Source organism: Cinclus cinclus, chromosome 17 (assembly GCF_963662255.1).
Source record: "Cinclus cinclus chromosome 17, bCinCin1.1, whole genome shotgun sequence".
Lineage (NCBI taxonomy): Eukaryota > Metazoa > Chordata > Aves > Passeriformes > Cinclidae > Cinclus > Cinclus cinclus.
The window spans coordinates 8936828-9174724 of NC_085062.1; the positions used below are offsets into that span (position 1 = coordinate 8936828).

General features: G+C 42.8%; 1 protein-coding gene across 1 annotated transcript; it reads left to right on the forward strand.

Moving 5' to 3' along the window:
- Positions 1 to 7262: 7262 nt before the first annotated feature.
- On the forward strand, positions 7263 to 177945 carry MED13L (mediator complex subunit 13L). Its single transcript, XM_062504089.1, has 31 exons — positions 7263 to 7568; positions 26428 to 26665; positions 88340 to 88424; positions 92735 to 92818; positions 130185 to 130330; positions 131449 to 131643; positions 132030 to 132221; positions 136119 to 136281; positions 137118 to 137222; positions 139492 to 140220; positions 141315 to 141537; positions 141971 to 142076; positions 142470 to 142594; positions 143776 to 143875; positions 147830 to 148050; positions 151123 to 151328; positions 153586 to 154529; positions 155177 to 155356; positions 156957 to 157180; positions 157792 to 157984; positions 159948 to 160395; positions 161677 to 161896; positions 164206 to 164394; positions 165797 to 166020; positions 166466 to 166608; positions 167788 to 167946; positions 169177 to 169353; positions 171460 to 171614; positions 173476 to 173637; positions 173938 to 174050; positions 175100 to 177945. The coding sequence occupies exons 1-31, from the start codon at positions 7497 to 7499 to the stop codon at positions 175230 to 175232; spliced, it is 6654 nt and encodes a 2217-aa protein (XP_062360073.1). The 5' UTR covers positions 7263 to 7496; the 3' UTR covers positions 175233 to 177945.
- Positions 177946 to 237897: the final 59952 nt, after the last annotated feature.

Here is a 237897-nt window from a genome sequence, read left to right on the forward strand (position 1 = left end):
TTCAGTGCAATACCTCACAATTCTTGTTTTTACAGCCATAAACACCTTCTAATGCCAGAGGGTAAGAGGACTTTAATCCAGATAAAATAAGATTCTTAAACCCTGAAAACTGTACTCAGATTTATGGGCCAATTTTAATATTTGGGCTCCCATGCCAAAAGCTGCACATTCCACATGTGCAGCATGGGGTGTTGCCTGCCTGTCTGATTCCAGGGTCACGGCATACCAAGCTGCATCACCCATCCAGAGTTACCCCACAACCCAAACCAACAAATAAACCCGAAGTTTTGTTCTCAAAATGTGTTCACCAAATGTTATTTCCATATTTACTTTGCCTTTTACCCTTCAATATTTTATTCTTTTTTCTCTTGTAGTATTTTTATCCTGTATCTTATTTAACACCTTTTAATAAGCTGAATTCTTACCAAGCGAGCACAACAACATCTGAAAGATGAAATCTCTCTTTGATGGTATGAAACCATGACCCAACAGGCCCATCCCCTGCCTGCAGGGCTACTGGGAGCTTCATGTTAGATTATTACATCCTTCAGAAACTCAGGTATGTTTATTCCTAATGCAAGGTATCTTGCCAAATCACCATTCTTTCCTCTTTTGAGTGCAAAAATAATTTACAATTTAAAAGTATTTGCCATTTTGCTCTGCCTAAATCACACTCCCCTTTTATTCCTGAGTAGTTTCTGTTGTCATTTGCTTCTTTCTGTTTTTCCAAGTAGCTCATTTGCCTTGGTTCTACGGAATATTTAAATGTGAAATTGCAATGGTGTCTCACAGAAACCAGCATGATAAGCTTGAGCACAAAACTGTTCCTCGCTTCCACTTGAAAATAAACTCCTTCCTCTGCCCTCCTTGCAAGATCTGGCCAGTTCTCTGTCCCACTTGCACCTGAAGTTCCCAAAGCCTCTGTGAAACAGAGACCATTCTCATTCTTTCTTTAAAAAAAAACAGGTGAAAACCTGTTCACAGGTTTTGACACATTTTGACTGTCAAATGGGTCAGCATATATGGGACTGCCTGAAGCTTGATTTTTAAATCTTATCTCTATTTTCAACAACTTCTATTTTTTAGCATTACACTTGCTTGAAAGTAACAGTTTGCATTTACTACTTGCTTCATCCCTACCAGTTATACCTGAAATGTCATCTAAATATCACTGTGAAGTAGAGAAGGAATCAATCTACTCTGCTCCTGAACTGTTTTTATCCTTTTATCCACCGCCACATTTCTAGAGATTTTCTTGGATTCATTGCTGGCAGTTTAAACTTCACACAGACAAATTTAGCCATCTTTTTTCCTGGCTGCCTCACACTTCCACTACCAGTAAAGGTACCCAGCTACAAGAACTGCTCTTCAGAATGAGTTGGGCACCTTTGGTGCCTTCCTTTCTTTCACTGTTCCTTCTGTGTCCATCCCACTCCTCCCTGCTCTCACTGAGCTCCTGCTGCTCCTCCATCCATAGCAGAGATGATCTTTTCTCTTTCTAAACAGCACAAGATTGTCTATCTCCCCTTGCCTGCCACTGCTTCCTTTCCTGCCCCTTCTATCTTCTGCAACACAGAGAACAAGCAGCTACTAAGATAATTTGTCTGTTTTTGATAAAAATACAGGAGCAGATCTGTACCTGAGTTAGCTTAGACATCTCATTCTTGTCATTAGAACTTGAGTATTAATTTGAACTTTTTCTCTTCTCACTTTCCTAATGATGTGACCTTTGGTTAATGGAACTCCTCTACAACTGTTTGCAGATTTCTTTCAACATTATCTTGGAGGTGGAAAAACTTCCCCAAATTGCCTTTCCAGGTCATTAATCTTTCCTCAAACTGCTCCATAATAGGCAGTGTTAGTATAAGATTGAGACAAGCAAATAAAATAATTTTCAGGGAATTTTCATGTGTATGACTCTCAAGGGGACGTGGAACCCTTGACAAGGTGGGCTGATTCAAAGAGCATGGTCTGACCACTGGCAGGACTTGAACTATGGGACTATGGACAACTGCTCTACAAACAAACCTTTTACTGATGTTTCTAATTTCCTTCTAGAAGTACCCATCCCTTCAGAAAATCAGCATCTTGTTTTAAAACTCAGATAACTTTTTTATTTTTACCAGGAGTAAATAAGCCTGCTAATGAAGCTATTCCTGTATCTTAATAAAATTAAAATGAAAATGTGAGTTTACAGGCAATCTGTATCAGTGTTTGTTTTTTTTTTTTTTTAAAAAAGAACTATTGGGTATGGGTTTGTTTGTGAATTTAAAAGTATTTTTCTGTTAAAATTAGATGTTGTTAATTAAGCCAGTGAATTAGTTTGGCTGCTTTGGTTTTGGTTTTTTTCCCCTCTTCAGTCTCCAATTTGTGGAAGTAAATTTTTTGGTTTAAGAGCAAAATAATTTTGAGTTGTTGTTTATAAAGTCTTGTAAAAATATGTAGGTATTGAATGAATTGAAAAAAAAAAAACACTTAAGAAATTTTTGCAATCTCATAAAAAGTGGACAATGAGACTACTGATAACATATCTGGTGTGAGGCTGCTCAGCTGTGCTGTATCATGAGAATACACAGAAAGAAAGTACATAAATCATGGTCAAAATCTTCTAAAATTCTGTGACTTTTAATCCTTGCAAATGAACTTGCTCACTAGAGTACAATTTATTTAAGGGCAACCCAAGACCAGGGGGCAAAAAAATTATTTTGTTTTTAGCTTTTTCTACATAGAACAGTTGGAGATCACTTGCTTGTGGGGTATTCATAATTTGGGTTTCATATCATCCTCCCCTCCCTGTTCTTTCCATTACTGGGGAGGAAAACACAGAAAACAGTAAAAATAACACTTGATTAAATAAGACACAAGACAATCCTTAGTGGTACTGCAGCCGCTGGACTTTGTTCTAGTGAGTAACCATAATGACCAGCTAAAGTACATAGAGAAATATGTTTCACCTGGAAATGAATTGTCTTTGCCATGGAATGTCCAATGCTGTTGAGTTTTGACGTGGACAAAGCTTGGCTGAACTCCAGTTCAGCTCCCGTTATGAGAAAGGCCAAATTCTTCAGAGCTGGAAGAGCCCTGTCTGAGCCTGCTGCTCCAGGAACACTCTCTCCATGGATTCCGTGTACAGCAAAGGGGCCAGACTTTGGGACAAAAAAAAGCCAAGCCTCTGTTCACCATTCCATCTTTGCTGGAGCCTCCCTGTGACACTTTTGTGTCTTCCCCATGTCTAGTTTGAAACTTAAGCAGCACCTGCTGGTGAAAACAAAAGCTATGGAAGTGCTGAGCCATCCTCCTGGAAGAACAGGTTTCATCATTACTCTGAGCTCTGGGGAAGTTGTTCTAGTATGAAATAAGCTGGGCTATCACTGTTTGGAGTAATTTTGTCAAGGTGAGGACTGGCTCATTCCCAGCTCTGTGTGCTGAAGGCTGAGTGTGACCCATCTGATCTCCACGAGCCTGGGAACTATCAGTGACTAAACTTTGGAACTGCAAATTAATCCATTTACAGAATTAATTAACACTGTATCTTCCCACTACAGAAAAATGGTTATTTTTGTACAGTAGAAACCCCAATGTTACTGTTCATGTTCATTGATTTTTGAAAAGAGGTAAAAGAAATCAAGGAAAAATTGGAATGCCCTGAGTTGGGGAACACGTTCCACCACATACCATCTCAGGCAATTATGCACAAGGAAATGTCACCTGTGTGTGATATCTGAGTGGAACAGTTTCTGTTTGAAGTAGTGCTGCTGTCAGGGACAGCAAGGGAACTTCCCTAGTTTGGTACTGGGAAGAGAAGGGTTAGACTGTAATGATTTCTCTTCTCTGTGACAACTGAATGCAATATAAAGTTACGTACCTGGCAAAGGGTACTTGAAAAGAACTGTTACCTTTTTTTTTTTTTTTCCCCTCAGTTTAAAGCCAAAATGGACTTGGCAGAGCAGGACCATGGTCAAAATGTGTGACTGGTACCATTTACAAAATGCAAGAACCAGCTACTCCAGAACATTGTCACAAAACAGGTAATTGAGTTACATTACATGATTTTTAGTAAAGCTAAAAGAGAAGAGATTTAGATTAGATGGTAGGAGGATATTTTTTATGGTGAGGATGGGAGGCCCTGGCTCAGGGTGCCCAGAGAAGCTGTGGCTGCCCCATCCCTGGAAGTGTCCAAGGCTGGGTTGGATGGGGCTGGGAGCAGCTTGGGATAGTGGGAGGTGTCCCTGCTCATAGCACGGGGTGGCACTGGATGGGTTTTAAGGCCCCTCCAACCCAGGCCAGTCTATGATTTCACAATTTTTAATTTATAAAGTGTCTAACATTCATAAGACTACTGGAAAGTGGCCAGTGCAGCACAGTATGAGTATGTTAACATTTCTCCTCATGAAAATGGACCTGAATCATCTGTTAGACCCCATATTTTCCTGACAAAATAAAGCATAATAAGTCATCACTACTTGGAAGAATCAGATAAGAGGGAGTGGAAGCACCATTTGGAGCTAAGTAGCATATGGAAGGAACAGGGATTCTGCAGTGTCCAATCCTGCACATTATTTATCTGGATAAGTAATAACACGATTCACAATTCCAAAATATTTTCTATAATAAGAAAATAATTTTCTTTTCGTGGTAATGGATGTTCTTTTATTCCAGAAATAGGATGGATTCTTCATCAAATGGCTTGTTGTCCTTTAGCCTCCTGTAGCGATAGGATGGGTGCATGGTGTTGCAGTGGAATTACAAAGGCTGTACTATTTTAATGCGGAAGGATGTGGTTTGGGGTTGGTTAATACACATTGCTTGACATATTTACAAGTGTCAGATTGTGCTCTCTGTTTATAAGACTTGTGCCAAAAGGAAGGGGAGTAACATGGGCCAAAGTTGTTCCCTGATTGTGGGTGCCAGGATGTAACAAGCAGTTTTGAGGCTGTGACAGTTAGACTGAATATATTGCAATTGTAACTGAATGTGAATAATTTGTATTTGAAAACATTTCCCCTCGCTTTATAGGCCGAGTCTTTGCAAGACAGAATTCCTGCTCAGCGTGGCAGGGAAGGGATTGGCTGGATCATGAATTTGTCAGAGGAAACACACTCACAGGAAGAACTCTGAGCTAGGTGGAAATTTTCTTTTGGCTTAAATTCTGTCTCTCACTCTGTGTATGTAATTCAGATAAATGTGATGCCTGTTTGTGGGAGAGATTTGTTACCATGAGGTAAATCCAAACAAACTCCAGTCAGCCATTGCAAGAGATGCTAATCTTAATTTATTGCCAAGAAAAGTAAATTGCAAAAAAGACGCTTAAATGAGATTAAAATCACGATAAGGAAAGCTGCCATTGAGCACAGAGTGAGAACTTTTTCCACTGAATCACATCATTGAAAACGTGCTGCATTTCTATATTAAAGCTTAAACTGAAGTGCTCAATATCTTCACCTGTTAAGCACAATATTTGCTTTCTAGCACCCGTGGAACTCTCCAGTCAGGGATAAACTCAGGCAGGTGAGCCTAAATCTGCTCCAAATGGTTCAAAACAATGGGTCATTACAAACAGTGAAAATGTTATTTGTGATGAATTATCTGCTTTTAACAGAGTATCTTCTTCTTGCGTGGTGCTGACTTAAGAGTTGGATTCCATGATCTTTGTAGGCCCCTTGCAACCCAGGATATTCTGTGGCTCTTCTCCAGACCGTGATTATTTTGGGAATGAATTTCATTTGTTTATGTAACTGAGGTGTTTTCGAGCTCCCTTTATAAAAAACTAATGTCTTTGAGGCTGTTTCAGGTGGGCGCAGGGCAGCTCAGGGGCTGTGCAGAACGTGGGGTTAGACTCAGCCATGAATGAGTTTTGAGGCGTTTTTAAAATTACCTTGAGCACTCTCAGGTGAACCTCAACCCACTCAACCCTCCGGTGAACCGCGGGATGGCCGGAACCGTGATCCCCCGCGTCTGGCACCCCGAACGACTTCCCTTCCACGGACGGAACACGGTCCCAGTGCCACAGAATATCCCAGGGTGGAAGGGACCCACCAGGATCATGCAGTGCAGCTCCTGGCCCTGCCAGGGCCACCCCGGCGATGCCATCCTGTGCATTCCTGAGAGCCTTGGCCAAGTGCGCGCTCCTGGAGCTCTGGCAACCTCGTGGCCATGCCCTTTGCCTGGGGAACGTGGGCAGTGCCCGAAGAAGAAAATCCCAAACATGTGGGTAGCACGACTGCTCTTTATGCTTTTCCTTGATGAAGGAAAGTAAGAGAATTCTGTCCGGTTCAGAGACAGTAAAAGGTAGCTTTCCTTATCCGTTCTTCATTTATTTGGAGAGGAAAAAAAAAAGGCGCCCCTTTGGTAAACTTGTAAGATCACAATGTGAAACTGTTTCACCTTTTCCAGTAACTCACTGGTTTTCTTATGTCCTGTGGTACTTTGTGACTTTTATGTGGTCGCCAGGGAGGCAGTTCAGTGCCCGATCACCCTCCGGGCGAAAGTCTTGTCCTGCTCTCCAGCCTAGCCTCCCCTGGCACAGGCGCCTCCGCTCGCCGGGGCGCTGTCAGTGGCCGCAGGGAGCAGAGATCCCGTTCCGAGGGTCAGGGTCGGGGTCGGGACCGGGACCGGGACCGGCCCCGCCGCTCCCGAGCGCCCCCAGCGGGCGGCGGGCGCAGCGCAGCGGCGGCAGGAGGCGCCCCGGCGCCGGAGCCCCGCCCCCGGGCGCGCGTCACGTGGTGCGGCGCGGACCAATGGCGCAGCGCGGTGCGGGCCCCGGCGCCATTGCTGTCAGAGCGCAGGAGGCAGAGCGGGCGCGGAGCTGCGGCCGCCGCGGGCACGGCCGGCACAGCGCGGGCGGACAGCGCTCAGTGCCCGGGCCGGGCCGCGCCCGCACCGCCGTCACCCCGCGGGCCAGCGCCGACGAAGGCGGCGGCGCCGGCAGCGGGAGGAGGAGGAGGAGGAGTAGGAGGAAAACACCATCCACGCACAGCCAGCGGCGGCAGCAGCGAGGGGCGGCCGGGCGGGGCGGGGAGGGGACACAGCGCCCCCCGCCCGCCGCCGCCTCCTCCTCCTCCTCCGCACGGGGCCGGGACCGGGACCCCCCTTCGCCTCGCCCGCATCGCGTCCCGCACGGACCCGCCGCCCTCCGCGCGACCCCCGGCCGGGGGGGGCCGCACCTGGACGCGGAAGGGCGGCCCCGGGCCCCCCCTTCCTCCGCTTCGTCTCCCGGCCTGGAGGAGCGGGGGACGCGTCCCCCCTGCTTGCACCGGAGAAGGGCCTCCCGGCTCGAGGATTATCGGCGCGGGGGCGGGTAGCGAGGAGCAGCTCGCCCGCCCCGGCCTCGGCGCGTCCCCTCCCGGCCGCGGGGCCCCGCGGGGCCGAGGGGCCGGAGCGCGGCGGCCGCCCCGGGCAGTGACGGGGGTCGCGCCGGGGGTCGCCCGCCTTGCCCCTCGCCCCCCGGCCGTCCCCCCAGACATGCCCCGCTGTGGCGGCCCGGCTCGCCGAGGATCATGACTGCGGCGGCGAACTGGGTGGCGAACGGGGCCAGCCTGGAGGACTGTCACTCCAACCTCTTCTCGCTGGTGAGTGAGCGGGCGGGCGGTGGGGTGCCCGGGGGTGGCTCCGCGCCGGGTTTGCCGGTCGGGAGCAGCTGCCGGGGGTTTATAGGCAGGGCCCGGGGCTGCTCCTGCGCTGGCCCCTCCCCCGGCCCGGTCCCCGTGTTTATTTTGCTCCTTAGCGTGGTTTGCTGTGGGTGCGTGTATCCCGCTCGCAGCTGGAGAGCGGGGAGGGGACGGCTCTGTGTCCCCTGCACGACCATCTTCCCTGGGTAAACAGGCTCTTCTCCCCGCCTCCCTTGGCACTCCGTGCCCTGTGCGCTTTGTGCCACCGAACCGGGGGGTTTTCTCTCCTCTCACAATGACAAACGCCATTTCAGCAGCAACGAACGCTCATGTAGTGTGATCGTCTGTCGGACTTAGCTCTGGGCTCCTGTGACGGCGTGTCAGCTGCTGTTACAGCCTGCTCTCCTCTTGCACACATCGTGCTTAGGGGCAAGAGGTTAAAAAAAAACCAAACCCAAACCTTTTAATTTTTTCTTCTCTGAAGAACAACAGCGCCTGACAGTAGTGTGCTGGATTATTTGTATTGATGCCGTCTGCCCATCTCGCTGGGAACTTCCGACGTGGATTGCGTGGTTTAATGTTGCAAAAATCATGGTGTCAGTTTTGGCTGGCTATAGATTGGCAATTTAAATTTAAAATGCGAAAACAATTTGTATGTAATGGCAAAGTCACTTGGAAATACCTTGCTTTATTTTACCTAGCACGCACAGAAACATTATCCCTTCTGTCTGGGCAACAGCTGAGTGTGAGCGAGGGGGCTGCTGGATCATCGGGAGCCTTCCAGTGCCACAGGGATAATGTCGGAGGGGAGGAGGGACTTGTTCAGTGCGTGCTGCGGTGGAGTTAAAACCTTGTGATGCAACTTTGGGGGTAGCATGTGTGAAAGGGTTGTGGTGGGTGCCCCCTCCCCGCAGCAGAGCTGTGCCAGAATTGGAGGTGGGTGCATATGTTCTTCTGATAGAACGGAAGAGATTGTTTTTAGCTCCCTTATGAAAATAAGGAGAGAGAAAGAAAGGAAATTACTTAGAAATCAAATTATCAAGTTCCTCGTTTTATGCTTTTTAACTTTATTGTTGTATAGTTGTTATTTTGTCTCAGGTTGTTTATTTTTTTTAAATTTGCATATATTTGGTGTATATTCTGCTTTGAAGAATCTGGATTAAGAGAGTCGTAGTCTTCCATTGCCGGAAAATTGTCCCAAGAGCTTGTTCTGTGAGAATGATAAATTTCTTACTTCGGCTTTTTATTGAACTGTTATGTGAGTTTGTATTGCTGCTTCCGTTTGAAGGCATGTAGTAATATTTATAAATATGTAGTAGTGCTCTATGTATCGAGATGCAGGAAGGGTGATTTGGGGGATTGTTACGCTGATTTTGACTTTGTTGCGCTTAGCCAGGGAGGAAAATAAATTGGGAAGCATGAAGGGAACAATGGTATCTGATTGTAGAAGGGAGGCAGTGGAGGGTTTGCTCCTCGCAGAGTTGTGAAGTCCCCGTTCATTAATGCAGACTGGAGTGTGTGTTTGGAGAGGCGGAACTTCTGCAGTTGCAGTCTGCAAATCTGTCACTGTTAAAAATAATTGTTGGCATGCAATTAGCATAAATTATAAAGTGAAGCTATTTCATAGTTATTGTGGTTTGGTTGCTTTTTTTTTCCCTCCCACCTGACTAGGCTAGGGAAATGTTCTGTTTTAAATGAGTGTGCAATATCACTGAAATAAGTTTAACAAAATTCTTTTGCAAGTGGCTTTAATAATAATGAGTTTGATGTGCAGCCCTTTAATCTCCTATGTAATTTTGTGGGTGGTATCCGTGCCTTAATGTGGTGCTGTGTATGAAACTCTGTTTTTATTTTATTCTGGGTCTACAACAAAAAAATCAAGTAATAGTATTTTTAAAATGCAGCCTATATGAAAACTATTAGGAAGATTTATTTTATATTATGTTGGGGTTTTTTGGGATTTATGTAGCAGAGAAAGATATTGAAAATGGACACACTGGACTGGAAATACGTGGTCAGCACCACTGAGCCTTTAACCTCAGATTGTCATATTCATTTCAAAATTCGAGGTGTTAGAGCTACAGTAGTCTGGATTAGTAGTTAGAGAAACTTTCACTAATCATTTGTGTTTTCAATGTAACAGAACAAAATCTAAACCAGTAGTTGGTGGCAATCCATTCATTCTTTAGGAGCAAGGTGGATTACAAATATTTTGAAAATAGATTCCGCTGTTAGAAGTTGGGAGTTTTTCAACTGCAGGCTTTGTTTTGTGTGTGAATCACAAAGAGATGTTCATGACCGGAGAATTACAGTTCTGAAATAATTATAGTCTATCATGATACTGTTTGTTCATGGTTAAATAATATTTCTTGCCACAGACATTTGTTTTGTGAAAGCAGGAATGCTGTCTCCCTGCCCTGGAGAAGCCAGAGCTCTGTGCCAGCACTGTCTGGTTGCTGTGGTGGATTTTGGCTGGTTTAACAATTCATGGTTTCTATTTTTCTGTCAACTGTAGACCCACTAGAGAAGTTAGGAGTCTTTGCTGCTTTGGAATCTTTTGATGGGAAGTGTTTTCTAAAAGCTTTTAGTAACTGATTCTCCTTTATCAGTGATGTCCAGAAACTGTGGAGTCCTCAGTGCTCTGGGCTCAGAATGTGTCACCTGAGGGGAGGGCACGGTCTGAAGTGAAGGTTTTAAAGTTACCTTTGACTGTGCAGGTGCTGGGGGTGGTGCTGGGCTGGCAGAGCTGGGTTCCATGGAATGTCCCTCTGGACTGCAGTGCGTGGCAGCACCTCTCTGTGTGCGGTGGTCTGAAAAATGGGTTGAAGTTGGTGTGCTCTGGCAGGCAAAATGCCCCAGCCAGACTGCACAAAGACATCCCCAGTCCTTCTCCAAGCGTGGAGCCTTTCCCAGTAAGGTGATGGAAGGGCTGGTTTGCATCTTGGTCATCAGAGTACTCCTCAAATAACTTGTCTAATCTGCTAGGTGTAATAGCCTTGCTCATTAAAAATACACTTTCTGTCTGAATTTGCTGATCCTAGCAGAGCAGTAGGAAAAATTGTATTTATCCTCACTCTGTTTTTGCTGTAGTCAAAATGTCTGCTGCTGCTTCTGAAAAGAATGTCTGTTTTGATAAACAGTATTTAATAAGCCATTATATGGGCCAGTTTATTTAAATACTAATTAAGAGCTGTCTAATAACTATTTAGAGACAAAATGTTCTGAGGTAATATGCTTTGTGTTAAAACTTCAGCCTCAGCTGGCAAGCAGTCTTCCTGTGAATAATCCTTAATCATAAAAGTAGTCTTACTGAAATTAATTTGACTTTTCCTGTGAGTAAGGGTTACTTATATGACGGCGAGGGCTTGCATGAAGATGTTTCCTCAACTATCTGACTTTGCTTCCGTGGTGGATCCAAAGGCACAAGTCAGCTTTGGGAAATTGGAGTGAAGTTGCATAACACTGGATATACTGGAGCTGGAAAGAATACAGCCAAGGGGGTCAGGAATGACCTGAAATGTGGAGGAGCTTTCATGGGGGACAAAGATTTGGTACTGTAGGAGTCTTCATGCTGGAAAAGACACGATTGTGTTCTTGGGAAGTGAGATCAGGCTATAGAAGCTGCTATGGAAGATGCCCCATGTTCTTGTATAAATGCATTCACTGCAGAAACCTACTCCCAGAAGGGTCCAGGCAGTGAGAATTGTTTGTTTTTGTTTGAAAGGTGAAGTTAGAAACAGTGAAGGTCATCGCTACTGTTGCTTTTTGCAGTTCACATCCAGGAACAGAAGTTGTCCCCTTTGATCAGTGAGTTTTGTTGATGTTTCCAGAATAAAATAAAAGGAATGAAAGCAATCTGAGGTGGCATTTGGATTGTTCTCCTAAAGGTTTTTCATGGCATCCGAAAGTGAAGGTTGCAGAGGCTGCTGTGAACTGTTCCTTGGTGTTGTGTAATTGTCAGTAAAGGACTTCATAGTAAATGTTGATTGCTCAATGCCTTCAGTAGTAGTGAATTAATTAACCAGTAGTCCTTGCTTGTTGTGTTTTCATAAATGCAGTGCTTCAAGCAGTGGGCTGGGATTTTGGCATGCTGGATGTTACAGCACTGCTCGGTGTCTATCTTGCTTGTTTGGAATTTTATGTAGGTGTGAATTTCCATGCATAAATAATTAAGAAATGGAATTAACCTCTCAAGTTGTGCAAAACTATTTGATCCTCTAGTTATCTTTATCCTGAGTTTTATTAGGTAACAAGACAGAAGTAGAGAGATGACATTAGAAAGCTTGTTCACTTCTTGCTAATAAAAGATTATTTCAGGTTTTAAATCACTTCAGTGGTAGGTTTTTATTATGTCCTGTCAGAGTATTTGACAGTTTAATGGGATGTGCCAGGGAGAGGGTTGGAAGAGAACAGACCCAGATTTGTGAAGAGATTTGGACAGTGATGTTGAGCTAGCGTGCCCAGCTCCAGGAGGGGACTTGAGGGATCTGTTGGATAGCCAACCTTTTCAGAATATTCCCAAAGAAAATGGGAGGTGCAGGTGTGACATTTGCAGCTCAGACTAAGTGTGCCCAAGCTAAACACTAAGATATATTTGAGTGAAGTTTCCTTGATATCCTGAGTATCTTGTGAATGTACACATTTCCTGGGGCTTGGAGTCCTTCCCCAGAGACTCTGTCCTGATTCTGGTGGCACTAGGAGTCTGATGGTGTGATGGCTGTTGGGAACATCAACACAACAAAATTAATATTAATAAAATACTAATAATAAGCTATTTAATTAACTATTAATTTACTGTTAATAAAATACTCAAATATTAAGGTGATGTATTAAAAAAACTCCTAGGTAACTACATCTTAGGAACAAGAATTTTAATTTACTGTAACACTATCTGGAAATAGATTTTTCTATTTTTCTGCAATTTCAATACAGACTTGACATCATAACCCCAGTTTTCAGACACCCTCCCCACCCTTACTCATTTGATCTTGAATCTTTTTGCCTTCTTCTGAGAACACTTCCTCATATGAAAGAATAAAGAAAGATCTACAGACAGAACTTTTTAATCCTTTCTTCTATTATTTTCCTTCTGGACAATGCAGTTCTTTTGAAGAAAATCTAAAGAAACTGAAGGTTTTGATCTTGGGTGGAAAAAATAAGTGTGGTGCATATGAGATATTTGCTGAGTGTGTTAACTTGAGTAACCTTGGTCATTAGATGAAGAAGGAATCTTTATGGATTTTGTTTTAGTTTTTTTCATCTCTCCAGTTCTCAGAAGCATTACATGAAGGGATGTGTGTGTATGCAGGTGCACTGCTTTTCAATACCAAACCCATCAGTACTGGGGGGCTCTTGCACTTTGTGATGGGGTGAACACCTGGGCTGTTCACTGGGTGAGAATACACCTGTTGTCTTCACTCTCCTTGAATTCTCTATGGAATTACATCCACCTTTCCACCTGCCCCAGTCCACTTCTTCATCCTTATTTGTGGCAGCACACTTTGATCAGGGTTTGGGTTTTGCTGTGATTGGAGCAGGGATGTGCCTACAAATATTTTTTCATCCCATGACTGGAATGATTGGCACCTTGCTGCATTCCTTCATTGTCTCCTTGCTGTTACACCTGCTCCCTCTTTGCCTTTTATTTTTCCTTGAGTGCTGGCTCCAGTGTATGCCAGGATCACCACATTATAAATTTAAGTCCTTTGTTTTTTTCTTCCAGCTGTGGAAGGTGACAGTTGATGTCCACAGACCTACAAAACCCCTTTTCCTGAGCTTGTGTGGGATCCTCTGGACAATCCAGTAACACTGGATTGGTGGTTGGGCTGCTCCCACTGTTGTTGATGCTGACAAATGTACTTTATACAGAACTTTGGAGTCTGTGTGTGTTCATTTACTGTTCTGTGGGTGAGTCGTGCTCTTGGTTGTGTAGAGTCTGTCACGGTGGCATTTGCATCTTGTTGGTGCCATAGTAACACAAATAATAAGCGGAAATACTGCTCTGACTGAAAACATGCTTGTTTTAGTATTAACTTGCCAGTTTTAAAAGTGCACAAGTGTTTCCAACAGAAGATCCCAACCCAAATCCAGAAGATTTGCTTATAAGGAGTGTGTGTTTACATGGGGGCATCTTTGTTCCTCAGACCAGCCTGTTACACTGCTTTCATTTTGAGCTCAAAGTATTGCTTTAAAATAGATCCTCTTTCCTTGAGTTCCCTGACATCAACTGGTAGTTTTAAAGAGAAACCAGCTAATAAAAATATTTTGCTCTGCAGTCTTCAAAATATGACTAAAGGCTGGTGTTGGGCTCCTTGTGCACACAGTAGTGGAATGAGAGCACAGCACAGGGATAAGGGGACTGGGATACTGGGACTGACAGCTTGTGTTGTTTCCTGCTGTGGCCCAGCTCGTTACAGAGCTGTGCATTAGTGTGATCCCAACGCTGCAAAATGATAACAAGGGCTGAGCAGAACCCGCTCTGATACCATGGAGGAAGTTGAGCTTTTCACATTGGGAGGCTTCTCAGCATTTCTTCATGTAGTAAGGAGCTGCCTTAAAAAAGATTTAAGCAGTCTTTCCTTTGGTTTGTGCTCTGAATTTTGATTAATTTTGATGATTCCTGACTCTCTCTTTCTACAGTAATCTGTAAAAATGCATTATTTCTCATTGATTCATGTGTGGCTTAATCCATGAGCCAAATTGCAGTAGTACATGTAGAAATGTGGCTGGAGCTATTAGTGGCATCCTTGCTTTTGTTTCTTTGAGATGGGAAATTTTATTATGTGGTGCTGTTGTATAAGGTGCCCTGAGGCAATATTTACATTTATGTGACTAACACAGATGAGCTCAAACATACACAATGACCTTGTCCCTATATTAAGGAATGTATTTAGTCAGCTTATGAAAATGGAGAGAAAATGGCTAGGCTTCTAAAATTGCAAAAGTAATAAGATGTGACACATGTATTTCTGTATCACTTCTTGTGAGGCACTTACCTCAGCTTTCTTTAATCAGTCAGTTTTGCAGCTTAATGTATAGTTGTTTATGAAAATTATAATTACAGGGGAAGAAATTTGAGTTTCCCCCCTCCTTCATTTTTATCTTCCCCCTTCACTCTTCTTCCATGCCTTGGTGACTCCAGAAAGGTCCATAAATTCATATATAAGCCTGTAGTTTGGAACTGACCTAGTGAAAATCTTTTCCCCCTTCTCTCTCCCAAGGCAGCTCTGTTCCCCTCATTCCTCTCTCCCCACCACGTTTTGGCAGTGGTGTGGATTGAACAGAGATCAAAGTGGCTTTGTAACCACAATCCGTGTCTTAGAGAAGGAAATTTAAAGCTTGTTCAGTAAAACTTTATTTCATTCATCTTTTTACTTTGAAAGAGCTATGCTGTGGTCAGGGCCTTGCGGTTGCCTGTTCTTATGACTCCATATTTGTCCATAAAATACAATATTTTGTGAGAACAGAGGACTGAAAGCAAAATTTAAAGGAAAGCTCTTCTTTACATACTGGCCAGACATTGGCAAACTTCCAGTTTTTGATAACGATGCATTCATAGCTGACAGCTATGAGACATAAGTTTCAAAATGTGTTGGTTTTATCGTTATAGACTCCTGACTTTTACTTAGAGAAGTCTCTGGTTTACTAAGAAGTTTTCAAACCTAGTTTAATATATCTACAGTCTCTTAGTGTTGGACTTTTATGAGTCTCACTTCATGTATGTCTACAGTGTTACTGGATTTGTAGGAAGTTCTGGTGAGATGCAAAATTAATTCCAGGAATATTTTTGTAGTGGCCATGTTAAATATTTTATAAAAAAGTAGTTTCTTTGCTGAGAGAAAAGGTTAATTGTATTAATTACTTTGTTCTGAAAGAGCAGCTCTCAGTTTTAGCCCAACACTTCTGGTTATTAATTTTCTGTGTGTATTTTAATAAAATTTTGACTGAAGCTGTCTGTGAATTTCTATAATTCCCTTCTGTCAGGAGGTGCTGGATTGTTGTCTTTGCAGGAATGACAGTGAGAGAGCTGGCAAGGTGAATCTACATGACCAGTCATGTAGTGGCTTTATTTACTACTTTTCATATTACGGAAGATTCATACCCAGGATTCTCCAGGTGGTGGGTTTTGAAGGGCTGAGGGATTTTGGCTGCTCCTGACAAGCTGGGCATTACTGGGTGTCAGTGGTGAGGATGGCAATGAAGAACCAGGGCTGGGGGATGGGGTTCCTGTGCTGTTCCTGCCTCCCTGTCCCAGAGCAGCAGCCTGGAATGGGCCCCTTTGGGAAGGGAGTGAGGTGTGCAGGGCGGGGATGGACATGGGTTAAAACCCAGCTTTGCTGGGCAGGGCAGGGATACATGGGTTAAAACCCAGCTTTGCTGGGCAGGGCAGGGATACATGGGTTAAAACCCAGCTTTGCTGGGCAGGGCAGGGATACATGGGTTAAAACCCAGCTTTGCTGGGCAGGGCAGGGATACATGGGTTAAAACCCAGCTTTGCTGGGCAGGGCAAGGATGGCCACAGCTGTAAACCCGGCGGAGCTGCTGTGCTGCTCAGATGTGGGGCACAGGAATGTTTGAGTCCTCAGTGCAGCTTTTTGTGTAATGGAAGAAAGGGAACTGCATTCTTTAACTCACTGTGCCAAAGTTTACTCTGCTTGGGTTGTTACTTCCTCCAGCCTACCCTCCCCCCATTTTTTTCTGCCTGTATGTCAGATTACTTGGTTTGGGAAACAGCTGATAGTCCATTGTATGACTCTGATGTTTGACGTTTCCTTCCTCTTTCAGTTTAAAAAAAATCTAGAAAAGAAAGTTAAATTTGGGAAGAATAGAGAAGATTTCTTTGTTTTCTTGCAGATTTGCTTTTGTAATTTTTTTCATGTGTTGGACTGCATTTCTGTAGCCAGCTTTCTCCAGGAGGGGACTTTTAAATTTGGAGAATAGGCAGTCAGTTCTGATTCTTTCTGAAGGGGACTTGCAAACCTCATCATTCACCCTGTCTGAAAACTAGGGAGGGATACTCTGGCTGCTGGCAAGTTGCATCTTTATTTGCGCTTTTTTTTTTGTGTGCTATTGAAGTTTGCAGTGGTAGTTTCCATTTTATTACCTGTTTTCAATCGCCTACTCAGAAGTTAAAATATAATTGATTCCCTTTTGTGAACAAACCGGCCTGAAGTGATAGAGAACTCAGATGTCTTTCTAAAATAGTCTGTGACTTGAGCTGTGGGGTGGGTCACTAGCTAAACCCACGGTTTGGTAATATGAAAATAATTTCTTCAGTTCCTTCTGTCTTTTGTTTTGGAGATGGCATTTTGCTTCCAGGCATTGCATGCTTCCATACAGCCTACAGGGGTAAAAGTTCAGCTCTGCCAGGGGTAAACTTCATTCCATGTGGAATTATTGAGGTTGGAAAAGATCTCCAAAATCAAGGCCCCTTCTTCCTCTTTTCCCAGTAATAACACCCAAACCAAAGCCAACCCAGTTATGCTGTGTTACTTTTGGCTGCCATGGCTTTGCTGAGTAGATGTTTGGATATGGGTAGGTTTTGTGCATCCTGTGATCCCCAGATTCCTGCCTATTCAGTTTTGTTGTGCAGATTGGCTTTCCCATTTCCCTTTGTCACTCCTGGAGATGGGATTCTGGCACAGCAGCTTCCCATTTGGTGTGGCTGTGTTGGTGCAAGAGCCAGCACAACATGTGTGTGGAAGTGCCTGTGTGAGTCTCGCTCCCATGCTGACCTGGGAGAGTGCTGCTGCCATCTTTCTGTTTATGTTTGTGTCTTGAATATTTTGGGCTTGAAAGTATCTTTTCAAGTGTTGGCTGAGTCTCAGCCCTTTGACTTCTAGCCATGCTAATCACATTTTCCTTTCTCACCTCTGATCAACTGGGTGACAGCCTTGACAGTGGAGGGGAGCTGCCAAACCTGGCAGCAGTGTGGACCCATGTTCTGAATTTGCTGGATTGATTAAGGGCTGCAGATTTGCTAACCAAAACCTTCACTGAAGGTGAAAGATGTTGATGTAACTCAAAAATCTTTTACCAAAAATTTCCTCTTTAATTCTTTGTTGTTTTTAAATGATTTTTAGGAGTTTTTGCGGTAAGTCCTGAATGACTGTAGCTGCTTTATAGGTGGGCATGAGGTCCTAGCTGAGGATGGCAGCTCTGAGGGTGACCACTGAGTGCTCTCTGCGTGCTGATGAGATTTCCAAGGTACTTTTGGTACCTGACTCAATGAGGAGGCATGGAAGAGCGTTGTGGAATCATATTTCCAAAGTGTCCTGTCTCAGAGGTGGCCAGTGTTTGTTTGGCCTGCCAAATTTGCTGAAGTGGGCGTAATTGCACTTCCCTTGAATAATTTCTCTGTGTATTTGGTTGGGAGGTTTCTTGTACTAGGTAGATGTTTTGTAGACAGATTTTAGACTAGTACATAAGTTTTTATCCTGATACAAAAATTTCAGCCACCTTGTTTTGGTTTGAGTCTGTGTTCTGCTAATTTTATTTGCTATCTGGAAGAACAGCAGCAGCTGTTATCTAGAGAACCTCAGTTCCCCTCTTGTAAAGCAACCAGACTTAATCCTTGGATGATTTTTTAACTGCATGGAATATACATTTTTTTACTGTTCCTGTAGTTCTTCTGAACTTGATGTTGTGAAACAAGAGCTGCAATTTGTGATGAATGTGCAGTGCTACAGATTAATTGTAATGGCCTCAATTTCTGTGTCACCTTCTGTTTCTTTCATAAGAATTTCTCACATTTGGTTTTGTTTTGCCAACCTGTTTTTGTGGTGGACTGGAAGAAAACACTTTTTCAGTGTGTCAGTATGTGCTCATTTTCCTTCTGCTGTGCTTGATTGTAGTGATCTACTTCAGTATTTAACCTTGAAATTCTGTGAGGGTTTGGATCCATATCAGTAATTTGTGTGCTTTTACCAGATTGCTCTTTCTTTTATGCTTGCCACTCAAAAAGCCTTTGTTGGTAGCTCCTGCATCTGCCAGAGCTGCTGAAATTTGAGCATTAGTATTGGAGTACTTTTATATTTTCCACTGGGAAAGATGGTACTTGGTTGCCACCTCAAATTCTTTTTGAGATGGGTCTGACTTTTGTTTCTTTGAAAGAAGCAATTAATCTTCCTGGCTTCCTCCTCTCCTACATGGGCAAAGTCACCCTCACGCTGGGGAGAAAGAAGAAAAAATACTTAATTTCTGTCAGTGCTGTTTACTTTTTAGGCATAAGAGCTCATGCTGTTAGTTTGTGGCTTTTAATAATGTGAAATCTATTATTTTAGAAATGCCTTGGTTTTCTGGTTTTCAGTACTGTGATATGGGATCTCAGATGTCCCCAGGTACAGAAGTCCATCAGGGAGTTATTGATAATAGGATTTTGGTTACAGCTAAATCCTTCTCTGAGACTTGCAAAGGTAAAAGATGACACACAAATGCCCTGACACTGTTGCTTGTCACAAACAGCTCTGGAGTAGGAGCATTTAGATAATCTGTTCCAGGGGGCATGAGGGAAGGAGGCATCGTGGAGTGCAGGGATTTATCCAGCAGAAAGCTGTTCCAGGCACATGTGCTGCATGCACTGGCATGCTCACTTTCACGTTGGTTTTAAGAGCTGAGGAATAACAACAAAAAAAAAAAAGGTAAATTTTTCATCCTTCATTTTTAAAAGCTTGTTAGTAGCTGCCCTTTATCCCTTTTTTTCCAGCCACTTGACTGTGTGCTTATGCAGGGAGAGGATTAAAGTCAAACATGTCATTCTGCTGCTGCTCAGTTGCATACTAAGAGGGCTGAGGCTGAGTGCTGAGCTCTGAAGAACAAACCATGGCATGGTTGTTTTCTTGATCTTTTTTTTTTTTTTTTTTTTTTTTTTTTTTGCCATGGGACACCCATTTCAGAATTAGCTATTTTTTAATGTGCTACTTTTTGTCTATTCTTAATTTCAGGAGCAAGTTTGGAGGACTTTGTGCAGTTATGGCAACACTTGGCCTCACAGAAATGTCCTTTTGGAGCTCATTCAGTGCATGCAAGGCCTCTTCACTGCCATGTGATCCCTGCCTCTTACAGGGGCAGAAGGGATAAGCCCTGAGGGAAGGGAACACAAACTATTCATTGCTTTTTTTAAAATGGAAAGCATAAAGAGGAGAATGTTAATATGTAGTTCAGGGAATGATCTGATTTCAGGAGACTCTGCAGGCTGAGATGGTCAGTCTGCTGTGGGTTTTCAAACCCCAGAGATCTTCAGACCCAGCAGAAAAGACAGGGAATGTCTGTGGACAGGTGCTGGCACTGCTCAGTTGTGCTGTGGAAATAGGAACCTCTCTCAGGGTGTCCAAACAGTCTGTAAAGCTGTGAAGAAAATGAATTTTTTAGTTAAGCAGTCTCCTCTATTCTTTCAATTCACTTGACAGGGGCTTAGGCAGATGTTGCTAAATAACTTTAATTCACTTCTAGAGGGGATAGTGTTTGCCTCCCCCACAAGCAACACATTGTCACAGAGTAGTTTTCAGTCCCCCTGTCCTCATCCTTTTGTCCTTCTTTCCTGGTGAAGTGTATCAACGACACATAACTTTTATCTGGTGTTTAAATGGCTGGAGTGGAGTGTGCAATGATACTTCGTTGCTGTGTGAGGATGATGTAGTGAAATGAGACACTGTAACCAAAACAGATGGTGCTAATCTTGAGTCTGTCTGCAAGATCTTGCAGCATTTAATTAAAATGGTGGTGTAATTCCCATGACACCTTTAACTACAGTTTAAATTCTTGGACTATGAACTAAGGGCTTTCTTATGCAGATTTTTCACTCATGTGAGTAGTCCTTAGTATGAGTCTCTGGTGGCTTCAGAATAGCTACTTACTTGAATGAAGCTCCCAAGATGAGACACTAATAAAACTGGCAAACATATATATGGCATTTACATGTTTTATGTTCCAATTTGAAGCATAAATTGTAGACTAAAGATACTTAGCAACTACTCTCCTACGTAGAAGCAAACAAAATTCTAGATTAGAGGAATTGTTTAGACTGAGCCTAACTTCAGAGGCTGGTAAATACAATGTTTTAAGGTACTCTGGGCAACTTCACATCTTCCCCTTGGTTGGAAAGACATTTGATGAAAGTTTTTATATTCCCTTTGTTTACTTGAAACGTGTTTGTGGAAGTGATGAGGTGTCTTGCATTGTTTTTTTTAGACCATTAAAGAAAGTTATGTTTGAAGCACTGGGCAGACCTGAATTTGTCTGAGTGGCACCTTTTAGGCAGGAAGCTAAGGGAGTATTTTTATATTTGGTTTTTGTTTCGTTTCAAATTGGAGAAGTGTGAAAAATAAAATGACCTGAATGCTGCCATGTTGAAAGTCTTTGAGAAGGCAGGGCTGTAGCTGAGGGCCTGTGTGATGGATGTCTGGTTCTTTTATTAATTATATGATCCTACCTCCCTTCCAATGTATCTTTCCTATTTTGAAAGTACCAGAGTAATGACTTTCTACACTCTGCAGCCTATGTCTCTCTTAGCTTTTCTTACTTTTCTGTACTATATGAAGCAGGAAAAATAACACATTTATAGTTTTAGTCATTGTTTTTAATGTAGAGAAACACAAAATAGTTAAAAAATGGCTGTGCTTTATACTTGTTGTGGCCAAATACAAGAATTTCTCAAACTTTTCATGCCTTCCCTCTTTCTCCTCCTGCTGTGTCTATATTATTGTATCATTTCTCCAAGGGAGCTTGTGTATCAAAATGGGTGGAATTACTCAAGTGATCTGGAGAAGTTAATTTAGAATTGGCCTGTCCATTTCCCATAAAACAGATGCCAAAAAGCATTTGGTGGAGATGGGAAATAAAAGAGGAGGTGGAAGATGGGTTTGTTTGTGTTTCATCTGCAAGGGCTGCAGAAGAGGAAAACAGTCACAGTGGCTACCCAGCACTAATTATATCTTCAGGGTTGCTGGGAGTATGCCAGCACTAAGTTGTGTACTGTGAAATGTTACTGGGGAATTGTGATTTTTTAGCAGCCTAAACTCTACCAATCTGAGTGGAGCACGATGAGATCAGCAGAAGACCCTCCCAACCTGCCTATTATTGTGATTTAAGCCTGAAGAGGGAAAAGAATGAGAGCTTGGGTTTTCTGTCTCCTGTGAATTCACAGTCGTGGATGGTGTCCTGGAGCCCTGAGCTGTGGCAGGTACACTGGAGGTGTCTGTAGTTAGGGCAGCAGGGTGTGAAAGAAAGTGCTAATTTGCTTTCTGTGTCTCTCTGCTTGTCGGTGTGTGCAGAGGGGATCAGAGGTTTGAACACTCTCAGCTCATCTCTTTTGAGGCGGTTTCACTCTGCAGGGTGTGATGATGGTCGCTGAAACCTGAGCTCGTGTCCCTTTCCGGGGGACCCTGTGTGATCACTCTAAGGCCATGCATCTCAACAAAGATATTGGCAATGCACCATTTTCATTAATGCCTATTTCTTGGGGATGTTTTGGGTGGTTTTGGATGCCTGTGTGGAATTAGAACATGCTCCTCTACCCTCACAGCTGCTTTTGAAAACATCAGAAACAGATCTTTTTGTGTCTTGGGAATTACTCTGTAAGAAATTGGATGTTAGTGAAGGGTTTGGGTATTACTATTAGAGATCCAATTTCTCCGTTTCCTTACACGCTTGGCCCAGTGCATTCAGAACTGGCGTCTCACAAATATTCTGTGTCCAACTGCAGTTAGCTGAACTTTGAAAAAAAGCTCCATTTCAAAACAGCCCTACTTATCTGAGCAGTTGAACCCTTCACAGCACAGTCTTACATAACACATGTTCCTTTCTAAACCAAAGCAAAAATCTCATTTAATGCATGATTTGCTAACAGTGTTGGATAATAAGTATTTGTAAGTTCCTTTTATTTTTGGTCAGGCTTTTTAGTTTTAAAAACATTGTAGCAACTGCAATAAGCCAAAACCATGCATATGGGAAGAGATGCAAGAAACACAGTGGATTACATCACCTGGCAAGAGTTCTGCTTTGTTCTGCATTCATCTCTAGCCAGTTGTGAGTTAAACAGCATGTTCACAGTTTTGTCCTCAGGTTGGCAATTTTGGTTTCTGTCTCAGTGTTACAGGCTGCTTTCAAACCAGCAGTTTTACTAATCGGAGCAGCTCTGCCCTCCTTGACCTGCTTTGCTGTCCTCAGACTTCCTGGTACAAGCATCTCTGTGGCTGTTTAATGAATCAGGTGTGGGGACTGATCTGAGTAGAGGAAAAAGTCGTTTAGTCCAACCCTTCTGGGTTTGAGTCAGCCCAGCTCAGTGTGAATGTCTGAGCAGTGCTGCAGGGAAGGCACCCAGGCTGGGCCTGCTCTGGCACCAGTGCTTGCTTTTGTTGGTTGAGGTGTACATGAACAGCAGTCTGGGTGCACTGAAAGTTGTGTCTTAGCTGATTGGAGCTGTCCCTGACAAGGGAGATCCTACTCCACTCTCCCTCCTCTCCTGGGGCTGCTCAATGATGCCCTGGCTGCAGGATGAGTTGTCAGGGTGCTGAGCCTGGAAACGTTTATTTCTCTTGCTTTCTCTTGTTTAAATTGGTGAAGTGATTCCATGACCAGATCCAGTGTCGGACTGGGATGTGGAAATGCATGACTGGGACTGAGGAGGAGGCTGTGTTGGGTCAGCCTGTGCTCACTGCCAGTGAAGTACAAATGAGACCACATTTGGCTCTTCAGAACAGTTCCCAGAACCACAGCCCACTGCTTGTCTTGTCTGTGCAAACCCTGCTACAGATGTAGGTCTCTTCAAACCAGGGCTGTTGGTTTTTTAAAGAAATTAATATAAGTAAATCCCCACATGGATGCAGGTCTTCTCCCTATAGTGTGTTAAATACTTTACACAGAACATCAGTAGAGGCATAGAATGTGTGTAAGTGTTTTAGGTGTAGTCTGCTCTTGTGTATCCTTTCTGGATTCAAATGTTTATTTTAATTCAGTTTTAATTAACATGAGGACATAATCCAGAAGTTCTGAGGGATTACTACTGATGCTTACCTATTAAAAATTTAAGCTGAAATAGACATATCCCAATACATGTGCTGAACCACATCTCTGCAACTGGGACTGGGAAGTGATGTGTGAGAGCTCATTTAATGCTGCTACTGAGTCCAAAGCCCCAGGACTTGTCTCTCCCTTGTCTCAGGAGTCTGTGTGGGTGGCCACGGGTGTGATCCAGATTAGTAGTTTATCATTCCTCCCAGTCCACAGAATTACAGACTCCAGGAAATTGTTAGTGCAGAGTTAAATTGGGTGCAGCTCTGCTGATTTCGCTGTGCTTTCCTTGACTTTGTTTCATCCCTCCTCTGGGGGGGATGTTGGAGTGATACCTCTGAGCTAGCAGGAAGCCACAGGAGCCTCTCTGCTCTTGGAAACAGCTGAGCTCTGGCTTTTGCTGTGTGGATCAAGTGAGTGCTGCTGTTAGGTAAGGTCCTTTGTTCAGTTGGGTTTTTTGGTTTTGGTTTTTGTCATCTTCCTGTTCCGTGCTCTTTGTGACTTAGCATATGTTCTTAGCTGGTTATGGCACAAACATTTAACTTCATTTTTTCACAGGTTGCCTATGCTGACACTAATTCTTGGTGTCTTGTGGGTCATAGTTGAATTCATTATCCAGTTTCAGAAACTCTGCCCGTTCCTTGTCCAAGCTATAGCTGGGGGCACACACAGAACGGATGTAGATGTTTTGGAGGAGCAGTTTCTCTTAGACTGTTATTTAGTGTATGAGGAGTTCCAGCACCCTACTATGGAAAACATAAATTTACTCCTTCCATTTTGCCTCTTCCTCCTGCATTCCCATGGCCTTGTTGTGCAGGAAGGTGGCCCATGGCTGTGTATCTCAGCCACTCTGGACTATATTTTCCTACTTCCTTTTCCATAGTTCCCAACCTTTTGGATGGCTGATCAGGATTCCTGTCTGAGTGCAAGAGCTCAGTGCTGGCTGTAGGGAGCCTCCAGCTCGGACAATCCAGGACTGGGGTCCTGCTGGCAGGATATAGGATGGCAGTGTCCCTTCTGCTCTGTGGAGCTAATGATGCCTGGTGGTTTAGGGGCCTGCAGACAAGAAACCCAGTTTCCCTGCTGTTCAATAGGTTTTTCCCCTTCCCAGTGCAGCACTATGTCGCCATGTGCCTGGTGAGGCTTCTTCAGAGAACAGTTAAGAGGATAATCAGTGTTTGGGGAAATAGTCCTTGAGGCAAAATCCCAGGAACTGTAGCATGGGCCAGAGTCCTTCTGTGCCAGGCAGTATGCAGGAATGAGGTGAAACCGTTTCAAAGACTGTATTTACAAGAACCAAGAAATACTTTTTACTTCTGTAGTTGGTATGATGAGCATCACCTTCAGCTCATCAGCAGTTCACCAGCTAGCTCTTGAACCAGACAGGCTCCTTCCAGCTACTGTGGTGGACAGAAGTAAATTTTAGAGTTTAAACTTGTAAGTGGACTAAGTTTGTGTACTTGAAAAAGGAAATCCTTCTGTGTGTGATGGGGAATTGGGGTTTTGGAGAATTGAAATGTTCTTACACAGGTGATGACAGTGGGAGGATCCACAAGTCTTTGGTTTTCTTTAGGAGTAAAAATTCACTCCTACACTCAGTGTTTTCCCTGCTGGCTCTTTCCCTTGTTCCTGGCAATGCCCTCTCTCGTCAGAGGTGTAGCTGCTGCCCTGGAGCGTTTGCACTCCTCACAGCAGAGCAGCTGGCTGTTCCTTCAGGAGCACTTGGGAACTGAGCACCGGCTGCTTCTGGGCAGCCAAGGGAAGGTGTGAACGCTGGAAATGAAACATTGGAGGGAATAGCAGCAGCAGGAATGTGGTAACAGGTTGGAGAGTAGAGTACAAGCCCACTGTGAGCAGGGTGTATATACATGCCAGTTGTGTTTGATAACAGCCACACTGTCCTGGGGGTATTCCCTGTCCTGTGCTGGAGAGAGGAAAGAAAGGAGCAGGCTACAACAGGGATGGGGCAAACTGGGAGTGGAGGAAAATCTCAGAATCACAGAACACCCTGTGCTGGAAGTGACCCACCAGGATCATGGAATCCAGCTCCTGGCCCTGCCCAGGACACCCCAATAATCCCACCCTGTGCATCCTTGAGAGCATTGTTCAAACACTCCTGGAGCTCTGGCAGCCTTGGGGCTTTGCCCATTCCCTGGAGAGCTTGCTCAGTGCCCAAAGAAAACCTTTCCCAAACATCTGGGTAGCAAATTTGTTATTTTTATTCTTCCTTGATGGTTTATAAGACAATTCTGTCTGGTTCAGAGACAGTAAAGGATAACTTTCCATATTCTGCTTTTGTTCATTTGGGCAAAATAAAAAGCCCATTTGGTAAACCTGTAACATCACGATGTGAAGCTGTTTTGGCTTTTCCAGTAAGTCACTGGTTTTTTAAGTACCGTGGTACTTTGTTGGTGACTTTCAAGTGGCCAGCTTTTGGGCTGACACTGAGCTCACATGGTGTCCAAGCAGCCTGTAGGGAATGAGCCTTATTCCCTCTCCCCGTTTGGTTTTTTTCCTTTCTAACTTATAACAATAAGGTTAGAAATTGAATGAAGCTGTTGGAAATGATTAGAATAGAAATGAATAGAAGGGAGTCAGGTTGTGGTGAAAATCTAAACGCAGGGGTAAGCCAGGTTTATTCAGCACTGTTTATTAATATTTTTCCTTGAAGGGGAATAAAGGAAAATCTATGAATAGGAGGATTTTTGAACTTGAAATGACAAATTAACCAATGAAAATGAAACAAACTGCGACTATAACTAAATTATGAAGTAATCTAACAACTTTTTTTGTTTGTTTTTGTTTCCCATAGGCTGAGCTCACAGGCATCAAATGGCGTAGGTACAACTTTGAAGGCCATGGGGACTGTGGGCCCATCATTTCAGCTCCAGCCCAGGACGACCCCATCCTGCTCAGCTTCATCCGCTGCCTGCAGGCCAACCTGCTGTGCGTGTGGCGCCGGGACGTCAAACCCGACTGCAAGGAGCTCTGGATATTCTGGTGGGGGGACGAGCCCAACCTGGTCGATGTCATCCACCGTGAACTGCATAGTAAGCCACTCTTTGTTCCTCTGTTTTTTCCAGTGAAAAAGGAATTATTTTTTTTTTAATGCTTTGTTCCTCTGTTTTTTCCAGTGAAAAAGGAATTTTTTTTTTTTAATGCTTTAACTTGCTGTTTTGTGATTTTGTTTGTGTTTTAAGACCTACAAGAAAACAAAAAAAACCCAAAAAAACCTGTAAATTTGACCTTTTTTTGCCATGTGATAAAAATACAAAGTGAAACTTGAACACAGGAGACCTGTAGTCAACATCATTATCTGGATTTTTGTGGAACCTCTAAAAATAGAGCAGATTCTAGTTCAGGGGGTAATGATGATGATAATACCCCAGCCTGTGCATAAGGTAGTAGCTGATGGAATAAATCACTTCTCCTGTAGAATCAGGTGAACTCCATGACACCCCACGTAAATCTATGAGGTCAGGACTTGCTCCTTGCTCGTGCTGCAGAATTTGAGCATGATCCAAGGCAAGTTGCAACAGGTGAATGGAGTAGGAGGCAGGAAGGGGCAGGTAGGTCAGAGGTGACAGTGATAAGTTGCTGATTATAGGCTCTATGCAACTGGGATTGTCCTCAGAGTCTCCAGAATGTGGAGCCTTAATGTGATAAAGTTACTTCTACTGTGTCTGTTGTGATCCTGTTTGGGTTTGACAATGTCCAGTATATGTTATTTTCTTTTCAGTGGTGTGTTGTTTCTGTGACAAGTTTTAGTTTGCCTGAACTAAAAGGTTTTTTATTAGGCTGTATGAATTTTACCTCCATTTTCACCTTGTGTCATGTAAGAAAATGACTGAAGTTCACCAGTTCTGGTATTTTAAAAAACCCATGATAATCATAAGGATCAGGTTCTGGTTTCTTGCAATATTTTTTTATCCTTGTGGTCTTTAGACCTTCTGGTGACCTGGTGGTAAAATTTGTTTCAAATGCACAGAATATTTTGTTTATCAAGTGTGCTGGACTTGTCCCTTATCTCCCACCTGTACCCTGCACTGTTTAGTCCTGGGTTATGGTATATTAATTTCTTTTCATTCTGTTCTAAGCACCGTTCCAAACTTCCTGCTTTGATGGCTGCCAGATTGTTTATTTGGCACCAGAGCCTGTGCAATCACAGATATGGAGGCCTGAGTACCTTGGGGTGTGTTCCATGCAGGTAGCCCTGTGATCATGTATAATTAAAGAGATGGCTCACAAGTGCTGCTCTGAGCCATTCCACTGACATTCATTTTTTATGAGGCACCTGTTTTGAATGAGGGAATGGCTAATATTTCTACTTACCCAGAAAAGCTTTAATAATGTATGCTTTTCTCTTAGTGAAATATAGTTTATTTAATATTTCAAATGCAGTAGATGAGACTAAAGTGTCTTTTTATTTGAGGGGAGTTGCAGGCAATGCTTCCGTTTCTGTTGTAAATCGATGGAGCTTGTTTATATCTGACATCTTGGTTACAGCACTGTGATGCTGCTTCTGGTGGTGGTGGTGGTATGGAAATCCACTTAAATGTCTGGACAGCTGAACCTGCTTCTGTTGGGTGCAGTATGGGGCAGAGTATAGCAAAGCATCACTGTCACACATTGCTTGCCTGGTTCAAAATTTTATGGAATCACAGATTTGTTTAATTTGGAAAAGACTTCCAAGGTCATTGAGTCCAACCTGTGCTTGATCCCCCAGCCAGAGCACCGGGTGCCATGTCCAGGTGTTCTTGGGACACCTCCAGGGATGTGGACTCCAGCACCTCTCTGGGCAGCCCCAGCAGAAATTCCTCTGGTGTCCCACCTGAGCCTCCCCTGGCCCATCCTGAGGCCGTTCCCTCTCCTCCTGTCCCTGCTCCCTGGGAGCAGAGCCTGCCCCCCCCGGCTGTCCCCTCCTGTCAGGGAGTTGTGCAGAACCAGAAGATCTCCCCTGAGCCTCCTTTTCTGCAGGCTGAACCCCTTTCCAGCTCCCTCAGACACTCCTGGGACTCCAGCCCCTTCCCCAGCTCCTTCCCTGGACATGCTCCAGCCCCTCAGTGCCCTTCTGGAACTGAGGGTCTCAGAACTGGACACAGCACTAGGGGTGTTCCAGCATCCAGGCTGGGGCTTTCAGAGCAGTAACTTTTAAGTGGAATTAAATCTGAAACTCGAGTGTTGTCACGTGTGTAAATCCTACAAGGATAGATTTCCTTGTTCTATATTAAAAGCACATTGAAACATTTGTAGTGACTTATCAGATGTAGTTCAAAGTGAGGTAAATTGTGTAAGTGTTGTACATTTTCCTGCTGATAGGGCTGTCGGGCTCTGTTTAGTACATTTTAGAGTTCAAACATCAGTATTGACAAAATATTGAGCCTCAAATTCTGCCAGAACAAGGCATTTATGTCCATCGATTCCTTGAGATAGGACAAAGGACACAGTTTGTGTTCACTGCTTCATGCAGCCAGAAGGCAAAAGGAGCAAGTTTATTCTGCTTTTTATTGTACAAACAGGCCACAAGACTGAACTATCTGATAGTTGAAATTAGCTTCCTGAAAATACAAAGGGCTTTTCCATATGGGCATACAAAGAGGAAATAGGAAAGTTACTGAAGCAGAGTTTTCCTTGCCTGTCAGCTGGGCTAGGATAACATGATGCTTTTTTTGGGGGTAACCTGCTCAGGAAATGAGCTGCTTTGGCTTAAAATGCTGCTCCTACAGGTTGGATTGTCACTCTGACTTAGAATTCCATGGCCAGAACTTTGTTGTGTTGTATTCACATGTTCAGGAGCACAAGTTCCAGGAATCTGATGCTGCAAATCCAAGAGGAAGAGTAGGGTCTGTCCAAAACAAATTGGGTATCTGAGATGCATGGACTTCAGAGAATAATGTGTGTTAGTAAGATCATGAATTCTTGTCAAGAACTAAGTTTTGGATTTCTCTTTCCCTGCCTAGATCTCATGCTTTGAAAGTGAAATAATTTAGTGATAACTGAATTTTAAAGAATTATTTTTTTTAATATTATATTTCATTAATTCAAGTCCAAATGATATTTTTTTATTTTTCTGGATAAGAGTCACTTCAGTAGTGCTGTATGATATTTACAGTTTTCAGTAGACAGAGGAAAAGTCCAAACTGAGGCTTTGCTTTCGCAAGCACATCAAAAACTTTTGCTCATGAGCTGTTAAGGGTTCTTTTATCTTTATAACATTGAAGATTTGGTAAACAACAAATCTGCCATTAATAAAAGCATTTTAAATAGTCATAGGGAAAACAACTTACTGGTTGTAAACAGGAGGTATGAGGAGAGTTGTTTATGAAGTAGCTTTCCAAAACTGTGGATAATTAAGTGCTGTCACGGGAGATTAAGTAAAAACAATTATTTGCAGAGCAGTAATAGATCAGTGGAGTGGTTGGATTAACCAGGCAGCTGGGAACTTCAGAGGTGTCTCTTGCACATTCTCCTACATTTCTTCTTCCTGCCAGCCTTGACCATGGTGTTCTGGTTTTTATTGTGGTGCCATTTAAAACTGGATGAGAGGTTGAAGATCTTTATTCAGTGCTGAGTGGAAAAAGCTAATTGGGGCAGGATCAGTGAGTGAGGAAAAACTGGAGTGATTCTGTAAGTCTGAAAAAGTTGGGCATTGCTTTAGTTTGTTGAAGTTTGGTTTTCTGAAGGATAAATGCTGCTTAATGATTCTGCCTGGAGAGGTTTGGCAGCTGTTCCAGCCACAATACCTTTTCCCACAAATCCATTTTTTGTGCATCCAACAGAAGAAATGGAAGGAGAGGAGGGAGTGTCTGACTGTTGGCAGCGTTTTTGACATGAACATTGTGGATTTGCAAGTTGCAGAGCTCTCATTTGCATTTGGTGACCAAATACCATCTGGAGCATCACACAGAATTTAGACTCAACTCTTGGGTTTTCTCTCTTCTCCCACCCCTGCCCTGGAATCCTGTGGGTTCTGCAGATATTATAGGGAAGGGAGATCTGTCCCTCAGTTCCCTTCTTTATTTTTGCAAAGAGCACTTTGCTCTGACATTTTACACCACTCCAAGAGTTGGACTTGATGATGATGTGGGTCCCTTTCAACTCAGAATACTCTGTAATTCTCTGACAGTTTAGTCTATCAGTTTATAATTGCTGTACTGGATTTATAGATACACTCCACTTTGCTGCATTTGTGGTGCAGAATATTGGAATTCTCAGGGATTATGGTGTGTACCACTACTGAGAATACAGGTTGGTGACTGTAAGCACAGCACTGGAGGTGCTGGCAGGAGGTGAGACAGGAGCTTAAAAATTAATAAATTCTGGGTGTTTGATAGTTCTTTACATAAAACCACATCCTTCTATCAGCTTAGTAGCTTGTGTGCCTGAACTTACTGATTCTGGTAGGTGTTTGATATTTCCATCTGATATATTGCACTTGATCCATTAATTTCTGGAGCTGCTTCCACAGAAAAATGATACTATTTCACTTTCTGCTACATAGAATGTAAGAATTTGGATGGAAACGCTTATGAAGAATAGATGATCTTGAATTAATTAGGCAAGTCTTTCCTGAAAAATTACTGTACATGATCTTTGCAGCTTGGTAAGTTTAAAAATGTAGCTGAAATTTGAGCTGTGACAGGAAAAACCTGGAGCTTTGGTTTGTTCCTGTTTATGAATTCTTGGCATATTGGGCTGGTGCAGCCATAATCCCTTGGTACTGATAAAAGTGAGGAGGGAAAAATGCTGCCTGTAAGAAGAGCTGTGTGCAGGGCACCCACATTAACCCACGTGGTTCTGCACCAAAATTAATTCCTGCTATTGTTTCTCTACCTAAAATTTGCTGATTTTTACCTACAGGAAAGCAGAACATGTCAGCTCTTTTTTTAAGGATTTTTCCTGGGGAGAACAACTTGCCCCAGAACTCAATGTAGTTGTTTTTATTCCTGCTAGGGAAGAGTTCTTGATGCTCCCTTATAAACCACCAGATTTCAAAGTTCCATTCATCAGTCAAGTCTTCTCAATAAGGTCAATATTTAACCTGTAAATGTTTAGTAGTTAGTGCCTGTCAGCATTTATTAGGGATTAAAAGAGAAATAATGGAAAACTTGGGAAAAAAAATATTTTTTGGTTCCACAAATGTAAAAGAGAATCAAGTAGTGAAAAATCAACATTGCATTTTAATTGGAGCCTATTTAAGGTTCTTTCAGGGTACTGTCTTATTTCTGCAATTGTGAAGAATGGGGAGCTCTGTCAGGAGTTAGAGAGTATGTTCTAAGCTCTGTGTAGTGAGATACTTTAATTATTGAATGAGAAGATGTTCCTGCCTATTCAGGCTTACTTCAAGTGTGTGAAGCAATGCGTGAAATGAAGACTGAGCCCCCTTGCCATGAAATGGCTGTTCAAATGAGAGTGCTCCTCAGTCTTTTCATTCTACCATGAGATTATGGCAGTGAGCAACAAGGGAGGGGGCTGCTGCTGGAATTGCATTACAACTGGTTTGGAGACTTCCTTGGATTTGCCCAAAGGTTATTCCTCGGATCCCTGGGCTTTGGTGAAAGCATGGGATGTGTATTACAGCAATTTGAATTACAACAACTCTATAAACCCTAGAACTCTTGTCATGCCCAGTGGTAGCAGGAACGAGAGCAGCCAGGGCATGGAAAAGCAGTTCATGAACAAGGAATAAAGGATCTGAAATGCAAGGCTTTTGGAAGGCTTTCCATTTAAAAAGCAGCAATGAATATCAAGCAGCTGAGTACCACTTATTAATAATTTGAAGTGAAATCTGAAAATGGTTAATTGCCGGTTCTTGAGCACAGAGTGGAATTAACAAGTAGGTTCCTATGACAGAAGACTTTGTTGGAATACTAAGTTACTGAAAAGTCTGTTTCTGGCTTGATTATTTTCAATAAGATAAGTCATTTGCATTTTCTTAATTGCTTAGCATAGATTATTCCCAAAGACATGAAAACAAAGTTCAACTTTTCCATTCTTTTGGCAAGAAGATGGGATTGAAAAGTGAATTCCTACTTTCTCAGCTTGCAGAATTGTTCTGTGACCCTTATATCTGACACTGGTAATTGGTGTCCAGTGATTGCCAGTTGAAGTTCAGCTTAGACAAAATAAACTTTTTCTTTTAAGGAGGCATATTAAATGAGGTTATTATGCCATCATTTGGGATTAAGGAATTGCTTCATGGGAAAATGCCAACTCCTTTTATACACATGAAGTTGACAAGAGCCTTATTGTGTCTGGGCGAGATGTCTTAATTTTTGTTTTGTTTTCTTTTAAAAATAAATGGTTTTCCCACCACTTCTACTCTTTTTAATTGAAAGTTGGTTTATGGGAGTCAGTAAAAAAAAAAATAATTAAACCTGAGTTTGGAATTGTGATTGCACTTACCTTTGCCTTAATTCCTCTCTTCTCCAGTGGTTTTGTCTCCACGTGAACAGGGAATCTCAGTATTCAGAGAAGGATCCAATGAGTACATGTGGCATTTGTGAATTCATTACCAATTCAAGTCAAGAAATGGACTTTACTAATCTTTGTGGGTCCCTTCCAGCTCAGGATATTCCATGGATCATTCTCACATAGTGCAATTTTCCCTCTTCTTACAGCTGGCAATATCTAAGGCTAAAAAGTTGTTTAAAAGTCTGAAATCTATGAAAGGGCCATATGTTAAAAAGCCTAATGTTTTTTATTGTTTTATTTTGTTTATATCACTCAAGAATTTTATGTTCATGGCTTGAATTTGGAGGTTTTCCTGTTGATTGCAACAAATTACTTTCTGAAAACAGCTTAGAGGAAAAAGGCAAAGCCAAGAAATTCTCTACTGAATCCACGTATTTCCTCATAATCTTTCTGCTTTCCAAATATAAGCTCAGCTCAACTGAAATAGTTGAGATTTTGAGTAATTAACCTCTAGGTTTTATTTGCCACACAATAGTTCTTGTTTTCCTCTGGTGTTTTTGTGAGAAAAGGAGTTGGTATTTCAAAGGCAGCAGCTGCCTTCTGGAGGGACATTTGATGGTCCTTTGGCAGAACTGTTTCAGCAAGGACAGACTTAGAACAAATCTAGGATATTTAAAGTGGGATAGAACTGTGGAAGTGAAACTGCCAGGAAAGCTCTGGAAATCTGAAGCGAGGTTCCAATAGCTGGGAATCCCTCCCAATAACAGCAGAGTGAGGTGTTACTAATGAATCTAGGAGAACTATTGTGGAAAATGGGCTTGGAATTAACTGGAGTGCTGAGAACCAACTCGAGTCCAACTTTTGAATGTAAATAAAATTGATGTGTTACTACAGGCAATTCGGTGAACCACGTAATTAGGTTTTTTTCCATGAAAAACGAGACATTATGCTGCAGCAAAGCAGTATGTAAAGGATTTATATTCTAGTTATATGAAAATTAAACAATCATTAAAAGACTGTATTTTTTAAAGTGCTGTGGGGGTGGGCAGAATGAAAAAAATCCAATCAGTAGAATTTATTTTTCAGCTATGTATTGGGCAATATCTGCCACAGTAGTTGATGTTTTTTCCTTTAGGGAATCTCTTTTTCCAGTGAAATGAACTCTCTTAGCTGTGTGAAGTAAATCTAAGTTAGCTTGAAGTGAAATCTGCGTTAATAGGGCTCATTACTAATGTTTGTATTTTCATGTATTGAGTAATTCTAAGAACACAGGGTAAGCTCTACTGGAAAATTTAGACTTTAAAATAGATGAAATGCCACCTTCTTGAAGAAAATGATTAAAAAATAGCATACAATTGCATTTGGGTAGTGGCATTTTTAGAATAATTAATGAACTTCAAGTGACAATGACGGTGCTGGATTGCAAACAGAAAACACTGAAACACAGCTCTGCTGATGTTAACACATCATTCCTCTTCAGAGAGAGATGGTTTTCATTACATAAAAGTCACTTTCTTTATAATGAAGTTCCTGTTAAAGGTCATAAATCTTACTACAGAATTCTTATACCCCAAGCCTGAGACCGGTTTCATTTTAAATGGGCTTCGTTATACACCTGCACTTACTTATCCTGGGATCTGACTGTAATCTGTAGGACAAGTACCTTTGCATACCTGGCAAACGTGTCCATGTGGCAATTCCCAGATGTGATCCATGGCTCGGGTGTCAGTGATCAGCCAGGAGAATGGGGGGAAGGCAGCTTTGGTAATGTGAAGCTTGTTCCTGATGTTCATTGAAATCTCAGGGCCCTGAAGCTGGAATATGGCCTTTCCCAAGAAGCAAACAAAACCATACTTGTGCATGGAGTGAAGAGGAGGAGCAAGTGGAAAACAACTGAGTACATGGAATAGGTTAACAGTGAGGGTGGATTCTTACTTTTGCTGTTTGCCATGTGAAGTGGGGGTTTCAAAAGGAAAAGGCTGGAGTTGTGCTGCTAATTAAATATTAGTCTCTTGGTTAAAACAAATAAAAACAACAACCCAAGCACCCACGTGTTGCAATCACTCATATAATGATAAGTAGAACTTCGAGTGGCATGGTGTAAAATTGATTTTCCAAGGCTGAAATGCTGAGCAGTTTGAAGTGAAGGTACAAGCCAGAGGAAAGGCACACTGCAAGGTGGGCACAGCTGAAATGCCTTTACCTCCTTGTTGATGTAATCCACACTTGAATGTGTCCTTGGAGCTGAGGAGAGTCAGCAGGAGCTGCAGCCCAGGTCTGGGTGCTCAGAGCAGCAAAGGCTGCGGTGCTGCTTTGGTCCCAGAGCTGTCCCTGTGCTCCCTTGGCTCAGGCTTGCTGGGAGCCCGGTGTAGTTTCAGTTTCTGTTCCAGGGCTGGTGGCTCCCTGAGCTGCCTCTGCCTCTTCCCAGCCCTGACTGTGCCTTGGCAGAAGCCCAGTGCTGGGCTGGGCCCTGGCACAGCCACCTCTGGTGTTCCCTGGCTGTCCTGACAGCCGTTCCTGCTCAACCTTCACAGCCCTGATCTCTCCGCTCCTCCTGGACGGTGTTTGCCGCTATTTGCACCAAATTCTGGGGTGTTTATTGCTTTGGAATAGTCAGTGGGCCAGAGGAGTCAAATTGAAGTGCTTCAAATTTCTGTGATAGGGATTGTACAAATAACAATAATGAGGCAAAAGTAGCACCTCAGATTCCTGGGAAAATTGAAGTGTGCATTTTCTATGTTGACATACTTCTATTGATAAACTTGGTCTTAGAAGGAAGAGCAGAAGGTGGCAAATATGGCAGTTTCTAAGTAGGAAATAAGTATCAGATTTTTCAATAAAACACTTCTATTTTGCAGTTGTTCCATGACATTCTGGTTGCTTCTGAAACACAAGTAATAGAACACCTTTCCCACCAGGGAAACTTCCAGTCATAGGTGATGAAAGGGTCATTGTACAGGCTTTTTCTACTGGAATGGCTTTATGAATTTAATACTTATTCTTTAAGCTCTGTAAAGAGATGGCAAGTATGGACAGTGTTATTGTGTCATCGGGGAGCAACAGGGCCTGGAGTCCGATGGGTTTATGGTTCTGGGAACCTGGAAGGAAAATCTCTTGGTCCCTTTGGAGTTTGATAAAATTTATTCTATGCAATACTTTGCTACCTATGTCAACAAAATTCCTTGGAATATGTTCTCCAAGGCAGGTGAGGGGGTAGCGTGTGGTGTTTGTCTGCCCTGTCAGTTTTTTTGTCTCTTCTGTATGAAAACGATGTGATTTCTGATATTGTGGTAATGAGCAATGTGACTGTAAAGCAAGTTTGGCTCCTGTGTTTGAGTGATGTCCTCTGCTCTTATCAGGGGATGGAGGTGATGCTGGACTGTGCTGGGACAGAATGGTGAGGGGCTTAACTGCCAATCCTGCCCTTGCCAGGGAGATTCCTGAGAGTTCTGCCACTGTCACTGGCTGCTGGTCAAGAGGAATCTGTGTTCCTGACAAAAGCTTTATAGGTTTTCTTTAATGTGTAATTGGTTTGTTGAAAAATAACGTTTTATTTTTATTTTGTACTAACATTCTAGTTTGACTAGCTTACAAGTAGCTTAAATATTCTCTTGCTATCCCTAACAGCCCTGAGCTGGAAGTCTAATTTGGATTTTCTATACAAAGCAAAGTAAGATTTCCATTGCTGCACCATACTAAAATCAATTAAATACTTTACTAAAACTGGAGTGTCCTGAAGTGATATCACCATCGTTGCTGCAGCTTCTCTGCTGGTGTTGGTGCTTTCAGCTTCAGTAAGGCCCTCTGGTCCTCTGCACAAACCCTTGGAATTTATTCCCATCAGGGTTTTGCAGTCCAGTTGGAGGAGTGCCCACTTGTTTATTCCTGTTCTTTAGGAAATAGTCTATTCAGGAGCTAATAAGCAGGTGAGGTAAAGCTGAGAGGAATAAACAGCAGCATGCTTGAGAGATCTCCCCAGAGAGCCTTTGTACCTGGAGAAGCTGTCCTTGGAAGTGGAAAACTTCCAGACAGATACCCCTGTCCCAGGTGTATGTGGAATTATGGCTCAATCTCTCTCTGCCTTTTTCCTAAACTAAACCAGACTGCAGGAAGCATTATTTTATTACTATTTCTTTTGCTGTAAACCACAGCTAAGGCCTGGAAAGTGTGAAGAAAAATGTTTTGCCTGCAAGACTGTTGCTGCTTAGTCTCAAAAGAAATGCACTTTAGTACTGAAATTCCTAATCCCTCCCCTTTTGGAATAGGGGTTCCTGCCTGGCCTTTTCCTGGGAGGTTCTCAGTGAGCCCACAAAGGGTAATTGGTGAGCAAACATCACACTCAGCAGTGTTTGTTTGTGCTGTCCCAGACAGCTGCTGTAGGATGACTGAGCCTGGAGGTGAGACACTGTTCACATTCAAGGGCTCAGATTATTGTGTGGGAGCAGCAGAGACAAAAGGTCCTGATGCTTAGAGGTACACTGGTTATATATTTGTATTTAAAAAAAACCCAAAACCACCATTACTGTCTTAAGAAGAAGTGACTTTTGAGTTTAATGTGAATTTATGTAAGTTCAATTTTTATTTCTTCACTGAGTTCTTGCAATTGTTTTACACTTTTGTTTATTCCTGCATAGTAAACACACCAGCAAACCTGTGTTATAAATCCCCTAGAGAAGCATTCATTTTCTTGAGTTTCACTCTTCAGGTACTGACTACAGTTTACATTTTGTCATTATTGCACTGAACAGGATTTCCTGTAAGTTTCTGAAACTCAAAATGTTAAAATTAAGCACCAGCCCCAAATTGCCACTTGCTGCCTCTTTAGGATTCCTGCTTGTGCTCCCCAAATGCTGGAAGAAGCAACTGAGTTTTTTTAGTAGCTTCTTGTGCTTTTACTGGCTTTGTTTAATTGACACATAATCACTTCACTGAAAAAGTGGGGACCTTGGATTTCTGGTACATTGAGAAATCTGGAAGCTATTCATTGTTCAAGATGCCATTTTCTGGAGCTGGCTGGAATACCAGGATATCAGAGCTGTGATGCTGATGTAGCCAAAATGAGAGGGGCTGTGGAAGGAGCTGCCCACAAAGAAGGCTCCGTGATTTATTTCTGTGTGAGTTCAGAATCTTCCAGTGCTCAAACTGCTGATCTTGGGAGTTCTCTGCTGTCATTTGTCTTTGTTTTAATGGGATTAAGTAATTATGTGTGCATTTTCTTTCAACTAACCAGCCTGATAAAAGCAGGCACAACTGAAGAGCCTATAAATTGTCTGCTCTTCTGTTCCAGCAGCAGTGCTTTGATGGCTCTGCAGATTTTACGTCTTGGTGCATATATTTAGCTGCTCTACTATGGTGAGTAAGAGTAGTTTATGTAATCCGAGGGTCTCCCCTTGGGAATGTGCCTGGGGGAAAGTGGATCTCAGTTTTAAAACTCAGGGCAGTTTTAAGGGAGAAATCCCTGGCACTTCCAAGCAGAAATAGAAGCTGTTCTCCCAAACACTGGAGTAACTTAATTGAAACTAATTATGTCTGGTATTGATACCTTGGCTGTATTAATGATAGATTCAAATTTTGCTGCTGCTTTGCAGAACCTCTGCCTGTGTCCTGCAGCTGTTAAGACTTACTAGTTTTTCGTAAGTTTGACATCCGATTTTTCAAGTAAGAACCACTGTGTATCGTGGCATCTGCAAGCCTTTGTGTTTAATGAATTCATCAGGTGTTTGCTGTGTGATATCATCAACCCACTTAATTCTTTTCAGAACTTCATTCTTTCTGCATGGCGTGTTTATGCATTCAATTTTATCTTTACTATTAATTCAAATTAAGTCTTGGTTCGAGAGTTTATGTAATCACTTTAATGAAGTGGCTGTGCCTGCTCACTGCTTCTTGTTTATTTTAAATATTGGTCTTGGGAAGTAAAGGTTTTAATGTATTCCAAATTATAACTAGCAGTAACTATGCAGTAGTCCTCTATTAATTCAGTTTTAAGAGCTCTGCATGTAAGATGACTTTTACACTATTGTGCTGTCTCATAATTTCGTGTGAGAACAGGCTGCTGTTAATTTGTTTTCCTGTTAGTCCATACGTGTCAGAGGCAAAATTTGTCATTCCTCTTCTGGCTTGAGGTTGTGCTGTCAGCAGATCTACTTCTTTTCTGGAGTTTCCCTATTGCACTTAACAGTGCAGTTTCTGAATTTTTGGGCTTGTTGCCACTTAACCCCAGATAGCCATTTAAATTAACCAGCATCCTAAAAATTACATTTCTTCTCACCTGTACTGTTTATCAGAGGCTTTCTGTGATTACTTTGCACATGATAAGTAGTCTTGGTTTAAGAACAGTGACCTGTGCTGGAAATCCACAACTTCCCAATGCCCGAGGGACCAATAATCCGTCCAGCCCCCTTGTTTGCCTGTCTTACACGTGGAACTGTTAGTGTCCTGGTTTCCTAGTGCAGTGGAAAAGTTCTGTGGGAATGCTGAACTCTCAGATCGTTGTACCCTCCCTCACCTGGCTATTTGCAGTGGTTTGCAAACCACACCAGTGGCTGCTCTTGCTTTGGGATCTGGAGCTGCGGATCTGACTGGAACCAGCAACTGGGAGCTGCCTCAGCCAAGGCTTTTGTGTTCAGCATTTCCCCCGTGGCCACCTGCTCTAAGCTGTGAAGTTATCCAGGATGTGTGTCCAGGATGTGGGATGGAGGAGGAGGAGGGAGCCCTGGTCCATGATTGCTTGTAAGTGCTGTGCTGAACAAGCAGGCAATGCACATGGTAAATGGAAGTGAAGGTTGCTTATTGCTCCACCTTGTTCTGGGAGCTGGGGAAGTTGGGAAAAGGAGAGAGAGCTGTTGTGGAACTGTTTTAAACCAGCAGATACCCAGTTTCCCCTCCCATTGCTCACACTACTCCCAGCTAAGTCTTTCTGCTGATCTTCATGTGATTAAGAATGTTGGATGGAGGCACAAAGAACTCTACAAAGTAATGCTTAAGGACATCCTGCTGTGTGCATTTGATGCCACATCTGGGATGAGATTATAGATAAATGAAAAGGAAAAAGAACAAAAGAAAATACAACCCTGAAATCCCATGAACTGTAACTTTTTAAAGCCTTTGAATATACAGTGCTTGAGGAAAATGGAAGAAGTTAAGATATTTTGTACAAATATATTAGAAAATAATACAGTGCATTTGTAGTACAAAGACTCCCAGAGTTTTACTGGCTGTGGTTGTTGTCAGTGTTAACAAAACACACAGTCAGCATGGCCCCAGTCTGTCACTATGACATGTTGAGCATTTGCAGATGTAAATCCCTGTCATGTGTCAGAGATATGACATTTTGCAACCAAATAAAAACACACAGAAACTTGGGATTCACAGAACTTTCTGCCATGTACCATAACTCTGGCCATAGCTTCTGTTCAGCATCACAGTTGCCCAGTGGATAAAGGGAGTTTTTAAAACCATATGTGCTGTGAAAATGGGGCTGTTTATGTAATGATAGTTTATTTAATGGGAGCTTTGCAAAGAATTGTCTGTGCTGTGCAGTGTCCAAGAGGGTGAGACACAATGGAAGTGGCAGGCACAGCCATCATAACCTGAAATCCCATTATCAGATTTTTGTGGAAGTGGAATCATTTTTTCAGAGGTCAGTATTTCATTGCTGCCAAAAGAACCCATTTTGTACATACCAGAAGAGGCAGAATGATGAGAATTGGTGAATGCCCAGCATCTATTGTTCCTCAATGCCGGTGTGATAATTGGTTTGTCACTCATCTGCAGTGGGTGAATTGCATGGGTGGCGTTAGGCCCTGGTGTTTTTTCCCCTCAGGAGACACCATTTGTTGTGACAACAGGTATTGGTGTCACGTGCCCTGGTGAGATGTGTGAGGGATGTGTTGCACCCTCACCTTGGTGTGCAAGCACAGCAGACGTGTTCAGCACGTGTGGCTGAGCTGAGCTGGCTCTAGCCAAGTTCCTCCTCTGCAGGTTGGGGGGCAGCTGCCAAAGGGCTGCAAAGCACCCCATAAATGCTGAGAGTCCCCATGTTTCAGCACAACTTTGAGGTTTGAAGAGATGCAGCCACTGGAGGTGTGTAGGTTTTGACTGTGGATGCACATTTCCGTTGTGAATCCATGGATTTTTCTGAACAGCAGTGGTTGTGTGAGGGGCTGCCTGTGCTCTTGGCCCATCCATTAAGCTAGAATACCAATCCCCTTCTCTCTCTGAGTTAATAAGTGTTTTAATATTCATCAGTATTTATTAAATAAAAAAACTACCAGCACTACGGAATCAAAACGTAAAGGGGCTTTTTTGGCTGTGACCTGGAACAGAGTTGGGAAAAGTTAAGAAGCCTTTAGTGCCTCTTGGATTCCTCTCTGATTTAGCCTTGTAGGAAACGTGGTAATGCTTGGCTTTGTCTTGTTCTGGTTTAAAACTAAACCACTGGATTCTCTGATTTACATAGCAGAAATTATTTTGCTATTATTCTATTTACATTAGTATTTCCTTGTGTATTTGTTAGGCAAATGAATTCCTTGTTAAATGGCTGGGAAGAGGATTTTGAAACACTGGGATTAGTTCCTTTCTTTTGGAAGAAATAGTTAACAAATAGGAAAATGCTCGTGGAGAGCTGAGTTTCTGGCAAGCCCTGCTGGTACAGAGTGTACTGAGCTGGAAATGTTGCCGAGTTAGCACAAACTGTCTGATATAAAAAGCACGTTTTTGTTATAAACACTGCCTGCTCAACAGAGTTGTTGGTCTTACAGAACAGCTTTAAACAGGGACTGTTGCTTTTGAGTAATATTAAATATTTGTCTTCTGGTGAATGTTTTCTTAGGAAAAATCACTGTAGATAGCAAACAAACCAATTCTTTTATTATCCAGTATAAGTGCATTTGAACTTCCTTGTTTTTATCTTGACTGTTTCACTTGAATTTATATGTTTTTGGAGGGGTTATTTTTCACTTTAAGAAGTTTTGGGTTATTTTTCTTCAAAAAAAATATTTGTGCAGGTGTCTTCAGATTTCAAAATAGGCTTTGTTCTTTCTGAGCTTTGTCTTGTTGTTTTTCTGGCTTTGTACTGACACTTTGTGGCTGTTTCTGTGGTGTTTCAAATGACAGGAGTCACAACAGTAATGGAAAATAGCAACTTAAATAAACATTTTCAGGAAGTATAAAGCAGGGTGAATGTGGAAACCTTCCCCAGCTCAAACCCTGTACAAATGTTCTCTACAGCTCTGCCCTGGGAGTAGATTTATAGGACAGAGATATCAGGCTTTTAGATTTATTTTCTGTGGCTTTTTTTTCAGTAGTAAATGCTGTGAACAAGATGTGTCTAGACACTGTATTTTGTGAAAAATCTGGTGGGTATTAACTTAACAAGCATCAAATTTTCTTTATATTGTGCAGGGCGATTGGTATATTCTCAATTCTAGGCTGTGTCACTATTCCTCACTTGATCCTGCAGTGTATAAATTACTTTTTCCAGCTGTTTCTGTGTACACAATCAAGGAGGTGATGCCATCCTTTTTTATTTGTTTGTTTGTTTTTGTTTTGTGTGGTAGTACATAGTAAGAACAGGATGGAAAAAAAGATAATTTTGGAGGCAAGTTCCATTTTTTAGTTATGATAGCTGGTTTAGAGTCAGGGATGATAATTTCTGAGCTGTGTGAAGATTTGTGGCTGTGTTGGAAGAAAAGCACAACACATTAATTTAACTTCTATTTAAAATTCCTTCCCAATATCCCATCTATCCCTGCCCTCTGGCAGTGGGAAGCCATCCCTGTGCCCTGACCCTTCAGGCCCTTATTTCATTTAGGTCACCTCTGAGTGTCCACTTGGAAGGAATTTTAGGAGGGAAAAAAAGTGTCGAGGAGCAGCTCTGGGTTTAGATCATAACTGAGCAACTCTTCTTAACAACAAGGCAAATCTAATTACTTAATGCTTAACCAATGAATAAAAGCAAACCTTAATCCTTGCCTTTTCTTTTGTGCAAATTAAGTGGGGATGTCATTATTTAAATATCCAGCAAGATTCTGGAAAATCTGATTAAACCTGCTAAGAAAACCTCGTGAAATGCATAATAAAAAATAATTATTTTTATCAAATAGCAGTGCTCAGTAATGATGTCTGACTGTATTTCTTTTCTTCTTTGCTTGTTTTGTTGGGGTCTTCTTTTTACTTCTGGAAGTGTCAGTCTCCTGCTGTCTGTTCTGGAGAGGTGCTGTGCAGTCAAATATTTTTTGAGTAAGGAAAAAAGGAACTTGTGTTTTGCTGATAATCCACCCAGACATCAAGGGAAGAAAATATCTAAAGAAAACTTACTAGCAGTCAACTAATTTTGTTTGGAAATGAAAGATGTAGGAATTGCAGACCAGTCTGAAAGGAAGTTGGAAAACTGTTGTTCTTGCTGTAGAATATGGCCTTTTTTCACTTTAAAGGCTGCATTTTGAGAACCCCTGGGTATTTGTCCTTGCACACTCACCCTGTGGATTCCTGTGCCTTGCCACTGGGTAAATGATTAGCAATGGGAAAATGTTACACAAGAAATACTTTGGAATGTTAATTGTAAATCTAATTATTTCCTTCTAAAATGAACCTGAAGCAAAATTTTGGTAACTGTTACTAGGAGGCAACAGAGGTGGGAGTATAAAGTAGCTGAAACTTGGGGCAGTTGAAAGGGGATCTGGTGGTTTGGGCAGAAAGGAGACTTTCCACTGCAATTTCTGAGACATTTTGGAGGATAATTGAAATGGGGATATTGTTTCAAAATACTCTGTAGCTTTATTTTAAATGTGTTTCATGGAGTCACACAATCATTTAGGTTGGAAAAGACTTTTAAGATCAGGATATTTTGCAGCTTATGATGGAGCAGCTCATGGGATCAGGTTGTGAAGCTGATGCATTTCTCCTCAGAAATAGTTTTAATTAAATGATTTGAATTTTGGATCAGAAAACCTATTTAGAAAACTGAAGGAAATGCAGTTTTGGCTTCCTGGCTTTGGTGAGGGGACATGTGGGCAGCAGTAGCTCTTGTGTCAGTCAGTGCTCATTTAGTGTGTGAGTACAGGTGGGTCAGAGCCCACCTCCTCTGACACCCAGTTCAAAACCCAACACACAGAAAGCTCACAAACCCAACAGCAAATACCCTTCTCCCCACAACAACTCATACCTGGTTTGAAGTTTTCAGCTCCTCTCTTTTTACATATAATTTTTAAATTTAGATATTTTCAAATTTAATGGCCAGCGTAATACAATTTCAGCAGTATCCATGCGTGAGTGCAAGAAAGGACTCCCAAAGGAGCACAGGGAAACTCTAAAGTTAGCAACAAAACTGAAAAATAAAAATTTGAATCAATGCTTTTACTACAAATTCTTGTTTTGCTACTAATAATTCAGAGACTCATTTGCTGTTTTCTGAAATAGATGAGAAATTATGCAAGTAAGGGCTTTGCAAAACAGAAGTTCTGCCAAAGCATAAACAGTTGTGTATTTGTATCCCCGTGTGTCTGCAAAACTGGGAAGTCGGGATTATCCTTCCTGTTTTAAAGTGGGACATAAAACTTGCCCTGAATTCCTAGTGAATATCTGGAGCTCTGTGTGTGTTGAAGGTGGATCTTAGAGGTGCTGATGATCACGGAGAGGAATAAAGATGTTTAAATTGGGTTAGAAATTACTCCTTCCCACCCCCTTTCAGTGTTTGATATAAAAAAAGAATCTGGTGGAAGATCTCTTCGCTCATTCTGCCCCAGCAAACCACAAGAAGAGAAGCTGTTTTTAACTAGATGACATATTTAATAGTTGCCTTGCCAAAAACACTTCTTTCTTTCTAACTGGAAATAGTTTTTGTTCTGAAATAATGATCTTTTTATCTGCATTGCTTTTTTTTTCTCTGAAGCTGGTCCCTTCTTCGTGGAAGTTTATTTTTGTAAGGCTTTTCCAGATTTAGGAACTACATTTGATGACTCATAAGATTTTTTTCCCTTTGCTTTCTGCCAGGTAGGAGCAGCTGTGTACTTGGTAATTAGCTTACTCTGCCTTTGCTTAACCACTGTGCTCTCACCATGTTCTGGCTGAGGGGGAAAAACACTGCATTTTTCTCCTGTTTGTTTTTTGTGTTCAGTCTACAAAAGCCAGTTTTACCAAGCCCTTGAAACAGCCAGAATATTTAAATAGATCATCTAAGTAAAAGGAGGGCTGCAGAACTGCTGTAAATAATTCTCTTTTCCCCCCTCTGTGTTCACTTTCTCTGAACGTGATCATTCTGGACAGTGTTGTAAGAGCACAGAGGCAACAAAAAGCAGATGGTTACTATAGTTTCAGTGAATGGAGCCAGTTATACTCGGCTGAAGGTATTTTCTAATTTCTGTCCTCTTGCCTGACGTTCATGAAAGGCCTTTTTGAACGCATTGAAGTCCTGGCTGTTTTCATATAACATTTGATCTCTTTTACCTATAAAAGCACAAGGACCATCTCTGATGTTTTTAAGTACATCCTTATGCCCAGGGTTTTATTGCCACTATGGATGGTTCACTCACATCTGTGGAGGAGCACAACCACTTTCTGTATGCTTTGTCCAGAGAAGCTGTGGGTGCCCCATCCCTGGCAGGGTCCAAGGCCAGGCTGGACAGGGCTTGGAGCAACCCGGGCTAGTGGGAGGTGTCCCTGTGTCCCTGCCCATGGCAGGGGGTGGCACTGGATGGGTTTTAAAGTCCCCCCCAGCCCAGTCCATGATTCTGTATTTCAGTGACAAACCACACCTGTAACCATGGACAGAGTTGGATTCACTTGAACTTCAGGGAACAAAGCACTGGCCACAGCTTCCTCGTGCCCAGCTGGGGCTGTGCTAGGGGAAATTAACTGGGATTGCAGAGGAAGTGATTAGATGACATTTTCAGGAAGCTGCAGTATGTCTCTGGTCATCTAGTAAATGATGTAAGGATGAACGTGTGTTATGATCAAATAGACACTTGAAGATGTGAAAGGGGTTCCATTTGCTGTTATTTCATTAAATGAGCATCTGTTGCAGCCTTGTTATTTTAAAGTTGGTTTTATCATGCTTAAACCTGAATTTTCTTTGCAAATTGCATAAAGCAAACCTGTCTCCTTCTCCATATGTGGCTTCTTCTGTTGTGAGACTGTGATGTCTTCTGTGTGAAACTTGCTGTGTCCTGCCCTAATACCTTGTCAGGTCTGTGACAGCTGATCTGGGAGCTGGGAATAGCTATGATCACAACTGGAATTCCTGTCACTTGAGGGGTTCAGGAGGAAGATTAGTCAGCAACAGCCTCCCCTCCTCCAGGATGAAGGACCTGCACAAACATCTGCCAAGGAGAAATGCAAGAGATGGCCTTTGCAGTATCTGCATTTTGTCATTGCCAGATGCCCATGGATGTGCTTTATTCCTGAACCTGGTGTTGTAGAGTGGAGTCTGACAGAAATAATCCACTTTAAATACGTGTGTACACAAGTGCAGGTATCAGTGTTCAGGCAGAGGGCTAAAAATTACAGCATAAATCTTTGATTTAAATTCCATGGATGTTTCATGAAACTTGCATGACTTTCTGAGAGCAAAATTGCAAAACACTCAAAAAAACCAAGTCCAAGACAAGTTTTGTGGTTTAGATTTGTTAAATTCTTGTTTCCTCACCCCCTGTGCCTTGTTCTGAACCTCTCGTCAGAAAGTTTGGCATCAGGGGAGATGAAGGTGACATTTTACAAGGTCTCTGACTGTAAGGAGATGTGGCCAGTGGGGCTTTGGGGTTTGTTGTGTTTGTTTTCTTTTTTCTTTTCCCAACCCTTATCTCCCAGCTGCCTGATGGCAGGAATTTACTGCAGAGCTCTGACCTCTGCCCTGCTGGCCCAGGCACAACCTGGGAGTAACACTTTAAACCCTGAGTAGCTCTGTAGTAATTGGCAGACTCTCATGGAAAAGGGTATTTGTGCAGAAGCCATGCCCAAAATAATTTTTCAGCTTAAAAACAAAACAAAAAAAACCCCCCAAACATTCATTATGAATTCAGGTGTTTTAATCAGAATTGGTGTTTACTATGGCATCACTGCAGTGGTTCCTCTCTGGAATTGCTGAGGTTTTTAGCTCGTGGCTTGAGCTCGTAAGCTATGGGGAAGCAGAAACCCTTTGGCTGATATTTTTAAATTGCTTTAGTAGCTGAGGAGTGTTTATATGTATCCACACACATATATATATTTAATATATAGGAAAAGCAGCATTTGGTTTGAGTACTAAGCATCTGTTGTACTTCAGATTCAATTACCATCTCAACATCTTCATAAAAATACCCAAGACTGTTCACAGTTAAGGAGTATTTAATTTTATTAAGGTGCATGCTTGTGGTGTGTGTGGGCATGTGAATCCAGAACATTCTTGGAGTTTGCTAATTGTACACTACTCATACTGTGTTAAAAATCAGAGATTCCAGTATTGCTCTGTACTCTGCATCGTGACTTTGGCATTTCTCAGGTGCTCATTTTGGCAGTAGTGCTGTTTTTTGATCATTTTTTCAGTATTTGAATTGGCATGTAGAACTGAGAGAAGTAAACAATCCCAATTATTTTAAACTACAGTTATGATTTGTTTTTTAAGATTGGATGAAAATCAGCTTAAACCTTCTTTGTGCCAACACTGGAACAGCAAGTAAGAAAAGAATTACCATTTAAAAAAACAGTGACTGTGAAGAATCTGCAAGTGAATTGTTTTGATTAATTCAAGGTACCACCTTGAGCTGATGGGACTTTATATTAAAATTTATTCCTTACTTTAGGGAACAGATTTTTCCTTGATAGGTGTTATTGTGACTGTAATAGTGCTTTTGCTTTAGAAAATCGTCAGTTTTGTTGTCTTTCATGCTCTCTGTAAAATGCCAGGATAATTTGGCATTAATCCACCTGGATTTTTTCTTATTTTCTTGCTCTGTAAGGAAAGACAGAGCAACTGGAATGGTGACAAACATAGGAGATATGGTGTGAGCTGGGAGTAGGGAGCTGGAGCAGGACAGGCAGAGCCTGTGAGGTTGATGGCTCCTCAGGGAGTTCACTGGTGATAAAAGGTTTGGAGGAGTGGCTGATCCCCTGAGGGTTGTGCAGCTCTTCAGAGGGGCCTGGACAGGTGGGAGAGATGGGCAGAGAGGAACCTTTGGAAATCCCACAGAAGCAAATGCAGATCCTGCACCTGGGGAGGAACAACCCCAGCACCAGCAGAGGCTGTGGGAACCAGCTCTGTGGAGAAGGGCTGGGGTGCAGGGACAGGAGTGTATATGAGTGCATGGGGTGGAACTTCAGAAATCAGGTGTCCTGTCTGAGGCTGAAGGCTTTGGAGAGCCGTGACAACACCAAAACATTTGCAGCTATAAAAGCCAACAGAGAACAGGGGGTTTTTGGTATAGAGAGCAAGTGTTAAAATCAAAGGCAGGATAGGAAATAATGTGAATTAGGGAACAGAGATGACCCTGGTGCTTTGTAGGTATAAACCTACTCGGAGTTCAGTTGTGTTGAATTTTCCATCCACACCGTCCCCTACCTCAAAATTTGGCTTTAATAAATGCCATTGATAGATAGATGCTTTAGCTAGAAGCCAGGTGGACACTTCTGAGAGAAACTGAGCCAGTACAGGAAAATCCCGCCAAGGGTTGCTATTAAAAGGTTGGTTAGACTCAAACATTGAGGAGGCTTTACGCAATCTGTGGGGAGGGAAACGAATGATTCAACAGTGTTTCCAGTTAAGAAAGTTATTAACTATTCCTGGCCTTGTCCCTTCATCTTCAGGGAGCAGCTGTTCAAATCCAAGCAGGCAAAACTTGAGCAGCTTATCTAAACCAGGTGACATGAAAGGAACTTCGGTGTGCAGAAGAAAATAAGTTTTGTCTCTAGGCAAACAGATTGGTGCAGGGTTTATCTGTGGCTCTGCGCTCCCGTAGACCTCAAGAGCAGCCAGGTGCTGATAACTATCAAAGAGAGCTGGGGCCGACTCAGGCAGCCTGTTCCTAACCCAAAATACAGCCTTTAGCCCGGATAAGAACCCAAGATGGGACTTTGAAATCACAGAGCTTGATCATTTTGTCTTGTACAGCAATCCTGAGATATTTAGAATTCATACTTTTACTGCTGAGCCTGGTTCCTGGCAGGCTGGGACCGGGTGGAGCAGGGGATTCTGAGGGGACCATGATTCCAGTGCTGTTTGGGAATTCCTGTTCAACCCTGCCAGCCTGGCCTGGAGCTGCACACCCCAGTCCTCACATGCTGAAATGAATCAAAGTTGTTTAGTCTGCTTGAGTAACCAGCATTCCTGGGGTCAAATAAAAATTCTCTGTGAAGCAGATGGAGCAGTTCAGCCCTAATTGCCCAGCTTGCTTCAGGTTTCCACAGCTCACTTTTTTTGTGTAACATCAGCTTTTGAAAATTCAAATAGAGAAAAGAAATTAATAGATAATAACTAGATTAATAAAAAATCAAGACAGTGAAATAACAAAAGTTTTATTCCTGATACCCAGAAGGCAAAAGTTTGTTAAGGATCTGCTGGAGCTTCAGCTGTTTTCCTACTTCATCCTGCAGAGGATGTGTCCAAACCCTAAATTTGTTAATCTCCTGAAAGGATGAGATAGGGGTTTCTTCCTATTGTTAAGACCTGGAAGACTTCGAGGTTTATAAATATAAGAGGGAATAATTGCAAGGCGCTGTACTGTATTTATATTGGTCTTTTAATAAGTAATAAAAATACAGATGGACCATGATAGGAAAAGACCTTGGTGCAGGAAAAATTCCTCAGGATACCTGGTTATTCCATATATTACTGCTGCAATTTAGCAGGGAAAGCCAGTCAACAAGTCATGTTGGAATAACAACATGCTAATGTTGTGCTCTCTTCCTGAGTCTGCTCTCAAAATATCTGTGATTGACAAAGATAAAGAAATTTTAAGAGCTATTTTGGTTATTTCAGAGAAGGTTCACAATTGAGAAGGGATTGGGTTGATTAGGAGGCTGTCATTACCTGCCATTTTCAGTGCTGTCTATTGTAACAAAAATGATAAATGTGCCCTGTTGGTGTTCTGCTGGTGTTTAGATTTGCTCAGTCCATCAGCTGTGATCTGGGTTCCTGTGCTGGCGGAACTGGCCTGCCTGTTGCTTGCTGGATGCACTGGAACAAAGAGCTGAACAATTTATGAAAATCATCACAAATGAGTTAATTGCATTTCATTGAGCTCAGACTGAAAGAGAGTAAATTCAGGTTCGATACAGAAAATACTTCTTACCTGTCAGGGTGGTGAGGTCCTGGCACAGGTTGCCCAGAGAAGCATAGTAAATAAAGTTTCAGAATTCTTAATTTCTATCCCATTCCTTTTCCCCAAGTTCTGGTTTGGTTTTAGAATGCCGCCTTCTCAGGTGGTTGCCATTTGTGTCCTGCTTTCTCTCCTCCCTTCCTTTTTCCCTCCCAGTGTCTCTCTTTACTCAGGGCAGCTCTAAGCCAAAGACCCTCCTCTGATTTTTTTTCCCAATCCAGGAGCAAAAACAGAGACCTGGACGAAGTTATGGAGGCTGGCAGTGAAATGTCACTGTCAGATCTTTCTCCACTTGGGTCTTGGCCCCTTCAGAGCTTTGCCTTGAAGGGCAGGAACATCTTTTCCTTGCTGGAAGCTGGAATTCCAGCACATTGCAGTGTGTGCCATGGATCTCAGGGGCTGCCAAGGTGCTGCTCCTGCTGTGCCTTCCAAGGGAGCTGTGCAGGGGCAGGGCCAAGGTCCAGCAGCTGGGTGGGCTCCCAGAGCACACAGCAAAGGTTGCTTTGCTGCACATTCTCCAGCTGGAAGCAGAGGGAGTAGGGAAGGGAGTCCCTGACGGAATCCTGGAATGCTTGTGGCTGGAAGCCTGCCCATGCTTCCATCCAGGGTTAGGACACGCGCCTCTGCCCCAGTGAAGGTGCAAATGAGACCATTGGAAGAAAACAAACGGATTTTATTGAACAAGAAATGAGAGCTAGGAACATGGAAATACCATTTCTTCATCTTCATCCAAGTCTGCTGAAGATGCTCAGCTGTGAGTCAGGGGTGACTTCTGTGAGGTCGTCGCTGCTGCTGGAGTCCCAGTTCATGAGTTCTTGGCACACCTCTGGCATGGAGCAGTCTTCCCAGTCCAAGAGCTCGTGGTAGCTGCTGGCCTCTCCTTGGGACAGCTCTGATTCTGCCTCACCTTGGGACTCTGGGGAGAACTCTGACTCAGTGTCGTACTCCCAGTCTTGATCATCTCCAGCTGGGGTCCCCTCCGCACTCCCTGTCTCTGCCGGGAGTGACTCCCCCTTTGCCTCTTCCTGCTGCTCACTGGGGATCTGGTTTCCCAGTGGGCTGGGTGAGAGGCTTGAGGAGCAGCTGAAGCTGTGTAGGGCAAGGACTGGGCTCTGTGCCCCTTCTGATGGCACCTCCTCACTGGGCGCAGGAGAACGTGCCTGGTTCTCTTGACTGTTCACGCTTGCTTCCCCTTGCTGGTAGCTCTTGGACTGTTACTCTTTGTTGCCCCTGGTACACATCTTCCCGCTGCACCCTCAGAACCACCATCCGGTAGCACAAATCCCCTGCTCTGCACAGGGACGCTTCTTTTACTGGTGTGACTTGTACCAGTTGGTAGAAATGGCAGCCTGTCGCCTCTTCCTACGGGTGAAGCTCTCGGGTCTGAGCTTCTCCCCACTGGGGAGGCTTGGCATCCATGACAGGTTTCTTCTCTTCTTCCATGATGACAAAGGGCCCCTCCTTCTCCTTGATGTCTGACTGTGGCCAGACTGAGGCACCCACTGCCCCCACCAAGGGCCCACTGAGGGCCTGGTCTTGCCACCAGCTGCCCAGGGGGCTGGGTGGCCGGGAGGAGTTGGGGTTTGTTTGCCTTGTCATCCTCCATCTCTAAGGAGATGAACAGATCCTGGGAACTGCTTCCTTTTCCGAGAGTGGCTCTCACGAGACTGGGCCACCCCAGGGCTCTGCACCCTTTATATACCCCCTCAGCCAGGGTGGGGCTCTCCGATGTCACAAAGGTCTCTGGACACCACTGCTCCCGCATCACCAAGGGCCCTATGTCACAAAGGGCCACACCCGGTGCCCCTTCAGAAGCGGAGCCCACTGGAAGTTGTGTGGAACGGGCCCTAGACTTGGGCCCTTGTAGCCCTTGGTGTGCCCGTGCCAGTCCCACAGTGCCCGCTGTGCCACAGTCCCGCCTGACAGCCTGATCTGCGCCCTGCAGAGCCCTGGCTTTGGAGAGTGGGCACGAGCGCTCTGGGCACGAGCCGTTGGCCAGATGGATGCAGCCAGGGACTTGTGGGCAGTGGCTCCATGTGCAGCTGCAGGCTGGGGATGAGGGGTGTCCCTCAGGGCTCTGCTTTGCCCGTGGGGCTCTTGTGGTTTCACCAGTGACACGGGCAGTGGATCAAGCTCCCCTTCTGGCACTGTTCCCCATCCTCTGACCATTCTCTTCCTTCAATAAATTCTACCAAACCCTGTACGCTTCTTTAGAAAGAATCTAGCAAGTCATTTTATTGCTTTGGATTTCTCTTTGTTAAATGTGTATTTTGTCAGGCCGTTGTTCCCTCTTTGCTTTCCTTCTGAGGGCAGGGTCCTGCACAGTCCATCCTTTCCCAGCTCCAACATTCCACTTGGATTGGTCTTTATTTTACAGCCCTGGGGAGGCTGGGCTGGAGCAAGAGCACCAGCTCTGGTGACTGGTTTTTGTTTGCCTGAACTAGAATTAGCAGGTTTTCCCGTCAGTCAGAGGAGATACATCCCAAAGCTAAATTTATGTTATTTTAGAAACTTGAGCGCATAATGCTTAAACACAAATGGCTTTTGGAGATTTGTGTAGGTTAATTTGCTCTGTGTTGGGATCTGATGGTTATTGGTGTCCCAATTCACTGAACAGCTGATGCTTTTTTCTTTTTTTTAGCCACTTACTTAATTGTTTTTCTTTTTCAGCTCTCATTTTAAATGAGGGAAGAACCTTGTCAGATGTAAAAATATTTGACTATACTTTGAGAATATGTTTATTTATTCAAACAAAGAAATACTGTCTCTAAAAAAAGGCTGAGTGGAAGATGAGCACAAGTGATATATCGTGGTGTTGAGTCGCGTCGTGGGCTTTATCTGTGCGAAGGGAAAATGAAATTTTAAATTATTCAGCTTGTGACATTTGTAGATCCTATAACAAGACCTGTTTTGGTTTGTAAACACAGTATTTAATATCTGGCCTAAACTGGGGGAGTTACAGGAGAGATGGAGAGCCAGAGGGTTCTTGAGAGGTTCTGGGATGGAGGCACTGGGATTTCTTTTTGTGTGTAATTGGTCTTTGTTTAATCCAGACTCACTGAACTGCTTCCATTCCCTACTTCACTTAAGCAGTGTGGACCCTGCTCCGTGGAGGGAGGTTCCACATCCTCTGTCATGTTTTCCAGGGAGGAATTGGCACTCCCTGGAATGAGCCAAATCCCAAACGGCAGTGTCATTATTTGCATTTTTAGTAACCTTGCTTGTGTAAGCACAGTATTTGTCATAATTGCTCTTAGTTTTCAATATTTATCTGCTACTTGGTGGCTTCTGTCAAATGATTAAACCCCTGAATCTGTTGGGTGTTAGAGATCCCCTTCTTGCATCTCACAGGTATTTATCCAGATGTGCTGTGTAAGGGAAAACTGTAGAAGAACTTGCTTCTTAACATGGGAAAAAATATGTTGTAACTTATGTTTTAACAACATTTGCAATGAAACCTTGTGGATTGTGTAAGGCACTCTGCTAAAAAAAGAAAACAACCTTTCTGAATAATAGCTTTTATTTCTGTAATTACATAATTCTCTCATTAAATCTAACAATTCTTTTGTGAAGAATTAATGGAAGTGGTTTAAAGGGATTCCCTCACTATAAGAGATATCTGAGAGCAGTGGTGAGTGGGAAGCATGAACTGTGATTTGCAGGTGTCCTCAGCACTGGCAGAAATAGATGCATTTAAGACATGTACAAAGGAAAGAGGGAAGAAATGCTCAAAGCCACATCCTTTTTAAAAATTTATTTGTTGCATAAAAGTACAGCTCAGAGCTTTATTACTGCCCTGCCCTGCTCTGCCCTGTGTGGCTGCAGAACAGCCCCTGTGAGACAGGAGAGCAGGAGCTGCATTTTGGGTGCCTTTCCTCTGGGAAAATGCAGATCTGAGGGTTACTGATTCTGTGAACTGTGAGGTCTGAAAATCATCCAAGAGATAAAACCATTGACACAATGAACTGCTCCTTGACATCAACACACTTGCTGGGAATCCACTTTCAAGGCTGCCCTGGATGTGAAGGGTGTTGCTAAAATGATCAGGGAAATGTTATATGGCTGTTTTTATGAGACTGTATTTATTGAATTGTTATTTATTACCTGCTTTTCACTGGTTATTCTCAGTGTTATTGCATTCTAGCTATTACAGAAAAAAATGTGCAGAAAAAATTGTGGCTGCAATGTCCCCAGGGGCTCCCTTTGTTAGCTCAGACCAAGCAATGTCATCTTCAGCTCAGAATTCTAAATGAAATTCCTGAAATTTGGGGATTTTGTCCAAGGGAACTAAAGGTAAGCACAAGATTTGGTCACCACACCTGTCCAAAGGCTCACCTTATAGACAGGAATTGTTCCATTTACTGGGGTCTCTTTAGGAAGAGAGAGGAGGGTACACACAAACATATGGAACAGATTCCCTGGCCAGGCCATGCCAGCTTTATTTGGATACATAATGAGCTGTGTGAGGGTTTGAATCCTTGCATTGTAGTGCTGGAACTTGGCTTCTGCTGCTTTTTTCTTCTCTTTTTTTTTGTCCTGGGCCATATGTGGGTTTAGCTACACTGATTTTCTTGAGCCATCAGAGTTGTGTGGAACAATTTTAGATCACTTGAGCATGTCCATGAAGCTGAGTTTGTGTTGATCACTTGAAACATTGGGTTTTTCTTGCAGTTTAATGGTGCTGCATGTATTTCCACCCAGGCCTGAAGCTCAGCATGACACATAATATACTGCTCCATAAATGTACAGTTTAGCATAACTCATGAAAGAGGCAGGATTATTTATCCAGAAATTATTGACAGAATTGGCCTTTTCTGAGGGGATGGGGTAGTCTCATTCTCATTAACAGTGAGGCATTCCTAGAGACTTTCTGAAGTCAGACATTTTTTGACCTTTCTCAAAAATTAGTCTGTGTGGAGGCATAAAAGGTGTTAATAAAACAGAGTTGTAGCTTGTTTTGGGGTTGGTTTTGGTTTTTTGTTTAATTTTGTTTTGTTGGAAGCCAGAATATTTGTAAGGTTACTTAATTCCTAACATCTGAGATCAAATTAACCACAGATAAAATCTTTGTATTTTTTGATTTTATCAGCTAAAATCTGCTCAGATTGTGAAAATGAGAAATAATTGTGTGTCTTCCTCTAGTACAGTTCTCAAGAATTTGCAAGCCCTTGGACACTTTGAAGATGCTCAGTGACATTTAGGGGAGGGTTGGTCCAGTAGCATCTTTCCCATGCATGTTGTGCCCCAAGCCTGACGTGGCTGGGCCAGTGCTAGGCCACTGAGTGCTGCTCCTGGAGAGACAATTCCAGCTGAAAATCACACTTTATAAATGAAGCTTTTTATAGATTGATGCTGGCTAGGATTCATTAGGCAAACTGCCCTTGGAGTTACATGGAGTAACCCTTCTAGTGCAGCCTCGGCAATACTGGGAGCTGTGTCCTTATATTTATTGCAATTCATGTTGTCTGATAAGCATTTCTTAAGGATTTTATGCATGGCAAATTGCTTTCCTGGCCCTGAGAGCAGTGTCTGTAGGTACTGAGATCCCTGTCATCATTTATTGAAACTTGAAATTATGCTGCTGGTATTTTGCTGGGGAAAAAACCTCAAAAAAAAAAAACCCCAAAAAAATCCTGGAGATGAAGATGAGCACAGTGTTACTTTCACTCTAAGTTTGCAGGACAGGCCATGTACTCAATTACTGCATTATTTCTACTTTACATCACTCACATTTGGGAAACAAGTGCAAAAGTATAATGTGACTTGGATTTGACTCTCTCTTAACTTCCACAAGTGGAATACTTCATGCTTCTAATCCCTAATCACTTTTCAATATGTTCTTGCAAAGGACACCTTCCACTATCCCAGGCTGCTCCGAGCCCCATCCAACCTGGCCTTGGACACTTCCAGGGATCCAGGGGCAGCCACAGCTTCTCTGGGCAACCTGTACCAGGACCTGCCCGCCCTCCCAGGGAACAATTCCTTCCCAATATCCCATTTAAACCTACTCTCAGTTTGAAATTCTCGAGCACTTTCCTTCTTGTTAAAAAAATTGGAGTGGCTCACCTGGAACAAACACCGTGATATAATTTACTAGGAATTTTAAAGTGTTGTTCAGTGTTAAAATTGAAAAAAAGAGTTTGAGCAGGCATAGACTTGATGGAAACAGTTGGATCATCTTTCAGAGTTAGCAGAGATGGTCATGTGTAGGTGGACTCTTTAAAATGTAAATCAGGCTAAAATGAGCTGTTAAAAGCATACTGTGAGTAGGTTTTGTTGGATTTGTTTGTGATCAAATAATGCAGGCAGAGATTTGGGAAACATAAGAAGCAAAAATTCCTCCGTTATGGATGGTTTCTGATAAGCCCCAAAAAAGTAATAACTGCTCCCCTGTAAGCTGCCCCTCCTGCAGCTCGGGATATTGCACACCTGTAGCTCAGGCTGAGCTGGAATCCAGCACAGGTATCCATATGGATGGCAGTGCCTTTTTGCAAGGCTCACGGGCAACAAAACAAGTTTTCCAATCCCTTTATCCTTATGAAAAGTCGAGTCTTGTGCTTGATGATCCTGCAGTTGGGAAAATGGGCTGCAGCCAGATGGGGCTGGGTTTTATAGGAAAGCTGTTTAATTATCTGCCTTTCTCCTGCCTTTATGGGCTCAAATTGTGAGAGTTTGGAGGCATTAAGTGTTTTATTAGACTGACTGTTATTATTAATGGCATTACAGGTCAGTTGGTGCTGTTAAATCAAATTTGCTGCTCTCACAGTAGTTGTGCTCAGTGCTCTGGAAATGGGGCTGAGGTGAAGCTGAGGATAAACCCCAGTGCTTTGGGGATTTTCAGACACTGGTGCTGGCTGGGTCAGGAATAGTCAAGGCTAGAAAGATATTCAAGTACTCTTGAACCCCCTGTGCATATTTTTAATGCCTTTACTTGAATGGTGAAAATGAGCTTTAATTTGTGGCCTTTTGTTATTGTAAGCATTATTTCTTGTTTTTTCTGTAAAAAGAGTGATCATTTCTGTGATGTCAGAAGTCAATGATCACCTGTGCTGCTGCTTCTATTTGTGAGCCTCTGTTTACAGACTCTTTATTTGGTTCTTTGAAAAATACACCTTATTAACATGGTCACAACAGCTTGGACTAGTGGAAGGTGTGTTTGGAAATAACGGTGTGTGTTGAAAAAATACCATCATTGCATTGTGCAACAGATTTTTGACAGAGCTCCATGAGAAGCAGTTGACAATAAGCTCAAGTTGAATTATTAATGGTGTCCAGAGCAAGCAGTTGCCTGTGAATTGTAGTGAACATCTGAATTCCATTAATTGTTTTGAGAAATTACCTAAAAATTATTTTAGCCAATAATTATAATAATAATGACAATAACAATGATGATAATAATAATGCACAGTGTAATTATTTCATTTTAAATGTGAATTCTGTGTAGTGGGTGTTGCTTAGTCCACAAGATGAATTGCTGAGCAGTAATAATTTTCTGATAAAGAAAAACCTGATGAAGAGCTTTTCCATAGGTGCAACAACCAAACTCTGCATAACTTCTGGATTATGTTGGCTCAGAGGCTGGATTAATTCACTGCTGTGACTGGGCTGAGTGGGAAAGGGGAGGCATTGGCAGTCCTGCCATTCCCACAGGAACACTGTTCTTTTGGAAGCTGTTTCATTTCTGCTTTAGCTCACACTTCCAACTTTTCAAGTTTCAGAACTAGTTTTGTTACTCACAAAGTATGAACTACAGATTGGTATAAAAATATTAAATACCTCCCTTGTTTGCAGGAAAGACGGAGTAGAAATATATGAAAGTATGTGTCCTACCAGGGATGGTTTGTGTACTACTTCCATCCCTGACATGAAAATGGCAGATTAATTAATTGATTAATTGTACAGGATGTAGTTGTCAGCCTGGTTTTGGGATTCTGCGCACAAAATTCTTCCCTTCCCTGTGTCTGCAGAAGAGTTTGTCAGTGAGTTGAAATGCTGGGTCCTTTGCTGTTTGCTGCTGCTGCCTGTTCTGGGATCCCAGGTCTGAACTCAGGGGAAGGACACCTTGTGTTCCCTTATAGAGCCTTGGCAAGGCTGGCAGCTCCTCAGAGCCGGGGGATCAATGCTCAGCCACCTCTCTTGGGCAGTGCCTGGCAGTTCTGGGTGCCAGTGGCTGAGTTTCTACTGCAGGGAGCCCCAGAATTTCAGTCCTGAATTTCCCCAGCAGCAGAGAGTGTGCAATGTAGCACACACTCTACACTCCATGCTCTCCATGGAATTCTTGGCTTAAACACTTCCTCCTTGAAAGCTTCCAATTCCATGTTCAGTTTTGTGACATCTGTGACGTTTGGACTCTGATGTCACAATGCTAATGAAACTTGGCAGGCTTTCCCATTCTGAGATATCCTACATCAATTCCACTGAATTCGACAGATCCTGAGCTTAACTGATGAGGTTTTAACATGGACATCAAACTAATTTACCTCAACTGGCCTGTAGGACTGATGACAATTATTTCTGATACTTCAGCTGTGGTGCTGTGCTGCTCTTTGGGGGGAAGCTGTAGCAGGCAGGTTTGGGATGTATTCCTGATTCCTTTCCTTGTGTAACCTCCCTTCCACCTTTTCTGCCTGTGTCCTTACAGAGGAGATGCTTGGAGTGCCTTTAGACAACAGGAGACCCCAGAGGCATTCATGTAGTCATTCATGATTTATGGGCTTGGCAACAAAGGTCTTATCTTTGTCCAGAAGTAAAAGAAAACAAAATGAACAGAAATGCCAGAAAATGAACAGTGGCGTGTTTCTGCTTTTAAATCAAGGGAGAAATCAAGGAAACAAAACATTTACCACTAATCTATGAAATGGACTTTCAGCCAGTCTTCGATTCCTCATTTATCGTGCTCCTGTTCTTGTTATTTTGCTCTTATTATTCCTTTATAAAACAGCTGAGAAAATAATTTTCTCTGTGTGGATTTTTAAATGAAGCTCTTTTACCCTATTAATTTTGCTTTTGCTTCCATAACTTTACAGCTCCTTTTTGTGAGAAGGAGACTTTGGTGACTGCTGTTGGTTTGATTGTGTTGTAGCTTATTTTGTGCTATAAACACACCAGCATTTCCAGGCCTCTTTGTACTTATTTTTCTTAGAGCAGTGGTCAAAAAAGTAAAGATGTTATTGTTTGAAGTGTTTCAGAGTTATTCCTGGCAGGGAATGGGCTTTGTCCCAGCCAGCATGTGCTGCATGGAACTGTTTCCTGTCGGGAGCTTGGATCCGGGAGCTCCTTCCTTGCAGAGGGGGGCTGGGAGGCACCTGAGGACAGAGACCTCTGCCACTTGTGCCTGGCTGCAGGGCCACAGCTTAGCCAGCAGTGGCACTTGTGCCTTTTTCAGAGTGTCTGGAATAGAGAAATCCCTTTCCAATGAAATTATCTTATCAAAGTGCTTGGGGAATTCTCGGTGGCTGTGCACAGCTGCATTACCTTTGCTGTCAAACACCACTTCCATACCTATGGGTTTTTTATGGATCCTGTGGATTTTTTTCTCTCCCAAGTAAGGCTTTCCTTTCCCACTGCAGCAACATCTGGTTTTGATATAAGGAGGAATAAAGTTGAACACTTCTTCAGAACTGTATACTCTATTGCAAATATCTTCAGAAATTTTCTACTGTTCGGTAATAAAATTTAGTTTGTTTTAGAGAAAAATTCCTCTGCAAGTTTCATTTTATCAGAACATGGAGGCTTTATCTGACAGGGTTGACATTCAATTTTCTATCTGAGCCATTTTTATTGTTTATTCTTTCAAGAATTAGGCAGTGGTTATTACTCGTTCTGGGAGGGCTTTCCCATAATCTATGGAAGTTATAGCATATACTGTTCCTGCTGTTGAGAGAAAATAAATCTCCTACCAGAGTTGGGGTTTTTTTTTGGCTTAAATTCAGATTAATCGGCTGTGGTAAGAGTTGTTCTTTTAATCATTTCTAACAAGGTCATACACTGAACAATACAATCCATAAAAGGCTGCAGCAGCAGCAGAGAGGGTATAGTCCTGGAGGTAAGCACTTTGTGTGACAGGTAATCCACTGGAGACAGCCATGTTGTTCATCATTCCAGGCATGAAAAAGCCATTAAATCCAGGGAATGAATGAGGAATGTGGCGCTGCTCTGGCTCCCTCTCCTCTGCAGACTCCGTGTAGGCAGGGCAGACTCTTTCTTGCTGTTTTCAAGAGGCCATTTGCTGGTTTTTGTCAAAAAGAAAAGCCTCCCTCCCTCCCTCCTGGTTTTTTTAAGCAAAAGCTCTCCAGGCCCTGTGAATTATTAAGATCTGTTAGCACAGTTGCTCTTTCTTTGGGAAATTGGCTGTCAGAAGTAGCAAGAGAGCTCTTAGAAGTCTCTTTGCTTTTGATTAAGTGGAACAGTTGGATCGGTAACAGATTCCAGATTTTATGTGACAGTTCCTCATTCTGCACAACCTGTGCGATTCCAAGGCCTCCTCTGCCATGTGCCTGTGCAGCTCCCGGTGTATCCAGGGAAATCAGGGACTGGGCACACACGCATGGTCACCCACTGGAGGCTGCCACAGCATTCCCCTTGCTTTTCCTGGAGCACAGAACATTAACAATGCCCATGGAGTTGGATTTCCTATGGCTGCTTGTTTAGGGAGCAGCCTCTGCAGTGAGCCAGTAAATATTGTGTCACTCAGAGCAGAACATCATTTGTATGTGCCACCTGTTAATGAAGTCATGGTACAAATTCCTTACATTTTTGGAGTGTTTGGAAAATAATCTTTGGGAGAATCACCATGCACAGCTTCCCTACTTTCTACAACCAAGGAGACTGGCAGTGTTAATTTCTTCTTTGAAGAAAAAAGGATTTTTCCTCCACAAGTCCATCTTCTCCATCAGTTCTGGACAAATGGATGCACTTGGTTCAGGTTCCTGTCAAGCCCAATTGCAAATGTACCAAGCTGTGGTACATCCGTGCCTGCAAGGTAATGAATATGGATTTCAGTGGAAGCTTTTTTGAGAAATGTTTTGAAGTTTACCTCCTCTTGAAACAGGTTTTCAGCTCAGAGGATTAGCTTGCCTAATTAGCATATATTAGCATACATAACTTGCTGTATGGTGGAAGGAGATCTGTTCAGTGCAGGAGCATGGTACCAAATATGTTTCCATCTTTTAAATAGAATATTTTGTTCTTACTGGACAATTTTGGCCTGGGCTGGTTTAAAAAGCTGAAAAACCTTCAAAGGGCAACAGGAGATGGAGCTCTTGGAATTTTCTGATTTCAGTGCTGTCTTCTGGACTCGACTTTGGACAAACAGGGTTGTTGGGATGGTTTTGGTCTCTGGCGTGGAGCACAGGCTGAGCTGCCGGGCTCAGAGGGAGTGGCTCAGGGTCCAATTGGCATTCTGGGTTAGCAACACCCTTCTCCAGAAGGGTGGGTTTGATGCCAGCTGCACCTGAGGAATAAAATCCTGCACCGATGACCACTTGCAGCCTGGGGAAGACAAAGCAGCTTTTGTAGGAAAGGATCTGGGCTCCTGGTGGGCAAGGACTTGAATATGGATCAGTAGCAGTTCCCCTGTGGATAGTTCCCTGCTGCTCTGGGAATGGCTTATTCCTCACTCTTAGTGGGGAATGGTGGGACCATCTGGAGCCCTGGGTTCCATGGGAACCCCTCAGGTGGGCAGGCTGGGGGGGGCAGCAGACAGGGGAAACAGGTTCTTGTTCTGGATGTGCTCAAGGAAAGTGAAAAACAACATAAAAAGTTACCTCAATGGGCAGAAATTTCCAGTTTGGATTGGAGTATTTGTTTCCAAGGAGGATGTTCAAACACTGGAGCAAGTTGTCCAGAGAGATGATGGAGTATTAATCCCTGGAGATGCTCCAGACTTGTGTGAGCCGCGTTAGCTAACTTTTGATTTGGCTACAGGCCATGGCCTCAGCAGAGTTCTGGGCTGGATTTTACTGTGATTCCTTTGCCTTTTGGAAACCACCACCTCAATTGAGGAGTGTCATGGCCCAGAAGAGCTGTGGATGCAAACCTGGGCTGTGGGAAGAAGCTGCTCTGGTTTGGTACAGGATTGCTGTCAAGAGATTGGACACAAGGAGCAAATGAACATTAGGAATAGAATTTCCTTGCCAGGTGCCCTCTGTGCCACAGTGTGAATCTTCCCCCTTTTATTTCACTTGTTTTCTGAGGCAGGAACATTTCTCATGGAGTATTTGAATCTTAAAGAAATTAAAGTTCTCTGAGTTGAGACACCCAGTTTGCTATTTAGAGCTCTTGGAACATTCACTGGTGGTGATGCATTGTGCTCTGACCCTTTTTATATCCCAAAAAGCATTGTTCCCATTCCATAATACAGCCTGGAAGGAGGAGTATAACATTTGCCATCCCTCTGTCCTTTCACTCTTGTTTTCTTCCTTTTTAATGGGCTTTCTGGTAGAATTTAGAACTATAATTCCCTGCAGTACAGCACTCAGGACTCAGGAGGATGTAAATTGAACAAAAAGAAGTTTTTACACTGGGTTATACAAAAGCCATCAAAATTCTAAGCCAAGCCTCAGAACTATGAATGTCTGAGCCAGTCTGGGGGATGTTACTTGGTCACTGCCTGGCAGGGATGTATGTGCTGTGCCAGATCTCCTTTTCTCCCTGGAGAATGCATGCTGTTGGTGCCTTAATTCCCTGCTGCTTTCTTCCTTCATATTAGAATTTAAACATCATGATGTTCTGTGATTTCTAATAAACTTTTAAAATAAGAAAGATACTTTGAGGGGGGCCCTTATTATTAACGAGGCTTGATGTGCTGTTTTGGTGGTGGTGAGGAATTTGTGTGAGATCCTGGATTCCTTTTGTTTTCTACCTTGGAATTACATGTCAGAAAATTACAGGAAGTTGGTAGAAGGGAGCAAATAATTTGTGAGATACAATCAAGCTATGTTTTTTAGCATGTTATCTGCTTCCTCTTTCAGGAAAATATTTCCTCTGAACTATCATCATGTAAAGGTCATTCATGGGATTTTCTACTCTGAAAGCAGCTCCTGCTCTTGGGGAAGTTGCTAATTAGGCAGAAATGGGATTTTAACCTGTCTTATCTTTAAAGGCCAATTCATCCTGTCAAGTCTACGTTCAGTTGTGAGAGCACAACCATAAATCTTTTTAATGCACACCCAAGTTCTGGCTTTCTTGTGTTGGGTATTTTCACCAATTTCTGTGGGGCTGAACTGGTCCTTGCTTGCAGACAGATTGTTGAGTGTCCAAGGAAAAGTGGCTTGGTTGCTCCAGTGGGATTGCTTGGCACACATCTGTGGCAGGAAAAGTTACTGAAATTAAGGAGCAATTAATTTGTCCTTAAAGACAAATTAAGATAAGGAGGGGGCTGGGTTTATGGAGTGCAGCCCCCAAGTTTAAGGGAGGTCAAGGTTGAACAGAACCATATTTATGTTTGGGGTGGCTGTAGATCCAGTTTTGCCAATACATTAAGGATTTTGGAAAAGCGGAGCAAGAGGTGCACCAGGCAAGAAGAAAGGTTTCCTGGAGGTAACACTGCAGGAATACCCCTGGTTGTTTTAGGGAGGCAGAGAGTATCAGAGAGCCAGGCAAGCTGGAGCCATGATCTGAATTAACTTTGGAATGGAGCCATAAGAAAACCTCAGAACCTGTTTGGATCATTTGTTGTGTGGAAGGAAACTTGGAGCTGTGACCTGAAGTGCTGTTTGATTTCAGCTGAGGATCCAGTCCTGGGCTGCTGCTCTGGGAATAAAGCCATTTGCAAGTGATGCCAGGGCTGATTCTGAGGGGCAGAACATCCCCACCCAGCCAGACTCAGGTCTAGATCCCTCTTGCTATGATAAATAGATAAAACAGCTTAGGAGAGCTTTTGTTAAATGCTCTGTTACTTGGATATCCTCTGTGCCTTGAGGGAAGCTGGAATGGTTCGTGGGGTAAAGCATGAGATTTATAACTAAAGAGATGTTGGATTTGGTTGTTACTCAGCTCCTGTGGGTTACACCCATGGAGGGAGGGCTGTGTTTCCTATGTTTTGTGTTATCCTGAAGCTGTTGAAGGGACTGTGCATTTGAAAATATTATTATGGACAACATGCATATAAACTATTAAAAGAAAGGTCAGAAATTTGTTACACTTTATACAGGCATAGTACATTGAACTTCAAATTGCTGTAGAAAGGTAAGGGTAAAAAATTCACTTTGGAGTGACCCACAGAGCAGCTCCAAACAGTTCTGAAACCTACAGAATTATTAGATGCTAATTAAAAGATAAAAAATATCTTTTCTTAACGTCTGGTTTGTCTTCCCAGAACAATCTCACTGTGAGCACCTGCAGTATTTACATTTACATTTACACCGGGGCTCAGACCACTCCTCCTTTCCCTCTGCTTCAGTTTTCTGTGCCAACTTTGTTTCCTGGGCACAGATTTTCATTGTAGCTCTGATGTCACATTGTGAAACTCCACTAGAATAAAGTGTGCCTAGTTTTTGGAACCTCAGGGCAGCCAAGAACTGAAATTTGGGCAATGATGCAGTAGACTTACAGGAATTCCAGATGTGCTGGCACAAGATAGTGGTGATTTCCTGTTTGTTGATTTATCTCTTTTCCATAGGTAAGCTTCAGATGAGATCCATAGGGAATGCTTCTCCTATAGCTTTAGACACTTGTTGCACTGATTAATTGCTGTAAAGAATTTAACGAGTTGAGATAGAAGAGAAAACACAAAGTAAACATGATCTCAAACCCCCAAATTAACACACAGATAATCTATGTATTTTAACTAATTTCAGTAGCATGTGCCTTTATAAAATATAGGTTGGAGTTGTGCCCCAGGGAAAGGGTAAGGATATAAAACTTGAGCCATTGTTTTCTTGCTGTGGTTTAACATCACCTGGGAGTGGTTTAACACTGCTCCTTGGGTGCACAGCTGGCTGTAAGGGGGCAGCAGATTTTGGTGTCATTGCAGATGGAATTGCTGCCTGACAACCACCCAAATCAATATAATACCAGAAAATAATTGAATAATTATATTTATTGTGTAGGTGGAAGGATAAGACACATCTAAGTCATTATGAATTTCAAGAGTTAGGTTTATCTGGAAGTTCTGTTTTGCTTCTGAGCTGATAAGGAGTCCAGTGTTTTAGTGGTGCAGTGTGAATTACAACTTCAGATCTTACTAATAATGCAATTTTTCCAAATGCAAGCTGCAGGGAAGTAATTAAATAAATTAAATAAAAACATCTAGTTTTGCTTTCCAGGGAAGAGAATAACGGTGTCAGCTCCTTCAAGCCTTTGGGTGTGGGCAGTGCTGCTGAATGATCTCTCTTATCAAAACCAGGTTGGATGGAAGAGTGGTACAGGAGAATGAATAATTAGAAGTTTGGGTTTTTTTTCAGCAAGTAAGATATTCATAAGTAACCAGACAAACATTAACCTAATAAAACATTTAGGATCTTTTTTCTCATTACATGAAAAAAAAAAAAAAAATGTGGACAGCTACAAAACTAAGCAATACATACTGAGTGCAGGTAAAAAATTAAAACCACAAATGTTCAGTGTTCATAAATGGTTATGTTTGCCTACATAGAGGAGAGGTTCAGTGTTCTCCTTCCTTTTGAACTGTTTTCTTAAGGTTCAGAAAGCAAAAAAGCCTCTGAGGGAGGTGAGACCCAGGTGTGGGATAGAATTCCCTTGGTGAAATGTCCCTGCCAGTGCCTGGAATGCTGGCAGTCCTCAGGTGCAGCGTGGCAGTGATAACACCCAGAATTTAGTGTGATAACACACAGAATTTAGTCTTTGTAAATTTACTTTTGACTTGCACAGTGCTGAATTTCCGGCTGCCTTCTATGTATTTTTCTCCATATTTTTAGTAGTGGGAGAAACAGTATTTTATCAGTGTCTTTCTTTAAACTCCAAATTAGTATAAATTAATCACAGTTAGTGGCTGCTGCTGCAGGAAGCACTGGCAGGATGGATGGCTTTTGTGTGTGTTTAATATGTTGATACTTCTTGTCAAATAGACTTTCTCATACTGAGTGTGCTCTGAGTAATGGAAGATGAGAGGGGAAGGGAATTAAATCCCATTTATTCAGTGGTTTATTGTTTCTCTCTCTCATCCCTGAAACCCTCCGAAAGATTAATTAATGGATGACAAACATCTCAGCTTCAGCCATCCAGCTGAAATACATGATGGATCTTGGAGCTCATAATCAATTTATTATCAGCTTAGCAGTAAAAAGATAGAAAATAGTGTAAAATGGAAAAAAAAAAACTTCTAAATCCTCACCCTATTATTGATAAAAGGACAAAGAATTGTTCCTGAATTCTGTGCCAATGGAGATCTTTCAGCTCTCCGTAAGTTCTGGCCACATTCCCGGAGGAAGCAGAGCAAACAGGCAGGGGAGGGATATGGCTTCTGACTTACTTTATCCTGGTTGTAACAGCAGAAATCCAAAGTTTGTTCTTACAAAGCACTAAAAATGTCATAACATAGAATGTCCTTTTTAGGCCTGCCTGGATGCTCTGCAGAACAGTTATTTATGCATTGCAGCTTTTTGCCACTGAAGCAGAATTACAATATTTTAGATATTCCGGGAGCTGTTTTTAAGCCCTTTAGGCACCACAGAAACACAACATTTATTTGTAATTGCTGTGTGTGTTTCATGTGCAACTCGATGTTCTGGACAGGGACGTGTTGTTTACAGCATGTGAACCCTGAAGAACACTCATGTATACAGCAGAAATTCTGATCAAACACCAATTGATCAGGCAATTTATTCTCTATTTCTAAATTATTTCCCCCTCAGCTCATATTCTGAGTGCTATTGGAAGGCTTGGGTGCTTTTGCCTCTAGGAGGAGATTCTTCCAGCTGTGTTTGCTGCAGGATCATGAGTTTCAATCACATCTGCTTCCAAAAAAATGGGCCAATTCCTTCTCTCTGCCTCCAGCTGGGGTTTTCTGCCCCAGTCTTTGTCACTGTTGGTGGCTGCACCTCTCCAGAGGTCCCTGTGCTGGCAGATCCTGATGGAAGCTGAGGGATAAGTTTGAGGGGAAAGTGGGGATGTGAGAATGGGAGAGAAGTAAGGGGAGGAAGGTGATAGTGGGAGGGATCAGGCTGTGGGACCTGGGGAGTGAATGTCACCCTGGTGAGGGAACCACATCCAGCCTGGGCCCTGGCATAGATGGCACCCTGGGAAATTGCAGACCTTGGGGACTGAGGGCCTCCAGTGCAGCAGCGTTAAACTCAGAAGGGAGGCTCAAGTGCATTAAACTCAGAAGGGAGGCTCAAGTGCATTAAACTCAGCAGGGAGGCTCAAGTGCTTCTCCAAAGCTCAGACAGAACTTTGCTCTGCATCCCTGAATGCTGTGCCCAAAATGTGTCTCAGCAACTCCCTTGTGCCCTGCCAGGCCAGGCTGCCCCACAGGGAACTCTGGCATAAACAGATTGAAAAGACAGAAAGGGAAGAAGCCCTAAATCTTCAAATTTTCCTTTTCAAGGTTTATTTTAATCTTCATTCCATGCAAAGATTGAAACAATTGCTGCTGTTTTATCCCTTGCCACAGGTCCCCTGAACTGCTGTACCCCTGGCATGTGTTTCAGTCAGATCTCAATCTGGGCTTGACACCAAAATCCCTTTAGCTCCTAATGTTTTTAATGCCATCACATTTTGAGTGCTTGCAGTCTCTTACACATGTTTGTTAGTCATGGATGGGAGGGGATGGATTTCTTTTGTGTCTTTTTAAGATGAATGAACTCACTTTGTTTGGTCTTTATGGATGGTGGTGCCAAAGCACAAATACTGAGTTACTCAGCTGATGTCATCACTTTGGGGAGCAGGAATAGAACACAGGCTTTTTTATTTTTATTTATTTTTAGAGCCTTATCCATTGTTTCCTGTATTTTTTTATCTTTTAAGGTAGTAAGTCTTGTACAAAAAGTTTTCTTTTATGCATTTTGATGATTTCCTTTAACAAGTACCCATAGTCATAAATATTCCATTGCTTTATTAAAAAAGCCAAACCCCACCCAAAGGAAAAAACCCAAACCCACACAAAACCCTCCCACAAATGCAAGGCAAACCCAAGCAAATCTGTTTTTATTTGAAGGATTAGTTTCTGTTTCCCTGTGGCTGTAGCCCAAAGACAAAGATCAGGACAGACAATGTGGTTTTGTGGGGAACAGAAAGAATAAAATTTCCTAGTATTTTCTTTGAAACCATATTTTCTGTTTAAAAATGTTATCATATTTAAAATATTTTTATTTTATTTCCTCTCCCTCTTTTCAGATGGGTATATTTTTATACATAGTAAATTCAGCTATGTGTAGAAAAACCCTGGGTTTGAATTCTTGAAACTTAAAAAGGTCTTGTTTTTCAGAAATCAACCCATTCCAGATTGGTTTTAACCTAGATATTTCAAACGTGATTTGGGTTGAGAGAAACCGTTCTGTGAGTGCTCCCAGCAAATATCTCATCCCTCTGGGCAGATGCCATTAAATAAACATGTGTTCACTACTACATAAGAACATTATTTTTCTAATGTGGCATATGCATGACAAGCACAGAAGGCTCAACTGTCAAACTTGGAAAAATATCTGTATAGCTAATTCTGGGCTTGCTCTGCAACCAGCTTTTGCATATGCTGCAAGAGTTGTTTTTCTGCATAAAATGCTTTACTTTTGCTTTTCAGTATCTAGTATAATCCTGGGAGTGGAATAAGCCATGAAGTAACCGAATGTCCCTAATGCCCTGTGAGGGAACTGGTGTGAAGCAGAGTATGGGCTGGTAGAAGTTAGATGGTATTAAACCACTGGACATGTCAGTGTGATTCATGATTAATTCAGTGGTATCAGATAATTTTGGAGCCTTTTCCCAGTATTCAGCCTAAACCTCCCTGACAGGGCTCTCCTTGACGATGCAGGATGAGTGGTTTCAGTGTATCCTGAGAATTGATCAGGTTTAATTTATGGAATTAGTCAGCCCTCAGAAAGATCAGCCCACCCTCCTTCTGCTGACAGGTGCCCCTAAATGTGCCCTTTTCTCTGGCCAAGGTGTGTGAGCAGCATGGAAGCCTCTCCTTTGGAAGCGTTCCCTGGAAAGCTTTTCCAAGCCTGCAGGGGATGAGCACCATGGAATGACTGCCTTTAGAGGTCCATGGAAACTGAAATAGAATTGTCAGCTGGGGTTACGTTAACAGCATCTCCCTTTCCTGGATGCTGCACAACCATGATGTAATTAATTAAATATATCTGGACAGTGGGAATAAAGGATCTGGCAGAGGGGCATGTCTGGAGAGCAGGAGCAGATGCTGCTGTGTCTGGGGCCTGCAGAGTCAGGGGGTGACACTGGGATGGGCTTGGGCTTTCCATGGCTGTGGGATGGAGTCACTGGGCAGTTCTGTGTAAGGCTGCAGGTGAAATTGTTTTAGCCACAAATTCATCCATGGATTTAACATTTGCAGTGTTACAGACCCAGAAGTGATTCAGTGAAGCTGAACTGTCTGGAAGTTTTAGGCAGCACAGACAACAAAATAATGTGTGTCACCTGCCAGCCATGTGTGTTGGCTATAAAAGATCACTCATTTCTGACTTTGAAGTCATGCATTTCCCCCAAACTTACTCAAAATGATAGGCAAAAATAAATATAGCCCGTTGTACCTCTGCTCAGTTACTTGTTGTGTGTCATATTTATATAATCAGTTGCATCTTTTAATGAATTTTGAAAAATTCGGGCTCACTTACATTCCAGACACAGTCGATTGCTTTTTTAGGTTTAGAAAAATGGAAGTTAAGTAATCATAATGCTGAGAATTGTCTGAGAATGATTGTTGTAGATTTTTCCAAGTAGTAATCACAGGCCCTGCTTAACCAGCTCCATATGGCCCAAGGCATGTAGGCAGCTCTAAGTGGGACAAAGAGTGTTGGAGTGGTAATGAAATATGCAGTAATCATCAGGGCTGTGTGAGCTCTTTACATTATTTCACACTGCTGCTTTGAAACAAAGAACAGGATGTGGCACATTTAATGCTTTCCCCTTGAGAATCTGTTGGAGTAAAGTTCAATTTTTAATTCGAAAGGCAAGGGAAGCTGCTGCGGAATTAAAGATGTGGATGCTGCCCAGATGAGCTATAAATAACTTATCCATGAACAGCAAACCCTCCCGAGCAGCCGTGAGGAGATAAGTGTGCCCCTCCGACAGCACACTCACCCTGAGCCCTTCCTCTCACATTTGGGTTGGGCTTTTTCTGCTGAATAATTCCGCTGTAAAAATGGCCCCCAGCTAAGCTGGGAGATGCTGATGAGAGCTGTACCTTGCAGATAGAATCACAAGTGCCTTTTGTTTTGCTGTTACATGGATTTTTCTGTTTGTTTTGCTGTTCCCACTTTGTGTGACACCACTTGGTGCTGGTGCCTGGTAGGATGTCCCCAGTCTGTGCTGCCTGAGAGGCAGAGGGGCCTCAGGAGCAGAGGGACACCAGCCTTGGTTCCCTTGCCTTCCAGCATTATTTTTTCCATTGAGCATCCCTCTCCAATTCCCTGTTTGACTCCTGCTGCCCAGTTGCTGTATCCAGCAGGTTTGGTAGATTTTAAGGCATGTCCAAGTGTGGAGATTTCAGTAGTTGCTCACCAGCAGCATCATGGAAGATGGTCCTTGGATATAAACACCACACCAAAGAGCAGCAGTTACTGCAGGGTGGCTCTGCTCTTATGGCAGAGCTCCCAAAGTGAAAATGTTGTTGTATTGAGGTAATAATTGAATTTTGTTAGATCTGAAACTGCTTCTGAGCTTCCTGACATTCATTCGCTTGGATTCAGATGTATCCTGGTATCTGCTGGGGAGCCAGCCAGGAATAAATGAATGTCTTCCAGTGACAAGGTTCTGGTGTGCACTGGTTTGATGTGAATATCTCAGAGTTTGGATCATTCCTTAGCATTAGCAGCACTCAGTACATTAAGTGCTTTCTTAAAAACTGTGTTTAAACTTAAAATTTGTATTTAAAAGCATCTGTGGTGCTGTCCATAATGTTTTCTAGAATAATTAATTTATTTAATGTTTTTAAAGTGTGGTGTAGAGTAGAAGACTCTTCAGTATGTGTGTGTGTGTGAACTCATGTATTTGTGTACGTGTGTGTATATATATACACACATATATGTACAGGAGTCTTATCTTCCTTTGATACACCAAAATAAGATCTTATTAAACAGCAGTGAGATAAAGCTAGTTACATCCACTTCTTTCTTAATTTGGAGTTTGAAAATGAGCCAAATGATAAATTAATTTGTTTTTTCCTCTTAGCTAAGCTTGTGTGTATTTGATTGTGTAACTTTCACCAAAATTAGCTTATTTACAAATAAGATGAGGCTGGGATGGTGCAGGAGGGAGTCCCTGGCACCTGGGCTGCTCAGCTTTTGGAGATGAACATCTCCACGGTTCGGAGTGCATGGGGCAAGGAGAGGCTGCCCGGTACTGCTGGAATCTGAGCAAGGGACACGATGCAGGAATTTCTGGGCTAATTTGTGCCTGATGTCACGTGAAAATGCATTTAAAATATATAGACCAAAAGGAAGCTGAGTAGGGTTGTATTTTATTTTAGCTGCAGAATAAATGCAGCATTCCGATGGGCTTGGCAAGGAAAAGGCATTCAGACCACTTCTGTGAAATGCAAAAGTGACAGCAGTGAGAACAGGGCTCTATTGCCTCGCAGATTTGCTGACAATTCATGGGGAATTTGTTGGGAATGAGGAGAATTTTAGGTGTAAAACACTGCTCATCAAACATGTTTTTCCACTTCGGTATGAATCCCTTGCCAAAATGTATCCCAGTGGAAGTGAAGGACTGGTTAAATAATTTGTCTGTCTCTTACTGGTCTGTCTTGGAAAAGATTCTCATGTGTGGTGGAATTATTTCTCTTCCCTGAACATGAGAACTTTATGCATTTTCTACTAGGGTTCTTGTAGGTTTTCATAACCTGATTGATTTTATTTTGCATAAATGAAAAATATCAATAGTTTTCCAGAATTATCCCCACTGATCTGACTTTTATTCCTTTCTGATAGCCCAGGTAAAACCCACCACTGTTATGGCTGAAAGTTAAGTTTTGTAGATAAAGGTTAGATACCAGCAACAGAGACCTTTATTTTTGTATTTTCAACTAAAACAGAGGTGGTGCCATTATTTCACACATTAAATCCTCTCTAGTAATTTTAGTAGAAAGAAGCTGCATGTTGATAATTTTATTGTGCTAATGCTGCAATGAAATAAAAAGAAAGCACCACAGAACATAGATATTGGTTATTAAATGTGAAATCAAGATTAATTTTGTTCCTCATGTGATACCTTCTACAAAATCCTGGGAATTAATTTAGAGGGAGCCCATCTCTGCTGGGATTATGTGGAAAGGTGCAGGACACTGGTGGTGGGGATGGAGCACAGCTGGGTTGGGAGGTGCAGCCTGACACAAACTCCCAGGGTAAGGGGCACAAGGAGTGACTCAGAGCATGGGTTTTATGTAAAACAGCTTAAGATGGAAGCTCAGAGCAATTACATGCAGTTATTAAACTGGGATTATCTCCCTGTTGCTACCCTCTTTAAACAACCGAGACATGTTTTGTGGAAATTTAAATGCATTGTAGCTGGGGTTTTATGCCATCAAAATAATGTCTGAAGTAATTGTGATGCTTTGTGCTTGAAGGAAAAGGCCTCTTACAGGCAGTGGAGGTATCACATAAACAAAAAGGGAAACATAAAAGAAAATAAATTGTCAGTAGCATCAGTCATTGATCTGTTAGTTGTATTTGATAACAAGTTTTATCAGGATGAAGACTGTGCAATGGAGTACATTTCCAAGAGGATATCTTTCCAGCTGGTTTATGTTCTACTTGAGGGGGGGACAAGTAAGCAAACCCAGCGTTTTAGTAATCTTCAGATGAAGGTTCATTTGCTGTGGGATTATGTTTAACTGTTATGAGTGAAATCCTTTGGCCCAGAGAGATGGAGCTGGGTGGGGCTGCCAGGGTGCTGGGAGATTTTACAGGGGCATTTTCCCTGTTAATTTGCAGAGAAACTCACCTGCTGTGATTTGTATTTAGCCATGGTTTGCAGTAGTTAGGAGTTGCTTTTTACATCCCTAGCGTGACAAAGTCAATTAAGTCTGGCTTTGCTGCTTCTGGGGTAAGTAGGTGAGAATTTGGGTTTGTTCTATAGCGCAAGATGTATCAGCCACAGAAAATCAGCTTAGTTTTGTTCCACGAGGGACAGCCGTGGTTGTTGCGGGCACTGTGGGGACGGCGCCGTGAGTTTGTTTGGTTTTTGACGCTAAAATTGTTGACAGAAAGGCAAAATGCCGATGTCCATTGCAGGCTTCAAAGGGCAGCTGGCACAGCCTGGCAGCAGATCCCTCCCTCCTTGAACTGTGTCACACTGGCTCAGGATCCTGCCAGTGCTGGGTCCTGCCGGGCTGTCTGGTGGGGCTGTGCCCAGGGGGCTGTGCCCTGTGCCCATGGGGGGCTGTGCCCATGGGGGGCTGTGCCCATGGGGGGATGTGCCCATGGAGGCTGTGCCCATGGGGAGCTGTGCCCATGGAGGCTGTGCCCATGGAGGCTGTGCCCATGGGGGGCTGTGCCCATGGGGGGATGTGCCCATGGAGGCTGTGCCCATGGGGAGCTGTGCCCATGGAGGCTGTGCCCATGGAGGCTGTGCCCATGGGGGGCTGTGCCCAGGGGGGCTGTACCCTGTGCCTATGGGGGGCTGTGCCCAGGGGGGCTGTGCCCATGGGGGGCTGTGCCCATGGGGGGCTGTGCCCAGGGGGGCTGTACCCTGTGCCCATGGGGGGCTGTGCCCATGGGGGGCTGTGCCCAGGGGGGCTGTACCCTGTGCCCATGGGGGGCTGTGCCCAGGGGGGCTGTACCCTGTGCCTATGGGGGGCTGTGCCCATGGAGGCTGTGCCCATGGGGGGCTGTGCCCATGGGGGGCTGTGCCCAGGGGGGCTGTACCCTGTGCCCATGGGGGGCTGTGCCCAGGGGGGCTGTACCCTGTGCCTATGGGGGGCTGTGCCCAGGGGGGCTGTACCCTGTGCCCATGGGGGGCTGTGCCCAGGGGGGCTGTACCCTGTGCCCATGGGGGGCTGTGCCCAGGGGGCTGTGCCCAGGGCAGCACTGCAGGCCGGCCCGGTGGGTGCGGGGTGAGGCTGATGTGTGGTGATGCTGCTGCCTGGCCCCGCTCTGGCCAAGGGCACACCCAGAGCTGGGGCTCAGGGGTCACCCTGAAGCCCAGTTCAGTCTCTGGAGAATTCTCTGTGTGGCTCCTTCTGCATGACAGCCAGGGGCATTCGTGGGCATGCAGAAATGCATGGTTGTTATTTACTGAAATATTAGGGGAAATTAAGTAGCTGAGTTGTAATCTTACAGCTGTGTTTTTAAACAGAAGTAGGTTTTTTAATAAAATAAAAGCTCAATTTATAATTATTTTTATTTTAGAAATGGCATTTTGTGTTCTCCTTTGCAGTGAACCACTGGGCTACATGCACAGAACCCTTCTTGATTTAGAGAGAAGCTGCAGGGTGCTGTGAGCTTTGTTCTTGGGTGGATTTGCCTGGATAGCTGTGGAATGCAGCTCAGGAGCGTGCTTTGAGTGGGGAATTTGATGAAAGTCTTTCATGTTGCATTTCAGAGGTGTTCCTCCAACACCTGTGCAACCCCTGCTCCTGTCTGATCCCACTGCCTGGTGTTCCAATGTGGTGCTATGATGTGTTCTGGCTGCCCTGTAGGGCTTGTTGACTTTCTATTGCCCTTTGACCCTGGACTTTCAGTCTGTAGGAGGCAAATCCTTCAAGGGTAATAAATCCTCAATATTATTTCTCACATAGCAGCTATTGCTTAACTGTTCAGAGCAAGGGGCCATGGCAGAGTTTCTGTGTTGGGTGGCTCCCCAGAATAGGGACCAACTGAGTCTGGGAATTGAATTAAACTGTTCTGATGAAGAAGTATTTCAGAAATGAGCAATTAATGGGGATCTGCAGCCTTGGTTTCTCTGAAAACCTTATAACAGCCTTCCAGGGCCTAAAGGGGCTCCAGAAGAGCGGGAGGGGGGCCTTAGGACAAGGAATGAAGGAACAGGACACAGGGAATGGCTTCCCACTGCCAGAGGGCAGGGATGGATGGGTGACCCAGGGATGTCATTTGGAGTCTGTTTTGCCCTTTACATTCCTGAACTAAAAATAGGATTTGAAACACAGAATACAGGTGACCCTATGTTGCCCAAGTTGTTCAGATTGTCCCAAAACACCAGATGTACCAGTGCAGCTGCCATGGAGTCAGTGGGAGTGGTGCCATCACCAAGAAATGCAGCTGGTGAGAGGGACTGGGCTGAACTGGGAGGGAGACTATTCACTGGGTGTTTTACTGGCAGCAGGAGCTCTCATAAGCAAGTGAATTAAACAGGTTAAGTCAAGAAGGCTGAACATCTCCCAGACTAGTAAAGCTGCAATTACAGAGCACCTTTTTAAAAAAGATGTCAAAAAACTTATTTTTGTTTCCTGTGTGTTCAGCTATTCAGTAGCCTTTTAAGTCTTGGAGATATTGGAATGGTGAGCATGTCTTTTGGTGAATATTCCTCCTCCCCTAAATGGGTGGGATGTAGGAACAAAAGGTATTTGATGGATTGTGATGGAGAGTCAAGGGTGAGAGCCTTGGAGGAACAGTTTAAGACTCCTGATTATGTGAAATGTGGAAGTGGAAGCCACAGATAAGACCAGATAAGGTACCCTTGGGTTGTTGAAGATGAGATCTGTTCTATTGACTGAACGGTGGGAGTGTGGGATGCTCTATTTCAGTGGAAGGGTGTGGATCTATCCCATTCCATATGCAATTCAAGGGAGTTTGGAAAGGGCAGGAGCACCTCACCACTGTAAGTGGATGACTTCCTCACCCTTGAATGTGTGGATTTAGAAGTGCCACGAGGCCCCAGAAATGAAGGCCAGGTGTGAGGGTTTTTTTTCCTGTTGGAGCTGCCGAAGGAAATGCTCAGGAGCTGAGGAGTGCCTGGGTTTCCTGGCACCACAGTCTGAAGAGGGTCAGACAGCACCAGGATTCTCCTTGGCCAAAGTGCTCCACCTCTGGGTGCCTGTTTGGTGTCAGTGGGAGGGAGTGGGGATGTGTTTATCCCTATTCCCAGGCAGTTATTCCTTGGCAGGGCAGCAGCTCTGGGCAGGCAGAGGTGCCCATTCATTCCCCACTCGCTGTGTGTCTTTTGACTTAGTTAAATCCACTCTCAGCAAAGCTAAACTGTTTGGGAAAAAGATTAAACCAGACAGTTTGACTAATTGAAAATGAGGGAAATCCTCTGTGACTGTGAACACTGGGTGTGCTTTGTACTGTATTGTGCTTTTCTCTAAGCTAAATTATTCTTTTCTCTGTGTGTATATCTACAGATAAAGTAGATTAACTTGTTGTAATCTTAGCTACTGTTTTAATAAGGCAAAGGAACATTTTGTTACTGTTAATTCCTGGAGTTGTTGGAGAGGAAAAACTTCAGGAATACTTGTGGGTAATAATTTTTAAGGGCAACCCACTGCCCTGATTTTTTGAAAATTAAGTACTTGCAATGGACCATATGCTATGAATGGAATTGGTCAGTCAAAAATTATCTGGAATGAAAGGAAAAGCAGGGTCAAGGCACACTGGCATTGCTGGGATGGTTTTCTGCTGCCTGATAATTTAAAGTATAGTTAAGAAACTGATTTTTCCAACAGAAAAATGTATTTCCAGCTGTGGTGGAAAGCTGAATTTCAGAAGTGCTGTTCCATTTGTTGCTGAGGAGGTCCCACTGTGCAGGTAACAGTCCAGTAAAAAATTCAATAGGGAATTTGGAATCTTTTAGGAAGCACTTACATAGAGAAGCATTCAACAACACTAAATCAAAATACACATTTATGTGCCTCTTTTTTCTTTGTGATTTGTACAAGAGTTGCTTATTCTTAAATATACTTGGTTAGATGAGTTCCTATTCTTTTCCTGCTTCCAAGCCCTTTCATTTTGTTTCTGCAATGAAGATGTAACAATTTATGACATCACATTAATATCCATGGCAACAGCCTGTAAAGTGAACAACATATTGCATTTGCATTGCAGAACCAGCAGTGAGGGAGATGGCTCCTGCTGAAATATGGATATGGGAAAGAACTCCAGCAGTGAGCACAGGGGATGCCTGGGAAGGGGAATTCTTTTGTAGTGGTCAAATGTGGTCAGTTGGCTCAAATTTTATAAGAGTGATCTTTAGAAGGAGTCCCAAGTGCAGAGGAGTCAGAAATCACAGCACTTTTTTTTTTTTTTTTTTTTTGATTGAATAGAAAGTTAAATAACAACTTTCTATTCCTGGGTGTTCCTCTGGGAGCCTGCTCATCCCCAAGGGAATCCTGCTCACTTGGGTTCTTGTTTGCAGTAACTCTCACAGGAGAGATTCTTACAGGAGAGATCTTACAGAGCAGGACTGGCTTTAAATTAATAATTGCTATATATATGTTCAGCCTTAAAGATCATGAGAAAAGCTGAGTACTTGATAGTCTCAGTCTGTAAAATCTTGTAGTTTAGTTTATTACTGTGTGGAATTCCAAGGACTCCTCTATTTCAGAACAGCTCTTCAGTCCTCAGTAATTTGTTGTTTTTTTTTCATTCCCAGTGCCATATTGTGTCTTCCTCATTATTCTTCCCCTGTAATACCTTCTGTTTATAAACAGCAGTAAATAAACATATTATTATAAATAAGAATGTGCTGCTGAAGTAATTGTTTTTCTGTCCCCATCTGAAAGAGCATCTGCAGTAGTCCCTGCTTGGAAAGACAGAGATGGGGAGGGAGAGTGGTTGTTTTCCTAATCTGAGGTTTTGGTACCTGTTTGTGGCAAGTATCTGTGCAGCCAGCAGAAGTAATGGACATCACGATTTTCAGGGATCTTCCAAAGCCTTTCCCAAGGGATCACACACTTGGCCAGATTATTTTTCAAGAAAGTTTCTCTGCTTTCAAAGCTGTTTCATATGGAGGGTTTTATTTTAAAAGGAGTACTTACACTGTCCCCACTCCAAACCTGCTCTCTCCTAATATGTTTATTATTGCATGTGTTCAGTTTTTTTTCCCCCTGAAGTTTTATTTTTAGCCTGTGTGATCTCGGATCCTTTTCTTAATTGAAAAAGCAGCCCCTGGGTGAAGAGCCCAGACCAGGTCAAAGCCAGCTCCCTCTGCTGGCTTCCTCAGAGGACAAAAATAGATTTAAAAATCTGCTTGACATTCTGCTGCCTCCAGCTCAGGCCTTTCGCTGGTGGAACTCAACACAAAATTGTTATTTCGCTTTGCTTCTGTTCAAGTAGCAGCGAACTCCAGTAAACATTTGCTTACAGAAGAGCACAAAGTATTTTGGCATGTTTTGTGGGGAGAAAAGAACAAACAAAATGACAAAAATATGCTTGTTTTGTCTTTGAAGTCTGTTCTGCGTTTTTATTCTGTGCCTGTGGTTTTGGAAGGCTCCTGGCCTCTCCAAAAAGATGAGTATGTGAGGAAAGAGGTTCTCACTGGCACATGTATAAAAAGATATTTCATTTAGACTGTTCTTCATACCTCAAGATGCATTTTCAGTTTTCCTTTATTTCAAAGTATTATTGCAAAACTGAGATTCTTTTCCTTTGAAACTATTTTTTCTAAGTATTTTATTTACAAGCATCAAGTCTGATGCAGCATTTTTGCACTGTTGTTGGTTATTGCTCAAGCCTTCACCCTCTGTTTCTGAAGTATATAAATAAAACTTTTTTTCTAATTGATAAAAATCATGAGCTGAAAGTTACATCTAGAAAGACCTACAGGATCATGTTATGGTTTGGATTGGAAAGGACCTTTGCTTAACTTTGCTACTCAAAAAACCTGCCAGCAATATTAAATTTGGGGTTGCCTGCTGCTAACTCTTACTTTTCTATTTTGGGGGATTGTTGGTTAGGATTTGAGTTGATTGCAACCTTCAGCTTTTGCTGCAGCAAGTTTTTAAGTACAGGAATTGAAAAGTCAATTTTGTTGTTTATTCCTGTGTAAAATATAATGAATTCCAGCAAGGAGGTAGGAAAACAAGTAGTAAAAAAAAAAAAAAACTTACAACATTAGTTTGAAAGTATGTATAACCTAGAAAAAATATATTTATTCACATCTTTTCCTATTTTCCAACAGTAACATGAAGAGGACTTATCTAATATGTTCCATGTAAAATGCAATTGGTGTCATAGTTCACACGTACAGCCTTTGACTATTTTGTGTGGGGCACATGGTGTGTATTTAACACCGGAAACTGCTCTAAAAATATTTCCTGTATCCCTTACTTAAATCCAAATCTTGTTTTCTCACAATACAGCATTAGAAGTAAGTTAAGGAAAAGAAGATTTTTCTAATGAAAATTGTTTTTTCTATAATCATTAGGTTAGAAAAAAAAAAGGAAGAAAATAGGAGCCTGGGGGTTGCAAGTAGTGATACAGGACCAAAAGCAAGTGTGAACTCTGGAAAAATAAGCACAACTCTTATTTTTTTGCAGAAGGGTAAACTCAAATTTTAGCTGATGGAAACCCACATGTTGACTTGGTTAAGTCAGTATACAGCTGAGATGGAAATATCAGCAGTTCTCGTTCCTCAGAGCAGAGCTCCGGGGGCCTGGGGAGACTGGGCACGTGACAGCTGGGATTTCTCCATTAATGTCTCCTTGGATGTGTTGGGAGATCTTGTCTTTCCTCCAGCTGGCATCTCAACATACCAGTTAAAGGCTGTGGCACACAGCAGTTGTGAAGCAGTGAGGAATGCTGCCCAGGCTGCCTTCCTGCGGGATGGGGATGGGCATCCCCATCACTCCCTGTCCCTGGCTGTGTCCTCGGGCTGGTCGTGGTCACTGCGGGCATGGCAGTGCTTTGTGTCCGTGTCCCCTTGGGCATGGCAGTGCTTTGTGTCCGTGTCCCCTTGGGCATGGCAGTGCCCTGTGTCCATGTCCCCTTGGGCAGGGCAGTGCCTCTGTCCCTGTGCCCTTGGGCATGGCAGTGCTTTGTGTCCGTGTCCCCTTGGGCATGGCAGTGCTTTGTGTCCGTGTCCCCTTGGGCATGGCAGTGCCCTGTGTCCATGTCCCCTTGGGCAGGGCAGTGCCTCTGTCCCTGTGCCCTTGGGCATGGCAGTGCTTTGTGTCCGTGTCCCCTTGGGCATGGCAGTGCCCTGTGTCCGTGTCCCCTTGGGCATGGCAATGCCTCTGTCCCTGTGCCCTTGGGCATGGCAATGCCCTGTGTCCGTGTCCCCTTGGGCATGGCAATGCCCTGTGTCCATGTCCCCTTGGGTATGGCAGTGCCCTGTGTCCATGTCCCCTTGGGCATGGCAGTGACTGCCCATGTCCCCTTGGTCGGGGGAAGCTCCTGACACCGCTCTGGCATGCTGCCGCAGCTCCCTGTGGATATGGGGATGGATCAGCGAGAGGCCCGGCCGGAGGGCCGGGTGGGATTGGGAACGGGAACGGGAACGGGAACGGGAACGAGGAGGGCCCGGATTGCAGAGTGTGAGTGGAATCGCCTGGCTGGAGCCGTGCGGCGTTTCTGAGGCAAAGCCGTGGGGCAGGACAGGGAGAGCTCAGCCCGGTGCCGCTCTCCGAACGGAGCTGTGCTCCAGCAGTGACGTCCTGCATACTTGGGAAGTGAGGGAAGATTCCGGGTTCCTTTCGCTTTCCAAGTAGGGATTAATAGGGACGGCGTTTTTCCTCCGAACAAGCCTTGTGTTACTGGGGATGGTTGCGCTCGCTCCCGTTTCTCGCTCGCTGCCCTGGTACGTTCTGTTGCCTCCAGCAGAGCTCTGGGAACAGCGAATGCAGTCAGTGTCCCGTCAGTGCTGGTAAACACCAGTTGTGTTTGGAGAGGAAAAATACCAGTCCTCCTCACCGCACTGATGGTGCTGAGGAAGGTCTCCCTGCTGCACATCCACTGCAGGAATTCCGGTTTTCTTTGAACGTGGGGAGATCGAAAGACAGAAGTGTGGGTTGTAGCTGATGTGTGGAATTGAGGGTCACGCTGGCTGCAGGGTCCAGGTGGTCACTGGAAATGGAAATGAAGACAACTTGGGAGATTTGGAAGGGGAAAGAAGAGAGCAAATCAAGTTTGGAGAGTGCAGGTTGTTTCTGGGATTAGGAAAGCATAGTATAATTTTGAAAATTGTGTTTTCCTTCTAAGTTTTTTGGGTTTTATGTTCTTCTGACAAACTACCTTTAATGTCTTTATTCCAACGAGCTGAAGATGTAAAGGAAAATGAAAAGTTAGTAAATGTGAGAGGAAATTTTGGCAACTCCCAGGAGTAAAGTTAAGAAAATACTTATTTTCTACTGGTATCCTTAGCCTGGTACATTTTAAGAAATGATGGTGAGAATCTCCCCAAACCTTTAGTGCCTCTTCACTATGGTCAGGTTATGTTTTTCATTTATAGGAAATACCTCTGCAAAGAAATATAAAGTGGCTTGGAAATAAGACTGCTTAACACAAACACATGGTGGGACAAATAGAAGCAGCATAAATCAGGGATTGGAGGGATTTTCTGGCATGCGAGAGCAGGTTTCCCATTGCATACAACTTCCTGCTTTGCTTTGGGAAACTGTGTAAACCACGTAAAATTGTGCCTTATTTCTGTTCCTTTTATTCTTTCTGGTGATTGTATAAAGCATTCAAAGCAAAAACCACATGGAAGAAGATCCATGGTTTGATTTGGAATCTGCCCTGTTTCGGGAGCGAGCAGCTCAGCTCCTTGCACAGCTCATCTGCATTCCTACAGAGAGAGCAGACTCGAGCTGTAATTGCACAGAAATGCTCGTTCTGATTTCATAGATAATAATTTTGGTTAACCAAGCTGCTGAGAAACTGTCCCTGTGAAGATCTGGCTGTGGTGAGCTCTGGTGAAAGGCAGGAGAGGCCGTGCAGGAGCACAGGAATGTGAGCCTGTGGGCCAGGGAGAGGATGTAACATTTAATGTGCATTTTATGAAAAAACAACTCTGTACCTACGGGATTGAGGAAGTGATAAAAGTATTACTTTAAGTAGTGCTAACACAATCTAAGTGCAGATAGTTACCTACCATCTGTTTTTCAATAAATAGCTATTATGCTAATTTCTGTTTCAATGCACAACAATTAAAGCCTCAGAGTATTCCTGTGATATTCAACAGCTGTTGCCTTTGAAGGTTTTATTTATCCTTCTGAAGTGCAACAATTTTAGTTTCATAGTCAACTCTGCTTGCAAGTGTTGGTTTTTATATCGAAAATTACGGTGCATTGAGATGCAAACTCAGGCAGTGCCTGAGCAATCTCCAGCCATGATCTCCATTAGTATTCTGATTTTCCTGGAAGCTGTTAAGGATCCCTTGGGAGGATACAGATTGGAAATGCTTCTGTTTGTGTCCAGTGACTACTCCCTGTGTTTGGAAATAGGAGAACACAAGTGAATTATTCTGGGGAGAATTTGCACTGTTTTGGTTCATTTTGTGATGAGCTGACTTGGAGCAGGGAGCCAAGATGGATTCTCAGGCCTGTACGAGTGAGCAGCACAATTTCCCTACGATCATAACCAGCACAAGGAAATTAAATCTCTAAGTGGGTTGAATCTGATTTAGTAATAAGTCAATTTAATCACTAATGACTTCAAATGCAGATTTTACAAGGTGATCAATGGCAGTATAGCAATGATCGATCAATGGCATTGTCTTTAATTGGATTTTTATGGGTATAATATAGTTTTTCAGAATTAATGTACCATTGCATTGTGTTGTTACTCTCTTAACTCAATTTTTTAGGAGAAATGATGCTTCAAAATGCTCGTTGGTTTTTGAAATATTGTTTTAAGGGCACGTTAATAAAAATACAGATGAAAAATTAAATGCTTGCTTTTAGTAATTTTATGTCTGATTTTGCTGGAGTTGTTTAGCCATGTGTTTTTAAAACATGGGAAAAAACCCACATCCTTCACATTTCATGGCAACGAGGAGGCAAAATATCAAAGGCTAAGAAGGAGCATGTGCTGCTCTGAATGTGAATCTTGAGGAGCTGAGTAAGTCCCTGTCCTCAGCAGTTTGACATAGTAATCTTCCCTGGAAGTAATCTCCTTGTCCCATGTGTCCTGCTTTAATCTATCAGTATTTCTGCAGTGTGCAGCAAGAAATTGATTTTCAGTAATTTTAATGGCTGAATAACTGGTGCTGTCCCAGAGTGTTTTTTCATATTTGCAGTGGCCAATGTGGTAACTGAGGGCAGTGTTCTGGATAATGGGTTTCATTAGCTCTGATGCCTGAGGTAAAAAAGCAGTAGGTGGGAATAAAGCCTTGTTTTTGATGTCTAGACGTTCATTTCAGCTGTTGCTGCAATATGATACATTAAAAGGAAATATGTAACATAGCTCTGAGGAAATATGTATTCTTTGAAACTAATTCTGCTTTTAAACTGCACAAGGCAGTGTGACCTGAATTATTAAAATGTGGGTGGCTGGATTTCTTAAAGGTATAACTGTCTCTGCAGCGCCGACACAGCCTCGACTTGCCTCCTCTCCTTCCTTCCTATATTTCTTTTAAGTAAAATATGTCAGTTTGGCCACTGAAGCAGAACAGAGATCTTATTATCTTTCCAGTATCTCTGCTGGGAGACCTAAAATTATTGAAGTATTTGCTTTGATATTTTGCTGTGACTTCTCTCCTTGAAATTTTTATAATGGATTTTTTTTTTTTTTTTTGAGAACATGGCTGGCTTCATAAAAATCGTTGGATACTTTGAAGACCTTAATATCTCCCCGACTTAAAAATAAAAAAGATCCCAAGCCAACTAAGCTGCTCATTAATGTATGTTTAAATTATAAATTTCCTGTGTAAGTCTAAATTATTGTAGTTGCCTTTCATTCTTTTAACATCCGATCTGCAAGAATGAGCATAAAAATCAGTAAAAACGTTTTATTCATTTTTTGAAGCTAGGAAAACAAAATCATAACAAATGCCTGAAAACTTTATATATGAAGGCTGTTGATTAATTCCCATTCTGTTGGAACACCAGCAGTGAGATTAGCACCTCCACTGTAATCCATTATAAGTGTCAGATACATATTTTTCTTGTTTTGGATTTTCTGCTATTCTTCATAATTTTTTCCCTGAGAATCCAGGTTTTTAGAGACAGAATATTAACAGACTTAGTGATTTCTTTTGGGAGATGATTTAATTTAAAAATAAATAACAAAAAATAACTACAGGAAAGCAGTTGCTTCTTCTGGTGAGGAATGACATGGTGAAGTTCTCCCTCTGTTGCAGTCAAAAGGGCATGAGCTGCCTATTAAGTAAAAGCTTCTCCCAGGTGTCATTCTTCTCCAGAGTGTACGGAGGCTTGGCTAGGGGAGTTAACATATGCAGATATATATATATATAGATATATATATATATATGTGTATGTGTATGTGTACACACACAGAGCTATAGCTACGTGTGTGCATAAACCTGTCCCAGTGGAGGAGCAGTCACCTGACAGATGACTCTGGTGACAAGGAGCCTGGGCTCCTGGAGGTCACCCAGCCTGACACCTGCCCAGGATGGGATTGCTGCAAACAGGGATCACATTAGCCATGGCTTTGTGTCCCCATGGCCTGGCAAGCAGTGACCCACAGTTTGTCCTCTCTGCTTTGCTGCCTCTCCAAACTCTTGTCCTCTGCTCTGACTTCCGTGGGGGAAAATGTAGTTTGTGCTTTGTTGTGCTTTCTCTCACTGAAACATTCCATTTGTCCTTGGTTGTCCCCCTAGAAGTTCTCTGTTTTGGAAGATGCCTTTCACAGCTGTTGTTCAGTGTCCAAAGAGAAATATTTCAGCTGAAGTAACAGAAATGCCTCCAGGACAGGCCAGAGGTGTTCCCATGATTTTGAACCTGTGCAGCACCTGTGTTCTGCTGGCTCTGCCTGGAAATGCTATCAGTAGCATGGGAAAGCTGAGGGGGGCTGGGGTTGAACATTTTGAGTGTTAAAAGAATTAGAAATCATTATGTAGACAGACAGAGACTATTTCCTAGGCTTCAATTTGCTATGAGGAATTTTAAATACTCATCAAAATCTAAAATCTATTTAAATTATAAGTATCAGGAACTTTGGAATTTACAGGGATAGTCTAATTTTTAGTGTTTGCCAAACTTTTTTACTGGTCGACGCCTGCATCCTGAAGTTGTAACTTGCTCTAGTCATTTCAACACTTTTCTTGTGGAGTCTGGATCAGGAAGCCAAAGACCAGAGAGGAAGTGGAATGTGGCACTTCTAATTTTTCCTCCTCATTTTTATGGCATCAGACATATGTACATGCTCTTAATTTTAAGATGTATTTTTTTAGTAGGATAAAGAAGCATTAGAGATAATTACACTAAGTATAGTGCTTTAATATATCTGGGAATTAGAGGCATTATTTATTACAGGGAAATGGTTATGACAATGTCTTATGATATACTTAGAGTTGAATTTAATAGGGAAGTAATTTTATTTCAATTTCATATATAATTTATGTGAATTCTGTGTACTAAGAAAGGCAGTTTAGAAAATTAGAATATTGAGGGTTGATACCACTCCAGACTTTCCCCTTTTCCCTGTCCTACTCCACTGCTGCTCCTCAGCCAGTCTGACCTCATGGCACACTTGACCCTCAGGACTTGGCTGCAAGGTTAGGGTTGCCTTTCTCCTGATTTTCCCTGGGTTTTGGACACCTTCCTTCCAGCCATTCCTTCTCCCGAGTTCAGGACAGCCATGGATGCAGCTGTGGTGGTGGGTAGGGAGGGGGAGTGCTGCCAGTTTCCATTCCCTCATCCAGTCCCTCCTGCTGGGATGTGTTGTGCTTTCATGTCTGGGATTGTGGAGGAATAACAGGCTGGGGTAGCCCAGGGAAACGGAGCAGGGAAAAAGAATACAGGTGATGTCCAGACACAGAAGAATTCTGAATTTAAAATTATCCCAACTCTGCAGAGTATTACATTCAGTGGTGTAAAGCAGTGTGATCTGATCTGAATTCTTCTGAAATGGTGAAATTATACTTGCAGAAAATAGTTCTGAGAGAAGATATAAGCTGTGACAGGGTCCTGTTAGTCTGCTGTGTATACTTGGGAGTAGGTAAGGAGTTAGGACTGAGAACTTTCCTGTAAAGTCTTGATTCCTGTAAAAACTTAATTCTTGTCTCGCCTATTTTGCATGAAGTTCCTAAAGCAGGGGCAATACTGGCAGCACAGCCTAGGATAGGGTAAAACTGGACAAGAGCTCACTGCTGTGTAAGAGTGAATTTATTTTGACTTTTACAGCTTCTGTCAACTTCACGATGTTGTCCAAAAAATTGTTTTTAATTTAAATACTGAATTTTCATGCAGGTGTGATCTCTCATAGTGTAACTAATCTGTAGCTTTTCATGTATTTGAGGATTATGTAATTTTTAAGTGCAAGACTGTACCTGCCTTGCAGCTTCTGGGGTTTCTGAGTAGCAGTAGTAGTTGTGAGCTGTTGAGAATTTATACATCAGTAGTTGTGCCCATGCCCGGGTGTTCCCAGTTCCTTGAGCACAGTGTTTTGCCCATGAAAGCCGAGGCCGTGGGAGTTCTGTGCAGTAAATAGCCACGGCCCATTACATCCCTGGTGTCGGGGAGGGCTCGAAGGCATTGAGGGCCTGCGGTGCTTTCGGGGAAAAAGCTCCTTGGCTGCAGCTCCTGCCCGGGGGCACAGCTCTGTGTCTGCACGCTCCTGCCAAGTCCTGTGCTGTCCCATAAGGTGATTTAGGTACTGGAACCCGGCTTTTCCATTCCGCACGAAGAGAGAGGCTCTGTTACCGACATTTACATATCACAACATGGCACATGCAAAAAAAAAAAAAAAAAAAAAAAAAAGTGCCTTTTCTTGTCTGAGTGTGTGAGTTACAGCTCCTGGAGAAGCAGCAGAACACTGCTCGAGGCTTTGAAGGCTGCTGGCAATATTAGTATTTTGCACGGAGCGCTAACTCCTTAGAAGCTTGCCTTTTAAACGTGGTTGTAAACTATGCTGAGATAATCATCTGTGGGCGATAGACGCGCTGCTGGGAGGTCTCGTCCTGCAAATTGGCCAGGGAGGGGTGTGAAGTATTCCGTGCTTAACGTGCAGTACAGTTTTATGTTTGCACTTTTAAAGACCTGCCGACTACTCCCGTATAATTGAAATGGCAGAACTCAGACAATTAACGAATTCCTGCTCGTTGGAAACGTTGTTTTATCATCTGTTTTCACTCCGAGCCTTCTGGCTGAGTAAGATTTAGAATCTGGTACAGCCATACCAGAAATAGTGCTACTCCTGGTAGTTTTAGCACCCAAAAGCCATGAGTAAGGACAGCGAGTATTTCTGAGGTTTGTCTGTCCTTCAGGTGACTAATTCAGGCTGCACTCTACTATGAGAGATAATTAGATTTACTTTTTTAAACTCTAAAATCTCTGCAGCTCGGTATTGAGTGCGCAGTTTTTATTTTGGTATAAAATCTGCTGTGTATCGCTAAAACTGCAATAGCTGAAGTCAGTACAATGAAGGAATGGCACTTGAGTGTGACAGCGAGAGGTTCGGGGAGTTGTTTCATGTTGTTTCAGTTATGTAAATTCATTTTACACCTTTAATGATTCACTTTGTTTCTTGATTGTCGGCATCTGTGGTTAAGTTTTAAAGGATCTCTCAGCTGTGGTGGCAAAGAATGGTGGTGCATTCCTCACCCCTGTACTTGCATACTGGATGCTACAAACAAATGGGTTTGCTTTTATGCTTTTGTATTTGTTTGCTTTTTTTATTTTTTTATTTTTTTTTAAATTCAAAGCCTGCGTCCTCATTGAGTAAACATTAAAGCTGCTTGGGTGATATAGATAATAGTTGAGATAGTTTAATGAAACGTGCTACTTTGAAAATTAAAACTGTAGAAGATATGCTTTGGATAAATGTTTGTATTTCTCTATTTTGAGCGTGTTGACATTTTGTATTTTTGCAGTGGTGGAAGAAGGATTCTGGGAGAATGGACTTTCCTATGAGTGTAGGACCCTGCTCTTCAAAGCAATTCATAACCTTCTGGAAAGGTAAGAAAAGCTCTAGTGCTCTCAAATATTTCATTTTGATACTTAAAATCTTACAGGATACCTATAAAGCAATTATATTATTATGGTTCTTAAACTACGTTTTTTTTAGAGTTAGATCTTGAATCCAAGAAAACAGGATAGAGATGGATCTCTTAAGTCATTGACTCTGGTAATTTATAAAATGCTGTGCAAACGAATTAAACACTGATAACAAACAGTAATGATATATAATTCTGCTCGGATTTTTGCTAAGGAGCTGTTTTAAAAGCCAAAAAAAGGGAAGTTTTCACCTTCTGGAAGTGCTTAGTGTAATTGTATCTGATCTTCAGTGCCTTAATGAGGTTAAATGGTACATATCTTAATAGCTCTTAACTCACTTCTTTCAATTATCCTGGTTACGTGCATGTTAAAATTTGACTGCATTTGTGCACAATATTCAGGGTGAAGCTTAACACTTCCTGGCTCTGATGAACCATATATATTTATTTATTTATATATAGAAATGACTTGACTGCAAAGTTATTCTGTGATTAGTTAATACACTTATGCCTTTTTCTTCTTAATCCAGATATCAACTTTCAAGATTACTGAGGATTATCTTGTTCTTAGGCCCACTGAGTGGGACGTGGCATCTTGAGCCATATAATTTTATTCTTTCTGTTTCTGCAGTTCTTCATATCATCATCACCTTCCTCTATTATATCCTAGTTCTTACAAATTTAGATATCTTCTTAGAATTAAATGTCATTAGACAAGTCCCACTTTATCTGAGTTTCTAATAATAATAACAACAGCAAAATAGAATGTACCTTTGTATTGCAGTAATTTTGTAGAATGCAGCCTTGGATATTTTTTCTTTCAGAAAATAAGCAAATGGAAAACACATTCATCTTGTCTCATTTAGTGTCCTGTTTGCTTTGATGTAGATTTACTGGTAATGAGGTTTGCATTACGTTCCCGAGGCTGTGTTTCCATGGGGTCACAGAGTTACCTGTGTGCATATCCACAGGTACTAGGATTAGTTGTTGTATTTCCTGTTTTCTATCCCATCAGTCTCTTTAGGGGATTTTTATAAAAGTTGTAGGCTACTTAGAATGAATGAAAGTATAAAAATTAAATTCCAAGTCTAGAATGTTCATTAGTTCTTTTGTAGCTTTAGAGTATAAAAGGGAAAATTAATTTGATATGTGTTTATTAATCTGTGGTGCCCAGCCAGCTGACTTTAAAGCAGAGTGGCTATTTTTATTCTTTAAACCTCTTTAAACTTGTGAAATAAATTTAGGTGGTTTTTTTTTTTTAATATAACTTAATTGAAATCACTTGGCAGAGTCAGCAGAACTGTTCTGTCCAGCTGTGACTGGAAAGTCTTTTTCTTCCTGCAGTACATGGAGAACATATCTCAGTTGTTTGCCAAGGGCCTCAGTTTATGTCCTGATAAACTGAAACAATTCCTGCCACGATAAGCTGAGATGATTAATGTTATGATAAGCTGATATGATAAATGTCATGATAAGCTGATATGATAAATGTCATGATAAGCTGATATGATTTATGTCATGATAAGCTGATATTATTTATGTCATGATAAGCTGATATGATTTATGTCATGATAAGATGATACAAGTGCTGCAGTCCCAGCCTTGGACATGAGCATCTTCTCACTGTTCTGCTGACTACAATTTTTATAGGTTCATAGTTGAATTTACTTTAAGTTATTCACTTTTTATGTCTCTTTTGTCTGCCAAATCTGAACTTAACATCATAATTACTTCATTTAAAGTAATAGCAACATGTTTGCAGGCTTTATTAAATAGCACTGTTTAGGAAAAGCCCCATAATGAAGGAGAAGGCTCGATTCCGTTTGTGTCCCATCCCTGCTGGGCTGGTGGTTGTGGGTTAGTGGGGTTTGGGGTTTTGGGGGTTTATTTGGTGCTGATTTTGCAGGAGGCTGAGGGGGATCAGCCGTGGGGGAAGGAAATGGTGGGAGGAAGAGCCCGAGGGACCTGTGGGGACAAAACGGGACAGGAAGGGATCAGTGGTGTCTGCTTTTACCTAACCCTGGCAAAGGCAAGAAGAATCACTTTACACAGGTGATTGGGGGTTTTTAAATTTTTATTTATTTATTTAGCCCCCTCTGTACCCACACTAACACTCAGTTTATGTTAATTGGCAGAAAACATTACAAGATTTCAGGGATGAGTACTCAAAGTGTTACGGTGTCGTTTCATAACGATTGGTGTGCCCTTGGTGGGTAATTTTTTCATGGAAAAATCAGAAATTCAGGAGGTCAGGCACCAGTGCTGGAACAGCTGCACTGCTGAGGGAGGGATCGCCCAGCCCTGAGGAGGGAGAGTAGCCAGGGCCTTATACCATTAAATAACTGCTTTTTATGACCATATATTGGTGTTTTTTTTTTTGTTTTTTTTTTGTTTTTTTTTTTTTTTTTTTTTTTTGCACAAGTCCATTGTTACAGTTCACTGTGAAAGACTAGTTACCTTTAGTGCTTATACAGCAAGAATAACCATACTGTCATTAACTGCCCACCCGGCCGCATCTGAGATCCAAGCTGCTGCAGGCATGGCTCTGATTTTATATGGGATTATTCCTTAAATAACCCGTGATTTAGTTTAGCATGGAGGGTTGACTGATTTTTAAGGACAAATCTTCCCATGAAGACTCTTTTTCTAGGAAAGCAGCATTAGTTTGAGGCAGTTAAACCTGCTGTGTGAGACACAGCGATGTGGCATTGAAGTGCGTGTGATAGGAAGAGTTTATTACGTTTTTTTGCTACTACAGATTATTTTCTTTAGGGATCTGATGTAAACTTCACAGACTTCCTTTTGTTTGTATAAAACATGCTGGCACTGACAGACTCTCTGATAGCAAATATTTCCTAGGGAAATAGTTGCTGAAGCTTCCCCCCCACCCCACTAATGTTTTTAGATCTCTGCTGCCTCAGCTTTCATATTCAGTTTAAAATATTGGTTGTTCAACTGAAATGGATTACTTTTGCTTTAATTGAGAAAGTGCTGGTAGAATTTTCTTCAGCTTTAACTTTGAAAAATCCTGCCAAGTTTATCCAGAAAAATTAGGAGCATATTAGTATTTACATTGTCAGTCATCCATTTCCTATCTGTGTCTTCTAGGTATGCTTTTGAAGTGTAGATCACACAGCTTTTTTGAACCTTGCAGAATGTACTTGCCCAGAAAGTTTCATGTGATTTTTATTTTTTTTCCCTTTGTTTTGGCTCTCTAGCAGCTGCTATAGAAATAAACTGTTGGAAAACTTAGAAGAGTGGAAAAATCCAGTTCTTTCATCTAGATAAAAAATACTGAGTAGATGTGAAATATATGGGCAAAGCTTGCATATTACTTGTAATGGTGTATAAACCACTAGCAACAAATAACCAGTTTTACAGAATTTTTGAAGCATATTATTTACCTTACTGAAAAATATGCCTTAATTATGAATTTCTCTGTGTGGTCCCTTGGGCAGCATGTTCAAGTACATTTTTAATGCATGAGGCATACTCAGGGTTGGCAAAATGCTCCTGTGATTCATCTGCACAGGTGGACCTAGAGGGGCACCAGGCGCTCCCTAACTTGTCCATTTAAATTGGGTATTGATCACTTTGAGTCCTCACTGCTGGGTTTTTTTCAAAGAGGAATATGCAGTTTCTAAAAAGAAACTGGGCTTTCAAAGGGACCACAGAAAAATGGAACGTGTTTTTCTAATTTTGGTGATGTGGGAATATATTTGATGGAATGAGGTTTTCTGACAGAGGAAGCAGTAATTACGGGTGTTTCAGCACCTGAAATCATGCTGGGGATCATGTGAAGGGAAAATTGAATCATTGTTAATATTTTCTTAGCACAATTTTCTGTCATTCCTGTATTATACCATTTACATGCCAAAAATAAGGGAATGCATATTCTTTATCATCTAAAGTCTGAAAGACTGTATAGAAGAGAATCAGTAGTAATGAGTGGCCTTTGTTTGAGAAGAGGAGGTGAAAAATAGAATGAGGGATCAGTCAGCAAAAAGAGTAGCACAGAGTGGAAAAGACTGTGGCAAAGGTAAGGGGAAATGCATGTGTGAAATTCAGCATCAGTGGCAGCATCATCAGATGGGACAGGGATTTTCTATGACTGATGTGGGAAAACAAGAAGTGGAACCCAAACCCTACAAACTATTATTTCAATCTGATTGAAATTCAGCTGCCTAATCCCTCAGAGTCACTGTCTTCAAAGACTCCTTTAAATTACACTTTAAGATATAACTAATAATTGTTGCTGTAATTGTTTTCTAGATGCCTGATGGATAAAAACTTCGTAAGAATCGGGAAATGGTTCATACGGCCCTATGACAAGGATGAGAAGCCTGTTAATAAAAGGTAAGGAGATCTCAAGTCCTGCTCCTGTCAGTGTTGTGGATTGTGCCATGGTAATTGGATGCTGCGTTTTGGTGGTAGTTTTCTCACTTTTTTTGCCATGTAACAAGTAAAAACAAAAACACTGTATTCACATCAGTCATACATAGAAAGCAATTAAGTAAGTTTTCAGGACTTGTTATGATAATTTAAGATAAGAAGCCGAGGTTGGTATTCATCCATTAGCTCCACAGAAATGCCACATTTATTAATATCTTTTGAGCAGCATCTGCTTTTCCCTCTCATTATATAACAGAATTGCAGGCAGTTACAGCAAATTATTTTAATTTCTGGACACTAAACCCCAACCTGACATTTTAAGTAGTAAAATAAGTAGTCTATAGATTTCCTGATTTATTTTCTTTCAAGATGCCACCCTCGATACACAGCTTTCCCTGCTCAGGCAGGCTGACAGATCAGACCTATAGGAGTGATTAATGTGCTTCTCCTGCAGCAGCACAGCCATGGAACAGGGTAGCTGGCTCCACTGCTCGCTATTTCCTCTCCCAGCTCTAAAGGTTACAATGTTCTCAGATCTTCTGGTACTTGCATTTATAGTCATCCACTAAACAAGTTCTGTCAAAAATAATCTGAGTTAAGCTGAAACACAGATTTTCTAACGGGAATCATTTTGACAGAACTGGGTTAGGAAGTGACTAAACACGCAGTTATGCTGGGAGATTTGAAGGTAATGAGCAGTGGAGGAGATGAAGTGGGGTGGCAACTTCTTCATCCATCCAGCGTAGCTGCAGTCACACAGTGTCTGATGGCGGGGTGGGGACAGGTGGAAATCATCCTGCACATCACACCTGTCTTCTCCCTCTCATCCTGATCTCTCTGCAAGGTTTAGCTGCAGAAATGTTACAGTGCAGTGCTACAAACCATTGGCTTATTTCTGTAGCAAACTTGATGCAAACCAGCTGCTTTCAAGCAGCATTTGGTTTTGAGAGAATGCAGGAATTAACCACGGATTTCTCTCCTTTCTAAAACCTGAAAGTGTTAACATAGCTTGGAGTTATCTATTTTGTTACTGTTTACTCTGTGGCTGATGCTGTGTGTTGATTTCACATCGATCTAATGGCAAGGAGCCATGGAAAGGTCCAGGTTTTCTGTACCTTCCCCTGTCCTGGCTGTGCGTAACCACCTTTCTCCCTTGTGTTTTCTCTGCTGCTTTTCTGATCATACCAACATCAGCTTAATTTTCTGGAAGATTAATTCCCTTAAGTGACGTAAGTAGGGGTCAATTCCAGTTTCTGGAAAAGAGAGGCAGCTCCTCTCAGCAAAAGCTGTTTGTTTTATCCACGTCACTGCAGCCTGAGTGCTCAGATTAAATGTGCTTGTGAGTCTCCTGCCTGTTCCTGGTGTGTATCAATTTAATAAATTAAGCATCTGCTACAGTAGATGCTGTCTGTCAAAACCAGCAGCAGCATTGGCGTGGGAGGTAATATCACCTTAGAATTCTGACAGATTAGTAAATCCTGTGTCTGATTTTACATGTGTGTAACACCGAATCAACCTGCACAGTGAGGGCTCTGGAGAGGATAATTACGTTTATAAACAGAAGTGCACTCTGCACATAAAGAAATCTGGCCTAAAAGATGTCACAAAACATGAGTTCACGTTGAACTCATTTTGTATTTGAAATATTCCTATCTATAAATTTGACACTGAGGATTTTAGGGTTGAAGGGTGCACTCTTGATTTGAAGAAGGTAATGTTTGTTGTTGGTTGGGAGGGTGTTGGTTTCTCTGTTTATTTTTATAAAGTTCTTGTCATTATAGATCCTTTGGATATGCACTGTTTCAAAAGTATTTATTTAGCCATAATAATTATGCCTAATTTTAAATAGGTTTTGTGTAGTTTCAGGTTGTTAATTTTTTTGCTATAAATTTAACATGAAATTAACTAATCTTCCTGAAAGATTGCAGTAAGGACTGCAAAAGTGGACAGTACAGTCAACTGTGGACAGTAGCAACAAGCAGAAGGAGGCTTTGGGGACTAATCTGTCCAGGCACCTTTTATTTAATCTTTTAAGCTTTCTTTCTCAGCATAGCACAAAAAAGCTATCTTCACAAATGTATTTGTGTTAATTCCAGATAAATTCTTTGTGGAGCTCTTGCAGCAGCTTGTTCTAGATAAAGCAAGAAGGAATAGTCACAGGAAGAAGAGGCCATCTGAGGTGTTTAGGTATTTTAACATAAAACCTTAATAACAAAAAAAGGTCATTTTATAAAATATTACTTAAAGCCATGTTATTATATAAAGGAATAGAAATAAGTTGCATTTGTGTACAGTGATCAGATTGGAGTCTGGGAACAGGCAATCCCTATTGAAAACACCTGCTCTGTTCTCCTTGAGTGTGGAAAGAGATCTGCATGGATATATCCCCCCCTTGAATGGTGGAAGCCAGCACGTGTCTTTCTGCTAAAGAAATACAACCATCTCTAAAGTCTGCTTTTGTACTTTTTTGCTTGTGCCAGAGTTGCTCATCTCAAGTTTCCAGAGCCCAGAGTTACTAGTGCCATTTTGGGAATACACTCGGAAGTCCTGGGCTGGGTGTAAATGAACAGGGGAAGAGTTGGAAGCCGTGGGCTGGCTTTCAAGGAGTGAAGTCCTTCAGGGCCTGTGGATTTTGTGAATGGCATTAAAGGAGAAGGGTGGGAGGGCTGTGATTTCAGAATGAAGTCAAAGATGAAGTGGGGCATGGCAGTGGCCATGACCTACTTATGCTGAGATGTGAGAGGGAGGCCTAAACAACAGAGGGTCTGGCTTGCCTTCCCAGGCAGAGCTGGGAACTGAGTGCAGCATGAGCTTGCCTGCTCTTCCAGGAGGACTGAGGGAGCAGCAGAGGGATTCAGACATCCCTGTGTGCTTGTGTTTTGTTTTGCTTTCAGTGCAGACCAGATGCTTTTGATAGGAAATTTACTGCCGAACTTGTGGGTTTCCTTTCCCAAGTATCTTCAGTATTATGTGTCACTTCCTAAATAATTCTGTACATTTTAGTGTCATCCTATGGCAGTGTATCTAAAATAGGTTTCACTCAACTGATGGGAAATGGCATACTTGGTTATTTTTTTTACACAGCTTTCTGAAGGGGATCTGTATGTTTGGAGTTCACAGAACTTGTCAGATCTGAGGCATTGGTAGTGCCTTTAACTGTATGATGAACATTCATTCTCACAGCCTATATGGGTTGGGTTTGTTTGTGTGTTTTGGAAAGCACCACAATGAAGTGTTAAATAACTTACTGAAAAAATATTATGACCATCTTACATAAGAATGTTCACTGATTGTTTTAGTGATCGTTTTCCTAGTGTGTAGAAAATTGAGGGGGAAATCAGTTTGTTTTGAACTGTATGAGCAGCTTAAGTTGTTAAGCTGTTTTTATTTAAAGACAATGTAAAGAACACATGGAAAAATAATCGTTGCTTTTTGCAGCTTAAATAATTTATGGGTCATCCCCTCTTCCAAAAGTGTGCTGGGTATTTTTAGCCTTAAGAAGAAAACTACTCCATCAGTAGAATATTTAGAATTCGAGCTTGTTCCCCTTCTCATTACTCAGTGAGAAAGCTGACAGATAGGAATGGGGTTTAGGCAGCCCCTGTGCCCTCTGTGAACCAGCATGGATGGGGCAGTCAGGCTGCAGGGACATGCAGCTCTTGGATTATAGTTCCCAAACAGGTTTCTGGCTGTCACTGCCCCATACTTGACAACCTCATGTGATGTGCTGGAACACAGAATTCTCTGAGTTAGGAGTGCATGGGTACCTTAGTAAATATCCAGAGTAAATATCCATGTCAGCTCTCCTCCTGTAGACCTAATGCAGGAACTTCTCCCTCTGTAACAGCTCGGTCAGTACATCCACAGCCAGTTTTGGTGAGTAGCTGTGTTCACTTCTTTGTGAGCATGGAAACTGGGCATTAACCAGTGCTATCAAAACCTGAAGACTACAGACACTTAAAGCACTGCTGCCTATCTCAGATCCTTGAAATCATCATTGCCTTCAATTTCCATAGGACTCATCCAGGGAATAAATTAGGGATACCAGAGTTGACACTGAGCATTGTTCCAAGCTGCATTTGCTTTGTGCCGTGCCAGGAAGTCCTGCCAGTCAGGTCAGTGCCTTCACATGAAAACATCAGGTTTGGGGAGCCCTGGAGAGGAACTGCTGTGCCAGAAGCAGCTGGGAACTGGTGGCTGCACCAGAGCACCTTGGCTGAATCCCACACAGAGCTTTGCTCTTGGCACAGATAATGTCTTCTGGCAAATGGCACTCAGGTGTTTCATTACATGGTGACATAGTGCAGTAAAAGCACAGTAAAATAAGTTGAAGTGCTCTATTTAATTTTTTATGAAGATTTCAGTTTCTTAGCTGGGAAAAAGTAACTGACTATGCACGTACAGTTTGCTGTGACACAGTGAGGAGGGTTTTATTTGTTGACTTTGAGAAAAAGAAATCTTATAAATTATTTTAGTTCTGCACATTTGTGTACTTGTATTTTAGCCATCTTAATAAATTCAGTAATGTGATCATATATATATATATATCTTGAAAACGGTGTCTAGTGATGCTGTAGTATTATATATGGACAGTGTTGCCAACATCATTATAAATGAGGAAAGACTAGGCAGGAAAATAATAAAAATCAATCCGACTTAATTTTAAGTAATGTGTTCTTATTCCTGACTTGTCAAAGTAAATGTGATAGAAATACAGAGTAATAAGAAATACTGTGTATTTTCCAATAATTCTTTGTACCTCTGTAAAAATAAGCTTTTCTATTTCAGTTTAAGAGGCTTAGTTCCCAGAGAAATATTTTCATATTTTCGAGGTTTAAGTTCTGAAATGTTGTGTTCATCTTTGCTGAGTTTCTTCTAAGGATTACTTATGGTTTCAGTAAAACCATACACCGAGTTGGTGTGTTATATCTGTGGCTGGTGTTATTTTAATTGGTAGTCTTGTGTGTGCTAAAGTGGAATTAACTCTTACTTACTCTGAAATATTGTGTAGTGTACCCAATGTGATATAGTCTGCATTTGTATTGTAGCAGAAGGAATAGTTCTAAACCAGAGATTTTAAAATAAGTGTTTTTACATGCATTTTTCAGGAAAAGCTGCAGATATAGCAAGGTGATATCAAGGTGTTCTTGATATCAACATGCATATGTTTATAGACTTCTCCAGGCAAAATTTAATATAATTTTATTCAAGTGTATTAATCTAATAGCACTAATAAATAAAACATATTTTTATGTTTTATAGGCAAAAAGAAAAATATTAGGGTTACTTAAGGATACTATTAAGATGGTTTGGGAAAATGCAATTCAAACAATACATTTTTAGTAACTATTATCTATTCTTATAATGCTACTGGTAGTCTTGGAATATTTTGTTTGTTTGTATTTCTAGAAACTTGTATGTAAAAATTCTTGATTGAAAATGTTAGCACACTTTGCAGGAAAAAAGCATTTTGGACTGAATATCTCAATGTTTGTGTGCTTTATCACCAAACTGACCTTCTAGGTAAGCTATAAATTAATGGGCATTCAGTCGTCTTTTTATAGTTTTTTTATTTAATAATGAAAATAATAAAGCAGTATTTTCTAAAAGCTGGTCAGAGCCGTGCTAAAGCGTGCAGTAGAATTTCCCTTGCCTGTTTGAAATGCGTGACCCAGTTCGCAGTGGCTGTGCCCAGCTGTGCACTGGGGCGTGGGGCCGGGCTTTGTGTCCTCCGGGAATGGAACCGAGCAGCTGGAGCTGCCGGCCCCTGCCTCAGGGCCCGGCCATTTCATCTCCTTTCCTGGCTAAAACCATTAAAAACACAGCAGCAGAGCGAGCCCGGGCACCGATTCTTCAGATTCCTTGCCCCTTGCCCATCAGGATAAGGTCCTGGGAACAATAGAAGGGCTCCGTGGGGGTCATTGGTGAGATGCAGTTTGCTGCATGGCCCCGCTCCAGCCAGTTCAGGTGATGCTGTGCAGCCCTACCCTGCTGCTTGCTGAGGGCATGGGCTTGAGCCAGGCAGCTCAGATAAAGCAGCAGGGATGCTGGTAGGTGTGCTGGGGGCTCTTCACTCATGTCCTAGCTTGTATTTTGGTGATAGAAGGGAGGTAGAAGTTGGTTCTCCACAAGCGCACCCGTGTCTCGGTAAGAGAGGTTCTGTGGCTGGGGTGACCTTGTCTGGATGCAGCGGTGCCCTGCTGCAGCTCATGGGCACTTGCCCGGTGTGTTTGGAGTGCCTGTGTCTCTGGCAGCCAGCAGGCACATCGGGGTCCCTCCTGCCACACAGGAATTCCCAGCGTGAGGCAGCAGGGCTGGTCTCAGAACAGTCTGGTGTTGCAGTCTTGTAAAAGGATCCATGTAAACTCCAGGTGTTTGGCTCCTCATGAGCTTCCGGCACAGGAGACAGGTAGTCCTGACCAGCATCCAGCAGTCTGAGATGAATTGGTGGCAGAATTCTCATCCCTTTCTGTCCGGACAAAGGAGAAGAATTCTGTCATGCCCGCTGCTTCCAAAGGCACCCAGTATATCTGGGCTGTGTTTGAGCCAGGACAGACATTCAGGATGCTGTCACAGAGTGTCACAGTCTGATTTTTGTGAGGTGCCCGAGACTTGGGATTGCCTTTTCCCCTCTGAAATACTCAGAATTCATCTATTTTCTGTGTTTCTAACTACTGCCTCCTTGTAGGATTTTGAGGAAGCCAGGATATCCAGGATATGTGTGTTAGGGTATATGTTTCCATGTGTTTCCTCTTTTACCATCTGGGGGGGGTTGTGCTGGCACGTATTTTTGTGGATTCCAGTTTATAAGGCAGAAGAGTTGTTTCTGCAGTTTTGAAGTTAAGGATCTTCTTTACTGATTTAATTAATCTAAATGAACAAACTTATAAAGCTGATCCAGTAATCTTTAACTTCTGAATGGTATAAAACCTTCTCATATAGTTCTTTTTTCTGGGCAACATTATTTATATACACAAATATTTATATATATAAAATTACTGAAATGCATGTATGTGTTCTAAATATTTGTATTATTTACTGTAATTGAGAGATTATTTTCACACTTTTATAACTTTGAAAAATATATTTAAATGATTGAAATATTCAATCATTCAGGTAGTTCAAATAAAGAAGTTGCCTATTTCTGTTTCTTTTCTTTTTCATGCCTTATTTGTGTAGTTTAGACTTGACTGAGTATCTTCATTAAGTGTTTTTGTATACATTTGTGTCAGATACTTGAACTTTAGTAATTATATATGAAGCCTGGCTTAATCAGGACTTGGTGACCAATTAGTGCAGTCCCACTAAAGTTTAAGCTCCTTTTCTCATTATACACTCAGTACTGGCACTGTGTGTAAAGGATAAACTAAGTGCCCCTGATGTGCTGTTAATGAGATTTGTCAGGGCTCCCAGTTGCACTGTCTGCCAAACACAAGTGTTGTCACTTACTGTATCAGTAATGAATTGACTTAAGGGCTTCTGTAGATATTTAGAGGGCCTTAGTTTGGAATATTTAAATTTCTTGCAGCTCTGACTGTACGTGCAGTGCAGCTCTGCTCCCTGTGCTGCAGGAGCTTCCAGGAGCAGGAGAGAATGGCTTGCCTGGGTTTCTGAAAATCAGGCTGCATTTGGGCCTTGGACTGATTTAAAATCCTCGTATATGGGCTTGTGAGTTTGGCAAAAATAGTACCACTATGGAGTTTGTTTCCAGTCCAATTCAGAAGTAAATACACTTTCTCATAGTCACAAATAAAATTGGCGTCCAAAGGAAAAAAAAAAAAAAAGAATCTTCAATCTCTTTTCAAAATCAGGAAAGAAAACTTCATTTGAAAGCAATTCAATTGGATTATTTCTGTCATCAATAATACCTTCTTCATTCATTTTTTCTGACACTTTTATATCTCTTTTAAATAACTTAATCCTGGAGTATAGCTGTGTTTCGTAACAGCTATGTGGGTTATTTATTGAAGTCTGTTTTCTGAGACTTATGTTCCCTTAAAAATTTCTGTAAACCCTTATTTTCCAAAGATTCAGACTAAAATGGTGGTGACAGGGGTATGGTTTTAAACTGAGAGTAGGTTTAAATGAAATGTTAGGAAGAAATTCTCCCTTGTGACAGGGGTGAGGCCCTGGCACAGGGTGCCCAGAGAAGCTGTGGCTGCCCCTGGATCCCTGGAAGTGTCCAAGGCCAGGTTGGACAGGGCTTGGAGCAACCTGGGATAGTGGGAGGTGTCCCTGCCTATGGCAGAGGGTGGAACAAGTCCTTTAAATACTGCAAAATAATGTGATTTTTTGTGCAATACCACATGATCCATTAGGTGTTGTGCAACCAGGTCCCTTGTTTAAGAAATCCTCAAATGATAGGAATATAAATGGACTATTTTGTGACTGGTGTGCAGCAAAAATAGTTATGGAAATGCTTATTTTTAAAGACTAATTGTCTGGAACCATTTATAAAGTTGAGCAAAAGCTGTATCAGTCTTCTGAATGCTTGTAGTGTTTTAACTTACTAAATGGTCAGATTCAGGATAATGGCACAGCTTTAGAGTAGCTTTGGTAGAAATTTACTGCTGGTTTAGAAGACAGCAAACTTGAATGATCACTTGGTATATCCTGTACAATGTAAATAAGGCTGTATAAGCCAGTTCCTCTGGGTGGGCCTGTAACACAAACAAACCCATTTCTGAACAATGAACAGGAGCTGTAGGCCAGCCTTCCCAAGGCTGAAGTGAATATTGCAGAGGACCAATCTGCTGATACAAACAATTACACAGCAGATTAATCTTAAAATGCATCACCATTTGTGAGCTCTGCTGGCATCTGAGAAAGCAAAATTCTGAATTATGGCTTCAGTCTGTTGGTGAGAGGACAGAAATAATGCTCACTGTTTCTCCCTTCTGTTTGTTTCTAGTGGCTCGTTCTCCTCCTGCATAATCACTCTAACCAAACTCTGCCCTGAGCTCACAGTCTTTAATTTTAAACCTGTCTAGAATGGGAGGGGCTGCAGTTAGAGCAGTGATGTTTGGTGGGACAAACTGGGTAGTTGGATTAGTAAAATGCATTAAGAAGCCACTGGTTGTTATTCTTGGATGGTCTCTCTGAGTTGTAGCAAGAAGTACTGACTGGTGACAGAGCTTTTACTTTTCCTCTCTGAGAAATCTCACATGATTAAAAATAGCTTGTACATTGAAAAGAGTGGGGCAGGAGGGGGAGGTAGGGAGAGGTTCTGGCAATGGACATGTGATGTGTTGCCACCATACCTCCCTCAAAATAGGATTTTGGGGTGAATTGTTGAAGAATTTTGCCCTTTGAAGGGTAAATCCTCAGGAAAAAAGCCTTTTCTTCTCCTGCTTTGGATTGCAGGGCAAACCTTGTTCCTTCAGTGTGAACTCTGCAGAAGCTGTGTGTTGCCTGAACCAGAGGCAGGGTGAGGAGCACACGTGGAGCAGATCCTTTCTCAGTCCCTAATGCTGGGCAACTCTCAAGTGCTCTCACTTGGGCAGTGAAGTGACTTTTTGTGTTCTGAGTGTCTGCACTTTGGAAGTTGAGAATTCCTGGACAAGTGACTGGTTAACATTTTGGAAACAAGAATTGGATTCTCTAGCAGAGTGTGGGTCTGGGCTGTCTGGATTCCCTCAAGGTAGGATAGACCCATTTGTCTGGACCCTCATGTGGGCAGCCCTCTGCTTCACAGTCGTGGCACACAGTGTATTTATGCCAAGTTTTCTTTCTGAAAAATCAGTAAGCATGAATAGCTGTTGTAATAAATCACACTGCATTTAGTCTCTCAACTCTACCCTGTTAATAAAGCTAAGAGTGAGTAATTCCTAAGGAGCAGACCTTTTTTCCAGGCACCCAGCAAAATCCTCTTCCAGCATTGCCAAACTAATCTTTGCCAATACTGTGCTTGATGCTGCCATCTACTGCCATCGGGTCTGGTGTTGCAGCAGGGGTCAAACCATGGCTTTTCTCTGTAGCAGCACGTGTGGTCCACACTCCTTTGCTGTAATGACACCTCTGCAGATTTGCTGTTGCAAGGCTTGGATGTGGATACTGTTCTTCAGGATAGGAAGTGCTGCTTCTGCACTAGCTTATGTGAGTGGCAGAGAGTTTGCATTACACAGGGAAAAGGCTCTAAATCCTGACACTGTGTGTGCAGAGTTGCCTCAGTGAGTATTTTGGTCAGGGTTCATCTGCCCAGGGAATTGCACATGAAGTATGCTGTGATCCCAGGCCACACCTGTGGCTGTGCCAAGGGATCCTTGGTGATCTGTAAGGAAAAACCCGACAGGAATTCCTCCTGCATCACTGGATTTAGCAATGTCTGTGTGAAACTATGTGAGACTTGCAAGGTATTTTCTTCCTGCAGGAGTAGACTTCCTCCTTTTCCCTCCACCCTTTCTTCTTGCCTTGTTGTTTGAGTTTTAGCTGGATATCTGAGAACCAATCCAGATCTGGAGTGAAAACCAGTTTTCTTACTGTACATTGTGAAATGATGGTCAGCTAGACCCTGGAATATTTGGGGTGGTAGAAACTTGCATGGAAGACTGTTGCCTTTCTCTGATTTCTGTCAGTCTGAATGTCATGGTGACAATTTTTGGAGTTTCCTCCCTGGAGGGGAGTGGGAGGGGGAAGGCATTCCAAGAGAAGTAGGAGCTGTGGGTGCCTGTGTGAAGGATTCAAGGACTTACAAAATATGGTCCCACGATTGATGATGTGACATGGCAGAGTGAGAGACTAATGCTGATGGCTGGGATGTCTGCAGGCATGGCAGGACTGTGGGGAGAAGAATTTTGAAGGACAAGGTTGTCATGCAGGGGGAGATTGAATTTCCCACCAGCCAAGGGGATTTTCTGTCTCCTGAGGAAAGCAAGCTGCAAAAATTACTTTGAGGGATCTCATCTCTTTTTAATCTCTTCATGTTGCCAGCTGTTAAAGACACGGGGAACTGCAAGAGTTTTTTTGGATGATGATGTCAGTACATCTAATTATATAATTTCCATCTGTTGACTGAAAAGCTGATGGAGAAGAGCTGAAGGAAGAACATTAAAATGTCTTCCTTTTTTTTTTCTTGTTGAAGGATCCAACAGTCTAAAATATGGAACTGGATGTCTAATGTACAGAATTCTCTCTTTACTAGTTTTCAGATTATGTAGGAGCACATCAGTGTGCACACAGTACTGCTGAAACCACATTTAGATCTGACATTTTGGAGAGCAATTCCTTAGGACAGACACATACAGGGAAATTATTTACTGCCCTGCCCAATTCCTAGAAAAAGATTTAATTTAGGAGGGAGTGGAAATGTTGCCTGAAGAGTATCAGATTCTGCCTGCTTTGGCCCTGGCCATGAGACAGATGTAGCATTTGGCCAAGTCAGATAAAAATCAGTGTAATACAGTTACTCTGGACATTTCAGGAAGCTGCCTACGATTATGTGCTTCTAATTTCTTAAAAAGGAATATACCCAGATCCTAAATAATCCCTTACCATAAAAATTGTCTCCAGCAGTGGTCAGAAGTGGGACAGCTCAGGAAAGAGTCTTCAGATCATGTCAAGAATTCAGTTATTTTTCTCTACACTGGGTCAGGTTCCTGCTGGGTTTGACAATACAGCTTGACATATTTTTATGTTTAACAACTGCTGATGAATTTTTCTTTTGTGCATTTAATTGAGCTTGAGCCCACACAGAATTTCAGCCTGCATAAATACTTGTTGGTAATTAATACCATAGTTCATCTATGCAATGGGTCGGGATTTTTGGTTTATTTTTTTCATTCATTAGTGTATTTTAGGGCTCCTACTTCCTGTGTGAAGGAGAGAATATAACTCTCTATATCCTTTTTTGTCTCAAGCCTTTTGATTTTAGTACACATCTGCTCTCTCTGTTCAGTTCATCTCCTTCACAATGAAAACTCCTTATGTTCTTTGCATGGAATTATTATTTTTGCCTCCTGTTCCTTTTCTTTATGTTTATTTCTATTGAATTTATTTTTGGGGTTTTTCTGGGGGGGGTTTCCCCCATTGGTTTTTTTCTTTCTTCTCTTCCAGTCTCTTCTTCAGTCTTCTCTGAAGTTTTACAAGTTCTTTGCCTTGAATTCTAGTTTTTCCAGTATCATAATCAGAGCAGAATTTGTTTCTGTGCTGTTTGCCTTCTTCTTTTAGTTCTCATTATTTAGCCTTAATAATTGTGATGTCTCTTTTTAAATGCAAAGTTAAGTCAAGGACTGTGTCTCAATGCTGAAAGAAATCAAAGAGGGCTAAGTGATCTCAGGAGAGGCACTTAAGTAGCTGTAGTGTTTGTATAAGTGAAAGAATTAAAAGAACTAATTAAAGTAAGCTGGAGCACTTTATGAGCTGCCCACACAGACCTGTTTAATACAGTTCAGTCCAAACTTGTAGCACTTGTATTGATGGTAAAAATAACAGAGAAAAAAATACCTCACTGGTGGAAGTTAGCACAGAGAAAGCTGTTCTAAATGAAGGAATTAAATATAGTGAACCAGTTGATTGAGAAATTCTACTGGCCAGTGAGTTTAGCTGTCCATTCCCCCACCCTGTGCGTCACATGTTCATTTTATTTACAGGAGCTAACACTGTCAGTGACACTACATCTCTCTTCTTCTGTTCCTTGTAAGAAAGGGTGCAGTGTAGCAGGATTTGCTGTTGTACTTCATTATTCTTAAGGCTACTCTTCTCACAAATCCATGATTGTTCCCATTTGTGTCACACACACACACACAAACACACTGGTAATTTCAACTGCATTTCCATTTCCCTTTATGTAGCATTTATGATCTTTGAAGATTCATTTTGGATGTAAATTACCAGTTCAGGAGTATAAAAAGAGAAATCTATTTAATGTTCCAATTTTGAATGATGGTTTTGCATGAGTGGAGATGATTTACTTTGAGTTGAAAAATAAACCAGTCAATCCTTTTACAATACACTATCACAAAAGAGATCTTGAAATAAGAGTGTTAGTTTGGTGGGGTTTTGTTTTGCTCAAGTTGCAAACTGCAAACCACTGTTTTGAGACTGGACTGGCTTTGGTTTGCTGTATGTTTTCCTGAATATTTTTTATTATATGTTTATATTTAAGGACACCTTCATGTACTGCAGATTTGTGTGGTATTACAGAAAAATCAAAGTCTCCTGGAGAACAGATGGACTAATAAAGTCTCCACCAAACCTCCATACTTATTTTAGAATCTATTTCTGGTACAGTGCAATCAACAGCAACAAAGAACTAAAAATAGCAGTGCTTTATTTTAGGCTGTCCTGATGCCTCTCTGCTTTTCTGGCAGTGTGCTTTGTGTCACTGATATGCTCGTGTGACCTGTATGCTACTTGGAGGTGGATTTTTGCAATCTGCTCCCTGTTTTGTTCTGAACTGCTCTAATAAAGCTGAGCACACAATTTCCTTGCTGTAAAACTCCAGAGATTAAACAAGGAGGACTTGACTTCCACCACCTCTGGAGCCAGGGGATGTTCTGTCCTCACCGTGCTGGGTTACAAGAGCTTTGAGGATACAGTTCCTTCACACTTGAAGAGTTTCCCAGATCTTTTGAGAAGGTTCAGCAATATTCTTTAAATGAAGACACTAATTATTCCTATAAATGATTTGGACCAAAATCTTTTAAAAATAATGATATTTTCTGTAAATGTTAATAAAGAATGAGCATCACAACTGAAGCCAGGTGCTTAGCAGTTGGCAATGTTGCAGTAATTTCACCTGCCTTCATTCTTCACAGATGCACCCTGCACTGGAATTCCACTGCTTTGTTTGAAAAAGTACTGAGATGACTTTATTGATGTAATTTTACTCTTAAGCTTTTAAATATTATTCCTTTTTCTAAAAGTCTCTGTAAAAGCCAGTCAAGTGAATTTTTACATACTGCGTTGCTAGCATGCGAAACCAAATAAATAGTTTAAAGCAGTTTATAGCAAAAAGCACACTGGAAATGAAAATGTGTATTAAGCAAGACAAAGATGTGGTTAGTTACACACACAAACCAACCAGGAGATCACACAGAAGCAACCCTATTTATTAAAGAGTCAGATGGCACTGCAAAATAATATCAGTGTCATTCTGCCAAAAGCAGCAGATTGCCACCTGGGCTGGGTGAAAAAATCATCCCTGTGCTACTGTTCCAAAATCTGTAAGAGATTTTTATGTTGTAGTTAAAAATCTTAGGTTTGGAGGCAGTTAGGACATCTCTGTAATTTAATGTGCAGGTAGCTGCCTGTAAGACTTGATGGCACTGTTAGGCACCTACTTCATGTTTCTGTCAGTGGGAATTGGGCTTTATTTGTTTCTTCAAGATTCTACTTGGTGTCTTTTTCCATCTAACAGCAACCAATTGCTTTTAAAATCTAGCTCTGAAGTTGGTGTGTGATGTAAGTCCTGTGTTCAGTGAGTAAAGGGTATTACATCAAATTGAGGGTTAGTGAGATTTAGTATTTTAAATGCCTGAGTGGGTTTTTTTTGACCAGTACTTCAACTATTTTTTGAAAGTTCAATATGAAAGTTTTAATTTTGTCAGTCCTGTTTACTTGCCTTTGCAGTTTCTCAAGTAATTCCTGTTAAATCAGTGAGGCTTATCCAGCTGTTTCTGAGAGAGGCAATAGAAATACATATTTATTGAGATATTTCATTATGGATAGAATTGTTTAACTCTGCATTCATGGCATTATTTGTGTGCATGTGCACATAATCCCAAGCACAGTTTTTTATGCACACAGTTTCTGTCAGCATGTTAGAGAACATGGTTTGTGGGCAAAGCCCATGAGCTGACACACTGCTCTTCCTGGCTTTCTTGTTTTGAAACAATTCTGGAGCATCTGTCATTGTTTCACACAATTTCCTGTAAAGCTGCCTGTGGCAGTTGCACTCATTCTTTATTACCCAAGGGCTTTGCAAGCTATAAAATAATGTATCTGACTACCTAATAGCCTAATATTCATCCTTCCCAGGAGAAGGGGGAGTGGAAAGCAGGTTTTACTTTCTTTTTTGCTGACCATGCAAACCTGACCCTCAATGAGATGCTTTTTATCTGTCTTGTCAGTGAAGTCAAAGGATTTCCTCTGATAATGGCTTTTCTAGCTAGGAGATGGCTCCTTCCATGCTCCAAAGAATGGCTCTGATCAAATGAGATTCAAGTTCTGCCTTAATACGAATGGCATATCTACATGTGATTATCTTTTTAACAACTCACTGGTTTTTTGTTTGTTTACCAGTTTAGAGGCCTTTTATACTGAAATAAACTGTAAAAGCAGTCCAAAAATGTGATGCCTATGGATACTGGACTGTGCCTGTAGATCCTTGCTGCATATGCACACACATGGCATCATCTGTGCATAGCTATAGATAGATATGTGTTGCTGCTCTTGTTTTTAATTAGATTTTTTGTTAAGGAGAATAATTTTCAGATATTTTTAGTTGAAAACTGAAATGCTTATACAGAGCTGCTTCTTTGTTTTGTAGTTGAATAAATGAATATTTTTGTGTAGAATTTTTTCTATAAAATCTAAAATAACAGCAATTGGGATTAATTTAAATTTCCTAAGTCTAATGGAACCACTTTAAGATCAATATGTGGTGAACATTTCACTCTTAGTTCATTTTGCATGACAGCAGTTCCATTGGGGCTACTTATAAAACCTTATTTAGGTATGTTTGAAAAATTAAATTATGCTTGTGTGGATTGGGGCTGGAAAATCCCAACCACACACCTACTGTACCAGCACCCCCTAACTAAAACTTGATATTTTCAACTACAAACAAACCCCAAACACAACAGAAGGCTTGTCCCTAAAATATGAGAGATCACAGAGCAAAGGAATGCTTAACCACTGTTTAGGTTTTTGCCTTTCAAGTGAGTTTCTTGGAAATAAAAAATGTTGCTGTAGGTTTGAGGGAAACTTTGTGAGCAATGACAAGTGGAGTGGAGTGGTGAGAGCAGTGCTCAGGAGCCAGGGTTTGGGGTGAACTCCTCCAGGGAGCACCAGCAGCACCCATCAGTGCAGGGAGTTCTGACCTGGGGAAGGCAGGAGCTGGGAGCTGCAGGTTGAGTGGCTCAGCTGCACCAGCAGGTACAGAGGACTGCGTGTGATGCCTGCTGGTTTAATAGTGCTCTGCCTCCTTCCCTGCAGTTGGATTGCTTCAAGTTCTTATTTAAAAAACACTTGAGCTGCACATAATTTCAGACTATCACATTCCAGTGAAGCCGTTGTAACCACATGATTGTTTAAAGCTATGTCCTGCCTTCCCTGTCTGCCTGAATTAGGGTACGGTCTTCATTTGTACATTCCAAACTCATGAGCAGCTTCAAAGAGATTCTTTTCCCAGCCCGGTCTGCTGCCAGGGATCCTCCAGCTTTCTGATCTGAATGTGGAACCAGGACTCTGTTTAAAATTGGGCAACTTTTGGCCTGCATCCTCAGGGAGGTGTTAGATATGTTTGGGATAGAAGATTGTGTGATGGGAGGGCTTAACCAACGTCTAAGCTGCCTAACTCACTGCTGGACTTTCCACTTGCAAAGCACTTCAGCAATCCTGAGTGAGTATTAATAAAACCCCTCCTGCTGTACCAACACATTTAGAAGCAGGAACTGTGTATTTCTGTCCTTCTACATTGTGCTAGATGCTTATATTCACATGTTTTTTGGATTAATTTATCTGATACCAGCCATGCACCTCTTCTAAGTTGGAAGTTCCCACCATGACATGAGGTTCCAAAGTACACGTTGTGTCTGGCTGGGTTTCCTCACAGGATGAAGGGAGCTTGCTGTTTCCTCCCTACTCCCCTGGTGACCTTTAGATTTTGTCCTGGTGATTTTTTGAGATTGCTGAGAGGTGGCTGTGTATATAGCTCTGGATGTATATTTAGAAATGCCATGGTCTCCTCACAGTTGTGTTATTTCTTTTTTCTAATTGATTTCATGGGATTACTTTGCTGGCAGAGTACACACAACTGAGCTTGCATTTCAAGGAGCGCTTCAAATATTTAGTTGTATTTTTAGGAGCTTAATTTTATGTGTCAATTTTATGGCCAGGTAACATAGTTTTAAGTCAATATTTAGATTTTTCTTGTCTGCTATTTGCTCTGACCTAGTCTTCTTAACAAATAGTAGCATCTGAAGAATCTTAACAGATTTTATTAAAATTTTGTCTTTCAACAAGAGCATTAGGAAAACATTCACTAATGGTTGAAAAATGTGAGCTGAGCTGTTCCATCCAGGCAATTTTAATACTGGGAGAGTGTTTGTTGTTGAAAGTAAGAAAGGAACTACCCAGTCTGCTTCTTTTCCAAAGAAATAAATTATCCCAGTGCAGAGTTCTTATTTAATATCTGCCTCTCCACAGTCAGGTGTACTGAAGTGTTGTGTGGAGCAGTGACACAGGATTGGCCTCCAGGCAGTCACAGGAGCCTCCCCTGAGGAAAACAGGCACGGTCCTGTTCCAGTGCAGGGAGCAGACACTTTCTCCAGGAGTGGGGTGGGCTTTGCACCACCCAGGTGCCTGGAGTCAGGAATGGTGCATCTTGCAGGACATCTTGAGTTGCAGGAATTAGTGAAGTTTATATTCATTCATCTAGTGCTGTCAGAGAAGCAGCCAAGCCCTAGGAAGTGGTTGAATTCAACTTTTTTTTTAATGTATGTCTGGTTTTACTCAAACTTTTCCTTTATTCTGCTGAGAATCTACTTTAAATATGGAGATTTAAGGTGGGCTTTAATAAAGGAATAATTTATTTCTGAGTTTTACTTTTTTTTTTTTTTTTTACTGCAGGTTTCAAAAAGAAAATTAACAATCTTGCCCTGAAGTACAGAGTGGGAATAACATGAAGGACAATCCTAAACTTTTTCTGCTTATGCTTTAATGTTGTTATACTTTTTCAACCACTTAATTCCATGTGGGAAGGGATGATGCTTGTTTGTGTGTTAGAGATGGAGAATACAAAGTTGTAGGGCAGGGTTGTCTTACACAGGCCAGCAGAATGAAACATAAACCTCTTCTTCATCCTGTCCTCTGGAAGGGAAGGGTCAAATCTTGTTAGTGATTAATCCAGGGAAGTGCTACTGCAGAGTGGGAGCTTTTCCTGGGAGTCTAGAACTCACACCCAGGTTTCTGTCTGCCTTCATGCTGCCAAATTTGGCTGCTTCACTTGCAGCCTGTGCTTCTGGAAAGAAAGAAATCAGAGAGAAATCTGTTTCTTCAAGTGACCTAAATAATTCTCCTGCTTCCTCTGCTCGGCTCTGTGTTACTCCGTCGCCTGCAACATTAATAGGATCAGATAATATCAGAGACTTGTGGGTGTTTTTTCATAATTATCTGTTTAACCTTGTGATTGAGGGTAATGCATCTCCTCCATCTGTTACTAATTCAGCTGAAGTAAAACTGGTTTGTCTGTTTGGAGGCTGTTGGAGCAAACACTGATGGATAATCGTGAGGAGCCATTAATAATGTCATTAACTGACTTGGTACCATCTTTAAAGGTAGAAATGGTTATTGATGCAGGCCACCTAGTCTGAATTCCAGGTCAAAAAATCTCAAAGCTCTGCTGATTCTGAATGATGTTTTGCAATCATTGTGTGAAGGAATTTTGTAGGTGCTGCTTCAACTTCCATATTCTAAACCTCGTCACTGCACTTCACACTAATGAGCAGGCTGGGGAAAGAAGCCAAGAAATTAATGGACCATGGAAACTAAATTACCCTTTCAACCCTAAAGGAAGTCTTCCCTCATGCTCAGCTCATGAATTGATCCCAACACAAGGAAAACAGAACCTGCTAAAGCCGTTTGCTGGCAGTCTCTTACCTTGGTATTAAATCTGTGTAGTTTTATACTAAAACATACTGTGTCTTCTTTCTAAATAATTTTCCTAGATTTAGATTTCATTCAGACTTCCACGTGTGATAAAATTTGGCATCTATCTGAAATGATTTCCCTCCCTTCCTGCTCCTCTGAATTCCCATGGCTGCTGGAAAATTGAAATCCTTTCCGCTTTATGGAGAGAGGTTTAGAAATGGAAATTTCAGAGCTAGCTTAGATTGCTATTGCATTACTTATCACCAGCCTTTATGTTATAGAGGGAAAAAATGTGAGGAAAAACATAGTTAACTGCAAAGTTCTCATGAGACACATGATTTTATGTACTTCGAGAATCGTGGTATTGCTTGGCTAAGAAAAAATGGAGCTGTATGGAACTCAGTTTTCTCACTTGGCTGACCTTATCCTTACAGTTCACCTGTACTCTGTGGGATCAGTATATGTATATTTTTACAGACAAGGTGTTTAAAACCCTAAGACAGATATCTTGTTTTCAGCAGCACTTCACCTTTCCCACCTCAGATGGTGACTGTAGTGACCCAACAAGTAGGACAACTGAAAAATCTCTCTCTACTCATAGTTTATGAAGAAATGAAAACCACCAAACCTGTCTGATACTGGTGTAGCTTAAATTTCCAAGAAATACTGTACTGTAACAGTTTAAAGCAGGTCTTGAGAAGCTGTATTAACAGAAGAAAGGAACTCTTGGGTTATACAGATTCATTTCCAGTGGGACTTTTGCCAGCATCGTTGTCAGTGAGGAGAAGATGGGTTGGAGCTCTGCTCCTTACAACAGCAAATGTTCTCAAGGGTTGACTGTACTTTGTTAGGGTTTTTGCACCTGAAAAGCCTCTCAAAGTGTTCCATGCTCATCTCAGCTTAAGCTGGGTCATTGTATTTGTTCTCTTGTTGTTTGGGTGGGGCTTTTTCTCCAAGAAGAAATCGGTGAAATGAGTCTGGAATGAGAGGAGCTGCTTGTGAAACTCAAGTCACTCTGGATATTATTGGGAGTCCCAGAAAGAACAGCTCCCCTGGAAGCTTGGTGCAGGACTGGTTGTGTGATTGAAATAAGAATATTGTGTTCCATCACTATGCACTCAAACTTCCTTGTAGAAGGATCCATGGCACATTTAGCTGACAGTTTCCAGCCATCACAGAACTTCTGCCCTATTGCTGGGGTAAAACAGGAGATTCCTGCTGGAGTTTGGATGCAGATCTCCCTTTGAAGTTGACTGTGTGACAAAAGTAATTTCACAAATGTCTCGTTTAATTTCTATCATGGAAATGTGTCTTCCTCTAGCATATACCTGTTGAAAGTCCCATTTATGTAAAATATAGAAGTCTGGCTTTTTGTGTGATGTTAGCAATTTCTGTGTGATTCAGGCACACTGACGGAAACAAATTGTCTCATTGCTGATACTTGCTGCAAATTGCTGGCCAGCTGAATAGAAAATGTTCACAACTTCTGTCACTTAAAATGTCTTAGCTAACAGTGTCTGAAAGAGGGAAGATGTAGATCAGAGAATGCATAAGAAATGTAGGTACTTGGATCTTTAGTCCACTGGAGTACCAAGAGGGTGTGAAATCCCTCTTGTCTCTGGTTAATGTAGCTGGGGGGGCTGTGTTGGGCGTGGGGGCCTTCCTTTCTTTTTGAAGTTTGAGTGATTTCTGTTGAATTCTGTTGCTGATGATTGAAGCACAATAACATTTAATAACTTCAAGCTGCTGCACTGCTGCTTCTGATGGTTTGCTCTTGGGACATGGTGTGTGATCTTTTGCTTCCTTCTGATCATAAACGTTCTGCTCCTTGGTTTGTTTCTGCTTCATTTGAATCTTCTGTGGACTTTATGAAGTTGCTTAATAAACTTAATGTAGATAGAGTTGTGTACCTAAATCTAAGTGGTTGTGTTTGACCAGAAGTAACATTGATGCGATGAGAATATAAATCATTTTCCTTTTCCAGCTCCAGTCTTTTAATCATCCAACCTCCCCTTCAAGGGTCTCGTGTCTCTCATTAAAGTGCCAGTCCTCTGTTTTTGCAGAAATTCTTTGAGTTCATTCATTCATGTCCTCAGCCTTTTCTCTTCCATGGGTAGGAATTTGATTCTCGTGGATTCCTGCTCGGGTGAAAACTAATGAAGAAACTGATTTTTCTGTATTTATTGGGTTGGGCCAATCTTTAAGTCTCCCATAAGTGCCAAGAACGCAGAGACTTGATAGGTGACACCTTTGCTTGTCAGCTGAAGCAAAACCCAGTGTGAAGCTGTTTATTGTTTGTCTGTGCTCCTGTCTGCAGAATTGGCCACGTCCTAAAGAGTTTCCTGCACCAATGCCATTATCTCTGCCTTGGTGCAGTTAGACAGCATGAATGTAACTTTATGGATTTATCTAAAGAGTGATTTCCTACATCTGCATTTGGATTTTGTTCTTGAAGCAGACAGGATGAGAGGGAACAAGAAAACATTTTCTTCCATTTGGGGATTTTGCTTCATTGCTTACTGTAGCATCTTAACTTAATGAGAAATTGTAGAGTCTTGTATTTGTTTTACCTTCTTCACTCCTAATTTGCAGTCTTTTTTTTTTTTTTTTTTTTGCTTTGCTTTGCTTTGCTTTTCTTTGGATATGTTGTTTCTTAGAAAAAGGTTTCTTAAGCCAGTTGTTCAGGTGCTTTCTTTAGACTGATTTGTCCCTAGCTTCTCTCATCCAGGAGCAGTAGTATTTTATCTCATGCCTCCATTATGTGATTGATTGCTGTATATAGGCAGTTACAAAGTAGTAATAGTTGGAAGTGGGGTTTCTCTGCTCTGTGTAGGTATGTGAAAAGGTTTTCATTGTTAAATATTGAATTGAGACATTAAAAACCTTTTGTTTACACTATTGTTGGGTTTACTGGAGTACACTGTTATTTAAGAGCAGTTTTAATTTCTGTTATGCCAGTGCTGTTTAAAATAGCAACAGGCAATTCCATCAGTGACACAGGAGATGCTATGGTGGGATTGTTTATTTTATCTTCTCTGCCAAAGAGGAAGGTGCAGTTCCCAGGGATGTGCTTTGTGCAGTCTGTTCTTTGAGGGAGTAACAAAATAAGACATAACTGTAGGAAAGGTGTGTGGAACAAGCAGAGTTCCCAGCAGGAATGCAGCAGATCTTTTATAGCTCATTACACATTCCCTGCTCTTGGATGTAAAGCACTCTTGTGATTTTCTTTGCAGCAAACACTTGACTTACTCTGAATCTACATTCACAGTAACTATACCTCAAAAAACCCCAAACACAGCAAACCCCCACAAACAAAACTACTGTACTCCACTTTCCAGAATAAGGATCTTGATTTTCTCAGCTCTAAAACAAAACACATGTTACAAGATTAGTATTTTCCTTTGTTCTGTGTCTCGTTAACTCGGTAGCCTATTTTACAGGTCATGTTTCCTGCCTGCCCAAAAAAATATCAGATGCATTCATAAGTTTTTTGCTCAGTGGGGCTTCTAAGAGAATCTTCTTTTTCTGATTAATTCCTTTAATTTTTTTTTTTAAATGAGGGCTCAGAAAATAATACTCTTTTGGGGTATGTTCATGGCACTTTCAGGCATTCTTCTTGTATTTTGGCCCTTTCGAAGTTTGCTTTTCTATTAAATCTGTGAATTTTGGGGGAACAGTTTCCTCTTACATGTTAGACTTCAATTCTGGAATGAAATGCAAGTGTGGCCTTGCCTTTGGTGCCATTCTGTTGATGAGGATGTGTCCCTAGGCCAGTTCTGCCATTGCCAGGACAGTGAGGTCAGGGAAGTTTTTGAGATGAATAAAGGATCTTGGTGGCACCTTTTTGTCTGATGGAACCACTGCCATCAGTAAATAATGGTATCTCTGCTTCTCAAGACTTTCTGCAGCACCTGAAACATCTCATTTTACACTGGGAGTTCTGAATAAGTCACTGAGCATCAACAAAGAAGGCTTTTGTTTTGCTCATGGGTAGGTTGGGAGGGCACTGAGAAAAAAGTGAAATAATTTGCATGTTTTTTTCTTCATTCATCTTCAGTCTTAGCATTTCCAACCAATTCCACACAAAAGACCATGCACTATAAATAGCCTTCACTCTGACTCTCCCCTCTGCTCTCCTGCCCACCTGCATTTACATGTCCTTTTTTCTGGAATTGTCAATGTACCTCCTGCAGCTGATTGTGCTGGAACAAGGGAGCCTGGTCCAGGCCTGTGTCCAGAGGCCTGACATCCCTGTGGGAACAGTGCTGAGATTATGCAGCCTATTGTGCTCACACCCTCAAAAACCTGCTTGTGTTTCATGATAGACATCAGGCTAGTGACCAGTCCCACCATTTACCAGAATATTGTCAAAAGGAAGCCGCCTCCTCTTTCACAGCTCAGGTGAACACAACATTGTGAAGACTCTGCCTGTCTTCAGGTGCCTGGAGTGAAAAAGAACTATTCAGTGTTATCAAAAAATTTCTATTTTCTGCTGTCAACTGTCTCCCCTTTGGAGCAGAGGTGGGTGCAGGCAGCTCAGGGCTGGTAGATCTCCCTGGAGAGCAGACTGAGGACGGGGTGAGGCTGCACATGGAACACAACAGTTGTCCACAGCACAGAGGGATGGATGTGCCAACACACAGACAGCGTTGGAAGAGCCACCAGAGACTCTTGTTGATGTTAAAAAAGAGCAGAGGAAATGGGTGTAAAACTCCTTTTCTTGTGATCCCATTTATTAATTATAGTGTGAGGCAGTTTCTCTGGGCTAGACAGGAAAATCTTGGATCCTGAAGCTGCAGACTGCACTGAGGGATATCACTGTGGTTTCAGTCTAACTCATTTCCCTTCTCCCATGCTCACTGCTAAATCCTGTGTTTTCTCTCTTTCTGGAACCTTCAGGAATAGGATGGTAACAGTCATAGCTGTAGCACACACTGGAGTTTGAATGTTCAGAAATGCTGGAAAATGACCAGGTTGAGAGAGGAAGAACCAGAATTGGGGAATGGTTATTTGCTTTTCCTTCACCATATAATTCAGTAAAAAATTAACAGTATTTAATTGAAATCCTGAAGAGAATTTTTCTGACCTTGAGGAAAATCCTGCCAAATCTCAGTGACGTGTTGGAAGTAATGATGTCTTAGGGGTTGTCAGAGAAGTTTTGTGAACATTCTGAGCACTGTGGAGTCCATGTGAGCATGACTGCTTTACCTTTTAAGAGCTGAGTTCATGGAGCTCAGCTTTTCCTTGTGGGTACATTCCCTTCCAGTCCTGGGTCTGCTGAGAAGAGGTCTGCTTGGAAGAGCAGGGCAAGCTGCACGTTTGCATGCTTTTTTGTCCCTGCATGCTGTCTGTGTGTGGGTTTGCACTGTGCACTGACGCTCAGCGTTACACGTGTGGAGAGCTGCGTACACATGGCAGAGCAGTGTCATTTCTGCCTGGGAATTAACAGGCTAATCCAGCTTTTAGAGCAATTTCTTTAATTTTATCTCCACGTTTGGGGTGAAGTCATTCTGAACGGCAAACCAACCTGTGCCGCCAGCACAGGCAGCACCGGCAGAGCGTTTGAAGCCTTTAGCTGGTGTCGGTGGGTGGGTGAGGAGCCTGCACAAAGCCACAGCTGCAGGACATTCCTGCCTCAGGAACTGTTTGGCGTGGCAGAGATGCCGAGTCAGCACTGTGGCAGCACGGGCCAGGGCACGGGCACTGGGCTTGCAGGGGCTGAGCCCACCGGGGCTTGCACAAAGCTCCCGCAGGTCTCACGTGGAGAAGTCTGGAGGTGCGGGATGGATAAAGATGCTGGTTTCCCTTTCTCGGGGGTCACTCGGTGACAGTGTCCCATGCTGGGTGCTTCTGGTTGCCGGAGCTCTGCCTGGTTCACTCACTTGGGTGGAGTTTCAGTCCTGCCAAGACACAGAATTGGTATTTCAGGCATTTCTATAAAATACTTCTCACTGCAGAAATGTTTTTCTGCGGTGGTTGGATTGGGGTTTTTTCTTTTCATTTTCTGACAGAAACTTGTTCTTAATTCAAGAGGAAAACGAGGGAGAAAATAATTTGTAAGATTCCTTGGTGGAACTGAAAACAGAATTCTTGCATTTGATACGAGAATAATTTTTTTTCTTCTCGTGATTTTTCTTGAATTGTGTTGAATTGTGTTTTTCTTTAGATTTCAGATCATTTGTTTATCATGCGTCTATGTAAATGTTTAAAATGCACAAGCCTTGGACTGATGTACAAAAACAATACTTTCATTTCTACTTGAGCCTCGTGTGGTTTCAGGAGCTTATTTTAGCTTATTTGAAATAATTTTTCTTTTCAAGCTTTTTTGTTGGTTGAGCACCTTATAGAAGGGGTGAAGTCCTTGGCTCATTTTCATATTTAATTTTTTGTTTAAATAGAGAAATCCTACCTTCATTCTGATAGCTTTTGCGGTGTTATTTTTGTGGGAAGATAAAATGTCCTGTCCCATTCCAATACTGGTGAGATTGTGAGTGGTTTTAATAGGCAAAAAACCTCAATATGTCAGGATTTTTCCCTCCCCTTAGGATTGTGATGCTGGAATTTTCTGATTTGGTGTCCAATACCTCTATTCCCCACCCGAGGAATTATTTCCTTGGTGACAAATCCACCTCTCCCTATCGTTGACACTGAATTATTTCCATGTGCCTTTTAATAAAATGAAGAGAGGAGCAGTAGGCAGGTAAGGACTAGAAAGTAAAAAAAAAAAAAAAAATTAAAATAATTATGTGTGACCTGCAATTATCATTTGAACCCCCCCAAACATTGAGGACATGATTGGGAGCTGGAGTAGTGGAGATCAGGGAGTGAACATGGTTGACTGAATTGTGCATCTTTATCTTCAATGCTTCATATCCCTGCTAGGGCAGTTCTTTCTCCATTCCTAAATGTGATTTGTGTGCCACCTGTTTCAACTGCAGTCACTCTCCTGGGACATCAAATGGGAGGCAGCATGTAGGAGCTAAATTATTTGGAGAGGATTCAGTGATTGACTTAAATGTAAAGGGATTAATTGGTCTCTAAACTAGTCAATTAAATCGTACTCCGAAAGTGGAAAGATCACAAATGCATGGCAATGAATAAATTAATGCGTTTTTCATGGTTTTAGAATTTTCTACATGTTGCTTAATTTGTTTTGAATCATAAAATTTATTCCATTAATTGTGATCATGCTGCATAATGGACGCATGTGAAATAATTTTGTGCAGCCATCCTCCTAAAGGACAGCTGGCAGCAGGCTTACAGCAGGAATTGCAGTGTGCATTAGGAGGTGTTTACAGCCTTTGCAGGCTCTTTTACTCACCCTACAGCAAAGGAGAACAAATTTTCTCAGAGACCATGCTGTAAAACAAGGTTCAGATTTAAAACTTTGTCTCCTTTCTGGGTGGCTCATTAAACCTTGTGCTTTTCAGTACAAGTGTGAAGGGCATTTTATGCTTAGTCCTTGGTGCTTGAGCAACGTGTGCTGGGTGGGGAAATGTAGAGAGGTTTAGGTTCTTGGCTTTGCTTTGTCACTTTGGGGGGAGGGAGGGTTTGTGGTTTTTGTTTAATTTTATCAAGGTATATTTGATCATTATTTCCTTCCATTTTGCAGTAGTGCTGTTGTCCTGTCACATTTAAGAGTTCAGCTGCAAGTCCTGGGAATATTAAAGGTCTCCATCAGGACTCATCTCTCTTTGTGCTCTGTAATTGAAAATACTTAGTTATTATTATAAATTTATAGCCATGTAAAGATACAAGAAGATTTGGCTTGTGGGAATAAATTAATTTAGAGGGGGATCAAGTCTTGCAGCACTTACAAATCTTGTTTCCAGTTGCCACTTCTAAATGCATGTGAGATGATCAGAAGATCCCCAGCTCCCACTGTTCTGAGAGCACAGCTGCTTCCTCACTGGAGAGCTCCCAGTGCTGGTGTTCTCCTTCCAGAAAAACTAAACTTTGCTCACACTGGAGAGTGAGTACAGGGATTTAACACCTGGAGAGTCTGAATTTCTTTTTAAGGTTGTGTGCATCTGTGACATAAAACACAATATAATGCTTTACTCCTCCTTTTCCCTTGGGGAGCCCACAGTCAGCAGCACAAATCAAAACTGCATTAATAGTTTTGAGATTTTGAGAACAATATTCTTAATATTATTTCTGTGTTGAACAAGCTGGGTAACCACAGTTCCCCTGTTGATGTACTTGCTTTGTCAATGAAACCGATAAATTTAATTTCATGTGAAGTGAACTTCATGACAAGAAATGGATGTATGGCCCTTCTTCCCCTTCAGTTCACAGCTTTTTTTCCCAGGAATCTCTTTTCTGAATGGCCTTAATCTAATACAATGCTGCTTTGGATAATAGCTCACCCTCCATGGGGCGAAGGGGAGAAGGGCGCATTAACCTACATTAGCAGGCAGGAAAAACAAGGCAGTGCTGGCCTTGCAGAGCAGAGGAGGAGCCTCTGATGGGCTGGGCTTTATTTTTACAGCTCAGACTGGAAAGGATGCACCCTGGTTGTGCTCTGGCTGCTGACTGTGGTGACAGAGCCTGTGTGCATGTCTGGAGAGCATCCCCGTGACTGAGACTGCAGGAATTTAAATGGGGGAGACCAAATGAATTGTGGTGTCTGTTAACTTGTGAATTACTGGGCACTGTGTTACCATGCCAGTGCTTCTAAACTTACAAAGCAGGGAGAGAAGCCTGGCTGCTTGGGAGAAAATTAGGTCTTTGATTATAAGAAACATGTCTTTTCTTTTGTGGGATTTTAGTTTTCACTATTTTTGAGCTCCGCTTTTGGGTTTTGTGTAGAACTATCTGATTATCTTTAAAGAATTTGGTTTAAATAATTTTAAAGCTTCACATAACCCATCCCTAATTTAAGTATGTGGTGCAAGCAGGAGTAAGTGGCAGTGAGTGTCTGCTTCACTTTCTTCCCTTGCTGTGAGCAGTCTGAGAGTGATCTTCTTGTATTATTTCCTCTTGTACCTCATACCTGCTAGTCAGGGTTTTTTGTAGAGCACTGACAGCTGGTTTTGTTCCCATATTTTCATTTTTTCAGGTTCCCCTAGCCTGATTTGCACAGCACTGGGCAGTTGTTCCTGCTCGGTGTTCCCACGTGAGGGAATGTTTATTTGTGAGAACACCACGTGTGTTACATAAACAGATAAGGTGACCTTTCTGACTCTGCATACATAATAACTGAGTAGCCCTGTAAAACACAGCAATGCTTATCCATGGCAGGGTGTTCATTCAGGTTACAGGGGTTTTTAAGAGTAGTCATTTCTAACAAATGGCTGCTGAGATCAAAGGCATTTCAAGCCAAAACAGACTATCAGATGCATTAAATTTCTAGCTTTCAGAGCTAATTGTGATATAAATCAAGACAGAATTTAGATAGTTTGTGATAATTTGTTACAAATAAATTTCTGTTTTATGCCGTGTTGATGCTCTTCTTAAATGTGCAGTTTTGAATCCAGTAGAGCACAGAGCAAATACTGGTGACAAACTCAGCTGTGGCTTTGAGTGAATCTGTGCTGCAAGGATGTATTAAAGTAAGGAAATGTCTAAAACAATTACTAAGGGGTCAGTAATGATTTGTGGCTTTACCCCTAGAGCAGCATTATGAGAATGAAGCTCCCAATGTAAATGTGGTTTATACTCCCCTGTACCTGAGTGTTAAATACTCTTTTTGTTTCTCTGCTGAACATGATTTCATCACCGACATCACACACAACTCCTGCAATTCAGGTGTGAGACTGAAAACTGGGCTGACTTAATTTGGATAAAGTTAACTGCCTGCCAGTGGCCAGTGTGCAACACAAATCTTAATAGAAAGGATAATATTTTTACCCCTTTATGAGAGGTAGAGGGAAGCCTTTTCCCAAAGCTTTGGCTCTGTTTGTATCTGTGACTCACAGACAAATGATTTTGACTGTGCCAGTCAACCATACAGCTTGAGTTGTAAGCCAGAGTAACTGATAGCTGTGTTATCTGTGATAAAGCTGCCACAGAAAGCTTCAATTTGAGGCAACCCAGCATTTAAACTTTGCAGGGCCGAGCTGTTAAGGAAAGGTCAGTTTATGCCTTAGGCTGGAAAAAAATGGCAGTAGTTGGTTGGCGAACCTCCATCAGCGCTCGTCAGGCTTGTGCTGGAGTTTGGGGTTATTAATATTCAAAAGGATTTGTTTCAGTCCTGATCTCCAGAGCACAGCTGCTCATGACAGTTCTGAGGCCTGGATGGTATTTAAGAAATGCTGAGACTACCAGCACAAAAAGATGGCTTTTTGGGAACTTCCACATGTAACTAACATGTAACTTATTCATGTGCCATGAATAACTTATGGGCCGCAGTGAATATATCTTAGCTTGAGCTTATCTGACTGCATTCTTGTTTGAAAGGGTGTCAGATCTTTCATGGAAATGAATTTTCCAAAGGACCCATTTCAGACCCTGTGTGGAAACATAGTGCTTCAGACAGAGAGCTAGATGGCAGGAGGGTGATAGCAGCAGGGATTTTAGCAGCTTTATATGCAATTTTTCCTGATGTGTTGGTGGTTTTAGTATGCTAAAGCAAGAAATATTGCATCCATTCTGACAATCTTCTAGTTAATTATAATCCATTTTGTAGTTTTCACCAGCTGGTACTATTGTTTTTAGAATACCTGGTAAGGCTGGCACAGATATAAGTAAGTTCCTGATTCCTAAGGACATATATCTTAAAAAGCTCAGAATTTCCAGTGAAAAATATGAAAAATACGTGTTTGTTTTGGCATTAAGCTGAAAATAACTTGAATAACCTCCATGTTTCTTTTTTTGGTATGCATTTATATAGTATTTTAAAGTCTATATCCTGCAGTACAGTAGAAATATGGTCACAACAACTTCTGTGTTTTCTAAATAGGGCAGGATGCAGTGTCTCATCACGATGAATTTTAATTCATAATGAATATAATAAACTCGCAGAATCACTTTTTGGTACTGACATCTTAAATAATTCAAAATAGTTGTAGTTCTAATTCAGCACTGCTCTGAAGTGTGGCACAAATGTAACAAATAATGGGCTCGGTAATCCTCAGTGCCTCGAGCTACATGGTGTAGTACAGTCCTGACTGCATCACTCACCATCCCTCTGCCAAGGGGGGAATGTTCACTGGGATTTCACTGCAGGAGTTTTATTTCAGATAGACCCTTTGGGTTTGGCTAGTTTTATCTGGTATCGATTACATTTAGTAAAAATCACATTTAGTGAAAAATGGTAATTTTGCACATAAAATTGTAAGTGATCTGAATTTCTGATATAGGGAAACTGCTTATGTTGATCTGCTGTTTATTTACCCTTCAACCTCTGCTTATCTGCTGCAGACAGGATGTTTCTAACTCGATGTGCCTTAAATGTTCCTAACCTTGGAATGTTGGTGGGAGGATGCACCAGCTCCTCACCTGTTGAGTAGCACTGCTGCATTGCTGTGGTTTGATCTGCCAGTTGCAATCCCACTGGAGGTGGATCCCAGCCCATTTCCAGAGCAGGAATCCTCTCCAGTTCTTTCAAGCAGGTTGAGCTTTCAGCATGAAAACCAAAATCCTGCATAGCCATGCTCTGACTTTAACATTTATTTTCATATTGGCAGATGTATTGACCAACCTTTTGTGCCATCTGTCATTGTCCCGTATTTCTGAATATATGGGATAAAGATAAATGCTAACCTTGATCCAGGGACTTGTCTTCCTTTTTGCTCCAAGTTGCCTTTGGTATTAACTGATATCAAGAGCAGGGTTTGTCCCTGAATGTAGAGAAAAGAAATACATTGCAGTAGTTGTGGCAGCCCTGCTGCCTGGTTTAGTTTTTCAGGGTATTATTTTGGATTATTTCTTTAGTAACCATCAATGGTCTGGGAATTAATTCAGTTTTTCTTAAAAATTGTGAGAAACAGTTTTAGACCAGCATATTTTGAGAAGTCACATTTTATGCATAAGTTCAACTAATAATAAATCAATACATTTTGATGTTCAACACGCAAAACTTGCTTGATATAGAAAAATACGGGTTTATTGTGAATATTTATGGGACATTTTCACCTCTTATGCTGTAGTACTTCACTGAGGATCACAGGAGTAAAACTGTTCCAATTGTACATGGAAGGGACTCCCTCCATGCCAGCACACTGGAAAAGCTCCTTATACATTTAAATTATCCATTAACAGAAATGGAACCAAATATTGAACAGTGCTTCAATGCAGTGTAAAAATGTGCTTATTTCTAGTTGTGGTTTCCAGGGCAGGTTTCATGGTGTGGCTGTTGCTGCAGAACTTGTTCCTCCCTGCAGGAGCTGTGGGGCAAAGCTCTGCTTCCCTAAAGTGCACACTCCTCAGTGGAAGCACTGTCACCGTGTTATTTACTCACAGCCAAGCCTCTTCTCTGTTCCGTAAGCAATCCAGTCCATCTCCAAAAAACCCAGACCTGGAGCTCCCCCAGCCCAAGACTCTGGGATAAGCCAGGGCAGGAAATGGGAGCAGTTTGTCCCGTGTTCCCACCGAAGGCTACGGGCGCTGGACATGACCTTGCCTCCAGCACAGACTTGACGTGGGTCTTGTCCCAAGTGATCCTACAATGGAATTACTGCTCAGAACAGGCTGATGGGACGTGCAGCATTTCCCCATGACTCGTGGAGGGACTGCTGTTCTTACCCTGTCACACTGCAGATTGATGGATCCATTGGAAGAATGGATCACTTGTCTGTGTCCCCAGGCTGGCAGCTCATCCTGTGCGTATATTTATGCACAGGGGAGGGTGGGAGGTTGCTGGAGATGGGATCAGGGAGGGAATCCCATTAGGAAGGTGTGTGTTGGCCTTGTCACCAGCAATGCCCTTGCCAACTGAGACTGTGTTGAGATAGTAAGTCTGTAACACAGCAAGTGTTTAGATAATGTTATCTAAATGCTTGCTGCATAGTGAAACTGTTATCTTAGTGCTTCTCTACTGGAAAAAACATTAAAGGTAATTAATAAGAATACAAAGTTTCTGTCTGTGCATCTCATACATTAAAAAGAAATTCAACAGAATATGTGAGACAATGAATGGACTTACGGGTACCATTATTAAAGATCTGGTAGTTCTGGGAACTGATGTTCTGTTTCCCTGTTCTTCTTTTTATTTATTTGAGTTGGGGAAGAGAAAGAGGTAACAAAATCAAGAGACAAGGAGCCTTTGCAAAACCAATATGCTTTTCTTTTAACTGGGCACTGGCTTATTTAAGGCCACTCTCCACTGGAACTAAGTCTCTGCCTTCTCTGAAATCAAAGCAGGCAGCCTTTCTTCTCTTCTCTTAATGGGAGCTTGTTCAAGTTCAGGCTTCTCTGGGGTTATTCATTTCCAGAACACTTAAGAAGAGGTGATTTACATACTGGACTGTTAATTTACTGTGGTGTTGGAGTGTTACTGACTGTAGGGGTCTCCAGATGCTGCCATCTCCTGCCCAGAGCCCACTGTGACCTGCTCCTGTCCTGTTGCTTTAGCAATTTTAAAGGACATTATTTTATTTTGCTCTCACACTTCTCTTCCAAATTTGCTTTTCGATGCCCTCTTTTTTGTAGTCCACATCAAACAAGTGATTTGACTGTTTTCCTAATGCCTGTGCCTTGCTGCTGCCTCTTTTCTGACATCAGACTTGATGAAGCTATTTCGGGGTAACTGTGACTTGAGGGCTTTCAGATTCCAGTCTGAACTTTGAGGAGAATTAAAGCAGCCATACAATTTATTGGTCAGAAAATATAATTAATCATACACAGTCAGTGGCTTTGTGGGCAATTGTTTATAAAGTAAAGGAGAAACAAGAGGTTGCCTGCAGCCTCGAGGCAGGGCATGGGAGCTCAAGCTCATCTATGGAGAAATAAGTATTTAAAAAATGCTCAGCTCTGAAATTGTTCTAAAAATAGGATGGATATATACAAATACAGGATTCTTACATTTTCACTGTTTTTTTCCTAAGGAAACTTTAGTGTCAGTCCTGGCATCTGGAACTGCACTTTCCAGGTGTGTCAGGAGGTTGCAGTGTTTGGGACAAAGTGAGCTTAGACACTGTGCACTGCAGGGCAGCAAGGGGTTTTCAGGGAACAGTTTCAAGTCCTTAAAATAATAATTATAAAATTCATACTATAAAACTATTGTTTTAATATCCCTCTAATAAGGAAAAAAATTTGTTTTGTTCAATTAATTTTTTTTTGTAGCATCATCTTCCCCAAATGCCGAGGTAATTGGTACTGGCAAGTTGATTTCCACGTTTGTGGTATATTTTGAAATCTGTGGGGTGCAGTTTGACTTTATACAAGATAAACATTAGTACATGCATTCCAAACTCTGCTAAGAATTGCAGTATCTTGGCATTTTTTTTATGTACAATTTGAATGGAGAACAGCACAGGTTCCACTGGGTATTTATCCAAACAGCCCAAAAAAATGGAAACAACACCTGAATCCATCAGTTGTTCTCCTTTCTCTGCCAATGTTGTGGAGTTTAAATGTAGTCAGAATTTTATAATCCTCATCTGATTCTTACATGTAAGTAAATGTAATGTAATGTTGTTTTCTTTAATTCATTTATAGTAACTGAGGAATTGGCATTCATCAAGTTTATGGGAAGTCCTAAATATTACATTGCCAAGGTATTCAGCTACATTTTTAGGCATCTCGAAAGTTATTTGAGGTAATTAAAATCCCAGAGGAAACACCTGAAAGACAGATAATGTTGGCTGCAGATGATTAGGTGCCAAAGTGAAGGCTTGATTTTTCTGTGTTATAGAGAAAAAATACCTGCAGTACTTACAAGGACACAGATCTTTTGTTACAAAAGGTTATTTGAAATTGCTATTTCTTTGTATTTCTGTTAATAGATGCCTTTTATTTAAGCAGTTGTTTCAATTTTATCACACAAGTGTCAGTGAATGTAGTGGAAATATTGTTGAAGGTATGTGCTAAAGTGTTCTGCTGGCTGCAGTGCTCAGCATTTTTCCCACGTCAGCCTTAGTGCAGTCAGAGGTAGAAATAACATCTATTCTGTATATGTTCTATACATTCCACTGGGGGAGATGACATCCTAGCCAAGGCAGCCGTCAGGGAAAGCAAAGAAAGGTTTCTGAAAAAGTACCTGTAAAAAGAGTTCCTGTATAGTGTGACCAGAGTACTCTCACAGATTTTTCTGTTGTGCTTTGACACTGGTTAAAATGTCAGGTACCCATAAAAACTGTTCACTCACTCTCCTCTGCTACAGCTGGGCAGAGGAGGGGAAAAAAACTGGCTCATGAGGTGACATAATGACTGGGGAAAAAAACACTTTATGGGGAAAACAGGTTCAAATGTAAAGGTATAAAGTAAATTTATTATTAGCAGAGTCAGAGGAGGAGTCAAACCATGCCTCTGACTGCCCTTTGTTCCTGGTGTAATTCATTAGTGTGTGTGTGAATGCATAGCACAGCTGTGCAAAATTAGCAACACTTGTATTATTGTACTTGTCCTGAGCTGGCAACTCGGGGTATTCCAAGAGACACTGGGGAGTAGGGAGATCATTTGGAAGCCATTTCATGTGTCTTCCTGGTGGTTTCTGACACTTTTATCATCTGATCAGAAAGAGTACAGAAAGGAGGATGTTTAAAAACCTGCAGAGATAGTGGAGTGGCCTCTCAAAAGCCTGTCAGCTTCAGTTTTTGAACTGGATTGAAGTAAATGTAAATAAAAAATCAGTCTGAACACAGTGTCGAATGTTTTTAGGAGCCCTGGTGTGATCTGCATTTTGTGTTCAGATTTTGTTGGTGCGGAGAGAAGTGGATGTGATAGGAAAACTGGATATTGGTAATGTTGGAAGACTAGTGAGGACCTGAACAGTTTGTTTGCTTTGGAGCTTTATGTGATGTGTAGAGGTTGGATGTAAAGTGGAGCTCAGTGGTGGATCAGGTGAAGCCTTGTGCTGGGGCTGTGGGAAGGGCTGGCTGCTTTGGAGCTGGGTGAGGTTTCTCCACTTGGATTTTTTTCCAAGATCCGGCTCACATTTGTAGCCAGAGTGATTTCTTTGGGCTGGTATTTTAGGAATGGTGTGAGTTGTACTGCATGCAGAAATGTCAGGAGGCTGGGAGCACATGCCAGAGTGGCCCAGGAGCGGGTGCTCAAATCAAATTCTTATTTGTTACTAAAGGAAACTTTCACCCAGGGTGTGCCAGGAGCTGATGGGGACTGCAGGAAGTCCCCAAGCCTTGATCTTTATTATTCTCGGTCTTGAAAGCTGAGTTTATGGCAGTGACTGGCACCAGAGAGAGCTTCACTTGTAAGTCAGTGCCCCTCCCTTGGCAAAGCTGCTGGGGAGTCAGGGAGGGCAGCAGGACACAGGGTCTGGTTGGAGCTGGGCAGAGTGGCTTGTGCCAGCAGCTCCACCAGCTCTGGTCTGAAGGAAAGCACTGCTGGGCTGAGAGAGCTTTGTTGTTCTCTTCCTAGAGCTGGCCATAGTTTAATTTGGATCCAGTGCTAGAAATGATCCATCTTGCACTGATGAAGTCCTTATTGCTGGGTGTGAGCAGTAATATTCATTGCTATTATTCTTTAATCTGGCATTCAGGGAAGAGAAAGGGGCTGGTACTGTATGTGTGCACCTCTTCCCCCATAATTAGTTATCTGTACTCTTATCTGAAGCTATCTAATTCTGTGATCTCAATTACTAGTGATTACATGATTCTCAGTTGAAAGTCGGTGGCATGCATTGCCTTCCCTCCAAAACCAAATGACTCTTTTGTCTTTCAAGCTCTGATTTGGTGTATTCCTTATCCTGACAGTGTTTATGGGTAGCTGTGAGTGTTGCATAAGCTTGCACATGATTTGTTCATGCCAGAGCACTTTGCAGGACACTTGAGAGGGTCCCTGGATGGTCCCAATTTTTTCCCTTCAGTTCAATAGCAGCCAAACAAGACCCACATTTAAATCCTGTAGGAAGCTTGCAGAACCCAGAGTGTTTCTGTGTATATCCTAAAGACAGGAGCTGAAAATAACAGCTTTGCTCTCTGCTTTGGAAATGCTGACCTGCTGCACGAGAACTCCCTGCAGACATTATCCCCACTTGATCTTACACCAGATTTCTCATGGGGGTTTTATATATCAAAACCTTTATATTAAAGGTGTTCACCCTGTGTAAGGAAACTAATGGGCTTTGATTAAAAAATTGGACTTTGCTGTAATTTCGTATTCCTTGTATGTGCAGAAATCCATTGTTCAGGGGGTTTTATTACATTAATTGATTAGCTTCTCTTCTTGGGGCAGGATAGAAATGTCTGGAGTCTGACCCATTTTGTCCCATGTCCTGTTCCCTCCCTCTCCCCATGAAACTTAATGATCAATTTACCACTTCATCACAGAGGATAGTGAAATTCCTTTCCTTTGTGAAAATTAAAACATAATGAAACCTTTTGTTTAGTGGAATTATTGTTACAAAGTACATCTGAATCATGGATGGAGGCACCAGGGAAATGTGGCTGCTAACCTTTTTCAGTAACCTTTTCTCTCCAAATTTTTCTCAGCTGAACTTTTTCCTCTGGTCTCTTTTTGTGGTAGGATTTGAGGTTCACAGAAGAATAACTTGGGCTACAGGATGACAAGTTGCTCTGCCCTATGTGTGGAATCATTCAGAGATTTAGTGAGATTAGAGCAGCTCCCAGCTGTAGAGCATCAGTGCCTTTGTTTACAAACCACTGGCAGCAGTAGCAGAGGAGTGCAATGGCTGAAGTGCAATGGTTGTAGCTTTTCTTCTTGGTGCAGGTAGTGAGAGCTGTGTGTAAAGCACGGGTCCCCTTAGGGCTGGCCCTGTGCCAAAGCCAACACCCATAAAACTGTGCACAGCTCTGAAAAATCCCAGCACACTTACCACAGCTCTGTACATTTTTACTTGATTAAAATGATGGTTAAAAACATGAAATGTGCTTTGTTTTCTCCTTGTGGCTTTGTAGCAAGGAATATTCAAGCAAATAGTTTTCTGTGATGGGAACCACTCTATGGGTAGAATGAAGTGAAAACATTTTCAATACCATTCATTTCAAGTTAAATTTGGTCATCAGTGGCAAATCTATGGTTCACCTTAGGTCGCTGACAACTTTCTGTAATATTCACGTGCTTTTATATTTTTTAATCAGGATTCTCATGAGATGTTAGGCAAGCATCTTTCTAATTCGTTTGTTACTCCTTTTCAACTGGATCTCATTGTGGGGCGAACTTGGAAGAATTTTGGAAGGCCCATAGTTTTACTGCTTGAATTCTGGTTAAAATCCCATTTATATCTAATGAAATGAGTAGGAAAACACATCGATGAGACAGCTGCCAACATTGCCAATTATTTGTCTAGTGGCAGATCCCTCTGTCATATAATTACCAGCCAGGCAATGAGCATCAGAATGGGACGGGAGGGTGTGTGCTTGGCCTCTGAGGCTCTGATTTCCCTCCTGGAGCCCTTTAACACTGAGCACTGTTTCCTTTTGTCTCCTCTGTCCTGCAGTGAACACCTGTCGTGTGCCTTCACGTTCTTCCTGCACGGGGAGAGCAATGTGTGCACGAGCGTGGAGATCGCCCAGCACCAGCCCATCTACCTGATCACCGAGGAGCACATCCACATGGCCCAGTCCTCCCCCTCGCCCTTCCAAGGTACCCAGCTTCCCATCAGCCCTGGGGGGATCATCCTCCTGAACTTTCTAGCCATTCTCATTGTTGGTAACCTTACCTGTCAAGCAAATCAATCATTTCAGTTTCAAAAGACTTCGTGTTTAAGAAAGTCAGTGCACTCGTGATTTTCTGACGTGGTCTCTCTGTGAATCCTATGTGGATGCAAATACTGAGCTTATCTGGTTCAGGACTCATTCATACACTGGCAACTGTTGACTGTTTTATTTTAAAACCAAAGGGTGAGTGGGTGTGAAAATGTAGCAGAAACAATGAAAAACTTCTAAGTATCTGTGATTATTTATTTGCCAATGTAAGAAATTAGAATATTACAGAGTTAAGTTAATGGCTTAGTAGATTCATAATGCAATTTTCATGTGATGCTCTACCAAAAAAAAAAAAAAAATTGAGTCATCATTGCATTATGCTGTCTTTACTACAGTCTGAAATTATAATTTCAAAGCAATTAAAACAAGAAATCTTAGTCAAGTTCAATATAGAGTAAAAACACCCAGAGACACATGAAATGATCATTTATAGAGATGTTAATTTATAGAAGCTTTATTGAAAACATTTTGTGTCCACATGTAAAGTTTTGACAGAGGCTCAGGCTCTTCAGTCATACATTTTATTTCAGTGAGCTGAATTCATAACTCAAATCAAATACAACTAAAAGCAAAATTGAGTCAGAATGGAAATATCTGTTGTTAAGCAAGTAGTTTCCCTTATTTGTTGTGGCTCTTCTTTATGTATTATCTATCCTTTCTAATGCTGAGAAGTCTCAAATGTTCCTGTCCTCTCTTCTTTCTGTGAGTGCTCATCCCTGAGTGCTGTTTCACTACACTGGGGACACTGGAATTCCATTTGCTGTGGAAATTGTGAACCAAACTGCCCTGGGGTCCTGTGTTAGCTCAGGAGGGCTCAGTGCTCTGTAGCTTTGGGTTCACGCCTGTGCTGGACCCTTTCCCTGGACCCTTGAGAGCTCAGGCAATGGAAGAGTGGCTCAGGCAGAGGCAGAGCTGGAGCAGCCCTGCTGTGGGACTGTTGTTTGTTGTCCTGCAGTGCTGCTGAGTCCTTCAGGGCTGCTGCTTGTTGTGTTGCAGTGCTGGTGAGTCCTTATGGCTTGAATGGGACCCTCACGGGCCAGTCCTACAAGATGTCAGACCCTGCCACTCGGAAGCTCATGGAGGAGTGGCAGTACTTCTACCCCATGGTGCTGAAGAAAAAGGAAGGCATGAAAGAGGAGGAAGAGCTGGGATATGACAATGATTTCCCTGTGGCAGTTGAAGTCATTGTTGGTAAGTTTCAATATTCTGCCTGAAGGATTATTTTTCTCCCCGTGATTTGAAAAAAAAAAAAGTCATCTAATTAATCAGAAAGAGCCATTATAATTTTCCTATATTCTCTTGTAGCTCTCTTGATGCCAGAACATCTGAGTAGTTCTGTTGCCTCAAGCTTTTGTACTCCCTGTATCCCACATGCCATTATTCACTGGATTGAGCTACTTGTTTCAGCTCTGTATTGGTTGCAGAGGACTGGATGTATAGTAGAATGGAAATTCCTTAGCTCTTTGCATTTCAGATAATATGTTTTGTCAAATTGACATTGAAAAAATTGGAAGTAGCTGTGGTTGCTGGATATTATCAGGTGTGTCTAAGACTTTTGGTTTTCCATCTCTCTGCAGGGGGTGTGAGGATGGTGTATCCTTCAGCCTTTGTTCTCATCTCCCAGAGTGACATCCCAGTGTCACAGAGCACTGCCAGTGCTTCAGGCCATATAAATGTGGGACAGCAGGGGCTTGGAAGCGTGAAGGATCCTGTCAGTACCTGTGGGATGCCCCTGACTCCCCCCACCTCTCCAGAGCAGGCTGTTATGGGTAAGCAGTGGGCTGGGGAGATGGAATCAGACTCTGGGCTTTGCTTGGCTCATGGGGAGTGCCTGTGTGAACAGGGGCAGGGTAAAGCAGGCAGTGAAGGAGTGTGGAGGAGGACTTTGTAGGTCTGTGGAGAAGGAAAGCCAGTGCAATGAACACCCCTTTACACAAAACAGGTGAATTCAGTTCAGCTCCCTTTCCTGTAGGTACATCTGTTTGCAGTGCTGCAAAGCAGCACAAAAACCTCTCACCACTGGGCAACCTTCTGGAGCTTTGAGAATTTTTGAACCTGTTGGGCAGCACTTATTAAATTTCACAGAGCAATAGAAGTGTCAAAGGCACAAAGGCCCTACAAGTTTCTGTGAGACTGTGCAGCCAGACAGGACTAAAGAATCCTTGTTATACCCTCTTGAGGAAGTCCCAGACTGAGCCTTTATGGGACAGTTCTGTAACACCAACAGGGTCAGTCCTGGAATAACAGAGTCACTGAGGTTGGAAAAGACCTGTAAGATCATCAAGTCCAACCTTTGAACCTTGATGCAAAGCCAAAGAAGACATGTCTGGATTCACTTGTCCATGATTAGAGCCTATAGATGAAGACAGTTAAAGTATTTAGTATTTACTGCTAATAAGTCAGAATATGAGATGTAAATTCACTTGTAATGGTGTTTTTCAAAGGAACTGAGAATTAAAATAAGCAAAAAGCCAATTAATAACTAACTGAAGCAAGACAATCACCATTTAAATAACAATCTATTCAAGTATTGATGCATATTTTAATGAGCTATTGTATTTTTAAAATTTTCAGAACCCAGTTACACTTGTACAGTATCACAAGGGGGATTCTATTTTTGAATATTTATAAACTGTCATTTATATAAAAGTGTTTGTGTTTTCTAATCTGGCAGTCACAGCTTCTGTTTGATCTCTGCTATTGTTTGAGAGCAGTATGAATTTGTATCAGAGGGGTGCCTCTTCAGCAAACAATGAAAGGACTCTTTTTATCAAAAACCATTTTAAAAGACCTTGAAAAACTGGAGGAATGGACTGGAAAAGCATTTCATGCAATCCCAAAGCACTAATGGGACCCATAAACTGGATTACTGTGAGGCATGGGAATAATACTTCAATTCTGCCCAATACTTTTTAAAACGTGGCTTTAGTGCCATGTCCAGTTTGGAGCACCTAAAGATGTGGACAAATTGACTGGAGTCCAAGAAAATACAGTGAAAGTGATGCTGGATTTTGCAAACAGGACCTCCAGGAAAAGATGGACAGAATTGAGGTGGTTTAGTCTAGAGAAGTGAAATTTCAAGGTGACAAAGAATAAGCTTTTCTCTGCAACCAGTATGTAATGAATCTAAACTGGAGCAAAGCAAAACTAGGTTAAACAGGAGGAAAAACTTGCTCTGAGGAAGGATAATGAAGTGTTGGAATAAATTGGCTGTTGGGGAACTACAGAAGTTCCATTAGCAGAGGGGTGATGGGTTTAAGGAGGTTTGGTGGGGACATTTTATAAGCTTGTTTTTAAGAAACAGATTAGTTAAATTTGTTGATCCAGCTTTAAAGCAAGGACTGGACTAGATGATCTCTTCAGTTCTCTTTTAGTTTTCCATGGTTGTGTCTAAAGTATGTAACAAGTCTGGACTGCAGGGGTTGTGCAGTGGCCTCTGGTGAGGGGCTGCTGTGTCTTCCACTCCCTGTACCATTACCTGTCATAGGTATCTCTGTGTGTTCCAGGACTGTTCAGGGATAAAAATCAGTGTCAGTGTGTGGGAACAAGGTGTCTTTGCCTGCTGTGCAGTTCTATCTCCTGTTGTGCTGTATATTACTGTACTGTATAGTATAATAATATTGCATAATTATAGAAAGCAATCATTAATGCATTCCAATGTAACTTGAAAGCCCTGGTAGTTCTTTGGTTATCCTCTCATGGCTCCTGTCCTTCCTTTCCCATCAGACTTTTCCTTGTTTTCCTCCTGCTGTTGGCATGTGATGCCTCTGTGTGCATGTGATATCTGTCTATACCCATATTCCTTGTCTCCCTCTCCAAAGGAGGGTACATTTGCCAATTCTGAAGTTCTGACCTGTTTGTTTTTTGATCACCTGTCAAGTTCCCACTTGTTGGAGAACATTTGAAAGCCAGTAAATACATGGTTAGAGGCACAAGCCTCAGTATGGCCAGGGATTTCAGTGTATGACTTTACGAAAAGATAATCAGGGAAGATCTAAGTGGAGAAGGAAATACGTAACGGGAAGAATGAAAGGTGAGGGTTAGGCAGCTTGTGCACCATTCCAGGAGCTGTGTTTTGCAAGTCACCTGGTGGCCAGCAGCAGGACTCCCTGTTAGCTGCAGTGATGTGCAGCACCGAGTCCCCTCAGCACTTCACACTTGCGGCTGCTTGGATTGCGTCAGCAGGAGGACGAAGTGTTCTGTACCCTGGTGTGACCTTGTGAAAATGCAGCACATCCCTCCTTGCTGTTCCAGCCCCAGCCCAGAGCAGGGACTCCGTGCCCAGGCCAGTGGACCCAAAGCTCCCTCTGCTGCTGCAGCTCGGGCTTGGCAGGATGGATGTGCTGGAGCTCAGTTCAGCTAAACAGAAACACATTGCAGGGAGAAAAAGCAGCATCTGCTTATACAATAGCTGCTAAAGGCTTCTGTATCACAGGAAGGAATGGAGTGCAGAGAGTTTTCAGGCTCTCAAACATGTTGAAGTAATATCTTCATTTATTTTCTCTTTGATAATCATACAGAAAATACATACTGAGCATATCATATGCTGTGTTAATAGTGTATCTGCTGGTGATGAGCTGTTGGAAATTTCTGTAGTAGTGTAGGTCTCAACTAAATCTCACCAAAAATCTCACCAAAGCTAGTTTTGATTCTAGTACTTCAATTCAAGCATATTGTAAAGAAATGGCACAGAATCCCAGAGTGATTTGGGTTGGACAGGATCTTAAAGTCAAACTCATTCCACCCCCTGCCGTGGGCAGGGAGACCTTCCACTGTCCCAGGCTGCTCCAAGCCCTGTCCAGCCAGGCCTTGGGCACTGCCAGGGATCCAGGGGCAGCCACAGCTTCTCTGGGCACCCTGTGCCAGGGCCTGCCCACCCTCCCAGGGGACAATTCCTTCCCAAGATCCCATCCATCCCTGCCCTCTGGCAGTGGGAAACCATTCCCTGTCTCCTGTCCTTCCATGTCTTGTCCCAAGTCCCTCTCCAGCTCTCCTGGAGCCCCTTTAGGCACTGGAAAGGGCTCTGAGGTCTCCCTGGAGCCTTTTCTTCTCCTTGTGAACATTCCCAGCTCTCCCAGCCTGTGTGTGTAGGAAAACATCAGTGATCCATTCATTTCCTCAGTGAGGTTTAATATCGAGTATAAAGAACTGATCCTTGCTTTGAAATAGTCTCCATAAATGATTAGTTATCTTAATAGATGCTTTTAGGACCATCCATATTACAGTAAATTTTGTCTTTAAAGCAACTCACCCAAGACTATATCAATTCAAGTTTAACATCCAGGATAATAATGCAAGAGCTCTATCTACACTATTTCCTAGTGGTTCAATCCAGAGCTGTAGGGGCTATCTAAAGTACCTCCATTTATTAGGGACTGTATTTTTAATAGATACATATAGGTATATTCTATACAGTGTATCACATCACATGAGGTGCAGTAGGTGCACAATTCTATTGCCCATGTCTGTGGTACAACCCAGTGCCATCTTTGTTACCTCTAAGGAAGTGTTGCTTTGAAATTTGTGTTTTGTAAGGATGCTCTGAGCATTCCCCAGTGAATGGGAACATCAGTGGAGTCAGCAGCCTGCTAAGAGACTTCCAGGAAAAAATATCAAGTGACAGTGTGAAGAGCAGTTCTGATATTAATGCTTTATTTCTCTTGCAGGAGAAAGTGGCTGCTCTCAGAGCAGCATCAGCCATCCAGCTGTGCAGGAGGGCACAGTCAGTGTCCACAGTCCAAAGAAATCAAGCAAGATTACTCCCAAATTTCACAACCGTATTGTTCACCGTGTGTGGAAGGAATGCATCCTCAACAGGGCACAGTCCAAGTATGGCAGCAGTCCTCATGCTTTGCTCATTTATAACACATAATATACAGCTAAAATTGCCACAGTTTGCCTTAATGTTACTCCTTACAGGATTCCTTTGCCACCAGTCAGAGCTAATGATGCCAAACAGCATTATCAAAGAAAATGTATTATCAAAGAAAATTTGTCCCTGTGTTCAGCTGAGAACTCCTGACACTTTCTGTTGTGTTTGCAATTGTGTATCCTAATGGTGACAGTCCTTGAGGCCACACATCCGTAGGATGTGCCTTCAACCAAGTGCTCTCAGATTTACTGATGGCAGCTTCTAGCTCCAGTTGTAGTTATTACTACACTGAAAGCTGGGTGACTGCAGAACAGATTGTATATATTTGATATTTAGGGCTCTAAGGGGAGTATTTGTAAAGCATTACATGAGTTGGACTAAAATTTCAATTGACAAGGGTGTATAAATTGATGTTAGTGTTGTAGACCTTTAGTACTGGAGATTTTAAGTGTATCACAGCATGGTGAGCCCTGAAATATTTTTTTCCTGTTTCCATGCAATTTCCTCATTGGATGTGTCAGACTACTTGCCAGAAACAGTTTAAATTGCTTTCCCCTTGTTTCTTGTGCTCAGATTCCAGACACAGACACAGACACAGAGCTGGGACCTTCCTCCTACATAAATCAAACTGTAAATTTAAGGAGTAGTACAGTGATCTGCTGTCAGTTTTGAAGGTCAGGTAGAAGGAAGCAATTTATCTGAGGCGAACATATATATGAGTTCATGCATGTACATTTTAAACAATTTGTTCTTCCAAAGGTGGTGATTGCTAAAGTAGTTTTCTCTTTTTCAGGAGGAATCAAATTACAGCTGCAAATTTGGAAGAAGAAGTTCCTAACAATAGTGTTTCATGGGATTTTGTGGATCCAGTCCAAAGAGTCAGTTGTTCTTGTTCCAGGTGAGCTTTGAAGAGAATAAACTTTTGTCGTATTGTGAGAGTCCTGTTTCATTCAGGCAGAGGTACACTGACAGAAGGGAGTTATGCTTTAGCTGAGACAAAAGGAAATTTTAATATCAAACCTGTGATTACATTTGGGAATGAATCTGCATCTTAGCCCATTGTCACTTGCAGGAGCCAATCCAAGTGGAAAAATTATGGTATTGGGGCCAGGATCACTCCAACAGTTCCCATTCATAAGGAACTCATCCTGCAGCTTTTCAGAGTTGTAATCATTGGTTAAGTGGTTAAGGCTTGTGGTGAAGGGGGCAGGATCTGCTTACATTTGTGAGCATCCTGATATTTGGAGGAAGAGGGAAAAAACATCCCTACAAATCACTTCACGTGCCTCTGGTCAATCTGCCATGGCTCCAAAAGCCACCCAAGCGAATATTAAACTGATCCAGTCGCCCACTGGCACTGGATCAGAAAGAATTCACAGCTCACTCACACAAACACTTTTGGAGGTTATAAAGTTATCTGTCGTTTTTGGGTGGTTAGAATTCCAGAACTCCGCACTCAGGAAAAACAAACCAATATGCTTAACCATTCTTAGAATTATCAGAGAGATGTTACAGGGCTAGAAAAAAACCCCAGTTTGCAGTGAAATAGTCCTGTGAAACACTTCTGCTGAAATTCTGAATTCCCAAGCTCACCATCTACTTGCAAGATAGGTGATAAAAGCACCTTTACTAAAAGAAATTATTCCTTAAGCATGCAGTTCTTTGTGTAGTCAGAGGAAGAGATGAAGGGACTGTGCATCTTAGGTGGAAGGGTGGAGTGTTCAACCTGGAGGCTCCTGCTCTGACCCTAGTGAGAGGATGCTTTCTGCAGCTCTTCCCCCTGATTATACACATTCTTGAGTATTTGTATACTCAAGAATGTGCAACAGATAAGTGTTTCCTGTGGAAAACTGAGGTCCAGCTTCGCCTGGAAGGCATGGGAATCAACAGTGGGCAGTGGGAGCCTGGTTCTATGGATAGGGTTCAGCTGCACTTGCAATTTCACACTGTCTGTTCATCCCTCCAGTGATAACTGCATCATGCTGCAGCTGCTAAACCCAGCAGCTGGGAAATGGAAACATTATCCTTAAAATGAAGGCAGTACCTGATTTCAAACAGCAATAAGTACTTTCTGTGTAGCTGCAGAACCTGAGCAGCTGCTGGCATATAGAAATTGTTTTAGTCATTTCTGTGCCCATTCCATGGATTAGATAAATGTCAGGATATGATCTTAGATCTGGAGTCTCAAAGGGCTGTCTGGTACTCAGCATCAAATTCAGTCTCCTGCAGACCCAGCTTGGTGTGTGAGGAGCAGAATGTCTGAAATAATTCTCTGCAGTCAGTTAAAATACGGTGAATGATGGAGAATTAAGGCAATGAAATGTTACAAGAACATGCTTAAGGCAAATCTCCAGTTACCAGGGCATTAGCTGCACATTAGGGTGATTGCAGGCACAGACCATCTGCTGCTGCAGGGAATCTGCAGCGTGTCGTGGGAACAGCAAAGCCCCGGGAAAGCTGGGATAACCCCACACAACCTGGAAGCTTCCAGGGAACAGCAAGCATAAGATGGTGTGTTTGCACCTGTAGACAGGGTTGGGTCTCTCCAATCTAGTCCACATCACTTGTGATCATGGAGGTTATCTTTTTAAGTAGAAAGCACGTTACATGTTTTGAAATGAGTTTTTGTTGTCCTATTGTTGTTCATAAAATAGGAATGGAGTGTTTCATTTTGAATTGGTGTTTATTTTTAAATGGGTTTCAATGTTAAGCACAAATACATCTTTCAATTTCTGTTTAGCATAATAAAATCAAATAGACAGCTAAACAAAAAGCCTTGAACAACAAAAAAGACCAGTAAAAGTATGGTCAGAGTTATATCTCTGTTGTGACATCCTGGGGAATAATCATCAGTATGATGAAAATAATTTCTAGTAGGATGTGAAACACTGAAATTCAATCCTGCGCTTCTCTGTCTCAAAGATACTGGATACAAAGTCAGAAAAGCCATATGAAGCCAGTAATAAAATTGTATGTTACTGCATTATTTTGTTTTGAATATTTAAAAATATTTATTCCAACTTCCTCCATCAGGCAGAAGTTAAAAGCCTGTTAAAAGATCTGGAGCAAGCAGGAGGTTTCTCCGTGCTGTTCTTGGGGTTTGGCTTTCACCTGAGGTTGGGTAACTGCCCAGAGCGTGCAGTGAGTGGTTTCTCCTCCTTTTCCAGGCACAAGGTGCTCAAGCAGCGCTGCGCCGGTGCCTCGGGCCGGCCCCCCACGCTGCCCCAGCCCGGCTTCGGCGTGGGGTCAGCAGCAGCCTCGGCACTGCCCCCTCCTGCCTCCTCAAAGCACAAAACCACCGAGAGGCAGGACAAGGGAGAGAAACTGCAAAAAAGGCCCCTGATGCCATTTCACCATCGGCCCTCGGTGGCTGAAGAGCTGTGCGTGGAGCAGGACACGTCCGGGCAGAAGCTGGGACTGGCTGGGATGGAGTCTGCTTTGGAAGTCCCCAGTTCCAGGAAATACGAGAAGCCGCTCTCTCTACCTGCTAGAAATCCAAGCAAGCAAATTAATATGAATCCTATGGATTCACCCCATTCCCCCACTTCCCCTCTGCCTCCCACCCTGAGCCCCCAGCCCAGAGGTCAGGAGGCAGAGAACCTGGACCCCCCTTCAGTTCCTGTGAACCCAGCACTCTACAGCAGCGGGCTGGAGCTGCAGCCACTGCCCAGCTTAGATGACAGGACAGTCCTGGTGGGACAGAGGTTACCTCTGATGGCAGAGGTCAGTGAGACAGCCTTGTACTGTGGCATAACTCAGAGCAATGAGGCCGTGGATGTATGGAGGACCTACAGTGTCCCTTCGAGCGACGACCCCGAGTTCCGGCCGCCGGAGCTGCCGTGTGAGCGGTATGATGGCAGGATGGAGATCAACCCCGACAGCACTGCACTGAAAAGGTGAGAGCACACACTGAGCAGGGGACTGGGCAGTTTTAATCATCACTGAACTCTGATGCCTTGAAGGGCTGACCTGGAACAGAGACTAGAGAGAGCAGAAGGAATAAAATAGGTATTTATTGAAAGGATCCACTTTGGACAGTGCAAGAGCCCGGCTGAGGCTACACCCAGATCAAATCCAAGATGGATCCTGGTCAGGAGTCTTTACGCTTTTATAAGTTTTGGTTCATCCACACATTGGGGTCAATTGTCCACCACAGCCCCAGGCCATGAGTCTCAGCCCCCTGGCTTTGCCCCCTTCTCTTGGCCATTGTTTTATGAATTTTGGGCACTCGATTCTTTACCTAGGAAGGGATTGCTCTGTCCAACTACCCTGTGAAGAGAATTCACCAACACCCAACATGAAGTTTCAGAACCACAAACCAAGCAGCAGAGAATCTGAAAAACAAAAGCTAAAACCTGAGACATCACTCTAATTTTTACTTTTCCACTGAGAAAGGCTAGGGCTTCACTTCACCATCACAGATGGTGCAGAGAGCACCAAATACTTAAATAGAAACACTCTACTGCAGGATGCTTGCCTTTTGCATATCTGGTTTTCTGTTGGACACTACAAGAACTGATCAATTTCTTTGTAACCTATTTTTGTATTTTATGTTAGCCTAAAAATTACTGTAGCATTCTGATAATGCATTTTAAAAAATGCACCGGAGAGAGTGGTTAATGAAAAAATTTAGGAAAAATTAATTGAGAAAGAGTTATTGAATTAAAAGACTGTTGCGTTTGGTAATTACCATGGAGTTTGCTAGGCTGAAAAGGGTTTCAGCCTGGAAAATGCAGCCTGAAAGGCTGGACTTCAAAGTATTTTTGTTTATATAGTGACAAAATTGATTCTTCTTCCATTGTCCTAAAGTAGATCTTAATACAGTAAGGTGTGTAATACTAAATATATCCAATACATCCTTTATTTGAGGAAAAAAACATTTCTACCTAATCAAGGGGGATGGAGTGAGCTATGGGCAGTGTTTGTGTGACAGGTACAGATCATGCTGGTTTTGTTTCATGGTGGCTTTGCTTATTTATTTTCACTTCAGGCTCTTAGCACAACCTAATAAACGGTTTAAAATTTTGGAAGAGCAGAAACCAGTGCAGACCCTGAACTATCTTGACCCCTTGCCTCTACTACAACCACCTGGAGAAGGCTGGGGAGACACCAGTGATCCTTACACCTTTGAAGATGGAGACATCAAGTACAGTTTCACTGTCAATAAAAAATGCAAACTTGGGGCTGAGAAAGATCCTTCGAAAAAGAGCAAGGTAAGGTGTAAATCCAGTCTTTGGCATTAATGTTCTTGTGGGATCCATCCTGTAGCACAGTGTTTGCTCTACAGCTCTCTGGAAGACACCAGTCTTTTCCACTGAACAAAATCAGACCTGCATATATATTTATTTCTTTAGAAATTTATTATTTTATATTGTCACCTGCAAGATGCTTTTCATGTATCCTATCCCTTAGGGAGCTATTTTGGTGTCTGGCTGTGCAAGCAAACATTGTAAAAGATGTTTTTTCCTGGAGAATTTTACGTGATTAATTACCTGGACTGGCTATCAGAGCTGAACGATGTCCATGGAATCCTTTGTCAAATCTTTTATTTAACTCAGACCCCTGAGTCTAGCTGGACATAGTAAAACATTTGTTCTTACATAGCTTAAATTCATATCCATGAAATCTCTTTGATTTTTTGTATAGTCAGAAGATGGGATTGGCTCCAAGGAAATCCCCCCAACGGGCCATTCCACACCAGTTCCTGATGGAAAAGATGCCATGTCCATTTTCAGTTCTGCTCCTAAGACCGGTGAGTTGAAGCTCTTTGATTCACTCCACAAAGTAAAAATACCCATATGCCATAAGATCTGAAGGGAAAAATAACATCTGAACTTCTGTCTCTAGCATCAGAGCTACAGACAGCTCCCAAGTTGGAAAAAAACTTGATTTGCCTTGTCCTTTTTATAAAAGCAATGATATATTTTTTAGACAATTAAGTGAGCAGCAGCTCGTTCCTCGTTTCCCGGCTGGTTGCTGGGCGCACAGGGCGGCTCGGCTCGGAGGGGCGGAGGTGCTGCCGTGCTCCCGTGCGCCGCCGTGTCCCTGACTGTGCCGCCGTGTCCCTGACTGTGCTGCCGTGTCCCTGACTGTGCTGCCATGTCCCTGACTGTGCTCCCCTTTGTTGCCTCTCCCGGCGTGGCAGAGCCGCGGCAGGACGGCGCTGCCGGCAGGGCCGGCTCCGGCAGCCTCACCCAGGTCACCGACCTGGCCCCGTCCCTGCACGACCTCGACAACATCTTCGACAACTCCGACGAGGATGAGCTTGGGGTGAGTCCTGCTGGGGACGAGTGTTGTGTAGGCCAGAAACAGCAATCCTAGTGGGAAGGATTATCCCTAATAGATGGGGGAGGGACAGAGAGAGAGAGAGAGAGAGTTTCCAGGTCGGCAGGCTTGGATTTTAGCTGGGAAGGATTGCTGGCAAAGAGAGAGATCGTTCAGGAGATCCATCCGGTATGGACAGGCTGTGAGGAGCTTCTATAAGGAGAGCCGTGCAGTTGCTTTATAAATCCATTATTTCTGGTTCTGTATTCTGGACTTCTGTCAGAATTTTTATGTTTGAGAATTATGCTGGAAAAGTTCCAAGTTTTATTAATTGGTGATAGGTTCTTTTACCTTGTCCGAGAACCTGCCCAAAGAAAAATAAATTCAACTTTACAGGATTCCAGTAATTCCCTGAGTCATGCTCCCTCATAGTCCTCTGAGCACTTTATTGCAGTGCAAAGAGAAATAGTTTCTGCACGTTAGGAAATACAGAAGAAATGCAATTTATTTCAGTTATGACGTGGGGGGAAAATTGCCTGGGAAGGCAAAGATTTGGATAGTCACTGTTTTTAAGCATAATCTAATACAGCCACAATAATACGGAAGGTAGTCCTAAAGTGACTGTGTTTAAGAGTCTTATGCCTTGTTCTTGGCAGGACTTTTTAAGTGCACCAATTCCCTTACTGTGGTTCCACACAAACTGCACTTCAGATGCCACAGTTAATATGCAAATCTACCAGAGGACTGTTCTGTCAAAATAAAGTATTACTTTCTTCTCTGAAGTTGCCCTGGACAGCCCTAATGTGTTTCCTGTCTTAACACTTTTCCATGTGTTGGGCTTACTCTCAGTGTCATATTCCCATTACTACCTTGGAGTAATCCAAGCATGGAAACAAATAGAGCGGTCACATGCATTTCAAGCTCAGGGCTTGTGATAACATTTTGAATATAATCTGTCTGTGTACAGAAATAGAAAAATACAGTTATATGTACGCATCAATTTACGGGGGGATATGTAGACAGGCAAGTATTTCTTTTTGTTTTTAGTGTTGAAGGGGGGGGAAAGAAATCCAGACTCCTTGTGGGGAGTGGGTGGGAGAGTAGAACAGCAGCCATACTCTTTGCTCTCTTCAGTGCAGCGCCCCTGAAGGGGTCGGCGTGTGCTGACTGCAGTGTTTGGTTTGCAGGCCGTGTCCCCAGCCCTGCGCTCCTCCAAGCTGCCGGCCGCGGGCTCCGAGGAGCGGCCGCCGGGCAAGGACGGCCGGAGCGCGGTTCCTTACCCTCCCAGTGAGTACAGCTCCCCTGCACGGCCTGCGCTGCCCCGCGGGGCCGCCGGCGCTCGGGGTGGGTGCGCTGCTGCTGCAGTTGCCAGCTTTTCATGGGTGGGCGTACAGACGCGGGTTTTTCATGAGCCCACTGAGGCGTGAGGTGTGTCGCTGTCCGCGGGGTCTCCTGAACTTGAGATCACCCCCGACGGGACCTTTAGGTGGTTTAGAGTTCAAGTCTTCTCGGCTCGAACAGCGAAGAAGGGTTTCCAAGGTTGTTTATTGTTTCTTATCTAAGAAATTCTTTCTCTAACTAACAGAGGTCTGTGTAGCACGTCGATCCAAGGTACTCTCGCTCTGCCCTTGGGCAGGACTTACCTTTTATACTATAAATTACGTACCTAATGTTTACAATTACTTTCCAATACGTGACGCTTTTATTACACTATCCAACTTTGTCCCAAACCAATCCAGTGATGCCATCCTGACTCAGAAGATGGAAGACATGAAGAAGAAGAAACTACATACCACGCCCAAAATCCTCCATCTTAGCTTTAAACCCCCTAATATAAACAGTTCTAAAAACTCACTTTTCTACCTTCTAACAATCTAATTTATACTCTACTTAATCTTTGTGACTTGTAATTCTTCCTGCAAGGTTGGTAATTTTTTCCAGGGACTAAAATCCAGTCCCCAGGGGTCTTTGGCACTATACCAAGCCCTCTGAACCCCCTGCCTGGAGGGTCTGGAGGCATCCAGGGAAGCCAGGGGAGCACCCTGGACACCCACAGGGTGCTCTTCAGTTGGCATTGTTGTCTTAGTCTGGAACTATGGGAGGGGTTTGTTATAAATCTTCCTTTGGAAGCTTTGTCCTCTATTCTCTGCTCACTGCTGGGCACTTCCACCATTACCAAATCCTTCTTAAAGTATAAATCCTTCTACTTAATGAAATCAAAGAATTTATGGCTTATCAAAGAATCATGGCTTACCAACTGGCCATGATGGTGCAACCTGTCTTGGAAGAAAATTGCATTGAACATTTGACAAATTAAAACTAAAATCACGCTCAGGCCTTAATCTAGATGTGGAAGTGAATGATTAAAATCAAAGTGCGGGGTTCTAAGTGGAGGCATGGTGTGGACCTTTTATAGGTGACTGTGGTAGTGATGCTTGTGCAGGCCCTACACATGGACAAGGGAGGTTATGGGAGTGCAGGAAACTTATGAAATGGTATGAAATTAGATTAAAACGATAGGGCTTTTTCTAAGGACTGTGCCAGCAGCTGTTGGGAATGGTAACTTGTACTCTGAGGTTCGAGGGCTTTGCTGCATTTCTTGCACCACACAGGAGAGGGCAGCTGGGGGGGGTCGGGGCTCGGGCTCTGCTCCCAGGGAACCAGGACAGGAGGAGAGGGAAGGGCCTCAGGCTTTGCCAGGGGAGGGTCAGGTTGGATATTGGAAAAATTCCTTCACTGAAAGGGTTGTAAAGCCCTGGCAAAACTGCCCAGGGCAGTGCTGGAGTCCCCAACCCTGGAGAGATTTAACAGCCCGGTGGCACTTGGGGACATGGGGTGGCCTTGGCAGTGCTGGCATTGTTGGACTCGATGATCTCAGAGGGCTTTTCCAGCCTGAATAGATCTCTGATTCTATTGGTGTAGGTGGCATTTCTCTTGAGGTGAAGGAGAAATGTATCTGTTTGTGGGACAGGAGGAAGGTGAGAAATTTTGGTGTAATAGTAACTAATCAAATTATTAATTACTTAGTGGGGAGAAGGAAGAGTATTTGATTTCTGTGGCCACTATAAGCAGAAATCCAATCTCTCTGCAAATCATTCTTTAATGCCTTCTCATTAACTTCAGCTGGTAATGAGAACAAATTGAGGTGAAGGAAAAAACCAGTCTGAAGGAGATGAGTCAGAGTTTTATGGACCCATAAAAGCTGTGCTGATTTACTCAAATGTAGAAGTCTGAAGTATACAGAGATTGGATTTTGACAGGTTTAGTTGATCCATAGCTTTTTAAAATATGCAAAGCTTTTTCAAGCATGACACACATGAAAATGAATGATGATAGTTGCCTGTTGCTGTAGGGTTGGGGGATTTTTTGTAATTAAACTTTTTTATGAATCTGCACTGCAGAATTTTGCTAAGTGGAGTGAGCTGGAGGTGAGAAAATGATGTAGTGTGAAGTCAAACAGATACACTCCACTTGTAGCTGTGGCCTTGCCACCAGCTGTCGAGGCAGAGCAGTGTCTCTGGAGAGCTGAAGTGCCTTGTACAGCATCATAAATTCCTACTGGCCACCCTTCATTTTCACCTTCCTCCTTGTCCCCTTTCAAGTGCCTAAAGCACCTCTCTCTGGTGAGAAACAGGGAGCAAGTCCAGCTGCCAGCCTGAACATTGTATTCCGTACTAATGTTGGTGGAAAAAAGTTTCTTCCATTCTGCTGAACTTTTTTTCAGATTTGGTTTATCCTATGTCAGGACAAGACTAAGGTCTTTTAAAATCAGATACTGATAGAGTGGGAAAAAAGGAATATGGACAGAGTGGGATTAATCCATAGCCCATTGTTTACTGTGCTGCTCCAGATTGTGAAGGACTGGGCTCAGCTTGGACAGCTATTACCAAAAGAACTGCATTTTGAGAGGACTGCCCCTATTTGAGTGGTTTCCCTTTGTCTAAAGAGTTCAGTAGCCTGGCTGTCTCATCTCTGAGCACAAAAGCATCACATGCAGGGTTGGTTCTGTTAAGGCAGAGTGGAGACACATCCTGAGGCTGCAGCATCCTACACAAATGTACTGTTAGTGCAGGTATTTGTAGTCCTTAGGTATTTCTAATCCCATCACTTCTGCCTTTTCTGTTAGTTTTTGAGAACACTACTTCTTCTTACCTATTTGGATTTCCACAACATACCAGTCAGAAACCCATCTCTATTGATTTATGAATTTTCCATAATCTTTAGGCTGTAGATATTATTGAGTGTAAGAGTATTCCTGTGTCCCATCAGCTTGGGTATGGAAATGGGATTGGGCATTAAATCTGTCCCAAAAAGTATCTAAGAGGAGACACTTGTAGGAATTCACCCTTCTCTAATTACAGTGGTTCACCATTGATGGTTTTGTCCAGAGAGGATCTGTCCTAATTCAAGTCAGGAAAATAGAGCATTTATGCTGAATGTGACACAAAATAAATATGGAAGCTGTAGCTGGAAGGAAACAGAATGGAGCTGGGGACAACATGCAAGACTTTGCTGTGATTTGTGTTTGATTGTATTACACTGTATAGAGCATCTCTGTTGGAGTTGGTTGTTCTGCTTAAAGAAGAAGAATAGACAATGGATGATTACATTACATTAATTTCCTGAGAAGTCATTTAGGGATCTTCCTGGCCTAATGTCTTGTGATGCAAAATGATAGTTTTGTGGCTTCTCTGGCACTGAAACTTTGGGATGCCTGGCAGTCTGTGACTGGGCAGAACTGCCCGTGTTAGTGGCAGGAGTTGTATTGCTATGGACCAGACAAGGCTACAGTGACTGAGTGGAGAAATCTAGCTCAGGGCACACGAATTCCAAAGGCCTCCTGGTTTAGGGCTAGGTCTGGCAAAGGGAAGAAACTCCTCTGTGACTCCTTAGAAACAGTCACTGGGGTGAGCTTGGCATTAATTCAATTCACCTCTCCAGTTACAAAGGATTTATTAGCTGCTGGTAAACTGTACATCTGTTTGTCTCTCTACCAGGTTGTTGTTTCTGCAGAACAATAACCTTGCAGAGTGTCCCTAGGAATTTGGGGAATTTATCCCTAGGAGTTAACTTTTGGTCTAGACTTACACTGCTGTCAGAATCCCAATAAGTCTGGAGAAATTTTGCTTGGTTTTTAACTGATGAAATAAGAGCTAGCATTGAAGTGGTCTCTTCTGTTTTATTGAATTTCCTTGGGAATTTGTATTTGAATGATTAACTGTGTTATTTCATCTTCTTCAGCTGTGGCAGATCTCCAAAGGATGTTCCCAACACCACCCTCTTTAGAACAGCACCCTGCCTTCTCCCCCGTGATGAGTTACAAAGACGGAATAAGTTCAGAGACTGTGACTGCCTTGGGAATGATGGAGAGTCCTATGGTCAACATGGTTCCAACACAGCTGGCTGAGTTTAAAATGGAGGTGGAAGATGGATTAGGTAGCCCTAAACCTGAAGAAATTAAGGTAACATGCCAGAAATGTGGGATTTTTACAAACTCATCTATGCATGCTTTGATTTTTATAAACAAGTCCTGTGTAGTGTGTGTAGCAACTAAAAAATATGAGCTGGACCCGTGTAAAGAACCTGTCAGTCTGGAGCTGGAAAAATATTCTTCTATAGTAGAAGAGCTTTTTAATTGTTTCCCTGATTTTAACTGTAGGCGTTTTGTAATTTTATGTTGTAATGGTTCTGGGTTCTCAGGAAACAAACAGTGTTGTCTGTGAAATGAGCCCTGTGCCTAACAGTAGGAATGTACATGTATGGAATAACACCACACTTGTGGCTGAGTAGCTGTTAAATTATGTATTTCTTCAGATAATTTCTCTGTGGCACCTTTGCTGTGCCCCCTGCCTGCTGCCACGCTGGCACACAGTGGGATAAAGTGGTGCATGTAGAAAGGCTGCCTTTATCTCTGAAATGTTCCTTTTTTGGTTAGGGTTGAAATTCTCTGAGAAAGCCCAGGGGTTGAACTTGCTCTGTTTCTTCTTCAGCTGATGTTACTTCACAAGTTTTAAGGCCAGATGGGACCATTCTTATCTGACTTTCTGTATAACACAGGTCAGGTAATGTCACCTAGTTCCTCCTCTCTCGAGTCCTGTAGTGTCTCAGTTAAGAGCTGTTTGTAGCTGGGGACTCTGGGTTCTTGTGACATCCCAGTGTGGCCATTTGTCCATAGCATCCCATGGAGGGACCCAGCATCAGCACTGATTTACATTGGTTGTGTCATTGTTCCATCACAGGGTAAGAGCAGGGCACAAATCATTCTGCCTGTGTGTCCTGCATTACTGAACTTCTGGGGCTGCCTTTTGTCACTTTTGTCAGAAGGTACTGTTGCCATATTTCCATGCATACAGCATGAGGGTTTGTTTTTGTTTTTTTTTAATAAAAAAATGCTCTTTCCGTGTGGAAATGCACAGCATGTTGTTCTACAGCAAGCTGCTCTGTACACAGGGAATAAAAAGGGAGATGCCCACTCTAACTCTGGCTTGCTGGTAGTCCCCAACCTTTGATTGTGTAGCCTAATTCTACTCCTTCAGACCCACCCTGTCCCCCATGTGCCACAGCCTTGTTCCTTCTATTTCAGCAGCCGCTTCTCTCCCCAGCACCACCTCCTTCCCTCTCCTTTGTGCCCATGTTGGAATTAACTGAGGGCTGATTTTTAGGGGTCTGCGTTACTGAGCCAGGGATGCACTTTTGCAGCTGCATGGACAAGAAGTGGCTGTGTGTTGGTATGAGGATACTGATGGATGCCTTTGTTCAGTGGAAGTGATGTGGTCAGCTCTGAACCAGGACATTTTCCTGCCAGCAGGAGTAGCATCCCTCAGGCAGACTCCAGGGAGGCCATGGCAAAGAGGGGGTGACTCCTTCCACAGGAGCTTTCAGTTTTGTCTTTGGGAGAGAAGGGAGTCCCTGTCCCTGGCAGGAAGCAGGACAGCATGTGGGACAGCATTCCCAGGGTTGTGCTCCCATGTTTTGGTGCCGGTCCAGTGTGTCCTGTCAGACCCCAGAATTCCCAGCTGATTCCCCTGCCAAGGCTAAGCTGGCAGGGAGCTTGTCCCAGCAGTTCTGTGGCTTTGCAGATGTGGGAGGGAATTCCCAGTGTCCCTCCTGATGGCAGAACCCAGCTGAACATCAGGACAGGGATCAAGTCTGCTTTGGTACTGCCAGATCTCTCCTTCCTTCCTCCCTGAGCTCTCACTTGGAGGCACGTAGGTAAGAGGCACTTTGTCAGTGTGTGCTCCAGGACAGTCTCCATTGCCCATCTTGAGTTGGTGCATCCACAAGTTTTTATGCCACTACAGGAGTTTGAAGTAAGTTTTTTATAAGGTTTGTAAGACTTTGCCTTGCCACAGACCTTACCGGTTTTTTTCTTCTGCTTGTGCAGTAAATTGTTTATTTAAGAATAGGATAACTTGGGCTTGGAAAAAAAAATGGTCTGTCTTGGAATTTGTTGAGCTGAAGGTTTTGGAGTGGGAGTAGATTTCAGGACATCATTGATACCGAAGATATTTTAATCTCCCTCACAGCCATTACAGGAGTATTAAAATACTTACTTCAATTCTGCCTGAGAACATTTCCAACAGCACAATTGACTTGCTTCTGTGTGTGTCACACCTGCTCATACACTCCAGTGGGGGAAACAAGCACTAAACCCATTGCTGATCATTCTGAGAACATGGAAATAGATTCCTTGTGCTGAGCATTCCGCAGCTGGAGATAGAAATCCACACATTCCTCATCCCTCAATGCTTGACAAGGTGCAAGTGAAAAAATGCAAAGCTCTAACGAGATGTTAAATACTGAGACTGCTGTTACTGTTTTCACACTGATTTTTACTTTGCAGTAGTGCCTCAAGAGGACTAGTTCTGTTCTCCTGAAAGAGCTGGAATAGCTCTAGAAACTCTGGCTGAAGTTCTTGTCATCACTGTCTGCAAGCAAACATGACAGTCACTGCAAGCCCAGCTGGGCTGAACTTCATTGATAGTCAATACTGTGTTTGCTGGATTGTTTAGATATTTGTATTTAATACTCTGTAATGATTGGCATATGCAAAGTGTGCACTGTTATTGCTAAAGTGATGTGAAACCCCCACGGTGGGGGTTATTTAGAGGGGCTGCCTCGAGGCACCTCAGGGTTCCTCACACTGTGACAGCCTCTCCCCACTGTCAGTACAGTCGTCTTGCGAAGTTCTGTCTTTTAAGTGCCTGAATGAGGTGCTAAAAGCTAGGTAGTGTGAAAATTTCATAGTGCACTACTCACGTTTCAGGCACAGCATGTCTGAAATGAGCCTGATCCAATTGTGAAACCTCCTGCCATAAAGCTGTGCAACATCTCGGGATAACAGGGAGCCTCAGCTGAGTTTTCTTGAAGGAACTACTCTTGGATGCCTTATATAAGGAATAAATATAGTTCATTTGGGGGGGAAGAAGGTAATTCTAGAGGGTTCAAGCAGTATGACAGATTTTAATTTAAAATAACTATCTAAAGAGCAGCCTGATCACATTGTTGTAACCAAGGTCACTTGGATGTTGCAGGATTTTTCGTATGTGCACAAAGTTCCATCATTTCAACCTTTCGTGGGCTCCTCCCTGTTTGCTCCACTGAAGATCCTGCCCAGCCAGTGCCTCCTACCTCTGAAGATTCCAGATGCCTGCATCTTCAGGCCTTCTTGGGCTGTTCCTCCAAAAATTGAACAACTTCCATTGCCACCTGCAGCTACTTTCATCAGAGATGGCTACAAGTAAGTACAGCCTTGGAGGAAATGGGTCTGTCAAGCCCATGCCTAAAGCTGGGTAACTAAAATTGTTGTTTGTATGGACAGTGCTTTAACTTACAAATGTATTTGAAACCTTGTAGGTTTTAGGATAGCAGGACCATTTAACCCTGGCTTTGGCAGTCAGGGGTGTTACACTGTGTGTGTCCTCTCTCAGGGCTTTTAAGAGAAAGGAACAAGCAGTGCCTGAATTAATGGTAATTTCTGATACAGGGATATATTGTAGTTCCACAAAAACCACAAGTGCTGAGGAACAAAATGAATGCACTGAACCCATCACATCTCTGCCCTCCCATTTCCATGCCCAGCCTCTAGCCAGGCTCCTTTGTGTCACTTGGAGCTCCAGCCTGGTGATCTCTGGTCCTGGTGATTCCATTTACACTTCTGAGGGCTCTGGAAATGTTGAGTGGGCCTGTGAGAGCTCTCCAGTCTGTGTTCCCATGGGAGCTCCTCTGAGCTCTTGTGGTGTCCCTGAGAGGGGCTGTGGGGAGCTGCTGATCAGCCAGATGTTGGTGCCTGTCCTGGCCTGTTCTGTCCTGTCCCACCCTTCCTGATATCAAAAGAGGAGAGTGCTGTGACCTACAGGAAGCCACTGACATTCATTTTCAAAGCTTGGATTCCTCACTCAGTTCTCAGAAATTAGCAACATTTATGGAGGAAATTCATTGCTGGAGGTTTTGAAAGCTAGGAAGAATTTGCACCATTAAATTAATAAAACTCTTAAAAAGCATAGTAATAGTACAGAGGTCTCCTGCTGCACTGCTTCATTTCTAGAGGAAGCAGTTTGTATCTTTAAATCAGTCTGTAAATCCTTTAAATCCGTCCTTTTGCAGCCCCAAAGGGTCCTTCAGTCTTCTCAAAAGAATTGCAAAGAAGAAATTGTAAACCCTTGATATAGTGCCTAGGGAGCAATTTTATTCTCAAGTTTTTTCATAATAATAACTGATGTACCAGGCCTGAGCTGGTTATTAATTTCAGGTATTTGTTGGGGGGAAAAAACCCTTTCATTTTCAATCTAATCCAATTAGAGTGAGGATTATTACTGCAGGCTTCTGACAGAGTGGTGATTGCCAATCAGGGTTTCTAGGTCACCTTTTCTTACTACTCTGAGGCACTCGCTCTGCTGCAGCTCCACGACTCCTTCAGACCCTGCTTCATTATTTTCCCCTCTCCTGCTTTGAGTTGGACACACACCAGTTGAAGGTAGTAAAATAACTATAAGGAAAGAGGTCTTCATTGTTTTCCTTTTCAAGTCACTAATGATAGGTGGGCATTCAAGTGAAAGTCCTTTCCAATAACACACAAAATACACTGTGAGAACAGACAAACATGGAAGAATCCTGTTTCCCCTTCCTTATCCAGAAACTCACTGAGTTCTTACACTCATTCCTCATTCCAGTATGCAATTAACACATTACAAGAAAAGTAAGCAGGTTAGAAGTGATGTGGAAAGAGAAAAGTAAGATCTTTACCTTTCATTGGCCCCTAATTACCTGTTTCTTGAAATGAGTCCTTGCAGATGGGAGACAGATCTCATGGGAATGTAAGAACTGTTCTGTGGTCACTTGAATTTGGCAGGAAATGACAAAAACAGCGTAGTAAAACCCAGTCATGAGTGGAGATGAAGAATATAATTCTTAGCTTTACCGGACTAGGAGTTTGTAATGGAACGTATCCCATTGTGCCATAGACTGTGTAATCTGAAATGAGGATCTGAATTTATAGAGTCAGACATACAGACTGTGTCCACGAGGTGACACCGTGTAGCACAGAGGCTCACGTATGACTTGTGACAGCTATTTCAAGTGATCATTTCTAAAATAAAGATTTCTATATCTCTGAAATACTTTCATTTCTACTAATCCGTATCTCTTCAGATAGTGGTGTTTAATATTTAAAATAAAATATTCTTTCATTTTCCTTAAAAAAGTTGCAAACTTTCTAAATCTTGATCATTTACCTAGAGATTGTTCTCAAGAGCATTCAAGTTTTAGGCCATGAGAATAATCTTTAAGAGGGTGAAATGATACTTTTTATCATTATGATAAGAACCAGTGGTGCTCGCGGTGAGAATTCAAGAGTTCTGTTGAGAGCTATGAGTCAAGGTTATGAGCAGAGTGTTCTTTACTGTAGTTTCAGTGAGTCCCCTCAGGTTCCGCTCTCTCCGTGCGTTTAAAAATGAGCTGTGACAGAACGGGTCTCTGTTCCCATCCCTTCCCTGCAGCAACGTGCCCAGCGTGGGCAGCCTGGCGGACCAGGACTACCTGCAGATGAGCACGCCGCAGATGAGCACGCCCGTGACGCTCAACAGCGCGGCCCCCGCCAGCAACAGCGCGGGGGTGCTGCCGTCCCCGGCCACGCCGCGCTTCTCCGTGCCCACGCCGCGCACGCCGCGCACGCCCAGGACTCCCCGGGGCGGGGGCACCGCCAGCGGCCAGGGCTCCGTCAAGTACGACAGCACGGACCAGGGCTCCCCCGCCTCCACCCCTTCCACCACGCGGCCGCTCAACTCGGTGGAGCCGGGCACGGTGCAGCCCATCCCGGAGGCGCACAGCCTGTACGTGACCCTGATCCTCTCCGACTCCGTGCTCAACATCTTCAAGGACAGGAACTTCGACAGCTGCTGCGTCTGCGCCTGCAACATGAACATCAAGGGCGCCGACGTGGGGCTGTACATCCCCGACTCCTCCAACGAGGATCAGTACCGCTGCACCTGCGGCTTCAGCGCCATCATGAACCGCAAGCTCGGCTACAACTCCGGCCTCTTCATCGAGGACGAGCTGGATATTTTCGGCAAGACCTCGGACATCGGCCAGGCTGCAGAAAGGCGACTGATGATCTGCCAGAGCAACTTGATCTCGCAGATGGGAGAGGGAGCCAGGAGGAGCCAGGAGCCTCCCATGAGCCTCCTGCTGCTGCTGCAGAACCAGCACACGCAGCCCTTCACCTCGCTGAGCTGCTTGGATTACATGGCCTCCAACAACCGCCAGACGCTGCCCTGTGTCAACTTGAGCTACGACCGGCTGCAGGCTGACAGCAACGACTCCTGGGTGGAATGTTTCAACGCCCTGGAGCAGGGCAGGCAGTACGTGGACAACCCCACAGGGGGCAAGGTGGACGAAGCCCTTGTCCGAAGTGCCACTGTCCATTCCTGGCCTCACAGCAACGGTACGGGCACATCTGAGCCTTTTGTCTCTGTTTTGTGACCTCTGTAAATTTGTGTAGTAGTGACCCACGTAATCTTTATGTGGGAAACGACAGGACTAAATGACAGGACGTGCTAAAGATAAAGTAGATTTCTGAAGGCTTGTAAATTACATCCAAAGTACCAATAATCTAATTGTCCTCAGACTTTCTGGTGTAAATTTGGAGTGGGTCTGTGGAAGTTCACAAATCTGAGGCAGATGCAGGTATTTGGGGGAAGGCAAAATTAGGGGGATCTTTTTTATTTTGGAGGCAAGTGTAAGCAGTCAGCAGAAAAGAATTGCTCTGTTTGAGTTAGGAGAGAAAAGGGGTAAAAATTAACAAGGGGGAAAAAAATTGTAATTAAATATTACTTGTTTGTTTACTGAAGATGCTCTGATGTCTTGTGATCTGAGCTGGACAGCAGTGATACTGCAATGCATGTGTAGAAGGCTGTGGTGACAGCAGTGTTTTTGGAGATGCCACAGTGAGTGCCATCCAGCTAATCAGAGTTGTCCAAATTCCATGGGCAGTGTGCAGAGCAATTCAAGGAACAATCCACAAAAGCTGTAGCTGTGTCCGAGGGATTGCTGTCCCTCCCTGAAGTGATTGCTGCTCCTTGTCCCTTGCAGTGCTGGACATCAGCATGCTCTCCTCCCAGGACGTGGTGCGCATGCTGCTCTCCCTGCAGCCCTTTCTCCAGGATGCCATCCAGAAGAAGCGGACGGGAAGGACCTGGGAGAACATCCAGCACGTGCAGGGACCACTCACCTGGCAGCAGTTCCATAAGATGGCAGGACGGGGGACCTATGGTACCTACACTGGGCTCTGTGCCAAGTTAGAGTGCAGCTTCCTAGAAATGGGCACTTTCTCCTGGAAATGATAGGAAGGGGCTGTTCATAAGGTTGAGGTTGGGGGGCAGGGGGAGGCTCTTCACACATCTTTGAAGTGCCTCAAAAAGCCTTTGTGCCACCCTGGTGAAGGTTTTGCCCCTCAACGTGATGCACATTTACAGGAGCAGAAATTGTGGGTGAGGCTCAGCCCTCCCAGCTGAAGCGGGGGCTGTCCAAGACCAAAGCAAGCTGGTATAGATGTAATGGGAGCAGAGGGAGCTGCTGAAATCAGCCACATCATAATGGGAACAGGGCCTGGGCGAGCTCTGCAAATCCACAAAACTGGGAACGCTTTCCCCACACTGGTTCCCGAAGCCTTAAGGAGAAGTTTCAGTATCTCTTGGCTGTAAGAGGCTCTTCTGTCAAATGCAAAATAGCAAACCAGATTTTGTCTGTGCAGGTTTGCAGAATAATGACTGACATTCCAATCTGTATTTCTTGCTTGCAATTTATTTCAGGCTTAACCACTGCAGCCTGGTTTAATGTTTTTCCTACAGTTCCACCACTGCTTTCTATTGGTATTTGATATATTGCTGCTTTCCTTGGGGCTGGGACAACTGGGGGTGACTCTAGTTCCTGTCTAAAGCTGTTGTGCCCCACCAGGAACAATTCTAATAATTCTTCCAGTGTTTGTAATTTGAAGAGTTAGGATTTGCTAGTTGTTACCAGAGAATAACACCAAAATTCCCACAGAGTGCAGAGCACAGCCTTTGATGGAAAGTCAGTGAATTTTACTGGATGCTGACTTTTTAATAAAGTTGAATTATATTCTGCAGGAACTACTGGGTATATTTTAGCTTGACATTTTGAGCAATATTTCTTCTACTGAGGCAGTATCTGGGAGAAACCCTGTTACACTGGATAATAATCCTCTCTGTGGGGATGTGCTTGGAGCACATCCTACGGAGAGGGGCGGGAGGCAGTTTTTAGAATTATAATAACTTTGTGTAGTATTGTGTACCTGGGAATGAATTTCTCCAAGCATCAGTAATTTTGCACAACCAAGTGGAGGTGGATGAAGAGCTGTAAGGTCAGATTTTGTGTGTTCCTGTTATTGCTTGTGACTGAACAGGAACTCCTGGGCTGTGATTATGGATATGATAAAGGAAAACCAAGAGATGAAGCCTCGGGAAGGGCAGTACATGAGCTTGGAGTACACTGGGAGATGTTTTATTGCAGCTTTCTAGGAAAGTTTAAGTGGTGCTTGGATCAGCTCCCTCCACTTTGGCCAACAACTTTCATTATGTGACATTCCTTAAGTATGATATAAATCTTCCTTTCCTTTATTAAATATCTTTTCCAAGAAGAAAGGCTGGGAGCACATGGTTTATCAGGCATGGCACAGCCTTGATAGCCATTTCCACTCCATGATAAACCTGTAGGATACTCACAACAGCAAGGGATGAGTGATTTCCAATATTCCTGTAAAAGAACCCACTTCCTGGGCCATCAGAGACACAGTGCAGTTAAAACAGATCATTTAACATATTTTTCTTTATTTCTTTTTTCTCCTGTGAAGGCTCAGAGGAATCTCCTGAGCCTCTCCCGATCCCAACGCTGCTGGTGGGCTATGACAAGGACTTCCTGACAATCTCTCCCTTCTCCCTGCCCTTCTGGGAGAGGCTCCTGCTGGACCCCTACGGAGGCCATCGGGATGTCGCCTACATCGTGGTGTGTCCGGAAAATGAGGCCTTGCTCGACGGAGCCAAAACTTTCTTCAGGGACTTGAGTGCTGTATACGAGGTTGGAAAGAGGGACCACACTGAATTATTGTTTCTTAAGTGTCATTGCTGCTCCAGTGCATGTCCACTGGGAGAAATCCATGGGGTTTAAAGTAGCAGTTCTTTGAAAGGAGGGTTTTGTTGGTTTTTTTTTTTTTTGAGGGCTTTCTGCACTTTCAGAGTCCAAGAATGCTGTCTGAGTGACCCTGGAATTCTTTGGGCATTTTGGGGTGTTTGTTGCTGTCTGTTCTTCCCTGTACACATTCATTTTACAGAGGAGGCAGCAGAGCATTAATAGAGCTGAAGCTCCCCAGTGATGGCCCAACCAAGCCTAAAGAGCAAGGAGAACATTAAAGAAGTTGTAGCTTTCTCACAGTTGCTAGGCTGGGGATAAAAGCATTTATTTCTTTAGCATTTGCTCCCCAATACGTCACATTACTTTGTAACCTTAGTTTTGCCGTGAGTGTAGTTCAAGGCAACAGATAAATGTAACCCTTTTTTTTTTGTAGATATTTATTAAAAGTCTCTAGCTGTGTGCTGAGAATGAGGGTATTAAGCCACAGACCAGTCTCTGTAATTTACTGGGGTGGTTGGCATCTCCTTAGGGGTGTTTGTCCTTCCCTCCCCTGGCAGATGTGCAGACTTGGGCAGCACAAGCCCATCTGCAAAGTGCTGCGGGATGGGATCATGCAGGTGGGCAAGAGCGTGGCCCAGAAGCTGACGGACGAGCTGGTGAGCGAGTGGTTCAGCCAGCCCTGGGGCTCCGAGGACTGTGACAATCATTCCAGGCTCAAGCTCTACGCGCAGGTCTGCCGCCATCACCTCGGTGAGTGACACCACGGCTCTGGGGACTGGGAGGGGCATGTGCAAACCCACAGCGTGGGTTTCCTAAAGATGCACATGGTGGTCTGTTTAAAAATTTAAAAGATAGTACAAGGCTTTATTTTCAGTTCTTCCTTGTTAGTTTTGCTTACTTCAGAAAGTTGTGTTGTTTGTCACTCTGGGGATTATGTTAGAGATTCAAATTCTTAGCTTTTTAGAAAAGTCAGTTTGGTATAAGGTGTTTGTGTTTCACGAAGATCACAGAATGACAGTCTGGTCTGGTTGGAAGAGACCATAAAGCTCATCCTGTTTCCCCCCCCGGGACATCATCTGCCAAGTCCTCTATAACCTGGCCCCAAATACTTCCCGGGGTGGGGCAGGTGTTCCACACAAGACTGAAGGTGTCCGTGAATCTGGTTTATTGCTGCTGACACATCTCATCACACCCGTGTGACAGCCGTGTCACGGTGGCCTCCAGTGTAAAGGCACATTTATAGGAGATGGGAGGTCACTGGGAGTCTGCCAAGGCAGTGAGTTAACACAGGGGCAGAAGAACAAGTACTGGTACCTGGGGCCTCAGGCTGCTGACCCTGAGGCACCTTCTCCTCTGAACCTCATGCTGGCTTATTTCCCCGCTGAAACAGTGACACTTTGAACAGATCAGTCTGGTTGTTTTTGTTATGGCAACCTGCCCTGCTCTGTATTACACTAATGTCAGGAGCACTTGTTTGGTGAGGCACTGTAGAACCACACTGAGAGTGTGGAAGGGTGTAACATCTCCTGGGATAGGATCAGCTGACTTCTCCTGGCTGAGTCCCTGCAGTCACCTGGTTTCAGCTGGGGACAGGCATGCTTTTTCCTCTCAGAATGGTCCAGAGTCAGCATATATTGTATGTGACTGACAATTGAGATCTTAGCATGAGACGCAGGAATTACAGCAAGCTGAGAAATTATTACAACACTGTGGGAAGATGGTTTGTAAGGATAGTGCAGAAGGCCATTTTCTGCAATGAGTTACAGCTGTATTGATTACCAAGGAGTGGAAACTGCCTTGCCTGTCCAGCGAGGAAGGGTGTTATATAGGAGTGGGTTAGCTGGTTATCAGTTGGAGCTTGAGATGGAGTCTGCTGCCTGTAAGGAGGGAGGGACATGCAGTTGTGCAAGGGACAGACAGGGTTAGGTGGCCAGGTAAGGGACAGGTTGGGGTTAGCCAGTCATGCAGGAGGAAGAAGGAAACTTGAAGAGAGAAGGAGGGGAGGAGTCAGTGCTGTGTGGAGCTGCCTGAGAGAAGGTATGAGAAGTTTTTTAAGATAATAGAGGTCTGGTGATGGTGCCAGTTGTGTCCATCTTGTCAACTGCACAACACTGCTGAAGTACTACCACAGGTTTCCCTGCAGAAAGAGGCAGCATGTGTACAGCCAGGTGAGGAACTGGGCTGCCCAGTTCACACCTGAGGTGTCTGGCAGGGGCAGCATTGTAAACTTCTCTGCTGGTGATTTACACCATCTTGGGGAGCAAATAAGTAATAAATATTCATCTATCACTGTGGTATCTCACAGCAGAAACAACTACATTTAAGTTTGCCACGACTGTAGCTCAGATACAAATGACTCTTAAGGTTTCCAGCCTGACAGAGATAACCTGTCAGAGACTGCAGAGCTGGGCACTGTACAACGCATTTATTGCCACACGGTTTGGCCAGAGAGCAGAACATGTCAGTACCAGCTTAAAGTCACAAAGCCCTGCAAAGTCAGTCCTGGTTTTAAAGACAATTGATTCATATCAGTTCAAGCTGACACTCTGAGAAATGGATTCCAAAGCAAACACTGGTCGTGGAGATTCCATTCTGTCAGCATTTGTATACTCTCAGAATGTTGTAAAAGTGCAGGGAACGTCATCGGAGTTGCAGGTTGATGCAGGTTCCTTTGATCTGGCTGTCATTAATCCCTCTTTCCACGCCATTCCAGCACCTTACTTGGCCACCCTGCAGCTGGACAGCAGCCTCCTGCTGCCCCCCAAGTACCAAACGCCGGCTCCGAGCCAGCCGCAGGCAGCTCCCGGGAGCTCGGGACCCGCTCCCTCCAGCTCCTCCTCGTGTCTCTCGGCCGCCGCCGGGGCCCCTGCCACGGGCAGCTCCTTCAGCTCCACGCCCAGCGCGGGCACCACGAGCCTTCCGGCCGGCAGCGCCTCCTCCTCGGGCTCCTCGGTGCCGCAGCTGTCGGCGTCCTCTGCCACGCCCGGCGCCAGCCAGATGGGCACGTCCTCCACGCCGGGCTTCAGCGGCAATGCCGGCTCGGGCCAGAGCGGCAGCGCCGCGGGAGGCGCGGCCGAGCGCTCGCAGGGCAGCGCGGGCCCCGGGGCAGACACCGAGCCGGGCCCCAGCCTACCGCAGCAGCAGCAAGAGGCACAGGAAGGGTAAGCGAAGCGCTCGTGTGGCTCAAAGTGCTGCTCCCTGGTGCCCTGTCCTGTGCTCAGCCAGCCTCTAAGTTTTAGGGAGACCCTTCCAGAGGAGAGGCCCCTCTGACAGGTGCGGCACAGCCGAGCAGGTGGGAGCAGGGCAGCGCCAGTTCCTGTTGAAGCGGTCGCTGACGAAGGAGAGCAGGAAGAAGACGGGCCTCCCCTTTTTCATCACGGGAATCCCAGCCTGATTCAGCTGCGTGGATGTGGAGCTGCCTTGGGGACCCTTCACCTGTGCTGTCCTTGCAGCACCAGGAGCCCATGGGGTGTGTCAGGGCCTGTGCCACACCTGTAGGTACCCCATGGACCTGAGTGCCTCTTGCTCCATCACACCTGCAACATGAACAGATGCAAAATGCAAGCCATGATGTATTTTTCCTAATTCTTTTGCATTGCAGGTGTTGCTTTGCAAGCAGGCACACAGTGAGTTCAGGAGACACAACTATAGTCCTGTTACCTTAAAACAAATTTGGGCAGCACAACTTTTTAAAAGACTTCATTATGAATAGCCATCTATCACATAAAAATTAAGAAAAGGTTTTTTAGTATTGTACGTAAGTAACTTTCTGAGGCAGCATGTTTTTCATTACTCTCATAATAATGCACATTGCTGATAGTCCTGGTGTGTGTTAAAGAGAGGGAAACGCCCACATCCCACTGTAGCTGGGCTGGTCCTTGAGACATCTGTTCCCTGATCTGTGCAAAACACCCTTTGAGCAGCTGCAGGGGCTTCTGACAGAGGCTGAGCTGCTTTGATCACTTACAGATGCTGAGCCTGTCTCTCCTGGCTGAGGCACGGGAGGAACATTTTACCTAGTAAGAAATTCTCAATTGCTCGTTCTGTTACCAGCGGAGCCTTCCCTGAACCTGAGCAGGACTCCAGACTATGAATTGCTTTGGCGCTTCTAAATTCCTCCTCTCCCCCTTCCACTTGTCCCTAAAGCAAACCCTAAACTGCACCAAAACCCAAATACACACCTACATGAAAAGACGCACAGCTAAGGAGTCAACTTCTCCATATTCTTCAGGTCTAAGCTGGTCTGATTGCAGTCAGTGAGATGCTGTTAGACTGTATGGTACCTTTAGTGCCTAATTAGCCCAGCTATTTCAGGTTAGGAGCTGCTGTGAGCACAACTCATCTCAATGCCCATCCTCGTGGGTTTTAGTTCTGCTTTCCTTCCCCCTGGCTCAGCCTGGTCCCAGACACAAGCAGTACTCACCCTGTGGCTCTGCCCCCAGCACGTCGGAGCGGGAGCGGATCGGGATCCCCACGGAGCCGGACGGCGCGGACAGCAACGCCTACCCCCCTGCCGTGGTCATCTACATGGTGGACCCCTTCACCTACACTGCTGATGAGGAGTCTGCCTCCACCAACTTCTGGCTCCTGAGCCTTATGAGATGCTACACAGAAATGTTGGACAACTTGCCTGAGAATATGAGGAATTCTTTCATTCTCCAGGTAATTCTGCCTTCCTCTGTATCCTCGCACTGAGACTCTGTGTCACAGCACACCTGTGGTATGGACACTGTGTTAAAAGAGATAAATGGGAGATAATGCATAAAACGTAGGTGGCATTTACAAATTATTTTGTTGACAGTGCAAGTCTGTATGTCTGTATATTAAAACAGCCCCTTGTGTTTGTTTTGATGAGGAAGTTAGTTACAGCAGTCTGTCCCGTGGTTCCAGCAATCCCATCTGCTCAATGCTTCCTGGAGAGGGATTTCAATTATTTAAGTTGTAACTCGAGTTGCTATTGCCAAAACTGGCCAGTTGCTCCTTTGATTATTTTACATGTGGAGTTGTTTGCTGTTTATATTCCCTTGATTTATACTATTTAATCCAAAAAGAAGTATGTGAAGCCAGGCATTGAATGTATAATATGACTATTGTATTGTTATTATCTGCTTCTTAAAAATAATTTACCATGTAACTTGGCATATAAAAACAGTTACTACTATGGAATTGCTGAAGAATTGAATTTGTGCAGCCAGAGGCAGCTCTTGGCCTCTTGCCCAGGCTGGCTACATTTTGGCAGGTCTACTGTCACAGAGGCTGAGCCTCAGTAAATGTGGGGGCAATGGGAGGCCAGGGGGTGCAGGCAGGAACAGTGCAGGAAGGATTTCTGTGCACCTTACCCATGTCTGCTCACCTTGGTTGAAAAGTATTTCAAGCTAGTTTTCAGAAATAAAAAATTGGAAATTCCTGTGGTGTCTCAAGTTGGGCATGGAAAACTGTTCTTTTTGATAACTTCTCAATGACCTCATTGTCCCCTGGAAGGATGGGGGAAACTGTCACCAAAATATTTCAGGCTTGGGGATGAACTGAAAATCAGATGCACAACTTCATACTGTGGTAGGCTGCAAGCAGCTGATTGATGCAGACCTGGAGATAATAAAACCAAAGCAGCCACTGATACCAGTGTCTGAAACACAAGAACTGTGTAACCTCTGCACTGCCATTGGAGCTGAGGCTGTAGCACACTGACCCTTTTTCTCAGTGCTGCTTGTTTCCACATTCACTTTTTGTTTCTCAAAATACATTTTGCCAGTTTAAGTCAAAACAGCGATTTTCTCTAAGTCAAGGGAAACATGATCCAGTTCCAGCACTGTATTCTCACAGCTGTACCACAGCACACACAACATGCAGTTACTTCAAAATAAATCAAACCCAAATGTTTGCAGCTTTATTACCATTCCTGTACAGAGGGGGAAGGCTCAGCTTCTGAAATCCTTGGGTAAAGCTGGCTTTTAAAAGGCACATTTAGTAAGCAGAATGTGCTGCCAAGGTTCTGAAGGTTCAAGCAAGAACCATAAAGTAGTAAAAGTTTTGTGACACTTAAGTTTTATTACTACTGAAAATATTTGTTGAAATAATCTGTTTGAGTCTTGTAGTGGTAGCTGCAATGTAAATGTTTTATATTGACATCTTCTGCTACAAAGATCTCACTGTAAAAGGAAAGATACTTTAACAGCCACAAGTGGTACTTGTACAATAAAACCAGTAGATAAAAACCGTGAGGTTACAGGGATTTAATTCTAATTTTAAAATATGTTTGATGTGAAAACTAGGGTTTTTTCATGCTTTGTTTCCTTCTGAAGGAGTGTTGTACCATTTCTCCTTCCTACTCTTGCTGTGTAGTTGAGTCTTAACCCCCAAACTCATCTCCCAGGCAAATCTCCCTGTAGCTCTGGTTCTTGCTGTTGAACCTGTGAATCCTTGTGGGCTTCTCCCCATGACTTTCTGAAACAAATAAACTGAGCAGCAGCTGAGGCTGCTGAGCTTCCACTGGGAACTAAATTGAAAAGGGGAAACAACCATACAAATCACTGTAACGGAATCTTAACTGTGCCCTCTACACCCCTCTCTGAGGATGACACCATAATGCCACAATTCCCACAAGGACAGCAAACAATTCCCGACCCTGACCATGAACACAATGTTCAGGGATGGTGTGGTTCAGGCCACCTGCAAGTGAAGATGTGGCTCAAAAAAGAACTTGTAAAAAATTCTGGGTGCTTGAATACAGGTGTTTGGGTTTTATGGATTAAGATTCCCTCTTATTGTGATGGATGCAGTTTTGTCCCAGAGGGTGCAGTCCCTGCCTGCTGCAGCCACTCCTGCCAAGGGACCTGTAATGCAAATCGTGGTGCATCCCAAAGTGTGCTGGGTGTTCAGTGACTAATGACTGTGTGGATCTGGTTAGGATGTTAATGAGCAGTTCCTGGAAGCCTCTCAGCCCTGTTTTATTGTGTGTCTGAATTCCACAGATTGTGCCTTGCCAGTACATGCTGCAGACAATGAAGGATGAGCAGGTTTTCTACATTCAGCACTTGAAGTCTCTGGCGTTCTCTGTGTACTGCCAGTGCAGGAGGCCCCTGCCCACACAGATCCACATCAAGTCCCTCACAGGCTTTGGGCCAGCTGCCAGCATTGAGATGACCCTCAAAAATCCTGAGGTTGGTATTGGTGGCAAGAAAATCCAAGTCTGTTAATAAACTGTAACCACTTTGCTCAAATATCAAAGCATGGAGAAAATACTTGTTGGGGGATTTTTTTCAAGGTAGAGAAGACAATGATGATATAAAGGGGAAAGGCAAGCTAATATGGAATAGAAAATAATAACAAAAACATCAGGCTAACTTGCTTTCAAAACATTTTAAGCTTCTGGTTTTGAGTCATACAGCAAAAGGTTAAAGTGTGAAAGAAGAGAAAATGAACATCGTTAGTTGGGATTCTGAGTCATTTTGTGGTTTCAGTCTGTGGTGCTCCAACCAGAGTTTAAACCCAACTTGTATTTCTATTCACATATATATGCACATATATGAAATAAGTTCCTGTGCCTAATTGCAGATGTTATATTAACTCCCTGGGGTAATGGAGAAATCCCCTTCTTCAATGAGCTTATCTTTTATCTATTTTAAACTGTAAATATTAAAGCCCTGATTCTGGAATTTCAGGGATTTCAAAGGAAGATTAATCCATCCTACTTTCTATGAATGTTTTGCATTCTTTGAAAGATAACTGTGAATATTTTATTTAGATGTAATGAACCAACGAAACACATTAACACTTACCTTGGCATAAAGAGCTGCTTGGGAGGGTTTAAAAACCTACTTGCAAAGCCAAACTTACTGGCATTTACTTATTGCATTTAGTTAATCTCTGTTTATTACATTTTACACATTTGTTCTCAGTCTGCACTGCAGACTCCCAAACTTTGCTGAAGAATTAAGAAAATACCCTGACTATTTTTTAATTATGGAACATGTCTGGTGAGGGCCCTCCTGTGTGTTCTCCAGAGGGGAGTTACAAGGCAAAGATGGGTTTGGGATGCCCATGTGGGAAGCAGCTTTGCAGAAGATGACCTGGAGGTCCTATTGGACATGATGGATGCTCCCAAGGAGCAGCACTTGGGATGCCTTTGGAAGGTGCTGCAGCACAGCCAGGAAGATGCTTGTCCTCCTCCCTTCTGGGCTCCTCAGAAAAAAGAAACTCAGATGTACTGGAGCAAATCCAGCCTAAAGGGCCTAAAGATGATTAAGGGACAGGAGGATCTGACAGCTGAGGGGGTTTAAACTCCCGCCTGTGTCAGAGACTGGTCCAAAGACTGCTTTCATACCCTGGGTTACCTGCACATAAGAAGAAATCTTTAGATAGGTTTGAAGTGCATCAGCTTGAACTGGCAGCAGTGAATTGTCTATAACTCCCCTTTTCCCAGTCTCCCTCCTCACTAGGAATGCTTTGAACTTACTCATTGTTTCGAGCTTGCTTGTCTCTGTACTTGCTGCCTGTGCGCGCGTTCCTTGTGTTCAGTAGTTTCTGATCTATCAGCTGATTGTTATGCTGACTCTGTTGCAGAGGCCCAGCCCAATCCAGCTGTACTCACCTCCTTTCATCCTGGCCCCCATCAAAGACAAGCAGACAGAGCTGGGAGAGACATTTGGAGAGGCCAGTCAGAAATACAACGTGCTCTTTGTCGGGTACTGCCTGTCCCACGACCAGCGCTGGCTCCTGGCGTCCTGCACCGACCTGCACGGGGAGCTGCTGGAGACCTGCATTGTCAACATCGACCTGCCCAGCAGGTACTCACTGCCCTTGGCTTCTCCCGTGGATCCATGTCTGGAGTCATCCCTCACCAACTCCTTGCACATCCCTGCCTTGCCCTTTCCTGTCAAGGCCATCATGCTGGTGTTACAGTGAGAACATTTCAGTTGGCACTTGTAGATTTTCAGATCTGCACAGGGAGAAGCGACTGAGTTACACCTGTTTTACAATTTGTTTTACAACTGTTTTGTTTACAAATCTTCCCTTGAGAAACACCTGGTGTGTTGCTCAGCTGTTTGATGGCACTGCAGTAACAGCACTGAAAGCAGACACCTAAGTTTTTCTTGTTAGTAGTAGTAAAAGGTAAGTTAGGAAATGCCCAGAACTCTGTAGAGGGTAAACAGTGACATAATTAGAGAGAACAGAAGTCTGAATGTTGTCCTTGTGTCTCCTCACTCTTGTTTTTAATTCCTTCCCTTGCAGGTCAAGGAGGAGCAAGTTGTCTGCCCGGAAGATTGGGCTGCAGAAGCTCTGGGAATGGTGCATTGGCATTGTCCAGATGACATCCCTGCCGTGGAGAGTCGTCATCGGGCGCCTGGGCCGGCTGGGCCACGGGGAGCTGAAAGGTGTGCAGTTGTCAGGGCTGCCACTCCCAGCGTGGGGAGTGGGACAGGGACCCAGGGTGCAAGGCTGGATGGCTCAGACCTAATCAGAAACCTTTCAAACTAAACAAATTGAGTGATAATCACAAAACCACAGAATTGTTTAGGTTGGAAAAGCCCTCTGAGCTCATGAAGTCCAGCTGTTCCCAGCACTGCTGAGGCCACCACTGATCCATTTCCCCAAGTGCTACATCCATACAGCTTTTGAACACTTCTGGGGATGGGGACTCAGCTATTCTCAGTTTTGCATCACTTGCACACTTGCTGAGGGTGCACTCTGCCATCAGACAGTGACATTAGATGGGGTGAATTTAGCTTAACCTTCCCAAGTCCCGTCTCTGCTTTGCTTCCTAGAACTCTGACCTTACAAAAGGTGAACAAAGTGTGTCAAATTCTATCACAGATGGGTTAGACTGTTGTTTATTTTGCCGGAGTTTAGTGAGGGCAAAAGTGGCCACATTTCCAGGCTTCCCAGGCAGGGCTCCTTAGGAGTTTATAATCAACACCAGAGCTGCTGAAGCCCTTTCTCTCCCTTTGCTCCATCGTTGTCTTGACACTGATGCCCACTTGGCCAAGTGGGTCTGAATGTAAAAGTACCTGGCAATCACCAGGATCCTCCAAACTGGGATTTCCTGGGCCATGACAGCATGGATTACAGGAGAGCTGGCTGCAGTCCTACCCTGGCACTGAATTTCTGTGTTGGTTTCCATAAACCTTTCCTTGTTTGTGCCCTGGGTCTGATGCTACTCCCTTGTGTTGGGCAGGATTTGCACACTGTCTTTCCAGGGGAAGTTGGAGGCCTTATCACATGTTAGAAAAAGTTCTGGATGAAGTTTTCCTGACTCAGGAATAGAGACAGGATTCACTTGTGATTCCTCAACTTAAATGTCGCTAAACAAACAAAAAGGTCTTGGGGAAAATTGTATTGGACAAAGGAAAGCCAAGAGACTATCCTGGAATAAAACATTCCACAGGAACTCCTCGAGCACCTAGTTTGCAGGGCCAGACCCCTCATGTGCACAGGAGTCAGTCCTGGGGAGTTTAGAATTAGGGAAATGCCAAGTGTTGGGAATGTTTTGGTGTTTCCAGGCGAGTGGCGGCTCTGCATGAGCTCTGTCCTCCCGTGATGCTTTTCCCTTGCAGACTGGAGTATCCTGCTCGGGGAGTGCTCCCTGCAGACAATCAGCAAACAGCTGAAGGAGGTTTGCCGCATGTGCGGCATCTCCGCAGCAGATTCCCCCTCCATCCTCAGTGCCTGCCTCGTTGCCATGGAGCCACAGGGATCATTCGTGGTGATGCCAGGTATGTTTTAGCTAACTATGGCAATGCCAACGAAATTGTTCTTTATCGCATTTCACACTAGGGCACAATAATCTTGGGATTTCTGTGAAGAACTTGACTAGCGTGGCTATGTGTGACAGACAATAGGCTGAGCCAGCGGAACTCCCCAAAATAGCACGGAGAGGTGCTAGGTGGGGAGAGCAGTCTCCTGAGGAAGGTGACTGTGGGCCACTGCCCACAAAAGTGCTGATCTGTTCCCTGGGGAGGCCATGGGCTCAGGCAGCCCAGTTCCCATGGGCCAGAAGTTGTGTCACAGACACCCTCGTGCATGGAGGAGGCTGCAGTGGGAATGAGTAGAAGCCTGTGGAAATGGGAATAAGAATAAGCCCACTTATCTTCTCACATGCTGAAGTTATTTAGGGAGTTCACTTACAAGCAGCAGTCCATAGGCTTCAGTAGAAGTAAAATTTAATGCTGAGGTTCCCTTTGTTGTTTTATCTAAGTATGTACTTTTTAAAGTATGTGGTGACACATCCTTAACTTATCCTTACAAACCACTTTGGGGTTTTTTAAGTTTAGAAAGAAAAGACTAATACAGAGCAGAATTAATTGAGCTTGACAATTACTTATCATGTTGAATATTTTCAAAGCAGAGATTTTGTAATGTGTGAAAACAGATGGTAAATGAGGCTTTTTTCATATCACAGTAAAACACAAAGAAAGACACAAATCCTTCAATAGATTTTTTTTTCCTTTAGATCCTGACATATAATAGGTCAACAGTGAGCAAAAATTAGGTTAAAATTGAAGGTGCTGGTTAAATACTGCCGTAAAGTGTCTCTGCGTTGACTATTTGCACCTTCCAAGTTAATTGCTGGTGGATAATGGAAAAGAACAGAGGAGGAGGAGAGAGAAGCTTTATTGTTGTGTGGCTTTATTTTTGTGTTTGTGTTATATCGACTAAAGTGGGGTGTATTTCATAATTCTACAGAGATGTGTGTGAAGAATCAATTTAACTTGCTCATTTAACAAGTAAATATTTGATTAAGGGGCAGCAGAATGACAGGAGAGGGGTGGGGTTGGTGGTCTTAATGTCAAGCTCTTGCAGCAATGTAATCTTTTGAAGATAAGGCCCTTCAGCTGTGTCTGAGAGTTTGCAGGGCAGGTGGGGTTGGCAGAGGTGTCCCTGGACACGGAGCACGTTTGGGAGGCGATGCGGTGACCCCTGTGCCGTTGTGCCTGTCCCCACAGACGCGGTGACGATGGGCTCGGTGTTCGGGCGCAGCACGGCGCTGAACCTGCAGTCGTCCCAGCTCAACACCCCCCAGGACGCCTCCTGCACACACATCCTGGTGTTCCCCACCTCTGCCACCATCCAGGTGGCACCTGCAAATTACCCCAATGAGGATGGCTTCAGCCCCACCAACGGTGAGTGAGGGGGAATCCCTTGGGGCCTTCCCAGGGTGTCAGCAGAGCTGAGCTGGGCAGGAATAAACCCTTGAGGGGGTCAGGGTTCTGCACAGACCCCACACCACCCTGGCAAGGGAACCGTGCAGGGCTTTAGCTACAGGAGGGGACTGTGTGCTTTCCCTGAATGTGTTCTCAGAGTCACACTGCTTATTCCCAAAGGGACAAGCACCGGCCATTGCACCAAGTGGCACAGACCACAGTGTGCTTTGTCTTGTTGTGACTTGCTCAGACCAGCTGCTGTTTTCCAGTCGTGCTTCACATTGTGTCCTGTTGTGTGCAAAGCTGACATGAAGGAGGCAGTTGTGGTTGAGTAGGGAAAATATCCCAACCTGAGATTCCCTGGTGCCCCCAGAGTGCTTTCACATGGAACCTGCAGTCTGAGTCAGCAAGACTCTGGTTAATGCTTTATATCCAAATAAGCATTTTCCTGCTTTGTCCCAAATCCTTTAAATGAGTGCAAAGCAATTTAAACCAAGAGGAGCTACAAACACGTACAGTGGCTGTATTAATGAGGAGAGCAGTTGGGCTAGAAAGAAGGCAGGCTACTGCTTTTAAGGCTTTGATCTGTCCCTCTTGGAATGTCCCAGGGCCTCTGAAGGGAAGTTGCCCCTCTCAATCCCTGTCCCAGGAGGCACCGGGATCCCTCCCAAGCACAACAAACATTAACCTGCATTAACCTGCCCCTTGGTGCTGCAGATGTTAATTAGAGTCAGGTACAAGAATGGCCTTTTCCAAAATGGTGTTAAATTTAATTTTCTTAACTCTGCTCTACTTAATGATTAAGCTGCTTCCTATGCCATTAGCCAGCTCATTTCTGCTCTGGGGGCCAAGCAGAGCATGGTATTAGCTCTGGTTTGTTTACTGAGGCTGTAGGACACAAGTTAATAAACTTCAGTTAAAGCATTGCTCTGGCAGTCCAGAGGCTCTCTTTGGGAGATGAAGGAAAACAACGACCTGCCTGTTTCAGTACTGGGATTTCAGGTGAAAATAGTTCACATAGGACACACATACTTTTCCATTTTATACAGTGTAAATTCATCTTTTTAAAGAGAAGTTGTTACTTATTATATGTAGGATGCATGACTTCTGTTTAGGGCTTTGTGTTTTAGTATAAATTTGGTTGCAATTCTAATTAATGCAGTTAATTCAGACAGCTCCCACTGTCCTTGTCTGCCCACTAAAGTGTGCTTTAAATGTCATTATACACTTGGATTTCTTCGCCTGCTGAGAAATCTGGATAAGAAAAAACCCTCTAAACCATATTGTGATAGTGTAATTTTTGGCTGTGTTGATGGTGCCTTATCCTTCCCTCCCATAACTTACTTGGGGTATTGTAACCTGTGTGCAGATGATGAGTAATGGAATGCACAAGGCAAACACATCTTCTCTATATCTTTAGCCCTCCCCACATATTAACATAAAGCAAATTAATCCAGCCATTTATGCTAACAAGCTGTGTGGAACTCCTGAGGTGAAAGTGGGATATGAAGGTTGCTTTGCTGGGGATCCTGGTGCAGTGTCTGAAAGGATCACGAGTCCCTTGCTGCGAGCAGGGCCTTGCTGCCCTCGTGGATTTTGGGGCAGTTTCCCTGGAGCTGCCAGGGCTGTTCCCAGAGGTTGGAGCTGGGGTGCAGCTCTGGGAGCCTGAGGAGCAGCACCAGTGGCAGCAGAACATGGAGCTGTGTGATGGTTACAAGTGTCTTGTTAAGGGGTCTCTGTGACCAACTGCACAGAACTGTCAGTTGTTCTGTTACAAAATTCAGTCTGGATTTTATGGAGGTGCGACAACGAGAATTCTGTTCACTCTGTGGCCACTGTTAAAGTTCATTATCCCAATAGCTGCCTGCCAACTCTTCCTTTCATGTCTGTGTGGTTGCAGTCAAGGGTTCTAAGGGGGATTAAACAGTAGAGTCTTTATCTCTGCTTTCATCTATCTTGGTTGTATGTAAAAGGAACAAAGAGAATGATAATAAATTAAAGGGAAAGGTAATAAATGATAAAAAATTCTTGGAGAAAAGAGTATATAGCACATTGGAAATGATTCTCCTTTCTTTTCCTTTTCAGATGACATGTTTGATCTCCCATTCCCAGATGACATGGACAATGACATTAGAATTTTGATAACAGGGAATCTTCACTCTTCACCAAATTCTTCCCCAGTTCCTTCCCCTGGATCACCATCTGGCACTGGAGTGGGATCTCACTACCATCACAGTAGGGTAAGGCTGGAGCACCATAGGCACACACTGCTTAAAATGAAATACAAAGAAAGACCCAAATGCTCCAAAACATCTTTTTCCTTTAGGTCCTGACACATAATTAGGTGAACAGCAAGTAAAGATTTGGTTCAAATTGAAAGTTAAATATTGCTGGAGGTGTCTCTGCATTGGCTGTTTGCACCCTCCAAGTTAATTGTTGGTGGATAATTGAGGGGGAGAGAGCAGGAGGACAGCAGCTTTATTTTGGTGTGGCACAGCCATAGCTGATAACCCTTCACAGATTTAATCTGTACTCACCCATTCTTTCCTGGAAAATCCTATTGAATGTCCCTGGAATTAAGTGACAAGTCTTTGAGAGAAGGGAAGCTGTCATTGCCCTGTTCCTGTGGATTTCAGGGGAAACAAGAGGGAGAGAATTCTCCCAGTGATGAAACTCTGCCCATGGAAACTCCACAGGTGCTGGATGGTTATGCAGATGTTGTTTTCTTAGGAATATTTAGCCCAGAGCAAACAGCATTTAGGAGTTTTTTTCTGTTTGAAGTGGCTTTTATAAAGTCAGTTCCAACATCAGTGATTACTTAAAATGCAAATTATTTTTGGTAATTCAAGTTATTTTTTTGAATTGGCATGGCTTGGATCAGGTTTGATGGAACTCTTTCCCTCCTACACTTTATCATGCAAGACTGAGCTGTTCTCTTAAAATGGTTTCCATCATAATTAGGTAGAAGTTTTATGCTTCACAAATTTCTGTGAAGTTTTGTTCTAAAAGTATTAAGTTTGAGATAGTAGCATATTACTTCTTTACTAAATAATACAGTATTTTATGAGAGAAACAAGGTAACTTTTATACCATTTTGACATGTCACTGAGAAGTCTCAAGATCAGAATTCTAACTCCTGAACGACTGATTAAATGGTGGTAGTTTCACCACTGGAAGTAGAAAGTCCTACCTGTATTTTCCTTGCAAACTCCTGCAAAATGCCTCAGTGCAGCTTTATACAGTCAGTGAGGGAGAAATGCCTCCTGCCTCAGCCACAGAAATGATAATCCTGCCTTTTGTGAGCTCAGTCCACAACCACCTTGTGTAGATTGTGCAACTCTCCTATCAAAGGCTTGATAATAGCACATTGCTGTCCCAGTTATTCCAAACCGGTGTGTGGGCAAATGAAAACTTCTAAATTCTGCTGCCAAACCCTGCAGCCATAAATCACAATTCCTCACTCTGTCTCTCCCCAGTTCCCTCAGCAATCCATTCTATCCCAGTTCTATGCAGAGCTTGCTTTCAGTGGAGCTTCATCCATTGGGAGCAGCCCTGGGAGGTTCATGGCCTGAGCCCAGAGCCCTGGACAAGCCCCTTCCATCTGAACCTAAGTAATTCCCATTAACCATTAAGCCAGACCTGGTAATTGCAGTGTAATGTTTGGCTTTAGCAGAGCAGCAGTGTGTGATCATCCCCCCGTGGGCCCAGGGTCAGGGCAATAATTGATGGCTGGCCACTGGCCCTGTGTGCTAGGCTCCCAGTACCACCTGCTCCAGGCTTTTTCACTGCCTTGGATTCCTGTCCAGACCCACTAGAAGGGATTGGCAGGGAGGGATTTGTAACTGAGCTGCTTTCTGTGCAGTGGAATCTTTGCCTTTTTCTTTTAACCTATTGACATTTATGGATGAAGTTAACTGCTCTACAGTGCTTCTGAAACATTAGCCTGGAGAACCCAACTGCAGGGGAATAAGGCTGAATAACTTTGACTAAGATTCCTGACTGAGTGAAGGAGGGCTCATTTGTCACAGGACAGTAATTAGCAAATGAAGTCACCGTTCCAGGTGACAACACCCTCAGAGCTGCCTTTTCCCTGTCTTGCAGAGCCAAGGTGAACGTCTCCTCTCCAGGGAAGCCCCCGAAGAGCTGAAGCAGCAGCCTCTGGCTCTGGGATACTTTGTGTCGACTGCCAAAGCCGAGAACCTCCCGCAGTGGTTCTGGTCCTCCTGTCCTCAGGCACAGAACCAGTGTCCCCTCTTCCTGAAGGTCTGTCACACTCCACATGGAGCACTCATAATCCATTGCTATTTCTATGCCTGTAAAAGCTGCAGTTGGAGTCTGTGGTGTCAGAGTGAACCTGAGACCTCTCACTCCAGAACTGCAGAACTCCAGTCGGTTTATTCAAAAATGTTACCATTAATTTGGAAATACACTGGTCATGGGGGGTTCAGCACAGAACTGCCAACTTCCCATCTGTCCTGATGTGATTCACAGTGAATGTTTCTTAGGAATCTTTAGCAGTACCTGCTAAGGAGAAGTTAATTTTTGCTCTTTCCTTCTGCACAGGCCTCTCTTCATCACCACATCTCTGTAGCGCAGACAGACGAGCTTCTACCTGCCAGAAACTCTCAGCGAGTTCCTCACCCCCTCGACTCCAAAACTACATCAGATGTCTTGAGGTAACACCCTTTAGGTTTTCATTTCTGCCCTAAACATTTGGGGACTGAGCTCAAAGGTTTCAGAGTAACCTTTCCAACCTATCACAATTACTCATCAGTTTTATCAGCACTTTTTAGCCCTGCCATACCTATGTGTCTTGGGGCTTTTCCTCCTCCAAGATGCCAGAGCAAGGCTTTGAGGGAGAATTCTGTGGGTTCCCTCTGCTGTTCACAGTGAGGCCAAGGAAACTCAGAACAGCTCAGCCTTGTCAGGGGGGCATCATGGTTTGCCTCCCACCCAGACTGCTCTGTTCCCCTGGCATCTAACCTGAGCTGTGCCACTCATTATCTTACCTCAGCGAACTGAATGGATTTGTAGGAGATGAAAGCACTGCCTGATAACACTGTGCTAGGACTGGGGTATGAAGGGAGACACTGTTCCTGAATGCATGTAGGGTGTGTGTTTTATTATTCAGAATGATGTAGGGCCTGTTTGCTTCCATCCCACCTTTGGGGACTGGACACAGATCTGTGTCATGAAAGCATACAGTGTGAGACACCCCAGTGAGCGAACAAACATCAGCAGGGAACAGGAATGTCTAATCTAAGGAAATTGGGGGTGTACTGTTCTAGAAGATCTGAATTTGCATCCTCTTGGAGGACTGAACTCTCACAGTTGTCCCAGATATTGAGTTTAAACAAGAATGTAGTGGACAGGGAAAGGATGAGATGCAACAGGCAGAAGTTACAAGATGAGAAATTGCAATCGGATGCAGTATCACAGGAAGAGTGTGAGCAAATACTGGCACAGGGTGCCCAGGGAGGCAGAGGTGTTCAATCCCCAAGACTTTGACAGCAGTGGCATTTGAACCACTGTGAGTCCAGAATCTGTGTGTGTTTGGGAGGCCCTTCATGCAAATAGTTCAAACACAGCGAAGCTAAACCCTCCTGCTTTTCAGTGAGGTTCCTCCTTTGCCAACGCACTGGCAGCTGTGTCGGGGTGTAGGTCCAGGGGAGCCCGTTCCCAACCCCCCCAGGGCAGGCTGTGATGTCTCTGCCTCGCCGTGCAGGTTCGTGCTGGAGCAGTACAACGCCCTGTCCTGGCTCACGTGTAACCCGGCCACGCAGGACCGCAGCTCCTGCCTGCCCGTGCACTTCGTGGTGCTCACCCAGCTCTACAACGCCATCATGAACATCCTGTAGGACACACACAAGCACTTGTTCTGGCTGCTTCTCCCCTCCGCCCGGGAACGTGCCACGACCTGCAAAGAGCTCCGTTTGCTTCTCTTCAGACCAGTCCTGTGCTGTGCTTCTGTTCCTCCAAAAGCACATGTGAATTCTGCAGTGTTCAAAACTAAACTACCCATTAACATCTCTGGCAGCTTCAGTCCAAAATCTGGGAACATCCAAGAACAGTGAACACAGAGTAACCTCAAGCCAGTGTTAGTTTGGTGGCTCAGTAACTACTGGTCAGCGTGATTATTTTTTTTAATATTTTATTTTTTTAAGGAAGACTACGGGATCTTTTTGCATTAGGAACTGATAAAGACCCACGAGCAGTGTCAGCCCTGCGAGTAAAAACCACCTTGTAGCGACCAGTTCGGGTGTTTCATTGTTTGATCATCGTAAACTGGGACTTTGCAGGAGGAAAAAACCACCAACACAAAACCACACAGTTGTAGTCTCGTATAAATATTGGAGTTTTCTGTCTACCTGGAGTTCCTGTCAGAGTGGATTGGGATGAATGCATGCATTTGTTACCTGTCCATGTAGATATGAATGGTCTGGAGATACTTTATTTATTTTTTAGGTTTGGGGAGGGGAGGGATTAAATTATAAAGGACCAGGAACAGTAGAAATACCTTCAAAATCCAGCTCCATTCCACTGTAGGGTTATTAATCTACAGACCTCTCACTCTTCTGACCTGGAAATCAAAAGTGAAGCTCATAACAATCGAAGTCTGGGAAGGGAAGCGTGTTCTGGTAAGGAAATCTTGTAGTTTAAGGAATTCTCCCCTGTGTTTAGCCTGGTTAAAGCAAGGAATGGCCAGTGTTTAATGAAGGATAACACTATCTAAGGGAGAAGAGTGAGAGGGAGGTAGGGAGGAAAAATACTTTAAAGCCCACTGTCAGGGCAAGTGGAAAGTGGTAAATTAATCTATTGTAGAGCTATGATTGAAATATATTTCCAGTAAATTTAGTGATGCTAGAAAAGTATTTACTGAAAGCCAAGTTGCCCTTTAATTCTGGGCAGACTCGTCCATGTACATATCCAAAAATATGGTTTTTGTTTACACTAAATCAGTCACAAATCTGGTGTATTTTTTCTGACTATAGGAATATTATTTCAAAGAAATAATTTTTAAAAATTATATCATTAAATTAGTACTTGAAGTTACACCACTGTGGTGGCAAAGTTACTTTGTTTAGTGAAATGATCGCCATTGGGAAGGTTAATGGCTAATTGAAGTATTTTTATGACTCCTTCATTCCAGGCTCCAAGGGGTTCCTATTCCAGCCCCATTCCCTCATTTCTGGGGGTGCACTGGGCAGCAGGAGGGGGCCAGGGTCAGGCACTTGGAGCAGGCTTGGTGACCCCTCCCCTGGCTGTGAAGAAAAGCTACCAAGTTTAGAGTTCTTCCAAAAGACTTTCATGTTCTGGTTAAAAAAAATGAAATTCTATGATTTTAAAAAGTATTTTTCTTGAGATAATGTAACATTTAAAACAAATTATATAAAATAATAAAAGAAAAAAAAAATAATTGCTTGTGTAATGAGAAGGTGAAGGCAGGAGAGGAACCTGTAAATGGATTATTTCCTTCCCTGCTCCACCCCTCCGTGTGGGTGTTCTCTTTGCAATGTATAGGTTAAAAAAAAAAAATCTGATATCAAACCATTTGTATCTAATGTGTACAGTGTAAAATTGACTTTAAAAATATTGCAGTACTATTTTTTCTTAATCAGAAAAGAAAATTCTCAAGGCCTTTTGAAGAGCATAAAAAGATGAAGATTGTAAACTTGTATAAAAAATTTAACTTGGGGAGGAAAAAAATGTAAAGTAGACATTTGTAATCTTTTACCATTTGGGGGTTATTTGTTCCCAGGATTCATGTGAACTTTGGATTATTATTTTACTTATTGTTTTTAAATGGGCCGTTTTTATCCAGGGGTGTTTCTTCCCCACAAACCTGGTTCTAAGCAAAAATTAGAAATTAAAAAAAGGGCAGCAAGGAGTAGTTTTCATCTGGTGTCTTTTATTTAATTTTTTTAAGTTAAGAGAAGCTGGTGACATATTTATACGTTTTTGTGCAAAATAAATGAATGGCAATAGATTTTAAAGAAAAATCTTATGTACTTCAGTGTGAAAAGTTCTGTATAATATTTCTCTTAAATATGCATTATTTTACTTGTGAGTTTTTTACTGAATTAATCTGAAATGTACAAGCCCTGGCTTTCCTACAGAGTGAAGAAAGTTATTATTTTTTTTTTTATTTCTAACTTTGGAAAATCATGCCTAAATCAGAATTATTATTACAGGTGTTTCAGCTAAAGGGAGTGGGAGGGTGGGGAATGTCCAGCATGCTTGTATGTATATTTCAGAACCTTTTTTAAATGTAAAAGCTGTACATTTCTGGGGAGTTCTGAATTTCTTTTTGTTTTCTTTTTTTTTTTTCCTCTCAGCATTTTGCAGTGAGCTTCTTTTATATATAGCCGACAATTTGAAAGAAAACAAAAAAAAATGTGAAGTTCATTTTAAATCTACAGTATATCGCTGGTACAATACACTAAAAAAGACTTTGATAAAAAGAAACAATAATAATAAAAGACCTCCATTTTAAATGTCATTCATATATACCTTGTGGATGAGAGCTATATACTTTTACACACTTTTTTAGATGAATAAATTATTGAATTACTGAAACTGTTGGTGGAGTTTTATTCTTGTATTGAGCTCTGAGTATTGGCATTCCCAGGGGAGGAATTGCAAGGTGCAGATCCAGGGCTGTAAATGGAAGCGGAATGAAATGTTTCAAACCGTGGCTGTTGTGAGGGGAAATCGGGTGTCACTGATGCCAAGGATGGAAAATCCTGCCAGAGGGATGGGTGGGAGCAGCCTGGCATCATCCAGTGCCACAGGAGCAGTGGCTGCTTTCCATGGGCACCTCCAAACCCGGGGGTCCATCAGTGATGGATGGACTTCCCCATGAGCAGCAGGTGAGTCTCCAGCAGCAGCTGCCAGGGTCAGGCCTGGCCCCTCTCCCTGCACAGGGACTGCCCTGGATGAGGGACTAGAGCCATGGCCTCAGGCTTCCCAGAGGAGCTGCAGAACCCACAGGAGCTGGACTCCATGGCCCTTGTGTGTCCTTCCCAGCTCAGGATACTCTGGGATTCTGTGCTAGTTGTGAATTCTGTGCTAAGTGTAGCTGCTGGGTTGGGCTGTTGGACCCCAGGAGGACTCTTCAGAGCAAGATAGTCTGGGTTTAGCAGAGTCATTCCCAAACACAGAAGTGCTAAAAATGACATTTAATGAACAGTTATGGCATCCCACAGTGTGTGTGTGTGGGGGGGGGGTTGGAGTCTGCTGTGCCATCCCAGGCTGCAGGAAGAGCCCCTGTTACAGCAGGGCTGGCTGGCAAAAGGGGGTGGGGGAGTTTGTGCAGAGCCCAAGTGTTTCACAGCTGATCTTCGTGGTTCACTCCCTTAAAAAGTATCCTAAAAGAACTCGTTTTCCATTAACAGCTGGAGCCCACATCAGCACTGCATGACAGCTCCATGACTGGATGGAGGAACTGCCACTCCTTTCCATGGCTCTTTAATAGCCATTTGGGATTTCTTCAGTAGATGTTAATTCTTGTCCACTTGAATTTTGGTGCATCTTAGTTCTGAATTTAGATAGTTACAAAAATAGTTGCTAAAATTTTACCTTTAAAAAAAAAATGCTTCTGGGCTTGTATCTTTTAGTTCACTGTACTACTGTAAATTATGGTACTAAATGACATTGTTCAATTACCCTGTCCAAGTTTGTACAGAACAATGACACTTTGGTCTTCCCCTGTGAGAAATGCAAGTGCCTAGAATTACTGTAGAGCAGTATTTGTTACATGGACATTATATGTAGCTCATGCACTGGCTTCACAGACAAAACCCACCAATTAAATATTCTGCTCCATGAGGACTGTAAGGAAGAACTGAATGAAAACACTCAGTTGATTTTTTTAAAATCTCAGTTGATTTGTTACAATAATGGAATATGAACAATAAATGTGTGCAGTGCTGTGGTGATGGACTCGGCTCTTTAACTCCAATAAAGAAAATGCTTTTTAAGATTAGGCTGGCATTAAACTACTTTTCCTTTCCCAGCTGCCATCTCTATTTTTGACAAAATGTCATGGCCATCTGAAAGCTGTTTCATCACATGTAGAAAGAACCAGAAATTGTGAAGTAAACATGACATTTATGTGTAGTCTCTCACCATTTACAGTGGAAATGGAAACAGCCCTGGATTCCCAAACAGGAAGTCTTTGGTCTTTGACAACAAAGCAAGATTTATAAAGGATTTATAAAGCTTCCACTTCCCTATTTTGATACCGAACCTTAACCCTTGTTAAAAAAAAAAAAGTCGACGTGGCAGCGCCTGGTTTGTGCTTCACTGGCTGCTCCTCTACCAGGTATCGAAGGAGAGATCCCAGAGTGCATCCCATGGGATATGGAAACCTCAGGGCTGTTTGCAACCTGAAATACTCTGCAGAGGCCTGGAAGAAGATGCCCCAGTTTCTGTGTGAGGCCAGCTGGGAATTCAGGCCACCCTGAGCTGTCAGTGCTGGGATCTCACAGGAGCTCTGCTCCGGTCTGAGCCATTCTGTATGAGCAGCTCCTGCTCCACTCCCACACTGGGCCCTGTCAGGCACTGCAGCCATGGACACACGTATCCAGTGCAGCTGAAAGATGCCAAAACCATACAGCACATTCTCCTTTAGCTGATAAACATCAGCTTTTCCTTGTGAGAGCTATTTATTGAAACCTTTCAGAATCATGGTTAAAAACCAGCTTAGCACAAAGGCCCCTTTGCAGCAAACCAGCAGACCTTGGTGCTGCATTTTTTGTGGTCCTGCAACACCCATTGGAATTCACTGGCTCCCTCTGGTTGCTCCACAGGATCTGGTCCAGTTCCACTGCCACTCTCACCTGGCTCAGAGGATGCTACAGCAGCCTCTGCTGTTGACACCTCTGTTCCCCAAAGCTTTCAGTTCTTTGCCAACCCCTGGTACTCAGCCACCTCCTCTACCTTCACATCCCAGGAATGGGGGTTCCTTCCCACAGCACACGCACCTTTTCCTGTTGGACAGATGTTTCATTTCAGCAATTCCTGCTCCTGCAGGACCTTTGTCATCTACTCAGCAACATCAGCTGCTCCTCAGGCAGTGATGCTCACTCCAGCTGGGCCTTTTTGAAACACACAGCCAGGCCAGCAGGGAACTGCTGCAGCCCACGTGGCAACCAGGGCAGGCCTAGGGCCTTCACAAGTGGAATTTATTTTCCTTACACACTATATCAGACATATGTTTAAAAAACTTCTACCAGCCTGACACTCTCTTTGTTTTTATTTAAATATTTTGCTATTGGGAAAATGTCAGGTTGGTATAAATCTAGGAACAAACTACATCCTCAAATGCACTGTTGTCATTATGAGTGTTTGGAGAACTTTCTGCCAGAAGATTTGATATCCAGAACCCCCATTAAAAAAGGATTACACACACACAGAGCCCTGCAGAAAAAGCTCACTGCAATTCTGTAAAACACAATCCCACGCATGAAAAAAAACCCAAAAATAAAACCAAAACCACAACCAACCAACCAACAAACCAACCAAAAAGCAATAGCCAGAAAAGCTTTTTTAACTTTGCAGTTAGGTGAATTTTAAAGAAGTATTTTTAAGCCAAACATTTTTTAGTTGTCTGTGATTCCTTGCAGCCAGTGACAGCTGTATCATGTCACATTAATCACATCTGTGCCATTCTGTGTGTGGGGTTGTCCATATGAATAACTGAAAGTCACATCCTTGGTCCTCCAGCAGGGGTCACGTTTTGATGGCAAATGAAACTCCAGCTTCTCCCTAAACCGGGCTTTAAAAAACCAAATTAAACTGCAGAGTTACAGAGCTGGATCATTAAAGGTCAACCACGCGAGCAGGTGTAGGTTCATTGGTCAAAGTGCTCCACCCCACTTGTAATCAGTCTCGGTGGTAATTTCATTAGTGCCTGGGGAAAAGACAGGCCAGGAGAGGCAGGTGATGGGGCAGGGTGCACATGGCAGGGCAGGGGGCTCTTAATCCCAGCAGGGTAATGGTCCATGGAAGTGCTAAAAGAACGGTGCGGTGAGCAGCTCTCCGGGCTCCTGGCTTCAGTAACATTTCACTTAGAAGTAATTGCCCTTGGATTTCTTTCCCCCGTTAGGCTGTGGTGTGTGGGGAAGGGTTCTGCTGCAATGGCACACACTGCTGCACCGCCTGAGCTGTTCAGGGACAGGCAGGGGACAGAAAAGGGACCTGCATGGACCCAAGCCTGGTCTCAGGGTGACTTGAGCTGTAAACAACAGGGAGAACCCAAGTGGAAAACAACTCATACCACCAAGGACCCTGTTGCTTCCATGGCAACAGAGGGACAGAGGACACCCCTCTTCTGCTTGGCAACTCCCCTCATCATCACTTGTTTGCCCTTCTCTCTGCACTTTGTGTTGCTGACTTGTTTTTTGATGTTGGACCTTTTCACCAATGAAATGTTGCTTTTATTTAAAAGAAGTATCCCACCCAAGTGGGCATCCCTTTCCACAATACATAACCTTTCCACCCTAAACAAATTCAGGCAGAAGTTGAGAGGACAGAGATACTCATTTTCCCAGAATCTCTCTGCTTTTGTAATTTAGGTGACTTGGATGAGTCTCCGTCCATTCAGGAAGCACAAATCTTTTGCTGTAGAGTCTACAGATTCCTATCAGGGAGGGGTATTTGGGGTGACCTCTGTTCCATGTGCAACACTCTGATGTGGGTCCCTTCACCACAGTTCCCTGTTCTTTTGGGGACTTGGAGAAGGCAGCCCAGGGTGCCTGTGCAGGTGAGGGGCACTGGCACTCAGTGTTAATGCATAACCTCAGAGTTATGCCTGAGGCCAGCACTCATGGAATGGAACTGCTGTTCCAGGTTTCTGTGCAACTACTGCCTACCCCTTCAGCCTCCTGAGCAATGGCTTAGGGTTATTAAGGGTGCAGTTAATCAGAAGAACAGCTCCAGATTTAATAAGCAAGTAAAGAAGGCACGCTAAAGAGACTGAGGGGAGAGGAAAGATCAAAACTCTAAAGCTGCCCAAACTGATGTGGGATTTTGGGCAAACTCTTGGCTTTGCTACTCCTAGCCTGTGTAACTATCAATGCCACTGGCTCACTGGAGCTCCGGTTCATTTTAAGCCTCTCAGGCAGTAGAATGCAGAGCATTAGTTTGCAAACTTTAATCACGATGATATAAAATTATTTAGGACAACAAAAAATAAAACCTTCTGCAAAGACTTACAGAAAGATCCCAGAATACTGTGGAACTGGCCAATAAAATATCAGAAGGAATTCATAGTAAGACACACACAAAATCTAAAAATTAAGCTAAACACGGAGATGTGGAATGGCTTCTAAACTGGGATACAAATCAAGATATTCCCTTCAGGAAAAAAAGAGTGGGATGTCTGAGCCAAAAATGACCCCAGCAGGAGTGTGGTAATGTCACTCAGGCAGCCCAAGCCCAGCCAGTGGCTCAGCTCTGCTCTGCCTGTGGCATGTCCCACCCCAGGAATCAGGCAGGATTTGAGGGCAGGGGAGAGCAGACCCTGAGCCCCTTCCCAGGACTGCCCCGAGCTCTGGGTGTGTTCCCGGGCACCGCAGGCCCTGTGGGGAGCTGGAGGCAGGACTGCAGCCACAGCTCCGTGGGGATGTTCCTGATCCTTTCCTCAGCTCTCCTTGCCCTGGGCCACCTCGCAGCTCCTGGTGGTAAATCCCCTCCAGATCCCAGAGGATCAAGCCACCACTTGCACATCACCTGGCATCTTCCAAAAAATGGCTTCATCCCAGGCCCGGATTCCAGCCAGAGGCTTGGGAACTGCCGAGATCCACTGGTGCTTCAGTAAGTTGGCAACAGGCAGGGGCTGCACCTTCACTTCCCTCTTCCAGGTGCTCTGATGGCTCCTCTGGCTGCACTGCAGGTAAAAGTGCCGGGTCTACATCAGGTTTTTATTAAAGTGCTCCTCTCCTCATTCCCAACCCAGCATGTCAGAGGAGCTTGGCTGAAATTTTAGCATCGTTAACACCCCATCAATGCTGTGTGAAACATGCCTGTAGGCCAGTGCTGGGGAAGTATCCATCTGGAATCCATCCCTGGCATGGATCAAACTCACATGAGAGCCTGCCCCTGGACATGCTGGTGACTCTGCTGTGGGGGAGAGGAGGCGGCAGGAGTCCTAAGCACTTGAGACATCTTATCAGGTCTTGCTGTCAGTAGCCCAAGCTCTGTCCATGAATTTTGCTCATCTGATCAGAAGGAGCCAGGTGAACCCTCACTGCTTTGCAAAATGAAACAAAGCTGAAGCTTCTAGCAAGGAGCAAGTCCCAGCTGAAGGCAAAAAAGTCTGAACTCTTGTAGTTAATCTAAGGAGGAAGAAGAGCAGACATTTAACAGCTGGCTGAATAAGGAGCAAATCAGTGTGGAGATGGGACAGGGAAAGAAGCTATTCCTACACAAAAGATCTGCTTTGTTCCTCTCCTACTTTGTGTCAAAGCAGCAGAGAAGGAACTGTAAAATCTAGAACAACTCTTTTCAGAGCCTGATAAAAAATGCAGGCCATAAATGTATTACATCCATCAAACACTTCTGCAGTGCATCCAGGGCCTACTCAAAAGTTACCAGGCACACTGATTCAGCTGGGGACAGAGCCACTGTACCTAGTTCTCTTTGCTGGCCTGGACCAAATTCTGAACTTCTGCAGAGACGTGTGATTCCCACTGACCAGAACAGCACAGAGGAAGGGAGTTTCATTTAGGACAGTGCCTGATAGGTTCCCACACAGTGAGCTGGCTGAAGGCTAAATTATCTGCTTCAGAGCAGTGAAGAATTGATATGCTTGAACTCTGTAAGCTTGGAATTACTCAAACACCTCCTCTGACTTCAAGACTTTGGAAATAAATCAGAAGAGGGCTGATTAATGCCAAGCTCACACCCTACTCCCCCAAAAGGCTCAAGAATTCAGGCATGGCATCTTTGATCCAAGAGAAGACCTTGCAATTGTATCTGTTGTGCCTGTCTCTCAACAAATGGACTCCTTTTCCCAGAGGTTTTAACTCTGGCAGCACTTGGCTCCCAACACATATCAGCTGATATATAGTACTTGTCTGGACACATTTGGACCAGTCCTAACTCTATGTCCCTTTCTTCTCTCCTCTGCTTTCCAAATAGCCATCCGTGACTGTTTACTTTGGCAATGCCTGCAAAAAAAATAGTCTCAATGAAAAGGCAAAATCCATTAGGAAAAGGCAGCTGAGTGCTAAAAGGCCCCTAATCAGTAGAAAGTTTAAAGAGCACCGCTCAGAGAGAGGCTGCGGTGCCTTTCTAACACCTCCCCAGCAATGTGTGAGGCTATGACATGTCAGAGTGAAGCCCCAAACACAGGCACGCTGCCAGGGGAGCTGTTTCCTCAGGGCTGAGCAGAACCTGTGTCCAGCTGGGTGCTGGGGAGGGAGCTGCTGATGGAGGAGCAACAGCATCACAGCAAATAACTGCAACCAAACTGGTAAAAGTTCACCCAGCTGCTTCCAGCCTCAGCTCTTCTCAGCCAAAGTAAAAGACAGAGGGCTGATCTCAGCTCAGCATTACAACTGGACCAAAGCAGGAACTTGGGGTTTAAGGGCCAGTGCAGGTCCAAGTAAGGAGGTCTCAGCAAAGCCAGCTCAGATCTCAGAAAAGCAGCTGCTGCTGGGGAGAAAGAAATGCCCTCAAACACATCTTGTCTGAAACATTAAACTCAGCCAAGAGCTGAATATAGCTCAAGCTAAACTGCAGTTTCCCCAAAACACCTCTCAGCTGTGGATTGCAGATTGAGAAATGACCCCTCACTTCGGCTGTCTGAGGTAGCCAATGCTCCAGCCTGGGTAGATTTCCTTGCTTTGAGTTTCAATTATTTCAAACCACCATCATCCAACATTTCACAAGTGCGCTGAATTACAGATTTCAAAGCACCACAAAGAAGTCAACAAACCACTCCTTTGAGTTCCCTATGAAGAAGAAAGTTGCATGTTTTTCTTTCAGGGAGCAATCAAAATATTTGTAATGAATCTGCTGCTCTCTGAACTGTGCTTTTAAAGCTTGATAGAAGCAATCAGGCTCAGGTTTAATTAATTCTCCTTCATCTTTTAGAGACTAATATGGAGTGTAAAGGAACTCAGGAACAATTTACCTCTAGCAGCTTTATGCCACTAAAGGATGTGCACATCATAGTCCACAGGTGAAATATTTCCTATTACCTAAGCTACGTAGATCCCTCCACTCTGTACGAAATTCTAAGACATGCTTTAAAAAGTGTCAATAATTGAAATTATGATGCTTGATAGATGCACTGAAAACCATATGAAGGAATGTATAAAAAGAAACAAAATTAGATTTTATGCAGAATTGATGAGGGTGAAGTTTAGGGGGTGAAAGTAGCCCAAAAAAGTGTGTGCTTTCATTTTCTTTCTCCTTAGTTTTTTCACCTTGAGGTTAAACTCATGACTTCTTATGTGTGAGCAGGCCCAAGGTGTTGCTTTTCATCACCCGCTGGGTGTAGATAGTGCCTGTGTCCCACCCCCACCCCTGCAAGGAGCAGCTCTCCCAGCCAGGTTCAGCTGAGGATGTATCACTTGGGCAGTGGGTCTGGGAGCCTGAACCATTTGTAGTTCCTGAGTGTCTCTGGAACACCGAGGGTCATAAAAGCCCTTCTGAATGGGCACTTCACTGACAGTGCTCACCTTTAATAGCCTTTTTGTGAAGTTACAGCTTGGCTTTTAGGCCCTTTTTGCAATTCATCACTTAATCCATACATGCTACCTTGGCCAAGAGCCGGACAATGGGGCCCACTGTTAGGGGTTTTGTTATGGAGCAGCCGGAATGGCTTTTAACTAAAACAACGTATCTGAAGGAGAAAAATGTATTCACCTTGAATTCCCGACGGCTTCGACTTACTTAAGGCAGCTCTGCAGACACTGGTGTGTGCAATCAATGAAATCAAAACTGCAGCCATGTAAGGGTGGCAGAAAGGAGTAAGAATGTATATGCCTTTGCATGTATAAAACATGAGGGGAGGAAATGCAGAGGGAGGAAGGAAACAGCTATCCTTGAAGCTAGATCTGGAAAAGAACATTTTTCTGATATGAAATTTTTCATGATCAAATATAAAGGTATATATTAGATTGGTAGGGAAGGACTGTTACACAGCCCTGAAACCTGCTGGGGGTCCCTTTCAAAAGTAATGTGTCTTCTTGTACAGATCAATCCTAGAATCCATTTGTCAGTTCCTTTTTGGATAGGAGGTGAAAAGATAATAAAACGGATCTCCCCCATCAGTCTTCAAATGCTACTGCACAAAGAACACATGGTTTGCCCTGGAACATGTAAGCCCAGGGTGCTGCGGTGGCAAAACAGGGCCAGCTCAAACCTGCTGGGACTTGGAATACATCAAATGAACCTGCTTATCTCTCCCACTGTAACACTTTCAGGTACAGAGGGAAGAGGATACCTTTACTTGGGGCAAAGGGGAAGGACTCCTTCTCTAGGCACCAGGAAGTGTAGGACTGCCTGCTGGCACTGCTGTCAATCCTTCATAGAAGTCAGTAATCCTTTATCACAGAATGGTCTGGGTTGGAAGGGACCTTAAAGTTCCTCCAGTTCCATCCCCCTGCCATGGGCCTTCCACTAGCCCAGGTTGTGCAGAGCTCCACCTGTTCCTTGACAGAAGCCCTTGGCTGCAGGAGGGAGCACCCCACTGAAATCCACTTGTGATCCTTCACATGCTTCCTCTTTCCAGGGTGCTGACTATGTGAATCCAGTGGGATTCCCTGGTACAGGGAAGGACTGGGCTTCAGTGTCATGGAGGAAGTGCAGTATCCATACTATCACCTTTTGGCCCAGGTAGCCTAGGGATTTGTCACTTCAAGATGTGGCCCTTAAAGGGGACCACTTGGCAAAGAGTAATCTTTATTTTCCCAAAAATTCAGCTGTCAAATTCAAATTATTTTTTTAAATGAGATGAGATTTTTGGCTTAGGTACCAGTTAAGCTAATGTGGAAAGCTGCACATCTCTGGAGGCTTCTAGAAGCACTTCAAAAGACTGAAGTAAAGTCTTGAGAAAGCCAGCAGGGAACACTATACCCTTCTGTGGAATTTATCCCACTTTAATTTGGCTCTAGGCACCCAGAGTAAAGCCACAAATTTGTCAATCAAGTAAGTGGGTGGCCAGTCCAGAACTTACAGAATAGCAACCACTGACCTCAGTTAATTTTCTTTCTACAGCTGATCCCTTTCTACACTCAGCCATTCCACCCACGTCCTGATTTTTATCAGGCCTTCAGTCTTGCAAAGAATCTCCCTCAGAGAGTGAAGCAAGACGCATTCTCCCCCTGGACTTAAATGTGTAAGTGAAACCAAAGCAGGCAAGAGGAACTGGGCACCAGTGGCATTTGCCTGCAGGGCTGGAGCAAAGGGCCTGTGTGCAGCAGGCCTGCTGAAGCATTAGCTCCATTTGCTTTTTGTCTCTTAGCCCCCCACACCTGCCTGCCATTTAGCTGCCTCTGAAGGCTGGCCAAAGGACATCAGATCAAATAATAAAAGCCACATTGAAGCAGTGTTTCAGCTGAAGCAGTGTGAGTGGAGGCGAGATGGGGCTTGGAAAAGGCTCCCTCTCAAAGAGCCCACACATACATGCGAGAAGGTCATTAACTTGTGCCTTGTGCTATCTTTGCCGTCTCCGCTCCCTCTCTCTCAATTATTACATCAGAAGGAAATGAGAGAGCACTTTGCCAAATACTAATGGACTTGATGTTTTCATAATCTCAAGTGCACAACAATCAGAACTGTTTATTTTCCAAAGAAGATGGGAACCAGGGGAGGAGGCTGAAGACTGTGCCATTCTATTAAGGAGGGGGGAGGGAAATGCCCCTTATGGACAAGAGCTGAGACTGAAAAACAAGCATCTAGGAACACTCTTGCTGTTACAACTCTAGCACTCATTTCTGGGGAAAAGGTAGTGAGAGTGGTTAGATACTGTCCTGCCCCACTGCCCATTGCAGAGCAACTGACAGCAAGGGTCCAAGTTGGCAGAACACTTCAAAGTCCCACTTCAGCTTGAACTCAGATGATTTAGTCTAGTTTTCTTTGTCTGAATGTAATGATACTGGTACATATTTGTTTCTGAAGAGTAGCAAGAACCATTTTTTTCTGAATGAAACATGCTCAGGAGACAGGATGTAACCGAGCTGACAGGAGGGGTGTCTGCAGTGACATGAAGGAGTCAGTTCTGATTCCTGTTCTCAGTAGCCAGTTTCCCCACAACTTGAGCCTGTGTCAAATCCCAGATTTTCCTTACAAAGGGAGCTTAGCAGGATACCTGTGCACCCTTAGATCTATGTTGGTGTACAAACACGGGAATTCCCCCAGAGAGCCAGCTAGGACTGTGAGGCTTCTGTCCTGGAGTGACGTGGCTGTTTCCCTGATGGACTGGCATCCCACTGGGGAGTGAGGAACTATGGAGGACATTTGGTTTTACTAAGTGAGCCCAAGTCATCAGCGGGAAGATAAGGACATTTTGTGTTCTTCCTTGCTGCTCAGATTTTGTAAGCTTCTGCCTTGAACAGGGGTTTTAAATTCTCAGTACCCTCTGGAGTGTGACAGACACCACTGACAGGAACCTGCACAGGGGCTGATGTGGGAATGACTTCCCCAGTCACATCACAGCCGACTTATCAAAGGATCCCTCAAGAGTATCCTCCATTCTCACACATCACCTTACAAAAGCCATAATCAGAACAAAGGCTTCATATAATTTGCGAGTCTTTGGGCTGAACTGGGGCTTAACAACTTTCCAGTGCATGCAGGCACTCACTGATCCCCAGTATCCAATCCCAGGAATTGCCAGCCTTTTTCCATATAGACAAATGTTCTGGGCCTTTGACTGGGTTAAGAAGCAAAAAGGGCTCTTAACTACCACTGTTCAAGCATTTTGCACCCACTTAGCAGTTAAATTCCAGGTACTTTCTATCGAAAAGAGCTTAGAATCATGTCTCTTACAAGCTTAATACTTGTGTTGTGTGCAAGATAAGAAGTTTTCCTGGTAGTATAACAAAGGGCTGCTTCTCTGAGTAATGAACATAACAAACCTCAAATAGGGAAGGTTTCTGAACCTCACGTTAAAAATCGAAAGGCTATTTCTACATGGTGGATCGGACAAGAGCCTGGGCGGTGGAGGAGAGGAGCGGGCGCTGCTCCTGTGCCGTCAGCTCCCGGGAGGTGTCGCCGCAGCCCAAGGCTCGAGGCACCGGGACACACGGGCTGCGTCATCCCGTGCTGGGTCCCCATTGCGCCGGGACACCTCAATCTCAGGTGGCAGAGCCAGACTCCAGGGGCACCTCCTGTGTGATGCTCTGGCAGCAGCAGGCTGAGGCTCCTCTTGCCGATCTCATTCCCGTCTCAATCCCACGTCCCCCGTTGTCAGAGCTCCCCATGCGCACCTGGGGCTTCACCTGCAGCAGGGCTGAGGGCCAGGGGCTCTCCCTGCCGGCTGGGTTGTCTTCCGTGGGTGACCTTTGTGCCAAAGCCTAATGAATGTTCACAACCAGAGGGATTTTGGATTCGGTCTGACCAAAACAAAAATTGAGACTATACATACAGAGAGATCTGATAAAGAGCTGCTTTACTTGTACTAAAGACATATCTAAAGAGGCTTTCACTGAGGACGTGGTGGTGTAGAATACTGGGACTGTGTCCTGAGAGTGGAAGGCAGTATTGGGCGTCTTGTGCACCATATAATTAACTTGATTTTCCGGCATCTTGAGTGCCATTAGACTTGAATGAGACGTGTGCAGCACTTGCGTTTGTGGTCATCAAAGGTATCCCTTTGTCATACTTGAAAATACAGCAGCCAGTGCAACAGAGGCTCAGCACTGGCTGCTGGTGGTGTTTGCCAAGTACAAACTGGGCACCACTGGACAACGTTGTGTGGGGACATGTAGCCAAACACATCAGACTGAGACATTTTCTGTACACGTCTGATGCAGGAATATTTTGGCAGCAAGCTTTAAACTTGTATTATATCCCAAATTTATATTGATTATAAGTTGGTATACAGGAAGAGACTAATGTAGCTGACATAGGAAGTGATGATTATTCCTCACATAAAATTTAAGTGTATATAGGAATATTGAATGGGGATGACATACCTGTGTCACTCTCAGAAAAAGGAAACATCTCAGACTGCAGAGGCCATACTTAGTGGGAGGGAGGTTAAATAAACCCCAAATCTCATGGAAATCTCCAATTCGGTGAAACCAGCCTTCTCTCACTTCCTGGTAGAGTGTTTCTTCAGTCACAACTAAATGTTTCTTTACAATTCCCACCAAAAAAGTGTGTTAATGACAGAAGAGGCAGATGCAATCATCAAGGGCTGGAAACATGGGCAGCAGGCTTTCAGGCAGGTGTGTTCAAAAATACCTGAGAGCTGGGCCATCCCACACCTGCTCTGGATCTATTCTTCCCCTGGCTCTGGTCTCAGGCAACCCAGCAAGGTTAGAGGGTTTCCCCCACCAGTCTCTGCGTTTGTCCTTCACACCCACTGGTGACCCCTTCAAAACACTTTGTTTACTATTTTAAGATTCTTCTTAAGTATTTCTGGATACACCATTCAGTAGCTCTTCTAGGAGTTACACTTGCATTATTAGTGCTCTGAGATTTCTATTAACTTTGCCCCCCCTTTTTTCCTCTCTTAAGCATTTAAGTGCATAGCTCAGGCAGATACTTGTCTCACTTTCAGCAGTGGCCAAGGGCTATTTAATGACTTGGGTTTATACAGTGCACACTGCCTGCCGAAGTACCTGTGATACACAGTAAGATTTTTTTACATGTTAGAATTTTCCTCCTAAAACTTCTCAAGGCTGAAGAACTTGAATTACTGAAATATCACTGAGTGATTACTGCCCCTCACTCAGTACAATTATGTAGCCCTTAAAACCTTGCTTGCATTGATTGTTTTGTTTTGTATTTTTTAACCTTGCATCCTCTCCACTGAAGTCTGTGTAAAGATGCCCTAGAAAGGGACTGACTTCATAGGTCTAAAAGCTGGTGACAAAAGGAGGTTAAACTTGGAAGCAATTTCTCTTAGCATTAAATGATTGTCTCACCTATCAGATGGTCAAGTACCTGTACTGATAAACCCCTTTCTTATCACATTGTTGGGCAGTGCAGGATTCTTCTGTTTGGCACATCTGTGTCTCAGGATAGAAGTGTTCAGTCTCTTGCTGGGGCTCCTCAGGCTGTACCTCCACTTCTGGTTCTCCTGCATCATGGGACTGATGTCTAGGGAAAGAAAGGAAGGGCTGATCCAGCTGTAGGACATTGAAGCTGTTCCCATAAGCCACTCCTCAGTGGAAAACAGAAGTTAGGGTGCCTCAGAACACAAATGGCCAATTAGAAAATACTACTCTCAAGAGAGGAGAATATTATTTTAAATAGTCATCCCTCACCTGAACACTTTGGAGTTTGATGGACTTTAATTCAAATACGTTTAATGAAATTACACTTCTGGGTGAATAAGGCCCACAGAAAGACTGTGGCTCTCTTTAAAAAGCCTCAGTGCAAGAGTGGAAATGTGGAAGAGAGGCATAGATAGCTAAAGATTTTAAAGAAAAATGTGCAGTGGAAGAAATGCAGGCAAATACTTTGCAGCTTTTTGACAACTTTGGAACAGTGCTGTCCAGCTGCAGCATCACCCATCAGAAAAAATATCTCAAGGTCACATTTTCAGCCTCCCAGAGCACTTGAATCTAGGGCAAGTGTTATAGGGACAGATCCAGGTCTGCTACTCTGCGTGGCATTCTTCCTTTTGTGCATCACCATGGTAAACAGAGAGGTTGCCAGGAGCCTGGATGCATTGTTTGTGTCAGTCCCTCATCCCCTCTCCCCCTCCTTCCCCAAATGCTTTCTCGGTGATTAGTTACTGAGTAGAAGGGGCTCCAGTTACCATGCAGCCTGCCATCCCTCCTCATTTTATTGGACTAATACCCCACCTGCGATGATAAGGTTTAAACTTGTTTAATCTCCCAGCTTAGCTGTGGTGTTTTAATATTTTTAAAATGGTTGTTTCAGAAAAAGGGGGATTTAAACAGGTTTTGAATAAATAATAAAAGCCCTTCTCACAGGTCGCAATGCAGGCTGGGAGGCTTGAACCATTTTCATCAGGTCAGATTTCACATTGGGTTATCCCAAGGTGGCCTGACTTTGTGGCTATGGATTTACAATGGAACAGTCAAATGCAAAGCAGTTTATGGAGGAGAAACTGCTTTAATAATGCATTTCCTGCTCAGCAAACAGCAGATACAATGACATTCATAGGGAACGGGAGAGTGAACAAAGTCTCACAGGAAAGGAACCAGTTTCTCCCCAGAGTTTAGTAACTTTTTTTGCTCCTACAATATATTTGGAGAGATAAAGGTTGACCCAAGAGACATCAGAACGTGCAGCTTTGAAGTGAGAAAAAAGACAGGTTTGCACATCTTAGGCCTGATAACCTGGAGCTGCATCTGCATTGTTTCAAATCTAAGGGAAGGGAAAGGTTCTCATTTCATGGCCAAACTTCAATGGCGTAAACATAAGGCTCTTTGTCTGGAATAATCTGGATAAAGTGCCTTGTGTTGATGCGTAGAACACCTTGGTTTATCTCTCACTCTTTGCTCCCTAGACTGGGAATGCTGTTTTCAGCCTCAAGAGGAGCACTGACAAGATCCTGACTTCTCTGAGCCAAGCCAAAGTTGCAACACCAGGAGAGACTCAGCCCAGGTCTCTAGGATGCAGAGCAGGCTTCCAGGAGCACACGTGTAGGACTGAGGTTGTAAAGCCAGAAAAACCAGGCAAGATTTCTCTAGCTTTGTTCAAGACTTCTCCTGAACACTTAGCCATAATTTGCGTGGAAATTGGAGTAAAGCAAAGCATAGTACTAAAGCAGGGGTGACAAAGACTGGCAGAAAGGAGCCCAGAAATGCATGGCTCGGCTCCAGAAAAGCCCAAGCAGCACCAGCTGGATGACCTTAGTGCTGTCCAATTCTTTTCCTAAGGCTGCAAAAAAGACAAGGTGGCCACAGAGCTGTTTTGTACAAACACTGTTTATATTATTTTTGTCAAACACAGTAATTCAAAGTATTACCAGAAGGGAACTTGGCTGTAGTCAGCTTTGTGTGAAGGGGGAGCCACTGTGTCTCAAAGATGGGTCATGCCAAGCTCTGAGCTTGTGCTTGCACAGATGAATTTGCAAGTGCAGCTCATAAACAAATTAGCTCTGAGTAGCTCAGTTAGCCCTGCCACCCTAGATGGGCTCCTTCCTAACCTGGTGGAGAAGGAGAGGGGGAACCCAAATCACTGTGGGGTGGCAAAGAGGACAGGGAAGAGGATAATGCTTTCATTGGTGCATAAACCCCTCTCTGACATAGCTAAAATTACCTTTGAGCTTATAGCTCCCTCAGGAAGCTTTTATGGACAAAACAGCAAATAAGAGCAATTTACTTCACAGCATATAATCATATTTCCCATATTCTTCCCTATTTGACATAACCACAAGGCAAAACCATGTAAAATCTAGATGAGATTGGGTAAATACATAATAATAACAAACCACTGCCTCCATTACACCTTCTGTTTGAGGGAAAAGGGGCTGTTTCAGCATGATTTCAAGCACATGATTTCTAGTTCTGTATTACCTTGAAATACTGAAGTATTATCCCTACCTTTTTTAGCAATGCCATAGAAGTCAAGTAATAACTTGCTTGAGAGGCCCTGTGGGCACAACCTAAATACCCTCAACTGCAGTTGTCTGCCTCGACATAAAAGCATCCTTCCTCAGCAAACCAAACAAACCCCACACTTGAATTCTTTATGGAAAGATGTGGTATTGCAGGCTGAAGGCAATGTATAAAACAGGAAAGATTTTTCAAAAGCAAGAGTGAAACAGTCAAATTGGGACTAATTTTTTTCTAGTAAAATGAAGGTTGGGAAAGAGCTGAATCTGTCAATGCAGACTATTTTGAGGACCCTTAAAGAGGTGGGGCCTTAAAAGAGCAATATTAAAGTGGATTTGGAATGGCAGAACAAGCAAACATCCTTCCATAGGTTCAGAATATTACAGAAGAGAGCCATCCATCTCTCTGGTCACCTCACGTGTATGGAAAAACCACTTTCTTCGAGGCCCCTGTGCTAACTAAAGGATTTGTTTTTAGTTCCTTGAATGTCAGTTTTCATTTGGATGGTACCAAAGGGCAAACATAGAGAATTCAAACTTGTTTGGGAATGAGCTGGAGTTTAGTAAAAGAAAGGTCTGGGCAAGAGTTACTTGTTTTTTAGCTGTAACATCACTAAATCAGACTGCACTGCAGGAGAGCTCTGTAGTTAGTCTGCCACTAGATACCTGTCTGAATACAAATCACCCCTGCTAATTGCCAATAAAGCAAAGATCAGTATCATATTAATTCCACATGACTTTTCTGAGGCAAAATTTCACACAACAGCACAGGCTACTGTGATGCTTCTGCTTTCTAGCTGGCATCTGTTCTTCCACAATGTTTTATGCTCAGTTTTTCAGAGTGTGCTAATTGTAGTTTGGTTTCAGGTCATATAAATAAAGACAGCAGGGTTTTTTATTTTGTAGATTATGTTTTCGATTTGTTCCCTACTATATGGCTACTGCTGAGCTATTCAACAAGAACATCACTGTAGGACAATCCCAGGTGAATCCCACTTCTGGTGCTCACATGTATGATGGACAGAGTTCTAGTTACAGAAACTAGGGGTCAGTTCAATTTGTGGAAATCAGAATCTGTACAAGTTGGTCCAGAACGCTTCCAGTCTGGTCTGCAAACTATTTAGCAGGAGCCAGCATGGCTCAAAACAAAAAAGGAGCAAACCCTTTCGTGAAACAAAAAAAAAAAAACAAATGGAAACAACCATTTGTGAAGCAGTAATTATTCCTGGTTTAAGTGGAAGGTCACTGGAGGAAAGCAGGGTCCAGATTTGGAAAAGTGACAAGTGCTGTTCACTGAAGTACCGCGGCAGATTTTTTTGGCAGTTGTTTGTACTTGGGGTACCTAGCCTTGGCCATGGCTTTGTTGTGCTTGCTGGTTTACTGTTTGTGGGGCAGCAGTACAGGCTGAACCACTGACATAGCTTCCTGGAAAGGTTAATTTGAGCAAAAAAATAAAATTCCCTGCTTCAGCTGATGATCTAGCCCTGTGAATCACTGTACTGCTATATAAGTGATTTCTAGCAGCTCATGTAAGTAGCTGGGAGTAATGAGATGGAGGAATCCAGGGAAAGATGTGCTTCAGAGGAGCTTGCTGATGGTGGAAGGATGTTGTGGACATACTCTTTTAATTTTTAAAGAAGTGATCTGCAAATCTCATACTTCAGGAGAAAATCCTATTCACAAAGATTCTATTGACTTCAAACAATCCCCCAAGAAAAGCAATTTGTAGCAAAGAGCCAACACATAAGCTTCTGCCTTAGAAGAGCACTTTTGTTCAGATTTCATATTTAAAAATACATTAGAAACAAAAGTATATTTTTTTCATACAGAACTAACCCAGTGCCCTATGTGTCAGACGCTCTGCATTGTTTTGAAGGAAGCAGCTGTTCCTTGCCAGCCTCCAGTGTCCTCAGGTGCAGGACACACATATAATTTGCTCTTATACCTCAATCAGTGAACAAGCAGAAAAATAGGACTAAATTAATTTCTCTCGTTTCTTTCCCCTCTGTCCCATTTTTTACAAGAGCCTTTTAAAAATGTTGCTTACTATATGATTATGCACAGCAGGAGAACTCAACTACCTCTGCCCTTGCTGTGGAATGATTGGTTGCCTTGGCAATTTTCTCCATGTGGTGCTCAGGAGCTACAATTATAGTGCTTTTCTCAGTAGTGATCCTCTTAGTTCCATTTCTTAGGAGTTCATGATAAGGAGATACAAAATGATATATATAATGGATTTTATTGCTCCAGCCTTCTGTCTCCTTCAGCCCTGAAGAAAGCAAATCTAAACACTATCTAAACCTGTTTGCTCTGCAGCAAGGAGAAAAGCCCTCTCTATAGGATGAAGGACTTTGTTAGTTGGAGGTCACAACCACATGGGTCAAGCCACCTGAACTGATAGCTCTGAGCCCCACATAAACCCTGAGGATTTGAGCAACAGCCTTTGGGGCCATTCCCAAGTGAGAAGGGAGCATTGTTCTATATTGTATTTCATAGACCTCAGCCCGAATGTGCTGTCTTTGCAAGTGAAATGATGGCAACTTGAACTGCTGGCTCTGCAAACTGGCTAAATGCAGATGTGCAGGACTTCACACTGAAAAGGGAGGGGGAGCTGCCTCAGCCTTCCTCAGCTCAGATTCATAGGCCAAGGCTGGTGCTAAACTACACCATCACCTACTGTCTGTGTACACAGTTATGGACAAAAGTAAAACGTGTCAGCTCTTTGACATCAGAAAAAGAATCAGTGATAAAAATCCACTATTTTCTTAACTGCACCTGTTCTTCAAGAGTAACAGGGGTTTAAAATTAAGAAAAAATAATCTGTCCCTGAATTCAAATATGAGCTGTAACAGAGAGGGAGCAAGGCTGTCAAGTAAGCAGTCACATGGTAGACCATTAGTTCAGGAGAAATCTAAGGACAGCACTGAGGTTAGTTCTACCTCTGCTCTCTCTAAGCAGTGGATGGATAAACAGAATGGTCATAATTGCTTAATCTACATGTGAGCCTCTGTACTGTGTGCCTGTGAGTACCTCAGAAAGGACATGTGGTTTTCTTGCTGCTGAGGTTGGTAGGCTCCAGTTTGTGCTCAGGGAGGGAAGTTGCTCTCACCATGCACAAACTGTGGGGCTTCACAACAGAAATGTTTAATTGCAGCTGGCATTTTGGACACTCTCAGTGCCTGTGCCACTGGGTACTTGGCTGATGAGAGACATCTCTTCTGACACGAGCAACGTGAAAACTGCAGAGGAGACTGAAATGCTGAACTGCTGGTTCAACAATTGAGAACCTAAAAAAATTAAGTAGTCCTAAACAGTTCAGTTCTAACTGCTAAAACACAATGAAGCAGAAGATAGGTTTCCAATTCTGTGCACATGGGTTTCCTCATTTTCTCTTCCCCTGCCCCCTCTGCTGTCAGTGTGACCACAGATGTACTCTGCTCTGAGAGGGCAGCCACCAGCAGTTGCCTGAGATGCCATTGTTAATTAAAGTCTTGGTTCTCAAGTGTTGCTCAGATTCAGGAAAGGGTGAGAAATGCCACCTCTGAGAGCCATGAAAACAGAACTATCTCTCAACCAAAATCACTGATGCTGATCACATAAATGCTCAGCATACACAAACCAAATTCAAATCTGATTTGAAGGAACAAAACTCCACCACCACCAAAAGCTCTTAATAAAACTTGGAAGCTACATGAAGAGTATAAGAAGGAGCTCTTCTTGCAGTAGATACTGTTTCAGTACCCTTCAGAAGAAGAAAATAAAAGGCAAGGTATTAATCTGATCTGTTTTTTTAAGTTTGACACTGTATCAGTAATTTGCCCATTTTGGACCATAGGAAGCCTCTGGGCCTCAGGTTAAACAGCAAACAGGATACACAGCTCCCCTTGACTTTCTTGTATCAGCATACTCTGAGCCAGCTGTGAAGTCCACGTCTGCTTTTTCTTTCAAGAACCAAGAAATCCAGTAGAATAGTTAGAGCAGGTTTCTGCTTCAGCAAGGACCCAAGATTGTTTTGGGTCAAACAAGAAGTAGCATTAATCCTCCACTTAATTGCAGCCCCCTTCAGGGCAGAAATTGGCAGCAGTTTAATGTGATGGAGGAATGCTACGCATGAGCTCAGGAAACCAAGGAATGATGTCTCCATTGAAAATGCAATGAGACATTAATGGAGAGAAAATAATTACAGCTGGAATTTGGAGGGGATGTCAGGTTTAGCACCTCTGTACTTGCAGAGAGTGCTGCAGGATGTTTAGAAACCCTGCTGATCTACGTCACTACCTGCAGCACTGCATTGGCTTGGGAGCTCTTATCGTTTGTTGCTCTGGAATTCTTTTTAAAATGTATGGAATCTGACAAGATAATATCTTGAGGTGGCATGCAAGCTTCAACTGCACTTCACTAAATCTCAAGGAATCTATGCATCTTTACCTTTCTGCCCTTTTCTTTTTCTCATGTTTGTTGCACAGTCAAAGGAAACAGCTTTTTATGCGCATGATGATTAATAAGCAGCCCCGCTGAAGGGTGACAGAGCTGGTGCTAAGAACAGGCTCCTTTGATAGACACTTTAAAATGTGTTCTAACATGTGAAAATGATAGGCTGTCAAGTCACCATTCAGGTGTACACCAAGATAATAACATGCATTTGAGAAAAACGATAAGGTAAAATACACATTTCTACAGTATGAAGATAAATAGTGAAATACACACTTGCATGCCTCTATGAAAAGTAAGGAGAAAAAAAAAAGAAAAAAATCAATTTAGAGTGGAATTGTGAGTAGTCTGGCCATCTCTATTGCAATCTCTATTGCCTTGTGCTTGAAATATCATCTCAACTGAGTGTGTCTGTTTGTATTTGTGCTTAAATTAAAGATAAAAAGCATTTGCAGTGTCCATGCTATCAAATCTTCCCACATGGTTGAAGGCAACTCAGGACAGGACTTTGTTTAAAGGTTATGGCCATACTTTCAGTATGTGAACTTCTAGGCAGAAATAGAAATGGGATCTTTCAGGAAAATAGCACAATTAATAGGAAGCTTCTAATGAACATGAACCAGGAGAATGTCTAGTTTGCTTGATATCAACAAGAAAACATCACCTTTCTTATTTGGGAAGAAACTTGACAAGTAGCAACTGAAGTTGTGGACTAGTGAAAGGATAGTTGTCTTTTCCTATTTTTTGGAAGTATACTGCAGCACAGAATCCCCTTTCCTGATTGCTACTTTGACCTCTTAAGAAAAAAGTGCCCAAGCATTTGAAGTTCAGCCTTAGAAACATACAGTGAGTAACAGCCATTTTCCCATTCCTGTTCATGTTGCCATTTTCAAACATCTGATAAACGTCAAGCCCTCTCCCTTTATAAAAGGTTTTTCCTTTGTGTCAGGGAAAACCAAAACAAAACAGCAATGCCCAGAATGCCAGTGTAAACTATGAAGGCAACTTTCCTCACCTGAGCGGATTGCCCTGGGGAGACAGGGTAGATACCCTTCGTGGAGCTGTTCCAAGCTCTTCAAACCCAGCATCAAAGCAACAACCCTCCGGCTTAGAGGTGAGAAAATGATGCCCTGAGGCACAGCTTCTGTGTCAGGCAGACAGCAAGCAATGGGCTCGTAAAACAATATTTGAAGAAAGGTAAAAAAACACGAGGGAAAGGGAAGAGTTTCTTATTAGCTGCAAAGTAAGGCTTTTCGATCACAATCTTTGACAAAGAACAGCACTATTTGGACAATAAATCACTGTGGCCCACTGAGGAACCTGCGCTGATAAGAGCCTGACAGGCCAGGGAAGAGGTTCAGGGCTTGCAGGGAAAATCTTTCATTCCAAACACACACAGCAGACCAGCAGAGGCAGGAGGAGCAGGTACAGGCAGGCAGTTGTGAACAGGAGGGTGAAATGGGATTTCTGCCCTTTCTATAAAGAGAAGAGGAAAGCCCCTCTCTGATGCTTTTAGCTGGGAATAAAGAGGGCTGCCTTAGGATTAAGGTTCTTCCACCTATGCCTTCTTCCCATCAATTCCTGGGTCAAGTGACACAACCCAAAATGAAACTGAGTGTGTCCAGAGATTCCTCTTCATGCTCTGGGTGGGCAGGTGGCAGGGGATGGGTGACTTGGCATGTTGTGCATTTCCTGTAAAACTCAAGACTTTTTTGGACCTGTTTACTTTGTAGTGCACAAATATCACGTTCTTTCCCTTCCTTTTCCCTTCCCACTCTTCCCCTCGTGCACTTAGTTTTGTCCCGACAGCAAGAGGGATTTTAATATGGTGTAATTTACATTGGCAAGAAGGAGGGAGATTAGAGGAAAAGCAGATAATTGAAGAGTTTAAGCACTTTTCTCTTGATTCCTCAAGCACTGTAAGTAAGATATTTCACTATTCTACAGAACTTCTGGAACATACCTGAAATCTGAAAGAAAAATTCAAGAGGTGACTGGAAAAGATTTTAAAAAAGGGTTTAAATAATGTTCAGCAGATTTTCTTGTTCCTTTGCCAATGCAATTACAGATACAGAAGACTACACTATGCCCTTGACACTGACCTGTACATTATTCCATTTTAACTATACTATCTTGACTGCTTCAGCATTAGTGTAGAACCATCCAAACATTCATATTACTCGTATTTTCCAGTGTTCTTCTTGAGTTATCATTGCCCTTAAGTTTCAGAGATTGCCATACAAGACTGGGTGATGAGAGAGAGCCCTCCATGCAGTAATCTGCCCCTGAGCCCTTACTGCCAATCCTGCAAGGGTATTATGTGCCAACAGAGAAGCAGAGGCTCAAAACAAATTGCAGAGTCTATTTCTAAAATTTTAAGCAGTTAAGAGTTCATTGAGGCTGTTCTGTGATATCTAAAGACACAAATCAGCAATGCTGAGGTTTCTTCCCCTCTCTATTTACTTTCTACTGGTCACAGATTCTCCCTGCAGTCAACACCTTGCTGCATGCTGGTTTTTTGTATTTTACTACTGGTCCAGCTAACTTGGCATTCACACTTGAAACTGCAATTCACTTGTGAACTTTCTTGGGACAATTGAAGGAATGGAGGGGGGAGAAAACATACATAGGTGTAGAACCACTACACTATGCTATGAATGAGCAAAACTACATCTAGAAAGTATTAAATAGTATTTTAAAAAGGCAAGAAAACCCAAGAGCCAGAGCCTCCTGTCTTCCTTGGCTCTTGTGGAAAAAGGGGAATTCCGGCTCCTGCCATTAGAAATAAATTGCCAGCAGCAAGGAGGTACTAACTAGTCTGACACGGTACTTTCCCCAGGAGAAGAGAATCCTGTTATAGTACCGAGAAACATTCTGACCTCAGGCAACTGATCTTAACAGTTCAGTGTCTTAAATTTAGGGAGCAAGAAGGGAACGATGATAGCACTTGCTCTTCACTGAGGCACTTGCCTCGAGAGGCCTCTCAGTCCCACTTCAGATGAAGAGAGTTACTGTCCTTCTGTCAAGCACTTAGAGGCACCACAGTTCCCTAAATCCACTGATGGGGACTACTCAAATTGGGTAAACCTTGTAATCTTCTCACTGGAGAGACAGTGTCTTGGAGCCACTATCAAATCACACAGGAGGAGTCAGATTGGATTAGATCACAGCTAAATCTATCCCAGCATCCTGTCTGCTACAATGGTCATTAGTAGATGCAAATGGAAAGCTTGTAAGAAACAATGCAAGTATAAAGTGATCTTGTACCAACCCAGTTCCCCCCAGGAATTAGGGATTAGATGACTAATGTTCTCATAACATGCTTTCACTGCAGTGAGACCCACCTTTCCTACCTCTTTGTCTCTGCTTTGAAACTGCCACCCTGCAGTCAAGATGTTTGCAGAAAAATGCATCTGTAAAGTGTTAAGATAGGAAAATTTCTCAGCAAAATTCCCCACATGTTGACAGAAATTAATGTTGAGATGACAGAAGACTTCAGCTGTAGGGAGGGGTTAAAATACAGTTGAGGGCTTGACAAAGTTTTCATCCTTGGAACTAATAAGGTGGCTTAAAAGTCCTCATTTGCTTCTTGACTGAACCCTGGATCTTGCATCTTCCTTAAAGCACTGACACAAGGCTGTTGGATATTTGAGGACACAGAGATATTCTTGATGCTCAGGTTTAGTTCTATTACACTTTTAAAAATAAAATACTTAGCCTAGGCACAAGAAAGACTTAAGTACACTGTTCAGGCCACTCAGTGGGTTCAGCTTACTTCAAACAGAAAAGGGGCATGAAACTGGGGTTTCTACATTCTTTTAATCTTCCAGTTTCCTGGACTTATCCAGGAAGCCACAAGCATGCAACCCAGATCACATGTGTGTGAGCAGATAGAATGTCCAGACAAGATCCTTCTCTTTTCAAGGACCAGATCCAGTGAAGCTGGAAGAGGACATATTGAGAAATTCCTTAAATACTCACAGAGTCCTCTTCTGTATATGGTGTCATGCAGAAAAATAAGTTGCTACTCTTGGTGCTTTTTAAAATGTACCCAAATTCAGGTTGATTGAACTGTGCTATGTAACAGCTGGGGAAATATAATGCTATGGCTTCACAGTCAGGTATTCAAATGAAAAGACCTAATTTTACATGTAATTACCTCACTATCAGTTTCTAGAACCTACCTGCCAATTAATCGCCCAGTGCAGGAGGCCCTCATTTGAGAAATGGACTGTGATCCTAGGCAATTCCCCAAGCTCATGTGTGTGTCTCTGGTTTGTCTCCGTGTCCTGTGAGGGAACACATGCCCTGACTGTCCTGCAGACGCCGAGAGGCAGGAGCAGGTACAGCCCAGTCCTCTCTGAGCCTTCCCAAGGTCAGGATGCAGAGCCCCCGCGGCAGCCCTGACCTGTCTCACCACGGCACAGATACTCTGCTGTTCTGACAGCCTGGCAGTTCATCACCCAGATGAAAGCTCTGATCTCCCCTGTTTGTCAGCAGAGCTGTCACAGGTGAAATTCTGCAGATCTCCCAAGGTAGGTGAAATATGACTGGGGGGCAGAGGCAGAGAGGAGGGCAGGGAATGTGCAGTTATTTAAGTCTTCAAGATGTCTTGGGCACAGAGCTTGGTGCTTCTGTCTGGCTCTTGCCCGTGACTCTACTGGAAGAGGCCTAAGGGACTGTTCTTGGAATTCTGATTGTCAGAGACCAGCTGCTCAGCCAATAGGCTTCATATGGATTCCTCAGCTCTAGGAGGGAAAGATGTAAGTCCTGTACCAAGCCATCTTCTAGACTTTCAGACTTCTAATGTTCACATTAAAGGGGCCCTTCTGAGCCCTAAACTTTTATTTTCTTATACACTAAATGTTAATTAGTTACCCATAAAGTCTTACATTTTGAAGTAGTTAGGAATCCTATAAGCATGGAAATTAGAGTCCTGTATATGCTGCAGAGTCCTGATACAGAGCTCTGAATCTGCTGGCAATTCCAATGCTGTGATTCAAAGCTCTCTTTCTGTCAGAGTGCAGAATGAGACTTAATTTTTGATGTTGATTTGTGATTAACAACAATGAACACCAGCTAGTCATGTTTTGGTTTTATAGCAGACACTTGGACACAGCCACAGACCAACAGTCATTTGAAGAACTCAAAAAACAAGCAGCAGATATCTTTGGAAAAAGCCTAACCATGACTGGTAGTGGAGGAAAGGGAAAGCTTGCAGGTTTATCAAACAGGAAAACTAGTAACAGTAAAAGGAAGTGTAGCAGGCAGAAGTGATCCATCTTTATCTCTCTTAGGTATTCCCTAGCTAATCTCGCTGGTATTCCAGTAGGAATTTGACAGTGCTCTACTTTGTAACTGCTCAAGCATTTAGCAAATAAACAGCAAACACTGGTGAGTTTCATTAAATGATACATTTTCTTCCCTTTCCCAGTGGTTTTCAAGTAGATCAGTGGCATGCTGGAAGGGGAGAGAACTTTCACCCTGTCAGTCAATTTTGCATTTAATAAATCCTACCTTCTTCTAAATTCAGTTCATTCTGAACAGCTAATTTTGTGATAGCCTGAGGATGCAAGGGGGTCAATACTTTTGGCAGGGAAAGTCAGGGGTCAAAATCTGCAGTTGTACACTGAGTACTTCCATCTTCCCTGACATAATGTACACTGAATCTACTTGTGTGATTCTAGCACCCTTAGTCCCCTCTTTTTGGTCTCTCCAATATCCATGACACAACACACTTTCCTTGTGAGCAAAAAAGTGGTGGAAGTGATCAAAAGAGATAATCTGGAAGCCTGTGCCAGGTGTCAGTGTCTCAAGTAACTGAGTAACAATTTTAACTCTATGAAATAATTTGGTTCTGACAGATCTACTGCCCCAAGCTTTCCTAGGTGGACCTGTGTTGTTGTTGTATGTGTATTTATTTCATAGCTCTGGCCAGTCAAGCATTAGGGGTAGAGGGCTCCTTTCTGTGCAGATCTGGGCTCTGACTCCTATCCCATTCACCAACTCCCTGAGAGCAGAGCAGGGTATTCCCAAGGATAACTCCAGTGCACTATTCCCAGCATTTATGTGGATATGGTCTTTACCTAACTAATGCCATCGAAGTGTCCCAAAGGAAAATAAAGCAGAGCAGAAGTAGCTCAGATTCATATCATGTGCTGCTCTAAATAATGATGACAAGATGATGCAGAATGTGCAACCACTTTTTTTCCCCAATTTTACTTATCTATTTTGTATTTGGAACGAGCTGCCCAACTGAAATATCTCCAAATAGCAGCAGAAATGTTTGGAGAGTAGGAACACTCCAGAGATGACATTTCCCCAGCGTCCCCTACACAGACATATGATGAATCTCCATTATCAAAATAAACACACCTTTCTACTAAACACTATTTATATATAAAAGAATTGGCATAGACAAATACCTTGTAGTTTATGTAAGCCAAGATTCTCTTACAGGCCCAGTACCAACTGCTACAGATGAAGGTGAAATGAAATAAAAACTGATAGAACAACTCACCCCAAGGAGAATTCTTCCTAATCATGAAAAGTTAGAGAGTGCCTGAAAGCTGAGTTTCGACAGTACAAAAGGAAATAGATATCAGTAAAGGGTCAAATGCAGAGAGGGTTTTGCCAGTTATACAACTTTGCATAAACTAAGCTGTTTTTTTTTTTTCCACACAAAGTTTCTTGTACACTGGCTGTTTATAGTCATGGGAGCAAACAATGTCCTTGGTAGTGCCAGGACACCACAGAGGGCAGCTTTCTCCTCAGCATCCATGTAACCCTGGAGCTGGCTGTGCAGGGTGACCACTTCCTGGAGCACTCCCAGTTTCCCAGCACAGCCCATCAGGAGGGTCACAGTGGAGCTATGGTGCATCTGGAAGGGGTGTCTGGTTTCTGAGGCGAGCGGCAGAAGCGGGACCCCAAGGGAAGGCTCTGTCCCTGACCCCCTTTGCCCTCCCTTGTTCTGATCTTTATTGGGCCGTCTGCCTCGTAGCATCAAAGGCAAAAGCAGGCCCGTGATTTGTCCTACAACAGCTCTATAAAAAACATAATTGCCCAATAACCCTCTGTCTGCAAACCAAGCCATCTTCCTGTTTCTTCTCTCATAAAGACTATTTGACAAGCCTGTTCCATCAGCTTATAAAAACCTAGAAATAGTTGCCTTCCCTAGAAAGAAACTTCACAGAAAAACAGAAAACTAATTAATTTACTTATATATATATCTATATGTAGTATGTGTATGCACACAAATACACTAAGATTTCCACAAGTAAAATACATAAATCATTTAAACCAGCCAAGTATTAGCATGATAAGCAGAGGAATTATACCTCCCTAAAATAAGGTTGTAACCCTCCATAGTGAACTTACACTGTCAGAACTGTTCTGTAAAAAACTGAACAAAAGCAATGTGGGGGGTGTGTTGCTAAACTAAACAGGGAATGATTTTAAAATGATGCATCAAGAATTATCCTGGATATCCTCGCATTATTCTGAAGCTGGATATAGTCAGACAATTTAAAATTATTTTTCCCTCTTTTTCTCTTAGAGCTTGTTTTCCCACATAATAACATTGTTGCAAGACTCATCAACAAAAATGACTCTCCAGTCTTCCTTTCAGTAAGTACACAGATATAAATTGTCCAGTCACCTTCTGGTTAGTGTAGGGAGTAGCTCATTCAGGTGACATTCTGTCCTCAAGCATCCTTGATAAAATACAGAGAAACTTCAAATTAAATTGCTATACTTAAACTTTAAATCTAGACCATTTTGTGCTTCCGCTGCTAAAAAGTAGTTTGAATACTTTGAATAATCTTGCTCTGATGTTTTTAAAAGATCAGTTATCGAACAACTTGTCTGACTGTCACAGGTTTCACTTGAAATATTGGACATAGATATAGAATTAATTTGATTTGCAGTGCTCAGATTTACACTCCTGGCAAACGTACGAATATTGCATTTTAATTTACTTTCAATACAAAATAGTTGCTTTGATATGCTTGAGAACAAATGCCTTGGGATCTGTTCCTCCCAAATGACGTCAAATAAGAATTCCTGTATTAACATCAGTGGATGAAGGATCAGGCCTTCAAAAACAAAGAATTTATGACTCCTGCTATGGGCCAAATCTTGACGTGTTTATTACACACACAAGACTGTTGAAATCAATGAGAACAAAATGAGAAAGGTGATGCCAAAGCTAAGGGAAGGTCCTGATTTCAGATTCCACTGCTTTAAATCCAGGAATGTTTCAGAATGCTCCAATTTCACACCAATGTTTTGTGTAAGCAAAAAAATCCCAAATCTGGAACAAGGGTAAAACTGCAAACTCTAAGTGGCCCTTGCAGACAAGACCACTCTGAGTAGATGTATGCATACTTAGGGTGTTGAATAATGCCTGAAATGTAAAAGTTTCAAATAATATAATAATTTCATTCATGGTACATATGAATACTCTTCACATATTTTTCCTAGCTATTTTCCAGACTTATATAGGAATGAATTATTTCTCTTCCATTCAGTTATCTGTGCTCTGGTTTGTATTCACATAATTAATTGTCTCTGTGGGACTGAATCTCGATTACAATTATCTGTCTTCAGAATTTTATACAGCTGTCCGTCGTTTCTGGCTAACAGTCTGCTTCCAACACCCACTCTCTTGGTTTCTTATCATGCACTGGTTCATCTCTATTCAGGGCCCTCCTGAGATTAGACCATCGAGTTGTCAAAAAAGAACCATCTTCAAAGTCTTCTCTGCTTTTTCTGCATTCTTTCTGTTCAACACAAGGTCATCTACACAGGGGACTGAACCCTGCACTTCCCTGGCAGATTCCACTGCATCTTTTCAGTAGCTATGCTCCTGAACTACCTTCTGCTCCCTCTCCAGGCTCCTTCCTTCCTTCCCCTTGTACCTAGGGGAGAAGCAACCTCTCTGCAACTTTTCACTAACTGGAAGGAATTAATATCCTAAGGAGCTACATTCAGAGTGACCTGCCTGGAGTGGTCCTGTGGCTCAAGGCAATCCAGCAGGCTTGTCTAACAATGTCAGATGATGCAGGAGTCCTACGTGTTGTCTCAAACTCTGTAAGGCCAGGCTTAAAAGAACTGAAGCCAGTGTCTGCCTCTTTCTAGTCTGCTTCTTTCTAGAGTTTCAGCTCTTCTCTCAATTTTTCTTAGTGCTCCCACCATCTCCTCCCTGCATAGGTCTCTCCCTCCTTAGTGCATCTATGTGGTGAACATAAATATTCTTGGAATGCTTTCAGCAGTAATGCACAAACACAGAGAATGCTGAGCCCATCCTATGATGGCAAGGTGGCATTTTTGCTCAATGAAGATTTCAGGCAGAGTCTCACATACAGCTCACCCAGTACAGTGGACAGAGAGTGACCAGTCACATACCTCAGGCATCTCAGTTTTATTCTACCTACTTCCCAAGCTGGGAACTCCTCCTTCCTTGTGTCTCCAGTAGACTTCTGTTCAGCAGCCTCCTCCTCCCACCCAATTTGTCTCAGGGAACCCCTAGTGATTTATTCTCCCCTCTGCTGAGGAAAGCTCTCAGCAGAGGCCGTGCCCATCTCAGAACCATGCCAGCACAGATGCCTCCACCTGGGGGAAGCAGAGAACCACACTGAGCTCCTTATTTTGGAAGGTTCCCGAGTACTCTCGTACTTCAGGTAGCTCCAAAATATGCCAAACTCCAGGCTTAAAATTTGTGCCAGGTCCAACACCAGCACTGAACAACCAGATCTTGAACCAAAAGCACATATAGGAAGGAGTTTTCACTCCAGAGACACTGGGTTGGTTGCTGTCCTCATACCTCCAATCTATCAGTATTGAGGGCTTCTCCCAAGGAAAAATTGGACCCAAAGGCAGGATTTCACCTGTACCTTCAGGACTGATGCAATACAGGAAGGTCATAAAAAGCAAATGACATGATATTGTACAGAATAATTGCTCCTGAAGTTGGCAGGTTAAGCTTGTCTGGGCCACCAGAAACCACTGTAATACTGTATGTGTATGAAGGTTGTGTTACTCACATTGCACAATTACTACAGTAGTAATTCCTAATTCTATAGCATTGCAGAAGAAACTGTATACCATTTGTGAGGATACATACTCTTAGTATGCAGTATTTATGCAGTATAGTCCACTGACTTCTATGAGGAAAGCAGAAAGCTCCTGGACACAGCACTAAGCATGGCAGACTGAATTTTGAGAAAAAAAAATAGAAATTAAAGTCTGCTCTTTAAAAATTAATTGATGTGTCAGCAGTGAAAAAAGTCCATGCTGACTTTTTTTCCAGCAGGAGTGTTATTGTTTTTAGTCTTCTCCATAGATGCTGGTGTAGTAAAAAAATAATTTGTCTTGAAACATTAAAAAAACCTGAGTTGGCCACTGTGATACTGAGATCTGTGGCCCAGAGCCTTCCAGCCCAGAGTTTAACTTCAAGCCTCCCTGCTCAGCGACTGTTCACAACGTTGTTTAACATGAAGGTCTCAATCCTGCTTAGCAAATCTGCATGGAATAAAGTTGAGCTAAACCAGAGCCTTGTTAAACAAAATAGAGCTCAGTGCTGGCTTGGCAGTTTGCTCCTGCTGTACAGAACTGAGACTCAAAGTAGAAGCAGACTAAAAAAAAAATTGTGGAAGAACAAAACTTTCCTCTTGTTCCATCACTCAGGTTCTTAGACATGTTGAAAAATAAACAGCCAGCAACTTTTACAGCAGCAGAACTTGGAGTGTGCTATTGGGAACCCCACTAAATCTTTAAAGGAGGTACACCTTGGAAATATTTTATAGACACTCATCTCCCCAGCAGGAAAGCTAGTTCTGGAAAGAGACATCTTTAACAAATAAATAATAGTTTATTAAGTCACTTGTCTCCACAGCAGGAAATAAACTGGGGGGGTGGGAAGGAGGGTGGTGGAGTGACAAAGGAAGGGAAACAAAAAACGTTACCCTTGCAACCCCTCTGCTCCAACAGAGCTGTATTTATTTAAAACACTCTTCTCCTAAGACAGATGGAAAAAATAATTAACCCAGCCACCCACCCCTTTTATTAAACTCCTTTGTGACCACCAGGGATACGATTAACATGGCCACCATAAAAACCCAGTCCCCTACTCTCAAAATAAAGAGAAAAACACAAGCAAGAGTGAGACACCGTGCAGGGCAGGAAATAAATTAAGAACCTGCCTTTAGGGCAGCGAAATATTTTTCTGAGTACCTGCTGGAAAATTTCACAGAATCACAATGAAGGGGTAAACATTCACTTTATTTAAGTATGGCTGGCCTTAAGGACTCACTTCTGTGAGAGTCTTCCTCTTAGGCAACCAACTTGTGTGGAAACTGGGTGGAAGTGCCATCACTCAACAGCAGAGTAGGGACAGAGGACACAGTGCCACTTGGGAGGACAAAGGGCCATTTACAAGTTGTCCCATGCTTTCCCAGCTTTGAAGCTTGCCCAGATCCTCTGATGTCCCATGTGCAATCACAGAAATTCTTGGGGTGCTAGGTATCTATCTGAATTTTTTATTCACTGGACTTTTCCAGCATCTTCCTATTGCTGCTTCAAGGCATTGTGTGCCTATGGAAGGCCAGGCCAGATTTCCCCAGGAAAAGCTGTCTTTATTTATACAGTGGAAGTCTTGATTTCTCTAGTCGCTTACACAGCAGCGTGGCAAATCCAGGTACATGGATCCCAAGCAGCAGATATTTTTCTCTCTCTACTACTGCCTTTTATAGTCACCTATACCTCAGTTTCCAGTTCAAACTAGCCTCCTGTCCACATGATCAAAGATGCTCAGGTCAAACAACCTTCACCCCTTTGTGATGATTCTTCTGGGATCTCCTGAACTCCACAACTCTCCATATCATCAGAATAATAGGAAAAACAGATCTTAAAGCTATATGTGGCTATACACATGTTCTCGTGGACCAAGTGTTTACAAAACCAGGTGAAAACAAATTAATAGAAGGTTATAGAAGGCTTTACACGCCTGAGTGTGCAGTTACAGGAGTCCATTCTGGGGGGATCACCACACTTAGATACTGACTTTGCTGTGTGACTTCCATGTTATCTTTAGCAATAAACTTGCCCTTTCTGAACATGTGTATACTGACATTCACTCCTGACTGCAGCACTTCATTTGTTAGGATTACCCCAGGCAAGAGGAGATCAGCCAGAATCACTGCGTAGAAAAGGCTTTTCATCATAGCAGCCTGACTAAAAACTGTTATGTGTTGTGTCTATCAGAGCATAATGGTGATGAGAAGGCATGCCAAATGTGGCAGCCTAGAACTAGAAGCTGCCAGGGTAAAATGATAGTCATCTCTAAGGTTTAAGATCTGTCAGCTCCCCAAACCAAACATTTCCATTCTGTGGTTGCCAAGGAAGCTCCTTGCACACTGTCATCATTATATAAGGAAGCACTGAAAATATTCTGAATATCTTGTGAGAACACATTCAAAGAAAATATTCTTCAATACATTTGATTTCAAGCTGCCCTGGGAAGCATTTTGCTCACCTTCTGTTAACCACAGCTCTGACTGTTCTAGTGTTTGTCCCTTAGGAAAAACTGGAGGCCTGAGGGCTTAGTCAGAACCTGTTCCTATAGAACATTAGCATCCCCTGTGCTGTAGAAGATGGTGACAGAGGCAGGATCAGTAGTACCAGCTCAAGTAAAGGACGAACAAATCCACTTCTTTTATGGACAAAAAGTTTGCATTGAGCTGTCCCAGTCACAACTGTTTACAGCATTCTGTAAATACACAAAAGGCATACCTGGAGTGCAGGTAAAAGGAACATAGAACCCATACTGATCTGAAGCAGATGTTCCCGTTTTAATAAGGGACTATTTTCAACAAACAAACAAACAAACAAACAAACAAGAAAAAGAAGAATAGTAGCACTTTGTAGGTCAAAATCTCTCCAGACCCCTTGGAAGAGTGAAGCGTTATTTAGCAAATGGTTTCAAGATACATGATTGAGAAGGAGCAGAGGGATGGGGCGGTGCTAACTATGATACTATCCACTTATGGCAACAGTAATTAAAATAAGAAAATTATACCAAATACTTGCTAGTCTCTCATTTCTTAGCAGAGCCAAACACTACAGTATGTTTTGTTACAGATAACGAGGGATTGATAACTAGGCTACTGTATATGATTGCAGATATTAGGGAATGTTAGACTAGCACAATGTGGTTCAGCAAAAGGGCACTGAGTCAGGAAACTGCATTAACTGTTGGCTCTGCCACTGCAGTGTTTTGAGTAAATCACTTTGTCCCCATCTATGAAATGATAAGGACAAATGGGATTTCTTTATATGACATATATTCACATAAATGGATTAAAGTGTTAAAATGAAAGACAAATGTTATTGGACAGCTGAGACTGGACTTAGAGCACTGCTGGAAGGTACAGTCTATTTGGAATTGGGAATATGCTAACGGAGCTGGATGTGGAAGTCTCACGAAAGTATCTTTCGTGACTATGTGGAGATGACAGCATCGTAACTTTAATGTCCTGCCTGGATGGCTTTTATACACCAACGTGCATCTTGTTTGGCAGAGCTTAGGGTATCTTCATACAAATATTGTAATGCCTACCTGCTACCTATCTACCTACCTTAAAAGCAGTTTATATGAATTTTATCACATTCTCAGAGGGGATCAGAAGTCAACATCTGAGCGTCAGGATAAGGCCTCGCCAGATTTTCAGCTTCTGGTTACTGGCAGTCCAAGTATTTCTTCTGCTGCTCTGACAACCAACCTGTTTGTCTGGCAAGCAGTCATGAAATTGTTGATGTGGGCTGGCCCTGCTCACTGGCATTTCATCATCACTTGTAGCACTCATCCACTGCTTGTGGAGCTGGATCTCAAAAGAGAGATTCTGAGGGGTTTAATAAATTTCCCGAGTTCTGCCCATCAACAGTGTCCTCATTTCCTGCCACTTTATAAAACAGGTTCACGTTACAGAAACAGACTTTTCCGGGTTATTCTAAATAACTCCACTGAGCTGCTTTAAGTTAATACTCATGTGGAATTCTGCTGCAAAGACTGTGGGGATTGATGGGAATCTTCACTAGAACTTTTATCAGTCTTGATTCTTCATTGTTCAAACCTATCAAAATTTTACTATTCAATTGAATAGAAGCAGGAATAAATGTCTAAAGAAGTGGTAGTTAATCCCTCACCATGTAAATTGTTCATGGATTGGAAAAAGTAACAAAGTAGTTAAAAAACTAGTCTGAATCCTGTACTGAATGAATGCCATAAATTTTGCATTTAAGTAATTTCATATAATATTTAACTAAGAACTAATGGGTGCTGCTCTCTTGTTTTCTTCTGAAAGAAATCAATTTCTTAGCTGTATGGCAGTATTGTATGAAAAGGGATTACTGTGTACATAAAGATTTTCAATATTTGGCTCTTACCTAGGCATTTCTGGTAGAGTTTAGCTTCTATGGGACAAAACTTTGCCTCATTAAAATGTTAAAGTTTCAGGACTCTGAAGTAAGCTTATTCTAGCTGTAGCTTGGAGGGGTATCCAGGGACTGGACTGGGGATGCTAAGGAAAGCTGAACTGCATGAGGTACATTGATCAGCCATTTGATTTAAAATGGGTTTCTCAAACAAGTTTCCCTGTTTGTTTATTGACATGATTTCCCTTGACAACTTTGTCTCACTGATACCCAGATCCATGATCCATTCATGCACAGGACACTGGGTTAAAGGCATCATCTGATGTGTTTGCTAGAGGGTTTTTTAGAGAAAATGGGGTTTATATTCTTTCCCCTGTTACTTGGCAGGCAAATAATGGAATAATGAAAGCAGATAATCTAAACCAGCACAAATTATGAGTAATACAGAATCACAGGTGGCAGTGGGGGATTAGGGAGAGGAAAACTGCTCAGCATTGAGCATGTTCAGTAAGAGAAGGTAGAGTTGCTGTGCAGGGCTTGAGCTGGCCTTTAATTGTTGTGAAGTAACAGAATACATAAGAGCACATGATCTAATAAGATTTTATGGGACACAAAGTTTAAGTTGTTAAAAGCAGGTGATTACAAAACTGAAATTATCCACCTTATTTACATTTTAATTTCAAATAAAATAATATATTCCTGACTGCTTAACTTCTATACCACAGTAAAGTAAGTTTGCTCATACTCAAGCAAGTTTAATAGATTTCAGAGCTGTCACTGTCTCAACTAATATATATAATTTTCCTTTTGAGATTAGCCCACTTCTGACAGACAATTAAAACAGATGGCTCAATTGTGTCAGGGGAAAAAAAAATCTTTCTAGGAACTGATGTTTAACCAAAATTTTCTGCTCAAGTCAACCAACCATTTGTCTTGAGTTATTGATAGCTTTTCACAACACAACAAATTTGAATTGAACATTCTTTTCTGTTCATTTTTGTATCTCCTCTTGTAATGATATCAAAGCTAAGGAGGCTGGAAACCTGGTTTGCTTAGAGACAATGTGACAAGCACAAATGTGTGCTTTGGCATGAAGATTCCTGGTCTTAAGGAAAACCAGAAATGTTAGAAAGCAGGAAATCCTGATCCTGGAAGAAAATTACTTTATGTGTTTCTGAATATCTGAGGCAAATTTAATTAGCAGGCACAAAGGGACAAAAAAAACTTGCCTATGCTTTCAAAGTACTGCACATGGTCAGGTGTTCTAAGAAACACTGTCAAGGGTTTCTGTGATTAATCAATACTGTTGTGCCATTTTCCTGAAAATGCATTATCTGGCAAATGAATTAGGATTTCAGGCAGACCAGCCTAATTAGACAGAATATCTATTTATGTAGCCATCTACTTTATACCATAATAATAAACAGTAATAATAAATAATAAGTGAAAATGGATTCTAGGAACCTGATCAAATATGTATTTAGTTCAACACACTCTTTCCATTGGCTTTAGTGTTCACCATTGTTCATGCTGGAATGCTGAAGAGTACTGAAATGAAAAGATTTAGTAAAAAAATGATAGGAATTTGTCATTGGAGAGGATGTTGGTGTTTATCCAACACACAGAAATCCTAAAACTCTGCAAGGCACTAAGTATGGTTAATATACTCTTCCTTTCATTATGTGTCTAGTTTAAATTGCTGTGGCTCTGACTCACTGAAGCACTTAACCCTGTGTTTGACTCCAAAAAAACACCTAGAACACACAACAGGTCAGATTAAGTGTATGCTAAAATGCTTTTGCAGATTCAAATTAGGAAGCACCAAAATCATTACATTAGCAGACTTCTATATGCAAAGAGATACTATAAAACTAGATATTTTTGTATATTTGTTTTCCAAACAAATGTCATGGACAAAGAAACAAATCAAGGCTGTGTGTGTACAACTGCACCTCTAACAGTGTACCCAGCCCCAGCCGTGCTATGACAAAGGAGATGCCAGACACAGGCATTATGTGCTGGGTTTTTTTCTACTCTTTTTGCCATTCCAAGTTGAATCAAATATCTTTTTAAAAGAATAAGAAAAACTCAAGGCAAGTTTGGTCTGGATTAAGAACTCAGGAAAAAAATGGGCAAGGAAATTAGAACAAAGTGAAGCCCACAGCCTTAATGAAGACAGTTGATATAAAATATTTTTGTAAGTGAATGATTTGGATTTTCAAGCAGTCTGATTCCCTCTGATAGAATTATCACAAATCTTTCCTGAGTCACTGTCTGTAAAATAATAAAGCCTGCCAAAAGTTATTGCAGCACCTTTCTTAGTCCAAGAGCAAACTACATGCTCAGATCTGGTATGATCTTTGTTTTTTTCTTTTCTTTAAAGCAGTATGGATAAAGAAAGATTGATGATTCTGATGGGTTTTATAATAACAATAGGCAGCCCTTTACAAAACTCTAAAGGCTTATCTTGAGAGAAATCCCAGCACCCACACAATAGTTGGTGCTCCTACTCCTGCTTTATCAAGTGTCTGAAATTGCAGCTCCTACTGACCTGAGTCATTTAATCACTGCCATGAAATGGACATAAGCATCAGTCAAATATGTGATTTATTTCTCCACAAATTCCTAAAAAGACTTGTAATTTAATTGCACTGAAAATGTGGGAATGGACAAGGTCGACAGGAAGAAATGGGAAAGGAAAAAGAAAAAGAAAGAAAAGGCTATAGCTGCAGTATTTTGTGAAAAGATGTTTCTTTGGTTGCTAGTACCGTAAGAGCATGATTTGATAGCAGGTTTATTCATTTTTAATTATAGACATGGCTTTATCTGCAAGTCTTCCTCCCCCTTCACTAACTGCCCCCCTCCTCTTTCCTCCCATCCCCTGGGGCAGCACTGTGGTGGGGCTCAATCACTCTTTTATTAGTTGTGATATACTGTGGCTAATTCCCTTAATCTGGACCTTGCTTTCCTATAAAGCCCAGACCTCAGGTATTGAATTTCCCTGATCAAAGTGCAACCAGTGTGGGACACAGCAATCTCCACTAAACAGGGGAGCTTGGGAAAGCTCGTAAATGGAGTCAAAGAAACGCACACACACAACGCACTCACAAGATGGTGCAATCAATTGGTAGAACAATCACGTGTGAAATATTACTGGCTCCTTAAAGTGCTGGTTCTGGGATTTACTGCAGTGTATTAATCTGCTATGCTTAATGCATTGACCTTTCACCCCCAGCAATTCAGTAGACAGGTCTTGAATTGCCAGGAGCTGATACAATGGATTAGGAGCAGAAAGACCCCACCACACTCAAGTGCTACGGCAGCCCTAAAGCATACCACCAGTAACTTCTCCATCTTTCCTAATAGATACTGCCAGACAATGTGGCTACCGCAGAAAGGACTGTATTGACAGCAGAATTTCTGGAAGGGGAGATAGTGGAAATAAGGCTTGTTATAAAACAATAGAGAAGGGCAGCCTTGTGACTGAGTCACAAGACAGGGATTTAGAAGAATTGGTTTTATTCTGTGCAGTCATTCCCTCCCTGTGTGCGACCTAAGGAAAGACAATTCACTTTTTAGGATCGTGTCTTTCCTATCTGTAAATTTAGGATAATGGCACTTCTCTAATTTTTTCAGGGACGGTGTGGAAGCTTTGTTCACTGACATTTGGAAGGCCCTTTAGGATCACAGGATTAAAGGTGTTATATGTTCATGCAAAATAGTATGTCAGTCTGTACATTAAATATCCATCTGGATGGAGAAGAGAATGAAGAGAACCTCCCTTTATATGCAGACCAGGAAACAATCACTAATCTAACAGCTTTCTCTTCTGAGTGTTGTGTTGAACCAAAAAGTTAACTCAGATCTAAAAATCAGTGCTATGCAGACTTGGGGAACTGTGTAGAAATAAAGGAGATGGAGAGCAATGCATATCTATAATGGTGAAATAGTCACGTGTCCTTTCCTGCTTCCTGGGTCATTCAAAATCACAACATTTCATGTAGAGAAAACCCTTTGGAATTCAATTTCCAACATTAACTCTTCAATGTCAACTTTATTCCATATAATTAAACAAACAGTGCAACTGAATTTGAGAGGAGTGTCCAAAAACCTCATAAAGCAGATTATTCTAAGTAATTGCTATCAAATGCCATTAAATTCTGAATAGCACTAAGCCCCCTCCACCCGCCTGCACAGGCACTCTCATTTCGGATTAAAGGGACCTTTATTTGATTTGTTTTACTTCAATACAAAATAAATTAGGTTGACCTGAATTAAGGCCTCTTTGATACTCAGGAAGAGTGTCTACACAGGGATTTACTATGCTTTAATTGGTCCACTTCAAAAGCTAATTTGGATATTTTTTCCCAATATGCTCTGAAACTACCCCAGAGTACATGTGACATTTATAAAATGGCAGAGAAATTCAAGCACAGGGCTCTGTGAATCTACATTTAGAATTTACCATTTCAATGAGTATATTGGCATTGCTGAGTACTCCTCAGAACTGGAATATACTTAAATGATAAATAATGGTGAGATTCACCTGACCAAACTTTGGTTGTCCAGTGGGGTCTCTTAAGTTTGTTACATGTCCTAACTCCACAGAAAGAGGTGCAAACCTAGAGGATGACAAAGCCATTCTGGCAGGCATCTCTGAGGCTGCTGTTAAAGGGTTGCTGTTAAGTCCACATAAGGGGAGGCTGTCCCCAAAAGTTCACCTCATATTCCCTTGTCCTTAGCTGCATGTTTCCCCATGTCTTGTGTGCCAGCAAGCATTCATACAGCCGCAGAACAAATCAAGTCAGGAAACTGTTCCAACCCAAACTAACTCTGAACAATACCAACAACAAGAAGAGAGAGAAAAACATGAGTTATGCATCTTGACTTAAACAGGCTTAATTTTGATTGTGTGACCGTATCCAAAAAGAAGCAGGATGAATTCTTTTCCAGAGATATTTCTTTCAGTCCACCAATTATATGAGCTTTGCAAGTTAATTTATAGCAAACACCTAACTGAAGACAACTGAGGAGAAAGAAACTTAGCCCCAAGAAATCATACTTGTGCCAGCTCCTATGAATGGAAGTACATCTGAGTTTCTGAGCATTATTTATACCTCAGAACTTGTGGTTAAATGTCTTTCCTTCAATTTTTCACAGCAAGCATTGGCAAAGACAGTGGAAAACTCTTTTAAATGCACAATTAATAGTACCTTAAAGGGGTCTGGTTTTCAGAAAATGCTGTGAAAACCACCACTTCTGTAGGGCACTCAGAACCGCGAACCAGTTTTGAGACTCTTGGCTCTATCTAAAGAGTTGAGTTCACATAAATTAACTTTTAAAATAAATTAATTCATATATATTTTAATCCAGCCACTTGTACATCAAGAAATAATTCTTGTATGTGTGGCATTGCTGATCCTGTTACACATGGATCAGACAACACATCATGTGTTTCAAGAATATCTTGACTCGTGGTCAAAAGGCTTGAGTGCTCAACTTCAACAAGCTGGAAACCAGAGCCTCTGAAATCATAACACAAGGACCTGGGAGTAGCGAAGGGCAGAAGAGATGAATAGTGTAAGAGTTGAGAATGGATCTGAACAGAAGGGATGTCACAGGGAGACAAAGGACAGTTGGGACATTTCTTTGCCCTGGTGGTTTTGTGGGCTCTGCTGCTCACCGTCTGACATCAGCCACTTGGAATGCCAGTAATATAACACCCCTGTGACACTCGTGCTCCTGCCGTACAGTTTTATTGCCCTGCTTCCACTCTCTCTGGTTTATATCGGATTGTGTTTTCCAAAGACAGGCAATAAAGAAGGGAGGAGGGGAAGGGGGATTTATAGCCTGCTAAACTAAACTTCCCTGGGCTTGCTGTCCTCTGTCCCAGCCCTCCTCTTGCTGCCCTGACCGGTCTGGAGGAACAGAGCTTACAGCAAGGTCTCGGGGTGTGAAGGACGAGGCTTGTCAGAGACTGCTTGGGTTCTCTTCTTGGGAGGTCAGGGAGCACACCCCAGTCACCCAGCAGCTCTGCCCCCTCAGTCCCAGGCACTGTGCCCTGCTGCCATGGAAAAGCATGGTGCTGCTGTCACATGCCAATAATCTTGACTCGCATACTTAGACTTTGCCACACAAGTCTCTCACTGTTTGTGGAAGGACTGTGGAACAGCTAATGGCTTACAAAAATCTGCCTTAATACAGGCATCTTTAGTACTTCTGCTTCTGAGAAATGATTGTCAAGGTCTCTGTCTCAGCTGATTTAATGTAAAGGTTTGGCTTGCTACATGCACAATTTCAAGTGCTGTATGATAATATGATGTGGTTTGGGATCTTTATAATACAGACTTAACTAAGCTGAGAGCTTTTAGAATGTGAAGAGAGCTTTCAGAATGTGAAGATGAGGACCTCCAAAACATCACTCTGCCCTTAAGGTGTCTGAGCTGAGGATATGCAGCTGAAAACAATTGCAACTGCAGTTTTCTGGAAGAGGGAGCTAAAATCCTGAAAGGCTGCCATTTAGACATATCTGCTTTGTGACAGGCATAATAATAACACCATATGATTATGGCATTCTCTATAAACATGGGACGTGGGACAGAGGTATATGGGGTTGGGTTTGGGAAAGGGAGAACCATTTCTACACAGCAAATACATGGTGAAACGCTCATAAAAGGCAGAAGTCTCTCAAAAAATTTTCATCTGAGATTAAAATAGCACTTAGTGGAACACCCACACTTCTTTGCTACTCACAGTTTTTAAAAGATTCAGTCTTTGGCAGTATTTCCTGGGAGATGGGATAAGTAGATGGCATTCTTCCCTACTGGATTTTCAGGGTGATGTGGTATAGGTCAGAGAGAATGAGCAAAGTAACTTTGTGACTCAAGTCACTGCATTCAGGTAACTGTGGCAGATGTGTGAGGAGGCAGACAAACACCAGTAAAATGCAAGCACATGCCCCATGTAAGCAGTGAAATTAGCGTGCTCTGCTATGATAAAACTGTCAAGTGTCTCTGAACTGCCTGTCATCGACAGAAATTTTAAACCTGCTCTTACTAGTGTGATCTCAGTGCCAGGTGCTCCCCTCTGCTCTCTCCATCACTGCTTCCTGCTCACCTCCACCTCTGGCAGCTGCCCCAGCTGTGGTGGGCAAGGGGAACACACCAGGCAGTGGAAGGGATTGCCTCAGCTTCTCTGGGGAGTAGGATGAGGATGGGATTGAAATGAGTGAGTAGAATGAGTAGGATGGGATGAAATGCAGAATGATAAGTGCAGTCTGCAAGGGATTTGTGAAACTATGATGTTCAAATTGTTTTAAGGCAGCACTGAACAAAGGACAAGAGAAAATACTGCACTGTGAGTCAAAAATCAGCAGAGATGAGTGGTGTAATGGGACTTCTGAATGTACAGCTTCTCTGAGAGCCTGCATGTCACAGCTCTCAGTCCAGTTCAGCTGCACGCCACAGGACATGCCAAATGATACCAATCAAAAACCACCCATTTCGGTTAGCAAGTGGGTTTTTTCACACTTTTTGTCTTTTCTTTTTCATTTTCTCTCATGAACCAAAATGGGGTTGTGTTCTTTAGTGCAACATGTAAAAAAGAAAAAAGGAATCTGTGTTGGACACTGGTCACTTCTCCCATTGCACTTGTAAGCTAAGCCTGTTTTTTCTTTATGAAAAGCAGAAAGACGGCTCCAACTTCAGGAGCTTTTCATTTCCTTCTAAATTTTGTACAGAGATAGCAACTCCTGTAAATGGTTTCCCTGTAGGTCCTGAGGGTAAAACACTACTCAGGACAGGTTCTTGTGTTTTTATGCTTTGTTATTATCCACTGTAAGGAGAAAATACCATAATGGGGCAGAGGGACAAGGCAAACCTGATGTTTAGAAAGCATCCACTACATGCGGAGAGAAATCCCTCATCTCTTCTCTAGCTGTAGGGACAAGATCCTTTGTATATTGTGCACTCATAATTTATTTACACCTCTACTACTTAAGCTTTGTATTTCTTTAGAAACTGGAACCTAATCAATATTAATAATAACATCATTCCAATTATTATTTAAATAAAATTCCAGCTTCACAAAGTCTCAGGGAATGCAACCATGCTATTCTCTGTGTTGTATCACACAGACATGCAAGGCTTGAAGTGGCAGACAGAATTGTCTGTGAAACACAACCTGAGTATTAGAAGAGGATTTACCTTTTGCTGCAGTGACAGGGCATGTTATATGCAAAAGTGTTTCTAGACACAATTTCCCCTGTATTACAGACAGATAAGCAAAGACCACATCAGAATAATTTAAACCAACTTCTTTAAAAAGAAAACCAGCATAAACTGTCTAAGGACTCCTTTTCACCTGTTAGTTCCTGGAAGATCAATTGCTCTGGACACTTCTGAATGAACTGGCATTACTCATCCATAACACATCTATTCATACTTTCGTAAACTTTCCCTGTTCTAAGCAAGAGATAAAGGCACCTCTTACACTCCAGAATTACAGATTAGGTCTAAGTGGAGGTTATATTTACTCATCCTTCACTGATCAACTTTGGAATTAACGTTGCTGTTTGTGAGTGAGAATGCAAGTGTTCTTGTAGTTTGTTTTTTCCTCAGGGAAGTTTCACATTAAACTTCCTCTGTGCTCTGAAATATTTAACACACCCCCCTGCAAAGACTCCTGACAAAACCAGTGCTCATTAAACAGAACCTCAACCTATCTTGAATGCTGCCATGGTTTCCAATCTGGCAATACACAAGTTAGAGCAGTATTTCCTGCCAGGTATTCACTATGTTAATTTGATATAAACATCTCTCCCACCTTCATGTTTTTATTTCCTGCTTGACCTGCATAGTATTTAATGCATTTAACAATTGCTTCATCTGAAGTATTTCTAGTGAAATAAAAACAAATCCTGGATGCCTTCCTTCTCTATTTCTGCTGCTTATTAATCCAAGGTGATTTAGGACATCCTTGAGCCATACAGCAATTGAAATTTATTTTGGGAGCATGTTCTTAGGGACATGTGGAAGAGATTATTTATTCCAAGGAGCCATCTAGCAGTGATGATGTCACCAGCAAAACACAGCATCAGCTCAGCTGGTTTGCTACCAAATCACTGCCCTGAGTTTTCTATACATGGTGGCACCTGCTGACATACAGGATTTCTGTACATAATTGGCATATAGATTACTTATTTTGTTATAAATTATAAACTAATTTGTTTATAATTTGTAATTATGAATTTAAATTAGCTTTTGTACTCTTATTTTTTGCCTTCCTGAAACCCCTGGTCGTGAACTTTTGCAATAGACAAAGATCTATTGTAAAGAAGTTCCATCCCAATCTTAAGTGAAATGCAGCTCAGTCACGGCAAGGTGAACTCCTGAACAGCTCTTTGTCTGCTTTCTTTGCATTACCAACAACAGATGATAGATCTGTGAATAAAGTGATCTAAAATGAGGATACTTTTCTGTAGACTCCTGTGCAGATGTAGTTAAGTTTGAAGAAATTCTGCTACAGGTAGCTTATATTATTTTCAGTGCTGCTTGGAAAATTCCTGGCTTCCTCCTGAGACTAGCAGTATTCCAATCTTGCCCTTGGTTCTAGGCAACATATCCTGGTAAAAATTATCCAGGGTAATGAGCAGACACAGTCCCTTCACGGGGGTTTTTCAACTAGTTAAAACTTGGCTGCTCCAAAATCCAAGGAATGGAGCGTCAGACTTTATGGAACAGAGCACAGAGCCATAGAAACCAGGCCTGAAAGGAAGGCTGACAGATCTCCTAAGCCATCTCTTTCCCTGGGACAGCTACACTTGCAGTGTTCCTCAATGAGGAGTGAAGGACTGGGATTGGATGCTATTTACAGGCTGAACAGGTTTCCTATACAATCTTTAGGAAATTATTCAGCACAGCATAAGCAAAGCTGTATAACCCCTCTGGTTTTCATATAGGTAGTGAGGAGTTTAAATACTGCTGATAAAATGCTATAGGGCCATGCACTGCTGGATTAAAATGCATATAAAGGTTCCGAAGTGCTTTTTTTTTTCCCCCTCATGGTTCTGACTCTCTTAGCATCTGATTCAGTGGGACTTAAATACCCAAGGGAAGAAGTCTGAGTACTGAATTAGGCTCTTTATAGTATTGAGCCACTGGTAAGTGGATTGTGACATTCTGAAATTTCAGATGCTTTACTACCTGTAAGTGCAATATTGCTTGTTGCAAATAGCTCAGAATCAGCCCACTGTGACTATCCCACCTGCAAATTCACCCCAAGTGAGCCAGTTACAGGACTCAGGTGACAGAAATACTGTACACCCACTGGTGACTGAACAGCACATTCCAAGTATGCCATGAACAACTGCTCATTCAGCGTGTGCTTTCTGCAGATATTAAATTCTCCCTTATCCAGGTACACTGCTACATACTATGAACATTTGCTGGTCCACAGAGTATCTTGCTATGATTAAGTCCATAACTCTTTCAAGATTCTAGGATATGTTCATAAAAATATTACTCAACCCTTACCTGTAACAAGTAGAGGAGTGGGGTTCTGTGCTAGAGAAATGGTCAGAATATTATTGGGACATAATGGGAGTGATAGGTGTGAAACAGTTATTTGCTACCTGGAAACTTGGGAGGGAGAGAAGGTAAGGGTAAAGAGGGACCACACCTGCAGTGTAAGGGTGAGTGGGTCACTTGATGCTGTTGTCTCAACATGTCCAGTCTGCACTGAGTGAGGACCCACACACCTCCAACACCTTTCTTGCATCATGTCCCAAAGCCAGAAGTGGTCCCACTGCACTTGTTGTGATTCTATTTTAATTTATACCCAACTTTCCTCCAGATCTCTTTCACTAGGATGATACAGGTAGTCACTGCTATCAGTCACTCTAAGCAAACATATTCTTTTAACATTATCTTTCCCAGACTTTCCTTTGGAAGCATTTTTTTCCCCCCCCAAAATGCATTATTTCCTACCAATTCCTCTTCTCCATTCCCTTAACGTGAAGCAAACAAAGCAGATCATGTCTCACATAATAGGACACCGTCACCTCTAGGGAAGAATAAGGCTCTCACGTCCCTTTCCTACTTCAATAATTCTATTTATAGACCATTTTTTCCTATGTCAATTTATCATCTGTTATTTCTTTGCTCTTATTCACTTCTTATTCCCATCACGGATCACGATCTTTCCTATATCTGCTACAGACTTCTTAAGGTGTCCATGTATGGTTAAAGGGTCCTATTAACAACAGAGATTGTTTGTATGACCTAATTAGATCTCCACAGAGACAGCCTTAATAGGCCCTTTTGGTTTTTTTGGATTGTCTGCAAAGTAACAGCACAATGGCAGTGTTCATTTTGCTTGGCTGTATCAGGCCATATATCACATCCTTTTCCTTCCAGTCCTTCAAATAAGCTTGTCTCATTCTTATTTTGGTTTCAAATTATAGATTATAAATTTCACTTCTCTCCACTTTTCCCTATAATTTGACCCCCAGCTGTTGAAACTACTTCGAGTGATTCCCCCTGCCCACCATCTACCCCACAGTTTCTTATGAAAGACAGCCCTGGCTTTAGGAACAAATGACGTCCCTCGGACCAGCTGTGCCTAATAAAAATCCAACCTCCAACTCTCACTTCCCTTCCTCAAAAGGGTAAAATTGATTGGAGAGTGCTGATGATAAGATACATGGGAATACAAAATCCACCTCAGTCAACAGACCAAAGCTGTGCACTGTGACATCATCGTGTCCAAAAGGAACGATGCTGTCAGTTCCTCCACTGCCCTATAACTACAAGTTATTGCACTTGTCCTAGAGACGGGATATCTGTTCATTTAATTTAGCCTTGTTTAGTCTGGCAAGAGTTATTTTCATTCCTGAAGTGCCATAGCAAATACTAGAAAATACCAGTTGCCCTCTAGGGTCCATTAGAATCATTCATGTTGTGAATAACACTCCCTAGTACTGGATGGCCACTTGAAGCAGTTTTCCAGTAACCCCGTGCAATGCTTAACCAGGAAAACAAGGTGGCTTTCAGCTGGCAGTGAGCCTGCAGCACCTGCCGTGCACAGCCAGGGCTGGGAGGTGCCAGGAGCTGACACTACTCACTCTTACCTGCCTGTCCTGGCAGGCAGACCAAAGGCTGCCTGCACATGGCTGTATGACAGAACACATCTGTACCACAGCTCATTTCAAAACACTCCACTGCCTGGGCACTGAACATTGAAAACATCTTCTGTTTCCCTGTCTTGTCCTCTCATCAGCCAAAGCAGAGTATTTCTGTAATACTTAGTGCTGAGGCAAAAACAATTACTTGATTTTTTTCCCCATTTCCTACTGGAAATTTATTCTGTTCAGCATTCCCAAACTTCTTTAAAAATCTGCATCCTTCCTTCTCTTCACCCTTTTCTGTACTCTACTTTGACAGTTAGGGACATTTCCATAGACCTGTTTGATTGAGAACATTTTATGGAACTCTAATGCATAATATTTTAATGAGATTTCTGGTATATCTGGGTATCAGGCAATTTCAAGACACCACTCTCTGGTTTTTAGTTCCATTTCATCCTTCCGTTCCTAAATAGAACCAGTTGATACAGGACACCTAGAAATTATCAAAGAAAAATAGTCTGGAATCTTTTTCACAGTTCAATGTGTTAGCTATGGAATAAGGAGACTTAAATGCAAATTTAGTGCTTTTGTTACCACTGTAGAATGTGAAAATATTAATGCTCAAAAGAAATAAATATCTCAATGCTATATTCAAATTTTGAATCAAGGCTGCTCTTGCCCATTCTCACATTTTGTTAGGAACCTGATTCTGCAGATATGACCCTTCTCTGCCACTGAAAATTGAACCATTTCAATGATTTGGTGAGTCAAGGCTTCTTATCACCTTCCAGAAAGTTCTGAAGAGCTTATAGAACTGAACTCTTAATTATACATGGGTGTAAGCAATCTAGGCAAGGCAGCTGGGAAATCCCAGCTTTTTCACAGCTCCCATTGTTCATAGAGCAACTCCCCAAAAATCCTGGAGAGAGAACATCAGTTTAGTTTTGTCCTGAAACTGCTGCCTACAGAGTATTTTGTACAATGGATTTACCACTGGCTGTAATAACAGGGTCTCTGTGAGTTCCATTGGAAGAGAGTTCAACTGTCTGACAGGTCTTATCATTAAGAAATGTTTCTGGTACTCAGCTAAAATACAGTAATACCCAATCAGAACTACAGCCTTGCTTTAGTATGGCTGATCAGTGACAATAAGCTGATTAAATACAGAGTTTAGAGTAAAACACAGGAGACTAAACTTCAGAACACTGAGAACCCCAAGGGAGAATTTTTTGATTTTCATGAAACTGCCTCAATTACCTCCTATATTTTTGCTTCATTTCAGCAAATGTGACAGTATAAACACATTTTGATTCACAGAATATTCTGAGTTGGAAGGTACCCACATAGATCATTTAGTCCAATTCTTAAATATATATATATATATATAGCCCATACAAGGATTGAACCTACAACCTTGGTGTTATTAGCACCATGCTCTAAACAAGAGTGAAACCAATTTCATCAGGAATCATCCTGACTCTTGTTACTTGCCTCATTTCAGCCTTTAGTATTATCTGAATGCTTCAAGCCTGCTATTGCCAGTGTGGACCAGGAGATGGGGAAAGGCCACTCACGCCCTCGCAATGGGAGAAGAAACCAAGGAATTTTCTGCCTACTTTGTGGTGACAAATTTATTTAATTAATTTTATTTATTTTATTTGCCTCGATGGGCAACGAGCGAGTTTAACAGAATGTCACAAAGCTGAGTTTGGAAAATAATTGTCACCCTTATCTCCTACCTGAGGGTAGCCCACATTCTCCTTTTACAGGCTCCCAATGCTGTGAGGGGAAGCCCTGGCACAGGCTGGCCCAAGCAGCTGTGGCTGTCCCATCCCTGGCAGTGTCCAAAGCCAGGCTGGACGGGGCTTGGAGCAATCTGGGCTAGTGGAAGGTGTCCCTAGCCATGGCAGGGGTTGGGACGAGATGGAACTTAAGGGTCCCTTCCAACCAAAAACATTCTGTAACTCAAACACCCGGTTAAGATCTCTTCCTCAAACCTATCGGGGATGTCCCTGGCGCTGGAATGCGCTGCTGGCAGGACACGAGTAACCAGCTACCCGCTGCTGCGGCGGCAGGACACGGAGGGCAGAGCGCGGCCGGCACCAGGTGCGGCGGGGAGGCGGCCCTGGGGAGCGAGCGCGGGGAGCCGTGAGGCGCGGAGGGGCACGGGGAGAGGCGGTGATGCGGCCCTGGGGAGCGAGCGCGGGGAGCCGTGAGGCGCGGAGGGGCACGGGGAGAGGCGGTGATGCGGCCCTGGGGAGCGAGCGCGGGGAGCCGTGAGGCGCGGAGGGGCACGGGGAGAGGCGGTGATGCGGCCCTGGGGAGCGAGCGCGGGGAGCCGTGAGGCGCGGAGGGGCACGGGGAGAGGCGGTGATGCGGCCCTGGGGAAGCTCTGTCGGCGGGAGGAGGTTGAGGGCAGAGAAGTGACCTCAGGTGCACTAAACGTGGCTTTCACAGCTTCACAGGATAGTCAGGGTTGAAAGGGACCTCTGCAGATCACCCGGTCACACTCCCTTGCAAGGCAGGGTCACCTGGTGCAGGTGAGAAAGGAACACATCCCAGTGGTTTTGCAGTGTCTCCAGAGCGGGAGACTTCAGGTGTTGTCTCCACTAAAGGTGCTCCAGTGCTCTGCCACCCTGCATGGAAAGAAGTTCACGACCTTTCGTGTAGGTATTTGTTAAATGCTGCAAATGGCTTTGAAACTCTTGGTTGTCTGTTCCACTGTCAACAGTCCGTTTGACGTTCATTTCAATGACAACCTGCCTGAAGGTTTGGTTGTGTCCTAGTCTACGTTTCCAATACTGCAGTTGTTTCTGCTTATGACTATGGACAGCTTTCATCAAAGCACTGTTATTGCTCAGCAGATCCATACCTTTAGGTCACATGATTTTCTTCTTAATTCCCACTGTGCCCTCTGCGTCCTGGTTTAAAATTGCTCCAGAGCCTTTGGTAACTCATCTGGGCTCCACTCAGTAAGGCAGGGCTGGCTACTCCAGGAAACTGAATATGCACAGTCACAGGTATGTTCTTAGTACAGTTATTGAGTAATAACTTTGTTGTTGTTGAGCAAAAATCCCATTAGAATTGTACAGCGATAGTGCAGGGCCCCAGGGGGATCAATGTCTGTGAAACCTGGGCTAAAATAAATATTTCAAAGGATGAATCTTTAAACAGAAGAGGAGCAGGATAGTGATGGGAAGATGGAGGGGTTGAGCAAGCCAGGTGTGACTGAACAAATTTATTTATAGGGGAAGCCTGATACTTGTATCCCATAACCTTTTTGAATCTTATTTGAAGTAACATAATCCCCTGTATCTTAATTACTCATCATTTCAACTGTAAATGAAGTTTGGGTGGGTTTTTATGCATTAACTACAAAGTGTTTGCTGCCATAAATACCCTGATACAATTATATCACTGAATCTTCTGACTGGAGCCACTGCTTTAAAAGAACCATTTGTTTACATAGTTTATAGTGATTTCCTTGTGCCCCAGGCAAGCCCTGGAAGCAAGCTGACTTTGGTTATTTTCTTTTGGGTTTTTTGCCCATTTTTAAATTCGTCCATATTAGGGTTACGGGGGTAACTCTCTACACTGAGTCAATACCAGTGTTCTTATGCAACTTTTAAATAGAGGCCAGGTTTCAGTTTTCCATTCTAAGTTATCACTACCCGTGCTAGCTATTTACTTTACTTAAAACACATTTTTCTGTAAAGCTGAATGGACACCCTTTTGATGGAAATGGGAATTTTGGACTGAATCGTACAACAATGCAATTTCTAATCAGAAACTGCAATATGAAATTAAAAAAAACCACACACACAAAAAAGCAAACCAAAACAAAAACCAAAAAACCCATTTAAGGCAGAAATCCCAGTGTGTTTCTTGTGGTTCCCCAAGCAATTGTGGATTCATTATCAGCTACTTGTGAGTTAAAAGAGTTGTTAGAAAGCTGAACTTCTGCATGGAAATTGTTACAGTTCTCTCTTTTGCTTTAGCATTTGGAAAATATTTCTACAAGTTTGAATTTAGCCTCTCTAGATGTGTCAGTTGAAATTTGTTTAAATGCTTATTCAGCCTTAGTTGCAATCTGTGTAAGTGGCTTTAAAGCAAGGTTTAAAAAGATAGTGTCAATGGGCCCAAACATTTGCTATGCTATAGGTAATATTCTGACTTTATTCTTAGGGTGGGAAAATCAGGTAAATAAGTACTTCAGTAATGTATATGCTATGAAAAAAGCTAAGAGCAGCCCTTGTTTAGGCTGTGGCTGCTCCTACTGGCTGTCATTCCCAGCACAATAATAACAGGAATGGTTGACAAGGCTTGTATGACATCTCTGAAGAAAGGACATGCCATCTGTCAATGTAGAAGTGCTGGTGGTTTTAGCTTAGCCTGTAAATTCAGTCTCAGACTATAGCTGAGCGTGGCGATTGTGTCCTGGTGATCTCTGCTGGAAGAGCTTGATGCCAACATGGGCTGGAGCCACATGGTTCCTGCTGTGAGCCATGTGCTGTCAGCTCGTTCCGAGGCAGAGCTTTATCCCTGTCTCATTCCCTATCTCCTGCCCCGAGTGCCTTGGAGTAGAATAAACCCTGTGTGCTCCTGAGCAGGCACCGAGGCAGCCACAGTGCCCTACAGAGTCTCACATGTTCTACTGATTATCCAGCACACTTAAACTTTGAGTTATAAGGGTGACCCCAGCCAGTTGGCTGAAAAAATATATTTGACATCATTGAAAATGTATGCTGCTGCTGAAGCATGGATTTTAATTTGAGGAAAATGTCGGCCGTAATCTAGCATACATTAAAAAATATATCTTTTTATTTCCATATGGGTCACGTTAAGGAAAATATTAAAAAAAAAAAAAAGCCAGCCCTATTATATGAAGTCTCATTAAAGCAGCCTGGAAAAGTTTAGCCAATTTACAGGCTATACATCTTAATCTCCCCAAATTACAGGACCGATAGAAAAACGGGTGGTTGAGAGGGAAAGCGGGACCAGCAGAACCTGGCTGGGGGCCAAACAATGGATCAAGTAGCCCTTGCTTTCACTTGACTGCTACCCTTTGCTTTCTAAAGAAAAGAAAGGATTTTCAAAGAAAGGCCTGGAAATGGGAAAGCATGGAACTTACTTCCTTCTCTGGGTGAAAACTAAAACCCAAAGCTTGGTTATTTTAACATGGTCTCTTGGCCTAGCTCTCTAGTGCCTGCAGAGAGAGATTTTTGTGAACTCCTGAGAGAAAATAAAGTATCTGCAATTCTTCTGTAGTTTTTAGCAGGCAGGTGGTTTAAGGACTGGTTGTACCATGTTGGACAGTGTTTGCAGGGAAGCCAAAGGTGGAATGGGTATAGGAGTGCTCAAGGATGCAGGGGAAAAGGTAGGAAGCAGTGAGGTGTGAAATAGCAGAGCAGTCATTGTCACCATTAAATTCAGCACTGTGTGTGTGGAAAACTCCATACCTACTGCTCTTGCTGCTGTTGTACCGTACCACAGGGGCCTGCCCAATGGCAAAGTGAGTCTGTGAGGGGAGCATGGAGTAGATGGGGATAAAGATTAACACCTCTTGCATTGATCTAAGAGACCAGACACTGTAGAAAGCATAGAGAGGAGGTGAAGTGTCCTGATGTGAGTTAGCAGATGTGTTAGCAGCCAGCAAATGGGAAAAAAACTGATCAGCAGAAAGAGGAAAAAAGAAGCTACAAGATGTTAAGTGTTTGCAAATCATCCTGCTCTTAGCTAAAATCATCCATCTTAGCTAAAGCCGGCTAAAGGGCTTGGCTTAAAGCATCTAGAAGAGAGTAGGGTATGGCAGGTGCCAGGTTGGTCTAAGAGATGTGTTGTGTCTATATTGTTTTCAGTGGATAACAACTTGCACTGCAGCTCAGAGCAGAACTGTGTGGCAGAAATCAGTGGTATTTTCCTCCTGCAGGTGTGATTGTGGCTGACCAGCCTATTCTCCTGCTTCTGTGGTACCAAGAAAGCAAACTGGGGCAAGCTAACTGGCTACCGGTGTAGATGGAATGCTCACTGCTTGTCTCCCTGGGTGTGTCTGTGCCTGTATTAACCTGCTGTGCATTGATGTATTTATTAGAAAAATTATGGGTGACTGACAAAGCAGTTCTGTACGTTTTTGGGAAGGCTTTATCTCCCTGAGCCATCTATTTTATGCTTTCAGATCAGGGGAAGTTGATGGGGGTGTATGCATTTTTCTGTGCTCTGGTAGTCAGTGTTTCACTATGGTATTCCATGAATTGAATCTTAAAATTTCCCGTTCCTGCCTTCCTATTCCTCAAGCCCCCTGGCCAAGGATTGCCCCGTTATCAACGTAACAACCCAAGGGAGGGGTTATGCTTTTTGTGTGGCCAGCTCTGGCTTGTTTGAGGAGTTTCCTGCAACTTGTTTGCTCCAGGAAACATAGAGCTTAGCAAATGGGCTGCTCAGCCTGCTTTCTCGTGGATATGAGAGTGGTTTTTCGTGTGTTTGCCATGCCCTACCTATTTCTTCTTTAGCGCTGGTTCTTTCATAGCGCTCAGAAGCATTGCCCGCGGGGGCTGAGGCATTCTCTGTGCCTTCCATGTGAAATGGGTGCATGTGGGAATGTGAGTATGGGCGTGTCTTAGAGGCAAGTTTATTAATACACTAGAGATAATGGCCTTGGCAATATTTCGAAGCATCCTGCTCCATTAAATTAGAGACTTTGTGGAGACAAAGAGATTAGGGAGAACAAGAAAAATTATTTCACAAAGCAAAATATTATTGTAATTTGCTAGTCTTAAAAACTTTGCAGAATTCAGTGGTGAAAATTAGAGGTCTTAAATATGCTGAAGTTTCTACAGCTACACTTGATGACTGACTCACTCCACCTTCCAAGTTAGTGTCCAGGAATGCACAAAGAAATACATGATTGTACACTGATATTGTTAAAATATTTGTCATTGATCAGTGGTGTATTTTGAAAAAAAAAACCAAACAACCAATTCTTGGCTTTGTTGAGGTCTGCTAGGGTAAGTAATAGTGCATATTTTTCTCCTGATTAATTTAATTTTTTCCATCCCTGTTTTTGTTCATGGCTTGTCTGCAAACAGACCATAGAACATCCCAACTATTCAGCATTTATGAATTCCTTTCATCATCTTAAATGCAAATACTTCAAGACAGGGCCAGGATTTCTTATATGTTCCTACCCTGCTTAATAGAGCAGTGTCTCAGTCTGGACTGAATTTTGTTGTCTGGGTAATGCTTTTCCTGTGTGTAGTAATTTATTTTCAAAAGAGTTTTGTTTTTTGGTTTGTTGGGGTTTTTTTACCTGTTTCTTATGAACTCCATCTTTTCACAATTTCTTTCATTGGAGTAAATGTCTAAGATTTTCCCAGCATTCCTACTGGATTTTCATGACTTCAGTTCCTTCAGCTGTTCATATTTACATTGCACAGCTCTGTCATGGGCTTAGTGACTTTCATTTGAGCCAAGCTCCTAACACCTCCTCTCAGGTAGGCTACAGGTATCATAGATTCCTCCTGATTTAATTTGCTTTTAATAGTAACTTTTACTGCCCCTAACATCCTTCCATATTAGTCTGAATATCTGACATATGCATAAATCTGGTTAATGTCTTCTGACAGAAGGAAAAAATATACTTTATTTATTAACATCTGCACTGAAAAGCCAAAACTTCTGTGATATATTTTTTTTGAGATACCAGGAAGAAGTGTGACCTTGTGCTCCATGGGTTTTCTTCTGTGATAATTTTCTTTTGCAGCCTTCTTTCTGTGGTATTTGACTGAGGTAGTCACCAGTCCAGAGCTTCTGCTGTTCACCTTTGGAACCCCAGTGAATGCAGATGTGTGAGCTGGCAGATGTCTCTGTCATTTTCAGAATAAATCTGCATATAGGTGTCACTGTACTGCTTCTGGGGCTTTATGCCACTGTTGGATCTTACACCCTCTTGCATTTATGACTGATATCACTCACATTTATCCTGTCTGTGCACCACAGCTTGTTCTTTGTTCCCACCGTGAAGTGTGTGCACCTGCCTTGGTGCAGCATCAAGGCTACACCAAGGAATTTTAGTTTTCTATTTCTTCATCACTGTAAATGGAACCCTTTATTACAGAGCACTGGTCCTTTGGAGGCACAGTACTCTCATTTTCTCTTACCCAGAGCTCCTGAAATCTTCTGTCACACTGATACTTGTTTCCCATATTAAACATCATAAGTTGTTTAAGACTGCACCTCTATTTGTGGTTGTGTTTCTTGACTATCTGTGAAAACAGCACTGTAAAACCTGATTTGTGTGTGTGTGTGTGTGTACTATGGAAAGGGAAATTTTGAATTCTTAGAATTCTTTATTGTATGTGTTATATTTGCTGCTAATTAGAATAAGTACCCTGTACTCTGCATGAAATTCCAAACACTGCTCAGTGGGAATCTTGACTGTTCCCTACCCCTGAAAGTTGCTTCACCTCCTATTTGAACACTGAACTAACTCATTGAGGCAGCTTTTCCCTAAGGTGGAAAGTTTAAAAAGATTTTGCTGATTTACCACAGCTAGAACTATCATGGTCTCCTGAGGCAGCTCTCCCTCTCCCCTGGGAAGGAAGTTTGTCCAAGTTCCTCAAGGTCCCCTTTGTCTTCTACAGTGCAGGTACAGACAACAATACTACATGGCTGTGCTTACACTGATGATGTTTTCCTCTGCCATGGAGATGAATATAGGTCATTTGGGTACAGCCCACTCATTTAGGTAGGAAGAAAAAAAGTATTTGTCTGTGACTGTATCTTAGCCTCTATTGTAGAGGTACCCCAGGCTCATGGAGAGCCTTTAGGGCTGATACCTTGGTAAAATCTGGTCTAATTTCTGCTGTGCTGCTGATCCACATCTCTGCGTGGTTCACAGTGCTCAGGACTTGTGAGTGTTGGCAAAGCAACACATGTAGGGTGCTGGAGCAGCTGGTAGGCTCTGCTGCTGCCTGACGCAGTCCCTGCGCCCTCTCTCCACAACCCTGTAACACCTTAACATTAAAATAGAATGCCTTAAAATTAAAATACAAAGCTTTAAATGATCCTCATCTTGACAGGACTTAAAGCTATTATTTTCTCTTGTGCTTGTTCCTCCTGACTTGTATTTGGCAGCACTACAACCACTTGAAGATGTGCGTGTTACTAAGAGATCTATTTGGCTTTTCTGTTCATTATGCTCTTTACTGCCTCCTTGTCATTCTAATCAACTCTTCGTTTTAGTCAAAAGAGGCATGAAAGAAGAAAACAAAATCCAGTTCTGAAAAATGCTGTATACTGAGCTCTGAGGAAGCCCCTTTGATGCTAAAAATATGATGTAGTGGTTTCAAGAACAAAGAATTTCCATATCATACTTTCTGTTGTCTGGTTTTGAGGAGCTTATCTTGCCTCTACTCCCACCAATCATTTATTAAAAATAATTAATAGGGTAAAAATTAAAATCAGAATTTGAAGTATCTTTCAGTGGACTTCAATAAACCTTAAGCACTTTGGCACGTCAGAAAATCTGACCCTGTCAGTACATGGAGTCCTTCTCTGAACCCCTGTCTTGCTTCTTTAGAATGTGAAGCGCTCTAGGGGATAAGATACCCGGGTACATGTTTGCACAGCATCCACTATCCCAGACTCTCATCCTCAGAGCTCTTAGTGCTGCTGTCTGTTAGTGAACGTCCCTCCTTTGAAGTGAACATTTCCCAGGTCTCGCGGATCCACTGCTGAGGCATCAGGTTTGTGAGGAGCAAATCCATTCTGGGATACCACTCACCTCTGATGCTGCTGTGCAGGCCTCCCACTGGACCTAAATTGGCAGGGCTGGGACCAGCATGGCATGGAGACAAAAGCAGCTCCATCTGTCCTGGGCAACAATGGAACAACCTTAGCTAGTGCTGCAAGAAAGCAGGTAGGGAATGTCTTTGTACTGTGCTAATGCTGGGAAGTTAGCACAAGGAGTCAGGCATGCAGCTCCTGAGAGCTTCTGGAAAGCAAGAGGAGTGAGTTTGCTTTCTTTCCTTTTTCTTTTTTTTTTTTTTTTTTTTGTCAAAGTTTAAGTTGATTCTCTCGTCTACTCTCTTGCCCCCCTTCCCCCTCTGCTCCCTAAGCCTGCTTTTGATTTGGTTTTATTGGCTAGTGAAAGGAATCATTTACTAGTCAAGGGCCAAGCAGTGACAAAGGAATGCAGGTAAATTAGTTTCAGTTCCTATTTCTCCCCGTCTTCCTCCTTTGGAATTTGAGCTTTAGAAAATAAAGTCCTTTTACCCATACTGCCCCCCTCTTTTTTCCTAAAAGGATTTCCCCCCTTCTCAACCTCTAATTTCAAGAACTTCGTTTTTGTAACTAAGAAAACCCCCATTAAAGTACCTAAAATGCCAAGGTGTACAACACATTCAATGAAATCCAACCAAAATGCATTAAAAAAAAACCCACTACTTTTTTCATGCACCAAAAAAATGCAGAAATTAACTGAGAGTGTCATAAAGCTTGTTTTAATGAATAACTATGTACACACTGGGAAGTTTTACATGCACATATATCATGCTTCAAATGCTAAAATGTAGTTAAAGTTTAAACGTTTTGCAGAAAAAAATATGCAAAAGAACTTGCAGAGAATCAACATGGAGAAAACCTGTATGTTCAGTCTTTCATCACTCAGTGTTATTGAAGTATTGAGCACTAAACTAATAGTGTTAGCATTCAAACTGTCTTATTTTTTTTGCTTTTGCTTTTTTTTGCCTGTGTAACTTGTCTCCTTTTGGACAACTTGCTTCAAATATACATGGATGTTTCACCAACTGTACTCTCAAACAAAAATCTTCAGAGGTTGAGGCCTTCTTTTTACATCACATTGGTGTCCTTAGTACATAATGTAATCCAAAATGCTCTGTGATTTTAAATAGTACATGGTGTTGTGGCATTAATGACAGAAAAGGGTTTGTTTCTCATTGGTAGCTATTCCTGTTAGTTATTTCCACATTCCTAACAGAAATAAAAACGTGATTTATCTTTTTCTCTTAGCACAGCAAAAAGTTGCTTATGCAGTCTTTTAGTTGACTTCATAATTAGATGCATTTTGTGTTTCTGCATGCACAACACAAACTTGAAATACAAAAGAACTCAATTCTGTCTAAACAACTGTAAGGTTTTGGACAGCAGCTGGAAGAAGCCAGGAAATGTAAATTAAGACTGATATTCCCCACTTGCCTCACGCTATTGTGAGTGCTTTTTGTGGGGAAAAAGCACAATGATGAGAGAGGTAAAAACACAGCGTCAGTCCTAACACTGCGTTTCCTGGCTTTTGTTGGTTTGTGTCACAGCCCTAAAAAATTGTCTTTAATTTCCTCAAAAATGGGGCAAATATATTTTCCAGAGTGGTGTAATATATACAGACGTAATTTATCTGTCCAGGCAGAACATTGGCTATTGGGAGAGTAGGTTCACAATTTGATGTGATTTTCTCAGAAAAATTTCTCCTGTATTTTTCATCTGTATTTAAGTACAATGACTTTAGTTTGTAATTTCTATCTGATATTTAAATAACAGTTGGAGACCAAAAAATTCCTCCTCCCAGTGGAGCAGTACCTTTCATTTAACACCCACTAAAGGTGTTTTTACAAATGATTTCTAGGGTTCAGTGGTGGTCTGCTTTTATTTGATTTAGAGCCACGGAGTCAGTTTCTTTTCTCCTGGCAGGTTTAGGAAGCACAGAACTTGCTTGGAAGCTGGGAGGTCAGATGGACAGAGCGAGATCTGTTGTGTCCTTCTCAGAGCAATGCTGAGGTTGAATCCAGGGGCTGTTGCAGTAAGAAGTGCAGGTCTTGCTTGTGTCAGAACTGAAGGATGAGATGCTTGTTCCGTGCTTGGTGTGAAAGGAAAATGGAGATTGTGTACATTCATAACTGCTTGAGTGACAAGTTACAGTGGTTTTTGTCTGACAGATGTGGAATTTTTTCTACCTCACGATTTTGTCAACAGAGTTTGAAATATTTTCATATGTGGACATCTTGTTACATTTGTAACTCCTCCAACAGTATGTGAGGCAGACACCTCCACTGAGTCCATATTAAACCTTCCTTAAATTCTACAGATTCTTTAAAAGCATCACTGTAAGCACAAACGGATGTTTTTGCACTTAGTTGTCCTATATAACCGGGTCACATCAAGGATGTACAATATTTATACAGGTTCCCACTAGAAGACATTGTGATTATGATTATCTTTAAGTAAGTATTTTGAAATACCAAAATATTAGATTTATTTAATGTGTATTTAAATATTCTCTAAGTATATACAGAGGAGGAAAATTTTATCAGAAATATCAAAATTGCATTAATATCGAAGTTATGGATATGAACATGAAATATACAATTATCGAGCCTAATATTCTTTTTACCATTGAAAATAAATATAGGTGTACTAGTAATCTGAAACTTAAATAGTCAGATTTCCTGCTGCAGTGAGCTTCTATCCACTTTTCCCAAAAGAATGGTTTGGGAAGGAAGTGTTTATACGACATAAAGAAGAACAGTGAACCCAATAACTGAAATTTTATAACCACAAAAATTGTGGCTATATTGGCCCAAATTTGTGTTTTATTACACGTTTAAATGTTAAAACATTATAATGTAGTCTCTCTGCCACTATAACAATTTTTATCAGATAAACAAAAGACTTGGGATCGACAGATACTCATGTCTGAAAACCAGAATGATTTGTTTTCTGGTCTGCACCCTCCAAGATATTTTGCATAGTGAATTGTATCTTAATGAAGCAATAAACTGGATCCTGATAGTCTACCACACTATATTTATTT

What these genes read in the sequence shown, in the direction of transcription:
- MED13L (XM_062504089.1), top strand. Translation starts at nt 7,497, where the DNA reads ATGACTGCGGCGGCGAACTGGGTGGCGAACGGGGCCAGCCTGGAGGAC. An exon ending in CAGTTCTGCTCCTAAGACCG is followed by an intron (nt 142,077 to 142,469) that starts GTGAGTTGAAGC and finishes CCGGCGTGGCAG; the next exon opens with AGCCGCGGCAGGACGGCGCT. An exon ending in CAGCAAGAGGCACAGGAAGG is followed by an intron (nt 160,396 to 161,676) that starts GTAAGCGAAGCG and finishes CTCTGCCCCCAG; the next exon opens with CACGTCGGAGCGGGAGCGGA.